Genomic DNA, 288,358 nt, shown 5'->3' with positions numbered 1-288,358 from the left:
CACCTCAGCCTCCCAAAGTTCTGGGATTACAGGCATGAGTCACCATGCCCAGCCCATTTGGCTGGCTACACTTTGCATTTAAATGTTTTTAAATGTAGACGCTACATTTAAAAACAAGTCTGTCTGATTCCAGAGCCCATAAATACACTGTTTGATGCAGAGAATGGAAAGCAAAAGATCAGCCATACAGAATCAGAAATGGAATCCGAGCATGCTAGTCCGACAACATTGACGCAGGCTCCAGACCAGAGACTTGTCTCAACTTGTTCGGTTGTCCTGTTGGCCAAGGGCTACTGCCCTGGGATCCAGAAGCTCATCGGAGAAAGCTCCCAAGAGCCCAAGTCTGCATTCTCCCCCTCCTTGGGTAACCTGCTCATGGTCACCCAGCCAGTTTAAATCCTAGTCCTCTGACCTTCCTGTTCAGGCATCCTACCTGTCCCCCCAGGGCCTGCTCAGCACAGGGTAAAATCAAGAACATGATGTGGCCACTGCTCATGTCAGATGAGGGCACAGCATATTCCCCTCTTGAGTTTTTGGCTTTTTTTAACACGGAGCTCAAAGCTTTAACTAAAAATATTTGATTATGAGGCCAGTTGTGGTAGCTCATGCCTGTAATCCCATCACTTCAGGAGACTGAGGCGGGTAGATACTTGAGATCAGGAGTTCAACATGGCCAACATGGTAAACCCTGTCTCTACTAACAAAACAAGAATTAGCTAGGTATGGTGTCACACACCTGCAATCCCAGCTATTTGGAAGGCCGAGGCAGGAGAATTGCTTAAACCTGGGGGGCAGAGGTTGCAGTGAGCCAAGGTCACACCACTGCATTCCAGCCTGCACAACAGAGCAAGACTCCATCTCAAAAAAAAAAAAAAAAAAAAAAATTATTATGTATGTGGAGGCACCCAGGCATAAAGGTAGGTCAGCAGGAAAGGTTTTGCCCCTCAAATTGGGGTGGCAGAGAGTTGGGGTACCTTGAATTCTATCACTTCTACCATGTTCAAGTTGCAGCACAGAGCATGGGGTCATGAACACTGTTTACAACCCATTTCCAATAAGCTCAGAGCCTGCTGAGAGTTACTAAGGTAATCAGCTAGATCCCCCATCACAGGGCCTGGCACACTGAGGGGTTCCTTCCTCCACTCCCCGAGGCTGGGGTTCAGGGAGCACATCCCAAGACATGGCCCTGTGTTGGTTTTGACTGGTCAGTACTGGTATGATGCTAGTATGTCAATCCTTTGGCATTCTCTGCCCCCCATTCGATAGGTCTGATCCATCCCAAGTTAGGATTCGGTCATTATTTCATTAGCACTCAGCAGGGGGCGCTGATGAAACAATTTAAACTAATGCAAAGTGTAGCCAGAAATGAAGGAGGAAAAGAAACTAAAAGTAGCAACTATGAAGTGAGTGATTCCTGTCTACAATCTGAATGGCAGGCAATGTTTCAAAGCAATTGGATGTCCCAGATATGTTTGATCTGCACAAAAACCTAGTGAGGAAGTTGCATTGTTAGCACTGTCCTTGTACAAATGAGGACAGAGAGAAAAGGAAAATGCTAACCCTGTTCCTGTCCCCTGGCCTGGTGAAAGCAGGGCACTGGGAAGGCACCAGGAAGGAAGCCAGGAGGCGGGAGTGTTACTGGTGGAGGGTGTCCAGGTTCTTGGCGTCTTGAACAAAGAATTAGACAAAACACACAAACAAAGCAAAAAAAATTAAGCAAGAAAAGCAGGGATTTATTGAAAAATAAAAGTACACCCCACAGGGTGGGAGCAGGCCCAGGCATAGGGCTCAAGAACCCCATTACAGAATTTTCAGGGGTTAAATGCCCTCTAGAGGTTTCCATTGCTAACTCGTGTACGCCCTGTGCAAATGGAGATGATATGCTCTGTCATAGCTGAAGCGTTTCATTTGATTCAGTTCTAGGAAGTCAGCGCGAATTGGCCTTAGGTCCCCTGCCTCCAGACCATATTCTCCTGCCTCATTTCCCCCCTGAGAGATGTGACCCCATAAATCTTTAGAGGCGGAGAAACAGATGGTCTTTCTTCTGTAACCACTTCTTGCTGGTTCCTATCTATTGAGGACCGTGGAACACTTGCCCTGCTCTGTTTAGTGGAGGCAGGTAGTTCTTTGATGACCGGGGCAGTCTCTTCACTTGGAACTGGCTGGAAACCACGTTGCATGACCATCTGAAGCTTGATGGTCTCTAAGTAAGAGGAAATGTATTTGGTTAAAAGGATTAATGGGAACTTCAGGGGGAAGATACCTATGCTGTCAGGAATGTGTGTTATAGAGATTTGCAGGAGAAAAACAAAACCTGGTCTGTGCTCTGTTCTAGGATCTATGCGTTTCCGTAAGGCCTTAGCAAAAACGACTCCATTTTGGTTTGGTTTGATCTGTTGGGGTCTAAAATGCATAAGCTCAGTCTAAAACAATGGCCTCCGATAATTTTGTTTAAAAAAATTACCCCTTTGTGGTCAGGTTCTCAGGGGAGTATGTGACCAAAACTTAGAGCCTTAGCACCACACTCAGTTACCATCATTTTGGGTTTCCTGTCTCAGCACGTCATTCACAGGTTACAGTGTCCTCATGGTTGCACATTTCTTTCAGCTCTTGTTATTTCAGTTGAAGAAAGACCATCTGACATTCTAGGGATGGCTACATGCAAACATTTAAAACATTTGAAAGAATACAGTGCACCAGGGAGATTATAATCATGACTATCAGGAGGATAATACCAAGAGTTTGGGGCATATTCCTTACCCAGGGTTCCCATAAACCAAACCTTCTGAAATTAAATAGATTAAAGAATGGGCTACATAAAGAATCTACTCACCGAACTAAGCAGTCTCTTCATTAATCTGCTACAACTGAATCTCTATAATACCTCGTATTTTTTCCATAGGCTGTGAGTGCCAATAGCTGCACAGATACTTCTCTGTTCAGCCAATTCTATCGTAACCTTCACAAGAGAATTTAAAGTTTGTTGTGTAACTGTAGACTTTACAGTAGAGTTTGCTGTAGAGCCTATCATGAGGGATACATTTCTCATCATTGCTTATTTTACTCCAAACCATGGAAAAAGGACCTAACTAATAATGCTCCTCTAGAAGAGGGAAGGTTTCCTGGCAATGTTCTCTTTAACCCCTAATGTGCATTAAGAGGAGTGAACCAATGTTCTCTTTCTGATTGATTTATGAGTACCATTAAAGTTTCTTGCCTACATTGGACTTCCATCTTTTATCTGTCAAAGTACAAGGTTATCTATGTATAAGACTGACTGCAGATTCCTTCACAAATAAACATATATCCCATAAGTGCACATAACAGACCCCTTTGCCACTTCTGCTGTTCATAGAGGCATAAGAAAAAATATTCAAAGTTAAGAGTCTCATGATAGCAGAGAAGTCTTGATTCATGATCTTGGGAAAAGCTGTTCACATCAAGGATGTCATCTTTTTCTGGGGAGAAATTTCCCTAGTTAGCTTTACCTTAAGGTTTCCAATGCATGTACAGTTCCAAGAGTGTGGAGGGAACATTCTCATTTGTGAGATTATAAACCCAAGATTTAAGATCCCAAAGTTTTGCTGTAGTGTGGATGGCAAGGACAGTCTTTCTCTGGTGTTCTCAGAAGATCCAAACCATAAAAAGCTTCCTTTACCTGGTGAAAATACACCATAGTGTAATCTACTTTTTTTTTTTTTTTTTTTTTTTGAGACGGAGTTTCGCTCTTGTTACCCAGGCTGGAGTGCAATGGCGCAATCTCAGCTTACCACAACCTCCGCCCCCTGGGTTCAGGCAATTCTCCTGCCTCAGCCTCCTGAGTAGCTGGGATTACAGGCATGCACCACCATGCCCAGCTAATTTTTTGTAATTTTTAGTAGAGACGGGGTTTCACCATGTTGACCAGGATGGTCTCGATCTGTTGACCTCGTGATCCACCCGCCTCGGCCTCCCAAAGTGCTGGGATTACAGGCTTGAGCCACCGCGCCCGGCCTATAATCTACTTTTATAACATCAGACCTCTTGCATGGGAAAACTTTTATACAACCAGAAAACATGTATTGAAAATAACAATTGAGGCCAGGTACAGTGGCTCATGCCTGTTATCCCTGCACTTTGGAAGGCTGAAGTGGGCTGATCACTTGAGACCAGGAGTTTCAGAGGAGCCTGGCCAACATGGTAAAACCCTGTCTCTACTAAAAATGCAAAAATTAGCTGGGTGGCACATGCCTGTAATCCCAGCTGCTTGGAGGCTGAGGCAGGAAAATCCCTTGATCCTGGGAGGCAGAGGTTGCAGTGAGCTGAGATCATGCTACTGCACTCCAGCTTGGGTGGCAGAGAGACTCTGTTTAAAAAAAAAAAAAGAAAGAAAGGAAAAAAGAAAAAGGAAAAAAAAAACCAATTGAATGCAATCCCCTTATAAAATGTTTAAATGACCCATGAGGTGACCTGAAGCTTTGATTGTTTTCCCAAGAATATGGGACCAAACATTGGTTATAAAGTATTTTAGCAATTTGTAGGTCACCATACCAATATATTCAATTTGGATCATTTTATCTTTTCCATGATGAGTTGTGAAATGCAGGACGTTTAATAATAAAAGCTTGAAGGACTCAGGAAGGACAAGGTGGTCATTCTGGTTCTCAATGAGTTCATGCTTAATTAACATTATTAGACTTATATCCTCTTGAATACCAGTTGTTTCTTCAAATTAGGTGAATAGCACCAGTAACTAATGGGTTATCATAGGTAATTTGACTTAGACCATGGAGTTCATTCAAATTGTATATATAAACAATTTCAGTATCAGCTGGTTTAACATGAAAATCTGACAAAATGTTTTCTTGGTATTTAATTAATTTTTTGTCCTACTTGGGTTAGTAGCTTTATACCAGGCAGTTTGGTTATTTCTGTGATTTACAATCAATTAACATAATAACTATAATTATGATTGATGGCATATACTCAGACATATTAGAATTTTAGAAATCCCATGTAATTTTGGAATATATATTAATATTTCAAGCACATAATTTTTTATAAGATTTATTTTTTATAAACCTTTCACAACTTGTTCAAACCTTTAGCTTTATCTTAACTCAAAACAATTCTTTAACACTTTAGGCAAAAAAAAAAAAATCCACATTCCCATGCCTTCTTATAATCTTTTACCAAAAACATATTTTACTCTTCTTACATACCTTGCACATAAAACAGTTTCTTCAGTAGTCTCAATTACATGTTACAACGTTAACTTTTAGCAACTTTTTACTTTTAGTAACAACTTTGGTAAGTTTAGAATTTTAATTATGTATAAGGTGTGGAGCCTATAAGACCCACACAGAAGTGCCAGTAAGGTCTGACTCTTTCCAGTGTCTAACTACATGTGTCCCAGGCCTTACCTAACTATGAAGCAGGCACGTTGTACAATTAAGAGTCATGATGGCATTTGATGAAGCGTTTAGGTGACTCAATCACCTTTAAATTGTACAACATTTCTTGCATTAATTCTTTCATAAATTCTTTCATGACATAGAGAGACCATGTATGACTTGCTTGGACTTCCTGACTTGTCCTAAACATCCCTCTTTTAAAGAACCAATTATTTTACTTTAGGACAAGAATTTACCATATAAGATCCTTTCATATATATAATATGAATATATAAAATTTCTTTATAACCTTCTTTGCATAGCTAGGGAGCATCACTAATTTCACACATCCCCAGGCCTTATCTAGAATCTAATGCTTCAAAATAAATTGAACAATCTTTAAAAGTCAGAGAAGCAGTTTATGACCTAAAGCAAACCTAATATCTGACCGGCATAATTTAAGCCAAATGTTTACATTTTTGAAGATATTTTTATTTTACCAATAATCTTTAAAACTGTCTTTGTTTCCCAAAGATTAATTAAGTCACATGAACTAAATAAAAGGTGTTGGATGGCTGGGCATGGAGGCTTACACCTGTAATCCCAGCATTTTGGGAAGCCAAGGAGGGTGGATCACCTGAGGTCATGACTTTGAGACCAGCTTGAACAATATGGTAAAACTCTGTCTCTACTCAAATTACCAAATTAGCCAGGCATTGTGGCTCACACTTGTAGCCCTAGCTACTCAAGAGGCTGAGACAGGAAAGTCACTTGAATCCAGGAGGTGGAGGTTACAGTGAGCCAACATCGTGCCACTGCACTCCAGCCTGGGTGACAGAGTGAGACTCCATCTCAAAAAACATAAAAATTAAAAGGCATTACACATTTTACTTTTCTGACAAAATATTTAAACTCTTATCATTAAACTAATAATTAAAGCTCTTTTATATTATACACAAAACACATATAAATACACAGACAGACAGAAGATAAAGGACTCATTCCCAGGAATTGAACCCTAAACCCAGTCCACCATTGTGAAAAGAGAAAGCATGGCCATGTGGTTACAAGGTCAACTTCTCAAGGACATGACTGATCAGTTTGCTGGGACGCCTTGAATAGTGAGCCTATGGCATCCTAGGCACACATTTTATCCTAAGGTACCCCTCTTTATAACAGAACAATATGGAAAGACACATAAAACACACCACATTCACTATAGCTTAAGACCAGCCTCACAATTCTTTTTGTATAATCAAAACTTTACAGAGGAGATAAACGGTAACTTTTACCATTCATTTAACCAGTTTGCACAGAGAGAGACTGAGAGGCCAGAGTCTGACTGGTAAGAAATTCTTACCCTTTTTCCTGCATGTCAGACTTCTGAGTTCTTTCTCCCTGAGCAGCCTTAGGGGTCCTGCTTAACTGTATGCAAACAAACACAAAGCTGTGAATTAAGAATATTCACAAATAGGTAACAAATTTTGGAATAAATAGGCAGAGAGAAAAATATGACTCAAATTCTATTTATGAAAGTATACTCAACACACTTAACATATTGGGAAGCCTAACTCTAAAAAGTTAGTTTAAGGTTAAAAATCTGGTGTGTTCCATTAATTCCTGCAAGCTCAACAAAGGTAGCTTAGGAATTTCAGATAAATGGAACAAATGATGACTTGCTAGAAACACAGAGGAAACAAAATATCCACAAAATCAAATAAAAGCCTTCCATTAGAAACTAAATAAATCATGGTTTTATATATATGCATACACAAGCAAAGCCCAAAGGAGAATAAACAACAAACAAAGGAAAATTAGAAGCAAAAACAAATTAGCAGGAAACCAACCCTGAGTTTTTCCTATTCAATCTGCCCTGGAGGCTACAGTGTTATCCAGGGCCCCCCAAAACCGAAAAAAGAATATTTTATTCCTGATACACAGTTCAGTATCCTTAACTTCACCAATATCATCATACATCTTGTGCAATCAAGAAATTCACTTTAGGCACATGACCACTCCAGTACCAGCAGTATCCATGCAAAACAGTAAACATAGTGTGAAGCAATGCAAGCATGTATGTGAAATTTGGCTCCACACTAAATCCAGCTTCATGCTTAACTATATTTAAAAAAAGAATTGCCAAACTGCCAATGCATTTCTTTAAAATATTTATTTTAATCAAGACTAAGAGCTTTATGAAAATGTTAATTAGCCAAATGTCTTCAATTCTCTATCAGATTTTAAAGAATATTTTATTATCTAAACATATCCACATCTTTCTTCCTTACTTACTAGTTCTTTACTACATTGTTTCATAAATAACCTTTTCAAATCTGTAATTTGAATCAACATTTAGATAACTTCTGAATTACACAAAATTAATCTTTTTCTCACTAATAGCATTATCCTTCTGACACACATTGTATACAGAATTATGTGTTAACTAGAATTCTTATCCTTAGTAACCTAAAACTTTCGTGAAACTGGCCCTTAGCCAGTTGAGTAGGAGAAGGGGAAAATTTTGCATAAGAAAAGAAGGTTTAAGTCACCTGAAATTCATGTGAGTTCGCCCTGAGCTGCACCACATGTAGGAAGCTTGCAGCTGCCTCTGTGTTTAGGTGCTGCTCACCAAGGGTCCTGAATTGGAAAGGAAAGGAAAAAGAGAGAGAGAGAGAGAGAGAGAGAGAGAGAGAGAGAGAGAGAGAGAGAGAAAGAGAGAGAGAGAGAATCCCCTGTACAGAGCAGAAAGGAAAGGAGAAAGGAGAAAAACAAATCCCAAACTTTGGGCTTACCTCCTGGCTGGTTCACTAAAATATGTTACCAGTTGAAGGTGTCCAGGCTCTTGACGTTTTGAACAAAGAATTGGACAAAACACACAAACAAAGCAAGGAAAGAATGAAGCATCAAAAGCAGAGATTTATTAAAAATGAAAGTACACTCTACAGGGTGGGCGCAGGCAAACACAGGGCTCAAGAGCCTCGTTACAGAATATTCTGGGGTTTAAATACCCTTTAGAGGTTTCCATTGGTTAATTATTGTATGCCCTGTGTAAATGGAGAGGATGTTTCCTGTCCTAGATGAAGTGTTTCCATTTGATTTAGTTCTAGGAAGTCAGCATGAATCAGCCTTAGGTTCCCTGCCTCCAGACCCTATTCTCCTGCCTCAGAAGCACAGAGGAGCATCAGGGACCCAAAATACCCCTGTGGATGCCCCCATACTGGCCCTTAGTAACCAAAGAAATACACATTTAAATACTAAGGATTTTGTTTTGTTTGATATGTAGGAGGTGGTCCTAGCTTGGAGAAGAACAGGCTGTTTCATACCCAGCTTGAAACACAGCATTGGCACAAACCTTGCTGAAGAGCAATTTGGCAATCTGTTCCCTATGCCCTAAAAATTGCCTCAGCAATTCCACTTCTGTAATACTTTCCTTAGGAAACAATCATGGATATGTAAAAGATTGGCAAGAATGTGGAGAAAGTGGATCACTTGTGCATAGCTGGTGGGAGTGCAAAGGGCCCAGCCATTCTGGAAAACAGTCTGATAATTCGTATAAACAATACACTCATCATACAACCTGGCAGACGCACTCTTAGGCATTCATCCCAGAGAGATGAAGACATATTCACACAAAACCTGGACACAAACCTTCATGACAGTCTTCTGTAATGGTCAAAAAGTGGAAACAACTCTGATGCTCTCCAACAGGTGAAAGGTATACAAACCATGGTATATCCATACCATAAAATCCTGCATAGCAATATAAAGGAACACTCTACTGACACTTGAAAAGGCTTCAAAGAAATTATGAAATGTATCCAATCCCAAAATGTTACACACCATATGACTCTAAGAATATATATTATATATGAACATTAATATTATATAATATCATATATTAATGTTATATAGTTATAAATAGTATGTAATATTATTAATAATCAATATAGTAATATTGAAATAATATTCTTGGAATCATATAGCATGTTACAAAGAATTGTATATAGTCAAAGAAATATATACTTTTGTGTATTTTTTACATAATAGCATAATTGAAGAAATACACTATACGATCCTTACCCACTATAAGAATGGTATGTAACATTATGATCATACAAACATATAATTTCAAGAATATATAATATTCTTTAATTTTTTTTTTGCTTCAGGGTCTTGCTCTGTCACTCAGACTGGAGTATAGTGGCGCTATCTCCACTCACTGCAGCCTCCGCCCCTCTTCCCATATCTGCTGATAATGACTAGTCCCGCCTGGACACTCCTTTCAGGAGAAGGAGGTGGGAGGGAGACATAGGAGACATCTCAGTGCCAAGCCTCCCAACACGCACACACACAGAGGAGCTTGCATGCACTCATTCTCACACCTCACTGCCCAAGAATGACTTCCAGGCCTCCCAAAGCCCTCAGATCCCACCAGGAATTTCAGCTCTGCTCTTGTAGCCCTAAGGGATATGAGTCAGTGGGAGGAGCTGAGGAAAACAAAGAGAGGAAGGAAGGAGGCAGTTCTGGGTCTCCCACAGGAGTTCTGAGGTGACTTTGTGTGAGTCACTTCTCCTCTTGGAACCTCAGCTTCCTCATTTGCAGTCAGGGTGTGGGTCCCTACCCTAAACCACAGGGAGGCCACCGTGAGGATCCAGTAAGATTGGGAATAGAAAAGAGCTTAGAAAAATCAGGAACCTGGGTCAGAGAGCAGAGGGTGGTACAAGGGCTATTGCTATATAAAGTGATCTGAGATCTTCCTTCCTTCCCTTCTCATTCATTCATTCATTCATTCATGCCTCCTGTCTTGGCCAAGCCCTAAACCAGGCACTAGAGATGGAGAGATGAGTCAGCCAGGGTAGTACCCTCAGGAGTATCTGTGGTGGTAGTGGTGTGGGGTGGGGAGGAGAGAAATGGAATCAACTCAGTCTTCAGGACATAAGGAAGGCTTTATGGAGAAAGTGACATGGGGCTGGGATTTGAAGAAGGAATAAGTGTTTGCCCTGATGGACAAGATGGGGAAGGGCATAGCAGACTTACAAAGCAAAGGCATAGATACGAAAAAGCACCTCCCCCTCACAGTGCATGACAGATTCCAGGAAGAGCTTTCTAAAGATCCGTGCAAAGATGGAGAAGGACTTCTAGGAAAGGAAGGGCATGTGAAGGAGCTAGCTTTGTTTGGAATGCTCTGGGGATTCAGCATTACATGGAGAACGGAGAGGCTGGAATACAAGGCCTTTTGGGTTTTCTTAGGCCCAAGCTCTGTATTAACCCTGATTAGAAAGAAAACAAGGCTGCTATGCCTCTGCACCCAAGAGATAATGCCACATCTCAGAACTAAAGAAAAATCTTGAGCTGGGTATAGCAGCTCACACCTGTAATCCCTACACTTTGGGAAGTTGCAGTGGGAGGATTGCTTTAGCCCAGGAGTTTGAGACTAGCCTGGGCAACATAGGGAGACTCTGTCTCTACCAAAAAGAAAAAAAAAATTAGCCAGGTGTGATGGCACATGCCTGTAGTGCCAGCTACTCAGGAGGCTAAGGTGGGAGGATTGCTTGAGCCTGGGAGGTTGATGCTGCAGTGAACCATGATGGCACCACTGCACTGCCGCCTGGGTGACAGAGCGAGGCCCTGTCTCAAAAAAAATAAAAGAAAAAATCTTGAGCCTTGGTCACACTATTACCAGACTCACAAGTAAGGTTTGCATGCTCTGGCAGGCAACCTCAAACACACACAGCCTTCCCTGCCAGGGGCCTGCGGGCTTTCATAGTCCCATAATTAAGTCTTAGTATCCCATTCTGAGTTTCGCCAGGGAGAGCCTGGGCTCCAGGCCTTTAGCCTGAGTAAAAACCTGCTAAGGCATGTGTGGGCTGGGTGTGAGCCGTATGGAAAGGCTAAGATGAAATGGCCAGTGCCTGCACTCCCAGCAGCAGAGGCAGCCCAGCCAGCATCCTGACCTCTGAGGACTCCCAACTAGTACTCAGTGATACAGAGGTTTTTTTGCTCTCCTTCTGATGCCTACTAATCAATTTCTTCCCAACCCTCCTGAGATCTGCCACCTGAAAACACAGGTCCAGTGATCCCCATTAAGCACTATTTTCCTCCCCTGTCAAGACTGGGAGCTTTTGGCTTCCTTTTCTTCCCTCAAGGATAGTAGCTGAGTAAACTGAATATTATCCTGGTTCAAGCTGACTCAGAATGGAGAGGGAGAGGAATTTGGAGGGTGATCACTAGGAGGCCAGGCCTTTGTGATGGTCCAGAGACAGTGGCTGAGGTCTGAGCTGGGCCGAGGATTGGGAAAGGAAGAGACCACAAGACTCTGTGACTGATTGGATGTGGAAGTGAGAGATAGGGAGGGATGCAGACCAAAAGTAAAATTCTAAGCCTCCCAACTGACTGAATGGACCCCCATCTTGGCCAGGGGGACCCTCCAAAAGCCTGAAAAACTAGTTCAGGTCATGACAGGAAGAGGGAAGTCCAACATATCTCCTTATAACCACACCCTTTGGAATTTAGGCACAGCTGACCAATGTCAGTATTAAAACAGAGATCATAAGACTGACAAAACAGACTATTTGTAGCAATGAGATACCAAATTCCAACTTAGCTCTGGTATAGCATCACATGACAGCAGGCTCTGACGGAAATCTAAGTATTTTAGCCCAAAATATATTTCTTTGACATATCCTGAAATGACCCTGCAAAACTGGTCTTTGCGGGGGAGATGTGCATTCTGTGGAGAATCTCCTTCCCTTACTTAGGTCTTCTCCAGGGAGTCTAACACCTTTTAAGATTCCATAAGAGGCCGGGTGCGGTGGCTCACGCCTGTAATCCCAGCACTTTGGGAGGCTGAGGTAGGTAAATCACGAGGTCAAGAGACCGAGACCATCCTGGTCAACATGGTGAAACCCTGTCTCTACTAGAAATACAAAAAAAATTAGCTGGGCATGATGGCACGTGCCTGTAATCCCAGCTACTCAGGAGGCTGAGGCAGGAGAATTGCCTGAACCCAGGAGGTGGAGGTTGCAGTGAGCCGAGATCGCGCCATTGCACTCCAGCCTGGGTAACAAGAGCGAAACTCTGTCTCAAAAAAAAAAAAAAAAAATTCCATAAGAGACATTTATCATCTACAGCTACTTAGAGGCTTCATCTATGTAACAAGAACATAGCAAGAACCTTGGCTTCCAGTCCCCCTTATCTCAATGAGAGCCTCTCTTTCTGCTGACTTCAATTCTTTAGGAAAAGCTCAACTCTCAACCAGTTGCCAATCAGGAAATCTTTAAATCCACCTATGACTTATAAGCTCCCCCGGCTCAGAAATGCCCCACCTTTCCGGGCCAAATCAATGTATACCTTACAAGTGTTGATTTATGTCTTTGTAACTTCTGTCTCCCTAAAATGTGTAATATAAAACCAAGCTGTAACCTATCTGCCTTGGGCATGTGTTCTCAGGACTTCCCGAGGCTGTGTCGTGGGTCGTGGTCCTTAACCTTGGCAAAATAAACCTCCGAGTTGATTGAAATGTGTCTCAGATATGTTTTGGTTCACAGGGTCAGGGTGGACTCCAGAATTCCGGCTTGGCTGGCATGTAGGTGGTAGAAACACAGAAGAAAAAAGTCAGAGAAGAGGGATATAAAATAAGTCAGGAAATATGCAGGAAATGACCATCATCTCTTTTAAAAATTCACCTTTTGCATAGTAAAAAAGAAAAAATAAATTATAAATAATTTAGTGTCAATAGAAGGCTGGGTGCGCTGGCTCACGCCTTTAATCCCAGCACTTCGAGATGGCACAGTGGGCCGATTACTTGAGGCCAGGAGCTTAAGACCAGCCTGGCCAATATGGTGAAACCCTATCTCTACTAAAAATACAAAAATAGCCAACCACAGTGGCTCACGCCTGTAATCCCAGCACTTTGGGAGACCAAGGCAGATGGATCACCTTAGGTCAGGAGTTCGAGACCAGCCTGACCAATATGGAAAAACCTCGTCTCTACTAAAAATACAAAATTAGTCGGGCACGGTGGCACATACATGTAATCCCAGCTACTCGGGAGGCTGAGACAGACGAATTGCTTGAACCCAGAAGGTGGAGGTTGCAGTGAGCCGAGATCATGCCACTTTACCTCAGCCTGGGTGACAGAGCAAGATCTTGTCTCAAAAAAAAAAAACAGAGTCAATAGAGAGGTAAGTTAGGGATACTGTTACATCCATACTAGGCAACACTATGAAATATACCTATATTTGTAAAGATACATGTTTATGTCTATATATGAATTTTAAAAAACTGGAACTAAAAGGCCAAAATGTTAAAAGGAATCATTGGTGAGTTTTACTATGTTCTTTATATATTTTCCTCATTCTTTTCTAAGGAGTAACAACAAATGTTACTTATCTATATCCTCTGTGAGTAAGAAGATGTGGAGTCTGAGCTGACAGTCCTTGGGTCAATGACAAAGCTTCTGAAGGTCCTCCTGCCCCTGGTGTGTGTCCCCATCCTATATGTGCTGTCCTGTCAGGAAGCAGCCCCTTGACCCCAAGCAGCAGCTGAGCATCCCTGTCTGCAGATTCTGAGAGGCACAATCCTGCCTGATTCTTGGGTTTTGGTCCAGACAGGTCAGGGGCAGTGAAAGATTGCATCAGGACCTGTGGCCTAGGATGGCCCAGGAAGCTCACTGCTGTATTTGTAAAGATAGGTGTCTATGTCTATATATGAATTTTTAAAAATGCAAATAATAAAGACTAAAATGTTAAAAAGAATCACCGGCAATTTTTACTATTTTCTTTGTGTACTGTCCTCGTGTTTTCTAAGGAGTAACAGCAATCATTACTTATCTATGTCCTCTGCGAGGAACAAGAGGGATTCTTCAATGGGATTTAATGGGCTCATGTGAGCCTTCCAAGAACTGGATGTACAAAACATAAATTACCATGTTTTGTACCTCACTGGGTACAGTGAGGACAACCTGCCAAGGCCAAAAGTCTGGAAGAGGAAAAGGCAAAAGCAAAGGTGATGTTGAGCTGGCCCAGGAGCACATGGTAGATGTTCAGTAAAAACATATCAGATGACTGAGTTAACTAATGACTGAGTTAACTAATTATTAACTAATAAAGTTGATTTTTTCTAAGATCAACTTAGATCTTTTGAAAATATTGGGAATTATTTTTTCAAACAGTGAGTGAATTAAATAGAATTTAAGGAAATTAAATTCAACATCAAATGCCAATCATGGACTATCCGTAGCTCCAGATCAGCTCAGATACTAGTAAGATACAGTGATAAGAGACAGCATTGCCCCTTCAAGGTCCAGCCAAATTCTCTCTGCCCCCATGGCAGGGTCCAGTCTATGGTGGCAGCTTGGTTACATTTCATTAAAGTGAAGAGAAGGGGATAGAACCATTAAAGTGAAGAGAAGGGCCCTCGCTCACTGTATCTTGTCACTCCCATGAGCTCATGCTCACATTTCTCTACAGAAGTTCTGTACACATGGAGCATCCTCGGACTCTACTGAAACTGGCAAAAAGCCCCAGACCTCTTCCCAGTGAAAGTGTTGTTAATGTGCTCTAATTCCAGAATGACAGCCCATTGGTATTTTTTTTTCCTTCTTTACTGAAAACCTATTAATGTAGGAGCATTGGGGTACTTCAAAGTCAGTGATGACCTTGACAGCTTCTCCAGCTGTTCTGCCTGGGGAACTCTTGGGCATTCAGTGGGATTTAATGGGCTTGTGTGAGCCTTCCAAGAAACTCCATGCTAGACCAACTCCCATTTAATCACTCTGACATCTCCTGAGCAGATGCCATTGCTATTTTCTGTCACTTACCCATCATCCTGCCTTGCTCTGGCCCAGTCGCTGTGGTTTCTGCTCCCCAGCATTGGCAGAGGTCTAAGAATCCAACCCTGAGTCATGGATTCACGAAGGTCAGAGCCAGAAGGGTCTTGTGAGAGCAGTGGGTCCAATCCTCTCATGTGCAAATTCATTTCATTTCCTTTCCTCCATCATTACTGAGCTGCTTCTCCATGCCAGACTCTGTGCCAAACTGTGGGGACACAGATGGCACCCCACATTCTCCCCAACAGCCCTTGAAGAATTTGCTCACAGTTGAGGCATAGAGACAGAGTGAAACTTAACTAAATGCACTCGGTAGGGCAAGGCTTCTGTGGAGGGCTGCAGAAAGTCCAGGAGCAGGTAGCATGGAATGGAGGAGGAAATGGCCAATTCGACCTGGCGAGGTGGAAGAAGGCATCATAGAGAAATGAACACTTCCAGCAAACACAGAGTGACCTAACGGTGAGGAGTTTGGGCTCTGGAGTCAGACTGGCTGGGTCTGAATTCACCCCTAACTGGCTGTGAGACCTGGTTGAGATCTCCATCCTCTCTCAGCTCAGCCTTCTCATCTGTAAAATTCACAGACACCTGTGAGCAGGACTGTCATATGCAGTCTGTGGCATGGGGCTCCTTCTCAGGAGGTGCCCTTCACCACCGAGAGTTTCTCATGGCAATTCTTCAGTGGACAAAAGTGAAGTACTTGTTTTCTCAAATGTCAGGACAGTGTGCGTCCACTGAAGTGTCTTGAAGAAGCATGCCTTTTCCTAATTCACACGGAGGCATTAAGTGGGCTACACGTGGCCCAGTACCCATGTTTCTTTACCTCTTTCTCCTTTCAAACGTGAAACTTCTTCCAGCAGTCAGGGGTCAGAGGAGTTCGATCTTCTTGATTCTCCTGCATGGTCCCCCTGGAAGCACTCCCTGCTGTCCGGGGCTGCTGTCTGCTGGCTCTAGCTCTCTCCTAGGGACCTGGACTGTGGGACCTTCTCCACGGAAGCCCTAGAGGAGGCAGACGGGAGCAGGGGTCCTTTCCGTCACTGCTCTGTCCCTTTGGTTTCCTCTGAGATGACACAGCCAACTGGCACGGCTGAACCTTTCTTCACAGGGTATTGGGACCATCGTAAGAGGAGCTACAATGTCCAAGAGGAATATGAAAGCTCATACTCTCCTGACACTTCCCAGGTACAGAAGGGACCTTTCACAGGGGGACCAGTCCCCTCAGGGCGTGCCCCAGTTTCCACCCTCCCTTCCTCAGCCTGAGAGTCACAGCTCTCTTCCTCCAAGAGAGGGCCTCCTTTTCTCAAGCCTCTCCGCTGGCCTCCACTCCAGTCCCACTGAAAACTAGTTCCTCCACAGGGTGGGGGTCTCCCTCCCTGGACCCATTCCCCAGCACATTCCTCCCAGCAACCCGCTGATCTTCAGCAGGGCGCTTATCAGGGCTGTCACACGGTGTCTCAAGTCTATTTGGGCTGTGTGAGGTGTGGGGTGTTTGTACGTGGATGGTGTGGCATGGTATGTGTTTGTGGTTTGTGAAATGTGTGTGTGTGTATGCTGTGGTGTGGGAGGGCTGTGAGGTATGGTCATGTGTATGGTGTGGTGTGGTGTTGGGGGTTGTGGTCCTGTGTATAGTGTGGTGTGTGTGTTTGGAATTTGTGTGAGGGATGTGGTTATGTGTATGGTGCGGTGTGTGAGTGTGGTGTGGTGTGTGTGAGGGATGTGGTTATGTGTACGGTGTGGTGTGTGAGTGTGGTGTGGTGTGTGTGAGGGATGTGGTTATGTGTACGGTGCGGTGTGTGAGTGTGGTGTGGTGTGTGTGAGGGATGTGGTTATGTGTACGGTGTGGTGTGTGAGTGTGGTGTGGTGTGTGTGAGGGATGTGGTTATGTGTATGGTGTGGTGTGTGAGTGTGGTGGTGTAAGTGTGAGTGTGGTCATGTATTGTGTGGTGTGTGTGTAATGTAGTATATATGTGTGTAGTGTGGGGTGTGTTGTGAGTGTGTAAGTGTGATAGGTGCATATGTGTGTGACTGTGTTGTATGTGTACATGGTATGTGTGTGTGTGTTGTGAGGGCAGTCAGCAGCTAGGGAGAAGGAAGGTCTGTTTTTCACACTACAGATCAAAATGATAAAAGTGCTTATCTCTAGGTGGTGGAGTTATAGCTGTTTTTTGACCTTACCTATTTTTTTCTACTAGGAACATATATGACTTATTCAATACATCCAAAAAGGAATTCACTATATTCCACTGTCCATCTTGAGTCTCTCAGTCCCATCAAATCTTGTGAACACCCTGTATCCTAGCGTAAAATGTGGGAGAGGGCGCACGGGCAGCTTCCAAAATGGAGCTGTTTGGAGGCATGATGTAAAGACACCAGCCTCACCCTGCTCTGGCCTCCAGGGCTTGCCCGGATGGCCTCGTAGGGCCTTGGCAGGGTCCTGAGCATCTGATTCACAGGGCTCCAGGCAGCTTTGGAGCTGGATCCTGGCCAGGGTGGGGAAACAGGTGGAGGGCCCAGCTCTGGAGAGAGGCCTAGTGAGAGCCAGGGTGGCACCAGAGAAGTCCTCACTCCTGCCAGAGAGCTGCCACAGCTCCTCACCTCCATGACATGTCCTCCTTGCGGTGTTTCTTGAATTGGGATGTATCTGGTAATGGACAGTTACTGAGGTAAGGTTTCTTGTTGTTCCAAAAGCCTCTTGTTAAATCTACAAGTTATACACAGAATGGAGCACAGCGACTGGCCCGTAACATTTGTCGCTAATAAATATTTGTTAATGAATAAATACAATATGAAAATGAAAAACAGAGTATCTGCCTTTCTGTAAGAACAATGTGCCTCCCACCTCATCCCTGAGTAAGTGCTGCATCTCCTTTGGGCCGGTTGACACCCAGGGACTCCTTGGGAACCAAAAGAAGCGCAAAGCTAATAAGGAGCCCTGGGGACCTTGTAGAGATACTGTGGCCTGTGAGCCCTGTCTCAGGGGCCAGGCATTCTCCCTCATTTCTTTATACACCAGCCCTCCCCAGCCATTTCCCCAGAAGCATGAGCAAGTTTCTGGCACAGTTGATGCTCAGAGCTGGGTTCTTGTCATGCCCTTCTCCTCCCATCTATGGCATATGGAGATTCCTTCCCAGAGCAAGACCTTCCCTTCAGGGAACACCTGTACTCACAGCAGGTGAGGGATAAAAGTGAGTAGCTAAGGTGCAGCCAGATGTTAATGTAAAGCACCAGCCATCTCCTGCCCTTTATCAGAGGGCAAAGGAAGGGCAATAATTAAAGAAATATTAGATTGAAACCTTACAAGTGTAAAAAGAAATTCAGTCTATGTTAAATGTATTTTATTTTTTTGCAGACAGAGTCTCACAATGTTGCTGAGGCTGGTCTCCAACTCCTGGGCTCAAGCAATCCTCCCGCCTTGGCCTCTGAAAGTGCTGGGATTACAGGTGTGAGCCATCGCACCCAGCTGACAATTCATTCTAGATGTTGAGTATTCTCTAGAAGAAAATTAACCATTTTGAATGATTGTTCTTCTGCATCAGAAGCAAATAACTGAGTATCAAAGTGGCAATGAGCTCAGTGGTCTCCAAGGGGTTCTCTTGGTGGACTGGGCCCCTCTACCCCCATGCTCTAGCTGCTGTTATCCCCTCACTACCACTTCCATCAGGTACAGGTGGACAGGAGAGACAGGAAGGAGATAAGACCTCACTTGACTGCTGCAGGCATAACTTGGTACTGGGGCCCTTTTCAATATTGCTATGTGGTTATTGGCATTCATCTTGCGTGAAGGTGCCTGGGCCCCTACAGCCCTTCCCTGTCACTGGAGATCTCCCACCTACAATCCTTTGACTTGGCTTTGGCTTCTCTGGCTGGGTGCTCTGCCTCTTCCCTCAGCCTGGCTCTCATCTGTCCCTTCTAAGTGGTCATCTTTCCTTCTAGGAGTCCTCTTGAACTGTGTTGTGACCGTTTTAATTTTGCTTCTTGCCGTGAGGACCCGTCTGGGCCATGGAAATCCCCAGGCATCCTTGCCCAGCCAGACTATAGGCCATTCCCAAAGTACCCCGTCTGTGACCAGTCCCTATACCTGCTAAATGTCAAGGCACACAGGCTACATTCTCTGGATGGCTCACTGGGAACCCCCTTCAGTTGGCCTAAGTGCAAAAGAAGCTTCCCTTCTCCCCTCCTCCGGTGGGGGTCAGGACAAGGCACAGGCAAGCAGAGCAATGAACAATACTGTCCACTCTTCAATGAAAGCCTCACCACTCCCTTCTTAATCCACTAAATTCTCAGCCTTCTTTTTTTTGGAGACCAAGTCTACTCTATCACCCAGGCTGGGATGCAGTGGTGCCACCTTGGCTCACTGCAACCTCCGCCTCCCAGGCTCAAGTGATTCTTGTGCCTCAGCCTCCAGAGTAGCTGGGATTACAGACATGCGCCACCACACCCAGCTAATTTTTGTATTTTTAGTAGAGGGAGGGTTTCACCATGTTGGCCAGGCTGGTCTCGAACTCCTGACCTCAGGTGATCCGCCCCCCCTACTCAGCCTCTTAAAGTGCTGGGATTACAGCCCAGTGCAAATTCTCAGCCTTCTCGCTTCCTGTGGAGGTTGTCTTGCTTTTGGTCTCTGCTGCCAATGTGGACACTCTGAGCCAAACAGGAAATTGTCTCAGCCCTCAACTCCCCCTTAGATTCACATGGAGTCAGTCTGATGTGGATTCAGACCCTGGTTCTTTGCTTAACAAGTCTCATGACCTTCGGCAAGCTGCTGAACTTCTCTTGGGCACAGATTTCTCACCTGCAAGTTGGGTTTTAAAACCCCATTTCACAGAGTCTGGAAGAAGTTTGGAGGGAGAATATTGCCGAGCGTTTGGCACGGTGCCTGGCTTATATAAATGTTCACCAAATGGGAATCATTACTCTTATGGTCCTGCTGAGATGTGGGCTTGCTGCTCTTGGCCAGGGAGACAGGTTTTCAAGGACTGTTCTGCAGTCGGATAACCTCATCCTTTATGCTAGGAGTTGGTAGTTTGGCTCCCTGAGGTGTGGTGGAGAAAGACCACAGGTGTTATCTTCATACAGAGCCAGGTTCCCATTCTGCCCTGCTGCTTCTCTCTGAGCTCCGAATTCCTCCCCTGAAAACAGAGGATAATATCATACTGCCTCAGAAATAAGCCCTCCTTGGCCACACCTGGCTGTTGTGAAACAGAAATTAGGGGACATATGGCATATGTCTGGCACAAGGCTTGCAGCCTGGGGCCCCTCAGTAGTTGCAAATCCCTTCCCCTTGTCCCACGAGAGGGACTGCTGCGAATGGCATCTGCCTTCTGCATGTCTTAATCCCCAAAACTGTTGTGACGGTTGAAGGAACAAGTGTGCAGATATGTGCGCTGTAGAGGGCGAGGAGCTGTGAAGGGCAAGTGGGCTCTGATCACTGGCAGGGAACAAGAAGAGGCCAGAAGTTCTGTGAAAACTTCCTGAAGAAGCAGCCCATCCCCAGGGAAGGTTCCTAAGCCTAATCTCCCAAAATGTGTGCTTCTTTTGTGGGAATAGCTCCCACCCAATAGCTAAAGAGAGCCATGGTGTCCATATTTTATGAAAGTCATGCTGGTTCACATGCAATGGTTTCCAGCAAGTTAATGTTTTGAAGCAATCAGAAGCAAACTTTCTCTTAATGAAAGAGGAATTATGAAGGCCTTATAAAAAACTGAAAATCAGAATACAAAAAGGAGAAAAAAAAAAAAACCCAAAACACTGAAAATCCTGCAGAAGCACCTTTCACTGGTAGCTGATTTGGTGTCTTTAAGAACCCAGTATCAGCTGGGCCCAGTGGCTAATGCCTGTAATCCAAGCACTTTCAGAGGCCGAGGCAGGACAACTGCTTTAGCCCAGGAGTTTGTGACCAGCCTGGGCAACATAGTGAGACCCTGTCCCTACAAAAAAGTCTTTTTAATTAAAAAAAAAAGAACCTACTACCCTTTCCACTATGTTAGGCTCTTTGGGGAAGTGAGGAGTGCAGATGAAGAAGCTGTGAAGAGACTTCCTCTTGTATTTAAAAAAAAAGTTTAGTTTTTGAAGAAATCTAAACCTTAGATCATATTTTTCACCTTGATGGATCCAATTTCCACTACAAACGTATGCCATAAAGGCCCTACATCTGGGAGAAAATATGAAAGCCAAAGGTTTAAAGCTGCCAGGATGAAGTGACTATGATGCTGGGTACAAATGCTGGTGATTTCACCTGTGGCTGTTTTGCCAAGATTGGTCCTGTTTTTGTTAGAGCTGTGCTTACAAAGACCATAGGCCTTAAATGATCTGCTCCAAACTTTGTTGTTGTTGTTAAGCCCTGTAATTTTTACATCACAGTATTTTGCAAAAGGATTTTGTTTTGCTTTGTTTTATATTCAGGATGACATATATGGCGTCAAGACAAAAATGCATCCATCAGGATTCCCTGGACAAATCTGAATTTCCCAAATTTCTAAGATGCAAGACTAATGTACTTTGGGATTAGTTCATTTCTCCTCAACCACAAGTTTTCCACTGAAAGCCATGTTACCAGGAGAAGAAAAAACTCTTTACATTAAAAAAATGAAATTCAGATGTCCCCTCCTCCAGAAAGTGCTCCCTGCAGGTTTCCACCAGACTGGTTTAGAGGATCCTTCAGCTTTCTGCATTTATGTCTGTCTTGAACTCTGGATTCAAGCAACCTCCCACCTACACTCCCAAAGTGCTGGGATGACAGGCCTGAGCCACCCCACCCACCCATATGTTGAATCTCTACCGCCCAAGGTAATACCATTAGAAGGTGGGGACTTTGTGAGGTGATCAGGCCATGAGAGTGGAGCCCCTCTATGAATGCGGATTAGTGCTCTTATGAAAGGGACGCCAGAGAGCTTTCTTGCCCTCTTCCCTCTGTGAGGATACAAGGAGGAGAAGGCAGTTTGTAATCTGGAATAAGGCTCTGACCAGAATGTGACCATGCTAGCAGCCTGATCTTGGCCTTCCAGCCTCAAAATAGTGAGAAATAAATTTCTACGGCTCATAAACCACTAGTCTATAGTACTTAAAAAAAAATAGCAGCCAGAACTAAACCAAGGGCCTTGGAATACATTTCACCATTTGTTCAACAAACATATTTGTCTTAAGGTCCTTCTGACGCACTGGCTCCCCTTGGCAGGGCAAAGATGAAAGACAAAGCTGTCCTCTGGAGGGAGGGAGGGAGGAAGGGAAGGAGGGAGGGAGGGAGGGAGGGAGGGAGGGAGGGAGGGAGGGAGGGAGGGAGGGAGGGAGGGAAGGGAAGGGAAGGAAGGAAATCAAGCAATGAGAGAGACATTGCCGACCTGGATCTAGAGGTTTACAAGTTGATTTCTTTTTTTTGAGAGAAGGAAAGAAAAAAAATAAATAAGGAGAGGACGAAAGAGGAAGAGAAAGAGGGAGAGTAAACGGAAATATTGCTTTATTCTGAAAAAAATTAGGTATTAATAATAGCCATCAATGTTTCATTTAAACTTATGGGTAGGTGTGATGTGGTATTGACAAGAATGTATATTTTGTGTATTTGAAGTGGAGAGCTCTATAAATATTTATTAAGTTTACTTGTTCCGGATCTGAGTTCGCATCCTTGATATGCTTATTAATTTTCTGTCTCATTGAGTCTAAGCCTCTATGTATCTGGGTGTTAGGATCATTAGCTCTTGTTGTTGCATTGATCCTTTTACCACTATATCTTTGTTGCTTTAAAATCTATTTTATCCTATATTGCTCTTCATTTGGTTGGTATATCTTTCTCCATCCCTTTGTTTTGAGTCTTTGTGTATCCTTGCATGTGAAACAGGTCTGGATGTAACATACCGTTGGGTTTTGGCTGTGTCTTTTGATTGGGGGATTTAGTCGATTTAAATTTAGGGTTACTGCCATTTGATGTTGACTGGCTGTTTTATCCATTCGTTGGTGTAAATTCTTCTTTATGTCGGTGCTCTTTACTTTTTGGTGTATTTTTAGAAAGGCTAATACTGGTTGTTTCTTTCTGTGTGTAATGCTTCTTTCAGAAGCTCTTGTAAAGCAGGCCTGGTGGTAATAAAATCTCTGAGTTCTTGCATGTTCATAAAAGATTTTATTTTTCCTTCAGTTGTGAAGCTTAGTTTGGCTGGATATGAAATTCTGGGCTGAAGTTTCTGCTCTTTGAGGATGTTGAATATTGGCCCCCACTCTCCTCTGGCTTGTAGAGTTTCTGATGAGAGATCTGCTGTAAGTCTGATAAGCTTGCCTTTGTGGGTAACCTGACCTTTCTCTCTGGCTGCCCTTAGTATTTTCTCCTTCATTTTAACCCTGGTGAATCTAACAATTATGTGCCTTGGGGTTGCTCTTCTTGAGGAATATCTTTGTGGTGTTCTCTGTATTACCTGGGATTGAATGTTGACCTGCTTTGCTAGTTTAGGAAAATTTTCCTGAATAATATCCTGAAGGGTATTTTCCAGCTTGGATTCATTCTCTCCGTCTCATTCAGGTACACCTATCAAACGTAAATTTGGTCTTTTCACATAGTCCCACATTTCTTGGAGACTTTGCTCATTCCTTTTTATCCTTTTTTCTCTAATCTTTTCTTCACATTTTATTTCATTAAGTTGGACTTTGACCTCTGATATCCCTTCTTCTGCTTGAACAATTCAAGTGTTTAAACCTGTGCATACTTCTCGGAGTTTCTGTATTGTATTCTTCAGTTCCATTAATTCACTCATACTCCTCTCTAAGTTGTCTATTCTCAATAGGATTTCCTCAAACCTTTTTTCAAAGTTCCTAGTTTCTTTACGTTGGGCTACAACATGTTCTTTTAACTCACCGAAGTTTGTTATTATCCATTCCTTGAAGAGTGATTCTGTCATCGGGATGCGCTCATTCTCCATCAAGCCTTGTTCCATTGTTGATGTGGAACTGTGATCATCTTTAGAGGGAGAGGCTTTCTGACTTTGAGTATTCTCAGCTTTTTTACGCTGGTTTCTTCCCGTCATTGTAAATTTATCCTCCTGTCGTCTTTGAATTTACCAACTTTCAGATTAGGTCTCTTGAGTGGGCGTCCAGGTTGTTAGTTCCCACGGCCAGAGCAGCGGTGTTATAACTGATGGTGCTTTTCTGCCCAGGATTCTCCTGTCGGGCTTCCTTCTTGTGTCCGTAGTAGGCAACTCTGCCTTCCTGGGGCTCCAAACCTCGGTCAGAAGGGGAACCGGTCCCGTTTACTCTGCGCCGAGTGCTGCCGCGCCGAGGTGCCGTCACAGCCGCTGCGCTGGGCTCTGGTGTCGTGCTGGGGCCCTTGTGGGTCCTCCGAACCTGTTTACTCTGCTCCAAGAGCTGCCCCGCTGAGGTGCCGGCAGAACCGCTGCACCAGCCACGAGAGTCGCGCTGGCCACCCGTGTGTTTCCTCCACTGCGGGATCTTCTGCTCTGTGAGTGACCAGAATTTGTCTGAAAGTGTGGTGTCCTCTAGTTCTCTGTGCCTTCCCTGAGAGCTGCAATCCCAGGATGTTAGCAATTGGCCATCTTGGATCGTTCTCCTAATTTAATTTTTTTAAATTTATTTTAAGACAGGGTCTTCCTTTGTTGCCCAGGCTGGAGTGCAGTGGCACAATCGTGGCTCACTGAAGCCTTGACCTCCTGGGCTTAAGTGATCCTCCTACCTCAGCTTCCCCAATAGCTGGGGCCACAGGTGAGTGCCACCACACCTGGCTGATCTTTTAACTTTATGTAGAGATGGTAAAGATAAACAACTAAATAAGATGATTTCAGTTTATTATAAGTTCTAGGAGAAATACAAGCTAGAAATACTCTGGTGTGATTGAGGGGTCTGTGAAAGTTAAGGTAGTCAGAAATGGCCTCTATGAGGATGTGAAATTTAAGCAGAGATGAAAAGGTTGAGAAGGACCTTGCCATGCAATGATATAGGAAAAGTGCTTCCTACACTTCAGGAACAGCAGATGCCAAAGACCCTGAGGCAGGAACAAGCTTGACTATTTGAGGGACAGAAAGGAGGCCAGTGTGGCTGGCATAGATTAAAGACATGAAAAGTGGCAGTAAACGTGGCAGATAAAAGGGAAGTGGGATCACAGGGGGGCATGGCATGGAATTTAGAAAGCAAGGAAGAGTCACTGATGGGATGGAAGCAGGCAGGCGATGTCTACATATGCAGTGAAAGAGTGAAAGTGAGAAAGACCTGGATGGTCCACGGAGACTCCTGGTATAGGAGGCAAAACGCTATCTTTGGAGGGTTCCCATAATTAGTATGACCTTGGACTAATCACTTTACCCTCCAGAGACTGTAGCTTTAAGATTAAATGAGATAATGCATGCCAAGCTGCTGGCATAGTATCCAGACCTAATCCTTAGGCAGCAAATGTTACTTCCTTTCTCTCTTCTCCCCACTGGCCTGTGAGCTTGCCAGGCACAGAATTTTGTTAATGGTGCCTGAATCTGCCCACACCCTCAGCACCAGGCACAGAGCCCAGTGAACAAACAACAAACATGTGCAGAGTCTTGAGGCTGCTTTTGCAATATTTCACATATCTGTCCCTTCAGTTTCATTCTTTCTGCCAGAAATGTCCCCCAGAGTATCATCTCTTATGGAAGTTATGCCAATGACCACCTACTGGTGGTTCCCTTCAGGGAAGGGCTTGTCCCCCTTCAGCTATACTGAGCGTAGTGTGAAATCTGTCTTTGTCTTGCTCAGAAGCCTTTGTGACCCCTACACCCACCTCTATTCACCACTGCTCTTTAGGCTGGTGTTTGAGGCTCACTACAGTCCACCCCCGGCTGTCCTTGCTATTCCGCTCTCTCTGCCCCCTGTAACCCTCTGCCCCACACCACCCACAAGCCACAGTTCTTTAGGCTTTGACATCATTGTGCCTCTGCTCACAATGTTCCCCTGCCCGGAGCAGCCTCTTGTGAGCATCATACACTCCGTATTCCAAGGTCCTTCCTACATCTAAGTTTTCACAACACTTCGCAGTCCTGTTTCCTGCACACTTGCTGCTGTGAACCTTGTGTTTACCTGTGTGCATGACCGAGTGGGCACTCCATAAACACAATCACAAATGCATGTCCTCACTGTATGGGCATGTCTCTTCTATCTGTGCAGAGGAGGAGAATGCCTGTCCCCATCGTACGGAGGGACGTGTCTCCTCCATCTCGGAACCTCTCATCTCGCTCATGTTTTCTTGAACATAGCAGGAATATAATACATATTTGAGAGACACATCAGTCACCTTGTCTTGTCTGTTCTAATTTGTAAAGGCATCTTGCATGAGTCTCCTGTTCCCCTTAAGCCAGGCCACATTAGCTTTCACTTGGACTGTGGCAATACCCTCTTAACAGCCTCCCCTCTTTCCATCTAAGCCCCACACAGATGACCAGAATGATTTTTCAAAAATGAAAATCCGATCATGTCTTTCTTCTGCTGACAACCTGTCACGCGTTACCCATTGCCACAAGGAAAAGCCTCAGCTGCCTCCCTCTACACCCTGATCTTTTGCTTCCCTCTTCACCATCTCCCCTGAGACAGCTCCTTGGATTCCTCCTGAGCTACCTATAATGCCACAGTAGCCCTACAGTGTTTCAGACTCCTGGTATAGGAGGCAAAATGCCATCTTTGGAGGGTTCTCATAATTAGTATGACCTTGGACTAATCACTTTACCCTCCAGAGACTGTAGCTTTAAGATTAAATGAGATAATGCATGCCAAGCTGCTGTCTAGGAACCTCTCTGTCCTAGACCTCTCTGTCTAGGAACCTACTGCCCCCTCTTCTTCAAATGACACCCCCACTTCCACTCCCTGTCCACATCATCTGACAAACAGCTGTCCATGCCTCCCAACCTGGTTCTGATGAAAACTTGCTTTGTGAAGGAGATGGCTGACTGCAGGAAGTGCAACCCGTGGTAACCATACCTTCACCCGACAAAGGTTATTGGGCATTCTCTATGTTCCAGACACTCCCTCTAGGCAGTGCTTGAATGGTCAGGTTGCTATGATTGCAGCCATCACCCCATATGGACACGAACAGGTTCAAACCTACCTCATTTCCTAGCCTGGGAGCCCTGAGGTCAGGGGCTACCCTGACTGTCATCACTGAGTCCTCACACAGAGAACCATAAATGAACCACATTGTATGCAGGGGAGAGGGAGGGAAGAGATCAAGTGGGAACCAGAGCAGGACAGCTGCCAAGGTCCCACCCCAGGCTGACAGGGTGTCTCACGTCTTATTTTAGAGCCCAGGATCCTACTGATCAATAGCAAAAAGATACTTCAGCTTCTGCTGTTCTGAGGCTCCAGTGCCCTGGCTTCCATTGAGTGGTTCTCAGTGGCAAAGTCCTCGGGAAAATCTGTACAACCCCCAAATTGTTAGATCAATGAACAGGTTACACAGGCTGCTGGCAGCCCAGCACAGGGCAAAATGCATCTTTGTTATCATCCGGGTAGGAAGATGTAAGTTCTGGCCTTGGCTTCAAATGTGCAAATTCAATATGTCTGTTCTTCCCTTTAAAAAAGCTTTGCCGATGGCTCCTTTGTGCTTGGCACTGGGGACAAAGGGATAAACTAGACCAGATTCCTGCCCTGGAGAAGCGCCCTGTCTGGGGAAGCAGGCCAGTGTGTTCAAAGACACTGCCCTGAATGAGTAAGTCACGGCATGGCTAAGTCCCAAAGAGCGAGTCTCCAAGTTTACTTTTGTTTTTAAAGCTATTTAAAAGACGTAAATGGAGATTTTCATCAGATGGGATGGCTTTAACAGCTTTAACAGCTTTTTAAGATTTCTAGCTGCCTTTAGTTGACTGGCCTTTACCTTATCTCCAGAATAGTATTTTGAGGAACGCTCACTGGGCTCAGACCGTGCTTGGTTCCAAGCTGCTGCAACTGGAGAGATCTGGAGTAGACCGAAGGGACCCCCTGCGAGGAGCAGGGAGTCAGTACCAGCAGACACTGGCCCCATCCAGGGAGAGAGGGAGGCTGGAGGCCCAAGAGGACACATAGTCGTCAAAAGGGAGAAGACCGAGGGACAGAGACAGAGGAGAATTTGCTGGGGAGGGGCAGAGAACAGGAAAGCCTTAGGGACAGAAGGGGAAATGCAGGGGCCAGAAAAGAATATATCCAGAAGAATTCTTTATATTCCAGAATGTATTTTTCTAATGTAAATATATTCTTGAAGAATATATTGTTATTCCTGAACAAGAATTTATCAGTGATGTTTCCTTTTCCTAAATATATTCATGAAAAACGTGTTCATAAATATATTCTGGAATGCTCATATTTTACTAACTTCATTCTTCTCATGTCTCTTGGTCTTGTCTTCTTTTGCCCCTCTCTCTTTCCTCCCTGCTGCTCACTCTCCCCTCTCCCACTCTCAGCCTCTGCTTCTCTTTGACCCTCAGTCTCCTACTCGTTTTGCAGTCAGGCAGTGGCTGGGAATGGAGCGTCCTAAAGACTTCCTCATTTGCATTTCTCCTGCCTGCACTAAGACTCTAGTAGCCAGGGTTTCTCAAGCTTCTTCCTCTAGTTCTGTGTTCCTTCCTTCCCCTTGGTGTCTCCAGCATGCCGGCCCCGGGCTCTAAAGGTGTGTATTCTAAGAACATATTGCCTTTGTTGACTTAGCCTTATAGAGTGTCATTCCACAGGCCCTCCCAGATCAAAAGGCAGTGAAGATAGACTCTACTGCTCAAAGGAGGAGGATGAGTGTCACCCTGGGACTGGCATAGGCTGGTGCAGCCATCTTTGGAAAATGCCATCTTCCTCAAGTGAGTCTTTAAAACCAGCTACCTGTTGTTTGCTGAATATAAATCTAAGATAAAATAATACAAAAAAGGTGAAAGTAAGAGTAAAGAGAGAGTTATACCTGGCAAATATCAAACAAAAGAATGCTGGTGTAATAATTATTTTAGTGTTACACAAAAGAGGTTTTAAGGGTAGAGCATTACCAGAATTAAAGAGGGTCCCTAGGTATGATTATATGTTCAAATCGACAGAAGGATAAAACACTTCTGAATCAATACACATCCAATAGCATGAGTATATACTCACATATATACATATATATGACAGAATGCACACAGTTACAGACCTGATTGGTGCTTGCTTACCCATTCTTCATTCTTTCCTTTCTTTGTGTGTTTGTCCAGTTCTTCATTCAAAACACCAAGAACCTGGACATGCTACACCGGCAACACATACACACATACTAAGGTCAATAGCTACAATTTCTGTCTCCGAGTATGCAAGCATTACTTTGAACTTCATACACTTGGTTTTTGGGTCATTACTTGCAAATCAACGGGTTCTGTTTTAGCCACAAAATCGAGTTTCAGCAGGGCTATGCTCTGGAGAGGAAAATGTGGGTCTGTGTTATTGTAGATACACCTATTAACTAGCCATGGGTTATTTGAAAATTCTTGGCCACGTTTGGCCCAAACTTTGCTGCCTGTTTTGCAATGTCTAGTTTGGCCTGGTTCTGCCATTCACTTCAATTCATAAGCTTCATATAATAATATTCAGCACCCCCTTGGTTTCCAACACACTCAGGTTACTCATAATGGTCCCAACCTGTGTTTTGTGTCACCTGTTAGTGTGCATACCCAAAACATCGAAGTCCATTGGAACAAACTGTAAAGCAAAGTGCAAGATCATGAGAGGAGTGCGTCTTTATATGATGGATTCATGCATAGCCAAATTTATGAGGCAGAATCAACTCATAAATAATGCCTTCAATTCCCTTTTGCTGTATGTATCAGAACTATTTCCTTTTAACTAGTATCATGTTTTGATACTAGTTAAAAGGAAACTAGTTAAAACATAGTTTTGATACTATGTTTTATTACAAATATCCAGAGACAAGTTTTTCAGTTGAGTGCATTGGAAGGACAAATTGTTCAATTGGTCCAATTTTCTTATCTATAAAATGAGGATAGTGATATTTATCTTGCTAAGAGACTGGGAAAATTAAATAAAATAATGCATATAAAATGCTTACTTATCAGGTGTGGTAGCTCACACCTGTAATCCCAGCACTTGGGGAGGCCTGGGAAGGCAGATTGCGTGAGCCTATGAGTTTGAGACCAGTCTGGGCAACATAGCAAAACTCCCTCTCTACAAACAATACAAAAATTAGCCAGGTGTGGTGGTGTGTGCCTGTAGTCCCTACTTGAGAGGCTAGGAGCCTAGGAAAGGGAGGTTGCAGTGAGCAAACGTCGTGCCATTGCACTGCAGCCTGAGCAACAAGAGTGAAACTCCATCTCAATATATATATGCTTACTCAAATGCCTGGCTAGCAGGTGCAGTGGTACACACCTGTACCCCAAGTCAACTTAGGGCTGAGGAGAGAGGATTGCTTGAGCCCAGGAGTTCAGGTTTTGTCCTGGCAATGTAGAGAGAATCTGTCTCTAAAAAAAAGAAAAATAAAAATTTTAAATGCCTGGCTGGAATTAAACAGGCACTTCATAAATAACAGTAGCATTAGTGGTGGTGGTGGTAGTAGCAGTAGTAAATGGTCAATTTGCATTGAATTTTTGCTGTGTTCCAAGACATTGCCCTAAGTGCTTTAAACTCATTGTCTCATTTACTTCTAATAGCACCATTATGAGATTGAGGTAAGTATTAGCTTAGTTTTCAGGTGAGGAAGCCAAGGCATATACAGTGTAAGAAAATAATTCAAAGTCACAGAAATAATAAGAGGCATGTCTGGCTTCAGATCTGAGATCTGTCAGGTGTTCGAATTTGATCCCATGGGCAATGGAGAATCACCAAATATTGATTGATTGATTGCTTTACCTGTCTGACATCAAAGTCTGTCTACCCTATCACTAGTAATTGTTCTTTTAAGTGAATGATGCCACTCTACCTCATTCACATATGCAGCAACAAGGCCTGAGAGGTGGGCAGGAACTGGGTCACAAAGAGCCTTACCTGTCATGTAAGGGAGTTTGGACTTTATCCTACTCTTTTTTGTATTTTTTGTAGAGAGGTAGTGGAAGGAGAATGGATTTTGAATTACATAGATGGCTCACTGTGTTAGGCATTAGGGACACACTGAGAGCCCAGACACTCTCCTTGCCCTGAGGCTGCCTGGAGTCTGCCTCAGTTTCTTAAGATGTGAGTTCTGTCTCACAATGACCCAAGCTTGCAAATCCAGGCCCCCAGAGATTCTGATTTGTTTGTTTGTTTGTTTGTTTTTTTGAGAAAGAGTTTTCATTTTTGTTGACCAGGCTGGAGTACAATGGTGCAATCTTGGCTCACTGCAACCTTCAATTCCTGGGTTCAAGCAATTCTCCTGCCTCAGCCTCCCAGGTAGCTGGGATTACAGGCATGCACCACCATACCCAGCTAATTTTTTGTTTTTAATTGAGACAGGTTTTCACCATGTTGGTCAGGCTGGTCTTGAACTCCTGACCTCAAGTGATCCACCTGCCTTGGCCTTCCGAAATGCTGGGATTATAGGCATAAGCCACCGTACTTGGCCAAGATTCTGATTCTTTAGGTCTCAGCTGGAACACAACAAGCAGCAATTGTGATACTCTCTTAAGTTTGAGAGCCGCAGATCTTGCTGGTGGGGAAGACAAGCAGACAGATGATTACAATGCAGAGTGATGTGACAATCAGGAGGAGTCTGGAGAAAGTCTGGTTTGAGCTGGGACTTGAAAGGTTAAAAAACAGCCAAAGTGGCAGAAAGGGAAGAGGAGATTCAAGCTGAAGGGAAAATGTTCACAAAAGTCCAGGAGTGAGAGAAGGGGCTCTTTTAGGGAACAGAAAGTATTTTAGGAATGCAACAAGGCTTGAGAGGTGGGCAGGAACTAGGTCATGAAGAGCCTTGCTGGTCATATCAGGGAGTCTGGACTTTATCCCACAGGTTGTGGAAAATCACTGAAAGTTATTTTGTTGTTTGGAGGAGGACATTGATAGAGCCCTCTGGCAGCCACAGTGTGAAGAATAAATAGTTATGGGGTTGAAGGAGGGCAAGACTTTCTTCAGGGCTATCAGAGGCAATCACAACTTGGACAGAGACAATCGTAGTGGGGGAGAGAGGAAAATGGACAGATAGCAGAATCCGCAGGGTCTGATCACTGGATAAGGCTGCATGGAGATAGAGACGTGTCGCTTCTTTCTTTTTCTTCTCTTTCTTCCTTTTTCTTTTCTTTTTTGTTTTTTGAGACAGGGTCTCGCTCTGTTGCCCACAGCTCACTGCAGCCTCAACCTCCTGGGCTCAAATGATTCTCCCACCTCAGCCTCCTGAGTAGCTGGGACTACAGGTGCACACCACCACACCTGGCTAATGTTTTTAATTTTTAGTAGAGATGGGAGGTTCACAATATTGCCCAGGCTGGCCTCGAATTCCTGGGCTAAGAGATCCACTCTCCTCAGACTACCAGAGTGCTGGGGTTACAGGAATGTGCAACTGCACCCAGCCAAGGCGCATTCTTTAACAACTGGGTCAATGGTTGTGAATTTCACTATTGTAAAACAAGCAAAACAAGCAAGCAAACAAAAAACAGTGGAAGAGAAGCCAGTGTGGAGGAAAAATGGGATAACTTTAGAACATAGCAAATCTGAAATCCTTATGAAATATCTGACAGGGCACGGTGGCTCACACCTGAATCCTAGCACTTGGGGAGGCCGAGGTGGGTGGATCACCTGAGGTCAGGAATTCAAGACCAGCCTGGCCAACATGATGAAACCCCATCTCTTGTCCAGGCCTGGTGGCTCACACCTGTAATTCCAGCATTTGAGAAGGCTGAGGCGGGTGGGTCACCTGAGGTCAGGAGTTCGTGACCAGTCTGGCCAACATGGTGAAACCCCATGTCTACTAAAAATACAAAAAATTAGCTGGGCGTGGTGACAGGCACCTGTAATCCCAGCTAATTGGGAGTCTGAGGTAGGAGAATTGCTTGAACCTGGGAGGTGGTGGTTGCAGTGAGCCGAGATTGCACCATTGCACTCCAGCCTGGGTGACAGAGCAAGACTGTCAATAAAGGAAAGGGAAAGAAAGAAAGAAAGAGAGAGAGAGAGAGAGAGAGAGAGAGAGAGAGAGAGAGAGAGAGAGAGAGAGAGAGAGAAAGGAGGGAGGGAAGGAAGGAAGGAAGGAAGGAAGGAAGGAAGGAAGGAAGGAAGGAAGGAAGGAAGGAAGGAAGAAAACCCCATCTCTAGAAAAATTAGCAGGGCATGATGGCAGATACTACTTGTAATCCCAGCTACTCAGGAGGCTGAGGCAGGAGAATTGTTTGAACTCGGAGGTAGAGGTTGCAGTGAAATGAGCTCGCACCATTGCACGCCAGCCTGGGCAACGGAGTGAAACTCCATCTCAAAAAAAAAAAGAAAAAGAAAAAGAAGTGTCCAAGGAGAGCTGTCCAGTAGATAGTTGGAAATGCTGGTCTATGGGAGATCCTGTCAGTTGCTTGCTGAATATACTGTCCCCCTACATTTTTCCTAACAGAAGCCAATTTTGTTAGACAGTGTTGTGCCCAGCTGAAACATCCACTCGCCTAGACTCTCTTGCCAGTCTTCCCAGACTATCTATGGTTGGTCATGAGACCCCTGTTCTGACCAAAGAGCTGTAAGTGAATAGTAATAGGTGTAGGTTCTGAAGAGGCTGCTTCCTTCCTTCCTTCCTTCCTTCCTTCCTTCCTTCCTTCCTTCCTTCCTTCCTTCCTTCCTTCCTTCCTTTTTCTTCTCTCTCTCTCTTTCTTCCTTCAGAGATGAGACAGGGTCTCACTGTGTTACCCAGGCTGGTCTTGAACTCCTGGGCTCGAGTGATCCTCCCACTTCAGTGTCCCAAAGTACTGGGATTACAAGTGTGAGCCACTGTGCCTGGCCTGGCTATTGTTTTCTTGATCCTGGCTGGCATTTGCTTTTTACCCTTGCCCTTCTTCCTTTGTCCTGCCTAAACAGAGTTGAGTTTCTCAGACAAGAAGCAGCCATCTTGTGACCAAGAGGATGAAGACCATGCCCTAAGTGGAGCAGAGCAGAGAGGAGGACTCTGGCACTGTGGGGCTGTTGCAGGGCCCTGGGCTGTCTACTGCCTGAGAAAAGTAAACCCTTCTTTGGTTAAGGCACAGGAACTGGTTTTCTGTCACCTGCAGCAAAACATGATTCTGATTGATTGAAGAGCCGAAGCTGTGGAGACTTATCTGGGTTAGAGATAGAGATCTGGGTCAGCCTCCAGATGGTAAGAGTGCTAGGGTAGATACAAGAAAGTCAGGCACCACGTATGTCAGATAGAAATTACGAGTTAAAGAAAAGAGAGGGCTTGGCTTACAGGCAATGTTGAAAGGAAGGAACTCCTGTTCACAAGGCCAGTGTCCTTAGGGTACTTTTTTCATTGTTGATGTTTCCATAACCTTACTCGAAACAAGATAATCAAATCAGAGCTATTCAGTTACTACTCCTCTTTGTGAAATTTATTTTGTAAAAACTTTCTAGGTGGAAAAAGGCTGTTGACTTTGCTGGTTTGTGTGGTGACTTACCTCCCAGGGTGTGGCTCGGGTATTTTGGGCTCAGGAGCTGACTTGGCAAACCTCAGCTCTTTTCCACCAAGCAAGGAGCCCTGAAGTTCTCTCTGGGAAAGCTAGTGCACGGACTGTCCAGGACCTATGTTGCAGTTAAATCTGACTGTTCTATCCTTTGCCAGGATTATTTGCCACAGCCTTCTAACTGATTCTCCTGATCTTGCCCTTCCTCTTTACCCTGCCCTACTATAAAAAAATCCCCAAATCCAAATTTACTTCCTCTAACACATGGATTTAAACATGTTATTCCCTTTCCTGAACACTAAGATAAACCCCAAATGTGTTATCACAGCACATTGAGCCCCAGCCTTTCCATCTTCAGTCACTGATATTTGTCCTCACTCCTCCCTCATCTCTGTGCACAACTCAGCCACTCTGAATGTCTCATTCTGCCTGTTTTTCTCTTGCCCTTTCAAGCCCTTGCAGTCTGTTTCTTGCCCAGAAATGCTTTCTCTACCTTCTGCTCTGACCAACCACCCGAACAACCTACCATAGCCAGATTAATTTTCTGGTTTGCCCAGCAGTTAGGAATGGCTGGAAACCTACTTCTTCCTTGTCCTTCAACCCTTGCACACAGCCTCTCTCCAAACCCTGTTGATTCTACCCTCTAAACATCTGTGAATTTGTCCTTTCCTCTCCATCATAATCGCTACTTGCCCTATCACTGCAATAGTCTGTTCTGCAGACCCCATGTCTTTAGTCTTTCCCAATTCAATCTATCCTCCCCTCGGCATATGTAATCCACGTCAAGCTCTTGCTTAAAACCCTGTAGGCCCTTGATAGCATTGTCCCTGCAGACCTCTTAAGCCTCATTGCCTACACTTTAGAAGCAAACTGAAACCAAACACAGTGCTGGCTTCTAAAGAGACTTCCAGTTTTCTCTGTCCAGCATAGCCCCTTCTTCCAAGTTTGCACAGCCAGCGTGGCACAGCAAATAAGAACATGGCCTTGACACCAGACTACCTGGGTTCCAGCCTAGGCTCAGCTGCTTATGATCTGGCTGCTGTTGGGTGAAATATCTAACCTTACTTTGTCAGTTTCATCTTCTGTAAATAACAGCTAAAACTAGTTCTTAATTCACAGGATTGCTAGAAAGACTTTAAAAGGTAATCCTAGGATGGGCATAGTGGCTCATGCCTGTAATCCTAGCACTTTGGCAGGCCAAGGTGGGTAGATCATCTGAAGTCAGGAGTTCCAGACCAGCCTGGCCAACATGGTGAAACACTGTCTCTATTAAAAATACAAAAAATTAGCTGGGCATGGTGGCGCGTGCCTGTAATCCCAGCTACTCAGGAGGCTGAGGCAGGAGAATTGCCTGAACCCAGGAGGCGGAGGTTGCAGTGAGCCGAGATCGCACCATTGCACTCCAGTCTGGGTAACAAGAGCGAAACTCTGTCTCAAAAATACATAAAATAAAAACTTAGCTGAGCATGGTAATGCATGCCTATAATTCCAGTTACTTGGGAGGCTGAGGCAGAAGAATCACTTGAATCTGAGAGGCAGAGATTGCAGTGAACCAAGATTGCACCATTACACTCCAGCCTGGGCAACAGGGCAAGACTCTTTCTCAAAAACACCCCATTTTGACCTTTGAGATTTGTCTGTTTTTCTTCTTCTATTGCCTAGAAGAGTGCCTGACACACAGCTGGGGTTCCTTAAATATTTATTAGAAAGTGAATTTACTTAGTTGTTTTGTGTGTGTTTTGTCATATTTCATTTATTACCAGAACTGGGAGCTATGCTATTTTGCTCTGTATTCCCAACACTAAATCTTGCTTGATAGTAGATGTTCAATTCATTTTGCAGAATCCCATGGAAAGTTTTGAAAGATGTAATGTAACTAGAATACTCCAATCAGGAGTAAATGAAAGAGAACATGGGGCACTGGCAGGAGACATGGCAGCAGGTGGCCTGCGGCCAAGGTACAGAAGAGGGCTGCAAGGGGAAATCCTGGGAGATGAGGGGCCCAGGAAGTCTAGCTCTCTCAACGAGCTTGAAACTGACTTTTGTTCTCTACAATCCAAGTTTCTTCTGAGTTTAGAAAATAAGTCTTATGAGAGAATCAGGCCTTATGAAAAAATCAGGCTCTAGCACTAACACTGCCTGGAGAGTGTGGCTTGGGGTCCAGCTGGGGTCTAATGCCTTCCTGGGCCATCAGGATGGCATCAGAGTAGAGTCTCAACGTCTGGAATTGGGAGTGATGATTGGTCTAATAATGTTTCTAGAAGCATAAGCATCAGCAGTTTCATAAAACATGTATTTTTCAATGCTTATCACACATTTTAAGTAAAAACAGTAAGCTCCAAAATGATTTGTATTTTATAACTATTTTAATAAAACATGTATATGTATGAAAAATATCTGGCTAGTTATACATCAAAATATTATCAGTGTTTACTAAGTGATGAAATTCCAGGTGATTCTTGATTCCTTTTTCTTTCTCTCTTTCTTTTTTTTTTTTTTTTATAAGAGACAGAATCTTCACAGCAGATCTCTCAGCAGAAACCCTACAAGCCAGAAGAGAGTGGGGGCCAATATTCAACATCCTTAAAGAAAAGAACTTTCAACCCAGAATCTCATATCCAGCCAAACTGAGCTTCATAACTTAAGGAAAAATAAAATCATTTGCATACAAGCAAGTACTCAGAGATTTTGTCACCACTAGACCTGCTTTACAAGAGCTCCTGAAAGAGGCACTATACATAGAAAGGAACACCCAGTACCCGCCATTCTAAAAACATACCATATGCTAAAGAGCATCAACAAAAAGAAGAATCTGCATCAACTAACGGACAAAACAGCCAGCTAGCATCAAAACGGCAGTATCAAATTCACACATAACAATACTAACCCTAAATGTAAATGGGATAAATGCAACAATCAAAAGACACAGACTGGCAAATTGGATAAAAAGCCAAAACCCATTGGTGTGCTGTATCCAGGAAACCCATCTCACATGCAAGGATACGCAAAGGCTCAAAATAAAGGGATGGAGGAAGATTTACCAAGCAAATGGAGAGGAAAAAAAAAACAGGAGTTGCAATTCTTGTCTCTGATAAAATAGACTTTAATGCAACAAAGATCAAAAAAGACAAAGAAGGACATTACATAATGGCAAAAGGATTGATACAACAAGAAGAGCTAACGATCCTAAATATATATGGACCCAATACAGGAGCACCCAGATATATAAGGCAAGTTCTTAACGACTTACAAGGAGACTTAGACTCCCACACAATAATAGTGGGAGACTTTAACACTCCACTGTCAATATTAGACAGATCAACCAGACAGAAAATTAACAAGGATATCCAGCGCTTGAACTCAGACCTGGAACAAGCAAACCTGATAGACATTTACAGAACTCTCCACCCCAAAACCACAGAATATACATTCTTCTCAGTACCACATCACACCTACTCTAAAATTGACCACATAATTGGAAGTAAATCACTCCTCAGCAAATACAAAACAACTGAAATCATAACAAACAGTCTCTGAGACCATAGTGCAATCAAGTTAGAACTGAGAATTCAGAAACTAAACCAGAACTGCACAGCGTCATGGAAACTGAACAACTGACTCTTGAATGTTGACTGGATAAACAATGAAATGAAGGCAGAAATAAAGAAGTTTTTCGAAACCAAGGAGAATGAAGACACAACATGCTAGAATATCTGGGACACATTTAAAGCAGTCTTTAGAGGACAAATATATAGCAATAAGTGCCCATATGAGAAGAGTGGAGAGATCCAAAATTGACACCCTATCGTCAAAATTAAAAGAGCTAGAGGAGCAAGATAAAAAAAAAACTCAAAACCTAGCAGAAGACAAGAAATAATTAAGATCAGAGCAGAACTGAAGGAGATAGAGACACGAAAACCCCTTCAAAAAATCAATAAATCCAAGAGCTGGTTTTTTGAAAAGATCAACAAAATAGACAGACCACTAGCCAGACTGGTAAAAAGAAAAGAGAGAACAACCAAATAGATGCAATAAAAAACGATAAAGCGGAAATTACCACAGATTCCACAGAAATTCAAACCATCATCAGAGAATACTACAAACAACTCTATGCACATAAACTAGTAAACCTAGAAGAAATGGATAAATTCCTGGACACCTGTCTCCTCCCAAGTCTAAACCAGGAGAAAGCCGAAACTAAGAACAGACCAATAACAAGGTCTGAAGTCAAGGCAGCAATTAAGAGCATACCACACAAAAAAAGCTCAAGTCCAGATGGGTTCACAGCCGAATTCTACCAGACACACAAAGAGGAGCTGGTACCATTCCTTCTGAAACTATTCCAAATAATCCAAAAAGAGGGAATCCTTTCCAAATCATTTTATGAGACCAACATCATCCTGATACCAAAACCCGGCAGAGACTCAACAAGAAAAGAAAACTTCAGGCCAATATCCATGATGAACATAGATGCAAAAATCTTCAATAAAATACTGGCAAACCTACTGCAACAGCACATCAAAAAACTTATCCATCATGATCAAGTAGGATTCATCCTGGGGATTCAAGGCTGGTTCAACATATGCAAGTCTATAAACTTAATTCACCACATAAACGGAACCAAAAACAAAAACCACATGATTATCTCAATTGATGCAGAGAAGGCATTTGACAAAATTCAACAGCCTTTTATGCTAAAAACCCTCAATAAACTCGGTATCGATGGAACGTATCTCAAAGTAATAAAAGCTATTTATGACAAACCAACAGCCAATATCATACTGAATGAACAAAAACTGGAAGCATTCCCTTTGAAATCTGGCACTAGACAAGGATGCCCTCTCTCACCACTCCTATTCAATATAGTACTGGAAGTTCTAGCCAGAGCAATCAGGCAAGAAAAAGAAATAAAGGGTATTCAAATAGGAAAGGAGGAAGCCAAATTGTCTCTATTTGCAGATGACATGATAGTATATCTAGAAAACCCCATCGTCTCAGCCTAAAAACTCCTTAAACTGATAAGCAACTTCAGCAAAGTCTCGGGATATAAAATCAATGTGCAAAAATCACAAGCCTTCCTCTACACCAATAACAGACTTAAAGAGAGCCAAATCAAGAATGAACTGCCATTCACAATTGCTACAAAAAGAATAAAATACCTTGGAATACAACTTACAAAGAATGTAAGGGACCTCGTCAAGGAAAACTACAAACCACTGCTCAACAAAATAAGAGAGGACACAAACAGATAAAAAAACATTCCATGTTCATGGTTAAGAAGAACCCCTGTGTTTTCAATATCGTGAAAATGGCTATACTGCCCAAAGTAATTTACAGAATCAACGCTATCCCCATCAAGCTACCATTGACTTTCTTCACAGAACTGGAAAAATCCACCATGAACTTCATATGGAACCAAAAGAGAGCCCGTATAGCTAAGTCAATTCTAAGCAAAAAGAACACAGCAGGAGGCATCACACTACTGGACTTCAAACTATACTACAAGGCTACAGTAATCAAAACATCATGGTACTGGTACCAAAACAGAGATATAGACCAATGGAACAGAACAGAGGCATTGGAGGCAGCACAACATATCTACAACCATACAATCTTTGACAAACCTGACAAAAAGAAGCAATGGGGAAAGGATTCCCTGTTTAATAAATGGTGTTGAAAAAAACTTGCTAGCCATGTGCAGAAAGCAGAAAGTGGACCCCTTCCTGACACCTTACACTAAAATTAACTCCAGATGGATTAAAGACTTAAACATAAGACCTGGCACCATAAAAACCCTAGAAGAAAATCTAGGCAAAACCATTCAGGACATAGGAGTAGGCAAGGACTTCATGACCAAAACACCAAAAGCATTGGCAACAAAAGCCAAAATAGACAAATGGGACCTAATCAAACTCCACAGCTTCTGCACATCAAAAAAAACAGTCACTAGAGTGAATCGGCAGCCAACAGAATGGGAAAAAATGTTTGCAGTTTACCCATCTGACAAAGGGCTGATATCCAGAATGTACAAAGAACTCAAACAGATTTACAGGAAAAAAACAAACAAGCCCATGGGCAAAGGATATGAACAGACACTTTACAAAAGAAGACATACATGAGGCCAACAAACATATGAAAAAATGCTCATCATCACTGGTCATTAGAGAGATGCAAATCAAAACCACACTGAGATACCATTTCATGCCAGTTAGAATGGCGATCATTAAAAAATCTGGAGACAACAGATGCTGGAGAGGATGTGGAGAAATAGGAACACTTTTACACTGTTGGTGGGAGTGTAAATTAGTTCAACCATTGTGGAAGACAGTGTGGCGATTCCTCAAGGCCTTAGAAATAGAAATTCCATTTGACCCAGCAATCCCATTACTGAGTATATATCCAAAGGACTATAAATCGTTCTACTATAAGGACACATGCACACGAATGTTCATTGCAGCACTGTTTACAATAGCAAAGACCTGGAACCAACCCAAATGCCCATGGATGATAGACTGGACTGGGAAAATGTGGCACATATACACCATGGAATACTATGCAGTAATAAAAAATGGTGAGTTCGTGTCCTTGTAAGGACATGGATGAAACTGGAGAACATCATTCTCAGCAAACTGACACAAGAACAGAAAATGAAATACCACATATTCTCACTCATAGGCGGGTGAGGAAAAATGAGAACACATGGACACAGGGAAGGGAGTACTACACACTGGGTTCTTTTGGGGGGAATGGGGAGGAACAGCGTGGGGGGGAGCTGGGGAGGGATAGCATGGGGAGAAATGCCAAATGTGGGTGAGGGGCAGGAAGGCAGCAAAACACACTGCCATGTGTGTACCTATGCAACTATTTTGCACCTTTTGCACATATATCCCAAAACCTAAAATGCAATAAAAAAGAAAGAAAAAAAAAAAAGAGACAGAATCTTGCTCTTGCTCTGTTGCCCAGGCTTGAGTGCAGTGGTATGATCATGGCTCATTGCAGCCTTGAACTCCCAGTCTCCAGACGTCCTCCCACCTCAGTTTCTCAAGTAGCTAGAACTGTAGGCCTGTGCCACCACACCTGACTAGTTTTTAATTGTTTTGTAGAGGCAGGGTTTCACTGTGTTGCACAGGCTGATTCTGTACTCCTGTCCTCAAGCAATTGTCCCACCTTGGCTTCCCAAAGCACAGAGATTACAGGCATCAGCCACTGTGTCTCAGGTGATTCTTTATATATTTTTTTCATTGTGGATTAGATTTTTTTGTATAACTGTATTTTTTAGTGTGAAATATACTTTAATTGTGAAAATATAAATTGGTACAACCTTTGGCATTGTCTACTTTGAAAATTTGAAATGTGCAAACTTTCATTCATAGGTAATATGCTTGTACGTGTGTCAGAAGGTATGTAAAAATAAATGTCAGGATAGCAGTGGTTATAATAGCAAAAGTGAAAAACAGCTTCATATTCATCTTAGGAGAATTGATAAATACATTGTGGTATTGTCATACAAAAGAAGGCTATACAAGAGTAAAATTCGACCAGGCATGGTGGTTCACACCTGTAATCCCAACACTCTGAAGGGCAAGGTTTATTTGAGGCAAGATGTTTGAGATAACCCTGGGCAACATAGCCAGACCCTGTCTCTACAAAAAATAAAAATAAATAAATAAAAACTACAGAGGCATGTTGGTGCGCCTGTAATCCTAGCTACTCAGGAGACTGAGGCAAGAGAATCCCTTGAGCCCAGGAATTCAAGGTAACAGTGAGCTATGATGTGCCACTGCATTCTAGCCTGGAGACAGAGGGGGACCCCGTCTCTAAAAAGATAAAAACAAGAGTAAAAATAAATAAACAAAAACCTTATGCAACAACATAGATGAATCTGAAAAGTATAGTATTTTGATGAAAAAAAGAGCAAGTCTCCAAATAATACATTTTATGCAAGTCTACTTATATTAAGCTCAAAAACAGGCAAAACATATGTCCAGGGATGCATTCATAGGATCAATCTATACAGAAAAGTAAAGGAATGATAAAAACAAAATTCAGGAGGATGGTTGTTTATGGAGAGAGGAAAGTGATGAGACTGAAGAAGGATACACAGGGGTTCAAGGAACTGGCTAAGGTCCCATCTCTTAAACTGGGTGGTGGCTATGTCAACATTCATTTCATTATTTTTCCAAATACTTTACATAAGTTATATATATTATTTTAGTGTATTATATGTTTCATAATAAAATTATTTTTTCTCATCTGTATTTTTAAAATTTTCCATAAGGAACATGCATTACTAGTTATATTGAACAGAGAAAGTAAATAATAAATGTAATAACATTTTTAAAAATTGTATTCTCTTGTGCCTTTTCTCATCCTTGCCTTTCTATAGCACTCATTCACTGTGTATTTATTGATGATGTAATCTGTAGCAAGCTATGTGCTAGGCATACAGGGGTGACATATGATTTCTATCATAATGGTACTTATCCTCATGAGTGCTCTCTATATCCCTGTAAAATCCTCTGAGTAGGCTTCATGATCAATATTTCACAAATCCATTAGCAATTTTTCTTAAAGTAGCTATTAAGCACCTGTGCTCTAATGCCAGCCTGCTAGATTCAAATCCTTGCTGTGCTATGAACTAGTTATCTATATTCGGGCAAGTAACTTAACCTGTTCGTACTTTAATATCCCTAACTGTGAAACGAGAAAAGGAACAGTATCTACCTCATAGGATTGCTGTGAGATTTAGCTGAATATATATACATAAAACATGGTATAGCCCACGGTAGATGTTCAAAAAACATTAATGTTATATTGTCCTATAAATATCTCCTGAGTGCCAATCTTGTGTCAGGTCCAGATGAAAATACAGAGATAGAGTGGGAGAGGGTCTGGAAGACCAACTCCTAAACCAACTATTGCCAAAAGTGAAAGAGTTATGGCAGAGAGAAACCAAGGGTCTGCAGGAGAACAGAGGAGGCTCATCAACCCTGTCTGGGGTTCAGGGGAGCCTTCCCAGAAAAGCTAGGGTTCTGTCTCCAGGTTGAGGTCTGTTGTCTTTGGATGACTCTCCATGTCTCCCACAGAGAGGTGGCTAGGTAGTGTTGAGGGGCTGCCATGAATGCACGGAGCTGTAAGAGGGCCCAAGAGGTAATTTGTAGATCGTAAGATCATTTACTCTGTGGTGAGCCTACATATTGCAGTTGTGAAATGTTACAACATATCTCCTATGGAAAAATTAATTATAGCTTGGATTTCTTTTGTCATATTGAAAACTGGTAAAGAGAATTTTCAGTAAGAATCTGGTTGAAAGCTTTCAAACTTTGGGTTGTTAGTTGAAAATAAATATTGGCATTGGAAATAACCTAAATACTCAGTAGTAAGGGAATAGTAATATATCACAATTAAGTAAATTGTGGTTTATGTATAAAATTGGATATGATGTAACTTTTTTTTTTTTTTTTTTGAGAAACAAAGTCTCACTCTGTTCCCCATGCTGGAGTGCAGCGATACACAATAGCTGGCCGTAACTTCAAACTCCTGAGCTCAAGCACCCTCTCATCTCAGCCTTCTGAGTAGCTGGGACTACAGGCACACCAATGCACCCGGCTAATTTTTAAAATTTTGTGTAGAGACATATTCTGACTATGTTGCCCAGGCTGGTATTGAACTCCTGAGCTCAAGAGATCCTCCCAGTTTGGCCTCTCAAAGTGCTGGGATTAGAGGCATGATCCATTGCACCCTCCCTGATGTAACTATTAAAGTGATATTTATGAGTATTTTTTTTATATTTAAATCATCTTTATTTACAAAATAATATCCTGAGAACTGTAATTCCATTACGCTTCAATTTGAGCAAAAATATAATCGCTTAAGTAACAGCTGTTACTTAAACTGAAAATGAGATCAGTCAAAATTACTTTTGAAGAGAGCAGCAAAAATATTGTCAGGTTTCTTGCTGTGGTTCTGGATGTTCAGCAGCAGGCTTGTTTTAAGGCAGAATTAACCCTTCTACCTTCAGAATATGGGGGTCAGGAAAAAAATCCAGGTCTTGGGGGAAGGTAAGTAGGAAAAACCCCTCGGTGGATAGACATTTCTCATTGCAAATGGAGCATGTAGTGGATCAGGGAAATCCCTTGGTGGAAAGTAATCTCGAGAAGCTCCAAACATGGTTCCTGGAGGAGGTGGGGGGAAAAGGAGGTCCTCTTCTCATGAATGGGCCCCTTGTATCCACTGGAAACAATGGACCTCTGATTGGAGAGAGGTGGAGGAACAAAGCCAGGGCCAGTTGCTTCATTTTCAGCAGGGAAAAATGCATCAGGCACATTTAAATTACCAAGATCATCTTTGGTATCATTTCTACTGGATTCCACTTCTGAAGTCATTGATCTGCCCATTTTATCCAAAGAAGGCATATTAAAACTTTTGAGTTCTGCTGGTTCAGACAGTCTACAAGAATTAGAATAATGCCTTTGTGGAGGAAGAGTTGAATCAGGATATGAATGCCCTGGTGAAGAAAACATCATCCTATCATCCTGTTTCTATGGAGGTCACAGGAACACAGTGTCAGAAGGAGCCCTGTGAGGATCGGTTAACATAGCACAGCTTGATTCTCCTCTTTCATTGGTGATCTGATGGTCCAGAGGATTCCCTGGGCCTCTTGAGCCTTTTCCTCCTTCCCCAGGAAGCGAAGATGAGAGTCTGAGTGGACACTTGAACAAAGTTGGAGGAAAGAGAAAAGCCCTCATTTCAAATGAAGACCGACTCAATGGTGAGGGACCATGTGGGGAGTGCTCTCTGCCAAATGCAGTATTTGGAACATCAAGTGCATAAGGATCTTTTTCTAAAAGTTCAAATTTAAACTCTGTTTCAGTTAATTTTTGTCTGTTGTGAGCATTTTCTTTCCTTAAATCAATGAGGTTTCTTTCAGCAGTCCGAGCTGCCAACCAATTATGATGTGCTTTTTCTCATAGGAAATAATCTGCCCCGATAATAATAAATAGTTCTCTCCAATTCTTCTTTAAGATCTTTGGCTCACTTCCTATAAGTCTCCAGCTCTTCACTGGCATGGCTGATCTTTTCATCTACTTTAGAAAGTTTCTCTTCTTTCTCTAACCAGTACTTTTCCTCTACTATTAATTTCCTGTGGAGTTCCATTTCATTTTCTTGATATAATTCAGTTCATTACTTTAAGTTTCTGTTGAAGTTTCTGATTCTCATTTCAAAATGTGTGTTTTCTGACTGCAAAAATGCTTGTTCAGTCTGAAGATTTTTAATGTGCTCTGTAAGCTCTTCCTTTGTTTCATCAACTTCAGATAACTGAATATTAATTTGGTTTCTTTCCCCTTCTAAGGTTTTTAAAGAAGCATAATTTAACTCAACAGCATGAATGAGTTTCTTCAAAGCTCCTTTTGGAGTATTATCTAAGTAAGCACCATTTTCTGATTCACTGTCCACTTCTAATTCCAAGTTACCACCATCCATTACATCTTCTCCAAGCATAGCAGCCCAATCATTCAGAGTGTTGATGTGATTTCCATTATCATTTAGAACTTGTTCTGTATGTACTTTGGAGTCTTCAGATGCTATTTTCTGTTTATTGAGTTCACTCGTTCTTTCCATGCTTTAGCTTCTTGCAAAAGCTGTTTCTGGTTCTCCTGAAGTTGAGAATTTTCATTCAAAGCATCTTTTATTGCTTTCTTCAGTCATTCTTCATTCATTTGAAATATCTTGAAGACCATTTTGGCTTCAGTTACTTGTGATTTGAGGGATTTTGACTCATCTGCTAGAGACTGTATCCTTTTTGAAGGTTGTGGTGAGCCGAGATCACAGCACTGTACTCCAACCTGGACAAACAGAGTGAAACTCCATCTCAAAATAAAATAAAAAAGTTTTAAGATATAATTTACACACCATACATATTATCCATTTAAAGTATACACTTCAGTGGGTTATTTTTTTTGCATGTTCACAGAGTTGTGTAACTATCACCACAATCTAACTTTAGAACAATTTCATCATCCTCAGAAGTTACCCTATTCCCATTAACAGCCACCTCCCATTCCTGCTCCCTTTCTCAGACTTACTCAATCACTGATTTACTTTGTATCTTTTTAGATTTCCCTATTCTGGATGTTCCATATATTATAAATGGAATCACAGCATGAGGTCCTTGGTGTCTGGCTTCTTTGATATGGCATAAAATTTTCAAGGTTCATCCATGTTGTAGCAAGTACCAGTATTTCATTTCATTTCTTTTTATTGCAGAATAATATTTCATTGAATGGGTATATCACACATATCTATCCATGAGTTGATGGACATTTGATGTGTTTCCACTTTTTGGCTATTGTGAGTAATGCTGCTATGATTATTTTTGTACAAGTTTTTGGTGGACATATGTTTTTAATTCTCTTGGTATATACCTAGGGGTAAAACTGCTTAGGTCATATGATAACTGCATTTAACATTCTGAGGAACAGAAAACGTTCTCAAAGCTGCTGCACCATTTTACATACCAGCAAGTTTTGAGGGTTCCACCTTCTCCACATGCTTGGCAACATTTGTTGTTATTTACCTGCTTGATTGTGGGTAACCCCGCATATAGGCACTGAGGAAAGAGACCTAAGCAGAACCCTGGCACAGTTAGGGCTTGAAGAATATCTCAGTTTATAGTGTTACTACCCAACTATTTCCTTTTATATAATCCTTTATATAATCATATATTAGTTTATAGAATTAGGGCTTGAAGAATCCCTTTATATAATCATATAATGGTTCATATGATGAGTACCTAAAGAATATTTCCCTACACACATATAATTGTATCTTAGTTCATAATTGGAGAATGCCTAGAGTGGACACGATACAGAGCGTGAATTAAGGAATAAGCAGCTTATAATCGGAGGAATGCCTAGAGCAGACACAGTGCAGAGCATGATTCAAGGGAAAAACAGTTATGCCAGGACAAGAATCCATGGCCCAGGTGGCAGCGTTCAGTATCGTAAAGATATCCACTGTATGGCAGGCTTGGGGCAAGAGCCACTCTTCCTGATAAAGGAGTCGTAGGACCTTGCTCCTGTTCTTGTGGAAGGCTGCCCTCAGACCAGCAATCCACCTTGGTGACTGTGAACTTTATCAGCTCTTGTTACTGTGCTGCTCAGAAAGGATTCCCCTATAGAACTCATTGGAAGCTGCCAGCAGGTGGCATAGACCTTGACAGCTCTGTCACTACTGTGTGACTTAAAGCATCCTCCTATAAATCTTCTTAGAAGTAGTTTGCCCATAGATAGAAGTATTGCACACTGCATCCTCTTCACTGTGCACAGCCCACCTTCAAGCCTCGGTGACCTAATGGGAGTGGACCACTTACTGCACACGGCCCTTGCCTTGATGGGAACGGGCCCCTTGCTGTGCACTGTCCACCTCCTAGCCTAGGTGACCTAATGGGGGTGGACTCCTTGTTTTATTTCTCACGACCCTATCACTATCCTTAAAGATGATTTCACTCACTGCCCTGCCCCCTAATCTATACACAATAAATACTCACACTTCCAGACATTCGGAGCCTTGCCTGACTCCACTCATAGGTGGCGTGGCCCCCCGAGCCCAGTTGTATTTTCCTTGTACTTTTGTATCCTGTCTCTTTATTTCTCGGATCCTGCACCTCAGCACAGTGTAAGGCACGTCCCACGACCCTGTGGACCTTCAGCCCTACACTTGATTATAGTCATCCTAGTGTGTGTGAAGTGGCATCTCACTGTGGTTTTCACTTTCATTTTTCTAATGGCTAAGATGTTGAATGTCTTTCCATGTTTTTGTTGATCATTTGTATATTTTCCTTGGAGAAATGTCTATTCAGATCCTTTGCTCACTCTTTAATAGGGTTTTAGGGAGTTATTTACCCTTTGATTATTGAGTTCAAGTTCTTTATGCAGTCTGGATACAAGTCTCATATAAGATATATGATTTGCAAATACTTTCTTTCATGCTGTGGGTTGTCTTTTCACTTTCTTAATGCTATCATTTGCAGCAAAGGAGGTTTTAATTTTGATGAAGTCAAACTTACCTATTTTTCCTTTTGTCACTTGTGTTTTTGGTGTTTTATTTAAGAAACCATTACCTACTCCAAGGTTACAAATATTTATTTTTATGTAAACTTCTAAGAATTTTATAGTTTCAGCGCTTACGTTTAAGTCTATGATTTACTTTGAGTTGAATTTTGGTTATTGTAACAGGAAGGGCTCTAATTTCATTCTTTTGCATGTGGATATCCAGTTGTCACAGCACCATTTGTTGAAAGACTATTTTTCCCCTATCGAATTGTCTTGGCATCCTTGTTAAAAATCAATTGACCATAAATGTAAGGGTTTATCGCTGGACTCTCAATTCTGTTCCTTTGATCTACATGTCTATCTTCACACCAGTAACTTCATTACTATAGTTTTGCCTTAAGTGTTGAAATTGGGAAGTGTAAGTCCTCCAGCTTTGTTCTTCTTTTTTAGTTTTGACTAGTCTGGGTCCCTCACATTTCCAAGCATGGCTTTTATCCTCAAGGGGAAATTTTTTTTAGAAAAAAAGAAAAAGGAACTGCAGGAATTGTGAAATTCATTTTGTGTTTTCTGAGTGATACTTCTGCAATGCACCTTTTCTCTTGGATGGGGGACTTTCTCTCTTTTAAGTTCAGTCCCAGTTATGGTAGATTTCCATTTTCACTATTGATGAACACTGTGTAGAGTACTGACTCGGCCAAAGCCTCATCCTGCCTTGAGTCAGTTGGCTGGGTCAAAGGTTATTTTCACATAGGAGGTTTCACAACTCCCTAATTTTTTATGTACTGCCAGCTAAGAATTATCATATTCTATTGTTTTGGCTTCTGTACTGTTTTGATTGTACACCTCATTGGCAAATCACTTTTGAGTATGAGTTTTTGAATATTCATTTTGAGTATACAAATATATAAATATTTCATTTATAAATTATAGATGCCCATGATTATTATATAAACACATAAACAAAACAGAAGTTTTAGAAGATGAGGTAAAATGACTAGAAATAGATGGTTCCCCACCTCTCAATGGCTTTTATCTTGCTGGAGACGGCCCTCCTGGATCTTTCCTGTTTATCTCTGTGTGGTCCTAGCACCCAGCCAGCCAAACGGGACCTGGTATAGAGATACAGCAGAAGCTCAATGATGTTCGAAAGAAAAATTTCAGGCCAGGAAGGGTGTACCTCAGGCTTGTAATCCCAGCACTTTGGGAGGCCAAGGCAGGCGGTCACTTGAGCTCAGGAGTTTGAAACCAGTCTGGCCAACATGGTGAAATCTTGTCTCTGGTAAAAATACAAAAAGTAGCCAGGTGTGGTGGCAGGCTCCTGTAATCCCAGCTACTGGGGATGAGAGGTTGCTGAGGCATGATTCCTAGGAGGCAGAGGTTGCACGGATCCAATATGGCGCCACTGCACTCCAGCCTGGGTGACAGATCAAGACTCTGTCTCAAAAAAAAAAAAAAAAAAAAAAAAAATCAGCTAGCTTACTATTTTTATTAAAATATACTGCTTCCATCCCTAAGTTTTGCACATAGCAGGTAAAGGTTCTGCATCTATTGCCTGCCAATTGGCTAGGGTTATTTTGTAGAAAGGATATGGATCGCTTCATCGCTTCATCCTTGTCTTCTGTTTTACCTTTGACTTGCACCACATCTGACTTATTTAGAAAATAGCAGTTTTATCATCCTTAATTTATACTCTTCATTTCATACCGTGTGGTCAGGCAGAGTCCTGATACTAAGACCACAAAGAATGGAAAGCAAAGTCTTTGATCAGAATGTAGCACAGCAGGAGTGAACAAAAGGCAAGGAAGCTCTAGGGTGTGAACAGCTGGGAAGGCTTCAGGGAACTGCATTTTAAAAGAAGAGTGGGCAGTTAGCCAAATGGAGAGGAGAGTTAGGCTGTCCCAGTTGAACGGTGGGAGCAAAGACAGGCGAGCCAGCACATTCTAGGAGAGGGGTAAATTTGAGTTTGGTGTAGCTGAACACAAGGGGCAATGGTGGTTGCATCTGTTTTAGGAAGAGTTCTCTGGCAGACCCGTGGAGTATTAGACTTTTTTTTTTCTTTTTTCTTTTTTTTGTTTGAGACGGAGTCTCGTTCTGTAGCCCAGGCTGAAGTGCAATGGTGCAATCTCGGCTCACTGCAACCCCTGCCTCCCGGGTTCTAGCGATTCTCCTGCCTCAGTCTTCTGAGTAGCTGGGATTACAGGTACGTCCCACCACACCCGGCTAATTTTTTGGTATTTTTAGTAGGGACAGGGTTTCACCGTGTTAGCCAGATGGTCTCGATCTTTTGACCTTGTGATCTGCCCGCCTAGGCCTCCCCAAGAGTATCAGACTTTTTATTTATTATTTATTTAGAGACAGGGTCTCGCTCTGTACCCTCAGGCTGGAGTGGCACATTCGCAGCTCACTGCATGCAATCTCCACCTACATGGCTCAAGTGGTCCTCCCACCTCAGCCTCTCAAGTAGCTGGGGCCACAGGTCCAAGCCACTGCTCCCGGCTAAGTTTTGTATTTTTTGTAGACACGGGGTTCGCCGTCTAAGATACTGGCAGACCTGGGCAGGGAGTATTAAACTTTTGAAGCTGGGAGTAGAGATAGGCTGTTGGTTGCCTGGAAAGCAGTGCACAATTACAGACAGAATGTGGAAACCTCTGAGCATGGAGGCCCAAACGAAGCCGGAAAACGGCTTTAGTGCTCTAGCTAGCAGCGTTCTTTTTTTAGGATCTCAGAACCTACTTTTTTTTTTTCCTTTCTGTCCTGGGTTGTTTACCCTTTCCCTTTGTCCCCAAGAGACACACCTTTATCAGAAAATTACGGTTTATTTCCTGAGCATCGCGGGGATTGGTTGGGGGTATTCTGTTTTGGGGTTCCATTGAGGCCTGTGGCTGAAGGGAAGACATAGAGACGCTGCGCTGCACAGGTTTAATCCAGCAAGGGCTTGATCGAAGGCTTCATTCCACCCCCGCCCCAATTAAACCACACACACAGAATTAGAGGTTCTGACACACCCTGACAGAATAGCCTCTGGGGTGCCAGGAACCCCCCACCAACTGCCACCGGCGTGTCTACGCGGGCCAGGAAACCCAGGTCCCCGGCTCCTTCCTGGATTACGCCCCTGCCCCGCCCAAGGGTGAAGGGGGGCGGGGCCAGCCGGCGCCCTCCGGGTGGGCCTTGCGCCAAGTCAGGTCCTGCGGGGCCGGGCCTCACGGCCCCGCGGCGCCGGTGGGTGGGGCCTCCCTCAAGGCAGTGTCAGTAACGGCGTCAAGCCCCGCCCCTCGGAGAGGCTGGGCGGGTCGGGAACGAGCGCGCGGGCTGTGCCGGAGCCGGCCTGGTCGCCAGCCTAGCCCCGCGCAGTGAGCGGAGCGCCTGGGCGGCGGCGGCGGCGCGATGGCTCCTGCCGCGGACCGGGAGGGCTACTGGGGCCCCACGACCTCCACGCTGGACTGGTGTGAGGAGAACTACTCTGTGACCTGGTACATCGCCGAGTTCTGTGAGTGTGGCCTGAGGCGGGGAGCGGGGGCGAGAGGGCACCGGACTAAGGAGACGCCATGTGAAGAAGGCAAAGGGCTAACCTGGCCGCGAGGGGAGGTGCCAGGCCTGGCCCCGGAGCTGGAGTGTGGCGCCCAGGGCCAGCGAGAGGCTGAGGGAAGCGGGCCGGATGTCCAGTGGGTCGAGGGAGGAATGCCGGGGTCTGGGCGGGCGGAAGGGGGCCTGAGGATTAGCGGGGCGGAAGAGCAGTGGGAAGTGGCGAGCCCCTGCTGGACCTAAGGGGGAAAGCCGAAGGAGCAGGGTTGGGAATGGGAATTCCTGTCCTAGGGCGGAGTGGGGCCAGGCTGGCAGAGTGGAGGACCCTGCCCCTTGGAATGAGGGCCCAGGACACCTGCTCTGCTGTTGCCACCACCACCTTAGCCAGGAGGGGACCGTTCCTATCTTCGCTTTTTCCCCAATCCGTGAGCATTCTACCGTGTTTCCCTTCCCTTTTCTGTTCTTATTAGACCTCCTCGCTAACCTCCAGGGAACAGTTTTACCAATCTGAGATCTGAACCACCCCACCCCTACCTCCCAGGATGTCTTCAAGTGCCAGAGGTCATCTGCTCTCTGAGTATGATTATTCAACTGTCATCTTGCACCAGTAGTCGAAGGCATCTTGCACCTAGTCTGTATCTTCTGCTCCTGCCAGGCTCCTGAGAGCAAAAGGGACCAAGTCCCTGCCCTACTCTGTCTATCCGACTGTCTAGGAGTCAGGGGTCATTTAAGGACACTGCTTCCACTGACTGGACCTTCTGAGGATTTAAGAATTCTTCTCTAGCTGCTGCTCTGTCAGGCACTGCTGGCCAGGTTGGGCTTATTCTGTGTGTGTGTGTGTGTGTGTGTGTGTGTGTGTGTGTGTGTGTGTGTGTTTCCTAGATGATTTTTCCTGCCAGGCTAGGAGAAATCCGCCACTTCTTTTTCTATCGTTTAATCAGGTTTTGAGAGCACATTATCTGATCCTTCTTTTACATACCTGCTTCTGGCAAAGTGCAGAGACTATCCTTTGGCTAAGGATCACCGCCTTCTTTTAGTTGGCTCTACTTCTCAGGACATGAAGTGAAACTCTTATTACCTAACCTTCTCATTGTTGAGTTCTGCTCCCAGGCATCTGTGCATGGCTTTGTAGGAAAGAGGCAAACATATCATGACAAGTGGTCCTACTTTATTCTGTTCTGGTAATTGGCTAAGTTTCCGGAAAAAAAAAGAGAAAAAACACTTTTTGCAGTTTTCAGGACTTTTTAGTACTATTCTCTTATGACCATGATTTAGGCTGAGACTCACTTTTCTTGAACTATTAGTTTACATGAATAATTTTTACATAATAATAGAGAAATATGGGCAAAGGGATCCTTTGTAATGCAGTTACTTGGAAGTCCACATGTTGGCAAATGAAACACTTTACCAGTTTGTTGTTAGATCACTTTGGCAAGTCCATGCCTGGTCTGGAAGACCATGACCATGCGGGAAGAGATGAAAACCGTACATTCTGAGTTGGAAATGTGGAACATGGAAAAGAGAAACTCAAGAGTCTTCAAATATTGGATGGGCTATCATATAGAACAGCTAATTTTTTTTTTTATTAGAATCTGGAATTAGGGCCTATGGGCAGAAACTGTAACAGGGAAAATTTTGCTTCAATGTAAGGAAAAACCTTCTAACCAATGATATAGGAAAGATTGACTTAGGGGACAGAGGGCTTTCTGTCACTGAAAGTGTTAAATTAGACATTGTTCAACGAACTCCTGAATATTTTCAGAGGAAAAAAATTAGCAGAGAAAAGGGGCTGGCCTTAGTTGGTCTTTAGATCCTTTGCAGCTTTATGGGTCTACCTAGATAATAATAACTCAGTTGACAACCAAGGTTTTGGATTCAAATCAAAAGAAAAAACTGGGCTGGGCATTGTGGCCCATGCTTGTAATTCCAGTACTTTGAGAGGTCAAGGCAGGAAGATCTCTTGAGGCCAGGAGTTCGAGTTTAGCCTGAGCAACATAGTGAGACCTTGTCTCCATAAAATGTAAAAAATTAGCTGGGCATAGTGGTTTGTGCCTGTAGTACCATCTACTCAGGAGACTGAGGTGGGAAGATCACTTGAGCCCATGAGTTCAAGGTTGCAGTGAGCTATAATTGTGCCATTGCACTCCAGCCTGGGCAAGAGTTAGACCCTGTTTCTACAAAAAAAATTAAAAATGCAAAGAGAGAAAACTGGCAGTTAAGTCATGTGGACTATGAGAGAGCAAGATACTGTGTTCTGGCAGATAGCTCTGAGAAATGGGAAATGACATTTGTTCTCAGTGTGCTCAGAAGAGGAAACTGCGCAGACTGCAGGGAGGGTTTTGACATAGGAATCAGAGGGGTTGTAAGAAGAGGATGAGTAAATGTTGGCAGGCCTTTGCACATGTACCTTGGGAGAAAATCGTCTGGAGGAAGTTGAGGTCAAGTCATCTTACCATAGCAAGTCATGAGTATCTATAATAGTATATCTTGGACTAAGAGAATTTGTTCTTTGAAAGATATGCTTATTAATAATAATATGTTTAAAATGTGTTTAAAGCAAATGCAATTTTAGCATCATGATAGCATTTACATTAACGATAGTATTGATGGTAATATTAAGTGGAATAATGGCAATAATAGCTATTATCTAAGTGGTCACTATGCACTGCACTTTGCTAAGCACTTCATATATCTTATCTCTTTTGATCTTTATAGTAATTCCAAAAAGAAGGTATTATTATGCCCATTTCAAGGATAAGGAAATTGAAGCTCTAGGAAATACTTTACCTAAGATTAGAGTAAGTGATGTAGAGATAGTATTCACATTGAGGTCTGACTCTAAAGCTGCTATCCATGTTACCTCTCCATCATTACTTTTATCACACATTCATTGTTTTTCTCTTATATTCAAGAAAGGAAGACAGATATGAAATACTATGGTATCACAGAGGACAAACTGAACAACTATTCAGTTTACTCAACTATCTTTCAGCATTTGAATATATGTATTTTAGGGAATAAGGAAGAGTTTAGAGAATTGCATATTCAGATATGGCAGTGGTTCTCAGTCACTTTCAGCACCTGGAAACTGTCTTCCTGCATCAGCCAAGATTAGTTTAAGTTCCTTTTGTTTGAGCATATTGTAAGGACCAGGGGAAAAGGTATCTCACTGTGAAATAATAAGCCCTTTGACATGCCAGAAGTTAAAGGTACAGACAGTCCTTGCTTTGCATTGTAGCATGGGACCATACAAATGACTATTTAAGTTAAAACCAGGTAACGCTATGTTAAAACTCAATGGGAAAAAGTTATGATTGTTCTGTGACCTTTAAACTTTTTGTCAAACATTGTAAACTCTCTCACTGTTGGTTATGAATATATAGGGAAATGAAAAAGTAAGCATATTTATTCAGTATACTTTAAAACATTAAAAACATTGAGAAATAAACGTTTTTCTTTATAAAAATCACTTATCAGGAGTAATTTAAACAGTGCTTGCTTTTCATCACGTAACTATAATATGGAATGAGTATTTTTTATTGTTTCTTCTTCTTATTTATCAGGCAGAGTATCGTTCTGCTGACCGGGCTGGAATGCAGTGGTGTGATCTCAGCTCACTGTAACCTCTGCCTCCTGGGTTCAAGCAGTTCTCCTGCCTCAGCATCCCAAGTAGCTGGGATTAATAGGGACATGCGACCATGACTGGCTAATTTTTGTATTTTTAGTAGCGATAGCGTTTCATCATGTTGGCCAGGCTGGTCTCAAACTCCTGACTTCAAGTGATCCACCTGCCTTGGCCTCCCAAAGTGCTGGGATTACAGGTGTGAACCACCATGCCCAGTCATCTTTTATCTTTTAAATTAAAACATTTTTAAAAACTTGTTTTTTTGGTTTTGTTTTTAGCAAGCTACCTCTGCACTAATGAGGGCCAATAGTTTTCTGGGGTTTTTTTTTTTGAGACAGGGTCTCCCTCTGTTGCTTCAGCTGGAGTACAGTGGCACAATCACAGCTCACTGCAGCTCGACCTCCCAGCTCAAGTGATCCTGTCACCTCAGCACCCCATAGCTGGGACTACAGGTGTGTGTCACCATGCCCAGCTAATTTTTTTTTTATTTTTAGTAGAGATGGGGTTTTGCCATTTTGTCCAGGCTGGTCTTGAACTTCTGAGCTCAAGCACTCCTCCCACCTTGGCCTCTCAAAGTGTTGGGATTACAGGCATAAGCCACCATGCCCAGCCAGGATGAGTACTATCTTTTCTAATCTGTACCACCTTCCAGAATTTATCCTTTGTGCTTTTAATATTGTGAAATCTCTCTAAGAGTTCCTTTAATGCAACGTTTTTTTTGTTAGCATTATTTCTCTTGGGACATCTTTATCTTTTTCACCACGACTACTTTATTCATTTGTATTTATAAGTTTGACTTTGCTGAGTTTCTCAGGCTGCATGTTTTTGTTTGTTTGTTTGTTTGTTTTGAGATGGAGTCTCATTCTGTCACCCAGGCTGGAGTGCAGTGGTGCAATCTTGGCTCACTGTAACCTCCACCTCCTGCGTTTAGGCGATTCTTGTGCCTCAGCCACCCAAGTGGCTGGGAGTGTGCCACTACACCCAGCTAATTTTTGTATTTTTAATAGAGATGAGGTTTCACCATGTTGGTCAGGCTAGTCTCGAATGCCTGATCTCAAGTGATTCACCTGCCTCAGCCTCCCAAAGTGCTGGGATTACAGACATGAGCCACCTTGCCCAGCATTTTTTTTTTTTTTTTTTTTGAGATGAAGTCTCACTCTGGCCCAGACTGGAGTGCAGTGGTGCAATCTTGACTCACTGCAATCTCCACCTTTCAGGCTCAAGTGATCCTCCCACCTCAGCCTTCCAAGAAACTGGGATTACAGGCACACACCACCATGCCTGGCTAATTTTTGTATTTTTTTGGTAGAGAGGGGTTTCACCATGTTGGCCAGTATGGTCTCAAACTCCTGGCCTCAAGTGATCTGCCCACTTTGACCTCCTAAGGTGCTGGAATTACAGGTGTGAGCCACTGCACCCAGCCCCTCAGACTACATATTTAGAGTCTCTTGAATGGCAGTAGCGTCAGCATTCCTATGGTCAGCTATTTCTTCTATAGCTCTGTTTACATTTGACTGAAATTTTACTTCCAACATTATATATTTTTGTTTCTCTGCTAACCTTTAATCATTCTTGGCCAATTGCCTCTTTCTGTTACTCATTTTTGTAACATCGCATATAAGTTTATCACCAGGAGACAAGGAGGCAACTCAACTACATACTCTTTGCTTTCTGTGCATGAACTGAGTAACAGGTTTGACGTTCATTGTGACTGATCACCAACAGACATGGAAAGAAGTGACTTGGTTGGTCACTGATTGTGATATACTTCTGTTATTTGTATAGTGATTTGTGGACTTAAGAGGTAGCAGTGAAGTTTGTATTATATTCAACATGTTCAGCTACTCACACTTAGTATACAGTGGTGACTGAAATTTGAATTGTGTAATGGGTAATTGGTGTTATTTAACTAAACTATGATAACTGAAATTTGGGCATATTGGAAGCCTGCAAATTGAAGACTGCTTGTATATTTCTAATCCTCAGAACATTCCTATCAAGGAATGTTAGGTGTTGCTACCCCATTGTAAAGAGGAGGGTGCTGAATCTTGGAGAAGTTAAGTAAGCAGTTCAGCATCATACAGCTATTAAGTAGCAGAAACGGTATTCAGATTTAGGTCTCGTAACCCTTTCTACCAAGACATACTATCTATAGGAAGTGGAGTTTCAGATGCTGTTGATTTAATGGAAGAAATATTACCCAAAGGGAAATGGAGGGGAATTCTAAGTTTTACTCATAGCTTTATGATGTGAGCCATCATGCCCTGGCCAAATTTTCTTCATTCATTCTTCTGACAGTGTAAATTTGGATTACTTCTACCTCTTGGCTATTGTGAACAATGCTGCTGTGAACATGGCTGTTCAGAAAAGAATTGCCCAGTTAAAAATTATTCAGAATTTTTTATTTATTCAGCAGATATTTACTAGTGCCTATTATGTCACCGACTAAGACTATAAAACTTTATTTGAAGACAGCTTCTCTGTTCAAAGTAGCCGAGAGGCCAGATGTGGTGGCTCATGCCTGTAATCCCAGAACTTTGGGAGGCTGAAGCGGGCGGATCACTTGAAATCACAAGTTGGAGATCACCCTGGCCAACATGACGAAACATCATCTATACTAAAAATATAAAAATTCACCAAATGTGGTGGTGTGTGCCTGTAGCCCCAGCTACTTGGGAGGTTGAGGCAGGAGAATCACTTGAACCCAGGAGGCGGAGATTGCAGAGAGCTGACATTGTGGCACTGCACTCTAGCCTCGATGACAGAGCGAGATTCTGTCTTAAAAAAAAAAAAGCAGCTCAGAGGCCAGCAGGAGTATGAACAGACAAGTACAAACAGGCACATTCTTTCTTTCAGTTGAAATGCCTTCCTGAAAATGTATTTGATCAAAGAATGTCCAAGAATTGACACATTATGAGAAAGGTTTTATCAGAGAGCTTATAAATAAAAAAAATGAAGAAAGCTTAAAAATACCTGAAAATTCCCAATTATGATTTTTATAGGGCCTACCTGAGTCTAAGGAGGTAATCTAGTTGGTATGACTTTCATGGATGGGAAGAATGTCTGTTACGATCTTGTATGATCATCTTGACATATCCATTTGTCTATGAGAGAATGATTCAAGCCAGGTATTGTTCCTTCTCATAGGTTTGCTGCCCTTCTCCCCATGCTATTCATAGGAAGTGGGCAGAATGAAAGTAGAGCAATCCTGAGTCTTTATACTTTTACTATGGGATTCACTTAGATGAGGGAACGAGGTCTTTATTTCCTTGCTGCAGCAGCACAAGACAAAAGCTTTAATCAGCTGCCTCTGCCATACAGGTATATGATGAAAGGCATTTGACTGCTTGTAGCCCTTTGCTATCTTTTGTTTCTTTTCCTTTTCTCAGATTCCTTCCTACCATCCTCCCTGAAGAGCAACCTCAAGTTAGTGAGCACACATCAGGCTTCTTTTTTGGTCTTGGAACTCTGTGGCCTGGTAGAGGTGATATCCCTGTCACATTAAGAAAGATGCTCCTTTCTCTGAAGACTATTGACAGGCAAGCAGCATTGCCTCCAAATTATAACTCAAAAACATCGTAAGTCAACTGAAGAATGAAGGCCAAATGAAAGGACAAATTGAGTGTACAAAAGAGTTTAGGTTTAATATATCTGTGAGTGTGAGAGTGTGTGTATGTGTGTGTGTGTATGTGTGTGTGTATAGCCCATGATTCCTGGCTCATAATTCCCATATCCCTTTTTAGAGTAATTTATTATAATGTTGGGGCACTATAGGCCTCAAAGTAGGCCTCAGGAAACAGAATCTCTGTCTCTCTGATCTTCCCCTGCCCTTTCACCTGCCCAAAGCAGGACTCTAATCTGACTGTGGGTCACAAGACCCTCATTACAGAGAGAGTCCTGCCCCATGCCCTGGAGGAAACAATGCTGCACAGAGGAATCTGAACAGACAGGCTTTGCTGGATTTCTCCATTCTGTCTATTAACATTAGATTATACCCTTTTTGTCCAATCATATTTCAACATGGCTGTTTATACTTCAATCATGCCTATCCAATGAAGTCTGCATAAAAGATTCAAGAGGACAGGGTTTGGAGAGCTTCTGGATAGCTGAACATGTGAAGGCTGACAGAAAGGTGAACAAGAACTCATCCATATATTAGGAGGGTGCTGTATCCCAAATCCATAGGACAGAACCTCCCGTGCTCAGGACCCTTCCAAACCTGCTCCTGTGTATCTCTTCTTCTGCCTGTTTATTTGTAAACTTTAAAATACCCTTCATAATAAACTAATAAACGTGTTTCCCTGGTTTCTGTAAGCTACACTTGTCCCAGCCCCGGATTTGGGACAGGTGTCTGAAGGAAGGGGGCAGTTTTGGGGACTGATCCCTCAACCTGTAGGATCTGACACTATCTCCAGGTAGATAATGTTGGAATTGAATTGGAGGACACCCAGCTGGTGTCTGCTGCAGAACTGACTGCTGTAGAACTGATTGGGTTTCCCCACACACACTTGGTCACAAAAGTCTTCTGTGATAATTGTGTTGTGAGAACAGAGGAAAAACACAGTGTGAGTTCGTTTTTGCAGACAGTATCCAAGTCAGACTGCCAGTTAATTGTTTTAGGTGCTATGATATATGTATGGTACACTGGAATGCAAGGAAAGGGTACTTATTACAAACTTAAAACATAGATTCATAAAGCTTTTATAGAGTTAGTGCTGCAAGAGCTGCCATATCAGCTACTTATTCATTTTTAATTGCGGAAAAATACACATAACATAAAATGTATCATCTTAACCTTTTTAAATGTACATACACTTTGGTAGTAGTCAGTAGTGTTAAGTACATTCACACTGTTGTGCAATCCATTTCCAGAACTCTTCATCTTGCAAAACTGAAACTGTATCCATTAAACAATTCCCCATTCCCTCCTCCTCCTAGTCTGGTAGCCACCCTTCTACTTTCTGTCTCTCTATACATTTAACTACTCTAATTACCTCTTATAAGTAGAACCATATAGTACTTGTCTTTTTGCCAGTATTTTATTTCACTTAGCATAATGTCCTTAAGGTTCATCCAGTCGTAGCATGTATCAGAATTTCCTTTCTTTTTAAGGCTGTATAATATTTTATTGTATGTGTTTGCCACATTTTCTGTTTTTTGAGATAGGGTCTCATTGTCACTTAGTCTGGAGTGCAGTGGCACGATCATGGCTGATGGTAGCCTCAACCTCCTGGGCTCAAGTGGGCCTCCCACATCAGCCTTTCAAGGTGCTGGATTACAGGTGTGAGCCACCATACCCCTGCCTCATTTTTTTATTCATTCTTCTGTCAGTGTACACTTGGGTTGCTTATACCTCTTGGCTGTTGTGAATAATGCTGCTGTGAACATGGGTGTACAAATATCTCTTCAAGCCCCCAAAGGTGGGACTGCTGGACCATGTGGTAACAGAGTAGCTGTTTTAACCTTTTCATTATAAAGAAGGCTTTTAAATATTTTCTTTCATGAGTGCCATGAATTTGTTATCATTCTTACATAAATTACAATTTATTATTACTCCTACATAAATTATAATTGTTAATGTACTTTATCCCTGTTTTAATGAATCAAAGGCACATGTAACTCACCAAGACAATTTTAGATACAGTTACCATGCCGTAATTATTCATATGAGATACAGCCACTAATTACTTTAATGCAATGATATATAACAAAACAGTATAATATTTTCATTACAATCTTCTTTTGGAGAAATGTGATTTTTGAAACATTAAAAATAGCCAACAGAAATAATGATAGTTAACATTTATGGGGTTTAATGTACAAAGTTCTATGAGTGTATTATCTGATAAGAACTCTTGTTACAATCCTTACAACAACTCTTAAATTAGGTCCTGTAGTCCTATTTTAAAGACCTGGAAATTTAGGGCAGAGAGTCATCCCAGCTACTTGAAAGGCTGAGGCAGGAGTATCACTGGAACTTGGAAGGCAGAGGTTGCAGTGAGCCAAGATTGCGCCACTGTACTCCAGCCTGGGAAACAGAGCAAGACTCAGTCTAAAGTTTTCCACTTTGCAAGTGGCAAAGCGAAGATTTAAACTCATTCAATCTGACTTCCAGAGTGCATTCTCATTCTCTCTCTTCTTGTTTTACTTTTGCAGTTAGCTTTTTGAGGTATAATTTACTTAAAATAAAATGCATCTGCTTTAAGTATATAGTGTAAAGCAAAAAGTATCTGAGACAGGTTTCAGTCAACTTACAAGTTTATTTTCCAAGGTTAAGGATCATGACCTGTGACACAGCCTCAGGAAGTCTTTAGAACATGTGCCTAAGGTGGTTGGGTTAAACTTGGTTTTATGTTTTAGGGAATCATAAGATGTCAATCAGTACATGTAAGGTAAACATTGGTTCAGTTTAGAAAGGTGGGACAACTTGAAGTGGTGAGTAGGGGGCACAGCTTACAACAGGTCATTAGTGGATTTAAAGATTTTCTGATTGGCAGTTGGTTGAAAGAGTTAAGTTATTATTTAAAGCCCTGGAATCAATAGAAATCAGTATCTGGGTTAAGAGGGTTAAGAGAAGGGGTTGTAGAGACTAATGTTCTTATTATGTAGATGAAGTCTCATTGGAGGCTGCCCTTAGAGGCAATAGATGGCAAATGTTTTCCTTTTAAAAGATGCTAGACTGTCAGCTAATCTCTTCAGGATCAGAAAAAGACCTGGAAAGGGATGAGAATTCTCTGCAGAATGTAAATTTCCTCTACAAGAGTCAGCTTTGCAGGGCCATTTCAAATTATGTCAAAGAAATATATTTTGGGTAATGTACTTTGATTTCTTTCAGAGCCTCGCTGTTTATCATGTGATAGTATACTAGAGTCAGGTTGAAATTTGGTATGTTGTTGCTACAAAAAGTCTGTTCTGTCAGTCTTAGGATCTCTATTTTTTTAATGTTAATGCTGGCCAATTGTATGCCTGAATTCCAAACAGTATAATGAGGCATATCTGACCCCTCTCTTTACCACCCCACCCTATCCCCCTTCATTCCTCAACTTTACCCCCGAAACCCTGGTATGGGGTGAAAGTTTTTCTTTTTTCTTTTTCTTTTTGAGACTGAGTCTTGCTCTGTTGCCCAGGCTGGAATGCAGTGGCACAATCTCAGCTCACTGCAACCTCTGCCTCCTGGGTTTAAGTGATTCTTCTGCCTAGGTAGGATTACAGGCACCTTTTGCCTAGCTCATTTTTGTATATTTAGTAGAGACAGTGTTTCGCCATGTTGGCCAGGCTGGTCTCCAACTCCTGACCTTAGCTGATCTGCCTGCCTTGGCCTCCCAAAGTGCTGGAATTACAGGTGTAAGCCACCACACCCAGCCTTGAAGTAGCCATTTAATTCCAAAACGATGTACTTAACTACCATACTACCTTGCCTTCCTCCCTTACCACTTTTTTAGATGCCAGTGAGTCCACGGACCTTATGGTGGGAACTAGTGATCTAATGTTCTCATTTTACAAATAAGGAAAAAGACCTTAAGAAGTGATCTGCCTAAAATTACATTGAAAATTAGCAGTGAAGACTAGATCAGAATCCACATATAGTAGTTTCTCAGTCTGGGAACTGATGGAGCAGAGGAGGATGATGTCATTATTGTTGATGTCATATTGATAATGGGTTACCAGATCAAAGGACTTCCACCAAACAAAAAGTTTCTAATGAACTGTTTTATTATGGTGAAAATACCTAACATCTATGAAGTGTTTTATAACAATAGGCCTCAGACTTTAATATGTATGTGAATTACCTGGGAATCTTATAAAAAACATTCTGGTTTAATAGATCTGGAATGTGCCCTTAGAGCTTTCTCTCCCTCCCTCCCTCCCTCCCTTCCTTCCTTCTTCAGACAGGGTCTAACTCTGTTGCTCAGGCTGAAGTTCAGTGGCATGGGTATAGCTTACTGTAACCTCAAACTCCTGGGTTCAAGGGACCTCCTGCTCCTGCTTCAACCTCCCAAATAGCTAAGCACTACAGATGTATGCCACCATGCCTGGTGAATTTTTTATTTTATTTTTTGTAGAGATGCTGGGAATATCACTATGTTGTCCAGGCTGGTCTCGAATTCCTGGCCTCAAGCAAACCTCCCAAAGTGTTGGGATTATAGGCATAAGCCACCATGGCTGGCTGAGTTTGCATTTCTCAAAAGCTATCAGGTGATTCCAGTACTGCTGGTCTAGAGACTATACTAGAAGCAAGGCTTTAACATACTCAAAGCACTTTTATATCTTTTATGAGATGTAGGTGTTATCCCTGTTTTTATGTAAGGAAAGTAAGTTCAAAAGGATAAGCAGTTTGTTAAAGATCACAGAGCTGGGCCAGGCGCGGTGGCTCAAGCCTGTAATCCCAGCACTTTGGGAGGCCAAGGCGGGTGGATCACGAGGTCAAGAGATCGAGACCATCCTGGTCCACATGGTGAAACCCCGTCGCTACTAAAAATACAAAAATTAGCTGGGCATGGTGGCGCGTGCCTGTAATCCCAGATACTCGGGAGGCTGAGGCAGGAGAATTGCCTGAACCCAGGAGGCGGAGGTTGCGGTGAGCGAGATCGCGCCATTGTGCTCCAGCCTTGGTAACGAGAGAAACTGCATCTCAAAAAATAAAATAAAATAAAATAAAAATCACAGGGCTGGTACTGGAACCCGGGTTTCTAACTTTGCAAACCAAGTTAGGTGTTGGTTACCCTGCATGATAACAGTAGGCTGAAAACCTGTATGTGAAGGAAAGCTTGAAAAGGATCATTCTGGGTAATAAGCTAAATTGAACTTTTTTATTTCAGAAACAGTTTTCATCCCTATTTTTTCTTAGTGCCTTTCCCAAGCTTAAATGAAATCACCTTTAGACTGAAGTCTATAGTTAGCAGTTAGAACTTAGTACGTACTTGAAGGCTGAGTGCATTTGCAAGTCTAATCTTAGTATTTGCCTAGGTTTTCAAAGGTATTAACCAGGAAGAATTGTCATTTGGTGTCACATTTTGGAAGAAATGATTGATTTTTTTTTTTAAGTGAAACAGTAATTGGGGTGTGTGTGTGTGTGTGTGTGTGTGTGTGTGTGTGTGTGTGTCAATAAGAATGGTATGATTCCTCAAATAGTAATTTGGGAAACTTCACTGAGATAGAATACATAGTATAGTAAACATTTAAATGAAAGTCTTGTCTAGTGCATTCTTATTTCAGGTCAAAATCTTAAGTTGTTTTTTTCAGGTTTCAGAATCTTACCTTTGTTCCTTTGCCAGCCATTTCCAACAGTGGAAAAAAAAAACTCACCTGGAGAGTTTTAGGTAGTGCAGAACATTCGAAAGAAATAAAAGCATGAGGAAACATTTTAGGACCCAGCAAATGATAGATCCCAAAATGGACAGTAAAAGCATTTTATGGTAGCAGGAAAGTCCTAGATTATTTTACTTTGAGGAAAGTACATGTTATAATGGAATAGCTGCCCGTTGGACTTGGAGTCAGAATCAAGATTCCTATCTGGACTTCACTCCATTGAGCCTATGACTTAACCTTATCAAATGTCATTTTTCTCATTTTATAAAAACTAATAAAAAGAAAATTTATGAGATTTAAATGGTATAATCCATGTAAAAACACACCATGAAGTACCTGGCAGATATTAGGTGCTCAATAAAGATTAGTTGAATAGGAATCTAATCAAAATAAGTTTAAAAAAAAAATTAACCCATACTTTATTATAGTTGTGGCTTCCCTACCTGTAGTGATTAGTTTTATTTGTGAACTTGGCTAGGCTATAGTATACACTTATTTAGTCAAACACTTATCTTCGTGTTACTATGACAGTATTTAGTAAATATGGTTAATATCTATAATTAGTTGACTTTAGGTAGAGGAGATTACACTCGTAACATGAATGGCCTCCTCCAATCATTTAAAAGGCATTAAGCGCAAAAGCTAAGGTTTCCAGGAGAAGAAATTCTGCCTTAAGTTTGCAGCATCAATTTCTGCCTGAGTGTCCAGGGCATGGGTGATAGGGATGGGGCAGTGAAACCTTTATTTTGGGAGGTGTACTCGATTCCTTACTTTGGTGGACTTTCCATTTCTCCTTTTCTCCTACCCATTTTTCTTCCTTCTTTGATTTGTTTTTAAATTCAGGATTTTTAGATGTTTTCTGTGGGAGGTTCAATTGGATTATCTAATGTTACTTTTTACTGACTAAAGGATAAAGACCAAATTCTAACATGGCATGAAAAGCACTTCATTTTTTTTTTTTTTTTGAGACAGTCTCTCTCTGTTGCTAGGCTGGAGTGCAATGGCACAATTTCAGCTCACTGCAACCTCCATCTCCTGGCTTCAAGTGATTCTCGATTCCTCAGCCTCCCCAGTAGCTGGGATTATAGGCACACACCACCACTCCCAGCTAATTTTTGTAGTTTTAGTAGAAATGGGGTTTCACCATGTTGGCCAGGATGGTCTTGATCTCCTGACCTCATGATCCACCTGCCTTAGCCTTGCAAAGTGCTGGGATTACAGGCGTGAGCCACTGCACCTTGCCAACACTTCATTTTTATAAAATGAAATTTTTTATACATATAACAAAGTTGGAAGAATTCTTCAGTGAGTATCCATTTACCCACAACTTAGATTCTACCATTAACTTTTTATTATACTTGTTTTATCACATACCGATTCATTTTTCCATTCCTTTCTCCATCAGTTCATTTTATTTTTTGGTACATTTTGAAGTAAATTGCAGACATCTGTTTGCTTTCCTCTACATACTTCAGCCTTCATATCATTAAAGTTTAATTCCTTGTGTTTTTCTTTTGATGTAAAGTTTACATTCAATGTAATACACAAATCTTTTTTTTTTTTTTTTTTTTTTGAGATGGAGTTTTGCCAAGTCTGGAGTGCAGTGGTGCAGTCTTGGCTCACTGCAACCTTCCCATCCCAGGTTCAGACGATTCTCCTGCCTCTGCTTCCCCAGTAGCTGGGATTACTGGCATGCACCACCATGCCTGCCTAAATTTTGTATTATAAATAGAGATGGGGTTTCACCATGTTGGCCAGGCTGGTCTCGAACTCCTGACCTCAGGTGATCCACCCACGTCAGCCTCTCAAAGTGCTGGGATTACAGGTGTGAGCCACCACTCCTAGCCTGTAATACACAAATCTTAAATTATTTTTGCTGAATTTTGAGAAATGCATACACATATATAATAGCCTCTATCAAGATGTAGAACTTTACCATCAGCCAGGAAAGTTCTCTCATACCCCTTCCCTGTTAATCCCCACCTCCTTCTTCCCCGTTCTCTCCAGCACAACCACTGTTCTGATTTTTTTTTTCTGTACCATAGATTAGGTTTGCCTGTTTTAAAACTGCATACAATTGGACTAATCTAGTATTTACTATTTGGGAAGGCTTTTTTGTTCAGCATGCTTTTGAGATTCATCCATGTTGCTATGTGGTAGGATTCCACTGTATAAATATACCACAGTTTGTTAACTCATTTTCCTGCGGTAGACATGTGGCTGTTTTTAGGTGTGGGTAATTGTAAGTAAAGCTGTTATGAGATTCTTGGACAGATCTTTTTGTGGATATTTTCTTTTCTCATAGGTAAATGCCTAGGATTGGAATAATTGGGTCATAGAATATGTGTATGTTTAGTTTTATTAGATGCTGCCAGACCTTTTTCCAAAGTGGTTGTACACATCATTTCATACACAGAGCATTTGATCCACATCCTTGTCAACATTTAGTGTCAATCTTTCAACTTTTAGTCATTCTGGTGGATATGTAGTTTTATCTCATTGTGCTATCCAGTTTATTTTTAACTCTTCAGTCTTTCTTTCATTTCCTTGCCCTACTTACATTTCACTCTTGGCAAAACAAGCTATTTACATATACATTAATATCCCATGCACTTTTTATTGTTCATATTGTTCCCATAGAGGTAATGATAAATTTGTTTTAAAATTATGAAGTTTGTGATGGTTATTCAACAATAAATAACTGAAAACTGCATCTGAAGTTGAGTTTTGAGAACTTTTGATTTTCTATTGTGAAAACTCAGAGTATGTCATCTTATACCGTGCCTCTTATTCTTAGAAGATGAGCCTACAGAATAAAGGTTAGTGCTTTTATGAGCCCATCTGAAGATTTCAAAAAAAATTTCTAAGCATCATTTTATTTATACCTATAATGTACTCAAGACTCAAAAGAGTAATTTTAACCAGTGAAAGCAAGTAAGTACCTCAGTGTTGGAATAATTCAGTTATGAAGCTGGAAAAAAATCTTTGGCTCATCATAGGTATATTCTTGTTCTAATGTATGTTCTTTAACTTCTCAGAGCATGCTGCTTTTAACAGCAAGTAGAAAGACTGGCTAGAGTCAGCGAACAGCAGAACTCCAAAACTGTGCATGTTAAAATCTTGATGCTGCCATAAAAGCTGTGTTTTTATTATCTTTACTTACTTATTCATTTATACAAAAACATAAGGAGAGTTTCTAGCTAAGATACTTTTCCTGAAATGAAACATTGTAGTTTCTAAGCTATTTCACCTTCTGAGTAACAGTTTTTCCTTTTTCCCCCTTTCTTTTTTTAAGCAGATATGAGGACAGTCTGACTTTGTCTTCTGAAATCCCATTGATCACTAGAGTTGATTCAATTAATCTTGCCATTCAGATGGCTGTTTTGTGTTCATGAAGTCCAACCTAAAGGTTGGCAAATGAAGATAATTATGACCTTCATAAAGGAGGACACTCCTTTGGTTCACAGCAGTCATCATTAAAGAAACATTTAGCAGCCTCTGTGTTCTTCCCTGATCCCATCTTCTTCCTTTCCCTCTGGAGATAACCAGTATACTTAATTTAGTGTTGACAATTTCCTGGCTTTTACCTCTTTGCATTCCTAAAAATATACTGTTTAGGTTTACTTGTTTTATATTTTATATAAGTGAAATTGTACTATATGTAGATTCTTCTGCAACTTGCTTTTTTTTTTTGTAACACAACTTGTGCTTGTTAGTATAATTCATGTTCCTGAGAATTGACTGTGTTAACAGATATATAGTTCATTTATTTTTGCTGTTGTTTAGTATTCCACTGTAGGAATATATTTATCCATTCTTTAATCATTGGACATTTTGTTGTTCCCAGGTTTCTGCTGTTATAAATAAGGCTGCTGTGAACATTTCTGTGCATCTTTTGGTACACAGAAATGTAATGGTTTCTGTATACTTAGGAGTGTAATTATTATAATATAGGTCATGATCATATTCAACTTTAACTATTAGGTTGGTGCAAAAGTAATGTTGGTGTTTGTCATTGCTTTCAGTGACAAAAGCTTCAATTACTTTTGCAATGACCGAATAGAATTTCTCGAATTTTTTGGTCTCATGATCCCTTACACATTTAAAAATTATTGAGGACCGCAATAGCTGTGTGAGTTAAATCTATTTGATATTTACTGTATTAGAAGTTAAAGCTGAAAAAAATTAAATCTTTATTAATCCATTTAAGATTTGTGTGTGTGAGAAAGGATATTTATGCCCTGTTTTGTATCGGTAGTATGTTTCTTTAGATTACTGAGTAGTATCCCATTGTATGAATGTAATTGTTTGTCTGTTTTCCTATTGACAGATACCTGGACTGTTTCCAGTTTTTGGCTATTACTAATAAAGTTGAACACTCTTATACACGTCTTTTTGTGGATGTATATTTTCATTTTTCTTGAATAAATGCCTAGGATTGGAATTGCCAGGTTAGGGTTGGTTTATGTTTAGTTTTATAAGAGCCTGTAAGACTTATTTTCCACAGTGATGTATCATTTTTCCTTCTCATCATGAAAGTTTTCATCCACAACAATGCTTGGTGTTGTCATGCTTCTTAATTTTATCCATTCTGGGGTGTATATAGTAGTATCTGATTGCAATTTTAATTAGCATTTACCTGATGTCTAATGATGTTGAGCATATTTTCTTATGCTTATTGGTCATTTGTATATCTTCTTTTGTGAAGTATCTTCAAATCTTTTGCCCATTTAAAGAAACTGGATTGTCTTTTTATTATTGAGTAATAGGGGCTCCTTAGATATTCTGAATATAAGTCCATTTGCCAGATGGATGTTTTGTGACTATTTTCTCCTTGTCTATGGTTTGCCTACTTCATTTTTTTAAAGATGTTTTTTGATGAGAAGTTGTATATTTTGCTGAAGTCTAATTGATCAGTTTTTTTCTCTCATGGTTATTGCTTTTTTTTTTTTTTTGAGATGGAGTCTCACTCTGTTACCAGGTTGGAGTGCAGTGGCATGATCTTGGCTCACTGCAACCTCCACCTCCTGAGTTCAAGCAATTCCCCTGCCTCAGCCTCCCAAGTAGCTGGGACTACAGGCATGTGCCACCAAGCCTGCCTAATTTTTTGGATTTTTAGTAGAGGCAGAGTTTCACCATGTTGGCCAGGATGGTCTTGATCTCCTGACCTCATAATCCACCTGCCTCAGCCTGCCAAAGTGCTGGGATTACAGGTGTGAGCCTTCACGCCCCACCAGTTATTGCTTTTCATAGCTTGTCTACACCCATGTTTTCTTCTGGAAGCTTTATAGTTAATTGCTTTATATTCAGGTCTATATTCATCTCAAATTTATTATCGCATATGGTGTAAGGTAGGGAGGTAGGGATTGAAGTTCATTTTTTCCTCATAGGCATATCTAGTTACGTTAGCGTCATTTAATCATGTAATCTTCAAATAGAAGTTTCACTTCTGCCTTTCCAATCTTTATGCATTTTATTTCTTTTGCTTGCATTATTGCACTGGCTACGACCTCCAGGGTGATGTTGAGTAGGAATGATATCATGAGTGGACATTCTTGCCTTTTCTTGATCTAAAAAGCAAATAATTCAGTATTTCATTATTAGGTATAATATTAGCTATAGGTTGTTTTTTTTTTTGTAGATATCCTTTATTTGATTGAGGAAGTTGTTTACTTGCTGAGATTTACCATGAATAGGTGTTGGGTTTGTCAAATGTTATTCTGTATCGAAGTGATCATGTGATTTTATCCTTTGTTAATATAACTAATTAGTTGATTGATTTTTGAATGTTGGATTAACTTTGTTTTGCTGGCCCACTTGAACGTGATATGTTATCTTTTTTATGTATTGCTGGATTTGATTTGCTTATATTTTTTGGCAGGGTTTTTGCCAGGATTTTTTGCATCTTTGTTTATAAGAAATATTTTTCTGAAATTTGTTTTTTTGTTAGGTTTCTTACATCAAGTTTTAAAGTTGTTTTTCAAGAAAATTTGTTTATTTCCCCTAAATTATTGAATATATTAACATAAATTATTTCTAATATTTTCTAATTGCTTTTTGTCTGTAGAATCTGCGGTAACTCTGTTCTTTAATTCCTGAAAAAAGTAATTTGCATATTCTCTCTTGATAATTAATCCTAATGGTTTATTCGATTTTATTAGTTTATTTTAATATTATTATTTCTTTGAGACGGAGTTTTTGTTCTTGTTGCCCAGGCTGGAGTGCAATGCCACGATCTCAACTCACCATAGTCTCTGCCTCCCGGGTTCAAGCAATTCTCCTTCCTCGGCCTCCTGAGTAGCTGGGATTACAGGCATGTACCACCTTGCCCAGCTAATTTTGTATTTTTAGTAGCGACGGGGTTTCTCCATGTTGGTCAGGCTGGTCTCAAACTCCTGACCTCAGGTGATCCACCCACCTCGGCCTCCCAAACTGCTGGGATTTCAAGCATGAGCCACTGTGCCCGGCCTATTCAATTTTATTAATTATGTCAGAAGAACAACTTTTGGCTTTCTTAATTTTCTCTACTTTATTCTTATTCTGTTCTTTATTTTTCCTTCTACTTACATTTAATGTATTCCTTTTTTAGTTTCATGAGATGGAAACTTTGAATGCTGATTTTATATCTTTCTTTGTTAATAGAAGCATTTAAAGTTGTAAATTTTCCTCTTGGCATACAAATGATCTTTCCTCTGTGCTCACAACTCAATCAACACAAAAGATTTCTGTGACCAGATGTGTGGGGATTTCTCCCCACCAACAGACAAGCAATCAGTTTTGCAGTGGACACTAGCTGGGTATCTTTCAATTCAATTCTGACACTATCTACTTCGTAGTATCAGATCCCACAGATTGAGAGCTTGGTCCCACAAGACTGCCCTCCACTTCCCATGCTAGTTGGAAGCCCCGCGTTGTTTTACCTGTGTTTCTGACTAACCTGCTATGAATTGGATCACATTCAGATTCTTCTTGGCCTCTCTGTGCAGCATTCTTTCCTCCAGGGTATGGGATGGGACCCCTTCTGAAATGGGGGTCTTGTGATCTGCAATTAGATACAGTAGGTCAGAGAATTTCTTTATGTCCATCTCTGAGACAGAAAGGTGAGGGATGATTAGAGTATATTTTTTAGTTTCTATGGCCTGCCATGGGGAGAAATAACAAGGGCTGTGGGAATTATAAGCCAGGAACTGTGGATGAAAACATATATATATATATATATGTTATGTATGTATACTATCATAGCACTCCCTAAGCCTATTGTGCTGGTATTAAGTGGGGCCTTTGAGACATAATTAGTTCATAATTGTTACGACTAGGATCAGTGCCCTTATAAGAAGATGCCAAGGCTGATATGGTGGCTCACACCTGTAATATCAGCACTTTGGGAGGCTGAGGTAGATGGATTGTTTGAGCCCGGGAGTGTGAGACCAGCCTGGGCAACATAGTGAAACTCATCTCTACAAAAATAAAAGAAATTAGCCCCACATGGTGGCACACATCTGTAGTCCCAGCTACTTGGGAGGCTGAGGTGGGAGGATTGCTTGAACCTGAGAGGTGCACTCAGCCGTGAACTATGATTGCACCATTGCACTCTAACCTGGGTGACAGAGTAAGGCAATGTCTTAAAAAAAAAAAAAAAGTAGAGTTCCTGAGCAGATAACAATTTAAATGTTATTAACAGGGCCACAAATTATCAGGTTTATCTTTGCTTTATATGGTTTGGTTTGGGTCTATCATTTTATTATTGTTATTATACTAGCTTTTTTTTTTTGTTCTTCTTCTCCTGCATTTTAACAATTATTTGAATATTATTTTAGAATTAAAATATTTTACTGTTGCCTTTTTAGCCATTCTTCTTTGCATTATTTATTTAGTGGTTACTCTAGGAGTTACAGTTTATGTCTTTGACTTTTCACATCCCACTTCATGGACCACTTCATGAAAAGTGTGGAAGCTTGCAGAGTAAGGCAACTATATAGGATCATGTCCAACCTACCTAGTTCTTTATGCTATAGTTGTTATATGTATTATATCTATATGTTATAAACCTCCAAATATTGGCATACTAAAAGTAAATAAGTTATAAATAAGTTAAAAGAAAAAGGAAACATTGTCTTTTGTAGCTTACCATTTCCGATGCTCTTCACCCTTGTCTGAGGATCTGCATTTCCCTCTGGTATCATTTTTCTTCAGCAAGTGAGCTTCTTGTATCTATACATTTCTGTACTTCATTACATTTTGAAAAACTTTGATCATTATGTATCAAATTTTTTTCTGCTTCATTCTCTCCTTTCTATCCTTTAGCTCCAATTACAGATACGTTGCATAGTTTACAGGTTCATTAGGATCTGATTAGGATTATTTTGTAAAAAAAAAAAAAAAAAAAGTTTTAAAAAAGTCTTAAAAACCTTTTAAAAAAGAGAAATCTCTCTGTGCATGTACATATTGGATAGTTTTGATTGATCTATCTTTATGTTCACTTTTTTCTCTGTCATCTCTTTTGTCTGTTAGGCTCATCTGGTGAATAATTTATTTCAGATATTACATTTTCAGTTGTAGAGTGTCCACTTAGTTCTTCTTTAATATTTCTATCTTTCTCCAGAGATTTCCTATCTTTTTTTATTACTGTTAGCATGTTTTATCTTAATTCCTTCAGGATAGTTATAACAGTTTCTTTAACATCCTTGTCTGCTTTCTCTAACATCTAGATGATCTTGGGATCACTCTCAATTAATATTCTTTTCTCTTTAGAATAAGAACCATTTTCCTGGTTCTTCATGTGTTAGATAATTTTAGACTTTATTCTGGATATAAAGAATGTTAAATTGTGGAGATTCTGATATGTTTGTTTCTAATGAGTGTTGTTTCTGTTGTTTTAACTGGCATTTAGTTGTGTTTACTGACTTTACTTGAACAGTACACTCTTGTTTCTTGTTTCTTGGCCAGCATCTCATTTGTCTTTAGCTGAACTTCTTTCAATCTGTTATATGCACATGTGGTTCATGGTTTAATCAGAGACATGGGCAGTGAGAATTTAGGGATCCCTTCTTTGCTTTCCCTTTCAAGATTCCTCAGTTCTCTTTAATGCCTTATATATATTTTTTTCTGTCTTCAGTGTTCTGGTTCTGGTTCCCCAGACCAGTAAGCCTGTGTTGTTACTTTTCCCTGTTTCTTATGTACTGTGTCAGCTGCACTTATCCCAAGGCTAAAAGATGTGAAAATGGGAATTCACTTTGTGCATCTCCCCTTCTTGAAATGTGTACTCTGCATTAGGATTCGTCTGCTTCTTACTCTCCCATGCTTCCAGATAATCTCTTTTTGTATTATCCTAGATTTTCCCTTATCTTTCTGAGGGGGAATTAGATAGTAGGGCCTTATTCTATCATTGCTGGAAGCAGAAGTATATATGGACCTTTTTGCTGTGTTTAATTTCTCTGCCCGTTATGTCCATGTTTTCTTGGACATACTTGTAATAGCTGATCTCAAATCTGTCAGTTTCAGCACTGTCATTTTGGTGTTGCTTCTTTTGAATGATTTTATTGTTTTTTTTTTAGATGGAGTCTTGCTTGGTTGCCCAGGATGGAGTGCAGTGGCATGACCTCAGTTCATTGCAACCTTCACCCTCTGGGTTCAAGTAATTCTCCTGCCTCACTCAGCCTCCCTAATAGCTGAGATTACAGGCTTGCACTACCACGCTTGGCTAATTTTCGTATTTCTAGTAGACACGGGTTTTGCCATGTTGGCCAGGCTGGTCTCAAGTTCCTGACCTTGGCCTCCCAAAGTGTTAGGATTACAGGCATAAGCCACCATGCCCAGCTGATTTTCTTGCTTTTTAACTTGTTTAGCAGTTTCTGTTTGTATGTCAGACATGGTAATATGATGTTGAGTGAATAGATTTTGTTGTCTTCTCTTAAAGTCTGTTGGACTTTGTTCTAGCCAGCAGTTAGATTCTGATCAGCTGATACCTTTCAAGGTTTGTTTTAAAGCATATTTTGGGAGTGGTTCTAGAGTTGTTGTCCATATTCTTTTGCTAGTTTTGCTTCATTATCAAAGGGTTCTGGGATCTCTACTGGATCAAAGTGTTCAGCATGATCACTGTTCTCTCTAGTCACAATGTGAAGGTCTCAAATCCTGTATGCTATGGTAGTTGTTCAGTTTGCAGCTCTACGGTAGTTATTTCTTCCCCTAGCAGTTCTTTTGTCAGCCTAAGAGACTCTGAGCATGTGCAGTTTATTATTTGGTGGTAGACTGGAAGATTCCTTGCAAATTTTGGGAGCTCTTTCTCTGCAAGACTGCTGTGCTATGCTTGGATTTTATTCCTTGCACTGAAGTGTGGAAATACTTCCTCCAGAAAGTTGAGTTCACCTCATTTATTTCCCTTTTCTCAGGGGTCACATTGGTATGCTACCTAGTCGTTCAATGCCTGAAAATAATTTTTTCATAGAATTTATCCTCTTTTATACTTGTTAATAGTGAAGGAAAATCCAGTCTTAGTCACTCTATTATGGAGAGTGGTAAAAGTCCCCCAAATCATTGTAGTGTTCTTATGTTCATTAGTTTTAATATCTACTGGATTAAGCCCATTGTGATACTAAACTCTTGTGTAACTGTACTGATTTGGGCAGGGGGAGCATGTGAAGTTTGCTTCATCTATTAAATGTTAAGATATGTGTATTAAAATCTTCTATCATATTAGTGGATTTGTTTATTTTCTTCATTATTCTGGTAATTCTGCTTTTAAGTATTTGGAGGCTATGTAATTTGGTGCAAATATGTTTAGGATTATGGTGTCTTCCTGGTGAATTGGATTCTTATTTTTCTTTTTTTTTTTTCCACTTTTAAAAAACTTTTATTTTAGGTTCAGGGGTACATGTGAGGGTTTGTTATATAGGTAAATGTGTCACGGGGGTTTATCATACAGATTATTTCATCACCTAGGTATTAAGCCCAGTACCCAATAGTTATCTTTTCTGCTCCTCTCCTTCCTCCCACCCTCCACTCTCAAGTAGACTCCAGTGTCTCTTGTTCCCTTCTTTGTTTGAATAATGCTTTTCAATAATAATGGTTGATAAGTTGAAACATGAATTATGAAAATAATTATCTATTTTAACAACATTATATTTAATGTAATGAAGCAGTGCATATGTACATTGAAAATATTTTCTCCCATTACATAGGTTGTCTTTTTACTCTTCTGATTGTTTTCTTTTTTTTTTTTTTTTAATTTTTTATTGGATTATAGGTTTTGGGATACATGAGCAGAGCGTGCAAGACAGTTGCGTAGGTACACACATGGCAGTGTGCTTTGCTTTTCTTCTCCCCTTCACCCACATTTGGCATTTCTCCCCAGGCTATCCCTCCCCACCTCCCCCTCCCACTGGCCCTCCCCTTTTCCCCCCAATAGACCCCAGTGTTTAGTACTTCCCTTTCTGTGTCCATGTGTTCTCATTTTTCATCACCCGCCTATGAGTGAGAATATGCGGTGTTTCATTTTCTGTTCTTGTGTCAGTTTGCTGAGGATGATGTTCTCCAGATTCATCAATGTCCCTACAAACGACACAAACTCATCATTTCTGATTGCTGCATAATACTCCATGGTGTATATGTGCCACATTTTTCCAATCCAGTCTATTATCAATGGGCATTTGGGTTGATTCCAGGTCTTTGCTATTGTAAACAGTGCTGCAATGAACATTCGTGTACATGTGTCCTTATAGTAGAACGATTTATAGTCTTTTGGATATATACCCAGTAATGGGATTGCTGGGTCAAATGGAATTTCTATTTCTAAGGCCTTGAGGAATCGCCACACTGTCTTCCACAATGGTTGAACTAATTTACACTCCCACCAACAGTGTAAAAGTGTTCCTTTTTCTCCACATCCTCTCTAGCATCTGTTGTCTCCAGATTTTTTAATGATCGCCATTCTAACTGGCGTGAGATGGTACCTCAATGTGGTTTTGATTTGCATCTCTCTGATGACCAGTGATGATGAGCATTTTTTCATATGATTGTTGGCCTCATATATATCTTCTTTCGTAAAGTATCTGTTCATATCCTTTGCCCACTTTTGAATGGGCTTGTTTGTTTTTTTCCTGTAAATCTGCTTGAGTTCTTTGTAAATTCTGGATATCAGCCCTTTGTCAGATGGGTAGACTGCGAAAATTTTTTCCCATTCTGTTGGTTGCCGATCCACTCTAGTGACTGTTTCTTTTGCCGTGCAGAAGCTGCGGAGTTTCATTAGGTCCCATTTGTCTATTTTGGCTTTTGTTGCCAATGCTTTTGGTGTTTTGTTCATGAAGTCCTTGCCTACTCCTATGTCCTGGATAGTTTTGCCTAGATTTCCTTCTAGGGTTTTTATGGTGCCAGGTCTTATGTTTAAGTCTTTAATCCATCTGGAGTTAATTTTAGTGTAAGGTGTCAGGAAGGGGTCCAGTTTCTGCTTTCTGCACATGGCTAGCCAGTTTTCCCAACACCATTTGTTAAACATGGAATCCTTGCCCCATTGGTTGTTTTTGTCAGGTTTATCAAAGATTGTATAGTTGTATGTATGTTGTGTTGCCTCCGGTGCCTCTGTTTTGTTCCATTGGTCTATATCTCTGTTTTGGTACCAGTACCATGCTGTTTTGATTACTGTAGCCTTGTAGTATAGTTTGAAATCCGGTAGTGTGATGCCCCCCGCTGTGTTCTTTTTGCTTAGAATTGACTTGGCTATGCGGGCTCTCTTTTGGTTCCATATGAAGTTCATGGTGGTTTTTTCCAGTTCTGTGAAGAAAGTCAATGGTAGCTTGATGGGGATAGCGTTGATTCTGTAAATTACTTTGGGCAGTATAGCCATTTTCACGATATTAATTCTTCCTAACCTTGAACATGGAATGTTTCTCCATCTGTTTGTGTCCTCTCTGATTTCGTTGAGCAGTGGTTTGTAGTTCTCCTTGAAGAGGTCTCTTACGTTCCTTGTGAGTTGTATTCCAAGGTATTTTATTTTTTTTGTAGCAATTGCGAATGGCAGTTCGCTCTTGATTTGGCTTTCTTTAAGTCTGTTATTGGTGTAGACGAATGCTTGTGATTTTTGCACATTGATTTTATATCCTGAGACTTTGCTGAAGTTGCTTATCAGTTTCAGGAGTTTTTGGGCTGAGGCAATGGGGTCTTCTAGGTATACTATCATGTCGTCTGCAAATAGAGACAATTTGGCTTCCACCTTTCCTATTTGAATACCCTTTATTTCTTTTTCTTGCCTGATTGCTCTGGCTGGAACTTCCAGTATTATATTGAATAGGAGTGGTGAGAGAGGGCATCCTTGTCTAGTGCCAGATTTTAAAGGGAATGGTTCCAGTTTTTGCCCATTCAGTATGATATTGGCTGTTGGTTTGTCATAAATAGCTTTTATTACTTTGAGATACGTTCCATCGATACCGAGTTTATTGAGGGTTTTTAGCATAAAGGGCTGTTGAATTTTGTCAAATGCCTTCTCTGCGTCAATTGAGATAATCATGTGGTTTTTGTTTTTGGTTCTGTTTATGTGGTGAATTACGTTGATAGACTTGCGTATGTTGAACCAGCCTTGCATCCCTGGGATGAATCCTACTTTATCATGATGAATAAGTTTTTTGATTTGCTGTTGCAATCGGCTTGCCAATATTTTATTGAATATTTTTTCATCTATGTTCATCATGGATATTGGCCTGAAGTTCTCTTTTCTCGTTGGGTCTCTGCCGGGTCTTGGTATCAGGATGATGTTGGTCTCATAAAATGATTTGGGAAGGATTCCCTCTTTTTGGATTGTTTGAAATAGTTTTAGAAGGAATGGTACCAACTCCTCCTTGTGTGTCTGGTAGAATTCGGCTGTGAACCTGTCTGGACCTGGGCTTTTTTTGTGTGGTAGGCTCTTAATTGCTGCCTCAACTTCAGACCTTGTTATTGGTCTATTCATAGTTTCAGCTTCCTCCTGGTTTAGGCTTGGGAGGACACAGGAGTCCAGGAATTTATCCATTTCTTCCAGGTTTACTAGTTTATGCGCATAGAGTTGTTTGTAATATTCTCTGATGATGGTTTGAATTTCTGTGGAATCTGTGGTGATTTCCCCTTTATCATTTTTTATTGCATCTATTTGGTTGTTCTCTCTTTTCTTTTTAATCAATCTTGCTAGTGGTCTGTCTCTTTTGTTGATCTTTTCAAAAAACCAGCTCTTGGATTTATTGATTTTTTTGAAGGGTTTTTCGTGTCTCAATCTCCTTCAGCTCAGCTCTGATCTTAGTTATTTCTTGTCTTCTGCTGGGTTTTGAGTTTTTTTGATCTTGCTCCTCTAGCTCTTTCAATTTTGACGATAGGGTGTTAATTTTGGATCTCTCCATTCTCCTCATATGGGCACTTATTGCTATGTACTTTCCTCTAGAGACTGCTTTAAATGTGTCCCAGAGGTTCTGGCACGTTGTGTCTTCGTTCTCATTGGTTTTGAAGAACTTCTTTATTTCTGCCTTCATTTCGTTGTTTACCCAGTCAACATTCAAGAGCCAGTTGTTCAGTTTCCATGAAGCTGTGCGGTTCTGGGTGGGTTTCTGAATTCTGAGTTCTAACTTGATTGCACTATGGTCTGAGAGGCTGTTTGTTATGATTTCAGTTGTTTTGCATTTGTTGAGCAGTGCTTTACTTCCAATTATGTGGTCAGTTTTAGAGTAGGTGTGATGTGGTGCTGAGAAGAATGTGTATTCTGTGGATTTGGGGTGGAGAGTTCTGTAAATGTCTATCAGGTTTGCTTGCTCCAGGTCTGAGTTCAAGCCCTGGATATCCTTGTTGATTTTCTGTCTGGTTGATCTGTCTAGTATTGTCAGTGGAGTGTTAAAGTCTCCCACTATTATTGTGTGGGAGTCTAAGTCCTTTTGTAAGTCATTAAGAACTTGCCTTATGTATCTGGGTGCTCCTGCATTTGGTCCATATATGTTTAGGATCGTTAGCTCTTCTTGTTGTATTGATCCTTTTACCGTTATGTAATGGCCTTCTTTGTCTCTTTTGATCTTTGTTGCTTTAAAGTCTATTTTATCAGAGATGAGAATTGCAACTCCTGCTTTTTTTTGCTTTCCATTAGCTTGGTAAATCTTCCTCCATCCCTTTATTTTGAGCCTTTGTGTATCCTTGCATGTGAGATGGGTTTCCTGGATACAGCACACTGATGGGTTTTGGATTTTTATCCAATTTGCCAGTCTGTGTCTTTTGATTGGTGCATTTAGTCCATTTACATTTAGGGTTAATATTGTTATGTGTGAATTTGATACTGCCATTTTGATGCTAAGTGGCTGCTTTGCCTGTTAGTTGTTGTAGATTCTTCATTATGTTGAAGCTCTTTAGCATTCAGTGTGATTTTGGAATGGCTGGTACTGGTTGATCCTTTCTATGTGTAGTGCCTCTTTTAGGAGCTCTTGTAAAGCAGGCCTGGTGGTGACAAAATCTCTGAGTACTTGCTTGTTCGCAAAGGATTTTATTTTTCCTTCACTTCTGAAGCTCAGTTTGGCTGGATATGAAATTCTGGGTTGAAAGTTCTTTTCTTTAAGGATGTTGAATATTGGCCCCCACTCTCTTCTGGCTTGTAGTGTTTCTGCCGAGAGATCTGCTGTGAGTCTGATGGGCTTCCCTTTGTGGGTGACCTGACCTTTCTCTCTGACTGCCCTGACTCTCCTTTATTTCAACCCTGTTGAATCTGACGATTATGTGCCTTGGGGTTGCTCTTCTTGTGGAATATCTTTGTGGTGTTCTCTGTATTTCCTGCAATTGAGTGTTGGCCTGTCTTGCTAGGTGGGGGAAATTTTCCTGGATGATGTCCTGAAGAGTATTTTCCAGCTTGGATTCATTCTCTTCGTCCCCTTCTGGTACACCTATGAAACGTAGGTTAGGTCTTTTCACATAGTCCCACATTTCTTGGAGACTTTGTTCATTCCTTTTTGCGCTTTTTTCTCTGATCTTGGTTTCTCGTTTTATTTCATTGAGTTGGTCTTTGACTTCAGATATTCTTTCTTCTGCTTGGTCAATTCGGCTATTGAAACTTGTGTTTGCTTTGCGAAGTTCTCGTATTGTGTTTTTCAGCTCCTTTAATCCATTCATATTCCTCTCTAAGTTATCCATTCTTGTTATCATTTCCTCGAATCTTTTTTCAAATCTTTTTTCAAGGTTCTTAGTTTCTTTGCATTGATTTAATACATGATCTTTTAGCTCACAAAAGTTTCTCATTATCCATCTTCTGAAGTCTAATTCCGTCATTTCGTCACAGTCATTCTCCGTCCAGCTTTGTTCCCTTGCTGGTGAGGAGTTTTGGTCCTTTCTAGGAGGTGAGGTGTTCTGGTTTCGGGTGTTTTCCTCCTTTTTGCGCTGGTTTCTTCCCATCTTTGTGGATGTGTCCGCTGGTCGTCTGCGTAGTTGCTGACTTTTCGATTGGGTCTCTGAGTGGACACCCAGAGTGTTGATGATGAAGTATTTCTTTTGCTTGGTTTTCCTTCTACCAGTCTAGCCCCTTCGCTGTACGACTGCTGAGGTCCGCTCCAGACCCTGCTTGTCTGGGGTGCACCTCTAGCATCTGTGGCACAGCGTGGGATGCTACCAGTTTCTTTTTCTGCTATCTTTGTCCCAGGATGATGCCTGCCTAATGTCAGTCTTTTGGATATAGAGGGGTCAGGGAGCTGCTTGAGGAGACAGTTTGTACTTTATAGGGGCTTAATTGCTGAGCTGTGCACTCTGTTGTTCATTCAGGGCTGTTAGGCTGCTATGTTTGATTCTGCTGCAACAGAGCTCATTAAAAAACCCTTTTTTTTTTCTCAAATGCTCTGTGTTGAGGGGTTTGGGCTTTATTTTTGGATGTCCGATGAGGCATCCTGCCCAGCTAGAAGGCAGACTAGCCACTGTTTGGCTGCCGAGGCTCCGCCCTGCTGTTGTGTGATTCACCCTGTTCCTGCAGGCTCTGCTGTGGTCTCCGCCACACCCTGCGGTGGAGTCTCTTCGTTGTAGCGTGTTGCCTCAGCAACGGCAGGCTGCGTCAGCAGTGGGCGTGTATCTCAGTAGGGTCGGGTTGCCTCGGCAATGGCTGGCTGCGTCAGCAGTGGGCATGTATCTCAGTTGGGGCAGGTTGCCTCGGCCACGGCTGGCTGCATCAGCTGTGGGCGTGTATCTCAGTTGGGGCGGGTTGCCTCGGTAGTGGTGGACGCCCCTCCCCCACAGAGCGTCTCGGACCGTCTGCTCAGGATAGTTTGAAATCGCGGTTTTGTTCGTCCCACTGGGTATCCCGAACAATCTGTTCCTGCAATCCCCTGGGCTGGCCTACTGTCCAAGTCTCGTTCAGTCTCAAGTCCAGCCCTCTCAAGTCTCAGGTTGCCGGTTCAACAGGGCACCCGGACAAGCGCGCCCTGTGGGGATTGCTGGGTAGGGCCGGCTGCCGCCGCGCCGGCTGCCGGCTTCGCCAGGCAGACCTACTGCCTGGCGTCCCGTGTCTTTTTTATACTTGGGAGTTTCCCCGTTCTGTGGGCAACAAAGATCAGTCTGGAAATGCAGCTCTGACTCACCGTTTGCGGATTCAACGCGAGCTCCGATCCTGGGTTGTTCTCACAGTGCCATCTTAAGTCTCTTATTTTTCTTTTTTAATTTTTTTTGAGACAGGTCTCACTCTGTCCTCCAGGCTGAAGGGCAATGGCACAATCACCATTTACTGTAGCCTTGACTTCCTGGGCTCAGCTGATGCTCCCACCTCAGCCTCTGTGGTAGCTGGGACTATAGGCAGGTGCCACCATGCCCAGCTATTTTTTTTTTATTTTTAGTAAAGATGGGGTTTTGCCATATTACCTAGGCTGTTTCAAACTCCTGAGCTCAAGCAATCAATCCACCTGTCTTGGTCTCCCAAAGTGCTAGGATTAAAGGCATGAACCACCAAGCCCCGTCCGATCTTTCTTTATCTAATGCTTTTTGTTTTAAAGTTCTTTTGGTTTGAAGTAGTTTTATATTGTCTTTTTTTTTCTTTACTTACAACCTTTCTGTATTCTCATATGTTACTTAAAATGCTAATGAACAGAAAATATCTACTTTTTAATTTATCCTCTATCTTTAGAACTTAACATAGTAGCTGTTACTTATTAAGCAAAGTTTTATGAATGATTTAATTATTAAAACATACTGAGGAATGGTGAGTAAACCCAGTGTATGTTAGGGAACTGGAAGAAGACCAAAGTGATACATTTAACAGATATTTGTTGAGCATGTACTATATGCTAGGGCACTTATTTTAAGGGTACCTGGGATTTGTTTTAATCAGGTATGATTAGACACAGAGACACAGAAATGATTGCCATGAAGAAAGACTTTTTTTTAAAAATTTTACTTTAAATTCTGGGATACATGTGTAGAACATGCAGGTTTGTTACATAGGTATGCATGTGTCATGGCAGTTTGCTGCACCTATCAACCTGTCATCTAGGTTTTTTTTTTTTTGAGACGGAGTTTTGCTCTTGTTACCCAGGCTGGAGTGCAATGGCGCGATCTCGGCTCACCGCAACCTCCGCCTCCTGGGTTCAGGCAATTCTCCTGCCTCAGCCTCCTGAGTAGCTGGGATTACAGGCACGCGCCACCATGCCCAGCTAATTTTTTTGTATTTTGAGTAGGGACGGGGTTTCACCATGTTGACCAGGATGGTCTCGATCTTTTGACTTCGTGATCCACCTACCTCGGCCTCCCAAAGTGCTGGGATTACAGGCGTGAGCCACCGCGCCCAGCCTGTCATCTAGGTTTTAAGCCCCACATGCATTAAGTATCTGTTCTAATGCTCTCCTTCCCCTTGCCCGGGAAGAATTTTTTATACTTAGTTTCCTAGAAACAGGAGGCATAACACACCATGTAGGGCCACTTGGGAAAGCACCAGCATCATTCAGAGGGCAGAGGAAGAGGGGGGAAACGTGAGCATACAGCTTTATTATGGTTTCTGCAGGAAGGAACAGGCAAGACATTATACATAGGCTTAGACTTGGCTAGTTCTGAGTAATTTCGGTGGGCACTGGGACACAGGGGCTGCCACTAGTTGTATGGTACCTGGGCCTTGGGTGATTTGTGTAGGGTAATAGTGGCCTAGAGTGTAAGAATCTGATAAATGAGGTAGTTGGTACTGGGCTCTGGATTGTTTGGTTTGCATATGGAAGGTGTACTCCTTTGCTATCTGGCTAGCTCTGGGAGGAGCGGTTCTACCAGGATAAGGAAGACCCCAGATGCCAAAGCATGAAATACAGAAACCAGGAAATCTGGTTATAGCAGTGTTCTAGGTACTTGTTGATAATGGCAGTGAGGAAAGCAGATAAGAAAGCTGTGTGGTGAGCATGCATTCTAACAAGAAAAGATGACAAGCAAGTATATAAGTGTATATATTTGTTTCTAATTGTGATAAATGCTATAAATAAAACTAGGTAATATGATAGAGAATGGCTAGAGGACTTCTTTAGGTAGGGTAGTTAAGGAAGATTCTCTGAGTTGGTAGAAGAATAAGCCCTGAAGAATGAGATGGCACATGTGGTAATCTGGGGTAATGAAGTTCCAGGCAGTACTGCAAATGGCCTTGTGGCTGGAATGGACTTGGTTTGGTCTAGGAACACTGAGAAGATTAGTGTTTTGGGAATGATGGGCAAGAAGGAGAGTAATTAGAAGAGATAGGCAGGGGTTGATTGTGTTAGCCTTGTAGACCATGGTGAAGAGATTGGCTTTTATTTTATTTGCAGTTGAAAGCCTTTGGAAGGTTGTCAGTCAGGGAAGTAAACTTTATACACTCAGTTCAGAACAAGTCAAGTGCAAATACCAGTGACAGTATAACATTTGGGAGATACATTAGCATGGTACAATTGTATGATTAAAAAGGAAGATGTTACTAAATTGGAAATGTTTTCATGAAACAAAAGGCTGCAAGAAAGATTTTGATCATAGTGGGAGACTAGGATTGATGAAGAATGAGAATGGAATTTCAAAGAAGAGAAATCATACAAAGCAGGCCTAGGTACTCAAGGTACCATGGGGGTTTTGTTGTTACTGTTTTGAGATGGGGTCTGACTCTGTGGCCCAGGCTGGAGTGCAGTGGTGCCATCTCTACTCACTGCAACCTCTGCCTCCCCGGTTCAAGTGATCCTTGTGCCTCAGCCTCCCAAGTAGCTGGGATTACAGGCATGCACCACACCTGGCTAATTTTTGCATTTTTTGTAGAGATGAGGTTTTGCCATGTCCAGGCTGGTTTTGAACTCTTGAACTCAAGCAATCCTCCCATCTTGGCCTCCAAAAGTGCTGGGATTACAGGTATGAGCCATACCACCATGGGTTTTTGAGTATAAGAACTTACTGTTGAGAAAAATATATACTGTTTAAGAATGGCCAAAATAAGTGATAAGAGAAAATAGATACAGAATAGCCATAAATCCAGCCTGGGCAACATGGTCAAAACCTGTCTCTACAAAAAAGTATAAAAATTAGCTGGGCACATGCCTGTACTCCTAGCTACTGAGGTTGGAGGGCCATATGGGAGATTGAGGCTGCAGGGCCACATGGGAGATTGAGGCTGCAGTGAGCCATGATCACATCACTGTATTACAGTGTGGGTAACAGAGCAAGGCCCTCTCTCAAAATGTCTATATATATATATCAGATAAGGCTTTTTGTCTTTAACTTTCTAGAAAATATTTTCAATCAGAGACTGGAAGACTAAAGATAGATTGGTTTTAAGAGGGGTAAAGGTTATAAAAGTTGGTGAGTGAGAAAGCAAAGGAAAACTCAAAGAAGACTACCTGAAGTAAATTTATATTCCTTGCATTAGATAGATCAAGAGAATGATCTTCATAAAGAAAATCATAATTGGTAGCTAGCATTTTCTAAAGTATATAGTTTAAAAAATATATATATATCTAAAACATTAAGAAAAGACATTGTTATAAAATAAAATAATAGATAAAAATGAGGAAATTAATACAAATCGATTTTGTATTTCAAACCTTACTTTAAAAGTGCTACCATTCAGAAGTATATATGTGAGTTTTTGTGATGCCCACATATGTGCATAAATTACATAAAACTTCTACATGTCGGAGGGATCCAAGATAGCCAATTAGGAGCAGCTCAGGATTGCAGCTCCCAGCAAAAGCGCAGAGGGTGAGTGGATGCCGCATTTCCAGATGGATTTTTATGCCCACAGACCAGGAGATTCCCAGGTGGAGGAGCCCCACAGGTCGCCAGCTGTCGGGGTCCGGCACGTCTGCTAAGGGGCTACCGACCTGCGGGAGTCCCCGAGACCACCAATGTAGATATCTCATTCAACCTGAGGGAGAGAGCGTGCAGAAGTGAAAGAATATAGGAAAGTGGAGTCTGGAGGTCTACTTGCAGTCAAGCAGCAACTTTATTTCTGTGGGTGACAGCTTTTATACCTTTTTTCTTGTTACATTTACTTTAGCTCAGCATTTACTTTATCTCAGCAGAAAAAGGGGGCAAACAGAAAAGGGAACAGAAATCACGTAAAAATAGTTATCAGGGGCCTGTGATAACAGCTCACAAAGCAGTTTTAAGAGGGCTTGTGATAATAGCTTACAAAGCAGTTTCAAGGGGGCTTGTGATAATAGCTTACAAAGCAGTTTAAGAGTTAATATATGTTTTTCAAAGATACACAGTGCAAACAAACAATGGTTCCTTTAAGGTGGCTTGTTAATTATGCTTTCCATAAGGAGGTAGAGCAAAGGCTCAGCTCCTGAGAAAATATGGGCAGGGGTCTTTTGCCCCTCTCAGGCCTCTCAATTGCAGCAAGCCTATTGCTTACACAGAGACTAAAGGGGATATGAAGCAGTCAGCACAATGTCCTCATAAACCACAGGCCCTTACTCTGCATCCTGTTTTTTGCCTCAGTAGCTTAGCCATTCTCCCCTCAACTCGACAGCCCTTGAGAGCGGGGAGAGAGAGCAGATAGGTCTAGCAGCCAAGATGGGTCGAGTCATGCTACTGTCTCAAGCCCTTGGCATGAATGCTGCCATCCAGTGTGGCTGTTTCAGCCAGTGTGGCTGCTTTGGCCGGCACCCTGGTGCAGCAGTTCTTCGTACAAAATACACAGGTCTGGGCAAGTGGAGCTCCTGCCAGACAGAGTCACCCATTCAACTGATTAAAAAGGGGACTGAAACAGGGAGCCAGGCCAGGAGATTCCTGGGCAAAAAAGCACCATGAATTTCAGCATGGCTGTTTCAGCTGGCACAGTGGGTCACCACACAGGAAATCACACAGATCCCAGTGCCCTTTCAACAGGTGACTGGAACACCTGGGAGACAGAGTTGACTGTTCAACAACAATGACAATAAAAAAGGGCTCTGAGGCAGGGAGCCAGGTGATCAGGCTCGGCTGGTTCCACCCCCACAAAAACACAGCAATCGGAAACACTCTGGATTGAGAGTTTCACAGCAAGCACTGCTGAACCCGGAACGGTCCAGCTCTGTGGGGGAGGGGCGTACACCATTGATGAGGCTGTCCACCATTTTGGAGGTAGTTTGCTATTGCTGAGGTAGCCTGCCATTATAGAGAGAGTCTGCCATTAGAGAGGTGGGCTGCCATTGCTGAGGCAGTTCTAACTACGCCTGTATAAACAGGACTGCAGGGAAGTTCACACAGCAGCTGCGCGGAGCCCACAGCAGCTCAGCAAAGCCTCTGCAGGCAGACAGTGACTAGGCTGCCTCCTTGCTGGGCAGGGCAGCCTTGGAAAAAGGCAGCAGCACAATAGAAACTCATAAATAAAGCCCTAACTCCCAGGGACAGAGCACCTGGGGGGAAAAAAAGGGGGGTGGTTTATGAGTGCTGCTGCAGCAGACTTAAACGTACCTGCCCAGTAGCTATGAATGAACAATGGAGCTCACAGCTCAGCACTTGAGCTCCTGTAAAGGACAGATTGTCTCCTCAAGCAGCTCCCTGACCACTGTATATCCAGTCACCTCAGAAAGGAGAGCTCAGACTGACATCTGGTGGGTATCCTTCTGGGACAGAGACAGCAGTAAAAGAAACTAGCAGCAACCCTTACTGTTCTGCAGCTGCTGCAGGTGATCCCCAGGCAAGCAGAGCTTGGAGTGGACCTCAGCAGTCCTACAGCAGAGGGGCCACATTGTTAGAAGGAAAACTAAGAAACAGAAAGAAATAACTTCATCATCAACAAACTGGACGTCCACTCAGAGACCCAATCTGAAAGTCAACAATTACAAAGATGCCAGGTGGATAAATCCACAACAATGGGAAGAAACCAGCACAAAAAGGATGAAAAGACCCGAAACTGGAATGCCTCTCCTCCTACAAGGGACCACAACTCACCAGCAAGGGAACAAGGCTGGATGGAGAAAGAGTGTCATGAATTGACAGAATCAGGCTTCAGAAGGTGGGTAATTAGAAACGTCTGTGAGCTAAAAGAACATGTTCCACCTCAATGAAAAGAAACTAAGAACCTTGAAAAAAGATTTGATGAAATGCTAATGAGAATAAACAATTTAGAGAGGAATATAAGTGAATTGATGCAGCTGAAAAACACAACATGAGAACTTCGCAAAGCACACACAAGTTTCAGTAGTTGAACTGATCAAGCCGAAGAAAGGATATCAGAGGTCAAAGATCAACTCAATGAAATAAAATGAGAAGCCAAGATTAGAGAAAAAAGGGTAAAAAGGAATGAATAGAGTCTCCAAGAAATATGGGACTATGTGAAAAGACCTAATCTACATTTGATAGGCATATCTGAATGTGATGGAGAGAATGAATCCAAGCCAGAAGATACTCTTCAGGATATTATCCAGGAAAACTTCCCCAACCTAGCAAGGCAGGCCAATATTCAAGTCCAGAAAGTGCAGAGAACACCACAAAGATATTCTCTAAGAAGAGCAACCTCAAGACACATAATCGTCAGATTCACCAGGGCTGAAAAGAAGGAGAAATGCTAAGGGCAGCCAGAGAGAAAGGTCGGGCTACCCACAAAGGGAAGCCCATTAGACTCACAGCAGATCTCTCGGCAGAAACCCTACAAGCCAGAAGAGAGTGGGGGCCAATATTCAACATCCTCAAAGAAAAGAACTTTCAACCCAGAATTACATATTTAGCCAAACGCAGCTTCATAAGTGAAGGAAAAATAAAATCTTTTGCGAACAAGCAAGTACTCAGAGATTTCATCACCACCAGGCCTGCTTTACAAGAGCTCCTGAAAGAGGCACTACACATAGAAAGGAACAACCAGTACCAGCCACTCCAAAAACATACCAGATGGTAAAAAGCATCAACACAACGAAGAAACTGTATCAACTAACGGGCAAAACAGCCAGCTAGCATCAAAATGGCAGTATCAATTTCACACATAACAATATTAACCCTAAATGTAAATGGACTAAATGCCCCAATCAAAAGACACAGACTGGCCTATTGGATAAAAAGCCAAAATCCATCTGTGTGCTGTATCCAGGAAACCCATCTCACATGCAGGGATAAACAAAGGCTCAAAATAAAGGGATGGAGGAAGATTTATCAAGCAAATGGAGAGAAAAAAAAGCAGGAGGTGCAGTTCTTGTCTCTGATAAAATAGACTTTAAACCAACAAAGATCAAAAGAGACAAAGAAGGACATTACATAATAGGAAAAGGATCAATGCAGCAAGAAGAGCTAACGATCCTAAATATATATGGACCCAATACAGGAGCACCCAGATACATAAGACAAGTTCTTAATGACTTAAAAAGAGACTTAGACTCCCATACAATAATAGTGGGAGACTTTAACACCCCATTGTCAGTATTAGACAGATCAACGAGACAGAAAATTATCCAGGTCGTGAACTCGGACCTGGACCAAGCAAACCGAATAGACATTTACAGAACTCTCCATCCCAAATCCACAGAATATACATTCTTCTCAGCAGCACATCACACCTACTCTAAAACTGACCACATAATTGGAAGTAAATCACTCCTCAGCAAATGCAAAAGAACAAATCATAACAGTCTCTCAGACCACATACAATCAAATTAGACTGCAGAATTCAGAGACTAACTCAGAACTGCAGAGCTTCATGGAAACTGAACAACTGGCTCTTGAATGTAGACTGAATAAACAATGAAATGAAGGCAGAAATAAAGATGTTCTTCAAAACCTGTGAGAACGGAGACACAACATACCAGAATCTCTGGGACACATGTAAAGCAGTCTCTAGGGGAAAATATATAGCAATAAATGCCTACATGAGAAGCAAGGAGAGATCTAACTTCGACACCCTATCATCAAAATTGAAAGAGCTAGAGGAGCAAGATCACAAAACTCAAAACCTAGCAGAAGACAAGAAATAACTAAGATCAGAGTAGAACTGAAGGAGATATAGACACAAAAACACTTCAAAAAATTAATAAATCCAGGAGCTGGTTTTTCGAAAAGATCAACAAAATAGACCACTAGCCAGATTAATAAAAAAGAAAGAGAGAATAATCAAATAGACGCAATAAAAAATGATAAAGGGGATATCACCACAGGTTTCACAGAAATACAAACCATCATTGGAGATTATTACAAACAATGCTATGCACATAAACTAGTAAACCTGGAAGAAATGGATAAATTCCTGGACACTTGCATCCTCCAGGAAGAAGTTGAAATCCTGAATAGACCAATAACAAGGTCTGAAGTTGAGGCAGCAGTTAAGACCCTACCACCCAAAAAAAACCCCAGGTCCAGATGGGTTCACAGTGGAATTCTACTGGACATACAGAGAGGAGCTGGTACCATTCCTTCCAAAACTATTCCAAACAATCCAAAAAGAGGAAATCCTTCCCAAATCATTTTATGAGACCAACATCATCCTGAAACTAAAACCTGGCCGAGACTCAGAGAGAAAAGAAAACTTCAGGCCAATATCCATGATGAACATAGATGCAAAAATCTTCAGTAAAATACTGGCAAACCCATATCAACAGCACATCAAAAACTTTATCCACCATGATCAAGTAGGCTTCTACTGGGGATGCAAGGCTGGGTCAACATACTCAAGTCTATAAACATAATTCACCACATAAACAGAACCAAAGACAAAAACCACATGATTATTTCAATTGATGCAGAGAATGCCTTTGATAAAATTCAACAGCCCTTTATCCTAAAAACCCTCAATAAACTAGCTATTGACGAAATGTATCTCAAAATAGTAAAAGCTATTTATGACAAACCAACAGCCAATATCATACTGAATGGGCAAATACTGGAAACATTCCATTTGCAATCTGGCACTAGACAAGGATACCCTCTCTCATCACTCCTATTCAATATAGTATTGGAAGTTCTAGGCAGAGCAGTCAAGCGAGAAAAAGAAATAAAGGATATTCAAATAGGAAATAAGGAAGTCAAATTGTCTCTATTTGCAGATGACATGATTGTATATCTAGAAGAACCCATCATCTCAGCCCAGAATCTCCTGAAACTGATAAGCAACTTCAGCAAAGTCTCCAGATACAAAATCAATGTGCAAAAATCACAAGCATTCCTATACACCAATAACAGACTAAAGAGAGCCAGATCAAGAATGAACTGCCATTCACAATTGCTACAAAGAGAATAAAATACCTAGGAATACAACTAACAAGGAACATAAAGGACCTCTTCAAGGAGAACTACAAACCACTGCTCAACAAAATAAGAGAGGATACAAACAGATGGAGAAACATTCCATGTTCATGGTTAGGAAGAATCAATATCGTGAAAATGGCCATACTGCTGAAAGTAATTTACAGATTCAGCGCTATCCCCATCAAGCTACCAATGACCTTTACAGAACTGGAAAAACCACCTTTAACTTCATATAGAACCAAAAGAGAGCCTGCGTAGCCAAGTCATTTCTAAGCAAAAAGAACAAAGCTGGAGACGTTACACTGCCAGACTTCAAACTATACTACAAGGCTACAGTAATCAAAACAGCATGGTACTGGTACCAAAACAGAGATATAGACCAATGGAACAGAACAGAGGCCTTGGAGGCAACACAACACATCTACAGCCATCCAATCTTTGACAAACCTGACAAAAAGAAGCAATGGGGAAAGGAGTTTCTGTTTAATAAATGGTGTTGGGAAAACTGGCTAGCCATGTGCAGAAAGCAGAAACTGGACCCCTTCCTGACACCTTACATTAAAATTAACTCCAGATGGATTAAAGATTTAAACATAAGACCTAACATCATAAAAACCCTAGAAGAAAATCTAGGTAAAACCATTCAGGACATAGGTGTAGGCAAGGACTTCATGAACAAAACACCAAAAGCATTGTCAATAAAAGCCAAGATAAACAAATGGGACCTAATCAAACTCCACAGCTTCTGCATGGGAAAGAAATACTCATTAGAGTAAATTGGCAACCAACAGAATGGAAAAAATTTTTGCAGTGTACCCATCTGACAAAGGGCTGATATCCAGAATTTACAAAGAACTCAAACAGGTTTACAAGAAAAAAAGAAACAAGCCCATTCAAAAGTGGGCAAAGGATATGTACAGACACTTTACAAAAGAAGACATACATGAGGCCAACAAACATATGAAAAAGTGCTCATCATCACTGGTCATTAGAGAAATGCAAATCAAAACTACACTGAGATACCATCTCATGCCAGTTAGAATGGCGATCATTAAAAAATCTGGAGACAACAGATGCTGGAGAGAATGTGGAGAAATAGGAACACTTTTACACTGTTGGTGGGAGTGTCTATTAGTTCAACCATTGTGGAAGACAGTGTGGTGATTCCTCAAGGACCAAGACGTAGAAATCTTATTGGACCCAGCAATCCCATTACGGGGTATATATCCAAAGGATTATACATTGTTCTACTATAAGGACACATGCACATGAGTGTTCATTGCAGCACAGTTTACAATAGCAAAGACCTGGAACCAACCCAAATGCCCATCGATGATAGACTGGACAGGGAAAATGTGGCATATATACACCATGGAATATTATGCAGCCATCAAAAATGATGAGTTCGTGTCCTTTGTAGGGACATGGACAAACCTGGAAACCATCATTCTCAGCAAACTGACACAAGAACAGTAAATCAAATTCCACATGTTCTCACTCATAGGTGGATGTTGCACAATGAGAACACATGGACACAGAGAGGGGAGCATCACCCAGTGGGCTCTGTTGGGGGGAAATAGGGGAGGGACAGCATGGAGTGGGGAGTTGGGGAGAGGGAGCATGGGGAGAAATGCCAGGTATAGGTGATGGGGAGGAAGGCAGCAAATCACACTGCCAGGTGTGTACCTATGCAACAATCTTGCATGTTCTTCACATGTACCCCAAAAACCTAAAATACAATTTTAAAAAAAGGATAATAGAAAGGATATTTGTGGTGATGATATTGTTCTGTATCTTGTCAATATCCTGGTCTGCCATCATACTGTAGTTTTTCAGGATGATGCTGTTGGTTGAAATGAGTAAAGGGTACACTGGATTGCTCTGTATTGTTTCTTACAATTGCATGTGCATCAACAGTGATCTCAAAATTAAAAGTTGAACTTAAAAAAAAAAAACTTCTACATGTCTAGATATTACCATAACTAATTGAAGCTGTTTTGGAGTCTGTGGATGTTAATTACTATAGGTAACTGTCTTTCTTTCTTTTTTGGAGATAGAGCCTCACTCTGTTGTCCAGGCTAGAGTGCAATTGCATGATCACACCCCATTGCAGCCTCAACCTCCCAGACTGAAGCCATCTTCCTGTCTGGGCCTCCAAGTAGCAGGTACTATAGGTGTATGCAACCACACCTAGCTAATTTTTATATTTTTTTGTAGAGATGGGCTTTTGCCATGTTGCCCAGGCTGGTCTTGGCAGCTTCTGGGCTGAAGTGATCCACCCACCTCAGCCTCTCAAAGTGCTAGGATTATAGCCTGCCTTGCTTATTATTGCCCTCTGTTAGGAAAGCCTTTTTAGGTTATATATATGGTAACCATGCTATATAGCTATCTTCTTAAATTGCTCTATCAGCTGTGAAACTGGTACAAAGCTGTTGTGTATAATCAATCAATAAATAATTTGCTTAAGATACTAGACAAAACATGACATTAATTTAAAAAATGATCTGAAATTTAAGCTATATATTGAATGTATTCCTTAAAATCTATTCTGTTTCTTTTGCCTGGCATATTTTTTTCCCCAGTCTTTTACTTTCAGTAATTATATTCCCATATATATTTATATATGAGAATACACATATTTAGTCTCACAGTTTCTATGCATTAAAAGTCTGGATTCAGTTTAGCTGAGTCCTTTGTTTATGAACTCACAGGGCTGCAATTAATGTGTTAGCTGGGGCTATGGTCTCATCTGAAGCTTAACTATGGAGAAATCCGTTAGCAGAATTCAGTTTCCTGTTGTTATAGGACTGAGATGCTTCAGTTTCTTGTTGGCTTTTGGATGGAAACTACTGGAGGCTGCCCTTCACATGTGGGACTACCAAAATAGGCAGACCACAACATCTAGCTTGCTTCTTCAAAGCTAGAAAGGGAATAAGAGACTTCAGCAAGATGAATGCTACAATCTTAGGTAAATGTCATTACATACACATAATCATGTATCTCTTGTTACCTTGCCTTATTTTCTTGGTTAGCAGCAAGTCACAGCTTCTGCTTATTCACAAGAGGAGGGAGTTACACAAGGCTATGGATACCAGGGGATGAGGATCTGAGGATAAGGTATGTGAAACACAGATTTATGTGAAACACAGATTTCTAAATCTGTGTTTCACATACCTTATTTTTATATTTCCAAGTGAAGCAATTATTATTTTCATTTTATTTTTTACCCTGTAATCAGGTCAATAAAGACCAGTGGTCTTCTTGTTGCTTTGTGCTGGTGGGTGTTTACTTTTCGATTTTATTTAGCTACTAAGTAGCCCCACGAGCCTCTCAGCTCTATAAAGTTGAGCTCAGATCCATTTCCTATCCTTGTGTGGTCCAATGCCTCATCTCTGATTCCTGTGTGAGCATTGAAACCCAACCTTCTGTGGTACTGAGACAGGTACTCACTGCCTTATCTCTTACCCTATGTAGGGCAGTTATAACTGAGTTATTACCATATTAGTTTTCAATTGCCTCTTGTTTGTTTTCCCCCTTCTAAGAAGTACTTTTAGTTTTTTTGGAGCCCAGCTGTACATTTAAAAATATTTGTTAAATTTTTATAGTTCATCTATTTGTAATGAGAGATTTTTTGGGTTTTCTGTCACATTGCTTAATAGCTATTTCTTTGTATTCTTTTAGCCAAGGGTTTATTTCAATACTGGAAATACTAAATACTATATACACATATGTATACTTACAAATATATAAGTGCATCAGATAATCAGTATTAGCATACTTGGAAATACAGAGTTGAGAGGTATAGCATATGAAGACTTTCACAATCTGCCCCTTGATTCTCTCTTGAATGGCCTTTCTAGACACTTGTACTTTTGTATGATACTGCTTTTGTGTTCCTGAACACAGAATGCAGCTCACAGTTTCATGTATTTGCATACATTATTGTCTTTGTCTGGAATGTTCTGCTTTATGCCTCCCATTTCTCTTTACTTAGTTAACTCAGCCTATTTCTTTTTTCTTCTAAATTTACTTTTTCATGTAAGTTATTTTGTTTTTCATTTTTAGGGGTATTATTCCTTTTTTCAAATCTGCCTGGCCATTTTTGTAATTTTTTTCTTCCTTGGTTATTTTTTCTTGCTATCTTTTATTTTCTTAAACATTTTGAAAACACTTATAATATTTCATATTCAATAATTTTAGTATATTTCATTTTTGTTTGTCTAATTCTGTCGCTTATTGTTTTGCTGATTCTTGTTTATGGCTGCATGTTTCCTCATGTTTTCTTGTGATTTTTTTACCATGAATTCATTGTTTTGGAGATTTGAGAAATCTTTGAGAACATCTTGGATTGTAAAGTCTATGAGGGGAGGGGCCCTGTGGTTTTGTTCATTCCTGTATCCCAAGGCTTATTACATGAGACTGTAGTACATGAGACTAGTACATGAGACTCTCAATAAATATTTATTGGATGAATAAATTATGAGCCCATATTTTACAGACAGTACTATAATTACTTATATATGTGTTTATTTTCTCTACTATATTGATAATACTTCAAGTTAAAGAACTTTTTGTCTTTAATGCTATATCCCCAGCATTTAGCATAGTGTCTAATATAGATTAAGTTCACAGTAAATATTTGTTGAATGAATGAAGAATTGCTTGGCATATTCTGCCCAACAAAATCTACAGAATAAATAAGACTTATTTTGCCTGTTTGTCACTGTAAAGTAATTTTAACAAAATGGAGGATACTAGAAAAATGATGAATCAGCTCACATAACTAGTGCTCATATTGATCATGACTGATTAAAGTAGAACCATTTCCAGACTGAACTCCAAAATCAGAACTTTAAGTCGAATGTCACTGAAAGCTAATCACATTTACTATTCTGGTACTTACAGATTTCAAGGCATAGTGACTATACAAAATGTTCAGCCAGTAAATATGTACTAAACATCTACTATATGCATGTTAGTTTGCAATGTTATGTGATATATTTTTTTCCCAGTACATTATATGCTAGCTAAAGTGTAAACTTAAAAATGTTAAAAGGTAAATAGAACACAAGATAAATGATTTATTATAGTAATCACTGAGTGTGGTGGCTCACTCCTGTAATTCTAGCTCTTTGAGAGGCCGAGGTAGGCAGATCACCTGAGGTCAGGAGTTGAAAACCACCCTGGCCAACATGGCAAAACCCTGTCTCTACAAAAAAATACAAAAATTAGCCAGGTATAGTGGTGCACACCTGTAGTTTCAGCTATTTGGGAAGCTGAGGCACAAGAATCACTTGAACCCAGGAGCCAGAGGTCGAAGTGAGCCAAGATTGTGCCACTGCACTCAGGCCTGGGTGATAGAGAGACTGTCTAAAAAAAAATTCATTACAGTAATAAAACAATTGTCTTAAAACAGTATCATTTCTTTTTTTTTTTTTTGAGACGTAGTTTCGCTCTTGTTACCCAGGCTGGAGTGCAATGGCGCGATCTCGGCTCACCACAACCTCCGCCTCCTGGGTTCAGGCAATTCTCCTGCCTCAGCCTCCCAAGTAGGTGGGATTACAGGCATGTGCCACCATGCCCAGCTAATTTTTTGTATTTTTAGTAGAGACGGGGTATCACCATGTTGACCAGGATGGTCTCGATATCTCGACCTCATGATCCACCCACCTCGGCCTCCCAAAGTGCTGGGATTACAGGCTTGAGCCACCGTGCCTGGCCAACAGTATCATTTCTTTAACCTTATAGAATACAATTGAATAAATTTTATAGAGGCTCCAATTAATCCAGTATTGTGATATTATATATACATATATATGTTTTCATCCATGGTTCCTGGTTTATAATTTTCATAATTCTTGTTATAGTCTTTTGTTATAATTATAATGTTGGGACACTGTAGGCCTCAGAGGCAGGCCTCAGGAAACAGAATCTCTCTCTGATCTTCTGTTGTCCTCCTTTCATCTGACCAAGGCAGGACTCTAATCTGATGGAGAGTCATCTGGCTATTTATTTGAATACTTTAAAATATCCTTTGTAATAAACTGATGAATACAAATAAGCGTTTTCCTGAGTTATGTGAGCCATTATAGTAAACTTATTGAACCCAAATAGGGGAGTGTAGGAACCCCAACTTGAAGCCAGTTGGTCAGTCTGGAGGTCTAGACTTATGACTGGTGAGAAGAGGAGGTTGTCTTATGGGACCGAGCCCTCAACCTGTGGTTTCTGAGGCTATCTCCAAGTAGATAGCTTCAGAATTGAATTGAATTGGAGAACACCTAATTGATTTCTGCTGTAGAATTGATTGCTTGCTTGGTTTTTGGGAGAAACCCACACATATTTGATCACAGGATCTTCTATGCTAATGATTGTTGTGGAGTGATTAAAATAGGAAAAGCACATTAAATGTTGTTTTGTTCACACTCACAAGTTATAGTTGCGAGAATTATATAGTTGGATTGCCTCTTAACAATTACTAGTATAGACCAACACTCATGATTTCTTCTGTTTTCTTTCTTTTCTTTTGCTTTTTCACCATGAAGATTGTATTTCTTTTATTTTCTTTTTCGTCCTTTGCTTTTTCAGTGTGAAGAACACAGCCTCCTGTTAAAGGGACATAACATAAGATTGAATCCAGATATTCCCATTTAGGATCTATTTTACACTGGAAAAATTTCTTAATCTTGTAGAAATATAAACTCAATAAATCTTGGTTCCCTTCTGTTTTATTCTGTCTTTTATTACCTACCTTGTGTTTTTTTCCCCCCACTTTCATTCTCTTTATTTAAAAAAAATAAAAACCAGGTTTTAAAATAATAAATTCAGTATTTAGATTGAAGCTTAATAGGAAAGACCATGGAAATATTTCAGTTATATGTGTGTGTGGGTTTAACAACACTGCTATTTTAGTTGGATCACAGAGAAACCTCTGTTTGCTGCTGTGGCACACTTGTCTTGGCTGACTGAACCTATTTTCTCTGGTTTTCTTTAAAGCAGTTTTTTTCAGACCTTTAAAAGCTGACACTCGGGCAGTTAGTACCCTGGAAAATAATATCTTGTTCCAGTAGAACTTGGCCCAAAGGATTCTGGTAGAACTAGCACAATTCATTTGAGAGAGTTGGGAATTTAAAAAATATTTTAAACTTGTGTTTTCTAGCCTTTAAATTTTGTCTTACTGGTGAGGAACCTGATTTAAATTAAACACGGTTTAATAAGTTAAATAATTCAGAAAGTCTTAGAGCAGTTTATCAAGAGAAAGAAAGGAATAAAAAGCATCCAAATTGAAAAAGAACAACTGAAATTGTCCCTGTTTGTGGTTGACATGACCTTTATATAGAAAAACCTAAAGACTCTACCAAAAGCCTCTTAGAACTGAGGAAGTCCAATTGTCCCTGTTTGTGGGTGATATCACCTTTATATAGAAAAACCTAAAGACTCTACCAAAAGCTTGTTTGAACTGATTAATAAATTCAGTAAAGTTGCAGGATATAAAATTAATATACAAAAATTAGTAGCATTTCTATACACAGTGAACTAGCTTGAAAAGAAATCAAGAAGGCAATCTTGTTTAAAATAGCTACAAAAAAATTACATAGGAATGAATTTAACTAAGGAGGTTAAAAAACCTCTATGAAGAAAACTACAGAACACTGATGAAAGAAATTGATGAGGATACAAACAAATGGAAAGACACCCCATGCTCATGAATTGGAAGAATTAACATTGCTAAAATGATAGTACTAGCTGGGCATGGTGACATGTGCCTGTAGTCCCAACTACTTAGAAGGCTGAGGCAGGAGGATTACTTGAGCCCAGGAGGGGCTCTGTACTCTGTATATGCCACTGTACTCCAGCTTGGGTGACCAAGCAAGACCCCATCTCTAAAAAAATAAGTAAGTAAAAGAAAATAGTTTATAATCAATATCCTTATATTTGAATCCTGACTTTGCCATTTATAAGCTGTGCGATCTTGTATATATTTATACAAATTACTTAGTTTTGATTTTCACCTTCCTTAGCTGTCAAATTGGATTGAAAATACCTCATAGGGTGGATGCAGTAGCTCGTGCCTGTAATTCCAGCTACCAGGAAGGATGAGACAAAGGAACGCTTGAGCCCAGAAATTTGAGACCAGCCTTGGCAAGATAGCGAGACCCTGTCTCAAAAAAGAGAGAGAGAAAATACTTTATAAATTTGTTTGAGTATCAAAGTAGACAACATAATGATTTCATACACTCGAAAACACCATATAAGTTTTAGTTAATGGCTTTCTTACGAATGTATAACATCAGATAAAATAATTAAATTCAAACTACCTTTTTTTTTAATCCATGAACTGAAAAGTTATTGATTTTTCTGCTTTAAAATATCTGATATTTTAAAACTGAGCTTTACCTAACACAGTGCCTAAGCCCCACCAGAGGAGCTCATTCATTTGTGGAGTGAAGGAATGAATATGTTCAACCTCTTGGCACCGGCATTATATTTTACTATTAAAAACTAAATTACCAGCCAGGCATGGTGGCTCATGCCTGTAATTCCAGCACTTTGGGAGGATGAGGTTGGAGGATCACTTGAGCCCAAGAGTTTAAGACCAGCCTAGGTAACATAGGGAGACTATCTCTACAAAAACTAAAAAATTAGCTGGGTGTGGTGGTGCACTCCTTTAGTCCCAGTTACATGGGAGGCTGAGGTAAGAGGATTACTTGAGCCCAGAAGATCAAGATTGTAGTGATCCGTGGTCATGCCACTGCACTCAAGCCTTGGAGGCAGAGCGAGACCCTGTCTCAAAAACAAACAAATGCAAAACTAAGTTACCTCTTTAATAATTAGATAAATGCAGATACCATTGTGTCAGTAAGCCTCATTGGGATTGAGAGATGTTACCTTAAACTTTCAAATTTACCATAGAGATATCATAGACATGTAATTGTCATGGATGTTGGAGGCCACATAGTATAATTAATACTCTTAGATTTAGGTTTGAATCTATTTCTGCCCCTTACTGGTTGAGCAACAGTTGGTAAGTCATTTAGTCTTTTGAGCCTCAGTTTCTCTAGCAAATGGTGAGACTACTCCCTTATTGCATTACTTTGGGAATTAAATGTTAATGGATGTACTTATAAACCATAAAGTGGCACAAAATATAGAAGTTTTAATTTTATTAAGGTTGACAATACGAGCTAGGCCATATGACTGATTTTTTACATTTGTGAACGTGTATAGAAAATATCACAAAGATTTCAGAAGTTTGGATATTTGAAAGAACTGAAAGTCTCCTTAGAGAATATTTACCTTTTATTTAAAGGCAAAGGAAACAGTATAGCAAAAGAAGGAAAAGGACAGGCAAGCATTAAGGGTGTGGAAGATAATGAAGGAGCAAATGCTCTTAGGATCTTAATCTGCACTGAGGCCTGCTTCATCTCTGGATTGAATCACCAAGATCTGTCTGATAAATCTTGCCTTCAGGATAGCTCAAGGCAGAAATTCCCAATGAGATATTTTATGTTGCTCTGCTCATGGAGTGTTTTTTTTCCCCCTCGTACTTTTAATACTTTATTATTATATTTTTAAATGTATTTGGAATATAGCCTATAATGTGGAGAAAAGATTCAACTTAATTGTTTTTAAGATGATTTTTATCCAGTTGCCTCAGTATCATTAACTGAATACTTCCTCTCTACTTTCAATGATTTGAAATGTCAACATTTTTATATACTAAAGCCCATATGTATTTGGACAGATATCTGGACTTTCTAGCCTGTTTTATTGATCTCTCTCTTATATGGCAATATCATATTATTTTAATAATTTTTTGTAATTTCATATTTGCCTCAATTATGAAGTTACATTTTCTACATTCCCCTTGTACCCAGGTTCTCTATGTCACTAGTAGGAAACACTGCACAACATTTAAAGGACTTCGTATTTTTGTTTAGGAACAGGAATAGAAGAAAATAATTTTTTTAAATTGCATTATAGGTTTTGGGGTACATGTGCAGAACATGCAAGATAGTTGCATAGGTACACACATGGCAGTGTGATTTGCTGTCATCCTCCCCTTCACCCACATCTGGCATTTCTCCCCATGCTATTCCTCCCCAGCTTCCCCCCTCTGCTGTCCCTCCCCTATTCCCCACAATAGACCCGAGTGTGTAGTGCTCCCCTCCCTGTGTCCATGTGTTCTCTTTGTTCATCACCCGCCTATGAGTGAGAATATGCAGTATTTCATTTTCTGTTCTTGTGTCAGTTTGCTGAGAATGATGTCCTCTAGATTCATCCATGTCCCTACAAAGGACACGAACTCATCGTTCTTGATTGCTGCATGATATTCCATGGTGTATATGTGCCACATTTTCCCAATCCAGTCTATCATCCATGGGCATTTGGGTTGGTTCCAGGTCTTTGCTATTGTAAACAGTGCTGCAATGAACATTCGTGTGCATGTGTCCTTATAGTAGAACGATTTATAGTCCTTTGGATATATACCCAGTAATGGGATTGCTGGGTCAAATGGAATTTCTATTTCTATTCCTCTAAGGAGGAATCGCCACACTGTCTTCCACAATGGTTGAACTAATTTACACTCCCACCAACAGTGTAATAGTTCCTATTTCTCCACATCCTCTCCAGCATCTGTTGTCTCCAGATTTTTTAATGATTGCCATTCTAACTGGCGTGAGATGGTATCTCAATGTAGTTTCGATTTACATTTCTCTGATGACCCGTGATGATGAGCATTTTTTCATGTTTGTTGGCCTCATGTATGTCTTCTTTTGTAAAGTGTCTGTTCATATCCTTTGCCCATTTTGGAATGGGCTTGTTTGTTTTGTTCTTGTAAATCTGTTTGAGTTCTTCGTAAATTCAGGATATCAGCCCTTTGTCAGATGGGTAAACGGCAAACATTTTTTCCATTCTGTTGGTTGCCTATTCACTCTAGTGACTGTTTCTTTTGCTGTGCAGAAGCTGTGGAGTTTGATTAGGTCCCATTTGTCTATTTTGGCTTTTGTTGCCAATGCTTTTGTTGTTTTGGTCATGAAGTCCTGGCCTACTCCTGTGTCCTGAATGGTTTTGCCTAGATTTTCTTCTAGGGTTTTTATGGTGCCAGGTCTTATGTTTAAGTCTTTAATCCATCTGGAGTTAATTTTAGTGTAAGGTGTCAGGAAGGGGTCCAGTTTCTGCTTTCTGCACATGGCTAGCAAGTTTTTCCAACATCATTTATTAAACAGGGAATCCTTTCCCCATTGCTTCTTTTTGTCAGGTTTGTCAAAGATTGGATGGCTGTAGATGTGTTGTGTTGCCTCCAAGGCCTCTGTTCTGTTCTATTGGTCTATATCTCTGTTTTGGTACCAGTACCATGCTGTTTTGATTACTGTAGACTTGTAGTATAGTTTGAAGTCCGGTAGTGTGATGCCTCCTGCTGTGTTCTTTTTGGTTAGAATTGACTTGGCTATGTGGGCTCTCTTTTGGTTCCATATGAAGTTCAAGGTGGTTTTTTCCAGTTCTGTGAAGAAAGTCAATGGTAGCTTGATGGGGATAGCGTGTAGTCTGTAAATTACTTTGGGCAGTATGGCCATTTCCATGATATTGATTCTTCTTAACCATGAACATGGAATGTTTTTTTATCTGTTTGTATCCTCTCTTATTTTGTTGAGCAGTGGTTTGTAGTTTTCCTTGAAGAGGTCCCTTACGTTCCTTGTGAGTTGTATTTCTAGGTATTTTATTCTCTTGGTAGCAATTGTGAATGGCAGTTCGTTCTTGATCTGGCTGTCTTTAAGTCTGTTATTGGTCTTCGACATCTGATATCCTTTCTTCTGCTTGATCCATTTTGCTATTTAAACTTGTGCATATTTCACTAAGTTCTCGTGTTGTATTTTTCAACTCTGTTAGTTCATTTATATTCCTCTCTATATTGTCTATTCTTTTCAGCATCTCGTCAAACATTTTTTCAAAGTTCTTAGTTTCTTTACATTGGGTTAGAGCAGTTCTTTTAATTCCCAGAAGTTTCTTATCATCCACCTTCTGATGCCTACTTTAGATAATGGAGCACAGTCCTTTTCCATCAGGGCTTGTTCCGTTGCTGATGAGGAACTGCAATCCCCTGTAGAGGGAGAGGGGTTTTGATTTTGGGTATGCTCGGCCTTCTTAGGCTGGTGTTTTCCCTTTATTATAAATTTATCCATCTGTCATCTTTACAATTACCGCCTTTCTAATTAGGTTTCTGAGTTGACATCCAATTTATTGATTCCCAGTGCTAGGATTCAAGCAACCCACTGCGCTGGCCAAAATAGCAGCGATAAGACTGATGGTGCTCTTCTGCCTGGGAATCTCTGGTCTGGCTTCCTTCTTGAGTCTGCAACAAGTGGCTCTGCCTTCCTGGAGCTCCAAACACCGGTCAGTAAGGGAACCAGTCCCGTTTACTCTGCATGAAGAGCTGCCACGCCAAGGTGCTGGCAAAACCGCTGTGCTGGCCACAAGAGTTGCGCAGGCGACCCGTGGGGCTCCTCTACTAGAAATCTCCTGGTCTGTGAGCGACGAAAATTCATCTGAAAGTGTGGTGTCCTCTCGTTCTCTGAGCTTTCACTGGGAGCTACAATCCTAAGCTGTTAGTGATCAGCCATCTTGGATCTCTCTCCCAGAAGACCAACTTAATGAAATAAAACGACAAGACAAGAATAGAGAAAGAAGGATGAAAAGGAATGAGCAAAGTCTCCAAGAAATATGGGACTATGTGAAAAGACCCAATCTACGTTTGATTGGTGTACCTGAATGTGATGGAGAGAATGAATCCAAGCTGGAAAATACTTTTCAGGGTATTATCCAGGAAAATTTTCCCAATCAAGCAAAGCAGGACACTATTCAACCCCAGGTAATACAGAGAACACCACAAAGATATTCCTCAAGAAGAGCAACTCCAAGGCACATAATCGTTAGATTCACCAGGATCAAAAGGAAGGAGAAAATACTAAGGGCAGCCAGAGAGAAAGGCCAGGTTACCCATAAAGGGAAGCCTATTAGACTTACAGCAGATCTCTCAGCGGAAACCCTACAAGCCAGAAGAGAGTGGGGGCCAATATTCGACATACTTAAAGAACAGAACTTTCAGCCTAGAATCTCATATCCTGCCAAATTAAGCTTCACAATTGAAGGAAAAATAAAATCTTTTATGAACAAGCAGGTACTCAGAGATTTTATTACCACCAGGCCTGCTTTACAAGAACTTCTGAAGGAAGCATTATATATAGAAAGGAACAACCAGTATGAGCCTCTCTAAAAATATACCAAAAAGTAAAGAGCATCAACATAAAGAAAAATTTACATCAACAAATGGATAAAATAGCCAGTTAACATCAAATGGCAGTAACCCTAAATTTAAATAGACTAAATCCCCCAATCAAAAGATACAGCCAAAACCTAACGGTATATCCAAAGATACACAAAGACTCAAAACAAAGGGTTGGAGAAAAATTTACCAACCAAATGGAGAGAAAAAATAAATAAATAAGCAAAAAGCAGGAGTTGCAATTCTCACATTTGATAAAATAGATTTCAAAGCAACAAAGATACAGTGGTAAAAGGATCAATGCAACAATAAGAGATCTTAATACCCAGATACATAAGACCCATAACGAGATTTAGACTCAACGAGACAGAAAACTGTTAAGGATATCCAGGACTTCAACTCAGATCCGTAACAAGTAAACTCAATAAATATTTATAGAGTTCTCCATTTTAAATACACAAAATATTGATTGGCCATTATTAATACCAATTTTTAGAATGAAGCAATATTCCTGTTCTTTCTTCCTCTTTTTCTTCCTCTTTCTCCCTCTCCTTCTCTCCTTTTTTTACTTTTCAACATCCTAGTTCCTCACCTCTACTCAATACATTCCTCTGAACACCTGATTCCTTGTGATTCTCCCGTGCCACTGAAACCTCCCCCCCCAAAAAAAAGTCTGTTATTGGTGTATAGGAATGCTTGTGATTTTTGCATATTGATTTTATATCCTGAGACTTTGCTGAAGTTGCTTATCAGTTTCAGGAGTTTTTGGGCTGAGATGATGGAGTCTTCTAGATATACAATCATGTCGTCTGCAAATAGAGACAATTTGGCTTCCTCCTTTCCTATTTGAATACCCTTTATTTCTTTTTCTTGCCTGATTGCTCTGGCTAGAACTTCCAGTACTACTATATTGAATAGGAGTGGTGAGAGAGGGCATCCTTGTCTAGTGCCAGATTTCAAAGGGAATGCTTCCAGTTTTTGCCCATTCAGTATGATATTGGCTGTTGGTTTGTTGTAAATAGCTTTTATTATTTTGAGATACATTTCGTCAATACCGAGTTTATTGAGGGTTTTTAGCATAAAAGGCTGTTGGATTTTGTCAAATGCCTTCTCTGTGTCAATTGAGATAATCATGTGGTTTTTGATTTTGGTTCTGTTTATGTGGTGAATTACGTTGATAGACTTGCATATGTTGAACCAGCCTTGCATCCCCGGGATGAATCCTACTTGATCATGGTGGATAAGCTTTTTGATGCGCTGTTGCAATCGGTTTGCCATTATTTTATTGAAGATTTTTGTGTCTATGTTCATCATGGATATTGGCCTGAAGTGTTCTTTTGTTGTTGAGTCTCTGCTGGGTTTTGGTATCAGGATGATGTTGGTCTCATAAAATGATTTGGGAAGGATTCCCTCTTTTTGGATTATTTGGAGTAGTTTCAGAAGGAATGGTAACAGTTCCTCTTTGTGTGTCCGATAGAATTCGTCTGTGAACTTATCTGGACCTGGGCTTTTCTTGTATGGTGGGCTCTTAATTGCTGCCTCACCTTCAGACCTTGTTATTGGTCTATTCATAGTTTCAGCTTCCTCCTGGTTTAGGCTTGGGAGGACACAGGTGTCCAGAAATTTATCCATTTCTTCTAGGTTTACTAGTTTATGTGCATAGAGTTGTTTGTAATATTCTCTGACAATGGTTTGAATTTCTGTGGAATCTGTGGTGATTTCCCCTTTTTTGTTTTTTATTGCATCTATTTGGTTATTCTCTCTTTTTTTTTTTTATCAATCTGGCTAGTGGTCTGTCTATTTTGCTGATCTTTTCAAAAAACCAGCTCTTGGATTTATTGATATTTTGAAGGGTTTTTCATGTCTCTATCTCCTTCAGTTCTGCTCTGATCTTAGTTATTTCTTGTCTTCTGCTAGGTTTTGAGTTTTTTTGATCTTGCTCCTCAAGGTCTTTCAATTTTGATGTTAGGGTGTCAATTTTGGATCTCTCCACTCTTCTCATGTGGGCACATATTGCTATATATTTTCCTCTAGAGACTGCTATAAATGTGTCCCAGAGATTCTGGTATGTTGTGTCTTTGTTCTCATTGGTTTAGAAAAACTTCTTTATTTCTGCCTTCATTTCATTGTTTATCCAGCCAACATTCAAGAGCCAGTTGTTCAGTTTCCATGAAGCCGTGCGGCTCTGAGCTAGTTTTTGAATTCTGAATTCTAACTTGATTGCACTATGGTCTGAGAGACTGTTTGTTATGATTTCAGTTGTTTTGCATTTGCTGAGGAGTGATTTACTTCCAATTATGTGGTCAGTTTTAGAGTAGGTGTGATGTGCTGCTCAGAAGAATGTATATTCTGTGGATTTGGGGTGGAGAGTTCTGTAAATGTTTATCAGGTTTGCTTGTTCCAGGTCTGAGTTCAAGTCCTGGATATCCTTGTTAATGATCTGTCTAATATTGACAGTGGAGTGTTAAAGTCTTTCACTATTATTGTGTGGGAGTCTAAGTCTCTTTGTAAGTCATTAAGAACTTGCCTTATATATCTGGGTGCTCCTGTATTGGGTCCATATATATTTAGGATCGTTAGCTCTTCTTGTTGTATTGATCCTTTTACCATTATGTAATATCCTTCTTTGTCTTTTTTGATCTTTGTTGCGTTAAAGTCTATTTTATCAGAGATGAGAATTGCAACTCTTGCTTTTTTTTTCTCTCCATTTGCTCGATAAATCTTCCTCCATCCCTTTATTTTGAGCCTTTGCGTATCCTTGCATGTGAGATGGGTTTCTTGGATACAGCACACCAATGGGTTTTAGCTTTTTATCCAATTTGCCAGTCTGTGTCTTTTGATTGGTGCGTTTAGCCCATTTACATTTAGGGTTAATATTGTTATGTGTGAATTTGATACTGCCATTTTGATGCTAGCTGACTGTTTTGCCCATTAGTTGATGCAGATTCTTCATTTTGTTGATGCTCTTTAGCATTTGGTATGTTTTCAGAATGGCTGGTACTGGTTGTTTCTTTCTATGTGTACTGCCTTTTTCAGGAGCTCTTGTAAAACAGGCCTGGTGGTGACAAAATCTCCGCGTAATTGCTTGTTCGCAAAGGATTTTATTTTTCCTTAAGTTATGAAGCTCAGTTTGGCTGGATATGAGATTCTGGGTTGAAAGTTCTTTTCTTTAAGGATGTTGAATATTGGCCCCCACTCTCTTCTGGCTTGTAGGGTTTCTGCTAAGAGATCTGCTGTGAGTCTGATGGGCTTCCCTTTGTGGGTAGCCCAAGCTTTCTCTCTGGCTGCCCTTAGCATTTTCTCCTTCATTTCAACCCCGGTGAATCTGACGATTATGTGTCTCGGGGTTGCTCTTCTTGTGGAATATCTTTGTGGTGTTCTCTGTATTTCCTGGACTTGAATATTGGCCTGCCTTGCTAGGTTGAGGAAATTTTCCTGGATTATATCCTGAAGAGTATTTTCCAGCTTGGATTCATTCTCTTCATCATATTCAGGTACACCTATCAAACGTAGATTAGGTCTCTTCACATAGTCCCACATTTCTTGGAGCCTTTGTTCATTCTTTTTTGCGCTTTTTTTCTCTAATCTTGGCTTCTCATTTTATTTCATTGAGTTGATCTTCAACTTCTGATATCCTTTCTTCTGCTTGGTCAATTTGGCTGTTGAAACTTGTGTGTGCTTTGCGAAGTTCTCGTGTTGTGTTTTTCAGCTCCTTTAATTCACTCATATTTCTCTCTAAATTGTCCATTCTTGTCATCATTTCCTCAAATATTTTTTCAAGGTTCTTAGTTTCTTTGCATTGAGTTACAACATGTTCTTTTAGCTCACAGAAGTTTCTCATTACCCACCTTCTGAAGTCTGATTCTGTCCTTTCATCACACTCATTCTCCATCCAGCTCTGTTCCCTTGCTGGTGAGGGGTTGTGGTCCCTTGTATGAGGCGAGGTGTTCTGGTTTCGGGTGTTTTTCTTTTTTTTTTGCGCTGGTTTCTTTCCCTCTTTGTGGTTTTATCCACCTGTCATCTGAGTAGTTGCTGATTTTCCAATTGCATCTCTGAATGGACGTCCTGATTGTTGATGATGAAGTATTTCTATTTCTTAATTTTTCTTCTAAGAGTCTCGCCCCTGTGCTGTAGGACTCCTGAGGTCCACTGCAGGCCCTGCTTGCCTAGGGTACCCCTGTAGCAGCTGTGGAACCGTGAGGGTTGCTACCAGTTTCTTCTTCCACTATTTTTGTCCCTGAATGATGCCTGCCAAATATCAGTCTGATCAGTCCTTTGTGAGGTGACTCTTTGGATATAAGGGGGTCAGGGAGCTGCTTGAGGAGACTGTCTGTACTTTATACTTGAGGAGACAGTCTGTACTTTATAGGAGCTCAGGTGCTGAGCTGTGAGCTCCGTTGTTCATTCAGGGCTGCTAGGCAGGTACGTTTAAGTCTGCTGCAGCAGAACTCATAAAGCCCCTTTTTTCCCTCAGGTGCTCTGTCCCAGGGAGTTAGGGCTTTATTTATGAGTATCCGTTGCACTGTCCTGCTCAGCAAGGAGGCAGTCTAATCACTGCCTGCCTGTAGTGGCTATGCTGAGCTGCTGTGGGCTCCGCCCTGTTGCCGTGGGCTCCGCCCTGCTGCCGTGGGCTCTGCCCTGCTTTTGTGGGCTCTCTACGTGTAATTCCCTGTAGTCTTGTTTATATGGGTGTGGTTAGAGCTGCTGTGGTTATGGTGGCCCGGCTCTATAGTGGCGGATTCTCTCTGTCATGGTGGGTTGCCTCGGCAACAGCAGGCTGTGTCAGCAATGGCAGAGTACCTCCATAGGGGTCGAGTGCCTCGGTAGTGGCGGACGCTCCTCCCCCTTTGAGTTGTACCATCCTGGGTTCAGCTGTGCTTGCCATGAAACTCTCAACCCTGAGCCTTTCCAATTGCTGTTTTGTTTGTTTTTGTGGGGGTAGGACCCGCTGAGCCTAATCACATGGCTCCCTGCCTCAGAGCCCTTTTTTTCTTTTAAGTTGAATGGTTGACTCTCTCCCAGGTGTTCCAGTTGCCTGCTGAAAGGGCACTGGGATCTGTGTGATTTCTCGTGCAGTGACACACTGCGCTGGCTGGAACAACGTTGCTGCCCGGGAATCTCCTGGCCTGGCTTTCTGTTTAAGTTCCGTTTAATCAGATGAATGTGCTAATCTGCCTTCCGAAATCTCCTATTGCCGGTTTAACAGGGCAACCAAACCAGTGTATTTTGTATGGAGTGCTGCTGTGCTGTGGCCCCGGCCCAAATAGCTGCATCGGCCCAAACAGCCGCGCTGGCGGCCCGTGGGGCTCCTTCACCTGGGAATCTCCTGGTCTGTGGGCAATAAAGATCTGTCTAGAAATGCGGCATCCACTCACCATCTCCGCTTTCACTGGGAGCTGCAATCCTGAGTTGGTCCTACAGCGCCATCTTCTGCGCCAGAAAAATTTTTTTAATGTATTCTCTAGTACCAGGAAGAGAAAAAGTAGAGAGAGATATATAATAGGGCTGTTGAAGGAAGTATTTAGCCTATAATCAGGACACTCTGATTTGAGTCTGCTTCTGATGTTTACTGTGTACATGTAGATAAGTCAGTTGACCTTTAAGCTTTTCTGTTTCCCTTATTTGTAAAATGAGGAAAATTGATGAGGTCACTGCTTCTTAAATTTTTCCACTGAAGCCCCCTTAGGGGCAGAAAAAAGAAAACACATAACTGTGTGTGAAGATGAAACTGGTGTGTGAAGATGAAACTGCAAGCAGCCTGCCATAAGTAAAAAATATTTTTTTAATATCCATGAAAGATTTTTTTGTACATTGTTTATTATAGCATTGGCTGACAGTAAAAATTGGAACTAAGCTAAATGTTACTTAATAGACAATTGTGTACATAAAATATGATGTGGCCTTAGAATACTATGTCACCAACAAAAGGATTGAAATTTTATGTATTGAAAACATAATTCAGGGCTCTAGCTCCATTTCTGTTAGTACCCCTGTTCTTTCCTTGTTTATTTCCAGTTTGTCATCTTGCTGGGCAACCATAATCACCAGATAAGACCTGGGAAAACTCTGGCGTTATGCAATAAAAAGGTTCTCATATATGGAACCATTTTGGAACACCTAAATTTAAACTAATTTTTAATAATTGCCCCTTTAACGTTTTGCTTTTTAGAATAGGAAAACTTCTTTGCTGTTTGTATATGAAAGGGATTCTGAAAAAGGATTTTTCAACTGTTCAAATTTTTGAAACATGTTTACACCGGTACTATTGATTGGATCCTTACTGTGGTACAAAAGCCCATGCTTCTAGAATTGCATCAGGAGCTTTCATGAAGTTTTATTCTTCATTTTTGCCCTCCTGTGCCATAGTTAAGGGGCATAAAAAAAACTAGCAGGGTGGGGTTGGTTTCTCATGCCTGTAATCCCAGCACTTTGGGAGGGATCACTTAAGCTCAGGAGTTGGAGACCAACCTGGGCAACGTGGTGAAAACCTGTTAAAAAAAGACCTTAAAAAAAAAGACTAGTGGAATCCCCCCTCCAAGCTTTCTCACTAATGCTCCATTAAGTAGAAATCTTTGAAACAGAACTATGTTATGCAACTTTGCTAAAGAAGACCCCTCTACGCGCTTAAATTCTTCCAATGCTGGCAGCCTCTGAATAGATTGGCTTGATCCTGTGATAGACTTTGAGATGTATGTTAGACTAGTGCTGTGCCTTCTTTTTCTCACACTTCTTGCTTTCAGGACCACCTTGTGCTCTTAAAATTATTGAGAACCCCGAAGAGCTTTATATGTGGATTTCATCTTTTGAAGTCAGCTGGATTTTCATATATGCTTTTGTGTTTAATCTGTTATAATCTATTGTTTTGGTTGAAGTGTATAAAGAAAATTAGGCTTTACACAGTTATATGTAGGTATTGAAGGGAGGAGTTTTTTTTTTGTTTTTGTTTTGTTGGTTTTTTTTATCTTCTTATTTTTCATTCCCAGGAAGTCATTCTTGAGCATGTTTGTTTATTTTTGAGACAGAGCCTTGCTCTGTCACCCAGGCTGGAGTGCAGTGGTACAATCTTGGCTCACTGCAACCTCTACCCTCCTGGGCTCAAGTGATTCTCATGACTCAGCCACCCAAGTAGCTGGGATTACAGGTGTATGCCACTACACCTGACTAATTTTTGTATTTTTGTAGAGATGAGGTTTTGCCATGTTGGCTAGGCTGGTCTCAAACTCCTGGCCTCAAGTGATCTGCCCACTTCAGCCTCCCAAAGTGCTGGGATTACAGGCATAAGCCACCATGCCTGACCAGGGAGGCTTAAATTAAATTAAATTTAATAGCCTTTCTAGATAATTGTGGATGTTCTTTGTTATTACGTATACCAAAACTTGACGAGTCATAGTGTTAAGGTTAATTGGAATGTGGAATCTGAGATCATATCATTAAATTTTTCTTGCCATCATACATTAAGATCCATTGGCCTTTCTTGCACCTTGAGTGGACTTTTACCCATGTATCATTTTATAGCACTGTGCATAGATCATTTGGAAAAGACTGGTTTGCTGTTGATGCAGATCTTCCAGATGTTGAGATATTTATGTAATATTTTTAAAAAATCACACATTATTATCATCTCTAACATCATCAGATATCTTTAAGGATTGGGAAGCTGTCAAGCTCACTGTGGTAGACGCAAGTTTTCCACAATTTTTACTTTTGCTCAAATTTTATTGCTGGCAAAAAAAAAAAAAAAGTTGGTTGTTTTTCTTGAAGGGACAAGGCTCAGTTTGCTTATTTCTAGGAAAATATCTTCCCAATACCCAGAAATGAATAATCATATTTACTTGTCAGTTTGTTTTTTAGGTAAAAATGGGGTTCATTTTCATGAAGCAGCTAAGTTGAGCTCACATCTCAAAACAGACATACACGTGCTATTCCTTGAGACAACGTTATACTTGGTATATAGTAGAAGTTCTTTAATGATAGAGCGTATTAAAAAGTTGTGCAATCAAGGGTTGAGATATAATATAATTAATAATTTTTACTGCTTCATCAGACACTGTTAATTGAAGCTGGCTTTTTTTTTTAAACTATGAATGTATGGTGGTGGAGAAGAATGCAATAATTATAGTACAGATTGGTTGCTACTGCCCTAATTTGTGCAAAAGTGTACCCACCATTGCTTTTGTGTCATTAGTGTAAATGTCAATACAGTGTATAAGTTAAGTAACTCTCAGTATCATGAAATAGTTTTGACCTCAAAGGCTCTAAAAAGTGTATACCAACCACAGTTTAAGAACTATTGCTTTAACCCACTAAAAAAGATTTGTCTACCCAAACATAGTATTTACATTTCACTTTTTGTAGTCTGCTACTTTATAGAGGAAGGTTTTGTTTGTTTTTCGAGACAGGGTCTTGCTATGTTGCCCAGGCTGGATTCAAACTCCGGGATTCAAGTGACCCTCCCACTTCAGCCTTCTAAATAGCTGGGAGTACAGGTGCATGCTGCCATGCCCAACTTATAGAAGAGTTTTAATAGAGTATATTTTAGCAGTAAGTAAGAAGATATAATTAGTTTCTTATTTCAGATAATAGGCCCTACTTACGCACAGACTTGTTCAAAATCCTCATTGGTGATCTTCCTACCACCAGAGGAAGTTTTATACATATTTTTTCTTCTATTTAAAAGCTTTTTCAACAACTAGATCTGACGAAATGCCTTATAACCCTGGCATCAGGAAAGACTTTAAATTCTGAGAACCCATGCCAAGATTTCAAGAAGAAAACACTTTGTTAATTAAAGAATACACAGATTTCTAGGGAAAACGAGTTCCTTTTGTGCCCTTTTTGCTAATTTTAAAAACAACAACAGTAATATAATAGCCCATATGTATTGGTAATTTGTATATGACAACCACCATGCTAAGCACCTTAGTATAATGAAAAATCTGCTTGGAGAATATTTATGATGAACGCCCCGCATATTTAAAGTTATTTCTTCCTGTCTTCTATGGAAAGAAAGCAGATAACCTTCTTAATACTTCTGACATTTAATAGTTTTTCAGCAACATAATGTCTGTGATCTCCCTAACAAATGAAGAGCAAATGATAAACAGAAAGGATAAAAAGACAATTAACTTTAAGATAGCCTGATAGTCTGGACATGATAGCAAGATAATCATTATATTGCATACTTTTGGTTGTCTTCTGTGTGACCCATTTGGAATATCAGTTGGAAACATATTCTTTCATCATAGAAATCTTAGTCAAATATATGCCTTTTGTCTCTTCCATTTTTTTGTATCTCACAGCCATCTTAATTCAAGTCCCCACTGTGATTTATATGGACTATTGCAGTACTATCCTATTTTGTCCTCTTGTATCCTCTTGCTATCATGTCCAGACTATCAGGCTATCTTAAAGTTAATTGTCTTTTTATCCTTCCTGTTTATCATTTGCTCTTCATTTGTTAGGGAGATCACAGACATGTTATCCATGTTTATCTTCTGGTTTATCTAAGTAGCTTTATCCCTTGACATACCTTTCCCCTGGACATGTTACTTCTCAAGATTCCCTAGGCACACCATTTTGTTTCCTGTTTTTGCACATATATGGTTGACCCTTGAATAACATAGGGATTGGGGTGCAGAGCCCAATTCCTGACCCCAGTCAAAACTTTTTGTACAATTTTGACTCTCCAAATGTTTAATTACTAATAGCTTACTGTTGATTGGAAGCTTTATGATAGCATAAAATGTTGACCATTAACACATATTTTGTGCATGAATTATATACTGTATTCTTCTTACAATAAAGTAAGTGAAAGAAAATAAAATTAAGAAAATCAGGGCCAGGGGCAGTAGCTGATGTCTGTAATCCCAGTGTTTTTGAAAGTCATGGTGGGAAGATTGCCTGCGGCCAAGAGTTCAAGACCAGCCTGGGCAACACAGCAAAATTCTGCCTCTAAGAAAATCATAAGGAAGGGAAAATATATTTACTATTCACTAAGTAGAAGTAGATTGTCATAAAGGTCTTCATCCTCATCATTTCACATTGAGTAAGTTGAGGAAGAGGAGGGGCTGGTCCTGTCTCAGGAGTGGCAGAAGTAGAAGAGGTGGAGAAGGTGGAACGGGAGGTAGCAGAGGCAGGCACAGTTGGTGTGACTTTATGGAGACACATGTAATTTCTGTCTGACTTTTTTGCTTTTTCATTTCTCTAAAAATATTTCTATATTATAACAGTATTTTCCCACTATTTGCTTTAGTTTCAGTGCTAGTATCATGTAAGAGACTATATCGTAAGAGGAGTCAAAGCAGTCTTGAATAATCGAACCCTTTGGGCTGGGTTGGGGAGCTCACATCCCTAATCCCAGCACTTTGGGAAGGTGAAGTGGAAGGATTGCTTGAGGCCAGGAGTTTGAGACCAGCCTGGGCAACATAGTAAGACTCTGTCTCAATTTAACAAAATACTAAATAAAATAATAGAAACCCTTCTGCCAGACTGCCTAATGTCAGTTTGCTTTTAGGCACTGCATCTTCTACATCTTCTTCCCCATTCTGGCATTGGTTCAGAAGCACTCATTCCATCAAGCCATCTTCTGCTAATTCCTGTGATGTAGTATCTGTTAGCTATTTAATTTCTCCAAGAACTGTATCTTGAAACCCTTCACCCTCTACCTTTTTTTTTTTTGTGCCATATCCACAATGTTTCGTGATTTCCTTGACTGACCCTGTTGTAAATCCTGTGAAGTCATGTGTACAACATCTGGACACAGTTTTCTCCAGCAGCAATCTATTGTTTTGGGGCTTGATGGTATTCATGACTTTTTTCTATAATGATGGCATCTTCTATAGTAGTAATCTTCTAGACTTTCATGATCTCCCTATGGGCCTCTCTTTCAATAGTGTTGACAATCCTTTCCATAGAGTACTATGTTTACCTGAGCCTTAATGGTCCTAATGACCCCCTGATTTAGAGATATTGCATTTGAGGGTGTAGATCACTTTGATACTTTCTTCTTACAATAAAGTTGAACTTAGGAGGTTCTCGGTGACCAGAGGCATTGAATTCATGGGGTTCTCAGTGGCCAGAAGCATTGTCTGACATTAAAAAAAAACTTTAAAAGGCAGTTTCTTCTTACTGGCAAGATACTTCTGACTTCAGGGATAAAGCATCATTGGAACCAATCTGAAAAAGGGTTCTTGTTTTCCAAGACTTCTTGTTGTATAACCAGAGACTGGCAGCTGGTTTTTGTCTTTTCCCTTCAAGACTCAGAGGTTAGCCGCTTTATAGATAACGGCAGTCCTGATCATAAATCCAACTGCATTTGCACAAAGTAGTAGAGTTAACCTATCCCTTCCTGCCTTAAATCCTGGTGCTTTCTTCTATTTCTTACTAATAAATGTCTCTTGTGGCATTTTTTTCCCCCCAGAATAGGGTACTTTTGTTTGCATTAAGAACCCGTTCAAGCAGATATTCTTTCTCCTTCATTTTCTTAATGGCATCTGTGAACTTGTCTTCTGCCTTTTAGTCTACAGAAGCTGCTCCTCCTGCCATCTTGACATTTTTTAAAAAGCCAAACCCCTTTCTAAAATTATCAAACCATCCTGTACTGGCATTAAATCTCCAGCTTTAGAGCTTTCACTTTCCTTTTGCTTTTAAGTTATCATATAATGACTTTGCTTTTTCTCAAATCATATGAGAGTCTATAGATAGGCCTTTCCTATAGCAATCTTGAACCCACATAAAAAAGCTGCATTTCAATAGGAGATAAAAATATATTTCACAAAAAGTACACAGTTTTTGCTGCTGCTGGCATAGCTGCAGTGATTTGCCTTCACAAATTCCCTTTTCATTTTTTTTACAATGGTCCTTTCACTGGATTCATTTATCTTGAATGGTTGGCAACCATAGCTGCAGACCTCAAAGTACAGTACATACGAAGTAATTAAACTTGTTCTAGTAATGTAATGACTTTTCTTTGCTTCTTGGGAGCACTTCTAGCACCACTAGTGGCCCTTCACCTAGGTCCCATGGCGTTGTCAAGGTTTACAATATTGCGCTAAGCATGATAAAAATACATGAGAATCATAAGAGATCACTTTTTACTGCTATTTGCAATTTACTAGCTAGATAAACTGCTCTAGCATCATTTACTGTTTTAAGTAGATGCTCTTAAGACTCAAGTTCACCATAGTAGTAACAGGAGGTGGCTCTGAAATTATTACAGTAGTTGCAGTATGAACTAGGTTAATCTTATATGATTTAATTCTACATCTTTATGTTTGTTTCTATTTCTCTTGACTGATTAGTGCTGTGTACCATTAAGTGTATGTGTAAGTTTTGGTGAATTTTAACTTTTTATAATAGATTTTTGTATATGTTAGTAAATGGTAAAATAGACTAATATTTACATATGTTTATGCATACATGACATACCTTTTTCTTATTTTTTTATATTTCCAAGCTATATAGTTTGTCCCCAAGTTTTTTTTCAAATTGTCACAAATCTCCAAAAAGCTTTCCAATATATTTGTTGAAAAAAAATCCACGTAGAAGTAGACCTGTGCAGTTCAAACTATGTTATTCAAAAGTCAATTATATATGTTATCTCTGCCCTGAATACTCTTCTCCTATGCATCCTTTAAAGCACATTTACATATTATCGCTTCAGTGAAATTTTCATCAACTATACCAAGCCAAAGAAGCAAAAAAGGAAATGAAACACCTTTTGCCCAGCATTCCATTTTACAGTGAAATTGCCTTCAACCAAATAAATGGAAACTGCACACCCTCTGCCCCAACACACACACACACACACACACACACACACACACACCCCACAAACAAACAAAAAAACCTTTTTTGACCAAGAGGATCCCAAAGAAACCTGAAAACTGGTCCAGGCCCTGACAGGAAAAGAGAGGTCCAACATGTCTGCTTATAACCCCTTTTAGAGTTTAGGAACAGCTGACCAGTGTCAACATTAAAATAGAGATCATAAAACACTGAAAACCAGGTTCTTTTTGCAATAAGATACGCAGCTCCTACCTGATTCTCTTAGAGCATCACATGGTAGATAGCAGGCCTTGAAGGAAATAAAAGTATTTTACCCCAAGAGAATATTTCTTTGACATATTTTTAAATGGCCCTGCAAAGCCATCTCTTATGGGGAAACTTTGTATATAGAGAATCTTCTTCCCTTTCGAGGTCTTTTCCTGATCCAGGAGAGTCTGACATCTTTTAAGTTCTGTTAGGAGACATTTACCATCTATTACTCTCTCTGAAGTCTCTAACCTTAGAGACTTTATCTATATAATAAAAACATAACAAGAACTTTGGCTTCCAATTCCCCTAATTTTTTATTTTTTTGAGATGAGGTCTCACTCTATTACCCAGGCTGGAGTGCAGTGGTGCAATCTTGGCTTACTGCAACCTCTACCTCCTGGGTTCAAGTGATTCTTATTGCCTCAGCCTCTCAAGTAGCTAGGATTAGAGGCCTGCACCACCACACTACACGATAAATTTCGTATTTTTACTAGATATGGGGTTTCATTGTGTTGGCCAGGCTGGTTTCTAACTCCTGACCTCAAGAGATCCCCACCTGCGATCCTGCCTCAGCCCACAAAGTGTTGGAATTGCAGGCATAAGCCACCGCACCCTGCCCAATTCCCCTTATCTTAACTGAAGCATTTCTTTCTGCCTACTGCAACTCTTTAGGAAAATCTCAACTCTTTCAACCAATTGTCAATCAGGAAATCTTTAAATCCACCTATGACCTGTAAGCTTTCCCTGCCATTCCCACCTTAATGGGTCGAACCAGTATATACCTTACATGTATCAATTTATGTCTTTGACTGTAACTTCTATCTCCCTAAATTGTATAAAGCCAAGCTGTAACCCAGCCAACTTGGACACATATTCTCAGGACCTCCTGAAGCTGTGTCATGGGCCATGGTCACCCATATTTGGGTCAGAATAAACCTCTTCAAATATTAAAATAAAAATATAAAATAAAATGAAATGGGTAAAATTGGGACCCAGATGGAGATGAGGCACAATTAAACTGCATGGGCAGGTGACCTAGACTCCATGGTACCACCTCCTACTGTTTCACTACCTCTCTCAACCCATATCTGTGGCCTCATGGAAAAGTTCTTATTAGCCAGTTAATTATTTGCTATATGTCCTCTCTCTAAGTGTGTGTGTGTGTGTGTGTGTGTGTGTGTGTGTGTGTGTGTTTTATTTATTTATTTTTGAGGCTGTCTCCCTCTTTCACCCAGGCTGGAGTGCAGTGGCACAATCTCAGCTCACTGCAATGCACTCCACCTCCCGGGTTCAAAAGATTTTCCTACTTTACCCTCCCAAGTAGCTGGGATTGCTGGCACATGTCACCATGCCTGACTAATTTTTGTATTTTTAGTAGAGATGGGGTTTCACCATGTTGGCCAGGTGGTCTCTAATTCCTGACCTCAAGTGATCCACCCATTTCGGCCTCCCAAGGTCCTGGGATTACAACGTGAGTCATCGCACCTGGCTGTGTGTGTGTACTTTTTAGGGAAAATGTGATTGTGCATTATGAAATATTTTGTGGCCTGAATAAAATATGATTTAGAAGATAAAATTTTATTTTACATGAGCTTACCTTTAAATTAAAAAAAAATTGAATCTACATTTCTCTATTAAAAGTGAAACAATATCTATTGACTCCCCTCATGTAAAAAATATATTTAGCCTGTGTTGTTCTTTCACGTTTTTCTCACTTTACTTTTTATCATGACAAGTCAAGAGGGCCTGAAATATAGCATTGATAATGGGTTGAATGGGGTGAATTCTACTGCAGTGAGCATTTCCATCCAATGTCCTTAGATTGTCTGCTTTCTGTGATAGTTCAAGACCCCTTTCCATTTCTTGCTTTTTTTCTTTTCCTTTTCTGCCAACTAGGAAGACTGTTCTATATGCATATAAAGCATGAAACAAGATGTTTGTATAAATGTACATAGGAAGTATAGCCAAGGTTGTGCACTGCCCTATTGTTTAACAACAACATAGGAAACAATCTAGAATGTTTATTAGTATGGGAATGGATAAATAAAATGTGGCATATATTTCCTTGATAGCATACTATACAGAAATTAAAAGGAATTAAATATAAGATCTCTCAAGAATAATTTTATTGATAAAAGCTATTTGCAAAATGATATGTACAGTTATTTAGATCAAGAAAACAGCAGAACTATGTAGACATATATTTATGTAAAATCATTTAAAAATGAATTATAGTAATACACACCAAATTAACATTAACTGTTACCTCTGGAAATGCATGAAGGGGAATTGGCTGGACAGATGGTTGACTTTTGAAACTGCCGTTGCAAAGATTGTAAGTGAGATAAATCTAACGTGGCTGACTCCATCTTGCTTCTAGCTTCACAGACTGGCTGTCTTCACTCATTACTGGGTGTAGGTGAAGCTAACCATGGGAGGAATTTAGTTTATAGTTTTTAACTTTGAAGCAAAGATGATAATATTCCCTCCCTATAACTGATTCCCTGCTTGTTCAGGGCCTGAAACTGCCTTTGTAAGACTAATGAAAGGCTACAAGATTAGGATTATGGGAGGGGCCTGAATTCTGCTAAAGTGTAGATGTAGTTTCTATAATCCCTTACTGCTCAGGAGTCATGTGGCCAGAGGACACAGATTTGTGACTTCTCTGATTGCTCCCATGATTGGTATTTGAGATTTAGACTTTTGCATTCTGACACTCAGATTTATAACTCAACTGGTCCTATGGCCCCCTACCCAGAGACAGACTCAGCACAAGAGAATTGTTTTCCACATCCCTATGATTATATCTCCAGCCAGTCAGCAGCACCCATTCCCTAGTTCCCTGCCTGTCAAACTATTCTTGAAAATCCCTAACCTCCAAACCTTCAGAGAGACTGATTTGAGTAATAACTCTGTCTTCTGTGTGGCCAGCCTCAGGTCAGTTAAAATCTTTCTTTACTGCAGTGCCATGGTCTCAGTGAACTGGTTTCTCTGTGCAGTGGGCAAGAAGAACTCCTCAAGCAATTACACTTTGACCTTTTTTTTGGTATTATATTATTTTATTTTTATTTTAAATAGTGAGATGGGCTCTCACTATGTTGCTCAGGCTCATCTTGAACTGCTGAGCTCAAGTAATCCTCCCACCTTGGCCTCCCAAAGTGTTGGGATTATAGGCATGGGCCACCATGCCTGGACATGACTTTATCTGCAGTAGTTTTTTTGTCTTTATTAAAATAAAAGTTGATAGAGACATAACAAAATATAAACAATGATAAATTCTTAGGTGTGAGCCTGTTTGTTACATTAGTCTTTATTCTGAATTTTACAGTTTCTCAAATTAAAAACAAAAGGTCATGTTGTATAGCATCTGGTGCAAAATAGATATTTAATGAATTCAGTTCTCTCCCTTTTTTTTTTCACCTTTTTCTACAGGATTGGACATCAACTTCATTAGACAGCCAGTTTAATATCCCAATTATTTAAAGCTTCTCCTGTCACTTTAAAGTGAATCCATCCAATGAGGTACAAATTCAGGAAATAAGCATTCTTTATGATAGGGCCAGGAACTAGTTCTTATGGGTGTGATCAGTGGCCCCATAACAGCAGCTTTTGTACTGTCATCTGGTTATTGCTTTTGCACTTGAAAGTCTTCTGTAGATCTCACTAGACACTATTTAAAACAAATTTATTGTGAAACTTGTATTACTAAGCTGATTTGTTCTTAGTGGACATGCTGTTTGTATTTTTATCTCTATTTCTGTGGTTCTCTTTCATATTGTTTGCAATAAGGATGACTGTTAAACTCATGTGCACATTAAATAATATGTGTGTATGTGATTTTCTTGAGTGCTTTCATTGTTTTTACCTTGATTTTTGACTGTTCAGATTTACAAGATTATTTTTAAGTTGAATAAAATAAACCAATAAGTCTGGGCACGGTGGCTCACACCTGTAATTCCAGCACTTTGGGAGACCAGGGCAGGTGGATCACTTGAGGTAGGAGTTCGAGACCAGCCTGACCAACACAGCGAAATCTGGTCTCTACCAAAAAATACAGAAATTAGCCCAGCGTGCTGGTGTGTCCTTATAGTCCCAGTTACTTGAGAGACTGAGGCAGGAGAATCGCTTGAACCCAGGAGGGAGAGCTTGCAGTGAGCCAAGATCCCACCACTGCACTCCAGCCTGGGTGACACAGTGAGATCCTGTCTCAAAAAATAAACAAATAATAACCCAATAAGTTCCAGTTTTATAAAGCTATTGTTGCTTGTCATTATATATAAATTATAATTTTAACCAAATGCAGTGGCTTATGCCTGCAGTCCCAGCACTCTGGGAGGTCAAGGCAGGTAGATCACTTGAGGTCAAGAGTTAGAGATCAGCCTGGCAAACATGGTGAAGCCCTGTCTCTACTGGAAATACAAAAATTAACTGGGCATGTTGTTGCACGCCTGTCCCAGCTACTCAGGAGGCTGAGGCAGGAGAATCACTTGAACCTGGAAGGTGGAGGTTGCAGTGAGCCAAGATTGTGCCACTATACTCCAGCCTGGCAGTAGAGCATGACTCCATCTCAAAAAATAATAATATGATTGTATATTTAGAAAACCCCATCATCTCAGCCCCAAATCTCCTAAAGATAATAAGCAACTTCAGCAAAGTCTTAGGATACAAAATCATTGTGCAAAAATCACAAGCATTCCTATGCACCAATAATAGACAAACAGAGAACCAAATCATTAGTGAACTCCCATTCACAATTGCTACAAAGAGAATAAAATACCTCAGAATACAACTTACAAGTGATGTGAAGGACCTCTTTGAGGAGAACTATACACCACTGCTCAAGGAAATAAGAGAGGACACAAAAAAATGGAAAAACATTTTATGTTCATAGATAGGATGATTCAATATCTTGAAAATTGCTATACTGTCCAAAGTAATTTAGAGATTCAATGCTATTCCCATCAAGCTACCATTGACTTTCTTCACAGAATTAGGAAAAATGACTTTAAATTTCATATGAAACCAAGAAAGAGCCCGTATAGCCAAGAAAATCCTAAGCAAAAAGAACAAAGCTGGAGGCATCATGCTACCTGACTTGAAACTATGCTATAAGGCTACAGTAACCAAAACAGCATTGTACTGGTACCAAAACAGATATATAAACCAATGGAACAGAACAGAGGCCTCAGAAATAATACCACACATCTACAACCATCTGATCTTTAACAGACCTGACAAAAGCAAGCAACGGGGAAAGGATTCCCTATTTAATAAATGGTGTTGGGAAAACTGGCTAGCCATATGCGGAAAACTGAAACTAGACCCCTTCCTTACATTTTATACAAAAATTAACTCAAGATGGATTAAAGATTTAAACGTAAGACCTAAAACTCTAAAAACCTTAGAAGAAAACTTAGGCAGTGCCATTCAGTACATAGGCATGGGCAAAGATTTCACGTCGAAAACACCAAAAGCAATGGCAACAAAAGCCAAAATTGACAAATGGGATCTAATTAAACTAAAGAGCTTTTGCACAGCAAAAGAAACTATCATCAGAATGAACAGGCAACCTACAGAACATGAGACAATTTTGCAATCTATTCATCTGGCAAAAAGCTAATATCCAGAATCTACAAAGAACTTAAACAAATTTACAAAAGAAAAAAAAACCATCAAAAAGCGGGCAAAGGATATGAGCAGACACTTTTCAAAAGAAGACATTTATGTGGCCAAAAAACATGAAAAAAAAGCCCATCATCACTGGTCATTAGAGAAATGCAAATCAAAACCACAATGAGATACCATCTCATGACACTTAGAATGATGATAATTAAAAAGTCAAAAAACAACAGATGCTGGAAAGGATGTGGAGAAATAGGAATGCTTTTACACTGTCGGTGGAAGTGTAAATTAAATCAACCATTGTGGAAGAAAGTGTGGCAATTCCTCAAGGATCTAGAACTATACCATTTGACCCAGCAATCCCATTACTGGGTATACACCCAAAGGATTATAAATCATTCTTTAAAGACACATGCACACATATTTTCACTGTAGCACTATTCAAAATAGCAAAGACTTGGAACCAACTCAGATGCCCATCAATGATAGACTGGATAAAGAAAATGTGGCACATATACACTAAAGAATACTATACAGCCATAAAAAGGAATGACTTCATGTCCTTTGCTGGGACATGGATGAAGCTGGAAACCATCATTCTCTGCAAACTAACACAGGAGCAGAAAACCAAATACCACATGTTCTCACTCATAAGTGGAAGTTGAACAATGAGAACATATGGACATAGGGAGGGGAACATCACACATCAGGGCCTGTCAGGGAGTGGGGGTCAAGGAGAGGGATAGCATTAGGAGAAATACCTAATGTAGATGATGGGTTGAGGGGTGCAGCAAACCATCATGGCACATGTATAACTATGTAACAAACCTGCATGTTCTGCACATATATCCCAGAACTTAATATATAATAATAATAAATAAATGAATAATAATTGTCACAGATGGGTCTTTGAGAAACTGTTTATTAATACTTTTTTAAAAAAGACTACATATAATCCAATTAATCTATTATTTTTTCTAACATGGTTATAGACTGTATATTTTTCTAAAATATTTCACCCTATTAGAATAAAACTGTTTTGTCTCATTATAGAATAAACTCTTTAAAAGAGAACTAACATATATTCCTTTCTTACTCAATTCACTTTTGCAATATTTCATCATAATGGTAGGTATTATGCCTAATCTACAGAGGAGAAAATTAAGGCTCAAGGTGGTTAAATAAACTGAAAAACATTTCGCAAAATAAAATGTACCATTAATAAACAAAATAATAAACATATAAATAGTTCAGTAACCCAGAGAAATATAAATTAAAACAATAATAATATATAATTTTCCATCTTTTAAATAAGACATTGTATTGTTCAATGTTACTAAAGTTAATATGTGAACCAATCACATATAATACTGCTAATAGGATTATAATTGGTTCAACCATTCTGGAAAGTGGTTTGGTTTTACATGTAATGTACCCACAAATATAATGATTAAGTAAAGTGATTATTATATGGTAAAACATTATGCTGCCATCAAAATGAGATTTTCAAAGATTATTAAATTATATGGATGAATACTTATGTGATTATAGGAAAATCAGAAACAATGACCATTTTTTCTGATGAAAATTGTTTATAGTTATTAAGATTACTCTCTACAGTCTCTGCTACTGTTACCCTATTCAGACCCCAAGAGAGGGTTCTTGGATCTTGCACAAGAAATAATTCTGAGCAAGTCCATGTGAATTGAAAGCAAGTTGATTAAGAAAGTAAAGGAATAAAAGAATGGCTTCTCCATGGGCAGAGCAGCCCTGAGGACTGCTGGTTGGCTATTTTTATGGTTATTTATTAATTATTTGCCAAATAAAGAGTGAATTATTCATGAGTTTTCCAGGAAAGGGGCAGGCAATTCCTGGGACTGAGGGCTCCTCCCCTTTCTAGACTATATAGGGTAACTTCCAGATGTTGCCATGGCATTTGCAAACTGTCATGACACTGGTGATAGTGTCTTTTAGCATATGAATGCATTATAATTAGCATATGATTAGCAGTGCCAGGACCAGAGGTCACTTTTTTTTGCCATCTTGGTTTTGGTGGATTTTGGCTAGCTTCTTTATCAGCCAAAATCCAGTCCTGCTGACCTCTATCTGGTCCTGTGACTAATACCTAACCTCCTGAGAATTCAGCTCAGCAGGCTTCAGCCTCATTTTACCCAGCCACTATTCAAGATAGAGTTGCTCTGGTTCAAATGCCTCTGACACTACCATATGGTGTTTCATGTCTGGTACCGTCTGCCTCATCTGTCTTTTTCTTCTTACGCTATAGAACAGCTTTCTCTCATTCATTATATACTTAGCCTAAATATGGAAGCCTCAGCTTTAGCTTTACACTGCCTTCAGTACAAGTATCAAAAAAGTGTCATTTTTATTTGAGTCCTAATTCTAATTTTTTAGACAAAGAATCTGGGATTAGTGTGAGATTTGGCAAGCAGAGTGAGGGAATGGGGAAGGTCTTATAATTTGCTGCCTACCCAAATAGAGGCTAAGGAGAAAATTCTTAAAAGGAAGCTGGGCAGTTTCTCTAAGAAGAGATTCACTCTAAGAATTCATCCTGTGAACATAATAAAATATATGAACAAATAAATATTTTTAAGAATGTTGTAATGGTTGTATAATGTCTCCCCAAAGTTCATATCTATCAAGAACCTCAGAATGTGACCTTAATTGAAAATAAGGTCTTCACTGATATATTGATAATTAAGGATCTTGAGATTAAATCTACTGGAATTAGAGTATTTCTTAAGTTTAGTGATTAATATCCTTAGAAGAAAACACAGTGACATAGAAGACAGCAAGGTGAGGAATGCCAAAGATTGCTAGCAAGCACCTGAAGCTGAGAGAGAAGCATAGCATAATTTTTCCTTCAGGGGCTATAGAAGGAACTACCCCTGCTGACACATTGATTTCTAACTTTAGGCATCCTGAATAGTAAGAAAATGAATTTTTGTTTGTTTATTTGAGACAGTCTTGCTCTGTCACCCAGGCTGGAGTGCAGTGATGAGATCTCACCTTACTGTAACCTCCAACTCTCTGTTTCAAGTGATTCTCCTGCCTCAGCCTCCCGAGTAGCTGGGATTACAGGCACGCATCACCACACCCAGCTAATTTTTATATTTTTAGTATAGACAGGGATTCACCATGTTGGCCAGGGTGGTCTTGATATCTTGACCTCATGATCTGCCCGCCTCAGCCTCCCAAAGTGCTGGGATTACAGTCTTGAGCCACTGTGCCTGGCTAATGAATTGATTTTTTTAAGTCATCCATTTTGTGGTAATTTGTTATGGCAACCCTAGGAAATTAATACAGATGGTTTATAGTATTGTTTTTTTCTGGTGTGAAAACTTGAAAATAACATAATTATCTGCCAATAAGGGATTAAACAAATTATAACATATCCATACAATGTAATACTGTGTGTTCATTTTTAAGAAATGGTGATCTCTATTTATAGATTAAAGATGACAACGACATACTGTTTTCAAAAAGGTTACAGAACCAAGATCACTAATTTTTGGAAATCCTGAGTCTTGGTCTGAGTAACGTGGAGGCAGTGCAGTTGTCAGAAAAAAATATTTTTTTCCTCTTGTGTTTATATAATAAAGAGCTGTTTGAAAAACATTTTTTGCATGTATTTAGGCAATTGAGGAAATTTTTATGCCATCTTATGACAATAAATCCTAAAAATATTCTATTGTTAGCAGTGGAAGAGATCCAAGTTACTGGCAGTGAATCCATACGGTCCACAGCAACTTCAGTCCTTGCCTCCTCAGAAGACAGAATTCAACTGAGGGCCACAAAGCATAAAGGGACACAGGCAATTTTCAGAGCAGGAGTGGAAGTTTATTTAAAAGGTTGTAGAATAGGAAAGAAAGGAAAATTTGCTTGAAAGAGATGCAAGCAAATGCCTGAAGATTCAAGAGAAGAGAGGAAAAGAAGACAGATAGAAAAAAAAAGACCCTTTAACTTTGATCCGAGCACTTTTTGGTCTGACCTCTTTCCCGTGATTCTTCCCTTAGGGTGGGTTTTCTCATGTCCAGTGCTTTCCTTACCTTTTGGAATTGAGCACATGCAGTGTGTTCAGGGAGTTATACACATGCCCACCCGAGGCTTTCTTCACTTTTCTGGTGGAGTGTGCCCGCCCCCACAGAATCATACTTCACCTTATTTTTTTGGAGACAGAGTCTTACTCTGTCACCCAGGCTGGAGTGCAGTGGCGTAATCTTGGCTCACTGCAAACTCCGTCCCCAGGTTCAAGCAATTCTCCTGCCTCAGCCTCCTGAGTAGCTGGGATTACAGGTTCCTGCCACTGCGCCTGGCTAATTTTTGTATTTTTAGTAGAGATGGGGTTTCAACATCTTGGTCAGGCTGTTCTTGAACTCCTGACCTCTTGATCCACCTGCCTCGGCCTCCCAAAGTGTTGGGATTACAGGTGTGAGCCACTGCGCTCGGCCTACCATTTTTGTCTCTTAACAGATACCCAAGAAGTTGCTTCTCCCTGGGGTCTATATTCAATTAATATTTTGATGTTAACAGGTGTGGACCATCTGGAAATGGCCTCTCACTGGTGCACCCACTGCCTAGAGAGGCAATGCGGTAATTGCTGAACTATCATCTGACATTTGTAGTGGGTGCAGGGAGAGCCCTCTTCTACCTGACTCATGTCTAACTACCTGTAACAGTATTAGTCCATTTTCACACTTCTATAAATAAATACCTGAGACTGGGTAATTTATAAAGAAAAGAGGTTTAATTGACTCACAGTTTCCTGGGGTTCAGGAAACTTACAGTCATGGAAGAAGGCAAAGGGGAAGTAAACTTGGACCTTTACACATGGCAGCAGGAGAGAGAGTGTGTGCAAGTGCAGGAAAAACTACCATTTATAAAACCATCAAATCTTGTAAGAATTCACTCACTGTCACAAGAACAGCATGTGGGAAACTGCCCGCATAATCCAATCACCTCGCACCAGGTCCCTCAACGTCTGGGGATTACAATTCAAGGTGAGATTTGGGTGGGGACACAAAACTTAATTGTATCAAATATAAAAGGTATATTTTGTGAGATTTTAAGTAATCAATCATCTGTATTTTTAACAATTAAGGTTAAGTTAGTCTAAATTTAAAATGCATTTTTAAAGGGCTTATACATTCATGATTTTTGACTGATTCATTTCAATTCTAAGTAAATGAAGAGCAAATGAAAAATTATACTGAAGTTTGGGGTGAAGGATGAATCTGTTAAATTAATTTTGGGGAAAAGAATGACTTCATTACATTATAACGTAACCACATCTAAAATAATATCTATTAGATTTTCAATATCTGCACTCTTGAAAAATTGGTACTAGTTTAATTTGCATGAGGGCAGTCTGTCTGGTTTTCTTTTGTATTCCTTTATAGTGCCTTTTGTAGTAGATGATCAGTGAGTATTTGCTATTGAATGAATATAAGGCCACTGCCCTCAAGAAATATAACTGAGGAGATAAGTCAGAAGTATCAGTTGATCAGATTTAGTGAAGAGATCTTTCTATGCAAGGCAGTCTGTGCTAAATGCCAGGTGAGAGGTTAGAATGGTAAGTGCTGTAAGAAGAGTGGTCGTTTTCAGTAGGATGATTAGCAAAAATTCACCAAATGTAGGTAGGATTTGAGTTAGGCCCTGAAAGAAGTTTCAGTTAAAGTGGAGAAAAAGAAGGGATTATCTAAATAACCATTTTCAGATTATGTCATTTCAATAATGCCTCTTCATTCCTGAGCATAGTTTGGAAACTTTCCTTTTTGACCTTCAGATAAATAAAAAATGTTCATTTCACCAAATATTTCTCTAGGGATTGCAAGACCCGATTACTTCCCTTGTTCTTCTCTGGCTCATGTCTTCATCATGCTTATCTGTTTTAAATCTTTCTCACTATTGGTTGCTCATCTTTGATCCTTCTCCAAAGCAGCATTTTAGACTTATAAATGCCCTTGTATGGAGTCTTTTCCCTCTCCTGTAACCTCCATTTTGTTAGGCGAGAGTTTACTACTAAGCCGTAGCTGATATGGAGCTCCCAAGTTCTTCTTTTAGCTCTTTACCTCTGTGTACTTGGCCTTTTTTCCCAAACCTACAATGTACTTCCTCTTGAATTTAATATGAACATTTCCATTTTTACTAGGTCCTAATGATCAGCACAGGCTCTGCTCAGTGAATGTGGATTCCAGCAAACTGAAGACAAAAAGCCCAGACCTCTAGATGAAATGTTTCACCATACACTTACTTAGACTGGAGGTCTTCCAGAAGCCATCTGCACAATTTCCCCTTTGCCCAGGAAATATTTCTGGGTAATACTGGCGGTTTAAAAATATGTTTAGTAATAACATGCAATAAAGTGAACATATAATGTATATTTTTTAAAATAATGTGAAAAAACTGATTTTCCTAAATTAAATATTTTTGAAATTATTATATGTATTCCAAAGAAAATAGAATGACTTAGGCCAGCCACAATGGCTCATGCCTGTAATCCTGGCGCACTTCAGGGGGCCAAGTTTGGAGGCTCATTTGAGTTTAGGAGTTTGAGACCAGCCTGAGCAACATAATGATATCTCGTCCCTAAAAAAGAAAAAACAAACAAACAAAATATATATAATTGGCCAGGCCCAGTGTCTCATGCCTGTAATCTAAGCACTTTGGGAGGCCAAGGCAGGAGGATTGCTTGAGTCTAGTTTAAGACCAGCATGAGCAACATAATGAGACCTCGTCTCCACACACAAAAAACTTTTTTTAATTAGCCAGGAGTTGTGGCATGTGCCTGTAATCCCAACTACACAGGAGGCTGAGGTGGGAGGATCACTTGAGCCCAAGAGCCCAAGAGGCCCAAGAGCCATGATTTTGCCACTGAACTCACCCTGTGTGACAGAGCAAGACCCTGTCTCAAAAAGAAAAAAAAAAAAAATGACTCTTGTAGTAATAAAAATACTGCACTTCTGCATATCTGTTTTTATCTTTCAAGGCATAGCTTAAGTGTTATCTTCTTACTGAAGCCCATCTTGGATTCTCTCCCTCTCCCTAAGTGTGTTGGGTTTCTTTGTACTCTTTGTTCCTATCGCTCTCTTTTGCTAGTTGTTTACCTATCTGTCTTTTCCACTACATTTATATATAATATTTCAGGATAGGAACCAAGGTTATTCACTTGTTAATTTTTCTTCTAGCTCCCAGCTTAGCGCCTTGCCCATAGAAAATAATAAAATGTTTGTCAAATTGAATTACGTTTGTGTTTATCATTTTTTAAAGTAAGACATACTTGTATTGGTTTCCTGTTTTTTTTCCCTTCTGATATCTATCTTAATTTAAAGCAACTTGAAGGAGCCCCTTGTACTGTAATATATATTTATGATGGTTATTTTTTTTCTTTAAGCTTAGTGAGCACCAGAGTACCCTATAACTTTCTTTGTTACTGGCTTGGATTAGAAGGCAAACCTTCTCCCTTCTGGTAACTGTTCTTGAGCTGGTGCAAGTACCAAGACAATTCCCAGATTGAACCTTTTTTTAGGTTTTGGCGTACATGTGCAGAACATGCAAGATAGTTGCATAGGTACACACATGGCAGTGTGTTTTGCTACCTTCCTCCTTTGCTACCTGCGGATTCACTCTAGTGACTGTTTCTTTTGCCGTGCAGAAGCTGTGGAGTTTGATTAGGTCCCATTTGTCTATTTTGGCTTTTGTTGCCAATGTTTTTGGTGTTTTGCTCATGAAGTCCCTCCCCTTCATCCACATTTGGCATTTTGCCCCAGGCTATCCATCCCCAGCTCTCCACCCCGCTGTCCCTCCCCTGTTCCCCACAATAGACCCCAGTGTGTAGTACTCCCTTCCCTGTGTCCATGTGTTCTCATTTTTCCTCACCCGCCTATGAGTGAGAATATGCAGTATTTCATTTTCTGTTCTTGTGTCAGTTTGCTGAGAATGATGTCCTCCAGATTCATCCATGTCCCTACAAAGGACACGAACTCATCGTTTTTTATTGCTGCATAGTATTCCATGGTGTATATGTGCCACATTTTCCCAGTCCAGTCTATCATCCATGGGCATTTGGGTTGGTTCCAGGTCTTTGCTATTGTAAACAGTGCTGCAATGAACATTCGTGTGCATGTGTCCTTATAGTAGAACGATTTATAGTCCTTTGGATATATACCCAGTAATGGGATTGCTGGGTCAAATGGAATTTCTATTTCTAAGGCCTTGAGGAATCGCCACACTGTCTTCCACAATGGTTGAACTAATTTACACTCCCACCAACAGTGTAAAAGTGTTCCTATTTCTCCACATCCTCTCCAGCATCTGTTGTCTCCAGATTTTTTAATGATCGCTATTCTAACTGGCGTGAGATGGTATCTCAATGTGGTTTTGATTTGCATCTCTCTAATGACCAGTGATGATGAGCATTTTTTCATATGTTTGTTGGCCTCATGTATGCCTTCTTTTGTAAAGTGTCTGTTCATATCCTTTGCCCATTTTTGAATGGGCTTGTTTGTTTTTTTCCTGTAAATCTGTTTGAGTTCTTTGTAAATTCTGGATATCAGCCCTCTGTCAGATGGGTAAACTGCAAACATTTTTTCGCATTCTGTTGGTTGCGGATTCACTCTGGTGACTGTTTCTTTTGCCGTGCAGAAGCTGTGGAGTTTGATTAGGTCCCATTTGTCTATTTTGGCTTTTGTTGCCAATGTTTTTGGTGTTTTGCTCATGAAGGCCTTGCCTACTCCTATGTCCTGAATGGTTTTGCCTAGATTTTCTTCTAGGGTTTTTATGGTGCCAGGTCTTATGTTTAAGTCTTTAATCCATCTGGAGTTAATTTTAATGTAAGGTGTCAGGAAGGAGTCCAGTTTCTGCTTTCTGCACATGGCTAGCCAGTTTTCCCAACACCATTTATTAAACACGGAATCCTTTCCTCATTGCTTGTTTTTGTCAGGTTTATCAAAGATCGTATGGTTGTAGATATGTTGTGTTGCCTCTGAGACCTCTGTTCTGTTCCATTGGTCTATATCTCTGTTTTGGTACCAGTATCATGCTGTTTTGACTACTGTAGCCTTGCAGTATAGTTTGAAGTCCGGTAGTGTGATGCCTCCCGCTGTGTTCTTTTTGCTTAGAATTGACTTGGCTATGCAGGCTCTCTTTTGGTTCCATATGAAGTTCAAGGTGGTTTTTTTCCAGATTCAAGAGTACATATGCAGGTTTGTTATGTAGACATTAATTCTTAACACAGCAAGATTATGGAAGTTCCTATATAATAGTCTATGGATCTTTCTCGTATCAAATAATCTTTATATATGTTATTTGGTCATATTTATCATTTTAAATTATTTAAATAATTTAAATATAATTGTTTTTACCCATTTTTCAGGTTAAAAAACTAAGGCTTAAGCATAAATTAGTTGCCTAAGTTCACCTAGCTAGAAGGTGGTAGTAGATATGAACACATTGATGCCTACTTTAAATTGTGGAGATGAATTTAGATGATCTCCCTCTTCTTCCAGCTCTGAAGTCTCTCAAGCTCTGGGAACGTTTAGCATTATTTGAACATCTTCATAATCAGTAAAATATTTGGCAAAATGAACTTGCATTGGGGAAAGTGCTGGGTTGCTTTCAGGCTCAAATCCGTTACAGCCTTCTTCTAGCTCATTTGCTAACTGTGCAGGAGGGCTTTTTACAGTGGCAATGAAGCAATATAGATCACTTTTTCAGCTTTACTAGGTTTTAATGCCTTTTTTTTTTTCCAATCTTTAACTCTGGGTGATGGTTTTACAGTTGTAAATACAGCTGAGCTCTATATTGTCTATCTAGTCACCTCAGAGCTTTATATATTCAGACAAATGTTGGAAAACTATTTAGATTGTGGAGCACACTGGCTCCATCAACCGTCATCTGAGAAAACACCTTCCCACTGTATCTTCATACCCTTTTGCACATTGTGGTTTTCCCTAAACTTACTTTCTTATATTTTTGATTTTTGAGTTTTTTTTTCGATTGCCAAAAGATAAATTTACCTATTAAGAAATCATGAAATTACTGTAATGTTGTCAATCTTGTCTGTAATTTACATTTAAAGGAGAATCTGTTTGGGGATATAAAAATATCATAGTTTTCAAAAATCTAAATCTATATTGAAATAAGACTCTCTCTAGGAAAAAATTTAAAAAAATATTTTAGTACACTATTGTGTGGTGTGTGAATGTCTAGTTTTGATTTCCAGAATATAGTTTTTTTTTTGTTTTGCTTTGTTTTTTGAGACGGAATTTCGCTCTTGTTACCTAGGCTGGAGTGCAATGGCGTGATCTCGGCTCACCGCAACCTCCACCTCCTGGGTTCAGGCAATTCTCCTGCCTCAGCCTCCTGAGTAGCTGGGATTACAGGCACGTACCACCATGCCAGCTAATTTTTTGTATTTTTAATAGAGACGGGGTTTCACCATGTTGACCAGGATGGTCTTGATCTCTTGACCTCGTGATCCACCTGCCTTGACCTCCCAAAGTGCTGGGATTACAGGCTTCAGCCACCGCGCCCGGCCAGAATAGAAATGTTAACTGAATTTCTGGAACCAGTTAACTTAAAACCCAATTAAACTCTTAGTAGAAATAATTTTATTTTCTATTATTCATCTTTTTGAGTACTTCGATTTTCAATTATAAAGGCAATATAGCCACATTGTAGAAAATATGGAAGAAAAAAAGGGAGAAAATATCCATTATTTAACGAGCTTAAATGTTTATTCTTAATTTCTTGATTAGGGAACCCTCACCAATTATAGTTTTTCCAAGTCATGATTGATGAAAACATAGTTTAATAATTGTGCTAGTCATCAATTTATTACTTCTTAGCTCTGAGTTCACCATTCATTGCATGGTTGGTGAAAATGGACCTGAGCCTTTTGAGTATTTTCCTTTGACAGCTGGCTGGATGTTAGACTTTGTCAGTAGATGGCGCTAGAGAGACGTTGCGAGAGGAAGAGATTTTCCTTCCTGGTTTTGGTATACTGGCTTGGCAACTCTCTAGCGCCAGGTCTTGTGGTCCAAGTGGCTTAACAGTCTCTGGCTCCTACAATGCTGAGGCTTCCCCAGTGCCCAGCTCTTAAAGCTTGGTCATCTTCTGATATCAGGCTATTGCAGAACGTGACAGTCAGCAGCACCTAGTGGTCAGTAGCTTCTCCAGCCCACCCGCCTCCCCACTCTGTGTGATTAGCTTTAGCTGACACCCTGGAGGACAGATTTCCGATCAGTAGGTTTTCAGCAAGCTCTGCCAGTATAGCATCACAGCAACTTCTCTGCTATTCAGTGAACCATGGTCATGCCTTTTCCAACAAGGTCTGCATCTCAGCCTTGGGGAAACCTCTTTTTTTTTTTTGAGTTGGAGTTTCGCCCTTGTTACCCAGGCTGGAGTGCAATGGCGTGATCTCGGCTCACCGCAATCTCCGCCTCCTGGGTTCAGGCAATTCTCCTGCCTCAGCCTCCCGAGTAGCTAGGATAACAGGCACGCGCCACCATGCCCAGCTAATTTTTTGTATTTTTAGTAGAGACGGGGTTTCACCATGTTGACCGGGATGGTCTCGATCTCTCGACCTTGTGATCCACCCGTCTCGGCCTCCCAAAGTGCTGGGATTACAGGCTTGAGCCACCGCGCCCGGCCTGGGAAACCTCTTTTTTAATGTTCTATCTCAGCCTTAGGGGTAGTAGCTGCTCCTTACATCTGCTATTCCTTTATTCTCCTTACTCTTATAAGTTAATATAATAATTATCTATTCAAATTACTCTGGTTTATCTTTTCTGATTGAACTCTGACTTAACCCCCCCCCCTTTTTTTTTAAGACAGGGTCTTGCTCTGTCATACAGGCTGGAGTGCAGTGGTGTGATCATAACTCACTGCAGCCTCAAATCTCCCAAGCTCAAGTGATCCTCACTCCTCATCCTTCTGAGCAGCTGGGATCATGGGCAAGTGCCACTATGACTGGCTAATTTAAAAACTTTTTTTTGTAGCAACGGGTTCTCTTTGTGTTGCCCAGGCTGGTGTTGAACTCCTGGGCTCAAGCAATCCTCCCACCTTGGCTTTCCAAAGTGCTGGGATTATAGCCATTATCCACAATGCCTGGGCTGAAACCTTTTTTTTACCAAAAGTTTTAAGTCCATGATCATTTTACATGCATTAGTTTTGCTTAGTCAAATTAAATTAGCTAACATTTATAGCTATATGAGCTAAATTGCTTATTTACAAAACAATTACATATCTATTATTCTTTAAATCAGCTTTTAAAAAATAACCTTTTATTCTTTCTTCCTGACTTTATAGTCTTACTTGATTTATCATTTTTTTTGCCTTTGTAGTTAATCCTTTTCATGTCCTATTTAAAAAAATAATTGCCTCTCCAAGGTAATAAAGATATTCTCCCATATTTTCTTCTGAAAGTTTTATTGTTTTACCTTTTACATTTAGATCTATAGTACATCTAGAATTTATTTTTAATTAAAAATTTTTAATTGTTTATCAAATTGGGCAGCCCCTGAACCGGAATGGGTTCAGAGAAACTCCCATCTGGAATTTATTTTTGTGTAAGGAGTGTGAACCTGGGATCCAGATTAAGTTTTTTCCTATATAAATATGCAGTTGATCATCCAGTATCCTGTATTGAAAAGACCATCCTTTCCCTAATACACTGCAGGGTTATGTTTGTCATAAATCAGGTGACAGTGAATGTTAGTATGTTCCTATAATCTTACCTGTTCTATTTAACCTTGTTAATAGGCCTTGATAACTAGTAGTGAAAATACTCCAGGTTTGTTGTTACTCAAGATTGTCTTGGCTCTTTTTGACCTTTTGTATTTCATACAAAGTTTAGAATCAGCTTTTCAGTTTGTACCCAAACCATTTGGGAGTTTTATTAGTATTATGCCTTATACATCAGATTTATTCCTAGATATGTGATGTGTTTTAATGCTATTGTAAATTATATCTGTAACATCAAAGCTGCAATTATAGGTTCAACTTGTCAGTCTGACCCAGGAATCAAAAAATGTTACTAATAATATGTTTACTTAGCTTTATAGAGAGATACAGTGGGTATAGCATGTTCATTTGATCTGGAGGTCCAATTGCTACCCAGATATATAGCATGAAGTATAAAGAAAGAATTCTTCTAGGATCTAGGTGAAAAAAAGCAAGTCTAAAAGGGAAAAATTTAAACTGCTTCAAACTTCATAGTAACAGCCAGTCTGGAAGACAACAGCACAATACTTACAAACTTTTGAAGGAAAAGGGGATCACAATATTGTAATTTTTGTTTTTGTTTTGTTTTCTATTGTATTTTGTTTTGAGACAGGGTCTTGCTGTTGCCCAGGCTGGAGTGCAGTGGCACAATCACAGCTTACTGCAACCTGTATCTCCTGGGCTAAAGCAATCCTTTCACCTCAGCTGCTAAATTTTTTACATTTTTTAGAGACAAGGTCTCCCTATGTTGCCCAGGCTGGTCTCGAACTCCTGGGCTCAAGCAGTCCTCCCACCTCAGCCTCCCAAAGTGTTGGGATTACAGGCACAAGCCATTGTACCCAGGTAACGAAAACATTTTATAGCTGTCATTTTTTTAGTATAACGACAAAGGCAATATTCTCAAGAACTTGAAAACTCAGAGACCGGGTGTGGTGGCTCATGCCTGTAATCCCAACACTTGGAGAGGCTGGGGCAGATGGATCACCTGAGGTCAGGAGTTCGAGAGCAGCCTGGCCAATGTGGTGAAACCCCTTCTCTACTAAAGACACAAAAATTTGCCAGGTGTGGTGGCGTATGCTTATAATCCCAGCTACTCGGGAGGCTTAGGCAGGAGACTTGCATGAACCTGGGAGGCGGAGGTTACAATGAGCCAAGATCATGCTGTTGCAGTCCAGCCTGGGCAACAAGAGTGAAACTCCATCTCAAAAAAAAAAAAAAAAGGAAAAGAAAAGTCAGAGAATACAGTACCTATAAATCTTTGAAACAACCATGAAGATGGATGATGAAATATAAACAATTAAAACTTGATTAAAAAGAGAGATAAAATAGGAAAAGAAATGCCATGGGGAAGAGACTAGAGGTAGGTACTGTAGCTGTTAAAATACGGAACAGAGGCTAAAAACAAAGATGAAATATAGAATTACCATATGACCTAGGAATTTCACTCCTGGTTATATATACCCAAGAGAATTGAAAACATATGTCCATACAAAAACATGTATGTGAAATTTTAAAGCAGCATTATTTGTAATAACCAAAAAGTGGAAAAATCCAAACAACCAACTGACGAATATGTAAACAAAATGTGGTATATCCAGACAATGGACTATTAATAGGCAATAAAAAAGAATGTGTTCTAGATATATACTACATGGATGAACCCTGAAAACAGTATGCTAAATGAAGCTACACAGACAAAAAAGACTATATATTGTATACTTTCATTTGTATAAAATGTCCAGAATAGTCAAATCTCTAGAGAGAGAAAGTAGATTAGTTGTTGTCAGGGGCTATGGGAAGGCGGTGATAGAGAGTGACTGCTGATGGGTCTGGGGTTTCTTTTGGGGCTGATGAGAATTTTCTAAAATCAAATAGCAGTAATAAGTCTAAATATGTTAAAAAAAAAAAACCTGAATTGTTCATGTTAAAAGGGTGAATTTTCTGGTATTTTTTTAAAAAAGAAGAAAAAATAAGCATGGAAAATGTGGTTTGCAGAACAAAACATAGATCCTTGGGCCTTGCACAGTGACTCACACCTATAATTCCAGTGCTTGGGAGGCTCAGGCAAGAGGATCACTTGAGGCCAGGAATCTGAGATCAGCCTGGGCAACATGGGGAAACCCATTTCTGTAAAAATTAAAAAAAAAAAAATTTCTGCCTGTGGTGGTGCATATCTGTCATCCCAGCTTCTCCGGAGACTGAGGTGAGAGGATTGCTTGAGCCCAGGAGATTGAGGCTGCAGTGAGCCGTGATCGTGCCACTGTTCCCCAGCCTGGGCAAAAAAGCAAGACTCTGTCTCAAAACAAACAATCAAACAAGAAAGCAAAAAATGTATCTCTTTGATAACATGAAACATAAACTACTTGACAATGTGGAAATTACTAATAAAAATCAGTAAGTAAGGCAGAAGAGGTGGGAGAAAATTTAAGACTGAATTTCTTCATGTTTCACAGCAAGGAAGCATTTGCTACAAAAATTAAACATGTAAAAATCAGGACTGTAATCTTTTTAGTAGTTTTCATATTCAGTTTCTCTTTCTTTTGTTAAATTTAGGTATTTTTAATTCTTTCCTATAAAACTTTGTCTTTTCTTTCTTAATTCGTCCATCCATTCATCTCTTTCTGTACATGTTAAGCTTAGCAAACATTAATGATAACAATTTCTGGGCTTTGGAATATTTAATTATTTAACTCTTCTTATACTTTTTTTTGAATTGCTTAAATTTTTTTTAAATTTAAGGTCATTTATTTAAATTTAAGGTCAAGAGTGAGGTCATTCTAAAATAAATAGTCTGCCATTTACTATACCTATCATTAAATGTAAAAAGTAAGAAGCACATAATTTTTTGAGTAATACCAGAGGATAAAAGAGAAACTTCTACCTGAGAGGTGTAAGCAAGCATACATGCATGAGTATATATTATTTTTACCAGACTTTACTGAATACCTGCTGTGTCCTTAGTAATGTGCCAAATGATAGGATAAAAGGAAGAATAAGAAATGATTTCTCATAGTTATAGCTGATAGTCTAATAAAGCAGTTTACTTGTTTGTTTGTTTTTTGTTTTTTTGTTTTGAGACATGGTCTCGTTATGTTGCCAGTCTGGTTTTGAACTCTTGGAATCAAGAGATCCTCCTGCCTTGGCCTCCTAAAGTACTGCGGTTACAGGTGTGAGTCACTACATCCAGCCTTACATTTTTTGACAGCTTTAATTTTAGAATGTTTGCTCTATAATAAGTAGAAATCTGCTTCTTTACCTTCATTGATTTTAATTCCTATATTTTAGAATCATAACCAGCCTCATTAACCTTTAGCTTAAAAATCCTTCAGATATTTGAAGATAGCAGTCTTTCCATTCCTTATATGTTGTGTTTTATTTATTTAGTAAATTATGCCTTTATATTAGTCTCTACTCTGAATGCTTTAATGTTTGTTTTGTTTAGGTTGCCACAAATTAAAGGAGAAGCTGAATTAAAGAAGATAAAAGTAGGACGACCACTATCTAGCTCTTTCCATTTTTACCTCTAAGTACTACTTCGAGGTGTAGTATATTGAGCTTTTCCTACCAGAATAGCCTACTGTCATCTTTCTGTCTTTGGAACTTTCTCTCAGGGTTGTCCTTACTCTTTCTAACAATACTGTATTTGTGGTTTGCAATGGACATTTCAGCTAAATTTAATACTATCTGTATATTTGGGCATGCTTCCATTGCTTTATCTTAGTCATCAGTAAAGATTTTCATTACTTTGAATCTTAGGCAAAATATTCAACAACTCCTACAGGTTTACTTAAAGCTATTGATAACTGCTGTTTGGATATATAACTCTCAATCTGTCTGGCTCCCCACCTTACATTTTCATACTCCATTTGGGCAAATTACTTTATTCTTTGTACAGTTTGGAATTCATTTAATACATTCTGAGTAAAATACTCTGATATAATTTTTAAAACATTATTATTAATAAGCACCCTCTGTGTGAACAATGTGCTGGTACATCTAGTGAGAATAACATTGGTTGTAAGGACAGATAGACCTGTAATAAAATCTTGCCTCTACCTTTTGCTTATAGTGAGAACTTGGAATTGTATACTGTTACTGTTTATTTTTAATAGGGACAATAATACTTCACAAGATTGGTTGTGAGAAGCAAGTAAGATAGCACATGTAAAATATAAAGTTCAGTACCTGGTACTTACTAGCCTCAGCAGGTTTTTCTTTCTTTCTCTCCTTTCAGGGTCTAGCTCAAATCTTATTATATCTATGAAACTATTCTTAATGATCTTACTCCCTTTCCTAAATGGTTTCTGTATTAATTTTTATTTTATCAAAGCAATACATTAAAAAGTAGATAAAAATCTAGATAATGCTAAATAACTAACAAAACCAGAAGACAGTGCTCTTCCCCAACCCTTCTTTCCTTCCTGCTGTCCAATTCTAGTCCCCAGAAGCAAAATTAAAAACAAACCCAAAAAACCCAGCTTGATTGAGGTAATTGGTATACAAAACAGACTGTACCCTATTTAAAGTGTACACATTAAATTTTGACATTTGGTTTATACCTGTGAAACCATCACAAGCAAGATAGAATATGTCCTTCACCTCCAAGTTTTATTTTATTCCTTTGTGAGTCCTCCTTCTCCATTAAACTGTGCCACCATTTCTCCCCCAGCAACCGCCGATCTGCTTTCTGTCACTGTAGATTAGTTTGCATTTTCTAGCCTTTTATATGAACTGTTTTAGTCTTGGTCTGCTAATTCTAATATCTGCTCTGGGTTGATTTCAATTGATTATTTTCCTCATGGACCATGTTTCCTGCTTTTTTGTAAGCCTGGTAATCTTTGATTGGATACGAGGTAGTGTGCTTTGCTAGGTGCTGAATAATTTTTGTATTACTATAAATAGTCTTGAATTTTGTTCTGGAATTCATGAAGCTACTGGGAAACAGTTTGATCCTTTTGGATTTTGCTTTTGTGATTTGTTAGATACATCAAGAACAGGGTTCAGTCTAGTACTAGCTATTACCTATTACTGAGGCCAGGCCTTCTTGATTGCTTTATTCAATGTCCAGCAAGATACAAATTTTATTATTTCAGCTTGTGGGAATAGGCACTGTTTCTGGCTATGTGTGAGCACCTGGTACTGTTCCCTCTAATATTTTCACTATGGTTCTTTCCTGGCTTTAGGTAGTTTGCTCATATATATCTGTTGACCAGTCTTCTGCTGAATAGTTAGGGGGCCCTTTATAGATTTCCTGAGTGCTTTCTCTCTGAAGTTGTCTCTCATGTACTGTAGCCCATGAAATCTAGTCACCTTGGTCTTCCTGAACTCTCCACTTTGTTTCCTCATCAGGGAGCCTCATCAGGCTCCCCCTAGATACTCCATCCTTATGCTGCGGCTTGAGTACTCCAGGCTGTAAGTTAGGGGCAATCATAGGGGCCTCCATTTGTTTCTTGGTTTCTTGGGAATCGTTGCCTGATGTCTGTTGTCTTGAAAATAGTTGTTTCATATATTTTGTCTCCCCTCCCCTCCCCTTCCCACTTCGCCTCTCTTCTCCTGATTTCAGGTAAGAGGATAAATCTGGTTCTTGTTTCTTCATCTTGTGTGGAAACAGAAGTCTGACAATAACTATGTATGTATGTATGTATGTATAGAATTGAGTCTCACTATGTTGCTCAGGCTGCTCTAGAACTCCTGGGCTCAAGCAATCCTCCCACCTTAGCCTTCTGAAGTGCTAGGATTACAAGTGTGAACCATTGCCCCTGGGCAGCTGTTTATTTTTTTAATAATTTGGCTCCAGGTTTCTAAATAACTATATTATAGTGCTATTTCTGGATCTGTAAATTTAAGATATTGTCTGTTGTCTTCTAGTTATGGTGGTTTGGGATTTTGCTTTTCTATACCATCCCTGCTTTCTCCACTATATTTTCTCAATAAAGTCAGAGCATAGTTTTTTTTTATTAAATAAGTGGTTAGGCTGTAACATCAATAATATCAACATGGCTATATAAATAATGTGCGCTGCTAAGCCAAATAGTGTACTCTATGGTAATATAACTTTCTGTGTAGACTACTAAAAATACAAAAATTACCTGGGCATGATGCAGCACCTGTGTTCCCAGCTACTCAGGAGGCTGAGGCAGGAGAATCTCTTGAACCAAGAAGGCAGAGGTTGCAGTGAGCTGAGATCATGCCATTGCACTCCATCCTGGGCAACAGAGGGAGACTCTGTATTTAAAAAAAAATCACCAAAAATTTGTCCACAGAAAATACATGGGGCTAATATTAATATTCCTTATAGAAAAAGTAGCAAAGGGCATGAAATACATTTTATAAGAAAAATACAGATGGCCCTTAAGAACTTAAAATTATACCCATTCTCATTCATTGTAAAAGAAAGAACTATGCGTCCATGTTTTCTTTCACTACTTTTTGGGCCAATAGATGTGTTTATTTTTTGACTTGGCAATCTCATTTTTGTATATCTATTTTACAGATGTACCTGCACTTGTAAATATGTATGGCTCTTCATTGCAGTATTGCATGTGATAGTAAGAATGGGAAATAACCTGAATGTTTACAGTAACAGAGGACTGGTTGAATGAGCTATAGTACAGCTTTTCCAACACTTCTCTCAAATGCCCACTGGCATTTTTTTTTGTTTACAAATTTTTAAATTTATCAAATTGTCTGTCCTTTTCTTTTTTCTTCTTAGAAATTTCTTTCCTGCAGTTCTTGGTTCTTCTGCCGCAATTTGGACTGTGTGGTCTCTTGTCCTTTTGCAGTCTTGAGCCTTTTCTTTACCTCTCTCCTGTGTTTCAGCCCAGGTTTCTTAGCACTCGTGTCATCTTTTCTCATGGTTAATTTCCTTGTTTGAGGTCATTACATTCTACAGTTGATTCTAGAGAAAATATATATGTTGTAAGTATATTATTTTAATCATTGACTGTTTGAAAATGTGTTCCTTTAACTTCTCAGTTAATTGATTATTTGTCTTGATATTAGCGTCTCTGCTGAAAATCGTTCTTTTGAAATTTGGAAAATATTGTGCCACTTTATTCTAATCAGAATCAAATTTATAAACAAAAAAAATGCCATTTCTTTCTCCATTTTACCTACTTATATCTTCTATTGGGGTTTTTACTATTCATTTGCTATTCATGTTTGCACTTTGTTTTTGTGAAGACAGGAGCAAAGATCAAATAAAGATCCATTAATTAAGCCTCCTATGTTTTACTAGAAACAGAAACTAGAAATTAAAACATTACTAGAAAAATGAAATGTTAAAGATACATACAAAATGTAAACTGCAATTTGTTTCTTTTTTTATCCCAGTGACAAAATTAAGCCAATTATATATTCATTTTGTCATACTGCATGCATGGACCAGTTTCAGTGCATCGGTGTAGGCTGCCTTCCCCAACTCATTTTTTACTGTATCTCTGAGGTTCTTCCTGAGATCCTTTCCCTGCTTGTCATCAGAACTTAGAATTTCCTTTAGTGGGTTTGCTGGTGGAAAATTTTTAGTTTCATTTGTCCGAAAGTATCTTTATTTTGTTTGGATTATTGTAAGACATTTTTGGTGAGTACAGAATTTTTTTTTCAGCACCTTGAAAATATCTTCCCAATGTCTTTCTGAGAAGTTACTTGTTTAATTATTGTAAAAGGCTACATGCATGTATCTTTATTTATTAAGTGTTGTTAATTAACCTAAAATATCTTCTTGTGTTTTTCTCTTAAAGGGAATACAGTGAGTAACCTGATCATGATTATACCTCCAATGTTTGGTGCAATTCAGAGTGTTAGAGATGGTCTGGAAAAACGGTACATTGCTTCTTATTTAGCACTCACAGGTATGTATAACACTATATCTAAAGAAATGTACAGTATTCAAATGGTCCATTTTTCTCATTCATTTCTAAAAGCAGTTTTCAATTTTGTGGTATTACATAACTTGAATATATTCTGAAGCTTCTTAGTTAAAACTCCAAAAACCTTGCCAGTGAATTGAACTGCACTTTGAATAAAATATTTTAGAACTTTGGAAATATTTTAGGCATACAAAAAATAGAGATAATATAACATATACCCACATATCTTACTACCCAGCTTGTCAGATCCTAACAGTTTATAATATTTGTTTCAGATATTTTTATTTTTTAAGGTAATTACTAGAGGTAAACTTGAAACTCCTTTGTATTCCTGCCTGATTGTATCCCCCTCAGCCTCACAGTCCATCCCCTAAGAGCTAACCTCAATCCTAAATTTGATGCTTATCATTTTCTCACGTTTTCATGTTTATAGTATGTGTGTATATAGCCTTAAAAGTATACATAGTATAGTTTTGCATAGTTTTAAACCTTTTGGAAAGGATGCCATCTAACCTTTTGTGATTTATATGTGTTCTACTTGTCTGTGAGGTGGAGGATTGTGTCTTAATCATTTTTACATCCCCAATTGTCTGGCAGTTTAGTGGTCCTCAATAAGTACTAGATGGATGGGTAAATCAGCTATACCAGAGCCTAATGTAGTTAAATCACTTCTGCCTTTTGTCATGTTCTTTTATCATCATAATAAAGAAAGAATACCAAATAAAGTGGATTCTTTCTAGTAGTTTCTTTTTTTCCTTTTCTATTCTTTTTTTCTTTTTTGAGACAGAGTCTCACTCTGTCACCCAGGCTGGAGTGCAGTGGTACAGTCTCAGCTCACTGCAGCCTCAACCTCCCAGGCACAAGCAATCCTCCTACCTTCACCTCCCAAGTAGCCGGGACCACAGGCATATGCCACCATGCCTGGCTAATTTTTGTACTTTTTTGTAGAGACAGTATTTCGCCATGTTGCCCAGACTAATCTCAAATTTCTGAGATTAAACAATCCTCCTGCCCTATTTCTTTTTTATAACTCTCTAAAGGCCCTTTTTTTTTTCCTGTTAGTGAGTATTTCCACATTGACAGAAAGGACTTCTAATTATTCCAAAACTGTAAGCTATAGTGAATCATGTCAGATTCTATTTTAGATTATTTATTAGATATGAGAGACTTTAATTTCAGAATCTGTTACTCATATGCATTTTAAGAAAGTTACTTGATTTATCTTCAAAAGGAAGATAATCTAAGTCTACAAACTTATCCCTTTGCTTTTTTCTTGGGTGTTTTCATGATGTTTATAAAACATAAATCACAATCAGTAATGACAATAAGAATAAAAAGATTTAAGGTACTTCTAATTGCCGTAGCATAATGGCAGCCTCCTAAATTAGAGTTTGTCCACTTACTCTCTCACAAAACCATACATATTAATAAGGAAAACAAGTAGAACTACATACAACCCACACTTTCAGCCTTACTAGGAGAAAGAATATTATGAAATTCAATTTATTTTAAAATAAGAAATAAACACCAGATGACAACAGAACTGTTTTCAGTGATTCAGACTTGGAGATGTTTGAAAAACTATATGGAAAAGAGAAGAGAGAACTCAAGGGCCTAATTCTGACAAAAATAGCAATAGAAAGATAAAACTCCACAATAAAGGCAGAATCTAGGAAAGCCATCTAAGATCTGGTGGATCACAGTACTATCTAAAGGTAAAAGACCTGAAAGTCTGTCAGACCTAAGGTGGCAGTTTTAGAAAGGCATTACTTCTAGGAAAAAGATAAGTAGAAAAGGGGAGGTGCCTTTGGAGATATGTTAGTGAGAGGAAAGAAGAAAGTTTGGGAGAATTAAGATTCTATGGAAGCTATCTGGGAAAGAGGACCAAATAGGAACAGCTCTGGTCTGCAGCTCCCAGCAAGATTGACACAGAAGGTGGGTGATTCCTGCATTTCCAACTGAGGTACCCAGTTCAACTCATCGGGACCGGTTGGATAGTGGGTGTAGCCCATGGAGAGCGAGCCAAAACAGGATGGGGTGCTGTCTCACTCTAGAAGTGCAAGGGGTCAGGGGATTTCCCTTTCCTAGCCAAGGGAAGCTACAAGAGACTGTACCAGGAAAAATGGTGCATTCCGGTTCAGATACTCTGCATTACCCATGGTCTTCACAACCGGCATACCAGGAGATTCTCTCTCATGCCTGGCTTGGCAGGTCCCACCTGCACAGAGCCCAAGAAGCTAAAATCCACTGGCTTGAAATGATTGCTGCTAGCACAGCAGTCTGAGGTTGGCCTGGGATGTCAGCTTGGTGTGGGAAGGGGCATCCGCCATTGCGGAGGATTAAATAGGTGGTTTCACCCTCACAATGCAAACAAAGCCACCAGGAAATTTGAACTGGGTGGAGCCCACCACAGCTCCCTGGGACAGAGCACCTGAGGGAAGGGGTAGCTGTGGGTGCAGCTTCAGCAGACTTAAATGCCCCTGACTGACAGCTCTGAAGAGAGCAGCAGTTCTCCCAGCACAGTGTTCAAGCTCTGATAAGGGACAGACTGCCTCCTCAAGTGAGTCCCTGACCCTCATGTATCCGGACTGGTAGATACCTCCCAGTACAGGCCGACAGACACCTCATACAGGAGAGCTCTGGTTAGCATCTGGTGGGTGCCCCTCCGTGATGAACCTTCCAGAGGTAGGAACAGGCAGCAATCCTTGTTGTTCTACAGCCTCTGTTAGTGATATCCAGGCAAATTCTGCTGATGATATCCAGGCAAACAGATTCTGGAGTGGACGTCCAGCAGACTCCAGCAGACCTGCAGCAGAGGGGCCTGAATGTTAGAAGGAAAACTGACAAACAGAAAGGAATAGTATCAATATCACCAACATCAAAGACCAAAGGTAGAGAAATCCACAAGGATGAAGAGAAACTAGCACAAAAGGACTGAAAATTCCAAAAGCCAGAATACCTCTTCTCCTCCAAAGAATAACAACTCCTCACCAGCAAGAGAACAAAACTGACCAGAGAATGTGTTTGACAAATTGACAGAAGTAGGCATCAGAAGGTGGGTAATAACAAACTCCTCCAAGCTAAAGGAGCATGTTCTAACCCAATGCAAGGAAGCTAAGAACCTGGAAAAAATGTTAGACAAATTGCTAACTAGAATAACCTGCTTAGAGAAGAACATAAATGACCTGATGGAGCTGAAAAATACAGCACAAGAACTTCGTGAAGCATACACAAGTATCAATAGCCAAATCAATCAAGCAGAATAAAGGATATCAGAGATTGAAGATCAACTCAATGAAATCAAGTGAGAAGACAAGATTAGAGAAAAAAGAATGAAAAGAAATGAACAAAGCCTCCAAGAAACATGGGACTATGTGAAAAGGCCCTATCTATGTTTGATTGGTATACCAGAGAGTGATGGAGAAAATGGAACCAACTTGGAAAACACTCTTCAGAATATTATACGGGAGATCTTCCCCAACCTAGCAAGGCAGGCCAAAATTCAAATTCAGAAAATAAAGAGAACACCACAAAGATATTCCTCGAGAAGAGCAACCCCAAGACACATAATCGTCAGATTCACCAGTGTTGAAATGAAGGAAAAAATGTTAAGGACAGCCAGAAAGAAAGGTCAGGTTACTCACAAAGGGAAGCCTATCAGACTAACAGTGGCTCTCTCGGCAGAAACCCTACAAGCCAGAAGAGAGTGGGGTCCAATATTCAACATTTATAAAGAAAATAATTTTGAAGCCAGAATTTCATATCCAGCCAAACTAAGCTTCATAAGCAAAGGAGAAAAAAAATCCTTTACAGACAAGCAAATGCTGAGAGATTTTTGTCACCACTAGACCTGCCCTATAAGAGCTCCTGAAGGAAGCAGTAAAGACAGAAAGGAACAACTGGTACCATCCACTGCAAAAATATACAAAATTGTAAAGACCATTGACACTATGAAGAAACTGCATCAACTAATGGACAAAATAACCAGCTAGCATCATAATGACCGGATTAGATTCACACGTAACAATATTAACCTTAAATGTAAATGGGCTAAATGCCCCAATTAAAAGACCCAGACTGGCAAATTGGATAAAGAGTCAAGACTCATTGGTGTGTTGTGTTCAGGAGACTCATCTCACATGTAAAGACACACATAGGTTCAAAATAAAGGTTTGAAGGAAAACTTGCCAAGCAAATAATAATAATAATAAAATAAAAAATAAAAGCAAGGGTTGTAATCCTAGTCTCTGATAAAACAGGCTTTAAACCAACAAAGATCATAAGAGACAAAGAAGGGAATTACATAATGATAAAGGGATTAATGCAACAGGAGGAGCTAACTATTCTAAATACACACACACACACACACACACACACACACACACACATATATATATATCTCCCCAATACAGGAGCACTCAAATTCATAAAGCAAGTTCTTAAAGACCTACAAAGAGACTTAGACTCCCACACAATAATAGTGGGAGACCTAATACCCGAATGTCAATATTAGACAGATCAACAAGACAGAAAATTAACAAGGATATCCAGGACTTGAACTCAGCTCTGGACAAGCAGACCTAGCAGACATCTACAGAACTCTTCACACTGGATCAAGAATATACATTCTTCTCAGCACCACATTGCACTTATTCTAAAATTGACCACATAATTGGAAGTAAAACACTCCTCAGCAAATGCAAAAGAATGGAAATCATAATGAACAGTCTCTCAGACCACAGTGCAATCAAATTAGAACTCAGGATTAAGAAACTCACTCAAAACTGCACAACTACATGGAAACTGAACAATCTGCTCCCAAATGACTACTGGGTAAATAACAAAATGAAGGCAGAAATAAAGGTATTCTTTGAAACCAGTGAGAACAAAGATGCAACATATCAGAATCTCTGGGAATATTTAAAGCAGTGTGTAGAGGAAAATTTATAGCACTAAATACCCACAAGGGAAAGTGGGCAAAACTCTAAAATCAACACCCTAACATCACAATTAAAAGGCCTAGAGAAGCAAGAGCAAACAAATTCAAAAGCTAGCAGAAGACAAGAAATAACTAAGATCACAACCCTTCAAAAAAATTAATAAATCCAGGAGCTGTTTTTTTTAAAAGATCAACAAAATAGGTAGACTGCTAACCTGATTAATAAAGAAGAGAGAAGAATCAAATAGATGCAATAAAAAAATGATAAAGAAGATATCACCACAGATCCCACAGAAATACAAACTACCATCAGAAAATACTATAAACATCTTTATGCAAATAAATTAGAAAACCTAGAAGAAATGAATAAATTCCCGAACACACACACCCTCCCAAGACTAAACCAGGAAGAAGTCGAATACCTGAATAGACCAATCACAAGTTCTGAAATTGAGGCAGCAATTAATAGCCTACCAACCAAAAAAAGTCCAGGACCAAGTGGATTCACAGCTGAATTCTACCAGAGATACAAAGAGGATCTGGTACCATTCCTTTTAAAACCATTCCAAACAATAGAAAAAGAAGGACTCCTCCCTAACTCATTTTATGAGGACAGCATCATCCTGATACCAAAACCTGGCAGAAGACAGCAAAGAAAAAATTTCAGGCCAATATCCCTGAGGAACATCAATGTGAAAATCCTCAATAAAACACTGGCAAACTGAATCCAGCACTTCATCAGAAAGCTTATCCACCACAGTCAAGTCAGCTTTATTCCCGGGATGCAAGGCTGGTTCCACATATGCAAATCAATAAATGTAATCCATCACATAAACAGAAGCAATGACAAAAACCACTTGATTGTCTCAATAGATGCAGAAAAGGCCTTCGAAAGAATTCAACACCCCTTCATGCTAAAAACTCTCCATAAACTAGGTATTGATGGAATATATCTCAAAATAATAAGAACTATTTATGACAAACCCACAGCCAGTATCATACTGAATATAAAAACTGGAAGCATTCCCTTTGAAAACTGGCAAAAGACATGGATGCCCTCTCACCACTCCTATTCAACATAGTATTGGAAGTTCTGGCCACAGCAATCAGGCAACAGAAAGAAATAAAGGGTATTCAAATAGGAAAAGAGGAAGTGAAATTGTCTCTGTTTGCAGATGACATGATTGTTTATTTAGAAAACCCCATTGTCTCAGCCCCACATCTCCTTACACTGATAAGCAACTTCAGCAAAATCTCAGGATATAAAATCAATATGCAAAAATCACAAGCATTTCTATACATTAATAACAGAGAGCCAAATTATGAGTGAATTCCCATTCACAATTGCTACAAAGAGAATAAAATACATAGGAATACAATTTACAAGGGATATGAAGGACCTCTTTGAGGAGAACTACACACCACTGCTCAAGGAAATAAGAGAGGACACAAACAAATGGAAAAATAGTCCATGTTCATGGATACAAAGAATCAATATTGTGAAAATGGACATACTGTCCAAAGTAATTTATGGATTCAGTGCTCTCCCCATCAAACTGCCACTGACTTTCTTCACAGAATTGTAAAATATGACTTTAAATTTTATATGAAACCAAAAAGCCCACATAGCCAAGACAATCATAAGCAAAAAGAACAAAGCTGGAGACATCATGCTACCTGACTTCAAACTATACACAAGGCTACAGTAACGAAAACAACATGGTACTGGTACCAAAACAGAGATATAGACCAATGGAACAGAACAGAGGCCTCAGAAGTAACACCACACATCTACAACCATCTGACCTTTGACAAACATGACAAAAACAAGCAATGGGGAAAGGATTACCTATTTACTAAATGGTGTTGGGAAAACTGGCTAGCCATATGCAGAAAGCTGAAACAATTCTTTTCTTATACAAAAATTAACTCAAGATGGATTAAAGATTTAAGTGTAAGACCAAAACCATAAAAACTGTAGAAAAACCTAGGCAATACCATTCAGGACACAGGTATGGGCAAAGACTTGATGACTAAAACACCAAAAGCGATGGCAACAGAAGCCAAAATTGACAAGTGGGATCTAATTAAACTAAAGAGCTTCTGCACAACAAAAGAAACTGTCATCAGAGTGAACAGGCAACCTACAGAATAGAAGAAAAATTTTGCAATTTATCCATCTGACAAAGGGCTAGTATCCAGAATCTACAAGGAACTTAAATAAATTTACAGGAAAAAAAAAAAACACAACCCCATCAAAAAGTGGGTGAAGGATCTGAACAGACACTTTTTAAAAGAGGACATTTATGTGGCCAACACACATATGAAAAAATGCTCATCATCACTGGTTATTAGAGAAATGCAAATCAAAACTACAGTGAGATACCATTGCATGCCAGTTAGAATGGTGTTCATTAAAAAGTCAGGAAACAACAGATGCTGGAGAGGATGTGGAGAAATAAGAAAATTTTTACACTGTTGGTGGAAGCGTAAATTAATTCAACCATTGTGGAAGACAGTGTGATAATTCCTTAAGGATCTGGAATCAGAAATACCATTTGACCCAGCAATCCCATTACTGAGTATATATCCAAAGGATTATAAATCACTGTTATAAAAACACATGCACATGTATGTTTACTGCAGCACTGTTCACAATAGCAAAGACTTGGAACCAATCCAAATGCCCATCAATGATAGAATGGATAGAGAAAATGTGGTGCATATACACCATGGAATACTATGCAGCTATAAAAAAGGATAAGTTCATGTCCTTTGTAGGGACATGGATGAAGCTGGAAACCATCATTCTCAGCAAACTAACACAAGGACAGAAAACCAAACACCACATGTTCTCACTCATAGGTAGGAGTTGAACAATGAGAACACATGGACACAAGGAGGAGAGCATCACACATTGGGGCCTGCATGGGGCGGGGGGTGCGGTGAAGGATAGCATTAGGATAAATACCTAATGTAGATGATGGGTTGATGGGTGCAGCAAACCACCATAGCACATGTATACCTGGATAACAAACCTGCATATTCTGCACATGTGCCCCAGAACCTAAACTATAACAAAAAAAAGACAGAAAGGCATTACTAGTGTCATGAAGAAATGCTTTTATCTCAACCCTGGTTTCAAAAACTTGTGTGAATACTTTTTACTTCGATAGTTGACTTCTGTGTAGAAAAGGAAAAAAAAATCCTACTGCAAACAAAGAATTAAAAAATACATCAACCTCTTCTCCCTTCATTGGTCCCTGAATATATACATATATTATTTCTTTTTTTTAATTTTTAATTTTTATTTTTATGTTTTTTATTGCATTTTAGGTTTTGGGGTACATGTGCAGAACATGCAACACAGTTGCATAGGTACACACTTGGCAGTGTGTTTTGCTGCCTTCCTCCCCTACACCCACACTTGGCATTTCTCCTCAGGCTATCTCTCCCCAGCTCCTGCCCCCCGCTGTCCCTCCCCTATTCCCCACAATAGACCCCAGTGTTTAGTACTCCCTTCCCTATGTCCATGTATTCTCATTTTTCATCACCCACCTATGGGTGAGAATATGTGGTATTTCATTTTCTGTTGTGTCAGTTTGCTGAGAATGATGTTCTCCAGATTCATCCATGTCCCTACAAAGGACAAGAACTCATCATTTTTGATTGCTGCATAATATTCCATGGTATATATGTGCCACATTTTCCCAGTCCAGTCTATCATCCATGGGCATTTGGGTTGGTTCCAGGTCTTTGCTATTGTAAACAGTGCTGCAATGAACATTCATTTGCATGTGTCCTTACAGTAGAACGATTTATAGTCCTTTGGATATATACCCAGTAATGGGATTGCTGGGTCAAATGGAATTTCTATTTCTAAGGCCTTGAGGAATCACCACACTGTCTTCCACAATGGTTGAACTAATTGACACTCCCACCAATAGTGTAAAAGTGTTCCTATTTCTCCACATCCTCTCCAGCATCTGTTGTCTCCAGAATTTTTAATGATCACCATTCTAACTGGCCTGAAATAGTATCTCAATGTGGTTTTGATTTGCATCTCTCTAACGACCAGTGATCTTGAGCATTTTTTCATATGTTTGTTGGCCTCATGTATGTCTTCTTTTGTAAAGTGTCTGTTTTTTGTTTTTTTTGTTTTTTTTTTTGTAAATCTGTTTGAGTTCTTTGTAAATTCTGGATGTCAGCCCTTTGTCAGATGGGTAAACTGCAAACATTTTTTCCATTCTATTGGTTGCCGATTCACTCTAGTGACTGTTTCATTTACTGTGCAGAAGCTGTGGAGTTGGATTAGGTCCCATTTGTCTATTTTGGTTTTTGTTGCCAATGCTTTTGGTGTTTTGGTCATGAAGTCTTTGCCTACTCCTATGTCCTGAATGGTTTTGCCTAGATTTTCTTCTAGGGTTTTTATGGTTCCAGGTCTTATGTTTAAGTCTTTAATCCATCTGGAGTTAATTTTAGTGTAAGATGTCAGGAAGGAGTCCAGTTTCTGCTTTCTGCACATGGCTAGCCAGTTTTCCCAACACCATTTATTAAACAGGGAATCCTTTCCCCATTGCTTGTTTTTGTCAGGTTTATCAAAGATTGTATGGTTGTAGATATGTTGTGTTGCCTCCGATGCCTCTGTTTTGTTCCATTGGTCTATATCTCTGTTTTGGTACCAGTACCATGCTGTTTTGATTAGTGTAGCCTTGTAGTATAGTTTGAAATCCGGTAGTGTGATGCCCCCCGCTGTGTTCTTTTTGCTTAGAATTGACTTAGCTATGCGGGCTCTCTTTTGGTTCCATATGAAGTTCAAGGTGGTTTTTTCCTGTTCTGTAAAGAAAGTTAATGGTAGCTTAATGGGGATAGCATTGATTCTGTAAATTACTTTGGGCAGTATAGGCATTTTCACGATACTAATTCTTCCTAACCATGAACATGGAATGTTTCTCCATCTGTTTGTGTCCTCTCTGATTTCGTTGAGCAGTGGTTTATAGTTTTCCTTGAAGAAGTCCCTTACGTTCCTTGTGAGTTGTATTCCTAGGTATTTTCTTCTTTTTGTAGCAATTGTGAATGGTAGTTCGTTCTTGATTTTGCTCTCTTTAAGTCTGTTATTGGTGTATAGGAATGCTTGTGATTTTTACACATTGATTTTATATCCTGAGATTTTGCTGAAGTTGCTTATCAGTGTCAGGAGTTTTCGGGCTGAGGCGATGGGGTCTTTTAGGTATACTATCATATCGTCTGCAAATAGAGACAATTTGGCTTCCACCTTTTCTATTTGAATACCCTTTATTTCTTTTTCTTGCCTGATTGCTCTGGCTAGAACTTCCAGTACTATATTGAATAGGAGTGGTGAAAGAGGGCATCCTTGTCTAGTGCCGGATTTCAAAGGGAATGCTTCCAGTTTTTGCCCATTCAGTATGATATTGGCTGTTGGTTTGTCATAAATAGCTTTTATTACTTTGAGATACGTTCCATCGATACCGAGTTTATTGAGGGTTTTTAGCATAAAGGGCTGTTAAATTTTGTTGAATGTCTTCTCTGTGTCAATTGAGATAATCATGTGGTTTTGTTTTTGGTTCTGTTTATGTGGTGAATTACGTTTATAGACTTGCATATGTTGAACCAGCCTTGCATCCCCGGGATGAATCCTACTTGATCATGATGGATAAGTTTTTTGATGCGCTGTTGCAATTGGCTTGCTAGTATTTTATTGAAGATTTTTGCATCTATGTTCATCATGGATATTGGCCTGAAGTTTTCTTTTCTTGTTGAGTCTCTGCCAGGTTTTGGTATCAGGATGATGTTGGTCTCATAAAATGATTTGGGAAGGAGTCCCTCTTTTTGGATTATTTGGAATAGTTTCAGAAGGAATGGTACCAGCTCCTCTTTGTGTGTCTGGTAGAATTCGGCTGTGAACCCATCTAGACCTGGGCTCTTTTTGTGTGGTAGGCTCTTAATTGCTGCCTCGACTTCAGACCTTGTTATTGGTCTATTCATAGTTTCAGCTTCCTCCTGGTTTAGGCTTGGGAGGACACAGGTGTCCAGGAATTTATCCATTTCTTCCAGGTTTATTAGCTTATGTGCATAGAGTTGTTTGTAATATTCTCCAATGATGGTTTGAATTTCTGTGGAATCTGTGATTTCCCCTCTATTGTTTTTTATTGCATCTATTTGGTTATTCTCTCTTTTCTTTTTTATCAATCTGGCTAGTGGTGTGTCTATTTTGTTGATCTTTTCAAAAAACCAGCTCTTGGATTTATTGATTTTTTGAAGGGGTTTTCGTGTCTCTATCTCCTTCAGTTCTGCTCTGATCTTAGTTATTTCTTGTCTTCTGCTAGGTTTTGAGTTTTTTTGATCTTGCTTTTCTAGCTCTTTCAATTTTGACGATAGGGTGTCAATTTTGGATCTCTCCACTCTTCCATGTGGGCACTTATTGCTATATATTTTCCTCTAGAGACTGGTATAAATGTGTCCCTGAGATTCTGGCATGTTGTGTCTTCATTCTCATTGGTTTCAAAGAACTTCTTTATTTCTGCCTTCATTTCATTGTTTATCCAGTCAACATTCAAGAGCCAGTTGTTCAGTTTCCATGAAGCTGTGCAGTTCTGGTTTAGTTTCTGAATTCTGAGTTCTAACTTGATTGCACTATGGTCTGAGGGACTGTTTGTTATGATTTCAGTTGTTTTGCATTTGCTGAGGAGTGATTTACTTCCAATTATTGGTCAATTTTAGAGTAGGTGTGATGTGGTGCTGAGAAGAATGTATATTCTGTGGATTTGGGGTGGAGAGTTCTGTAAATGTTTATCAGGTTTGCTTGTTCCAGGTCTGAGTTCAAGCCCTGGATATCCTTGTTAATTTTCTGTCTGGTTGATCTGTCTAATATTGACAGTGGAGTGTTAAAGTCTTTCACTATTATTGTGTGGGAGTCTAAGTCTCTTTGTAAGTCATTAAGAACTTGTCTTATGTATCTAGGTGCTCCTGTATTGGGTCCATATATATTTAGGATCGTTAGCTCTTCTTGTTGTATCGATCCTTTTACCATTATGTAATGACCTTCTTTGTCTCTTTTGATCTTTGTTTCTTGAATGTCTATTTTATTAGAGATGAGAATTGCAACTCTTGCTTTTTTTTTGCTCTACGTTTGCTTGGTAAATCTTCCTTTATCCCTTTATTTTGAGACTTTGTGTATCCTTGCATGTGAGATGGGTTTCCTGGATGCAACACACCAATGGGCTTTGGGTTTTTATCCAATTTTCCAGTCTGTGTCTTTTGATTGGTGCATTTAGCCCATTTACATTTAGGGTTAATATTGTTATGTGTGAATTTGATACTGCCATTTTGATGCTAGCTGGCTGTTTTGCCCATTAGTTCATGTAGATTCTTCATTTTGTTGATGCTCTTTAGAATTTAGTGTGTTTTTGGAATGGCTGGTACTGGTTGTTCCTTTCTATGTATAGTGCCTCTGTCAGGAGCTCTTGTAAAGCACGCCTGGTGATGACAAAATCTCTGAGTACTTGCTTGTTCGCAAAGGATTTTAATTTTCCTTCACTCAGGAAGCTTAGTTTGGCTGGATATGAAATTCTGGGTTGAAAGTTCTTTTCTTTAAGGATGTTGAATATTGGCCCCCACTCTCTGCTGGCTTGTAGAGTTTCTGCTGAGAGATCTGCTATGAGTCTGATGGGCTTCCCTTTGTGGGTGACCCGACCTTTCTCTCTGGCTGCCCTTAGTATTTTCTCCTTCATTTCAACCCTGGTGAATCTGACGATTATGTGCCTTAGGGTTGCTCTTCTTGCGGAATATCTTTGTGGTGTTCTCTGTATTTCCTGGATTTGAGTGTTGGCCTGCCTTGCTAGGTTGGGGAAATTTTCCTGGATAATATCCTGAAAAGTATTTTCCAGCTTGGATTCGTTCTCTTTGTCACATTCTGGTACACCTATCAAACGTAGGTTAGGTCTCTTCACATAGTCCCACATTTCTTGGAGACTTTGTTCATTCCTTTTTGTGTTTTTTTCTCTTATCTTGGTTTCTCATTTTATTTTATTGAGTTGATCTTCGACTTCTGATATTCTTTCTTCTGCTTGGTCAATTCCGCTGTTGAAACTTGTGCATGCTTCGTGAAGTACTCATGTTGTTTTTTCAGCTCCTTCAATTGATTCATATTCCTCTCTAAGTTATCCATTCTTGTTATCATTTCCTCGAATCTTTTTAAAATTTTTTTTCAAGGTTCTTAGTTTCTTTGCATTAATTTAAAACATGTTCTTTTAGCTCACAGAAGTTTCTCATTACCCACCTTCTGAAGTCTAATTCCATAATTTCATCACAATCATTCTCCATCCAACTTTGTTTCCTTGCTGGTGAGGAGTTTTGGTCCTTTGTAGGAGGCGAGGTATTCTGGTTTCGGGTGTTTTCCTTCTTTTTGTGCTGGTTTCTTTCCATCTTTGTGGATTTATCCACCTGTAGTCTGAGTAGTTGCTGACTTTTCAATTGGGTCTCTGAGTGAATGCCCAGATTGTTGATGATGAAGTATTTCTGTTACTTGGTTTTTCTTCTACCAGTCTAGCCCTTCTGCTGTACAACTGCCGAGGTTCACTCCAGGCCCTGCTTGTCTGGGGTACACCTCTAGCAGCTGCGGAACAGTGAGGGATGCTACTTGTTTCTTATTCTGCTATCTTTGTCCCAGAATGATGCCCGCCAAATGTTCAGTCTGACCAGTCCTTTTTGTGGTGACTCTTTGGATATACAGGGGTAAGGGAGCTGTTTGAGGAGACAGTCTGTACTTTATAGGAGCTCAAGTGCTGAGTTGTGAGCTCCGTTGTTCATTCAGGGCTGTTAGGCTGCTACGTTTAAGTCTGCTGCAGCAGAACTCATAAAACCCCTTTTTTTCCTCAGATGCTCTGTCTCGGGGAGTGGGGGCTTTTTTTATGAGTGTGCATTGCCCTGTCCTGCCCAGCTAGGAGCCATATTTTATATATATATATGAAACTTTACTATTCTGACTGAAGTGGACCGTCTTGAATTAGGAATCTTATAAGGCACTTAAAATTATTACGCTCTCTATAAAATAGACCCCAAAAAATGCAGCCTATTTACATACAAAATTAGTATAAAATGAAAACAGGAAATGAGAAGCAAATCCATTTGGCTGATAGAATTTCTTTCCGACAACAAACCATGAAACAGAAGGAAGATGTAATACAACACTTCTAACTGAATTAAATAGCTTCGAGCAGTGAAATGAATCAAACATTTAAAAACTAATAACAGAAATAGCTCCATTCTTCTCCTCAAAAAAAGAAGAAACAAAATTAGAATTTATCGAACCTAGGAAAGAAATTAAGACTAAATTACAGCGTGCTTGAGGGAGAGTAGAGTCTACTAAATATTTAATAAGGGCTGTTGTAGGAAGGCAGAGACACAAGCAAGAGAATTAAAAGCAGAAAAAGAAATAAAAAGGATCAGAGAGAAAATGATTGAAATGGAGGTCAGGCAAAAAAGATCTAACATGCATATAATTTGAGTCCCAAGGTGAAGTAGGGGGAAAGAGTGGAACAAAATTATATTTAAAAGCATAATTCAAGACAACTTTCTGGAAATGAAAAAAGACCTTCATATGTATATTATCCAATATATGTATATTGTATGTATATTTACCAGGTCCAATTTTGCCTGGTAAACTGACTTAGAAAGATCAATTTTGAGACATGGCCTAGTAAAACTATTGGATTATAAAAATGAAAATATTCTCAAAGCTCTTGGAAATAAGACTTGATTACTTACAAGGGACGAAAAATTAGATTGGCATCAGACCTTATCAGCAGTATACAAAGAAAATACCAGTGGAGCAGCATTTTCTAAAAAATGAAGAGGAAGTATAAGCCAGGGATTTTATATTCCAACTAGGTTGTTCTCTAGGTACCTAGCTGTAGAAAAACAGTTTTAAACCTACAAATACTCATTGAATACTGTACACATGACTGCTTCCTGATGAATTCACTGTTGCTGCAGTGTTCTGTTTAGTAGCTACTAGTCACATGTTGCAATTTAAATTAATTCCAGTTAAATAAAATGTAAAATTCAGCTCCTTTGTCACACTAGCCACATTTCAAGTGCTCAATACCCACATGTGGCTTGTGACTGCTGTATTGGGTAGTGCAAATATAGAACATCTTCATTACTGCAGAAATATCTACCAGCCACACTGTACTAGGAGATAATGTCCATCCAGTCAAGAGAAGTCTAGGAAAATGTTGGCAAAATGTCTGATGGTGAACATTTACTATATTTAACTATAGATCTAAAACTAAAACAGAAATGGGTTAAGGGCTAAAGAATAGTGTATGTGAACTATATGTTCTGATAAAATAGGAAGAATACAATCTTTAAAATGAAAGAAGGAGAGAGAAAAAGGGCAAAGTAGAATAAATTCATTGGTTACTATGCAGGTAATAAGTGGGGCACTTTAGAATATGATTTAAAAGTAATAAACCAGATAGTAAAAGCTTAAGTAAGGAAAAAAAAGGAGGGAGCCTAAGAGTACTGAAAAAGCCTTACTATAAAAAGTAATTCCCAAAATGACTACAAAACACCCTGTATTGGTTTGTTTTCATGCTGCTGATAAAGACATACCCAAGACTGGGAAAAAAAGAGGTTTATTAGACTTACAGTTCCACATGGCTGGGGAGGCCTCACAATGATGGCAGAAAGCAAGGAGGAGCGAGTGACTTTTTACATTGATGGCAGCAGGTAAAGAGAGAGCTTGTGCAGGGAACCTCCCATTTTCTAAAACCATCAGATCTTGTGAGACTTATTCACTATCATGAGAACAGCATTGGAAAGACCCCCATAATTCAGTCACCTCCCACTGGGTTCCTCCCATTAATACGGGAATTGTGGGAGTTACAATTCAAGATGAGATTTTGGTGGGGACACAGCCAAACTATATCACACCCCTTTTCTACATATGAAAAGAATTTGTTTTAAAGATTGAAAAGGGGCAGGGGGCGGTGGCTCATGCCTGTAATCCCTGGGAGGCCAAAGCAGGTGGATTGCATGAGCCCAGGCATTTGAGACCAGCCTGGGCATCATAATGAGACCCTGTCTCTTAAAAAAAAAAAAAAAGTGGAAAGAAAATAAAGAAAAAAGAAAAAAAGTGAATGGACTACAAACATGCACCACCACACCTGGCTAATTTTTGTTTTGCGTGTGTATGTGTGTGTGTGTGTGTGTGTGTGTTTTTTTTTTTTTTTTTTGTAGAGATAGGGTTTCACCACATTGCCCAGGCTGGTGTGGAACTCCTGGGCTCAAGCCATCGCCCATTGTTGACCTCAAGTAGTCTGCCCATATTGGCCTCTCAAAATGCTAAGATTACAGGCCTGAACCATGGCATTAGAAAAGCAAATAAAATGAAAAACTTCTTTTTTTTTTTTGAGAAAGGGTCTTGCTCTCTCACCTAGGCTGGAATGCAATGGTGCTATCACGGCTTACTGCAGTCTCAAACTCCCAGGCTGAAGCAATCCTCCCACCTCAGCCTCTGAAATAGCTGGAACTACAGGTGCATACCACCACACCCTGCTTATTTATTATTATTTATTTATACAAGCAGGGTCTCCCTATGTTGCCTGGGCTGGTCTTGAATTCCTGGCTTGCTTATATATGTATGTATGTATTTATGTATTTATTTATAGTAACGGGGTATCCCTGTATTGCTCAGGCTGGTCTTGAATTCCTGGCCTCAAGCAATCTTCATGCTTCAGCCTCCTAATGTGTTAAGATTACAGGCATAAGCCAGTGTGTCTGACTTTGAAAAACTATATTGATATTGTTAGGAGCTGGGATTCTCACTGTGGAAGAAGGGAGATACCAATTTGGATGAGTGAAGGCAAGGAAAAACCCTGTGGTATTGTATTGGACTTAGAGGTAGCAGCATGATTTTTTTTTTTTTTTAAGTGATTCAAAGGTTGTCTGAAAGGGCCTGGGAGCAAAGACTCCTTCGTAGCAATGAACATACCTATTAATAGTGCTAGGCTTTGGTTTTTAAGTCTTTCCACACCGAAAGGAACCAAAATTTACTGGAGAAGTGGCCAATTTCTGGGCTAAGGCAGGGAATGTACAAGATGAGCCTGGAACATCTTATCAGAAAGTAAGAAAGTGCTTTAAAAAAAAAAAAGAATAGATTTTAACATGTGATATAAAAAAATATTCCGTGAGTTCCTAAGATTCTAAAAAAGCAAAGAAATGGAGAAGAGAAAGCTTAAAAAAAAAACAGTAGAATGCCAACTAATAAATGTAAAGAGAATGATAAAATAACTGATTCAGGCAAGAGTTATCAGTGAATGTAAAACTATTAGGTCAGAGTGTTTGGTCAACAAGAGAATTAAAGTTTCACAGTATCTCCTCACAGATTACTCATTATTTACAATGGGAAGAATGTTAACAGTGGGGAAATCTGGCAGATACCATCTTGTTTTCAAGTAATCAAAGTTCACAGCATTAATAATGGTACATCTGGCCTGGGCAACACAGAGAGACCTTGTCTCTGCAAAATAAAAATCTTTAATTTAGACAGGCATGGTGGTGCATGCCTGTAGTCTCAACTACTCAGAAGGCTGAGGCAGGAGGATTCCTTGAGCCAAGGAGGTAAAGTAAAGGCTGCAGTGAGCCAGGATTGTGCCACTGCACTCCAGCCTGGGTGACAGAGTGAGATGCTATCTCTAAAAAAAAAACAACAAAAAACAAACATAAAGGTACAACCTGACAGCAGGTTCTTCCTTGTGTGATATACTGAAAAGGAAACATAATTATACAGTATTATTGCCAAAAGTGCTGAATGAAATTAAGAGAAATAACCAGAAAAAAGCAAATTGAGGAGCATTTTATGAAACAACTGTCCTATGTGCTTCTAAAATATTAGTGTCCTAAAAAACAAATAATTCATCTTGAACTGTGCCAGATTAAAAGAGACATGACAGCTAAATGCAATATGTAATCACAGATTAGATTCTGGGTTGTTGCATGAGGGGAAGAAGCTCTAAAGGACAGTATAGCATGAATCAGTGAAAGTTGAATAAAGACTTTATAATAGATAATAATACTACATTAATGATAAATTTCCTGAATTTGATTATTATACTATGATTATATAAGAGAATGTTTATGCTTAGGAGATACATGCTGAAGTATTTAGGGTTAAAGGGTCGTGCTCTATACAACTTACTTTCAAACAGTTCAGCAACATAACAATGTGTTTATTGCTTTATTTTATATACTTAAAAAAATTTTTATATAGAGATGGGGTCTCACTGTGTTGGCCTAGGTTGGTCTCGAAATCCTGGCCTCAAGCAACCCTCCCACCTCAGCCTTTCAAAGTGCTAGGATTACAGGCATTAGCCACTGTGCCCGGCCAACTTTTTAAATATATTGAGACATAAAGATAATATGGCAAAATGTTAATGATGAGTAAATCTAATTTAAGGGTATATGGGAGTTCATTGTAATATTTTTGTAACTTTTTTAAAAAATGGAAATGGGTTAAAATATTTTTTAAATAAAATGTTTAATTATTTCAAAAGATTTACTGAGTGTTTAAAAAGATTTATTGATATACTATCATCAACTATAAGTATATATAGACAATAGTATATGTAATCTATAGCATACCAAGCAACTTAACAATAAATAAGAGGATTGAAATAAGTAAAGCTAGGAACCAAAGTGGGTAGCGATTACAGGAGTATTTATCTGTCTTCTTATCCACCAACTCTGGTGGTAAATCACTTTTTCCTCTGTGCTACTTCTATACCTTATTCTTACTTTTTGGATTGCACTTTTATCACTGTATGTGGTACTATCATAATCTGTTTTTAAGTGTCTGTCCCTTCTATAAAATGAAGCTTCCTAAAAGTAGGGTTGAATTTTATTCTTCTGGATTTTCTGCATCCAGCAAGACCTGGTACAAACTAAATACATGGGAATGTTCAACAGATAAGTGAATGAAAAAAATTAATACAGACACACAGAAAGAAGTTATAAATACACACACACACACACACACACACACACACACACAGAAAGGAGGGAAGAGAAGGGGAGAAGAGAGAAACACAACTTTGCCTGGAAACAAAAATTTTATTTCAAATCAAGGATATTTGCTGAATACCATAACAAGATTTTCAGTATTTTTATTTTTTGACAAAAACCCATAACAACTACTTAACTATGCACTTAGTTGTTGGTGTTGATAGAGATTTTATAGAAAGAAGTGGGAATTTTCACTCTGTGGGGAAGTGTTTCAGGAAGAGACAATAATTTATGAGGTTTCTGGTTTAGAGCCTAGATCCACTAAGAATTTAGTCATTTTAAAATTTATTTTAAAAATATTTACTATCTATTGTGTTCTAGTTATAATTCTCAAAACCAAATTTCATTGGAGCTTATAGTCTAGCAATGGAGACAGAAATTAATTAGATAATTTTAATTTTTTATTTTATATTTATTTTTTTTTTGAGACAGAGTCTTGCAGTATAATTTGAAGTCAGGCAATATGATGCTTCTAACCTTGTTCTTTTCACTTGAGGTAATATGATGCCTCAGCCTTGTTGTTTTCACTTTTACTTAGGATTGCTTTGGCTATTCTGGCTCTTTCTTGGTTTCATATGAACCTTAGCATAGTTTTTTTCTAATTTTATGAAAAATGACGTGGATAGTTTGATAGGGATTTCCCTGAACCTGTAGATTGATTTGGGCAGTATGGTCATTTTAATGATAGTAATTCTTCTAATCCATGAACATGGGATGTTTTTCCATTGGCAAACATGGGATGAATGAAACCGTGTCCTCTACAGTTTCTTTCATCAGTGTTTTGTAATTTTCCTTGTAGAGATCTTTTTTCTCCTTGGTAAATATATTTCTAGGTATTTTATTATCATTATCATTATTATTATTTAACTACTGTAAATGGGATTGCCTTCTTGATTTGGCCCTCCAATAGATCATTGTTGGTTTATAGAAATAGTATTGATTTATATATATTGATTTTTGTATCCTGAAACTTTACTGAATTCATTGATCAAGTCTAAGAGGTTTTTTTTTTTTTGGTGGAGTCTTTTGGATTTTCTAGATATAAGATGATATAGTCAGTAAACAGGGCTAATTTGACTTCTTCTTTTCCAATTTGGATGTGTTTTATTTTTTTTATCTTGCCTAATTGCTCTGGCTAGAACTTCCATACTATGTTGAATATGAGTGGTGAAAGTGGGCATCCATGTCTTGTTCCAGTTCTTAGAGAGAATGCTTTCAACTTTTCCCCATTAAGTATGATGTTAGCTATGGATTTGTTGTATATGGCCTTTATTATGTTGATCTATGTTCCTTCTGTGCCTTGTTGAGACTTTTGTTATGAAATGATGGTGAGTTTTAATAAATACTTTTCTTGCATCGATTGAGGTGATCATATGGTTTTTGTTCTTCATTCTTTTTATGTGATGATTTGCATTTATTGATTTGCATATGTCGATTTTTATATTTGCATATGTTTAACTATCCTTGCCTCCCTGGGATAAGTGCCACTTGATCATAGTGTATTATGTTTTTGATGTGCTGTTGGATTTGATTTGCCAGTATTTTGTTGAGGTTTTTTGTTTGTATGTTCATCAGATATATTATTGGTCTGTAGTTTTCTTTTTTGTTTTTGTGTCTTTGTCTGGTTTTGGTATCAGAGTGATTCTTGCTTCATAGAATTAGGAAGAACTCCCTCCTTCTTAATTTTATGGGATAGTTTCAGGAAGATTGGTATTAGTTCTTTGTATGCTTGGTAGAACTCGGCTGTGAATCCATCTAGTCCTGGACTTTGTTTTGTTGGGAGTTTTTTTTTTTTTTAAATCACTGATTTAATCTCAGTAGTCATTATTGATCTATTCAGGAGTTTCATTTCTTCCTGGTTCAGTTTGGGGAGGTTGTATGTTTCCCAGAATTTATCTGTTTTTTCTAGGTAGAGTAATTGTTTCTGATGATCTTTTGTATTTTCACGGTATCAGTTGCGATGTCTCCCTTTTCATTTCTGATTGTTTTTATTTGGATCTTCTCACTTCTTGGTTAGTCTAGCTAGTGGTTTATCAATTTTATCTTTTCAAAGAGCCAACTTTTCATTTTGTTGATTCTTTGCTTTTTTTGTTTCTTTGTTTCATTTATTTGTGCTCTTATCTTTGTTATTTCTTTTCTTATGCTAACTTTGGGCTTGGTTTGTTCTTGTTTTTCTAATTCCTTAAGTTGTGACATGAGTTGTTAATTTATGATCTTTCTACTTGTTTAATGTACACATTTAATGCTATCAACTTCCCTCTTAGCACTGCTTTTGCTGTATACCACCTGTTTGGATATGTTGTTTCCATTTTCATTTATTTCAAAAGATTTAGAAATTTCTGTCTTCTTTCATTGGCCTAGTGATCATTCAGAAGCATGTTGTTTAATTTCTGTGTATTTGTATAGTTTCCAAAGTTCCTCTTGGTTCTGATTTCTAGCTTTATTCCACTGTGATCTGAGAAGATACTTAATATGAGTGATTTTTAAAAAAAAATTTAAGACTTATTTTGTGGTCCTAACATGATATATCTTATGGAGTGTTCCATGTGCTGATCAAAATAATATAATTCTTTAGTTGTTGGGTAGAATGTTATGTAAATATCTGTTAAGTCCATTTGGTTCATCTTCTGTAACTCTCCCATATGTACCCCACAGTTTATATCAAACTACTTGCTGTTTTCAGTACCATATGTATTTTCATATCTCTGCCTTTAAACTTCTTTGTCTGGTGAACTCTGCATAGCTATCACTTAGGACTCTGCTTCCTCTAGAAAGCTTCCTTTTAAACCTTCCTCAGATGACTTTTCTGCTCTCGCACAGAATACAATGCATATTTTTATTACAGCATTTAGGGCACCATATTGTAATTATCTGTGTACTTCCTAACTTTCTCCTAATATACCTTAGAAGTCATGAGGGAAAATGGTAGAATATGAGGTTGGAGAGATTTGGGCCAGAACCAGATCATACAGGGCCTTATCATAGGCCAGAGTAGAGTCTAAAGTTTATTCTAAGAACAATGGAAAGCCAATAGAGGGTTTTAAACAGGAGAGTGACATGATCATATATATAAATATATATGTATATCTCTATCTATATCTAAGCATAGATATAGATTTGAGACAGGATCTCACTCTGTTACCCAGGCTGGAGTGCAGTGGCACAATCATGGCTCACTGCAGCTTCAATCTCCTAGGTTCAAGTGATCCTGCCACCTCAGCCTCCCTTATAGCTGGAACCATAGGTGTGCACCACCATACATACCACGCTAATTTTTTGTAGAGACATTGTGTCACTATGTTGTCCAAGCTGGGCTGGTCTCAAACTCCTGGGCTCAAGCAACTCTCCTGTTTTGGCCTCCCAAAGTCCTAGGATTACAGGCATGAGCCACCGTGCTGGGCCCAGAATTTACAAAGGAAGAAAATAGTTCCAAAGCTGATTTGGAGATTTTCTCTTCATAGCCTTGTTATAACCACAGAAAGTATGTTGTATTGAGAGAAAGATAATATAGACTATCTTTTGTGTTTTCCTGAACTTCCTAGGATCTAAAATTATTGCCCTCATTTTTCTTCCCATCTAATGAAACTATGTTTGATTCTAAATATGTGCTTTGTATTTATACTTCTGCTTTTTGAATTATTTTATTTGGTTTCTCTAATTTTGTCTTGATTCGCATTCTTACCATGAAATGATTCTCTCCTAAGTTTTGGATCAGCCCTGACTTTTTAAAATTTATATACTAAAATAAGAGGTTCTAAAGTACCTGTATCTTATCAAAAACAATTTTATGTACAGGCTTACATTACAACTTATTTTTTTCTTTTGAGAGAAAAAAAGAAACAAAGAGAGAAAGAAAAAAAATAAAAAAAAGAATGAAAGAGAGGAAGAAAGAGGAAGAGGGAGAGAGAATGGGAGTGTTGCTTTATTGCCCAGGCTAGAATGCAGTCTAAAAATGGGTATCGAAAACCTCTTTTATGCCAATAATTATGCTTAACAATGGAGACAGGAAGGAATAAGGGAGGAAAATGACAAACAAGCAGCCAACCAATATTTCATTTAAACCTGTGAAATGCTATGCAATTACTGAGGAGTGATTTACTTCCAATTATGTAGTCACTCTTAGAGTAGGTGTGATGTGCTACTGATAAGAATGTATGTTTTGTGTATTTGGCGTGGAAAGTTCTATAAATGTTTATTAAGTTTACTTGTTCTGGGTCTGAGTTCAAGTCCTGGATATCCTTGTTAATTTTCTGTCTCATTGATCTGTCTAATATTGACAATGTGATGTTAAAGTCTCCCACTATTATTGTGTGGGAGTCTAAGTCTCTTTATAAGTCATTAAGAACTTGTCTTATGTATCTGGGTGCTCCTGTATTGGGTGTGTATATTTAGGATTGTTAGCTCTTCTTGTTGCATTGATCCTTTTACAATTATGTAATGGCCTTCTTTTCCTCTTTTTATCTTTGTTGCTTTAAAGTCTATGTTATCAGAATCGAGAATTGCAACTCCTGCTTTTTATTTATTTATTTTTGCTCTCTATTTGGTTGGTAAATCTTCCTCCATCTCTTTGTTTTGAGTCTTTGTATATCCTTGCATGTGAGATGGGTCTGGATGCAGCATACTGATGGGTTCTCGCTTTTTATTCAATTTGCCTGTCTGTGTCTTTTGATTGGGGGATTTAGTCCATTTAAATTTAGGATTAATAATAATATATGTGAGTTTAATACTGCCATTTGATGCTAGCTGGCTGTTTTGCCCATTAGTTGATGTAAATTTTCATTATGTTGATGCTCTTTACTTTTTGGTATATTTTTGGAAAGGCTGGTACTAGTTGTTGTTTTCTATGTGTAGTGCTTCTTTCAGAAGCTCTTATAAAGCAGGCCTGGTGGTGATAAGATCTCTAAGTACTTGCTTGTTCACAAAGATTTTATTTTTCCTTCGCTTGTGAAGCTTAGTTTGGCTGGAGATGAAATTCTGGGTTGAAAGTTCTTTTCTTTAAGGATGTTGAATATTGGCCCCCACTCTCTTCCGGCTTGTAGGGTTTCTGCTGAGAGATCTGCTGTGAGTCTGATAGGCTTCCCTTTGTGGGCAACCTGACCTTTCTCTCTGGCTGCCCTTAGCATTTTCTCCTTCATTTCAACCCTGGTGCATCTGATGATTATGTGCCTTGGGGTTGCTCTTCTTGAGGAATATCTTGTAGTGAGTGGTCTCTGTATTATCTGGAGTTGAATATTGTCCTGCCTTGCTAGGTTGGGAAAGTTTTCCTGAATATATCCTGAAGAGTATTTTCCAGCTTGGATTCATTCTCTTTGCCACATTCAGATACACCTATCAAATGTAGATTAGGTTTTTTCACATAGTCCCATATTTCTTGGAGACTTTCCTCATTCCTTTTTATCCTTTTTTTTCTATTCTTGTCTTCTTGTTTTATTTCATTGAGTTGGTCTTTGACTTCTGATATCCTTTCTTCTGCTTGATCAATTCGACTGTTAAAACTTGTGCATACTTCACGAAGTTCTTGTGTTGTGTTTTTCAGCTCCATTAATTCACTTATATTAATCTGTAAATTGTCTATTCTTGTTAGCATTTCATCAAACTTTTTTTCAATGTTCTCAGTTTCTTTGCATTGGGTTAGAACATGTTCTTTTAGCTCACAGAAGTTTCTTATTATCCACCTTCTGAAGTTTGATTCTGACAATTCATCACACTCATTCTCCATCAGGCCTTGTTCCCTTGCTGATGAGGAGCTACAATCCCCTGAAGGAGGAGAGGCATTCTGATTTTGGATGTTTCCAGCCTTTCTGTGCTGGTTTCTTCCCATCTTTGTGGATTTATCCACTTGTCGTTATCTTTGTAATTGCTGACTTTCAGATTGGGTCTCTGAGTGGACGTCCTGTTTGTTGGTGATGATGTTATTTCTGTTTCTATGTTTTCCTTCAGTGGACACCCCTCCCCCACAGAGCTGGACCTTCCCAGGTCCAGCTATGCTTGCTGTGAAACTCTCAACTGTCAGTGTTTCCAATTGTTTTTTTGTGGGGGTGGGACCAGCCGAGGCTGATCTCCTGGTTTCCCACCTCAGAGCCCCCTTTTTTCTTTTTCTAATTAATGGTCAATTCTCTCCCAGGTGCCCCAGTTGCCTGCCAAAAAGGCGCTGGGATCTATGTAATTTCCCAATGTGGCAACCGCGCTGGCTGAAACAGCAGCGCTGAGATTTGTGGCGGTTTACTGCCCGGGAATCTCCCGGTCTGGCTCCCGGCTTCAGTCTCCCTCCCAATCAGCTGAATGGGTGACTCTGCCTTCCCAAAGCTCCAAATGCCAACTAAAAGGGCACCCAGTCCCACATACTCCACACTGAGAACCACCATGCCAGGACGCCAGCAAAACAGCCACACTGGCCAAAGGAGTCACACTGGTGAGCCGTGGGGCTCCTCCACTGGGAATCTCCTGGTCTATAAGCAACAAAAATTTGTCTGGAAGTCTGGCGTCCACTCTCTCCCTGTGCCTTCACTGGGAGCTGCAACCCTGAGCTGCTGCTAGATGGCCATCTTGGATCTCTCCTCCACAACTTATTTTTTATCACAAGATTCATAAATGAAAGTCTTAACAGAAATAAATTATGCAGTGATTGCTAACTTTGGTGAGATATTTCTATTGCTCTTTTACTTTTGTGTCTTGTTGATTTTTTTTTTATTTGAGATAGAGTCTCGCTCTGTGGCCTAGGCTGGAGTGCAGTGGTGCAATCTTAGCTCACTGCAACCTCTGTCTCCTGGGTTCAAGTGATTCTCCTGCTCAGTCAGCCTCTCAAGTAGCTGGGACTACAGGCACATGCCACCAAGCCTGGCTAATTTTTGCATTTTTAGTAGAGACAGGGTTTCAACATATTGGCCAGGCTGGTCTCGATCTCCTGACTTTGTGCTGCCCGCCTCGGCCTCCCAAAGTGCTGGGATTACAGGTGTGAGCCACCTGGCCCGGCCATGTCTTCCTGATTTTTACAGCTAGACTTTTTTTTTTCTCTCCCCTCCCTGATTAAGCACATCATAGTATTCCCTGGAAGTGGGTATAATCAACATGATGAAACATTTAAAGAGGCTCACAATAGCAGTGTTGATCCTCTTGGATTTCTTTTCTTTCCAGTATTTTAATGTGTCTGGAAAGCATTTAAGTTCATCTTTGACTAGAGAGAAAGTGACCAAAATGCTTTCTGAATTCTCCCTTGATTTCTTGTTAAACGTGGAGATGTGGCTGAGTTTCCCCAATTTGGTTCACTTTAGAGAGCTAATTTCAGGTACCTTATTTGTCCCTTTTCCTTCTTTTCTCCTGCCCTATTTCTTATGAAATACTGGATTATCAAAGAGAAGGGGAAAAAAAATCAGCAAATACTTAATAAGTGTTCTCTATGTGCCTGGCACTGCACTAGTTTCTGGTGATAGTAAACTGTGGAGACCTAGACAATGTCTTTATGAACCTTAGAATCCAACAGTTATCTTTGACTTTTGATGGGCAACAGTCATTGACAACCCTTTAAAATACATATACCAGGAAACCCACTGAGTCAGAAGTTTCTTTACTGGCCTAGCATTTTAAAAGCTGTATGGGCAAAATAGTATGATCCAGGCCGGGTGCGGTGGCTCACACCTGTAATCCCAGCACTTTGGGAGGCTGAGGAGGGTGGATAATGAGGTGAAGAGATCGAGACCATCTTGGTCAACATGGTGAAACCCCGTCTCTACTAAAAATACAAAAAAAACTTAGCTGGGCACGGTGGCGCGTGCCTGTAATCCCAGCTACTCGGGAGGCTGAGGCAGGAGAATTGCCTGATCCCAGGAGGCGGAGGTTGCGGTGAGCCAAGATTGCGCCATTGCACTCCAGCCTGGGTAACAAGAGCGAAACTCCGTCTCAAAAAAAAAAAAAAAAAAAAAAAAATAGTATGATCCAAAAGCTGATAACTACTGGCCTTGTGAAACATTATTTCTTGGATGCTTTGTATGGTAACTGGAGAGGAAGCAGAGGAAGATTTGACTTAGGAGATGACACTTAAAATGGATCTGGGATACACACTGAAGTATTAAGGGGTAAAAGGACATGATGTACTCATAAATGGTTCAAAAAATATTACATGTAGATGAAAATTAGTCAGATGTTAAAAATTGGTGAATCTGAATTAATATGTAGAACATATACAAGAATTCACTACACTATTCTTTCAACATTTCTCTAAGTTTGAAATTACTTCAAAAGAAAAGAGTTGAACAAAGAGAAAACTGTAGAAGTTACATAAGATTTCTTATTTTTTCTTTCTCTTTTCTTTCTTTCTTTTTTTTTTTTTTGAGACAGAATCTCACTCTGTTGCCCAGACTGGAGTGCCGTGGGTGTAATCTCAACTCACTGAAACCCCTGCCTCCCAGGTTAAGCAATTTTCCTGCCTCAGCCTCCTGAGTAGCCATGATTACAGGCGCCTGTCACTACACCCAGCTAATTTTTGTATTTTTAGTAGAGACGAGGTTTCATCATGTTGGCCAGGCTGGTCTCAAACTCCTGACTTCAAGTGATACGACCGCCTCGGCCTCCCAAAGTGCTGGGATTACAGGCATGGGCCACTGTGCCCAGCCATAAAGTTGCATAAGATTTCAATAAGCAGAGATAGGCTGGGGACAGGTGGCATTGAACAATGGAAAGAATAAGTATTCCAGGCAGAAGTGACAGAGTGAGCACAAGATGAGCAAAGGCAAAGCAGACTAGAGTTAATGGTGTGAGATCAGAGACCAAAGGCAGTCAGCTGGGACTGAACTACAAGTTGCAGTGGAAGAAATCCGCGAAGCCCGATTATGAAGCTCCATGTATGCCTTGCAAGGAGTTTATTCATTATTTAAACTAGCAGTTACAAGTAGGATGCACACACTACAGGGAGAGAGAAAAATATGTTGGGATGCAGGAAGAAAATTCCTTAACTTCTCTTTGTGGTTGGCTGCGGTGACTTATGCCTGTAATCCCAGTACTTTGGGAGGCTGAGGCGGGTGGATCACCTGATGTCAGGAGTTTGAGACCGGCCTTGCCAACATGGCAAAACCCTGTCTCTACTAAAAATACAAAAATAAGCCAGGTATGATGGTGGGTGCTTGTAATCCCAACTACTCGGGAGCCTGAGGCAGGATTATTGCTTGAACCTGGGAGGCACAGGTTGCAGTGAGCCAAGATTGTTGCACCATTGCGCTTCAGCCTGGGCAACAGAGTGGGACTCTGTTTCAAAAAACAAAACAAGACAAAAAACTTCTATTTTTATATAGTTACTTCTTTACCTCTTTTTTTTTTTTTTCTGTGAGACACAGTTTTACTCTTGTTGCCCAGTCTGGAGTGCAATAGCACCATCTCGGCTCACTACACTCTCTGCTTCCTGGGTTCTAGTGATTCTCCTGCTTCAGCCTCCCAAGCAGCTGGACTGATAGGCATGTGCCACCACACTAAGCTAATTTTTGTATTTTTGGTAAAGAAGGAGTTTCGCCATGTTGGCCAGGTTGATCTGAAACTCCTAACCTCAGGTGATCCGCCCACCTCAGCCTCCCAAAGTGCTTGGATTACAGGCAAGAGCCACCATGCCAGGCCTTATTTACCTCATTTTAAAAAAATATATTTTATGTGTTTTAAAGTGTGGATAATATCTTAGCACCAGAATGTGTATACAGTTTATAAATAAATATACATACTGGGGTTCCTTTAAAATATTTTTGCTATCAAAATTGGAAAACTAGTCTTTAGACATTTTCCTGCCTTGTAACCAGAGTGGTATTTTTAAAACGCAAAACTGATTATATCAGTTCCTATGTGTATGTGTAGTTTTTTTTCTTCTTTTTTTGAGATGGAGTCTCACTCCATTGCCCAAGCTGGAATGCAGTGGTGCGATCCTGGCTCGTTGCAACCTCCGCTTCTCAGTTTCAAGTGATTCTCCTGCCTCAGCCTCCCTAGTAGCTGGGACTACAGGTGCCCACCAACCATGCCTAGCTAATTTTTTTGTATTTTTAGTAGAGACGGGGTTTCACCATGTTAGCAAGGATGTCTTGATTTCCTGACCTCGTGATCCGCCCACCTTGGCCTCCCAAAGTGCTGGGATTACAGGCATGAACCACCACACCCAGCATATATGTGTAGTTTTTTTTTTTTTTTTTTACCAACTGTTCTTTCTCCTCAGGATAAAGTCCAAATCTGAATCAGATTTTAATGTGGCTTTAAAAGTTCTTCTTAATCTAGTTTCTATACACCATGTATGCCAGCTTCATCATTGGATCCCTACATCAAGTTGTTCATGGTTTAAGCTAAGTTCTTTTAGTTCTTCAAATGCGCTGTTTTTATTCCAGATGACTCTTCTACATAGAACTATCCTCCCTTTTTTTTTTTTTTTTTTTTTTAAGATGGAGTCTTGCTCTGCTGCCCAGGCTGGAGTGCAGTGGTGCCATCTCGGCTCACTGCAACCCTCTTAAATTGCTTTAACCCAGCTTAAAGCAATTCTCCGGCCTCAGCCTCTGAGTAGCTAGGACTACAGGCATGCACTATAACACCTGGCTAATTTTTGGATTTTTGGTAGAGATGGGTATTCACTGTGTTGGCCAGGCTGGTTTCGAACTCCTGACCTCAGGTAATCCACCCACCTCTACCTCCCAAAGTGCTGGGATTACGGGTGTGAGCCACTGTGCCTGGCCTCATTAAAAAAAAAAAAACTATTTCATCTGGTTAATTTTAATTTATTATTCAGATTTTAGCTTAAGTGTTGCTTCCTCAGACAGCCCTCTTTTGATCTGTTGACTCCCTGGACAAGGTAATAACATTACTCTTTGCATAGATTCTCATAGCTCTATAACTTTCCTTTTTCGTGTTTTTTTTGTTGTTTTCTTTGGTTTTTTTTTTTTTTTTTGGTTTTTGGTTTTTTTGTTTTGACAAGATCTCACTCTGTCACCCAGGCTGGTGTGCAGTGGCACAGTCATGGCTCACTGCAGCCTCGACCTTCCAGGCTCAAGTGATTCTCCCACCTCAGCCTCCTAAGTAACTGTGACTACAGGACTATGCCACCATGCCCAGTTAACCTTCTGGTATGTTTTGTAGAGACAAAGTTTCTCCATGTTGCCCAGGCTGGTTTCGAACTCCTGAGCTCAAGGGATCTTCCCACCGTGGCCTCCTAAAGTCCTGGGATTACAGGTATGAACCACCATACCTGGCCGCTTTTTGCATTTTTATTGGTTTCAAGTTCTGGGACAGGAACCATGTTTCTCTTGTACACTCACTTATCCCAGTGGAAATGCTTGGAGCATTAAGTTCACAGTAGATATTTGTTAAAAACAAATGGGTCCTCATTAAGTAAATACGAATCCAAATGATAATGAAATACCATTTCAAATCCACTAGAATGGCTGTAATCTCAAAGATAGCCAGTGATAAATATTGGCAAGATATGGAGAAATTAGGGAATATAAGATGGTACCAATACTCTGAAGAACACTTCCTCAAAATACTAAACCATGTGACCCAGAAATTTCACTCTGAAGTATATATGAATGAATGAAATAAAAACATATGTCCACATAAAAACTTGAATATGAGTCTTCACAGCAGCACTATTCATAATAGCCAAAATGTAGAAACAAACTAAATGTCTTTTTTTTTTTTTCCTTTTTTGAGACAGAGTCTCGCTCTGTCGCCAGGCTGCAGTGCAGCAGCGTGATCTCAGCTCACTGCAACCTCTGCCTCCCAGGTTCAAGCAATTCTCCTGCCTCAGCCTCCTGAGTAGCTGGGACTACAGGTGTGCGCCACCATGCCCGGCTAATTTTTGTATTTTTAGCAGAGACGGGGGTTTCACCATGTTGGCCAGGATGGTCTTGATCTCTTGACCTCATGATCCACCCACCTTGGCCTCCCAAAGTGGTGGGATTACAGCCGTGAGGCACTATGCCCAGCTCTAAATGTCTTTCTTAGCTTGGGCTGCCATAACAAAATACCATAGACTAGGTGGCTTAAGCAACAGACATTTATTTCTCACAACTCTGGAGGCTGGGAAGTCCAAGAACAAGGTGGAATTTAATTTGTTTCCTGGTGGGGAACCAAAACCAAAAAACTTCTCCTTCCTGCCTTGCAGATGGTCACTTTCTTACTGTGTCTCACATGGCCTTCCCTCTGCTTGTGCTGTGGAAAGAGAAGCAAGCTTCAGTCTCTTCCTCTTGTAAGGGCACTAATCCCATCCTGGGGACCCCACCCCCACATGACCTCATCACCTCCAAAGGTCTCACCTCCAGATATCATCACATTAGGGGTAAGAGCTTCAACATACGAATTGGGGAGTTGGGGAGACCGGCATACAAACATTCAGTACATAGAAAGGTCTACCTGATGAATGGATAAATAAAATATGGTATGTTCATATAATGGAATATTATTATGCATCCATAAAAAGGATGAATCACTGATGCATGTTATGACATAAATGAACTTTGAAAATATGCTTAAGGGAAAGAAGCTAGACATAAGACTATATGATGTATGATGCCATGCATATGAAATGTCCCCAACAGGCAAATCTATAGAGACAAAGTAGATTAATGATTGCCCAGGACTGGAGGGGTTGAGAGAAAATGGAAAGTGAGTGCTACTGGGTATAGGCTTTCTTTTGGGGGCGAAGAAAACATTCTAAAATTGGGTTGAGGTGATGATGTCTGCACAACTCTGAATATACTGAAAACAGTTGAATTGTATACTTCAAATGAATTTTATGTGAATTATATCTCAGTAAACCTTATAAACTTTAGCAAAACTTGGTGATTTGCTTTAAAGGGGCAAAACATAAAATATTGCATTGAGAATGCTGTTCTTTACATGTTTTCGGACTCTAAATGTCTAGAAATGTCAGTTGTGGGAGAGTACTTTTTAAAAGAAAGGAAAATAACAAAGAAAAGGGAAGAGTAAACCTAGTAGCCACCAGAAAGATAATCCATTAGAATACTTTTTTATATGTTACCCATATTCTTGATAGGAAATAAATTGTAGAGATGTCTAAAAAGTCAGGCATTTAATGGTTCTGTGAGCGAAAGCAGGGAAAATAATCAGACTTTTAATGCTATATAATTTACCAGTAGCAAGAGAATATTTTGAAAAGATTTTGATGAAAACAGTCCTTGAATGAGGCCATTCTACCTTTCAAGATGAATAACCAACCCATTTCACTTTTTTTTACTTTAGAGTATGTTGTTACGGTGTGACTTTAAATAACTTAAACTTATTTTTTTCCTTTACATTGAATAATGAATCCACCTTTGTTCTTTCCAATGACTTTTTTTGGGAAAAAAGACACAAACCACCCCACTTCCTTATTTCTCTAATGAGATGAGTGCAATAACTATCTTATTTTTCTCTTCATTTTGAGTAGTAAAAATTATGTAATAACAATTTATATAGTGATTTTTTTAAAGGCAAGAATAACATATAGTTTGAAATTTTTTCTCAGGTGGCTTCATACAAATTATCTAATGATACCCCTACTTACCATGTTTGTTGGGCTAAATCCTATGTATCCTTAAGTTTAATCTGTACCATCATGCTTGCCTTCTTGGATTTCCTTCACAAGCTTTCCTCCTCTGGGCTTCCATGGTACTGAACATATATCTCCATGTACTGGCACTGTCTGTTTATCTGCCTGTCTCTTTTATTAGACTGTATGTTTCGTTAAGGCCAATGACTGGATCTTATCTTTGTACTTCAGCATCTATAATTGAATTTGGCAAACAGGATGTGCTCAGTAAATTCTGAACTAAACAGAATCAGGAAAAAAGCTTTATTAGATGTTATACGGAGTGATACTTCATCAGTTAAATTTTTTAAGCTGAAGCATAGAATTTTTTTTAAATTTGGGGTATTGAACATTTGATATATTGAAGCATAGAATTATTGAATACATATATACATGAAGTTTTGTTTTTAATTCTTATTGTTTTGTTTTTGAGACAGAGTTTCACTCTCTCACCCAGGCAGGAGTGCAGTGGCAGAATCTCAGCTCACTGCAACCTCCATCTCCCAGGTTCAAGTGATACTCTGACCTTAGCCTCCCGAGTATCTGGGACTACAGTTGTGCACCACCATGCTTGGCTAATTTTTGTATTTTTAGCAGAGATGTGGTTTCACCATGTTCACTAGGCTGATCTCAAACTCCTGACCTCAAGTGATCTGCGTGCCTCAGCCTCCAAAGTGCTGGGATTACAGGTGTGAGCCACTTCACATGGCCTGAAGTTTTATTTTTGTTAAAACATATCACTGTATATAATCTTTGACAATTATTTAACATAGGAAATGACCTTTGAATGAGAGACCCTAATTTTAGTTCTATTTACTCTTTTTTGCCTTAAAAACAAATATAAAGACCTAAAATGAAAATAGTTTATTTAAAATGGAGGCACTTGGGAAGAACTTAGGACATGAACACCACATCTTTTTATTTTTTTATTTATTGTTTTTTTTATGTATTAATAGAGATAAGGTCTCGCTGTGTTGCCTAGGCTGGTCACGAATTCCTGCATTCAAGCAATCCTTCAGCCTTAGCCTCCCAAAGTGCTGGATTACAGGCCTGAGCCTATGTGCCCTTAATCTTTTTAGATTTTTACTGTTTTTCCCAGTCTATAATAGATATCCAATCACACCTAATTCAACAATAATTTTTTTTTGAGACAGAGTTTTGCTCTTGTCATACAGACTGGAGTACAATGGTATAGTCTCAGCTCACTGCAACCTCCTTCTTCTGGGTTCAAATGATTCTCCTGCCTCAACCTCCTGAGTAGCTGGGATTACAAGGCACCTGCCACCATGCCTGGATAATTTTTGTATTTTTAGTAAAGACAGGGTTTCACAATGTTGGCCAGGCTGGTCTTGAACTCCTGATCTCAGGTGATCCACCTTAGCTTCCCAAAGTGCTGGGATTACAGGCATGAGCCACCACACCCAGCTAGCAAATCATTTTTATTGAGTCTGTTTTAAGCATTTTAAATAGTTCTTGGAGAAACAACTCTTTCTGCAGTCATAGTTCTGATAAGCAAATACATGGTATCAACAGGTTCAGGAACAAACTGACTGGCTCTTGGTAAGCATATACCTTAGCCATTTGGATCGGCAGTGCAAAGGAGTAGCTAACCAGCTATGAGCATTAAAATTTATCCTGAGAAGGTTGGGCATGGTGGCTCACACCTGTAATTCCAGTACTTCGGGAAGCCAAGGCAGGTGAATCACCTGAGTTCAGGCGTTCGAGACCAGCCTGACCAACATTGAGAAACCCTGTCTCTACTAAAAATACAAAGTTAGTCAGGCATGGTGGTACATGCCTGTAATCCCAGCTACTCAGGAGGCTGAGGCAGGAGAATCACTTGAACCCAGAAGGCAGAGGTTGTGGTGAGCTAAGATTGTGCCATTGTACTCCAGACTGGGCAACAAGAACTAACTCTGTATTAAAAAAAAAAAAAAAAAAAAAAAAAAAAAAAAAACCTTATTCTGAGCATCAGATAATATATTTTACAGAAATAATGGAATATTTTTAGTCTAGTAAGTCACTTAGTAGAGGGAATTTAAGAGAACTTATATTGTACTTCTTTGCTACACCAAAATTTCATCAATTATAGCAGTTACTCAGGAGTCAGCTATATCTTGCCACTAGACTTTATAACCTTCGTTATCCTTAACTCAGTGTTGTAATGTCTTATTATCTTCTCAAGTAGCTTTGGCCACCCACAAAGAATTCATGCTAATGGTTTTTTTATTTGTTTGTTTTAATTTCAGTGGTAGGAATGGGATCCTGGTGCTTCCACATGACTCTGAAATATGAAATGCAGGTTAGTAATGACAAAATTGACAAATACTTATTTCTCTTAATTCAGAGATAATTCAGATTTAAGAAAAGCACAAACTATGGCTAAAAGATGGGATTTATAATCTCTGGAGTTTTTTACTTCAAGTCTGAGGATCCATATTGACTAAGTGAAGTAAAGAAATAAACAGGTGAGTTCATAAAGAAAACAAGTAGAAATAGTATAGGGCTTTCTGACTGTGTCTGTGCAGGCATATACAACTGAGAGCAGCATTAGAGAGTAGAGTCATGTGGAGACATCTTAAACAGACATAATCAATTCACCAGAACAATATATTCTTATTGTGAGATACCTGCTTTCTTTCATGTCTCTATGGCATCCATTTGAATGGTCTGGGTCCCTGTAGGCAGCAAGACTTTAGAGCAAGCTTGTCGAACCTTCGGGCTGAATGTGACCCAGGATGGCTTTGAATGTGTCCCAATACAAAATTCGTAAACTTTCTTAAAATATTATGAGGGTTGTTATTTTTTAAGCTCATCAGCTATCGTTAGTGTTCATTTTGTGTGTGGCTCAGGGAAGCCAAAATATTGGACTCCCCTGCAGAGCTAGCCAAAGATTTTTAGTTTCCATCCTTATTCTATGGAGGGCATATATGTCAAGTCCTCAGTTTTTGATCTCTTGATTCCTCATTACTAATCCAGAGACTTCTAGAACAGTAATAGAAATAAAATATGAGCTACATTTGTAATTTAAATTTTTCTAGTAGCTACACTGAAAAAAGTACACAGAAATTGGTGAAATTAATTTAATAATATATTTTATTTAACCCAGTATATCTAAAATATTACTTCAGTATATATCATCAATATAAAAATTTATGAATAAAGTATTTCATATTTTTAAATCTAGTTATATTTTATACCTGCAATATATTTTAGTTCAATTAGGCTTATTTCAAGTGCTAAGTAGCCATGCTGGAGTGTAAAAACCTGCATGTGGCTTATAGATAGACACATGAGGTGGGACCATACATCCCAGAACACTGGCACTTGAGCCAGGCAAAGAGAGTGTCAACATAGGGGAATAGTAGTCCAGTGTAGGATGTCAGAGCCTAATTAGGAGTGAGGAGGGTACTTGCACATCAAGGTAGCCCAGGACAGTGTATTACAGATCAGGGTCAAAAAGGTATTCATGCAAAGGGGACAGCTCAATTAGGAATAAGGAGGGTGTCCCCATAAGTGGGGGAGGTCATTTGACATGCAGTTGGAATCTGAGTGGGACAGGGAGAATGCCACATAGTGAGGACAGCTTTGTGCCATGTTTTGGTACCTTGGGAAGGTGAGGGTGACTTCTTCATGGCAGAGTGGCCCAGTGCAGGATCTGAGAGCATAAGCAGAGTCAAGAGGCCATCTAAGTGGAAGTGCAGCAGCCCAGTACCAAGTGTTGGAGCCTGAATTGAGTGAGAAGGGCATTGCTTAGGAGAAGGAGAAGTAGCAATGGAATCCTTGTTACATACAGGGTAATTAATCAAATAAATAAATATATTAAGGAGAATGGGAGCCAGTTTTCTTACTGTTAGAGAACAGAGTCGCAAATATGGAAAAGATGAAAAGTAGAATAAACTCTGTGGCGACAAATTGAAATTCGACTTAACAGGGCAAACTCATATGTTCAATACATGCATATATAATAGTCATAAATATAGATGTGAAAATATATGTGATATGCCTATGTATATATTATATATATGTGTGTACATACTGAAATATTTTAATACACATGTATGTACATATATTCTTAAGCTCTGTCCATGAGAGGATCTGGGAACAGGGAACTCCAAAGCCAAAGAACACACCTAACATTCAGACCTTGTTTTCTAAAAATCATTCTCCTTTAAAAGAAACTAGGGCTGATTCCAAGGGCTGGGACAGAAAAAAGAGGACAATATCGGCCTAGGTCATCTTTTTATGACCGAAAAAAATGGAATGGCTCAAAAAATGATGGGAATATGTCAAAAGGACACTGAAGCAAACTTGAATGGGCTCCTGCTGGCCAAATCTGGGACAATTTGAGCATCAAAATAAATGGTAATGGGTTATAATAGTTATAATATAACCCAATGAGTAGTATGGGAAATCTGAATCCATACTAAGATAATAACTGATGTATTATTATCCATCAAGGTGGTTTTTAATAAATAAATAAATGATGTATAAATGAAATAATACATGAGTATGAATAAATGAATAAAGAAAAAGTTTGATGTTGAACAGTATATTTACATAGTTTCAAAGCACCTCTCCACAAAATACTTAAAAAGGGGAGAAAGAGTACCTTTACAGTGGTGAAGCCTGGTGGAAAACATCTTAAGCAAGCTAATCATCACTAATGGGACAAATCAAAATTATATGTGTTAATGGAAAAACCAAGCCCTGTCAAATATTTTTATTTTATTTTTTTTTTATTTTTTTTTGAGACGGAGTTTCGCTCTTGTCACTTAGGCTGGCATGCAGTGGTACGATCTCGGCTTACTGCAACCTTTGCCTCCTGGGTACACACTCAAGAAAAAGAAGTGCAAGTGTACTTGAGAGAATGTCATGCAGTGGGGTTTGGGGCTGCTACCTTTATGGGTTTCTCTAACCAAGGAATGGAATATTCATGGAAATTCCTGGAAAAACGTAGAGATTTATCAGAACTGTGGTGCCACCCATTTTTACATCAAATACAGGTGTTCCTGGAACTTGCATGGTGACACCAGTTTCTGCCAGTTTCTCTCCAGTGAAGAACCCCCAACTGGGTATCCTGAGGGTGCATGTGTCTCCCTTGAGGCTTCCTGAGGCAGGGGCATGGCACCTCCTCCATGTGCCAGGGGGTGAGGGGCTGAATAGGGTAGGGGGTTGGGGGGAATCCATGTCGTTGCTGCTCCTTGCTGCCATCCAGAGTCCTTTGCTAACTGCTGATCCCCTTCCCAAGATGGTGACGATCTGAGGGTCCGACACCTGTAGAGGTGTGTGTGGGACCCCCAAGTTTCCCTGCAGTGATGGTTCCTATCTCCATCTCTGGACTTCTGGGTTTACAGTGCATCCCAAATCTTTCTTTGTTGTGATAGTGACACCACGGGGCTCTCAGGATGATTTAGGCACTGTTCTTGGAGTCCTGTAAGTGAGGCCAGGCCCATGGAGCAGAGTACCTGCCCAGGTGACAACCATGAGTGGGGCCTCTCAAGCTGGAAAACTCAGGAAACCGATTCCTCTGAAATCAGCCCCTTGATTTCAGCCTGGTGAGACCCATTCTGGTCATATGACCTCCACAGTTGTCATCAGCTTGTGCCATTTTGAGTCACTGCATGACTTGTTACAGCGGCTGTGGGACACTAAGACACCCCCTGAGCCCCAAGTCTGTGGTGTCACTGCTTCATCCTGGCCCTGCTTCTGCTGGAACTGATGCAGCAGCCTGTTGAGTCTGACTGGATCCTTGGTGGCTGTTGGAACTTTTATCTGAGAAACCCAGGGATGCTCACTCTGTGGTGGTCATGATCTTGGTCCTCAAAGGGACAGACATGCCCATACCTCATACCTGTCCACACCCTCAGCTTCTCCATCCAGCTCCAGTGAAGCATGAGCGCCCAGCTCAGGGTCAGGTGCCAGTCTCTTCCTGCCCTTGGCAGGCCCCCAATACATGCCAAGTTCTACCACATGGGACACAGGCAAGCAGGGCCCTGCAGCCTGCCAGGCTTATAGCATGGATGTCCTGTCTTTTCACTTTCTTAGTAGTGTCTTTTGATGCAAAAAAATAGTTTTCATTTCTGCCGAAGTACATTTTATCTGGTTTTTTTCTTTGGTTGCTTATATTGTTGGTATCATAGCTAAAAAACTATTATCTATTCCAAGGTCATAAAGATTTATATCTGTGTTTTTGTCTAAGATTATAGCTCTTACATTTAGGTATTGGTCCATTTTGAGTTAATTATTTATGGTGGTGAGAGGGTAGGGGTCTAGCTTCATTCCGTAGCACTTGGATATCTAATTGTCCCAAAACCATTTGTTGAAAAGACTGTTCTTTCCTTATTGAGTTGTCTTAGCACTGCTACTGAAAATCAACTGATCATGAATGTGTGAGTTTGTCAGCTCTCAATTATATTCTATTGACTTATGTATCTATTCTTAAGCTATTACCACATAGCCTTGATTACTATAGGTTTGTAGTAAGTTTTGAAATTGGACAGTGTGAATATTCCAAGGTTGTTGTTCTTTATTGAGATTGTTTTAGCTACTCTGGATCCCTTGCATTTTCATATAAATTTTAGGATCAGCTTGTCAATTTCTACAAAAAGGTAGCTGGAACTTTGAAGGAATTGTGTTGAATCATCCATAGATCACTTTGGGGAGTATTGACATCTTAATATTATGTCTTCCAGTCCATGAATACAGGATGTCTTCTCATTGATTTAAGTATTTAATTTGTTAAGTAACGTTTTATAATTTTAGTGTGCAAGTCTTGACTTATTTTGTTAAATTTATTCATAAGAATAAATTTTATTCTTTTTGATGCTGTAGTCAAGGGAATTGTTTTCTTAATTTCATTTTCAGATTTCTCCTGTCTAATGTATAGAAATAGCAATGTTTTTTTGCATCTTGATCTTTTATTTTTTGTATTCAACCCTGCTGAACTTGCTTTTTGTTTTTAACCTCTAATAGGTTTGTGTGTCCATTCCTTAGGGTTTTCTGTGTAAAAGACCATACCATCTGCAAATAGAGATAGTTTGATGTTTTCCTTAATAATCGAACGGCTTTTATTTCTTTTTCTTGCCTGATTGCATTGGCTAGACCCTCCAGTAACTGTTGAACAGAATTGGAAAGAGCAGATACCCTTCTCTTGTTCTTTTAGGGGGAAAGCTTTTCAATTTTTCACCATTAATTATAAGATTGGTTGTGAATTATAAGATTTATTGTAGATGCTCTTGATTAGGTTGAAGAAGTTCCTTTACATTCCTAGTATTTGAGTATTTTAATTATTAAAAGGTGTTAGAATTTTCAAAAGTTTCTTTCTGCATCTCTTGAAATGATCATGTTTTCTTTCATTTATTCCATTAATATGGTTTATTGTGCTGATTGATTTGCATGTTGAACCAGCCTTGCATTTCTGAGATAAATCCCATTTGGTCAAGGCATATAATATAAGTGAATATCTCTGGTTGAAGGAAACATGCACTAAAGTACTTGAGATTAAAGGGACCACTTGTCAGCAACTTGCTCAAGTGGTTCGGGGGAAAAAGTTCTTTGTACTATACTTCAAATTTTTCTGTAAGTTGAAATTATTTCAATATTTTTAAAATAAAAAAGTATATATATTCTTTTACCCAGTACTTATACTCCTAAGACTGCATCCTAAGGAAGTAACAAGAGACAGGGAAAAGATGTTTTACAAAAGTATTTATCACAGTATTTCACATGATAAAGATTTTTAAAGTATCTAAATGTTTAGCAATTGGGAGATTATTAAATATACTATAATATATCTTTTAGTTGTAATATACTGTAGTCACTTCAAAATAGTATTTTGAGAAGGGAGCAAGATGGCCGTGTAGGAACAGCTCAGGATTGCAGCTCCCAGTGAAAGCGCAGAGGGTGAGTGGATGCCGCATTTCCAGACGGATCGTTATTGCACACAGACCAGGAGATTCCCAGGTAGAGCCCCATGGGTCGCCAGCGTGGCTGTTTTGGCCAGCGCAGCTGTTTTGCCGGCACCCTGGTGCAGCGGCTCTCCGTACAAAATACACTGGTCTGGTTGCCCTTTTAAGCTAGCAATTGAAGCTCTGGGAAGGCAGATTAGCCCATTCATATGATTAAACGGGACTGAAACAGGGAGCCAGGCCAGGAGATTCCTGGGCAAAAAAAGCACCATGAATCTCAGTGCCATTGTTTGAGCCTGCATAGTGGGTGGCTGCGTGGGAAATCACACAGATCCTGGTGCCCTTTCAGCAGGCGACTGGAACATTTGGGAGAGTTGTTTTTGTCAACTTAGAAAAAAAGGGGCTCTGAGGCAGGGAGCCAGGCGATCAGGCTCAGCGGGTCCCACCCCCACAAAAACAAACAAACAATAAAACAGCAATTGGAAACACTCGGGGTTGAGAGGTTCACAGCAAGCACAGCTGAACCCGGGATGGTCCAGCCTGGTGGGGGAGGGGCATCCACCATTACCGAGGCACTCCACCCCTATGGAGGTATTCCACCGTTGCTGAGGCAGCCTGCCATTGCTGAGGCAGCCTGCCATTGCTGAGGCAACCTGCCATAAGAGAGAGGGTCCGCCATTAAGGAGGTGGGCCACCACAGCTGAGGCAGTTCTAACCACACCCATATAAACAGGACTGCAGGGAAGTTCACATGGCAGCAGGGCAGAGTTCACAGCAGCTCAGCAAAGCCTCTGCAGGCAGTGACTAGGCTGCCTCCTTGCTGTGCAGGGCAGCCCTGAAAAAAAGAGGCAGCAGCACAAGGGAAACTCATAAATAAAGCCCTGGCTTCCCAGGACAGAGCACCTGGGAAAAAAAGGCGGGGGGGGGGTTGATGAGTTCTGCTGCAGCAGACTGAAACGTACCTGCCTAGCAGCTCTGAATGAACAACGGAGCTCACAGCTCAGATATTGAGCTGCTATAAAGGACAGACTGTATCCTCAAGCAGCTCCCTGACCCCCATATATCCAAAGAGTCACCTCACAAAGGACTGTTCAGACTGATATTTGACAGGCATCATTCAGGGACAAAGATAGCAGAAGAAGAAACTGGTAGCAACCCTTACTGTTCCACAGCTGCTGCAGGTGATCCCCAGGCAAGCAGGGCCTGGAGTAGACCTCAGCAGTCCTACAGCAGAGGGGCGAGACTGTTAGAAGGAAAACTAAGAAACAGAAATAACTTGATCATCAACAATTTGGACATCCACGCAGAGACCCAATCTGAAAATCAGCAACTACAAAGACAACAGGTGGATAAATCCATAAAGATGGGAAGAAACCAGCACAAAAAGGAGGAAAACATCTGAAACAAGAACACCTCTCCTCCTACAAGGGATCACAACTCCTCATCAGCAAGGGAACAAAGCTGGATGGAGAATAAGTGTGATGAAATGACAGAATCAGACTTCAAAAGGTGGGTAATGAGAAACTTCTGTGAGCTACAAGAACATGTTGTAACTCAATGCAAAGAAACTTAGAACCTTGAAAAAAGATTTGACAAAATAATAACAAGAATGGATAACCTAGAGAGGAATATGAGTGAATTGATGGAGCTGAAAAACACAACACAAGAACTTCTTAAAGCATGAACAAGTTTCAACAGCCAAATTGACCAAGCAGAAAAAAGGATATCAGAAGTCGAAGATCAACTCAATGAAATAAAACGAGAAACCAAGATTAGAGAAAAAAGCGCAAAAAGGAATGAACAAAGTTTCCAAAAAATATGGGACTATGTGAAATGACCTAATCTACGTTTGATAGGTGTCCCTGAATGTGATGAAGAGAATGAATCCAAGCTGGAAAACACTCTTCAGGATATTATCCAGGAAAACGTTCCCAACCTAGCAAGGCAGGCCAATATTCAAGTCCAGGAAATACAGAGAACACCACAAAGATATTCCTCAAGAAGAGCAACTCCAAGGCACATAATTGTCAGAATCACCGGGGTTGAAATGAAGGCGAAAATGCTAAGGGCAGCCAGAGAGAACGGTTGGGATACCCACAAAGGGAAGCCCATCATACTCACAGCAGATCTCTTGGCAAAAACCCTACAAGCCAGAAGAGAGTGGGGGCCAATATTCAACATCCTTAAAGAAAAGAACTTTCAACCCAGAATTACATATCCAGCCAAACTAAGCTTCATAAGAGAAAGAAAAATAAAATCCTTTGCGAACAAGCAAGTACTCAGAGATTTTGTCACCACCAGGCCTGCTTTACAAGAGCTCTGACAGAGGCACTACACATAGAAAGGAACAACCAGTACCAGCCATTCCAAAAACATACCAAATGCTAAACAGCATCAACAAAATGAAGAATCAGCAATAACTAAGGGCAAAACAGCCAGTTAGCATCAAAATGGCAGTATCAAATTCACACATAACAAAATTAACCCTAAATGTAAATGGGCTAAATGCACCAATCAAAAGACACTGACTGGCAAATTGGATAAAAAGCTAAAACCCATCAGTGTGCTGTATCCAGGAAACCCATCTCACGTGCAAGGATACGCAAAGGCTCAAAATAAAGGGATGGAGGAAGATTTACCAAGCAAATGGAGAGCAAAAAAAGCAGGAGTTGCAATTCTCATCTCTGATAAAATAGACATTAAAGAAACAAAGATCAAAAGAGACAAAGAAGGTCATTACATAATGGTAAAAGGATCAATACAACAAGAAGAGCTAACGATCCTAAATATATGTGGACCCAATACAGGAGCACCCAGATATATAAGGCAGGTTCTTAATGACTCACAAAGAGACTTAGACTCCCACATAATAATAGTGGGAGACTTTAACACTCCACTGTCAATATCAGAGAGATTAACCAGACAGAAAATTAACAAGGATATCCAGGACTTGAACTCAGACCTGGAACAAGAAAACCTGATAGGCATTTACAGAACTCTCCACCCCAAAACCACAGAATATACATTCTTCTTAGCACCACATCACACCTAGTCTAAAATTGACCACATAATTGGAAGTAAATCACTCCTCAGCAAATGCAAAACAACTGAAATCATAACGAACAGTCCCTCAGACCATAGTGCAATCAAGTTAGAACTCAGAATTCAGAAACTAACTCAGAACCGCACAGCTTCATGGAAACTGAACAAGTGGCTCTTGAAAGTTGATTGGATAAACAATGAAATGAAGGCAGAAATAAAGAAGTTCTTCAAAACAAACGAGAACAAAGACACAACATACCAGAATCTCTGGGACACATTTATAGCAGTCTCTAGAGGAAAATATATAGCAATATATGCCCACATGAGAAGAGTGGAGAGATCCAAAATTGACAACCTCTTGTCAAAATTGAAAGAGCTAGAGGAGCAAGATCAAAAAAACTCAAAACCTAGCAGAAGGCAAGAAATAACTAAGATCAGAGCAGAACTGAACGAGATAGAGACATTAAAAACCCCTTCAAAAAATCAATAAATCCAAGAGCTGGTTTTTTGAAAGATCAACAAAATAGACCACTAGCCAGACTGATAAAAAAGAAAAGAGAGAATAACCAAATAGATGCAATAAAAAATGATAAGGGGGAAATCACCACAGATTCCACAGAAATTTAAACTATCATCAGAGAATATTACAAACAACTCTATGCACATAAACTAGTAAACCTGGAAGAAATGGATAAATTCCTGGACACTTGTGTCCTCCCAAGCCTAAACCAGGAGGAAGCCATAACTAAGAACAGACCAATAACAAGGTCTGAAGTCGAGGCAGCAATTAAGAGCCTACCATACAAAAAAGCCCAGGTCCAGATGGGTTCCCAGCCAAATTCTACCAGACACACAAAGAGGAACTGTTACCATTCCTTCTGAAACTATTCCAAACAATCCAAAAAGAGGGACTCCTTCCCAAATCATTTTATGAGACCAACATCATCCTGATACCAAAACCTGGCAGAGACTCAACAAGAAAAGAAAACTTCAGGCCAATATCCATGATGAACATAGACACAAAAATCTTCAATAAAATAATGGCAAGCCTATTGCAACAGCACATCAAAAAGCTTATCCACCATGATCAAGTAGGATTCATCCCGGGGATGCAAGGCTGGTTCAACATACGCAAGTCTATAAACATAATTCACCACATAAACAGAACCAAAAACAAAAACTACATGATTATCTCAATTGACGCAGAGAAGGCCTTGACAAAATTCAACAGCCCTTTATGCTAAAAACCCTCAATAAACTCGGTATTGATGGAACGTATCTCAAAATAAAGCTATTTATGACAAACCAACAGCTAATATCATACTGAATGGGCAAAAATTGGAAGTGTTCCCTTTGAAACCTGGCACTAGAGAAGGATGCCCTCTCTCACCACTTCTATTCAATATAGTACTGGAAGTTCTAGCCAGAGCAATCAGGCAAGAAAAATAAATAAAGGGCATTCAAATAGGAAAGGAGGAAGCCAAACTGTCTCTATTTGCAGACGACATGATAGTATATCTAGAAGACCCCATCGTCTCAGCCCAAAAACTCCTGAAAGTGATAAGCAACTTCAGCAAAGTCTCAGGATGTAAAATCAATGTGCAAAAATCACAAGCATTCCTATACACCAATAACAGACTTAAAAACAGCCAGATCAAGAATGAACTGTCATTCACAATTGCTACCAAGAGAATAAAACACCTAGGAATACAACTCACAAGGAACGTAAGGGACCTCTTCAAGGAGAACTACAAACCACTGCTCAACAAAATAAGAGAGGACACAAACAGATGCAGAAACATTCCATGTTCATGGTTAGGAAGAATCAATATCATGGAAATGGCTATACTGCCCAAAGTAATTTACAGACTCAACGCTATCCCCATCAAGCTATCATTGCCTTTCTTCACAAAACTGGAAAAAAACCACCTTGAACTTTATATGGAACCAAAAGAGAGCCCGCAAAACCAAGTCAATGCCAAGCAAAAAGAACACAGCAGGAAGCATCACACTACCAGACTTCAAACTATACTACAAGGCTACAGCAATCAAAACAGCATGGTACTGGTACCAAAACAGAGATATAGACCAATGGAACAGAACAGAGGCCTCGGAGGCAACACAACCTATCTACAACCATACAATCTTTGATAAACCTGACAAAAACAAGCAATGGGGATAGGATCCCCTGTTTAATAAATGGTGTTGGGAAAACTGGCTAGCCATGTGCAGAAAGCAGAAATTGGATCCCTTCCTGATACCTTACACTAAAATTAACTCCAGATGGATTAACGACTTAAACATAAGACCTGGCACCATAAAAACCCTAGAGGAGTATCTAGGCAAAACCACTCAGGACATAGGAGTAGACAAGGACTTCATGACAAAAACACCAAAAACATTGGCATCAAAAGCCAAAATAGACAAATGGGACCTAATCAAACTCCACAGCTTCTGCATGGCAAAAGAAACAGTCACTAGAGTGAATCGGCAACCAACAGAATGGGAAAAAGTGTTTGCAGTTTACCCATCTGACAAAGGGCTGATATCCAGAATTTACAAAGAACTCAAACAGATTGACAGGAAAAAACAAGCCCATTTCAAAATGGGCAAAAGATATGAACAGACACTTTACAAAAGAAGACATACATGAGGCCAATAAACATATGAAAAAATGCTCATCATCACTGGTCATTAGAGAGATGCAAATCAAAATCTCATTGAGATACCATCTCACGCCAGTTAGAATGGCGATCATTAAAAAATCTGGAGACAACAGATGCTGGAGAGGATGTGGAGAAATAGGAACACTTTTACACTGTTGGTGGGAGTGTCAATTAGTTCAACCATTGTGGAAGACAGTGTGGCGATTCCTCAAGGCCTTAGAAATAGAAATTCCATTTGACCCAGCAATCCCATTACTGGGTATATATCCAAAGGACTACAAATCGTTCTACTATAAGGACACATGCACACGAATGTTCATTGCAGCACTGTTTACAATAGCAAAGACCTGGAACCAACCCAAATGCCCATCAATGATAGACTAGACTGGGAAAATGTGTCACATATCCACCATGGAATATTATGCAGCAATCAAAAATGATGAGTTCGTGTTTTTTGTAGGGACATGGATGAATATGGAGAACATCATTCTCAGCAAACTGACACAAGAACAGAAAATGAAATACCACATATTCTCACTCATAGGCGGGTGGTGAACAATGAGAACACATGGAGACAGGGAGGGGAGCACTATACACTGGGGTTTATTGGGGGAATAGGGGAGGGACAGAGTAGGGGGAGCTGGGGAGGGATAGCATTGGGCGAAATGCCAGATGTAGGTGAAGAGGAGGAAGACAGCAAATCACTGCCACAGGTGTACCTGTGCAACTGTCTTGCATGTTCTGCACATGTACCCCAAAACCTAAAATGCAATTTTAAAAAAAAGCAAAAATATATATATAAAAAATGACTAAAAATACAAAAGAATTAGTCAGGCATGGTTGTGCATGCCTGTAATCCCAGCTATTCTTGAGGCTATGGCAGGAGAATTGCTTGGACCGAGGAGGCAGAAGTTACAGTGAGCTGAGATTGCAACACTGCACTCCAGCCTAGGCAACAGAGCGAGACTGTGTCTCAAAAATATATATAAATAAATTAAAAATAAATAAATAAAATGGAAAACAAAAACAAAAAAAGGAGATCTGAAGTTAAGGCAGAAATTAGGAGTCTATCACACACAAAAAAAGCCCAGGTCCCGATGGGTTCACAGCGGAATTCTACCAGACATGCAAAAAGAAACTCTTACCATTCCTTCTGAAACTATTCCAAATAATCCAAAAAGAGGGAATCCTTTCCAAATCATTTTATGAGACCGACATCATCCTGATATCAAAACCCAGCAGAGACTCAACAAGAAAAGAAAACTTCAGGCCAATATCCATGATGAACATAGATGCAAAAATCTTCAATAAAATACTGGCAAGCTGATTGCAACAGCACATCAAAAAGCTTATTCACCATGATCAAGTAGGATTCATCCCGGGGATGCAAGGTTGGTTCAATATACGCAAGTCTATAAATGTAACACATAAACAGAACCAAAGAGAAAAACCACATGATTTTCTCAATTGATGCGGAGAAGGCCTTTGACAAAATTCCACAGCCCTTTATGCTAAAAGCCGTCAATAAACTTGGTATTGACAGAACGTATCTCAAAATATTAAAAGCTCTTTATGACAAACCAACAGACAATATCATACTGAATGGGCAAAAACTGGAAGCATTCCCTTTGAAATCTGACACTAGACAAGGATGCCCTCTCTCACGTCTCCTATTCAATACAGTACTGGAAGTTCTAGCTAGAGCAATCAGGCAAGAAAAAGAAATAAAGTATATTTAAATAGGAATGGAGAAAGCCAAATTGTCTCTATTTGCAGATGACATGATAGTATATCTAGAAGACCCCATTGTCTCAGCCGAAAATCTCCTGAAAGTGATAAGCAACTTCAGCGAAGTCTCAGGATACAAAATCAGTGTGCGAAAATCACAAGCATTCCTGTACACCAATAACAGACTTAAAGAGAGTCAAATCAAGAACGAACTGCCATTCACAATTGCTACAAAGAAGATAAAATACGTGGGAATACAAATAACAAGGAATGTAAAGGACCTCTTTAAGGAAATCTACAAACCACTGCTCAATGAAATAAGAAAGGACAGAAATAGATGAAGAAACATTCCATGTTCATGGTTAGGAAGAATCAATATCATGAAAATGGCCATAGTGCCCAAAGTAATTTACAGATTTAACACCATTCCCATCAAGCTACCAATGACCTTCTTCACAGAACTGGAAAAAAGCACCTTAGACTTCATATGAAACCAAAAGAGAGCCTGCATAGCCAAGTCAATTCTAAGCAAAAATAACACAGCGGGAAGCATCACACTACCAGACTTCAAACTATACTACAAGGCTACAGTAATCAAAACAGCATGGTACTGGTATCAAAACAGAGATGCAGACCAATGGAACAGAACAGAGGCCTCGGAGGCAACACAGCATATCTACAACCATACGATCTTTGATCAACCTGACAAAAACAAGCAATGGGGAAAGGATTCCCTGTTTAATAAATTGTGTTGGGAAAACTGGCTAGCTATGAGCAGAAAGCAGAAACTGGATCCCTTCCTGACACCTTACACTAAAATTAACTCCTGATGGATTAAAGATTTAAACATAAGACCTAATAGCATAAAAACTCTAGAAGAAAATCTAGGCAAAACCATTCAGGACATAGAAGTAGGCAAGGACTTCATGACCAAAACACCAACAGCATTGGCAACAAAAGCCAAAATAGACAAATGGGACCTAATCAAACTCCACAGCTTCTGCACGGCAAAAGAAACAGTCATTAGAGTGAATCGGCAACGAACAGAGGGAACAAATTTTTGCAATTTACCCATCTGACAAAGGGCTGATATCCAGAATTTACAAAGAACTAAAACAGATTTACAAGAAAAAAACAAGCCCATTCCAAAATGGGCAAAAGATATGAACGGACACTTTACAAAAGAAGATATACATGAAGCCAACAAACATATGAAAAAATGCTCATCATCACTGGTCCTTAGAGAAATGCAAAAATCAAAACTACATTGAGATACCATCTCATGCCAATTAGAATGGCGATCATCAAAAAATCTGGAGACAACAGATGCTGCAGAGAATGTGGAGAACTAGGAACACTTATACACTGTTGGTGGGAGTGTAAATTAGTTCAAACATCATGGAAGACTGTGGTGATTCTTCAAGGATCTAGAAATAGAAATTCCATTTGACCCAGCAATCCCATTACTGGGTATATATCCAAAGGACTATAAATCGTTCTACTGTAAGGACACATGCATATGAATGTTCATTGCAGCATTGTTTACAACAGCAAAGACCTGAAACCAAGCCAAATGCCCATCGATGATAGACTGGACTGGGAAAATGTGGCACATACACACGATGGAATATTATGCAGCAATCAAAAACGATGAGTTCGTATCCTTTGTGGGGACATCGATGAACCTGGAGAACATCATTCTCAGCAAACTGACACAAGAATAGAAAATATGGAGAGAGATCCAAGATGGCTGATCACTAACAGCTTAGGATTGTAGCTCCCAGTGAAAGCTCAGAGAACGAGAGGACGCCATACTTTCAGACAAATTTTCGTCGCTCACGGACCAACAGATTTCTAGTGGAGGAGCCCCACAGGTCACCAGTGCGACTCCTGTGGCCGGCGCAGCGGTTTTGCCGGCGCCTTGGCGTGGCAGCTCTTCATGCAGAGTAAACAGGACTGGTTCCCTTACCGACCGGTGTTTGGAGCTCTGGGAAAGCAGAGCCGCTTGTTGCAGATTCAAGAAGGAAGCCAGACCAGAGATTCCTGGGCAGAAGAGCACCATGAGTCTTATTGCTGCTATTTTTGCTGGTGCAGTGGGTTGCTTGAATCCTAGCACTGGGAATCAATAAATTGGACGTCGACTCAGAAACCTAATTAGAAAGGTGGTAATTGTAAAGATGACAGATGGATAAATTAATAATAAAGGAAAAAAACCAGCCTAAGACGGCCGAGCATACCCAAAGTCAGAACCCCTCTCCCTCTACAGGGGATTGCAGTTCCTCATCAGCAACGGAACAAGCCCTGATGGAAAAGGACTATGTTCCATTATCTGAAGTAGGCTTCAGAAGGTGGATGATAAGAAACTTCTGGGAATTAAAATAACTTGTTCTAACCCAATGTAAAGAAACTAAGAACTTTGAAAAAAGGTTTGACGAAATGCTGAAAAGAACAGACAATACAGAGAGGAATATAAATGAACTAACGGAGTTGAAAAATACAACATGAGAACTTAGTGAAATATGCACAAGTTTAAATAGCAAAATGGATCAAGCAGAAGAAAGGATATCAGAGGTCGAAGACCAACTTAATGAAACAAAACGACAAGACAAGAATAGAGAAAAAAGGATGAAAAGGAATGAGCAAAGTCTCCAAGAAATATGGGACTATGTGAAAAGACCCAATCTACGTTTGATTGGTGTACCTGAATGTGATGGAGAGAACCAAGCTGGAAAATACTTTTCAGGGTATTATCCAGGAAAATTTTCCCAATCTAGCAAAGCAGGACACTATTCAACCCCAGGTAGTACAGAGAACACCACAAAGATATTCCTCAAGAAGAGCAACCCCAAGGCACGTGATCGTTAGATTCACCAGGATTGAAACGAAGGAGAAAATACTAAGGGCAGCCAGAGAGAAAGGCCAGGTTACCCATAAGGGGAAGCCTATTAGACTTACAGCAGATCTCTCAGCAGAAACCCTACAAGCCAGAAGAGAGTGAGGGCCAATATTCAACATACTTAAAGAACAGAACTTTCAGCCTAGAATCTCATATCCTGCCAAACTAAGCTTTACAATTGAAGGAAAAATAAAATCTTTTATGAACAAGCAAGTACTCAGTGATTTTATTACCACCAGGCCTGCTTTACAAGAACTTCTGAAGGAAGCATTATACATAGAAAGGAACAACCAGTATTAGCCTTTCTAAAAATATACCAAAAAGTAAAGAGCATCAACATAAAGAAGAATTTACATCAATGAATGGATAAAATAGCCAGTTAACATCAAATGGCAGTAACCCTAAATTTAAATCGACTAAACCCCCCAATCAAAAGATACAGCCAAAACCTAACAGTATATCCAAAGATACACAAAGACTCAAAACAAAGGGTTGGAGAAAAATTTACCAACCAAATGGAGAGCAAAAATAAATAAATAAACAAAAAGCAGGAGTTGCAATTCTCACATTTGATAAAATAGATTTCAAAGCAACAAAGATACAGTGGTAAAAGGATCAATGCAACAATAAGAGATATTAATACCCAGATACATAAGACCCATAACGAGATTTAGACTCAACGAGACAGAAAACTGGTAAGGATATCCAGGACTTCAACTCAGATCCGGAACAAGTAAACTCAATAAATATTTATAGAGTTCTCCATTTTAAATACACAAAATATTGATCGGCCATTATTAATACCCATTTTTAGAATGAAGCAATATTCCTGTTCTTTCTCCCTCTTTTTCTTCCTCTTTCTTCCTCTCCTTCTCTCCTTTTTTTACTTTTCAACATCCTAGTTCCTCACCTCTACTCAATACATTCCTCTGAACAGCTGATTCCTTGTGATTCTCCCATCCCACTGAAACCTCCAATCCATTAAAAAATAAAAAATAAATTTAAAAAAAGCTTAATAAAAAAAAGAATGGAAAATGAAATATTGCATGTTCTCACTCATAGGTGAGTGTTGAACAATGAGAACACATGCACAGGGATTAGAGTACTACACACATTAGTCGGCTGCGGGGAATAGGGGAGGGACAGTGGGGGTTGGGGAGTTGGGGAGAAATAGCATGGGGAGAAATGCCAGATATAGGTGAAGGGGAGGAAGGTAGGAAATCACACTCTTACGTGTGTACCTATGTAACTATCTTGCATGTTCTTCACATGTACCTCAAAACAAAATGCAATAAAAAAATTTAAAAAAATATTTTGAAGATTGCTGGCATAGAAAAATGTTATGACATAAAAGTATTATGTAATATGATCCCAATTTTATAAACAATAGAAAAACTACTGAAAGGAAGTACATTTTGCCTCACACCTTCCCTTCCTGTCTTGCAGGGTTTGAAGCCTATGGCCCAACATTATAACATCTCCCACCCACACAAATATTTTAAAGCCCTTCCCCTTATTTTCTCAGAAATTTCATTCCAGATGAAACTCAATTATCTGCCTGTCTTGTGCCAGAACTGGCTAATATTACTCATAGCAACGAATATCTGAAATATTCACTCAATGCTACAAGATAATGTTATTACATTTCCCTAACAATTTCATTTTCCATTAAAAGAACAGTTTAGAATCATAGAATTTTAATAGTAGAAAGATTTTTGAAATTTATTTTAATCCACAGATTTTATAAATGGAAAAACAGGCATAGAGAGTGGAAGTGACTTGACTAGAAGTTACATAGAAAGTTAGGGACAGGATTAGGATCTGAATTTTTTGATATCATATTTAGTATTCTTTTGTTTCCTTCACTCATCTTAGGGCTTTGTTTTGCATTGATGGTGTTAGGAATTTAAAAGGTTTATGTTTTTGGTAGACCTCCCTGGATTTCCTTTTAGTTTATTTAACTAATTCTTTTTTGCTTTCACTAACTGATATCTATGGTTGCTGGTAATCCTGGAGAAGGTGAAATTAAAACAATTCTTAATTTTTTCTCTTGGTGTTTTTCTACTTTTTCTAAACATATAATATATTTTATATTAGAAAAAATAATGCTAGTGAAAGAAGAATGTATTCATCTATTATTCATAAGTAAAAATACTTTTTTGTCCTAGAAAATAAAACCAAAGACAAATGTTTGTTCACCTGTAACTTTGTTTATAATATGAAACACAAACAGCTTAAATGTTAGGTAGTAATATCAGCTAATTTGGACTTTATAATATAAATGATATATATACATATAATATAAATAATAAATGTTTTAGTTATAAATACTACCTTTGTTTCTCCTTTATTCCTTGTTCCAGTGAATGGAATCACCTTACACTCAAAGCCCAAAAACCTGGGACTCATCTTTAATTTTTCCTGCTTTCTCACCTCTGCAACACTAAAACCTTTTTATTCAACTTTCATAATACTCTTGAATCCATCAATCTCTACCTGTCTCCATTGTCACTACCTTAATCCATCATCTCCACCACTGTCTCTAACTCAAATTCCTGTAACTTTTTTCTAATTGGTGTCCCTGCCTCCTGCATCCATTTGTCACACTGGAGCAGAACTACTTTTCCAACAAACAAAATTAATTATTTTCATTCTTTGAGCAATGTTGCTAGATCTTATACATGTGTTATGGATGAGCTGTGTAAAAGTTGTTTAAAACACAGTTCCCACTCTTCAGATAGCTTGTTACTTTTGAAACCACTTTAATATTTCCCATAGTTCCAGCTCATAAATTTGAACCACAACCTTTGTGATCTGTAACTGCCAACCTCTCCAGAGTCATCTTCAGACCCATACCTTATTTTCCCCTGAACTCTGCTCCTTTACGAGTCATAATTTTGTTGGTTATGCTTTTAAAATAAGACTTTCATATTTGGGCTGGGCATGGTTGCTCACACCTTTAATCCCAGCATTTTGGGGAGGCCAAGGCAAGAGGATCATCTGAGCCCAGGAATTTGGGACCAGTCTAGTCAACATGGTGAAACCCTTTCTATATAATTTAAAAAATAAAAAATTAAAAAAGACCTTCATATTCATACTCAGATTTGAAAGTCTCTCCTCTTTAAACATACATTCAGTTCAATTTTGTCCCTTTAAACAAATAAACAGGCAGCCAACATCTAGAATCAAGACCTTTCTTCTGAGCTACAGATTTGTACTTCTAGTTGCCTGATTGACATTTCCACTTGGCTATATCACACGTCCCTCAGACTCAAAATGTTGAAAATTGTATTTTTTTTTTTTTTTTTTTTCAGACAGGGTCTCACCCAGGCTGGAGTGCAGTTGCCCGATCTCAACTCACTACAACCTCTTCTCCCCCGGGTTCAAGCAGTTCTCCTGCCTCAGCCTCCCGAGTAGCTGGGATTACAGGCACCTGCCATTGTGCCTGGCTAATTTTTGTATTTTTAGTAGAGACGGGGTTTCACCATGTTTTCCAGACTGGTCTTGAACTCCTGACTTCATGATCCACCCACCTGGACCTCCCAAAGTGTTGGGATTCGAGGTGTGAGACACCGTGCCCGGCCAGTGTTTTTGTAATCTCTGTAAACTGTGTTGCCATCCACTGAACTGTTCAGGCAAAAAACCTGGAGCCATCCTTTACAATTGCTTCTCCCTCACCTCTATATTAAATTGATCACAGGTACCAGACAACTAGAGATAGTGCCTATACTCTAGGGCCTGCTGAAATTATTCAAACTAGCCAATCCTAAACCTCTTTACCCTGCTTTGCCTTGCCTTTCCCATGGAAAGCATAATAAAGGCTCTTACCCACACTTTTCCCTTGTTGCTTCTGCCTCCTGACCTCAGTCCTTCCCTGTGTGACGATGTGTGACATGGCAAGGTTTACGCCCTCATCTTGGGAAGTGTGAATAACAAACTATCTTTTCAGTGGCAATTGTCTCTTCATCTATTGGCCACAGCGTACCTGAATAATAATAAAACCTACATTTTAAAACATACCATGACCAAGTTTAAACCTTTTCAATGGCTTACCATTGCTTTTCAGATGAAATTAGGAATTCCTTTCAATCTAAAATATTTTGCCTGATCTGTTTGCTCCTTATCTCTTCATCCTCATTTTATATCTCTTCTCTCCCTCACTAAATAAGTTTCAACATTGTTGGGCTTTTAGTTCTTCACTTTTTTTTTCTTACCACAGGACCTTTGCATGTGCTGTTTCCTCTACTTCAGCTTCTCCTCTTCCCTCAGTCTTGCTTTATCTTAATCACTTCTGCACATTTTTCAGGTTTCGTTTTATGTGTCACTTCTTCAGTGAAGGTTTCCATAATTCCCTAAGTTAGGACGCCTATTTTGTGATTGTGGTATTCTGTGCTTATCCTTTATAGCACTTATAATTATAAGTAAATATTTATTTGTGCAATTAACTACTTAATGTCTCTCTGTACTGCAAGATTATAAAGCAACATGAGGCTAAGGACCATTCTGTCTTCAGAACAGCATAATGCCAGACACCTAGTAAGTGCTTAATAAATATTTGCTCAATCTCTGAATAAAAGAATAACAACTGTTTCAGCTACCTTTCATGGGTTGTTTAGATAAGCCTATGAGATAATACAGAGAAAGTAGATCTTTTAATATCCTACCGTCTAAATATATAAATAGAAAGTCTGCAAAAACCGGTCCTTTAGTTACCTCAGTAAATTATAGAAATGTCAAATGGCTATAGTAATATTCTACTAACACATGAAAACTGAAAAATAAGGAAGACAAAAGACTAACATTCTGCATATCATAAAATTTGTGGTAGATTTAGCTACAGTATACCATGATTCTCTGCCAGCTGTTTTGAATGTTTAAAAGTGATTCAAGGGAAAGGTTTTGGAGGCAACATAATATAGGGGTATGCTCTGGAGTCTGCTGAAACTCTGGCTCTGCTACTAATTACCTCTGTGATCTTGGACAAGTTACTGGAACTATATCAACTTCAGTGTTCTCATCTTGAAATGGAGATAATAATAGCACTTACCTTAGAACTGTAAAAATTAAATAAGATAATGACTAAAAACAGTTAACTTTAAAACCTTGTATAAATGCTGTTATTTTCATTATTCTAATAATTTACCAGAATACATCATTCACTCTACATAAGCTCCCTTCCTACTTCCTAGAATGTCTTTCTCCACTACCCCATTTCATTTCATTCCTGCCATCACTTCTCTGGCTTCTGTGTGCCCCTTTTGTTGGAATCTTTACTCTATATTCAATCGTGCTTTCATTCCGTAACCTCTAATTAGAATGTGAACTCCTTGAGGGCAGTGACTGTGTCTTATAATTGTATCCTCAGCTCTTAACACACTACATGGCACGTAGTGGATGTTCTATTAAAGAATTAATTAAATGTGTATCCAGTGATAAATAGACTCTGTAAGATTGGTATCTACGATACCTAGCTTAGTGTCTAGCTTGCAGTTTAACGTATAAGGACTGTAATTATTATTACTATTATTATCATTGCCAGTAATAATAAACGTTATTTTTAAGAGGCATACTTTACTTGGATTGATAGATACAATTATTTTCCTGGTCATTAATATCTCTTTTTATGTATGTTAGTGGACACTTTATCCATTTAACGTGATATAAGAAGGATGGAGTTGCAAAAGAATACTGATAGGACCTACAGACCTGTAGATGATGGACATTATTTTTTTCTGGAGGTGCAGTATCATAGTTTATCATACCAGATGATACAAGCAGCACTATCTGCCCTTCAGGACTAGTGAGTCAGGCACCCTGCTTAGGTTAGGGCACTCGGATGATAACCTTATTTGTTCAAAAACAGTAAGCTACATATATTCAGAGTAAATTTGATGATAAATATGTAAAAATAATTAGTAAAAGAAATAAAATAAGAGCTGAAACCTTTTTTTTTTTTGCTGCGACAGGGTCTTGCTCTGTTGCCCAGGCTGGAGTGCAGTGATGCAATAACAGCTCACTGCAGCCTCAGCCACTCAGGCTCAAGCGATCCTTTCACCTCAGCCTCCCAAGTAGCTGGGACTACAGGCACATGCCACCATGCCCTGCTGATTTTTTTTTTTTAAAGTTTTTGTAGAGACAGAATATCACTGTGTTAATCAAACTCCTAAGTTCATGTGATCCTCCAACCTTGGCCTCCCAGAGTGCTGGGATTACAGGTGTGAGCCTCTGTGTCTGGCATAAGGGCTGAAAATCTTCATCATTTTGATATTTTATTTTGATTTGCATAATGATTGCTACTCCATGATATTCAATCCTGTTATCTATCTTTGTTTCTTATAGCTGTTGGATGAACTCCCAATGATATACAGCTGTTGCATATTTGTGTACTGCATGTAAGTAGTTTTAAAGTTTCATTGTTTGATATATTTTTAAATTTATATTCACCTCATAGTAGATTAATATAACTAACAGATTTCTATTACTAGGAGATTGTAATAATGTAGAAGATTATATCTTTTATGATATCAATGTAGAGTATAATTTCTGGGAAGTTACAATAATGTTATTAACTTTTGTGATCTCAAAACCCTGTAGCCAATTTAGATAGAATCTAAATAACTTAAATTGTGTAATTTGCCTTTCCCAAGTGAATAATGTGTACAAATTTAAAGATTTTTCATATTGTGCCATAAAAGTTTTCAGATAAAATTTCTGTATTCTACAATATAGTTTAACAAGAAGCTTACCAGAAAAGTGAGGTACACTTCTAGTTGTATAGTGATTGTGTCAACTTAATCTCCTTTTTGTTTGAAATTGTCTTTTACATAGATACTTGTTTTCTTATTCCAAGGTAGACTAAATGCTACTTGAGAATATACTTGATTGCTTATTTACAAATATGAAAACAGTTTACAGACCATTCCCAATCCAAAGTTTTCTTACTGTATTAATTCTTACTTTATTATCAAGTTAATTTGCATTTCCTGAATGTCAGGAAAAATAAATGAATCTTGAAAGATAAAAATGATTATGATGGTAACATTAATAAATCCTAATATTTATCTACTTTGTACTGTGCTAGGCAGTGTACAATGCCATCTCTAATTCTCAACAATTATGCAAGATAAATGGATACTGTCCCTATTTTATAGACAAGGGAGTAAAGCAAAGAGAGATGTAGTAACTTGTCTATGGACAATAACAGAGCTTGATTTAAAAGCATACTGGCCAGGCCATTGTCCAGGTAAACAGTCTCTAAGGAACACTAAAATATCCCTGGAAATATATCATGATGGAGAAAATTACAGTGATCACAACTCCTCTCAAGGAGAGGTTGGAAGAACACTTTGAATAGGCTGCCTGGGTATGTGGTAGAAGTACAGAAGTGGGACCCTTCCTGTAGTGCATGATCAAATAATGTGCCTTTCAAGGAGGGAAAGTGAGGTTAGCTATAGGCCTTCTATTTGAGTAATTTAGGGTATGCAGGTTTGGGCTCTAGCTAAGTCACTTTAGAGGAAAGCCTCCTTCACCCGTCACCCTGCAGCATAAGCCTTCTCTAAATGTTGGACAAGAATATGTGTTTGCTGCCATGTGTGTACCTACGCAACTGTCTTGCATGCTCTGCTCATGTACCCCAAAACCTATAATCCAATAAAAAATTAAAAAAAAAAAATAAATAAAAATAAAACACATTTATAACAAATTTAAAAAAAAAAGAATATGTGTTTGGAGCGGCAACAAATTGCTAGCTTATTTAGGGACCTGCATACCTGAGTCAGGCCCTAGTAACAAGGCTTTTGATGGTAGCAGCAGCCAAGCTGGAGCAACTACTGCAAAGATGCCAGCTGTAGCAGGGGAGGCAGAGCTGGCAGGGTCCAGGAACAGGTGAGAACTCCATCCACTACTGAGTTGGTGGGGCAGGAGTCCCACACTCCCAGGCATAGCTACAGCTACCCAGCCACAGTTCTGCACCTGAGCATCCTTGCACTCTTGGAGGTCCAGTAAGCCCCTTACCCTTGCAGGCTTGAATGTACCTGCACCCACTGCTTGGCCTCTTTCCACTCCCAGCACCCACTCCAGGGCACAGCAAAGCTGTGACTGAGCCCAGGTGCTGTAGCAACCTGGCCAGGTGTGCATGTGCTTGGGGTGGTGCTGACATGCCAGCCCCCTGCAACCTCAGCCCCCTCTGGACTTTGGGCACTGACTAGTATGAGAGGGAGGCTGAGGGGGTACTGAGGGAAGCTCGGCATGGGCCTGCAGGCACTTCTCAGCAAGAATAGCCTGGGCACCATGGGCCATATGTTGACAGCAGCAGGAGGCAGATAGGTTCCTGGGCAGAAAGGGGCAGTTCCCTGGTGAAGCCCCACCTTCATGAAGCCTGAGACCCAGGCTGTCAGTTCTGGGTGGAGTCAGTGGCCCAGAGTGAGAATTTATGGTGCTTTTTCCAAACCCTGCCATGGCCACCCTGCCATGGATCAATCAGCACTCACTTCCTCCCTTTTAAGCCCATAAAAACCCCAGACTCAGGCAGACTCACAAAGATGACCAGAGACCTCAAATAGGAGCTACACACTCTGGGTCTCCTCTCCACTGAGAGCTCAACATTTGTTGGGATGACCTGCCTGCAGATAGGAGCTATCTACTTCAGGTCTCCCAAGAGCTCTTCTGTCACTCCATAAAGCTCCTCTCTGACTGTTCACCCTCTAGTTGTCTCCATACCTCATTCTTCCTGGACACAGGACAAGAACTTAGGACATGCCGAATAGGTGGGCTGAAAGAGCTGTAACACAACAGGGCTGAAACATACCCCTCTCCCCTTCTTGCCACATTGCAGGTGACAAGAAGGAGAGAAGAGCTGTGGCCCTTCAGGGAGCCCAGATGTAGGGGCTCCACAAGACAGGGCTGTGACACCCTTTTTGGGGCTCTTTGGTTTCTGGCATCTCCAGGTTTTCAGGTGCCACCACATTCCCCTTGTCCAGATGTGGGTGCCCACAGTGGAAGATGCTTATGGTGTATCTGATTAAACCACAGGGTTGCATGGAACCAGTGCCTATGCTGGCTTCTGGAACTACCCACCCTGCTGCAACAGCCCGTGTGCCTGGCTGGGCATGGTGGCCAGACCCCAAGCTTGCTCATTCATGCACTCCTGACCGCTCCACACCTGGCTTTCCCTTGGTATGCATGGGATCCAGGCTGGTAGCAGGAACCAAATGCAGCCTGCCAGGTCAAGTGGGCGGAATGAACCCAGTGGGCTGGAACAAAACTCAGGCAAAAGTGCCATCACCCACAGAGGTTTCCAGCTAGAAAAGCAACACCCTAAGGATCTTGAGACACTTTTAAGTGGTGGAGCCACAATTTGAAGCAGTTCTTATCAGACTTGAACTTCATGATATCACTCACAAAGTTAATAGTACACACTAAAGTAATTGAAAGTTATTTATCTTTTATTTTTAGTGACCTATAACGACTATATCACTGTTGGTTCTTACCTTTACTAAGACTGATCTTTAGCCAGAAACAACAAAAGTAAGAATGCCCATCTAGCTGCTATGATTTATATGGTGTCAAGCCCTATTTCAAAGTTAGGTAAGAAGATGTAGAACAGCAGCCTGGCCAACATGGTGAAAACCCATGTCTACTAAAAATACAAAAAATTAATCAGGTGTGGTGATGTGTGCCTGTAGTCCCAGCTACTCAAGAAACTGAGGTGGGAGAATCCCTTGAACCCGGGGGTGGAGGCTACAGTGAGCTGAGATGGTACCACTACACTCCAGCCTGGGTGACAAAGTGAGACCCTGTCTCAAAAAAAAAAAAAAAAAAAAAAATGTAGAATGGGGATCAGCAAGCTTTTTCTGTAAAGTGCCAGGAGGTAAATATTTTAGGCTTTATGGGACAGGAGTCTCTGTTGCAACTCTTCAACTCTGCTGTTGTAGCTTGGAAGCTGCCATAGATAATATGTAAATAAATGAATGTCACTATGTTCCAGTAAAATGTTACTTAAAAAAACAGGTTTAGGCTGGCCACGGTGGCTCACGCCTGTAATCCCAGCACTTTGGGAAGCTGAGGCAGGTGGATCACCTGAGGTTGAGAGTTCTAGACCAGCCTGACCAACATGAAGAATCCCTGTCTCTAGTAAAAAATACAAAATTAGGTGGGCATGGTGTAATTCCAGCTACTCAGGAGGCTGAGACAGGAGAATTGCTTGAACCCAGGAGGCAGAGGTTGTGATGAACCAACATTGCACCACTGCACGCCAGCCTGGGCAACGAGCAAAACTCCATCTCAAAAAACAAAAAACAAAAATAAGCTGGGCATAGTGGCGCATGCCTATAATCCCAGCTACTAGGGAGGCTAAGGCAGGAGAATCACTTGATCCTGGGAGGGAGAGGTTGCAGTGAGCCAATGTTGCATCATTGTACTCCCACCTGGGCGAGAGTACAATCTCAAAAAAAAAAAAAAACAGGGCGGGAGGATCACTTTAGCCCCGGAGTGCAAGATAAGCCTGGGCAACATAGGGAGACCTCATCTCAACAAAAATGAAAAAATTAGCCAGGCATAATAGTGCATGCCTGTGGGTCCCAGCTACTTGGGAGACTGAGGTGGGAGAATCACTTGGGTCCAGGAGGCTGAGGCTGCCTGATTGTGCAATCATGCTCCCAGGATTGTGCTACTACACTTCAGCCTGGGCAACCAAGGGACACCCTGTCTCAAGAAAAACAACAAACAAAAACAAACTAACAAGAAACAGGCTCAGGCCAAGAGATTGGCTCTTGAGCCATAGTTGGTCACCTTGATCTAAAAAAATACTTTGAGGTAAACTCCTTTTGATAACTTTTTTTTTTTTTGAGATGGCGTCTCACTCTGCTACCCAAGCTGGAGTGCAGTGGCGTGATCTCAGCTCACTGCAACCTCCGCCTCCCAGGTTCAAGCGATTCTCCTGCCTCAGCCTCCCGAGTAGCTGGGATTACAAGTATGCTCCACCACACCCGGCTAATTTTTATATTTTTAGTAGAGACGGGGTTTCACCATGTTGGCCAGGATGGTATTGAACTGGCCTCAGGTGATCTGCCTGCCTCAGCCTCCCAAAGTGCTGGGATTACAGGCATGAACCACCATGCCTGGCAATAACATATTTTAAAAACTATTCTGATGTTTAGGTATCTTTAGGAGAAGATATTCTTGAGCTAGCAATTGTGACTATATTGAAAAGAATCAGATAACCATCATATAATGGATTCAAAGAACTCTTTAAGTATTCATGCTAGGAGCCAGGCGCAGTTGCCCACATCTGTAATACCAACACTTTGGAAGGCCAAGGCAGGAGGATTGCTTGAGCCCAGGAGTTCAAGACGAGCCTGGGCAATATAGTAAAACCCTGTCTCTAAAAAAAAAAAAAAAAATTAAAAATTAGCTTGCATGGTGGTGCACACCTATACAGGAGGCTAAGGTAGGAGGATTGCCTGAGCCCAGGAGGTCAAGGTTGCAATGAGCTGTGATTGTGCTGCCACTGCCCTCTAGCCTGGGGGATAGAGCAAAACCCTGTCTAAAAAAAGGGGGTTTTAGTGCTAGGGAACCGCAGATATTACTTAGAAGATAAGGATACTGATGCTACAGTTCAGTTTTCAGCTCTGATATTTATTAACTGAATGAGCTTAATTAAGTGAGTCACTTAATCTTTGTTCCTTCACTTGTAAAAGTGGAGGTTATAGTACTTATAAATTTCCCATGAAGATTAAAATAAATGATTTATTTGTTTATAAAACAAACTTACTGTATGTTATTCATGTATCATGCACTGTGATAGGCACTGGGATTGGGAAATTAAGTAAGAAGTAGTCCTTTTACCTCAAGAAATTTGTAGTTTAGTAAAGGAAACAGAAACAAGCAGTTTTCATGTGATATGACTAATACGACTCCTGAGACATACAAAGCTGAGTGGAGTAGAAAAGGATAGAGCTTGCCATTATATGAAAATGGAGCATGGTGTCCTGACTGTCATAGTGAATAAAACAGAAGTTTCATCATTGCTACCACCTCAGAGTATAAAAAGGAATATACAAAAAGAGCATGCAAAGTGTTTGTTTCTCAAACTATGTCTCTGGATTCTAATCTTTTCCAAGCAATCTTCTGCAGTATCTGTTTATGCTGATATTCCCCCATTCAGAAAGAACCTGCTATAGTACACTTTAAGTGACACTTAGAAGGAAATGAAAGGCTGAAATAATTTTTAATCCATTGTATTGACACATAGTTTACATGTAAGAAAATGCACCCAGTTTAAGTGTATGGTTTGATGAGTTTTGACAAATGTATGCTCCTGTATCCCCATTACCTTTATATCAAGAAAGAAAAACAGAACATTTCTGTCACTTTAGAACATTCTTTTCTGACCCATTACAGTTAATACTGACTCCTACCCTGAGCTCCAGGCCACCACCAATCTGCTTTCTATAATTATAGATTAGTTTGTCTGCTCTGGAATTTCATATAAAATAATTATACAGTATGTACACTTTTGTAACCAGGTTCTTTTATTCAGTATAATATTTTTTGAGGGCACTAATCTGCCAGTTACTTTTGATGAATATATTCATCTCTGTTGTTACATATATCATTAGTAGTATTCCATTATATGATTACACCGTTTACCAATATTGAACATTAAGGTTGTTGCCAGTCTGGGGCTACTATGAATAAAAGGACTATGTGTATCTGTTAACAAGTCTTTATATGGATGTATGTCTTCACTTCTCTTGGGTGAATACCTAGAAGTGGAATTTCTATGTTGTATGGTAAGTATATGTTTTGCTTTATAGGAAATTGCCAAACTGTTTTTCAATTTAGTTGTACCTTATTATGGTTCTACTGGCAATACATGAGAGTTTCATTTGCTCTATATCCTGGCCAAGACTTGGTATTATCAGTCTTTTCTATTTTAGTCATTATAGTGAGAATAATATACTATGTCTGTAGTGATTTAATTTGTATTTTCTTAGCGACTAATGATGATGTGCATCTTTTTATATGCTAATTGTCCATTTGTATGTATTAACAACTATCTGTTCAAACCTTTTCCCCATTTTTATTAACTAGCTTTTTCTCATATTGAATTGTAAAAATTCTTTATGTATTTTGGGTTCAAGTCCTGTCAGATGTTTGTATTTAAATGTTTTTCCAGTCTGTGACTTTTCATTTATTGTCTTTTGAAGAACAGAAGTTTACATTGTTATGAAATTCAAGTTATTTTTTAAATGTTTATGAATAGTGTTTTTGTGTGCTAAGAGATCTTTGCCTTCCCAGGATCAAAGATATTTTGTTTGTTTGTTTGTTTATTTTACATTTAGGTCCATGATCCATTTTGAGTTAATTTTGTCGAAGATCATGTTTTCCTTACTAGTATCTGGTTGTTCCAGAACCATCTTTCAAGAATATTATTCTTTCAGCATTAAATTATCTTGATACTTTTTTTCTGTTTTATTTTATTGGTCACTACATGTATCCTCATACTCTCTAGTTACTATAGGTTTATTGCAAATCTGGAAGTCAGTTAGAGTAAGTCCTCCAATTTTGTTCTTTTGCAATATAGATTTGGAAATTTTAGGTCCTTTGCATTTCCACATAAATTTTAGAGTCAGCTTGTCAATTTCCACAAAATAGCCTGTTGGAAGGTTGACTGTAATTTCATTGACTCTATAGACCAGTTTGAGGACAGTTAATATCGTAAAATACTAAGTCTTCCAAACCATGAATGTGGTATATTTCTCCGTTTATTTAGTTTTCTTTAATTTTTCTCAGTGATGTTTTGTAATTCAGTTAATAAATCTTTGTTAAATTTAACCCTATGTTTTTCATGCTTAGGATGCTATTTTCAATAGTATTGCTTTTTTTTTCCCTTTGACACGGGGTCTAGCTCTCACCCAGAGTAGAGTGCATTGGTACCATCTTGGCTCACTACAACCTCCTCATCCCAAGCTCAAGCTATCCTCCTACCTCAGCCTCCTAAATAGCTGGGACTACAGGTGCACTCCACGATGCCCAGCTAATTTCTGAACTTTTGTAGAAACAGGATTTTGCCATGTTGCCCAGGCTGGTCTCAAACTCCTGACCTCAAGCAATCTGCCCATCTCAGCCTCCCAAAGTGCTGGAATTACAGGCGTGAGCCACCACACTCTACCATACTATTGCTTTTTATTTATTTATTTTTATTTAATTTTTATTTATTTATTTATTTTTATAAAGTTTTTCAGCAAAAGAAACAAACAGAATAAAAAATAAAGACATGGATTTTTTTTTTGAAAGAAAGAAAAAAAGGAGTGAAGGAGAGGAAGAAAGAAGAAGAAAAAGAGGGAGAGAGAATGGGAATGTAGCTTTATTCTAAAAATGGGTATTAATAATGGCCAATCAATATTTTGTGTATTTAAGGTAGAGAATGTATATTTTCTGTATTTAAAGTGGAGAGCTCTATAAATATTTATTGAGTTTACTTGTTCCGTATCTGAGTTCAAGTCCTGGATATCCTTATTAATTTTCTGTCTCGTTGAGTCTAAATCTCTTTATGAGTCTTATGCATCTGGGTGTTAGGATCATTAGCTCTTATTGTTGCACTGATCCTTTTACCACTATATCTTTGTTACTTTGAAATCTATTTTATCAGATGCAAAAATTGCAACTCCTGCTTTTTATTTATTTATTTATTTTTGCTCTCCATTTGGTTGGTAAATCTTTCTCCATCCCTTTCAGTCTTTGTGTATCTTTGGATGTGAAATGGGTCTGGATGTAGCGTACCATTAGGTTTTGGCTGTATCTTTTGATTGGGGGATTTAGTCAACTTAAATTTAGGGTTACTGCCATTTGATGTTAACTGGCTATTTTATCGATTCGTTGAAGTAAATTCTTCTTTATGTTGATGCTCTTTACTTTTTGGTATATTTTTAGAAAGGCTAATACTGGCTTATTTTTTCTATGTATAATGCTTCTTTCAGAAGCTCTTGTAAAGCCAGCCTGGTGGTAATAAAATCTCTGAGTACTTGCTTGTTCATAAAAAATTTTATTATTCCTTCAATTGTGAAGCTTAGTTTGGCAGGATATGAAATTCTGGGCTGAAAATTCTGTTCTTTAAGGATGTTGAATATTGGCCCCCACTCTCTTCTGGCTTGTAGGGTTTCTGCTGAGAGATCTGCTGTAAGTCTAATAGGCTTCCCTTTGTGGGTAACCTGACCTTTCTCTCTGGCTGCCCTTAGTATTTTCTCCTTTGTTTCAACCCTGGTGAATCTAACGATTATGTGCCTTGGTGTTGCTCTTCTTGAGGAATATCTTTGTGGTGTTCTCTGTATTACCTGGGGCTGAATATTGTCCTGCTTTGCTAGATTCGGAAAGTTTTCCTGAATAATATCCTGAAGGGTATTTTCCAGCTTGGATTCATTCTCTTCGTCATATTCAGGTACACCTATCAAACGTAAATGAGGTCTTTTGACATAGTCTCATATTTCTTGGAGACTTTGCTAATTCCTTTTTATCCTTTTTTCTCTATTCTTATCTTCTTGTTTTATTTCATTAAGTAGATCTTCAACCTCTGATATCCTTTCTTCTGCTTGATCAATTCGGCTATTCAAACTCGTGCATAAAAGTTTTTTTGTGTGTTTTTCAGCTTCATTAGTTCATTCATATTCCTCTCTATATTGTTTATTCTTGTTAGCATTTCATCAAACCTTTTTTCAAAGTTCTTAAGTTTCTTTACATTGGGTTAGAACAAGTTCTTTTAGCTCCCAGAAGTTTCTTATCATTCACCTTCTGAAGTGTACTTCTGTTAATGGCACACAGTCCTTTTCCATCAGGGCTTGTTCCGTTGCTGATGAGGAACTGCAATCCCCTGTAGAGGGAGAGGGGTTCTGATTTTGGGTATGCTCAGCCTTTTTAGGCTGGTTTCTTCCCTTTGTTATAAATTTATCCATCTGTTGTCTTTACGATTACCGCCTTTCTAGTTGGGTTTCTGAGTGGACACGCAGTTTATTGATTCCCAGTGCTGGAATCTGAGCAACCCACTGTGCCAGCCAAAACAGCAGCGATAAGACTGATGGTGCTCTTCTGCCCAGGAATCTCCTCCTGTTTACTCTGCACAAAGAGCTGCTGCGCCGAGGTGCCAGGGAAACCGCTGCGCTGGCCACAAGAGTCGCACTGGCGACCCATGGAGCCCCTCCACTGGGAATCTTCTGGTCTGTGAGCAACGAAAATTTGTATGAAAGTGTGGCGTCCTCTCATTCTCTGCGCTTTCACTGGGAGCTACAATCCCGAGCTGTTAGCGATCAGCCATCTTGGATCTCATCTCCACCAGTATTGCTTTTTAAAAGGTTTATTTTCCAGTTATTTGTAGCCAGCATTTAGAAATGCAAGTGATTTTTGCATATTGACCTCTTATCCCATGATCTTGCCAATTTATTCATTTTTCTATTGGTTCCTTAGGATATTCTTTGAACATATCAAATATGCGAAGCCTTCTAATGATTTTTAAATTCGTCTTGCCTTCTGTGTGCTTATGCTTGTTCATTTGTGAAACATGTACTGGAAAACGTTCATTTTAGGCATGATCCTAGTCTCTGTGGATACAGAGTCAAGGAACTCATTGTCTGAGAAAGGGGACAGATAAGAAAGTGACTATATATAATGAAGTGAAATAACCATGGTAATAAATACAAGCTAGGCCTCCTAAAGACCTTTGGTTTCTTAACAGATAACTTGCTTAAGAATTTGGAATAATAGAGTTTAAAAGTAAAAACTAATATTTCACCTAATATTTTTATCATTGTCCAAGTCACAAAATTTAAAAGTAAAAGAGGTCTTAGAAAATGCCTGTTCTAACAACCTTTCCTTACAAATAAGAAAATAAGAGTTGGTCCAATTCCCACAGCCAATTAGTAAATTGAGAGAACACTCTTCCTGCCTATACCATGGTACTCAAACGTTGGATTGGATACTCACTGATGGCCAATTGTTTGTTCATATTGCCTTATTTACAAGATACCTCCTATGTATCAAGCGTTATCTTTGTGCTAGATATATGAAAAAAATAAGATTTATTCCTGCACACAAGGAATTCTCAGGCTAGTTGGGGAGACTGATAAGGAAAGAGACAATTACAATAGATTGGTATTTTCTACAGTAATGTTTCTTAGGAATCATTAGTTCCAATATATAGAAACTATTCAAGCTAGCTTGAATTAGGAGAGATTATTTATTTACTGTAAGGATATGAGGAAAGTATATGGAACCCAATAGCAGGAAGTATAGCCCCACCTTACTAGAACTGGAAGGGCAGGTTCTTCCCTCCTCTTTTTGCCATTCCTTCCTCTCCACATGGCTTCATGTCTTTGTATCTGCTGTATTTCTCTCTCCCTGCAAATACTTCTGCTTATTCATCTACTTGTTCATTCAATTTGGCTGTCTCCAATATCAGCCTCAGACCTTGAGTCCATATGACTTTGACTCTCTATAGTGTTGTTTTGTTTTGTTTTTTTTTGGAGACTGGGTCTTGGTCTGTCACCCAGGCAGGAGCCTCTATCTCCCAGGCTTAAACTCTCCTCCCACCTCAGCATCCCAAGTAGCTGGGATTGGAAGCATGCATCACCATGCCCACTAATTATTTTATTTTTTGTAGACACAGGGTCTCACTTTGTTGCCCAGGCTGGTCTCGAACTCTTGCGCTCAAGTGATCCTTCTGCATTGGCCTCCCAAAGTGCTAGGATTACAGGCATGGGCCACTCTGCCCAGCTGACTCTCTATACTGAATTGATTCAGTCTTAGCTCCCAAACTCCAGACTTCAGGTGAGAGCCTTTCATTGTCCCAGTTTAAGTCATGTGTCTACTCCTAGTCCTTCCAGCTTCTTAGAGGATAATGGGCAGTACAGGTTTTCTTAGAACCTGAGTGGAAAGAAAGAATATGAGTGGAAAGAAATGATTGATATCACTCAATCATCAAGAGATACAGGGAAGTGGTAAAGCAGCATTCTATTTATGTTCCTACTTATATATTCTTTAAAAAGTTTCTTTCTCTCTTTTTTTCAAGGTTTGAATGTTTCAAGATCAAGAACTCAGTAAACTACCATCTGCTTTTTACCTTAGTTCTATTCAGTTTAATAGTAACCACAGTAAGTCATATTTTGTTTCTAACAGATTAAGCATATAAGTTTGCCATTTATGGAGTTTGGCATATTTTACTTTCAGTATTTGCTTCATGATGTCAAACTGAAATCTTTCTATACAAAACTAGAATATTGCACTGACAAATATTGCTCCCTTGTACCCTGTTCAAATGTTATTTCTCACTGTAATTGAAATAACTTTTAAAATCTGTTTAGTTTTTAAAGAGAGAAAGCAAAAAAGCAAATATTTAGTAGCAATAGGGGAAAATTAACTTTTCTTATAGATGGACATATCTATTTGTTAAAAATGAGAGATTGGCTCAGCTCCATTGGTCCTAATGTGACTATTTTAATGATTAACTTTTCCCTAATAAGTTGAGACAGCTAGTCACTTCTGATTATACATTAATGCTTTTTTTCCTCAAGTAAATTGCATTTTATAATGTGAAAATATTTATTTCAACAAGCATATATTGAAAACCTACCATGTCAGGCTCTAGAAATACAGAGATGATTAAAAAGCAGTTGCTTATCTGTGAGGAGCTCATTCTATTAGAGCATTTAAGCATGTACACAAAAAAATCGCATCAAAAAATAATAATTACAATAATAGAGATAAAAACTACTCATACAATGATGAGATAAAGGTGGTTCAATCAGGCTGCCTGCATGTGTCAAGGAAAGCTTCCAAGAGGAGGCACTTGAACTAGAATTTAACTGATGATTAGGAGTTCATCAGGCCACTGGGCAAGAGTGTGGTGAAACATTTGTAGATAGCACTATTGTTTGTTCATAGGCAGAGAACTTTGGAACAACATAGTAAACTACCATTTTAATAACTTACTATATGCCAGATATTGTAACTACTTTACCTTTATTGTCTCATTCAATCATCACCACTGTTTGAATGGTGATGATTTAATATGGGCAAGATTTAATATGGCTGGAACATATGGTAATGGATGAGCAGTGAATGAGTCTATAGAATTAAACAAATATCAGATTGTAATACGCTTATATGCTTTGTTTAAGCAAATTTTTATCCTCGAAGTAGAGTGGAGCCGCCAGGCATGGTGGCTCCTTTCTGTAATCCCAGCACTTTGGGAGGTCTATATGGGAGGATTGCTTGAGCCCAGGAGTTCAAGACCAGCTGGGCAATATAGTGAGACCTTGTCTGTACAAAAATTTTTTTTTAAATTAACCAGATGTAGTGGCATGTACCTGTGTCCCAGCTACTCAGGAAGCTGAGGTGAGAGGATCACTTGAGCCCAGGAGGTCAAGGCTTCAGTGAGCCGTGATTGTGTCACTGCGCTCTGGCCTGGATGACAGAGTGAGATCCTGTCTCAAAACAAACAAACAAACAGACTAAAAGTACAACCTAATGAAATGCTTACATTTGAGGACTAGGTGGAAGAAATGGAGCTGGCAAAAGAGACTGAAAACAAGTAATCAGGTATGTAAGAAAGCTAGGAAAACCTGATGTCATGGAGTACAAAGATTTCTAGAAGTGAAAAATGGAAGAACAGTTGCCTCTGAAAGGATGAGTACAGTGAAGATTGAACGCTAATAAAGATTTTCAGTTAGAAGACCAGGTAACCTTAATGAGGATGCTGTCAGTAGTAAATTGATGGAGGCAGAAGCTAGATTTCAGTTATTTGAGATGTTGAATAGGAGGTTGAAAGGGCACATATACACTATTTACTTGTTTCCACATTTCTTTGCCTAAACTACTGTCTTAGTCCATTCTCATGCTGCTGTAAAGAAATATCCAAGGCCAGGCACAGTGGCTCATGCCTGTAATCCTAGCGCTTTGGGAGACTGAGGTGGGCGGATTGTGAGGTCAGGAGTTCAAGACCAGCCTGACCAACATGGTGAAACCCCGTCTCTACTAAAAAAAAAAAAAAAAAAAAAAAAAGTTAGCTGGGTGTGGTGGCACATGCCTGTAATCCCAGCTACTCAGAAGGCTGAGGCAGGAGAATTGCTTGAAACTGGGAGGCAGAGATTGCATTGAGCTGAGGTCACACCACTGCACTCCAGCCTGGGTAAAAGAAGGAGACTCCATCTCAAAAACAAAAAAAAAAAAAACAAAAACAAGACTGGGTAATTTATAAAGGAAGGAAGAAGGAAGTTTAATTGACTCAGTTCCGCATGGCTGGAGAGGCCTCACGAAACTTACAGTCATCGTGGAAGGTGAAGCAAACATGTCCTTCACATAGTGGAAGGAGAGAGAAGTGCAGAGTGAAGGGGGAAGAAGCTCCTTATAAAACCATCAGATCTCTTGAGAACTCACTCACTTTGATGAGAACAGCAGGGGGGACCACCCCCATGATACATTCACCTCCCAGAAAGCCCCTCACCCATCACGTGGGGATTACAATTCAGATTACAATTCAAGATGAGATTTTGGGTCAGCACACAGTCAAACCATATCAACTACATATTGGCTAATCATTAAAGAATTGTAGAATTTCAGACGTGAAATGAAATCTTGTTATGATATGAAAGAAGAGAATCAAGTCCAGAGATTGTCAGTGACTTGCCTGGCCAATCAAGTTTATATAGAGAATTGGTGGCAGAGACAGACTTTGAAATCAGATCTAAGTTTGGATCCAGCTTACTTAGAAACTTCGAGACCTTGCAAATTACTTAATCTCTCTCAGCCTTAGTTTCCTTCATCTGTTAAATGAAGAAAATAATAGTATATATTTTATGTTAGTTGTGAAAATTAATACCTAACACATACTAAGGACTCCATAATTGTTTGCCTTAAAAAAATGTCTTTAAGAGGCATGTCCTTTTGCATTTCTTTTATTGGTAACAATGGGAATCTGATAGCATTACCTATATGAATGGAAATTTTGAAATAAGAAATTTCAGAGATTAAAAGCATTCTCCCTTACTGGGTTTAGAGTTACAGATATATAATGTCTCATGCACATCATATTTTTAAAGCTCATCGTGCTTAAAGGAAATAATCTGGGTTTTTGTTTATTTTGTACTGATGGTAGAAACTTCCTCCAGAAGTAAGAAATTTTATAGCCAAATAATAAAATTACATAAAATTTTATGAAATTGCCACATTAAATGAGGATGTAGAAATATATTATAGACTTGTAGGGAGAGAAACAAACTATTAAATGCCACAAAGTTTATACATGAATAATGGTAGAAAGGAGGGTGAATGGCTTCTGCTGTATAGAGAAAGGATCAGAAAAGGCTTCAAGAAGGAAGTATAGTTTTAGTTGAATCCTAAAAGATGAGTAATGAGTAGAGGAGGATTTCTGAACAAAGTGGAGAGCAGTATGTTTAAAGATATGGAAGCATGAAGCGAGCCCATTTGAGGAAGCACAGTACTTTCTGGAGTCTTGGATGAGGAGGAGACAAGAAAATAGTAGTGAGACCAAACAGAAAGGCAGGAGTCATGGAAGGATTTGAATGTTAGGCTAAGAAAAGTAAACTTTGTCCTGCAAGTGATGAGAGTCATAGCAGGGTTATGAGTTGAATTTTGATTCCCCTGTACCATATCATTTAAAAATTGTGTCCCTGCAGGGCAATATATGCATGCTAAATCTTGAGTAGGCACTGAGCTTAATCATCCACATGACATTGGACCCTACAACTAGGGTCTGTGTAACTGTGAATACATGTAGAAAGGTTAGTTAGAGATTTCTGGAAGCATAAGAAAGCACAATAAATTGGTTTTAAATGTCTTTACTTACTGAGCACCTACTGTGTGCTAGACACTTTCAGGTATTTTAGCTTATCATTCCTCACCATTATTATTCTTCATTATCCAGATGAGAAAAAATGAACCTTTTAGTTAAATAACTTGCCCAAGGCCTGTAGCAAGTAAGTGGCAGAGTTTGAAATTTACTCCTATCTCTCAGTCCGGTGTTGTCTCTGTTGTAGAACAGATCTGCTATAGGGATTGTCAGCATAACCTCTTCACTCCTCATGAGTATCCCTGTATCCTTATCCATCCTTGATACTGATGCAGAGTCGGGAGTAGTCCACAACAGATCTAAAACACTCTACTGACCATAGCAGGGCTAGCACTAAGGTCTTGCTATAGATATTAGCCCCACTGTGGCATGCTACTTGATCTGATTGCTTTTACATGGCTGGATTCAAATCTAAGTAGGATGGGGGAAGCAGGAGAGGTTTGGGATTTACAGAGTAGTTGGAATAGGTTTCTCCCCCTTTATAATGTACTTCATTCACATGTGTTTTTTCTAATATTTTGCAGGTTTACCTTAAGGTAAAAGAGCCGATATTCCATCAGGTAATTTTTTGTAAATTATTACACATTAGATTGTTTAATAATACATGCCTGCTTTGTGATTTCCTTGTCTAAGAAATGATATGCAGATAAAATTTTTAAAAATGAAATGATAGATGTTCTAAGGAAGTTCAGTGTTTAAAAGAGAGGTTACAAAGTCAAATGCCTACAGGACCCAAGTGTAGGTAACGGGAATATACCTGGGATAGCCAATGCACAGGTCCAGCTGGCTGTTGGTATTCAGTAATGCGACAGATGCAACATTGCTATTATAAGCAGAAAGAACAGGAAGCATTATGCACATACACGCAAGCCTTTTTATGACATCTAGAAAAGACAGACTGAGAATTCCTTAAATATTTTCCCCCTAATATATTTTAACACATTTTTTGACATGGGAGGTTATTTACATTAAAAGAAGCAGACATAGGAAACTTTATTATAGGAAATAGTGATTTAAGTGCATGCCATTATGAAACCAGAGTGAAATAGACAGGTCTTTGAGTGCTGCCATGTGTCTGGTACTATGCTCATTACTACACAGACTTGTAATCTCACCAACAGTCCTATGAATTGGGAATTATTATATACATTTCAAGGAAAATGAACTCAGAAATATTAAGTAATTTTCCCTAGGGTGACAAAGTTATTAAGGGGCAGAGCCAGGATTATAACCTAAATTTGTCTGACTCCTTTTCACCATTCTTTTAACAAACTAGCAAACAAAAATGAATAAATAACCACACTATGCAGAATTGCCAGAGTTTTAAAGTATTTTGTGCTTATATAAACATTTACTAATGTTCTTATAACTTCTACAATTCAAGCTATACAATAATCATCTAACTGGAACCTGGCTATTGAAATGTATTCTATAATCACATGATTATGCCTTGCTTTTCTCCAGGTCAGCTGCAGGTAGATGAACTAATGTAAATGCTATAGAAAAGAAATGATCACGGCTGGGCACAGTGGCTCACACCTGTAATCCCAGCACTTTGGGAGGCCAAGGCGGGCAGATCACTTGAGGTCAGGAGACCAGCCTGGCCAACATAGTGAAACCTCGTCTTTACTAAAAATACAAAAATTAGCTGGGTGTGGTGGCATATGCCTGTAATCCCAGCTACTCGGGAGGCCGAGGCAGGAGAATCGCTTGAACCCAGGAGGTGGAGGTTGCAGTGAGCCGGGATTGCGCCACTGCACTCCAGCCTTGGCGACAGAATGAGACTCTGTCTCAAAGAAAGAAAAGAGAAGATATCACTTTCTTGTTTATTGTAACTTGAAATGATGCCATTATATAATTACTCTTTTATTTGGAAAGTTTTATTAACAGTATAAAAAACGAAGTTGGCCAGGCACAGTGGCTTATACCTATAATAGTGGTTTGGGAGGCTGAGGTGGGAAGAATGCTTAAAGCCAGGAGTTCAAGACTAATGAGGGCAACATAGCAAAAAAAAAAAAAAAGAAGAAGAAGAAGAAAGAAGAACAAGGAGGAGAAGGAGAAGAAAAAGAGAAGAAGGAGAAGGAGAAGGGAGAAGGGGAAGAGGAAGAGGAAGAAGAAGAAGAAGAAGAAGAAATTAATTGGGCATGGTGGAACATGTCTGTATTCCTAGCTATTCTGGAAGCTGAGGCAGGAGGATCCCTTGAGCCCAAGAGTTTGAAGCTGTAGTGAACTATGATCGTGTCACTGTACTCCAGCCCAGGCAATATAGTGAGACTCTATGTCTTAAAATAATGATAAATAATAATAAATCAAGTTAATTTGTATAAATACTTTTTATAAACTTCTTGTTTACCTTTACTAAGAAATATCATGACCACAAAAATATAAAATGTGGAAATTCTGGGTTAATTTTTATAAGTTTTATGACCATCTATTTTTCATTTTGTGTTTTAGAACTGTTTGACACTATGTAATAAAAAACAGCTCTTAATGTAACTACCCCTAGTGCAATATCCATGTGTTTTTCCAGTATTAAATGTTTTCTTCTCCATGTATAGCAGTAATATTTACTGATAAGAAGAGAAGCAGGATGAAAGCTAGGTCCACCCATGCCCACTGTGGCTTGTGTCCTAGCCGTAGAGATTAAAAATCAGGATAGAGAAATGAAGAAATAAGAGAATGCTAGGGTGAAGCAAATAAGTAACCTAAAGGTAAAAGACATTCATTCATTCAACAGATGTCTTCTGTCTACCTTCTCTGTACCAAAATCTGAGCTGGAATTTGGAGACAGAGAGGCAGCATAGCAAAGACTATAATCTACATACAGTCAAGCAGTCCCAGATTTAAAATCTAGTCTCCTCCACTTACTAGCCGTACACCCTAGACAAGTTAGTTAACCTCTTTGAGCTTTGGTTTCCTCCTTGTTCAACAATCTCCCCACCTTTTTTTTTTTAAATAGGGCCTTGCCCTGTCACTCAGGTAATGAATGCAGTGGCTCAATCACAGCTCACTACAGCCTTGACCCCTTGGCTCAAGCAGTCTTCCCACCTCAGCCTCCCAAGTAGCTGGGATTACAGGCACATACCACTACAACAGGTTCTTTTGCATCTTTTCTAGAGATGGGTTTTGCCATGTTGCCCAGCTGGTCTCAAACTCCTGAGCTCAAGCAATCTGCTTGCCTCAGCCTCTATATAAATGAAGCCCAGGTGGGATTACAGGTGTGAGCCACCATGTCCAGCCTAAACAAATCCTTTTTAAGTGCCTTCAATGTGCCAGGTGCTGTACTAGGCACAAGAGATACATACACCTGTGAATAAAATAATTATAAACCTGCCCTCAATGAACTTGCATCCTGTCTCTATAATAACCTCCTAAGTTTGAGGACTGAATAAAATAATGCATATAAAACCCTTGTCACATAATAAATACTCAATAAATGTTAACTAACACTAATATACATAGGCAAATAAGATATGGCCACTAATCTCAAGAAGATCATTGTCTAATCAATAATTGCAGTGTATAATTCTCGTGATAAATATGTAAAAGCAGTTTGCTCTGTCTGCTTAGATGACTCATAGACTTCAGGAGAGTCTTGAAGATGAACAAGATGTCACAGGTAGGGAAGTGGAGAAAGTCTATTCCATCCATAAAGAACCGTGTGTTAAGACAGCAGGTGCCAACCTTTTTAGCACCAGAGACCAGTTTCATGGAAGACAGTTCCTCCACGAACAGCCCAGGGATGATTTGAGGATGAAACTGTTCCACCTCATATCATCAGGCATTAGATTCTCATAAGAAGCACATAACCTAGATCCCCTGTATGTGCAGTTCACAATACGGTTTGTGCTCCTGCGAGAATCTAATGCCACTGCTGATTTAGTAAATAGGCAGAGCTCAGGCGATAATGCTCACTTGCCTGCAGCTCATCTCCTGCTGTGCAGCCCAGTTCCTAACAGGCTGCAGACCTGTACCAGTCTAGGGGTTGGGGACCCCTGTGTTAAGGTACAGAAGTATGAATTGGTAACTCTTGCACATGAAACAAGAGTACAAGTTCACCCAGGGATTTGTGGTAGCATGCTGAGATGTTTACAAAATCAGACTGCATCTGAACATGCCTGTTTTCCTAGAACATTTATTTTATTCAACTATATTGTAGGGATTAAACTTTTACTTCTTTTTTTTTTTTGAGACAGAGTCTCACTCTGTCACCCAGACTGGAGTGGAGTGGTGTGATCTTAGCTCACTGCAACCTCTGCCTCCCGGGTTCCAGTTATTCTTGTGCCTCAGCCTCCCAAGTAGCTGGGACTGCAGGCGTGTGCCATCACACCAAGTAATTTTTGTATTTTTAGTAGAGATAGGGTATCACTATGTTGGCCAGGCTGGTCTTGAACTCCTGACTTCAAGATCCACCCACCTCAGCCTCCCAAAGTGCTGGGATTACAGGAATGAGCCACCGCACCTTGCCTAATTTTTGTATTTTCAGTAGAGACAGGGTTTTGCCATGTTGGCCAGGTTGGTCTCAAACTTCTGACCTCAAGTGATCTGCCCGCTTTGACATCCCAAAGTGATGGGATTACAGGCATGTGCCATCGTGCCCAGCTGGGATTAAACTTTTTAAAGTTAAAACAAATATAAATGTGTTACGGAATTGACTACAATGACCACATGAATTTATAGGATGAAATAGGAAACGTCAAAGAAGTTTGTGTTTTCAGTGTCTCTCTCCCATCTTTGTCCATCAGGAATAAGTCATCCTTCCTTTGATATTAGGAGTACTTTTGTAGAAAAGTTTTAAAAGCACAGGTATACTATAAATATTTGGTATGGTGGGCCCTAGATATAGGAGATGGGTTTGGATTACTGGTGAGGGGTTAGGTCATGAGGAGCCCTTTATACTATGCTTAAAATTATAAGCAGTCAAGAGCCATTAAAGAGTTTTAAGCTGCAGTATGACCAAATCAGATTCTCATTTTAGAAAGATTCATGGAAAGGCTACCTAGGGGCTGGAGGAGGAAAGTAAAAGGCCAAGGAAAGGGACAAGTTTGATTTCTATTGCTGTAGTCCACTGAGCAAGGATTTTTAAAAACCAGTGCTATAGGATGATATGAAACAATACACTATAGATATAACAAGTAAATTCATATTATATAGTATGCATACGTGTTAGAAGGTGAAAACTGCTATAAAAAAGAAAAACCGAAAATCAACAAGGATATCCAGGGCTTGAACTCAGACCTGGAGCAAGCAAACCTGATAGACATTTACAGAACTCTCCACCCCAAATCCACAGAATATACATTCTTCTCAGCACCACATCACACCTACTCTAAAATTGACCACATAATTGGAAGTAAATCACTGCTCAGCAAATGCAAAACAACTGAAATCATAACAAACAGCCTCTCAGACCATAGTGCAATCAAGTTAGAACTCAGAATTCAGAAACCAACCCAGAACCGCACAGCTTCATGGAAACTGAACAACTGGCTCTTGAATGTTGACTGGATAAACAATGAAATGAAGGCAGAAATAAAGAAGTTCTTCGAAACCAATGAGAACGAAGACACAACATGCCAGAATTTCTGGGACACATTTAAAGCAGTCTCTAGAGGAAAGTATATAGCAATAAGTGCCCATATGTGAAGAATGGAGAGATCCAAAATTGACACCCTATCGTCAAAATTGAAAGACCTAGAGGAGCAAGATAAAAAAAACTCAAAACCCAGCAGAAGACAAGAAATAACTAACATCAGAGCTGAACTGAAGGAGACTGAGACACGAAAAACCCTCCAAAAAATCAATAAATCCAAGAGCTGGTTTTTTGAAAAGATCAACAAAATAGACAGACCACTAGCCAGATTGATTAAAAAGAAAAGAGAGAACAACCAAATAGATGCAATAAAAAATGATAAAGGGGAAATCACCACAGATTCCACAGAAATTCAAACCATCATCAGAGAATATTACAAACAACTCTATGCACATAAACTAGTAAACCTGGAAGAAATGGATAAATTCCTGGACTCCTGTGTCCTCCCAAGCCTAAACCAGGAGGAAGCTGAAACTATGAATAGACCAATAACAAGGGCAGAAGTCGAGGCAGCAATTAAGAGCCTACCACACAAAAAAAGCCCAGGTCCAGATGGATTCACAGCCGAATTCTACCAGACACACAAAGAGGAGCTGGTACCATTTCTTCTGAAACTATTCCAAATAATCCAAAAAGAAGGAATCCTTCCCAAATCATTCTATGAGACCAATATCATCCTGATACCAAAACCCGGCAGAGACCCAACAAGAAAAGAAAACCTCAGGCCAATATCCATGATGAACATAGATGCAAAAATCTTCAATAAAATATTGGCAAGCCGATTGCAACAGCAAATCAAAAAACCTATTCATCATGATCAAGTAGGATTCATCCTGGGGATGCAAGGCTGGTTCAACATATGCAAGTCTATCAACGTAATTCACCACATAAACAGAACCAAAAACAAAAACCACATGATTATCTCAATTGATGCAGAGAAGGCATTTGACAAAATTCAACAGCCCTTTATGCTAAAAACCCTCAATAAACTCGGTATCGATGGAACGTATCTCAAAGTAATAAAAGCTATTTATGACAAACCAACAGCCAATATCATACTTAATGGGCAAAAACTGGAAGCATTCCCTTTGAAATCCGGCACTAGACAAGGATGCCCCCTTTCACCACTCCTATTCAATATAGTACTGGAAGTTCTAGCCAGAGCAATCAGGCAAGAAAAAGAAATAAAGGCTATTCAAGTAGGAAAGGTGGAAGCCAAATTGTCTCTATTTGCAGACGACATGATAGTATACCTAGAAGACCCCATCACCTCAGCCCAAAAACTCCTGACACTGATAAGCAACTTCAGCAAAGTCTCAGGATATAAAATCAATGTGCAAAAATCACAAGCATTCCTATACCCCAATAACAGACTTAAAGAGAGCCATATCAAGAACGAACTGCCATTCACAATTGCTACAAAAAGAATAAAATACCTTGGAATACAACTCACAAGGAACGTAAGGGACCTCTTCAAGGAAAACTACAAACCACTGCTCAACGAAATCAGAGAGGACACAAACAGATGGAGAAACATTCCATGTTCAAGGTTAGGAAGAATTAATATCGTGAAAATGGCTATACTGCCCAAAGTAATTTACAGAATCAATGCTATACCCATCAAGCTACCATTGACTTTCTTCACAGAACTGGAAAAACCACCATGAACTTCATATGGAACCAAAAGAGAGCCCGCATAGCCAAGTCAATTCTAAGCAAAAAAAACACAGCGGGGGGCATCACACTACCGGATTTCAAACTATACTACAGGGCTACAGTAATCAAAACAGCATGGTACTGGTACCAAAACAGAGATATAGACCAATGGAACAGAACAGAGGCATCAGAGGCAACACAACTTAGCTACAACCATACAATCTTTGATAAACCCGACAAAAACAAGCAATGGGGAAAGGATTCCCTGTTCAACAAATGGTGCTGGGAAAACTGGCTAGCCATGTGCAGAAAGCAGAAACTGGACCCCTTCCTGACACCTTACACCAAAATTAACTCCAGATGGATTAAAGACTTAAACATAAGACCTGGCACCATAAAAACCCTAGAAGGAAATCTAGGCAAAACCATCCAGGACATAGGAGTAGGCAAGGACTTCATGAACAAAACACCAAAAGCATTGGCAACAAAAGCCAAAATAGACAAATGGGACCTGATGAAACTCCACAGCTTCTGCACAGCAAAAGAAACAGTCTCTAGTGTGAATCGGCAACTAACAGAATGGGAAAAAGTGTTTGCAGTTTACCCATCTGACAAAGGGCTGATATCCAGAATTTACAAAGAACTCAAACAGATTTACAGGAAAAAAACAAAACAAGCCCATTCAAAATTGGACAAAGGATATGAACAGACACTTTACGAAAGAAGACATATATGAGGCCAACAATCATATGAAAAAATGCTCATCGTCACTGGTCATCAGAGAGATGCAAATCAAAACCACATTGAGATACCATCTCACACCAGTTAGAATGGCGATCATTAAAAAATCTGGAGACAACAGATGCTGGAGAGGATGTGGAGAAAAAGGAACACTTTTACACTGTTGGTGGGAGTGTAAATTAGTTCAACCATTGTGGAAGACAGTGTGGCGATTCCTCAAGGCCTTAGAAATAGAAATTCCATTTGACCCAGCAATCCCATTACTGGGTATATATCCAAAGGACTATAAATCGTTCTACTATAAGGACACATGCACACGAATGTTCATTGCAGCACTGTTTACAATAGCAAAGACCTGGAATCAGCCCAAATGCCCATTGATGATAGACTGGATTGGGAAAATGTGGCACATATACACCATGGAATATTATGCAGCAATCAGAAATGATGAGTTCGTGTCGTTTGTAGGAGGGACATGGATGAATCTGGAGAACATCATTCCCAGCAAACTGACACAAGAACAGAAAATGAAGCACCGCATATTCTCACTCATAGGCGGGTGATGAAAAATGAGAACACATGGACACAGGGAGGGGAGTACTAAACACTGGGGTCTATTGGGGGGAAAAGGGGACGGCCAGTGGGAGGGGGCAGTGGGGAGGGATAGCCTGGGGAGAAATGCCAAATGTGGGTGAAGGGGAGAAAGCAAACAAAACACACTGCCATGTGTGTACCTATGCAACTGTATTGCATGCTCTGCACATGTACCCCAAAACCTAAAATGCAATAAAAAAAAAAAAAGAAAGAAAAACCATGTGAGGGTAGGTGGATATCCTTCCACTTGCCTCTCCCTCATTCTCCCTAGTCATACTGAGTCTTGCTTTATATTTCAAACACAACAAGCATGTTTCCACTTTAGGACTTTTGCATTCATACTGTTCCACTGCCTAGGATACTAGTGCCCAGCTATCTACATGATTTATATCCTCACTTCATTCACGTCTCTGCTTAAATGTTAACTTAGCAGAGAGGCCTTACCTAACAACTGTGTCTAAAATTACAGGCCATCTTTCTCTGTGTTGTTATCCTGATTTAACTTTTATTAGTTGCTTTAGCAGAGAAATCAGTAATAATATTTTTATAGTCTTTAGAGTTTGGAGACTGAAAAAACGATTAAATATAGAAAGATAAAATTTCACTATAAAAATATACATATTATTAGATGAAGATTATAAGGAGCAGAAAAGTATCTTTTATCATCTTTTTTATTGAAAAAAAAAAAGGAAACCTCTATATGTTGAGAAATCAAGTTTATATAGTTGAACATGCTTCCAGCCAAATAAATCAGTTTCTATATAGTCAGAAGGAGAGAATGAATACTGGGTAGACCACTAGCAGTGGGGAGCATCAAAAGGATGGGGTAGGGGTGCTCTGAAGTGAAGAAAGTTAGTTTGAGAAAGTCCCATGATATTGCCAAGGCATAGATTCTTTCCTAATCCATCATTTCATATGTTTAACAAACATATTTCCTGAGAAATTCCTTCCCATTGACTCCTATATGCTGACAGTTCTATTTCTTCAGCTCTGATTTTTCTTTTAAATTATAGACCTAGGTATCCAACTTCTGCTAGAGATCTCTACTTAGATATCTCACTGGCACATCAAACTCTGAACATATATGCAGAAGTGAACTCACCATTTTTCTCCCTTTCTTTTCATATATTCTCTAATTCAATAATTAATTTTGCCATGTACCTAACTGTCCATGCCATAAACTAGGCCATCATCCTTGTCTTTCCCCTCTTTCTCTTATTTGAATTAATGATTAGTCTGAACCCTAAATCTCTCTCTAATCTAGCCACTTCTCTGCATCTCCCCTGATATTACCCAAGTTCAGGTCCCCATCTCTCACTTAGATGACTGCAACACATTATCATTGGTTTATTTCCTGTCAGTCTCACCTCCCTCTCATTCTCCACTCAGCATGACAGGGACATCTTTCTAATACATGAGTCTGACCATGTTATCTATTGGTGAAACCTTCATTGGCTTTCCGTTCTTTTCTTTTCTTTTTTTTTTTTTCTTGTTGCCAAGGCTGGAGTGCAATGGCACAATCTCAGCTCACTGCAACCTCCACCTCTCAGGTTCAAGTGATTCTCCTGCCTCGCCCTCCCGAGTAGCTGGGATTACAGGTGCCCACCACCACACTCAGCTAATTTTTTGCATTTTTTAGTAAAGGTGGGGTTTCACTCTGTTGGCACCCCAGCTGGTCTCAAACTCCTGACCTCAGGTGATACACCTGCCTCAGCCTCCTAAAGTGTTGGGATTACAGGCATGAGCCACCGCACCCAGTCTTTTTTTTTTTTTTTTGAGACAGAGTCTTGCTCTGTCCCGCAGGCTGGAGCGTAGTGATGCAATCTTGGCTCATTGCCACCACACCTGACTCATTTTTGCATTTTAGTAGAGATGGGGTTTCACCATGTTGGCCAGGCTGTTCTCCAACTGGCCTCGGCCTCCCAAAGTGCTGGGATTACAGGTGTAAGCTACCACACCTGGCCTTCGTTACTTATATATAAAGTCCAGCTCCTTAACATGACTTGAAAGGCCAGATTTGACCTCTGGCCTCTGACTCCATTTTTCCTATTCTATATTCCAGCAATATACTATAAGGATCTTTTTTTTTCCTTCTTGTCTCTAGAATATAAGCTATGCCAACAACTCTCTTCCACTTTATTTTAAAGTAACTAACTGCTACATGAGCTTCAGGTATAAAATTTTAAATACCATATCCTCCAGAAAGACTTTCTAAACTGTGTAAGTCTGGATTAGGTGGCCTTTCTATGTGTTTACAAAGTACTCTGTACAGTTGCTGCCATAGAGTTATAATACTATAATTGTTTGGTTACTTATCTCTCTCCTTCCTAGATTGTAATTGCTGTGAGTATGGGGATTATGCCTTTCTTCTTCACCATTTTTAGCAGTATAGCTGTGTTTATGGATTTAAGCTGGCAATGAGACTCTAATAAGCTTTAATCTAATACTGTATTTCCTTAGTTTTATAGAAGGACATGGGATGAGAATTATAGCAGATGTAGTATCTTCATCTCATCAGAAGAGCCAGAGCTATTCATATACACAGCTTCTTTTGTACTCTCATCCACATAAGGTTGAGACCAGCCTGGGCAACACAGTGAGACCTGTCTATACTAAAAAGAAAAAAAATTAACCAGGATGTGGTTGCACACACCTGTAGTCCCAGCTACTTTGGAGGCTGAGGCAAGAGGATGGCTTGAGCCTGGGAGATCAAGGCTGCAGTGAGATATGATCATGCCACTGCACTCCAGCCTAGGCGACAAAAGACCCTGCCACAAAAAATATATATAAAATAAATTTTAATCAAAATTCTGTTATAACTCAAAAGCAAACAGTATTATTACTTAGGAATGCATATGTAGCTGACTACTTTAAGTTAGTAATTATATAAATAAAAGCAAAATGTTTATTATACAAATCAGAAGAGTGGTTTCCTCTGAGAAGGAAGGGAGAGGGTTGGACTGGGAAGACACATGCAGCACTTCTAGGGTGTTAACAAGGATTTATTTCTTGACCGGGATGGTGCTTTCTCAACTACTGGCTTTATATGTATTTGCTATAAATTTAATATATATCACATTTTCCCACTAGGTTCCATTTTCCAGGTACTAATATTCACCTAATGCTTAATACAGAAGAGAAGGAAGAGCCAATGCTAGGAAGATGTGGGAACATATAGAAAAAAGAACACAGGAAAATAGATTAACCTTGGTCAAGAAGTGGGCACCTCTTTTTTTCAGAGACTAGAGATGAGAAAGAATGCCAGGGGAGGATGCATATGAATGCAGAGTTAGACGAATTCAGGTTTATGCTATTGTAAAATACAATATTTGTGCTGAAAGCAAAGCTAAAGAGAAGTGGGGGGAGCTTGGGAATATGAAGCAAAATTACAGCATTTGTTCAGGTTTCAGCAGATATTTAAAATTTCATGGATCCATTCAAGTCCTAAAATTGATATAGGACTTCTGATATTGGTTATTTAATTGGTTATTTAATGAAATTAAGCAGGCTCTTTTCCTCAGAAGTTAGCATGACTTAGTGATTTAACACATTTTTAAAATTGTATTCTTTAAAATGTAATGAAGGATACATATTTAAATTTAATTGGAAAGGCTATTTTGGTAGGAAAAATAGACTTCCTTTGCCAAAGAATAACGAATGTACTAACAACATTTTCCTTTCCTATTTAGGTCATGTATGGAATGTTGGTCTTTACATTAGTACTTCGATCTATTTATATTGTTACATGGTAAGTAGTTTGGATCATCTGCACTATAATTGAAGTATATTCAGACTATACCAGTAAATCTATAGACTAAATTGAAATAACGCATAAAAGCTCACTTCAGTAGAGATGTTGGTAGAAAACTATAACCCAACATTTATTGTTATATTATAAGGAATACTGGGTCTTCAGACAAATTGTTAATGAGCATCATGTGAAAACTAGGGTTCCAAAATTAAAGACGTGGGAAAATTAAAGAAAGCTGTCTGTAATGGTCTCACTTTGAATATTTATAAAGTTCATTAGATATTGGAGACCTTAAAAATCCTACAGTTAAAAAAAAGTTGTTTTCGTCTTTCTTAAACCTGCTTGACTGGGGAATTCCTTTTACATAACACCTCTCCAGGAAGGCACTTAATTTTATAAAAAATTAGTATTTCATGAAAGATTATTTGGGAAATGGGCATAATCTTTAGGAGTTCATGAAAATTAAATAACATTCATTAGATTACCTTATATATGGTCTTGCCATACAATAGGTGTTCAATAAATAAGTAGTATGATTTGTGAGTTTGTTCTTTTTTTTTTAATTAAACTTTTAGCTTCTAGATAATTGTAGAAATGCATGCATTTGTTAAAAAAAAAAAAATAGATCCCATGTATCCTTTACCAACCTCCTCCATCTGTAACATCTTACACAACTATAGTACAATATCACAACCAGTACTTGATATTAATACAGTCAAGATACAAACATTTCCATCATCAGAAGGATGACTGTGTTGCCCTTTTATAACCACACCTATTTTCCTCCTGCCCCACCTCACTCTTCATTCCCTGTCCTTAACCCCTGGTGATCATTTAATCTGTTCTGTATTTCTGATTTTGTCATTTCAAGAATGTTATTCAAATGGAATCATATAATATATAACATTGAGATTGGCAATTTGAACTCAGCATAATTCTCTGGTGTAATCCAAGTTGTTGAATGTGTCAATAATTCAGTCCTTTCTATTGCTGAGTAGTATTCCATGGTATAGATGTACCACAGTTTAACCATTCATCTCTTGAGTAACATCTGGATTGTTTCCAGTTTTGGGCAATCCTGAATAAAGCTGCTATGAACAGTTGTAAGTACTGCAGGTTTTTATGTGAACACAAGTTTTCACTTCTCTGGAATAAATGCCCAGAATGAAATTGGTAGAATTTGTAGTAATTTATCTTTAGTTTTTCTCACAACTGCTGAATTGTTTTCCAGAGTAGCTCTACCATTTTTACATTCCTACTAGCAATATATGTGTGATCCACTTTCTCTGCATCCTCACCAGAATTCGATGGTGTCACTGTTTTTTATGTTATTCTGATAGTATGTACTAATAAAAAGTTTTTTAAAATTTGCATTTTCCTAATGGCTAATGATGTTGAACATACCTTCATGTGCTTATCTGCTATATACATATGTGTCCTCCCTGGTAAAAATTTTTGCTCATGTCTTTACCTGGTTTCTCCTTTTTTATAAGAGATAATAAGGATAGTTTCTATTGTTTTTACAGTTGAGTTGTGAGATTCTAATTCTTTATTTAATATGTGGTTTGTGAATATTTTCTCCAAATCTATAACTGTTCATCCTCTCTTTCAATGAGCAAGCCTTTTTAATTTCAATGAGGTCAAATTTATCAATTTTCCTTGTATGGATTGTGTTTTTGGTGTCAAGTCTAAGAACTCTATATCTTCCTATAGATCCCAAGGATTTATTCCTATGTTTTTTTCTAAAAGATTGTATAGTTTTGATTCTAAAAGATTGTATAGTTTTGATTTTACATTGAAGTCTGTGGTTTATTTTCGGTTTATTTTGTATAAGGTGTGAGGCATAGGGTTAGGTTCTATTTTTTACATGTGGATGTCCAACAGTTCTAAGACCTATTAGTTTAAAAGACTGTCCTTTCTCCATTGAATTGCTTTGCACTTTTGACAAAAATTATTTGGATATATTTGTGTGGGTCTGTTTTAGGGATCTCAGTTATGTTCCATTGATTGAGGTGTCTCCCCCTCCACCAATACCTCAAAGTCTTGATTACTGTGGCCGTAAAATAAGTCTTCAAATCATACAGACTGATTCCTCCAACTTCATTCTTCTTTTTCAAAATTGCTAGTTTTTCAGGTTCCTTTGCCTTTCCATATAAAGTTTAGAATAATATTGTCTAAATTTAAAATCTTGTTGAGATTTTAGGAATTATATTAAATATGCATATCGATTTGCAAAGAGGAGTTGACATCTTTACAATATTGAGTCTTCCAATCCATGAACACAGTATGTATCTTGATTTAGATCTTTAATTTGTAGTTTTTAATTTTTTTAAGCAATTGTGATATATTTTAAATTTTATTGTCTACATGTTCATTGCTATTATACAGATATACAATTGATTATCTTTTTGTTTTGTTTTGTTTTTGTTTTTGAGATGAAGTCTTGCTCTGTCACCCAGGCTGGAGTGCAGTGGTACAATCTCAGCTCACTGCAACCTCCACCTCCCGGGTTCAAGCAATTCTCCTGCCTCAGCCTCCCAAGTAGCTGGGACAACAGGCACCCACCACCATACTTGGCTAATTTTTGTATTTTTTAGTAGAGACAGGGTTTCCCCATGTTGGCCAGGCTGGTCCTGACCTGCTAACCTCAGATAATCCACCCACCTGGGCCTCCCAAGGTGCTAGGATTACAGGCATGAGCCACCATACCCCACCCTGACTATCTTTTATTCTGCCACCTTGTTGAAGTCAGTTCTAAGAGAGCTTTTTTGGTAGATTTTTTTTTCGGGGGGGGGGGGGTTCTTGTTTTTTTGAGACAGGGTCTCACTGTTGCCCTGGATAGAGTGCAGTGACATGATCTCAGCTCCCTGCAACCTCTGCCTCCAGGGTTCAAGTGATTCTCCTGCCTTAGCCTCCCAAGTAGCTGGCATTACAGGTGCCCACACCATGGCTGGTTAGTGTTTGTATTTTTAATAGAAATGGGGTTTCACCATGTTGGCCAGGATGGTCTTGAACTTCTGACCTCGTGATCTGCCCGCCTCAGTCTCCCAAAGTGCTGGGATTACAGGTGTGAGCCACTGTGCCCAGCCCTGTAGATTTGTTTTTAAGATTTGGTGCAAATAGAAATGGTTTATATCCTGCTTCCTGATATATGTACTTTTTAGTACCTTTTTGCCTTATTGCCCTGACTAGAACTTCCAAGACTATGTTGAATAAGAGTGGTGACAGCAGATCTTCTTGCCTTGGTCCCAATTTTAGGGGAAAAGCATTAAACCTTTCATCGTTAAGTTAAATGTTACCTGTATGTTTTTATAGATTTTTTTATTAGGTTGTAAAATTTGCCCTCTATACTAGTTTTATAGGGTTGCTATATATAATAAAATACCATTTGACTGGGTGGCTTAAACAGCAAACTTATTTTGTCACAGTTCTGAAGGCTAGAAGCCTGAGACCAGGGTTTCAGCCGGTTTGGTTTCTTCTGACACATTTCTTTTTAATGAAAAATCCTTTATCATTTGAATTGTTTTCCCCCATAGGTAAGACGTGTTTGTCTCTCCTTTGTCTTTAGTTTTTATAAGTTCAGCTATAGTTTGTCTCAATGTGAATTTCTTTGGGTTTAGCATGTTTGAGCAGGCTCATGCCTGTAATTCCAGACACTTGGGAGGTTGAGGTGGGAGGATTGCTTGAGGCCAGGAGTTTGAGACCAGCCTAGGCATCATAGAGATACCCCACCTCTAAAAACTAAAATAAAAATTACACAGGCATTGTGATACATACCTGTAGTCTCAGCTGCTTGGGAGATTGAGGCAGGATTGCTTGAGCACAGGAGTTTGAAGCTGCAGTGAGCTTGGATTGTGCCACTGTGCTCCAGCCTGGCTAACAGAGCAAGACCCTGTCTCTTGAGAAAAAAAAAAAAAACTTAAAAAATTATGTTTTGAGGTTTGATCAGCATCATGAATTTGTGTGTTTATTGCTTTTAGTTTGGGAATTATTGAGTTTTTTTGTTTTTGTTTTGTTTTTTCACAAATTTAGAAGCCTTTTTGCCATCATTTTATCAAATAATTTTCAGTCCTGCTCTCTTTCTCCTCCCCTCCTGGGGGACACTAATAACAAGACATTTAGACTTTTTATTGTAGTCCCACAGGTCCCTGAGCACCACCTCATTACTACCAGTTACTCTTCCTTGGCTTCTGTTGGCAAGCCAGTGGGAGAAGAGGCTCTTCATTAACTGCTGTGCTGAGATGGGAGCTCCCACTCCTTACTAGGCCACAGCTTTATCTGGGAGGGGAAAGATTACTTTATTATTTCTCACCATCTGGGGAGACTCCATCTTAAAAAAGAAAAAAAGAAAAAAAAAAATGGGGCTGGTCGGTAAGTTGGTGCCTTTGGTCCCAGCAGTGATGAGAGATTGAGAAAAGGAAATAATGACAGAGACACAAGAGTAGAAGTTACAGCATGGGTCCAGGGGACCAGTGCAAGCATGGGAACCTGTTGGTCGCGAGCTCTGGGCTCCAAACACTTTTATTGTGTGCATGATCTCATTGATCTTATGGGTGTGTAAGGGGGAGAGTGAAGGGGTAGGTAAGATGGCATGGTGGAGAGCACTTGAGATCCTTCTAAGACATGCTAAACTAGTGCTCTGAGTTTATCACCAATTGTTATCAGGGTGCAGCTGTATCAGAAGTATAGCGGATTAGGAGCCACCAGGTCTGACCATACCCAGTGCATCAAGTGGCTTTTATCTCCTGAGCATTGATGACATAGAGTAATTAAAATCACTCCATATTCTGAGAATCTATGCAGAGCCTAAAGTGTTTTATGATCTCTGCCCTGCAAGGCTTTTCTCTTCCTTGCCGGCTACCATCTGCAAAGACCCTCCCGGATCTTGTGAATAGAGGTCACCTCTCTTCTCAGAGATCTTTGCCTAAGCCCTCTTTACAAGGCCTTCATGCAGTCTCTATGTTGAAAGGCATTCATGGGACCAGAGCAGTATTCCCTGCTCTGCAACCACCCCAAGGGGTTCCCCGGTGTTACTGCGCTTTTGGGTAGTCTTTACCTTAGGCCTCCTGTTGCCACTTGATTTCTAATTAACTGCACCAATAATGCAGTTTCATTCAGTGTACTCTGAGCCAAGCAAGCTTATAATTATTTAGATCCAGTTAGCATAGGTCTCCCCCTGGCCATCTTGACCCACAAGGTGCCATGGATCACAACTGTAATCTCAGCACTTTGCTAGATGGGCAGATCACCTGAGGTCAGGAGTTTGAGACCAACCTGGCCAACATGATGAAACCCTTTCTCTACTAAAAATACAAAAATTAGCCTGGCATGATAGTGGCCACCTGTAATCCCAGCTACTTGGGAGGCTGAGGCAGGAGAATCACTTGAGCCCAGGAGGTGAAGGTTGCAGTGAGCTGAGATCACACCACTGCATTCCAGCCTGGGTGACAGAGTGAGACTCCGTCTCAAAAATAAATAAATAAATAAATAGTTGAAATAAAAAACTTAAGAAAGAATTAGGGAACTGGAAGATGACCTAAAGAAATAAGCCAGATAACATTACAGAGAAATAATATTTAATTGTGTTTCCAAAATGAGAGAATAGCAAAAATGGGGAAGAGGTATTTAAAGAGATAATTGAGAATTTTCTGTAACTGGCAAAGGACATGACTCCTCAGCTTCAAAAACAAGAAATTCCAAGCAGGACAGATAAATGGAAATCTTTGCCAGGTGTGGAAGATGTGATAGATTAGCATTGTTCCAACCTCCTTCTAGTATGCCTTCCAGTACTATAGATGCTAAAAGGTTAAAAGCTTTATTTCCCATATTTCCTTTGTAGGTAAGATTCCAAATAACACTCAGGTTCTGCCAATCACATGTATTGACATGAGGCTTGAATTCAGAACCAGTTAAGTGAGGGAAGAGAGGTGGTAGTGTGTAACACATCTATTTACTGGTGTGGATCTAGGGTGTGCATGACTGGTACAAAAGGTCTGATGGCAGCTTCCTGATCTGTGAATTATACTAAGGTAGTATGATGCTGGGTGCAGAAGTTGGTCCACAGGCCTCCCAGTTCTCTGGCTTCCTAATTGTGACAAAGAAAACAGTTCCTTTGGCAAGATATTTCTGTGTTAGTGTTCATCAGTCATTCCTGAAAAGCCTATATCTTGCTCATTCAGCATTTCTGTTCAAATTGAAAGCATTAAATTCTTTTCTGCTTACAATCTAGTTACTATTATCTACAATTGAATCTTCATTGATACCTGTAGAAAAAGCACACTGAAGTTGCTGAAATCCAAAGACAAAGATCTTAAAAGCATTCAGAGATTAAACACACACACGCACACATACACACACACATACACTACCAACAAAGCAATAACAGTTAATCTGCAGATTTGCCAACAGCAACCATGGAAGCCAAAACACATATGGACTGTTACCTTTAAAGTACTGAGAGAAATCAACCATCAGCTTAGAATTCTGTACCAGGTACATTTTAAGTACAAGGGTAAGGTGAAGACAATTTGAGAAAAACAAAAATGGAGTTTACTAATACACCTCACTAAAGGACTTTTTCAGATATATTCTTTAGGCAGAAGAGCTGAGATGCAAGAAAGAACAATAAAGGAGAAAAAAATGATAAACCAATGGTAATTAATATCTGAACAAAATATTGTGACTGCTTAAAATAATGTGTCATTTGTGAGAATAAAAATTTCATCGAACTAAAATAGTGGACAAAATAAAGTGTACAATAGAAGGGGATAATCAAAGTTACATAGTTTCTAAGGCAAGAAACTTGTTACTTGGGAAGAGAATATATACAATGATTACTTTTCATGTTTACATATGCATTTTTGGTAACCATTAAAAATGGTAATTGACTTTACAATATCTTTCAAAAACATGGAGTAAATAAAATTCTAAAAACTGAATCCAAAAGAAAGTTGGACTAGAACTTTTAATAACCCACAAAAAGTTAAGGCATCATTTAAAACAAATGCATTCACTACATTAGTAATAAGATTCAGTTTACCAGAAAGAAATGGCAATTCTAAACTTTTATGGAAAATTTTAAGCAAAAATTGACAGAATTTACAAAGATAAATAGATCATGCTCCATCATACCGAGATACTTTAACAGAGTAACTTAGACCAAAAAAATACAAATATTGATATAGATAAAATTTGAGTAACACAATAACAAAATGATCTCATACTCTTAATATTTAAAATATGTACAACTTTCTCAAGCATGCATAGAATAATTATTAATTCTACTCGATATTAGCTTTAGAGCAAGGCTCAACAAAATTTAAAGCAATAGTCCCCAACCATTTTGGCACCAGGGACCGGTTTCATTAAAGACCATTTTTCCATGGATTGGGGTGGGCAGGTGGTTTCGGGATGATTCAAGTGCATTACATTTATTGTGCACTTTATTTCTGTTATTATTACATCATAATATATAATGAAATAATTATACAACTCACCATAACATAGAATCAGTGGGAGTCCTAAGCTTATTTTCCTGCAACTAGACAGTCCTATCTGAGGGTGATGGGAGACAGTGACAGATCATCAAGTATTAGATTCTGATAAGGAGGGTACAACCTAGATCTCTTGCATGCACAGTTCACAATAAGGTTTGTGCTCCTATGAGAACCTAATGTCACCACTGATCTGACAGGAGGCAGAGCTCAGGCAGTAATGCTCATCGCCCACCATTCACCTTCTGTGCACCCTGGTTCCTAACAGGCCACAGACCAGTACTGGTCCATGGCCCTGGGGTTGGGGACCCCTGCTCTAAAGAATTGTTATCATTGGCAAGGCAAAGTGGCTCATGGCTGTAATCCCAGCACTTTGGGAGGCCGAGGTGGGTGGATCACTTGAGGTCTGGAGTTCACGATCAGCCTGGCCAACAGGGTGAAACCCTGTCTCTACTAAAAATACAAAAATTAGCTGGGCATGTTGGTGGGCGCCTGTAATCCCAGCTACTCTGGAGGCTGAGGCAGGAGAATTGCTTGAACCTGGGAGGTGGAAATTACGGTGAGCTGAGACTGCACCACTGCACTTCAACCTGGGTGACAGAGTGAGACATAGTCTAAAAAAAAAAGAACTGGCATCATGCACAGATGTCCTCTGACTACAGGGTAACTAGTTTAAACAAAACAGAATTAGTCAAAATGGCCTACATTTTTAGAAACCTAAAATCACATGTCTAAATAAATACTCATGAGTAAAAAAAGAAACCATAATGGAAATTTTAAAATACTTAGATTTATAGAATTTTCACTATGATTCCATTCTGAGTACAATATAGTTGAAGTGGTTCTTTGAGGGAAATTATAAATTTAATATAATATTACAATTATAATATAAACATATAATATAATTATATTATAATTAATAATATAAATTTAATAATATAACATCTAATATAATATTAGATGTTTATATTAGAAATAGGCTGAAAAATAATGAACTAAGTATTCAATTTCAGTAATTAGAAAACAGAGCTCACTTTGGCAGCACACATACTAAAACTGGAACAATACAGAGAAGATTAGCATCACCCCTTTTAAAAAATTTTTTCTAAGAATTAGAAAACAGATCCATAGAGTAAACCTCAAGAGAAATGAAGAATGGAAATAAAGGGCAGAAATTAATGCAAGATAAAGCAGAAATATACTACTAAAGATCACTTACTAATTTTGCTCACTTCTGAAACTCCACTAAAACTACAACAAAGGAATTTAATTAAAAGACATAAGCCCAAAAGGAGAAGACTCAATAACCTGGTAGAAGCTGGAACGTAGATGGACTACTGCTAACTGCCTTAACAGGCCCAAGAAAGCCAAATTCTGAGCCAGGAACCTTCAGTTTATATCACAGGATTTTCTCAAGTTTTAGGCATTAGCAGTAACGGGCACTGAGTAATTACAGAAGTCTGAAGGTTTATCTCCTGAAAAGGGTATTCAAAATCATATTTCTGCATTCTAGAAGTGAACTATTAGTAAAATTTTGCAAAGTAGAATTTACAATAACATTAAAATACATTAAATGTTTAAGGATTAAATTTAACAAAATATGTAAGATATACTGTGCCTATAAGTCAAAAATAGGATGGTGTTTTTCTGAACATTCAGATAATTTTTTAAATCTTAAAAATTAAAAATATGAGCCAAGTGTAGTAGCTCACACCTATAATTCCAGCACTTTGGGAGGCCAAGGTGGGAGGATCATTTAAGGCCATGAGTTTGACCCAGCAGGCAACATTGTGAGACCCTGTCTCTACCATAAATAGTAACAATTAGTTTGGCATGGTGGCACACTCTTGTAGTCCTAACTACTCAAGAGGTTGAGGCGAGAGGATTACTTGAGCCCTGGAGTTTGCGGTTACAGTGAGCTGTGATCACACTACTACACTCTAGCATGGGCAACAAAGCAAGACTTTCTAATTTTTTAAAAAATAAAAAATATTATAAAATTAAAAGCAGAATTGAAGTATTTAAAAGATACAGTTAAGTAAGTCACTCTCAGTATAGGGCAAAAAAAAAAGAGAAAGAAATGGAAAATATAATAGACTCAATAAGAGTATTACTGAATAGATAATGTTGAGCCAGTATAGAAGAACCAATGTAAAAGAGGAGACAGAGGCAGAGAATAGAGAAAATGGAAGGGAGAAATAATTCAAGAAAACATTCTATAATCGATGAGCATGCATTATTAGACTGAAAGAGTCCACTGGATATGCAGCACAATGAATGAAAATAGACTCATGCCAGTTTCAGAGTCCTAGAAAAAGGAAGGATTCCAGAAGTATGTAAGTTGAGAGGCAGGAATATATACAAAGGATCAGGAATCAGAATGGCTTTGGGCTTGCCAAAGCAACATTGGAACTAGGAGACCAGTGCCTTCAAATTTCTAAAGGAAAATTATTTCTAACCTAGAATTCTACAGGCAGCCAAACTATCAGTAAAATACAGAGAAAAATATTTTTTCATACATTCAAGATCTCAAAAAAAAAGAAAACCTTCATCCCATTAAATGTTGCTCAAGAACCTATTGAAACATGTGTTACACCAAAATGAGAGTACTTCAAAAAGGAGGAGTGCATGGGATACAAGACAGGAGATCCAATGAAAGAGAGAGGTGAAGGCAGTTCCTAAGGTGTAGGTGACAGAAAGGGATTTCTCAGATGATAGCTGTATGCTAGACAGGCAGCCAGTCTAGAACAAATCAGTGTGATAGAGAGAGATAGATACAGGGATACATATGTTGAATGCCTTCTGTATTCTACACTCTTATACCTGATACTATATGGGTAGTAAGTCCCCAGAATCTTATCCGTGCTTAGCCTTGCATGCACCATGTGCTGATGTTCTTGTTCTCTCCTTCGTGCCCTGCTACCTGGATAACCAAAGACATTCATTTCACCCCCACAGAAGAGTTTTGCTTTCAACTGCTCCCGAGAGCTGAAGATTGGCCATGGTAAGTAAGTTTAGAAGCAGAAAACAGATAGCACTCTACCCCAACTGGTCATATTCCTGTCATATTTTAGAACCTAGGCTACACTGCCAGAAGCCTTCACTGTGTTGAGGCTTATGTTTCTTGGGACTCATTCTTGTCTCCCCAAAATGGGGGCTATGATAAACCCTCGGAAAAGCTGAAGCCAGACTGTGACTTTTTTAAGCGCGTCTTCTCTTGAGAACTTTCATCAAACAGTGGTAATAATGCCTTTTCCATGCATTGCCAGGTTTGTGCTTTCCTGATCATTTTTAAACTAATCACCTCTTACGTTCACTTACATGCAAATACTTATAGTTAAGTTAGAAAATTTTGAAAAAATTTATTGTTGCCATTTACCATATTTTAAAAATAAAAGACAGAGGCAGACCAGTCTTTAGAAAATTAAAAAGAAAAATTACATGATACCAAGATTTAGACTAAAGCTTTCTGTAAAATTCAACAACTATTTATGTTATAAAACAAAACAAAACCCTTTACAAACTAGTAATAGAAGAGAATTTTCCTAACATAAATTCTATAGCATATAAAACACTAGTCATGACATAGTTTTTTTAATCCCTTTAAAAATCAAGAATAAAACTAGGATATATACTATAATTACTTCTATTACCTAACATTTTACTTGCAAATTACATGATCATGTAAAGAAAATATCACAAGACATGTACAAAAAAATGTTAGAAGCAATAAGTAAAATTAGCAGTTACATGATTCTAGTCAGTATTCAGAATCATGATTTCTGTGTTCTAGCAGTTAACTATTAGTAGAATTTTGTAAAGTACAATTTACAATAACATTAAAATACATTAAATGTTTAAGGATTAAATTTAACAAAGTATGTAAGATCTATACATTGAAAACTACAATTTTTTGTTGTTGTTGTTGAGAGAAATTGAAGAGCTAGGTAACAGATATACCACTTAATGGATTAGAAAATTCAATATTGTTAAGATGCCCATACTCCAAAACTGATTTGTAGGTTCTGCAGGCTTTTTGGTAAAAATGGAAAAACTGATTCTGATATTAACATGGAGATGCAAACGATTGCAAATAGCCAAAACAGTTTTTGAAAGTGAACAAAGTTGCATTACTTACAAGACTTGATTTATATGCTGCTACCAAGACAATGTTGCATTGGTGGTAGGAATGACAAATAGATCAATAGAACATCCAAAAATTGACCCACACACTTACACTGGCCTGATTTTCAATAAATATGTCAAGGTAATTCAGTGGAGAAAAGATAATCTTTTCAACAAATTGTGCTGGAATAAATGAATATTCTTAGGACCAAAAAAAAAAAAATGAACTTCAACCTCACACCAACATAAAAATTTAATAGAAGTGAATTCTGTTTCTAAATATAAATTATATCTCTAAATGTAAAAACTAAGTTATAAAACTTCTAAAAGAAAATATAGGACATATTTTTGGTTCGCCAAAGATTTATTAGTAAAAAGCACAAACTATAGACAAAAAATTGACAAATTGAACTTCATCAAAATTTCAAACTTTTGTTCTTCACAAGATAGTATTCAGAAAATGAAAGGTAAGCCAGAGACTTGGAGAAACTACTGGCAAAATATATATCCAACAGAGGATCTACATGTAAAATATAGAAAGAATTCTTATAACTGAATAATAAGAAGGCAGACAACAATGTATCAAAGAAGAGGTATGGATAGTAAATAACTACATGAAAAGATGCTCAGAAAAATTAGTCATTAGAGAAATGCAAATTAAAACCACAATGAATACCACTACACACCTACTAAAACAGCTAAAATGAAAAAGACTGACTTCAAACCAAGTGCTAATGAAGATGTGAAACATCTGGAACACTTATACATGCCTGGTGGGAATGTAAAATGGTGGTCACTTAGGAAAACAGTGTAGCAGTATCTTGAAAAATTAAATATCCACCTGCCATACAACCCAGCCATTCTTCTAGCTGTTTACCCAATAAAAATGAAAGCATATGTCTATACAAAGTGTGCTTTGTGAATGTTCATAGCTGCTTTATTTGTAATAGTCAAAGACTAGAAACCTGCATTTGGACAGAAATAAATTGTGCTGTGACCATACAATGGAGTACGTACTCAGCAATAAAAGGAAATGAAGTATTGATAACATAATAATATGAATGAATCTCAAAGAATTATGTCAAATGAAAGAAGCCATACAATCGGGGGCATATATGGTATGATTCCATTTATGTGGCATTCTAAAAAATACAAATTGAGGTTTTGGATGTGGTAGGTATCTTGATTGTGGTGGTAGTTTCCTGGGTATATACAGATGTACTGATCAGATAGACACTTTCAATATATGCACTTTTAATATACGTCAGTTATACCTCATTGAAGCTATAAAACATAGGTAAGCTGATACTATTTTCAGTATCTCATCAAGCTTTAATTTCATCAGTAAAGTTAAAAGAGTAATACCTACTTCACAGGGATTATTTGAACATTTTGTGTGTGCTGTGTGTGTACATACACACTCATCCACATAATACCTCCATATACTCTCTCCTTATTTTTCTTCAAAGCAATTATAACTAGTTATGTATTAATTGTTTACCTCCCCCAACTATACTATAAATTCTTTGAGAACAAAAACTTTACCTATTGACCTACCTTCCCAAATGCTTAGAACAATGCCTGGTACATAGTAAGCACTCCATATATATTATTAAGTGATTTATTGAATGAGAGTGAGAGTGTGTGTGTGTGTGTGTTACATTGGCTTACATGGAGCATATGACTCAATCTACATTAATTCTAATCCACTATCCCCCTGCCTATTCCATGAGACTGAAAAAGTAATCAGGTACTTTCAGATTACCTTCCCAATACATGTATTAAAGTGTTGGTGGCCTATTTCTCAGCTCCTTTTAATGGCTACATATAGTAGGCAAATTATCAGAAAATTTGATAGGTCTGCATTTATACTACAAACAAAAACTTTTCCTTCTCATGAAACTGATGTCTTCTAGCCAGACATGGTAGCACATGTCTATACTCCCAGCTGTTCAAGAGACTGAGATGGGAGGATCACTTGAGCACAGGAATTCAAGGCTAGAGTGTACTACGATCACACCTGTGAATAGCACTGCACTCCAGTCTAGGCAACATAGTGAGATCCCAGCCCTTATAAAAAAAAAAAACAAAGTGATGGCTTCAATTTCTGATTATGACGTGACTTGAGAAAGTTTTATTTTGCTTTTCTTTTTTCCCTCCACAGGGTTTATCCATGGCTTAGAGGACTGGGTTATACATCCTTGGGTATATTTTTATTGGGATTTTTGTTTTGGAATATAGATAACATATTTTGCGATTCACTGAGGTAAGATATATTTTCATTGCTTCAGAAATATTTTTGGAAGCATTTTATTAAGTAGAGAATTTTATAAACGTGTAGAAAGAGTAGTGCCCTGAAATGAATTTTTACTATTGCTGACATTTAAAAGATATGTACAGTAAAATGAAGTTAAATTATTGAAATACCTGTTTAAGTTACCTAAAATTTTGAATCTGAGGATATTTCATAACCTCAGTAGGGTTTGGGTTTTATGTGTGTGTGCATCATAGAACTATGTAGTTAGTCAAATGTTGACTATTCCTTTGAAACTTGTCTGATCTGCTTCATTGAATAAAGAAGACTGATTTGTAGTAAGCATATGAAATATATGTATGTAAATATATACTCTCATATGCTTAATAGTATTTTCTAAGAAAGCAGGTGTTCCTTTTACCATCTTGTCAGCAATCATATATTGATGGAAGTTTGAATCTTAGACTGAGGTCTCTGGATTCTAGTCTGTCATTAGGCACTGTCTTTCTGGCCCTCATTTTTCATGAAATGAGCATACTGAATAGGTTAAACTAGTGGATCATTCCAACTCTAAATCCTGTAAACTAACAATTTTGCATAAACAGAGGACAGAGGAATGTACTGAACAGTCCCACAGGAAGGCAATCAACAAAATTCAGACTGTAACAAATCTAAAGAATGAATGACCTGATCTCTTCAACAGATAAATTAGAGAGGTATGGCCAGGCATGGTGGCTCACGCCAGTAATCACAGCACTTTGGGAGGCCGAGGTGGATAGAAAACTTGAAGTCAGGATTTCAAGACCAGCCTGGCCAACATATGAAACTCTGTGTCTACTAAAAATTAGCTGAGCATAGTGGTGTGTTCCTGTAATCCCAGCTACTTGGGAGGCTGAGGCAGAAGAATTGTTTGAACTGGGGTGGTGGAGGTTGCAGTGAGCCAAGATCATGCTGCTGCACTCCAGCCTGGGTGACAGAGCAAGACTCCGTCTCAAAAAAAAAAAAAAGCAGAGGCAGGAAAGAAAAAAGAGGGAGGAGGAACATATAGATTAAGAAACTTAGATATATCAGCCAGATACAATGTGTTGGCCTTTTTTGGATTCTGATTCAAACAAACCAACTGTTTAAAACAAAGTATGAGAAATTTTGAACTTTGATCAGTAACTGAATATTTTTTATGTTATTAAGGGATTATTGTTTTTAGGTATGAAAATGTGATTATGTTTTAGGGAGGTTTTCATATTTCAGAAATACATACTAAAATAATTAGAAATAAAATGATATAGTATCTGGGATTTGCTTCAAAAAGATAGGAGAGAGAGAAGTGGATGAGGGTTCAGATGACACAGATTGACCATAAATTATCATTGTTGAATACTGTTCCTCAGAATGTAGTTTGGATAACAGTGTGGCAGACTACAGGAAACTTAAGGCAATTAAATAACTGCCGTATTTGAGAATGACATTTCAAACTGTTCTAAGACGATCATCATTAGTTACTAAATATGTTTAAAATTTAACATGGTGATTTTCTCCCCCTCTCTACACAGGGACTTTCGAAAGAAGGTACCACCTATCATAGGTATTACCACACAATTTCATGCATGGTGGCATATTTTAACTGGCCTTGGTTCCTATCTTCACATCCTTTTCAGGTAGGAAATAGAGACTTTTTTAGCCTAGTACTAGAGGTTTTTTTTCTTCACTCTTTAAATAGGATGCTGTAAATATTTTTTAAACACTAAAAATCACAAACATGAAAATTAAATAGTACACTCTTGAACAACCATTGGTCAAAGAAGAAATCAAAAGAAAATTAGAAAATACCTTGAGACATGTGAAAACAAAAATACAACATACCAAAACTTTTGGGATGCAGCAAAAGCAGTACTAAGAGAAGTTCATAGAAATTGATGCCACATTTAAAAGGAAGAGAGAGCTCAACAAGACTTTAAACCTCAAAGAACTAGGAGACTAAGAAGAACAAATTAAGCCCACAATGGGCAGAAGGAAAGAAATAACAGAGCAGAAATAAACAAAATAGAAAAATGTTTAAATATCTATGAAACTAAGAGTTGGGATATTGAAAGATCATCAGAATTGGCAAATCTTAACTAGACTAACAAAAAAAGAAAAATAAGTCTCAAATAAATAAAATTAGAAATAAAAGAAGAGACATTACCATGCTGCCACAGACATAAGAAGAATCACGCAATTATATGCCAACAAATTGGATGACTTAGAAGAAATGGACAATATCTTAGAAACCCACCAAGACTGAGTTGTGAAGAAAAAGAACAGATTCTAAATAGGTCAAAACATCCATAAAAAATTAAGCAAAACAAAACAAATGAAAAGACATCCTGCATTCATGGATTAAAAGACAGAGTTGTTAAAATGTTCCTTCTACCGAAAGCCATCTACAGATCCAATGCAGTCTCATTTAGAATTCCAAAGGCATTTTTTACAGAAATAGAAAAAACAATTCTAACATTCATATGGAATCACAAAAGACCACAGGTAGCCAAATCAATCTTGAAAAAAAAAAAAACATGAAACATCTCACTTCTTGATTTCAAAATAAACAAGCATGCATAACTTTTTTGCACATTTTAGGTATTGTGTTTTTTACAAGTTGAAAGTTTGTGGCAACCCTGCATCAAGCAAGTTTATGGGTGACATTTTTCCAACAGCATGTGCTTGCTTCATGTCTCTGTGTCTTGTTTTTATAATTCTGACAATATTATTATTATATCTCTTATGGTGGATCTGTGATCAGTGATCTCTTTTTTTCCCCCAAGACAGAGTCTCCCCCAAACTGGAGTGCAGTGGCATGATCACAGCTCACTGCAACCTCCACCTCCTGGGTTCAAGTGATTCTCCTGCCTTAGCCTCCCAAGTAGCTGGGATTACAGGCATGCACCACCACACCTGGCTAATTTTTGTGCTTTAAGTAGAGACGGGCTTTCACCGTATTGGCCAGGCTGGTCTCAAACTCCTAACCTCAGGTGATCCTCCCACCTCGGCCTCCCAAAGTGCTGGGATTACCATCCATTACCAGCCATCATTCCTGGTCTGTGATCAGTGATCTTTGCTGTTACTATTTTTATTGTTTTAGGGTACCACAAACCATACTCATATAAGACAGTGGACTTAGTAAATGTATGTTCTGACTGCTCCACCAGCTGGCCATTCCCCAATCTCTCTCCTTCTCCTCCATCCTCTCTATTCCCTAAGAGGAAACAAAACTGAAATTAGGCCAATTAATAACCCTACAATAGCCTCTAAGGGTTCGAGTAAAGAGAAGAGTGGCATATCTCTCACTTTAAATCAAAAGCTAGAAATGATTAAGCTTAGTGAGGAAGGTATGTTGAAAACTGAGATAGGGCAAAAGGTAGGCCTCTTGTGACAAACTGTAGGCCAAGTTGTGACGGCAAAGGAAACGTTCTTGAAAGAAATTAAAAGTGCTACTCCAGAGAACACACAAACGATAAAAAAGTGATATGGCCTTATTTCTAATATGTGGAAATTTCTAGTAGTCTGGATAAAAGATCAGACCAGCCACAACATTGCCTTAAGACAAAGCCTAATCCAGATCAAGGCCCCAACTCACTTCAATTCTTTGAAGGCTGAGAGAAGTGAGGAAGCTGCAGAAGAAAAGTCTGAAGCTAGCTGAGGTTGGTTCATGAGATTTAAGCAAAGAAGCCATCTCTATTACATAAAAGTGCGCAGTGAAGCTACAGCAAGTTATCCAGAAGATCTAGCTAAGATTATTCATGAAAGTGGTTACACTAAACCACAGTTTTAATGTAGATGAAACAGCCTTCCGTTGGAAGAAGACAGCATCTAGGATTTTCATAACTGGAAAGAGAAGTCAATCCTTGGCTTCAGAGCTTCAGAGCACAGTCTGTGGCTCTCTTGTTTGGAGCTAATGCAACTGATGACCTTAAGTTGAAGTGAGTGTTCATTTTCTATTTTGAAAATCCTATGGCCCTTAAGAATTATGCTAAAGTTATTCTACCTGTGCTCTATAAAATGGACAACAAAGTCTAGATCACAGTACTTCCATTTACAGCATGGTTTACTGAATATTTTGACCCCACTATTGAGACATACTGCTCAGAAAGAAAGATTTCCCTTCAAAATATTACCACTCATTGGGAATGCACCCGGTCACCCAAGAGCTCCAATGGAGATGTACAAGATTAATGTTGTTTTTCATGCCTGATGACACAACATCCATTCTTCAGCCCATAGATCACAGAGTAATTTTGACTTTTAAGTCTTATTATTTAAGAAATATATTTCAGCCAGGTGTGGTGGCTCACACCTAAAATCCCAGCACTTTGGGAGGCTGAGGCTGGTGGATGACGAGGTCAGGAGATCAAAGCCAACATGGTGAAACCTTGTCTTTACTAAAAATACAAAAATTAGCTGGGTGTGGTGGTACATGCCTATAATCCCAGCTACTTGGGAAGCTGAGGCAGGAGAATCGCTTGAACCCAGAAGGCAGAGATTGCCGTGAGCTGAAATTGTGCTACTGCACTCCAGCCTTGCAACAGAGCGAGACTCTGTCTCAAAAAAAAAGAAAAAAGAAATACATTGCATAAGTCCATAGCTGTCAGCGATGGTGATTCCCCTGATGGATCTGAGCAGTAAACCAAAAACCTTCTAGAAAGGATTTACCATTGTAGATGCTATTAAAAACATTCATGATTCGTGGGAGAGCAAGATACTGACATTAACAGGGGTTTGGAAGAGGTTGACTCCAACCCTCATGGATGGCTTTGAGGGCTTCAAGATTTAAGTGAAGGAAGTAACTATACATGTGGTAGAAATAGCAAAAGAACTAGGATTAGAAGTGGAACTTGAAGGTATGAATGAATTGCTACTATTTCATGATAGAACTTTAATGGATAAGGACTTGCTTCTTATGGATAAACAAAGTGGCTTTTTGAGATGGACTCTACTCCTATGAAGATACTGTGGATGTTGTTAAAATGACAACAAAGGATTTAAAATATTACATCAAATTAGTTATAAAGCAGTAGTGCAATTTAAGAGGACTGACAGGTGACCCCACTTTTGAAAGAAGTTCTGTGGGTAAAAGGCTATAAAACAGCACCACATGCTATAAGCATTATTTTGTGAAAGGAAGAGTCAATTGATACAGCCAACTTCATTGTTATATTATTTTAAGAAATTGGTACAGCCACTCCCACCTTCAGCAACCACCATCCTTACCAGTCAGTAGCTATCAACATCAAGGCAAGACCCTCTATCAGCAAAAAGATTCTAGCTAAAGGCTTAGATGACATTAGCATTTTTTGCACACTTAATAGCCTACAGTATACTGTAAACATAACTTTTCTAAGCACTGGGAAACCAAAGTACTTGTGTGACTCACTTTATGATGATATTCCTTATTTTATAATTTAGAGCCAAACCTGCAATATCTCCAAGGTATGCCTTTTATTACCAAGCTACAGTAATAAAAACACTGTGGTACTGGCATAAAGAAACACATACAGACAAATGAAACATAACAGAACCCAGAAATCCACATGTATATTCTCAACTGATCTTCTACACAGGTGCCAAGAATGTACAATGGGGAAATGACAGTCTTTTCAATAAATGGTATTGGGAAAACTAGATATCTATATACAAAAGAATGAAATTGGACTCTTACTTTACACTATATACAAAAATTAACTCAAAATGGATCAACAACTTAAATGTTAGACCTGAAACTGTAAAACTTCTAAAAGAAAACATAAGGGGAAATCTGCTTGACTTTGGTCCTGGTGATAACTTCTTGGATATGACACTACAAATACAGGAAACAAAAGCAAAAATAGACAAGAGGAACAAAAGAAATATCATCAGGAAAAGGCAACCTCTGGAATGTGAGAAGGTAATTGCAAAGCATATATTCTAATAAGGGGTTAATATCCAAAATATATAAGGAATTCCTATAACTTAAGAGCAAATAATAATAACCAATTAAAAACAGGCAAATGACTTAAATAGACATTTCTCGAAAGAAGATATAGAAATGGCCAACATCACTAATCATCAAGGAAATGCAAATTAAAACCACAATGAGATATCACTCATGATGGCTACTATGATAAAAATAAAAGATAACAAGTGTTGATAAGGATGTGGAGAAATTGGAACCCTTGTGCACTTTTGGTGGGAATGTAAAATGCTGCAGTCACTATGGAAAACAGTATGATGACTTCTCAAAAAATTAAAACTACAATATGATCCACCAATCCCACTTCTGGGTATATATCCAAAATAATTGAAATCAGGATCTCAAGGATATATCCACTTTCCTATGTTCCACTGCAGCACTATTCACAATAGCCAAGAGGTGGAAACAACTTACAAATCCCTTGACAGATGAATGGATAAAGAAAATGTGGGATAAACAGACAGTGAAATATTACTCAGCCTTAAAAACAAGGAAATCCTGATATCTGTAACAACATGGATGAACCCTTGAGGAGATTATACTTAGTGAAATTAGCCAGTCATGGAAGGACAAATACTGCATGAATCCACTTATCTGTGGACTCGAATACAGTCAGACTCACAGAAGTAGAGAGCAGAATGGTGGCTACCACAGGCTGGGAAGAGGGGGAAATTGTTGTTCAATTGTGCAAGTATAAAGTTTCAGTTATGCAAGATGATAAGTTTTAGAGATCTGCTTACTGCCTACAAGTAACAATATGGTATTGTGCACTTAAAAGATTTTAAGAGGGTAGATCTCACGTTAAGTGTTCTTACCACAAAAATAGAGGAAGCACGAGCAAACTTGGAGATGGTGGATATGCTTATTACCTTGATTGTGGTGATAGTTTCATGAGTGTATGCATATGTCCAAACTCATCAAATTGTATACATTAAATATGTGTCACTTTTTAATATATCAATTATGCCTCAATAAAGCTGTTTTTTAAAGAGTGTGAATTTGGAACTGAGATACAATAACTTAATAACTGGCACATCTGGTGCAACTAAGCAAGAAGAAAAGAGGAAAAAGTATAAATAACCAGTATCAGGGATATAAAAGGAAACTCCAAAGATGCTAAGATAAGAAAAATATGAGAAAAATGAGATACTTTGAACTTCATGTGATTGGTACTTCTGTTTATGTTTGAAAATCTCCATAATAAAAAGTTGGATTTTAAGCCTATAACCACATCTAGACTAGGCACCTTATATACATTACCTCTGTTAATCCTCATGAGGCCAGTGTTATTTTATGCTTAGGGAAAGACAAGCTCAGAGAAGTCACATACTTTGTACATGAGCTCATGGCCAATTAGTGTTATCGCCAGGATTTGAGCCCAGAGTTTTCTGTCTCTCCAAACCAATCTGGGAGACCTTAGAAATCATCTAACATAACTTCTTCATCTGATGGTAAAGAAAACTGGGGCCCAGAGACAAGTGACTTTCCCAGGTCACTAACCAGATAAAGTATAATATATTGGCAAAAGATTAGACAGAACTTCAATTCAAATGCTACTTCTATTATTTACTAGCTGTCATCCTTTGAATGAAATATTTCACCTTTCTGAGACCATTTCTCATATGCAAAATGAGAATAAGACCCATCTAGTTAGAGTAGTTTAGGAATGAAATTATGTAGAGCTATTGGTCCAGTGCCTCTCCCCATCTTATAAGTACTTCAAAAGTTGTGATTGATGGAGGTAGTAGCAAGGACTCAATCCATGGCTTCTCTGCCCTTGTTCAGGACTCTTCCTGAAGAGGAGGAGGAAGATGGCAACTATATTTTAGGGATTAACGTGAAAAACTGTTAAAGGAAGGTTGTATTTTGAAATAATAGATTATTATTACTAAAATAATATTTGATGCTCCTTTTTATAGTTGCTATTTAGAGTACAGTAAAGTGGCATTAGAGCCACACTAAATTGTACAAATTCATCTCTCATGCTCTTTCCCGTTTCCTTTCCCTTGTTTAAAATACAGGTTGAGTGTCTCTTATCTAAAATTCTTGGGACCAGATGTGTTTCAGGTTTGGGGGATTTTGTTTTTGTTTTTGAATATTTGCTATACATAATGAGATATCTTGGGTATGGAACCCAAATCTAATTATGACTTTCTTTTAGGTTTGATACTCACCATATGCATATAGCCTTAGCCTAATTTCATACAATATTTTAAAACAGTTTTGTACATGAAACAAAGTTAATGTACAGTGAAACATCAGAAAGCAAAGGTATTGCTATCTCAGCCACCCATGTGGACAATTTGTGGTTGTTTGGCATCACCACCATACCTGACTGAACTTATATGCTACTGATAAGCAATTATTTTCTTACACTTTTTTCTCACATAAGTACATAACAGTAAAAAATATGACAAACCATTTATACAGTGACAAAATAATGTGTTCAGGGTGACCAAGCAGCACAGCAGCATCACAAAACACCTCCATCAGCTGTCAGACAACAGCAGCAACCAACAAGGGCTGTAGGTTCAGTCTCCACCTACAGTGCTATGTTCTGAAACATCAGAAGCAGTTGAGGAGCTGAGAAGTAGCTCCTCTAGGGAAAATGAGGCATTCTGCTTGGTGACTCTTTAAAATGTTTCCTCCAGTCATCTGTCTCATTAAAAACAGTTTTGGGGCCAGGCACAGTGGCTCACGCCTGTAATCCCAGCACTTTGGGAGGCTGAGGCAGGTGGATCACGAGGTCAGGAGATCAAGACCATCCTGGCCAACATGGTGAAACCCCATCTCTAATAAAATACACAACATACACACAAAAAAATTTGCTGGACATGGTGGTGCGTGTCTGTAGTCCCAGCTACTCAGGAGGCTGAGGTAGGAGAATTGCTTGAACCCAGGAGGTGGGGGTTACAGTGAGCTGATATCATGCCACTGCACTCCAGCCTGGCAACAGTGAGATTCCTTCTCAGAAAAAAAAATACAAAAAATTATCCAGGCATGGTGGCAGGTGCCTGTAATCCCGCTACTCAGGAAGCTGAGGCACTTGATCCCAGAAGAGGGAGGTTGCAACAAGCTGAGATCGCACCACTGCACTCCAGCCTGGGCAACAGAGTGAGAATCTGTCTCAAAAAAAAAAAAAGAAAAGTAACAGTTTTTGTCCTAGCCATCTCTCATGGTTTGTATAAATGACACAATTTCTTATTCTGTTATGAATGCATACTGCTCTTGTCCTTCAATACGTATTTTGATTGCATATGAGGCCAGGTGTGGAATTTCCACTTCTAGCATCATGTCAGTATTCAAAAAGTTTCAGATTGGCCAATATGGTGAAACCCTGTCTCTACTAAAAATACAAAAATTAGCCGGGCGTGGCGGTGGGCACCTGTAGTCCCAGCAACTTGGGAGGCTGAGTCAGGAGAATCACTTGAACCTGGGAGGGAGAAGTTACAGTGAGCTGAGATCACACCACTGCACTCCAGCCTGAACAAGGCAAGACTCTGTCACACACAAAAAAAAAAGTTTCAGATTTTGGACTTCAGCTTTTCAGGTTAGGGATGCTTAACCTGTACTATAAAATTATGTTTTGCATATGTAATCCCAATGTATTTTACTATGCAGATACATGTAAATAGTATATAATAAAACAATTTTTCCTGTATGTTACGGACAGTTTAGTGAATTTTTCAGTAACAAATTCAACTATACTCTGCTGTGTGCACTGATTTTAGAATTTGATTTCATGTCCAGATGTGACTCACTTTAAAGGATACTCTGAAGGAAAGTTTCTCTTACCACTTTCTGTGATCTTCCTGGTTTCCTCATACCTGAATTTAATCCTTATGGAGCTGATGTACCCATTTCAGAATATTCTAAGAATACTATAATCCTTACTACCATGTATCTTTGAAGATGGAATATCTAATGGTGATATGAATCATACCAAGCATTAGTAGAATGTTTACTACTAAACTACACACATCTTGAGGTCCCAGTCTGTGAGTTAAGTATTTCTCTGTGTTCCATAGCATCTTGCAAAGAGTTTTGCAGAGTAGGTGCTCAAAAAAAACAGTTGCTGAACAAATGAGGCATATACTTATGTTGTTTTTTCTTTGTACATGCAGAAGCACTATGGTTAAGTTTTTCAGTAAGCCAGTTTGCATGAATTAAAAATGAGTCTGAAGAGCTTTCCCCCCTCCCACTTTTCTTTCAGTTTGTATACCAGAACACTTTACCTGAGATATAGGCCAAAAGTGAAGGTAAGTCCACTTCTTAGGTCCTGTGTTTGTGTGTTGGGGTTAGGGTACTGGGTACCTACCAGGATGGAGGTGGAAGAAGAAAGGGGAGTGCGGAGAGGTAGTGGAGCAAACACAGGCTTTGGAACCAAAGGCACTGAATCTTTCATTTACTATTGCATGTTCTTGGACAAATCTCTTCTCTTTAAGCCTTAGTTTCTTTGACAATAAAATTGAGTGCTAGTAACTACATTGAAGAGTGTTTTAAAGATCAGAAATAATGTATATGCCCAGCTTCATGCTTGACGAAGTCAAAGCATAATAAATTTAAAACTCAATAAAAAATACTCTCCGATATCTGGTACAAGTCTAGAAGGAATACCAGGACAATCACTAGCAAACCTACATATAGTCATAGCCCCATGGATTCTTTCTCATTCTTTTTCAGGGATAACATGGAACAATTTTATATTTTCTCATTCTGTCCTAATTTGTTCCCAAATAGTTTCTTTTTGGAATCTGGCCAGTGATCCTGTTTGAGCCTCTCAGGAAGCATTGATGAATCATTCCATCAAGAAAACAAAGAAACATCTACTACAGACCTGGCAGAATAAATAAGGAAATTCTTAAAGATCTACAAGTTCAAATATGTCACGACTATCACAGCAGAGGAGTGACTTTCTAACGCTGCCAGCCGCACAGAGAATGAGGAATGGAGCCTGCTGGGTGTTTAGTTCATGGCTTCATCTCATTTGTCACCCTCCCCCTTTCACCCTCCAGTTTATAAAGAAACCAGAGATGATGTGTGTGTGTACAACCTCAAATGCAGAAACAATTGGGCTTTTCTTAACAGGTTTAACAGTTTGTGATGGTTATAAGAAATTAACCTTTTTTTCTTTTTGCCCTTTCTCACATGCCAAGGGTTGCATGTGAATTACACCTTTCTTAATATATGATTAAATAATGCAAACAGTCAGCTAAGGGCCAATAAAACCCCATATCGAGCATATCCAGATGGTTAGCTGTGAGCCAGCACTCAGCTGTATCAGATTTGATTAATATTGTTGTATTAATCTCATGGATGTTTCTCAAAGGTTAAAGGAAAAAAAAGAGGAAGAAGAAAGAGCTAGCTGTGGGATTCTGTGTAGTTCTTCACTATCTGTTCTGGGGCTAGCTGGAGTGTCATAAGCAAGCTCAGACCTGCCCCTGGTTCAGTACTTAACCACATCTCAGAATTTATGGTGTCTGCCTATGGCCATGGACAACCAGAATGAGTGGGTCATCTTATACCTTTCTGAAGTTCCATGAGGACACGTATAGGCTCCAGCCAGCTCTGTTCCTCTGATCTTTGCAGATCTTTAAGTTGTCACCATTTTTATGACCAGACAAATATGACTGGTGGTCTAGACTGCCCATAGTTCATCCTCCTCACATAACTTATTTGAAGTTGTCAGGGACTGTCATTACTCTCTGACTTTTTAAATTATGCAGTATTGTCCAGTTCTCAGAGAGGTCATGGTTGTGCCCAGGGAAGTGCGTTGCATTAACTAAAGCTAAAATGATGAGGATCCTATTTACATAAAGCATATTAAAATGTATGCTTCTTAATTTTCTGAAGGAAATAGATATGTTTCTGTACAGAACCCACAAAAATTAGGGTGCTAAGAAATGACAGTAAAATCTCATCGTAAGGCAGCTAGTTCTAATTTGCATTTGAATGTATAACAAATTGCATCACTTTTCACAAACATAACACCTGCCTGGAGTAAAACTCTGATTTTAACCCTCTGCTCATGCGTCATCATATTTGTAGCTCTGCAGTATTTAGCATTTTTATGACTTTTTTTGCTTTTTGTAAATTATTGTAAAATCCAGATTGTTTTTACCACATGGTGACATGACTCAAGATTAAATCCTGAGCTACAGTTTCAAAAGAAAAATCATTTTTTCATATGTAAAGATTGTAAAACACTTTTGTCATTTTTTCCAGTAGTAAGTAGCCTTCATACAAATTTAAAACCAAAAACTATTCTGTTGTTTGTCTTCACCTACTAACCTCAGTTTTATTAACCAAGTATCCAAGGATGTCAAGGTGGCATCCTTCCCTTAGCATACTAACAAGCCAGTAGACTGATTCTTCCACCTACTTTTATGATCCTCCAGGAAGAAAAACGCTTTCTAAAACATTAAGAGAACTTTGGTTTTGCCTTAAGAGGGTATAAAACGAAACCATTCGAAGGTACAGCCCATAAGACTGTACTTGATTTTGCCCCAAGATTCTGACTTCTGGCTACATTTCACCTGCAGTTACCTGGGCTATCAGCCATGATACATTTTTTAATTCATTTGTTTTACATCATTATCTTTTTATACTTTTCAGTTAGATATTCTTCGGCATAAATAATATATATATACAGTGTAGGATAAAGGTATATCCTACATGGCAATGCTGTTAAACATGGTAAGACTGAGATTCTGCAGGATTAAAGTCAAATTAAGGGTACAGAGAACACACCTTGATACTGAGGCCATTTAGAGTAATTTGTTTAACAAGTGATTCATTCACCACCACCAGTGGCTACCTGTTCAATAAAATTGTCCAGCACCTCAGTGGAGAGTCATCTACACCCCAAGGTGACCTGTAAGACTGTGGCCAATTCTTTGAAAACCCTTGTTTCTGTTGGGAGAATGAAAAGCAGAAAGGGAAGCCAGGCTCATTAATGTTCCAAGTCAGCTGTGCCTCGTTTTAGCAACTAAGTAAAACACTCAAGACTTTGTATCTGTGCAGTATTTTATGGAAATCACTGGTGACCTGTAGGATACTGCTAAATTATCTTCATTTCAATGGCTTTATTTTTTCCTTCTTGGATTCTAGGTGGACATTACAGGGTTGGATTCCTCACTGTCCCCTCCTGCTGTTATTTGTTTTATTGGAAAACTTCATGTTAACTAGAGTGTACAAAAAAGTCTTCCTGCTGAGCCAATAATGATTTGTTTGCATATCACCTAATGTGAAAAGTGCTCATCTGTGAACCCTACAGTAAATTATATTTTAGAAAATACTTTGTGAGACTGGGCACGGTGGCTCACGCCTATAATCCCAGCACTGTGGGAGGCCGAGGTGGGTGGATCAGCCTGGCCAACATAGTGAAACTCCGTCTCTACTAAAAATACAAAAATTAGCTGGGCATAGTGATGCACGCCTGTGGTCCCAGCTACACAGGAGGCTGAAGCAGAAGAATTGCTTGAACCCAGGAGGCGGAGGTTGCAATGAGCTGAGATCGCACCACTGCACTCCAGTCTGGGTGACAGAGCGAGACTCCATCTCAAAAAAAAAAAAAGAAAGAAAAGAAAATACTTTATGAGGATGCAAAAGAAGCAATATGCTTGCACTTGAATATCCTTCTGCCTTTATTTTCACTCTGAAAACTGAAAGCAATTTGGCTTTTATTTCTGTTTTTTTAAGGAACAGCTAGGTGAAAGGAGGTTAAGCTGATTGGTCACTCTACCCTCCCCTTCCCCACTGTGGTGTTTTGTGAAACATCCCTACCACCCGAACTGATCTTTTTAATCCTTGTGATAGTAAATACATTTATAATTAACAGGAAAAACATTTTTTTAATAATCTGCAAATGAAAACCCTAATAGTAGTATTTGGTTTGACAGAAGTAAATCAAATATTATGCTTTAAACATAATGCAAAATTTCAGGACAGTTAATTTGGTCTTCCCTTACCCTCAGAGGGTTTTTCTTATAATAAGGAGAAGTGGTGTGGTTCAAAGAAAATTAAGAAACAAAAACTTCAAATACATAATGCATGAAAATCTTTAAATGCCTGCAAAAATAAAGTTCCATTATAATACTAGCCAATTCCAAATTAGCCAATGCCCTAAAAGTGTCTAACAATTTAAGGTTGTCTTATGAGTCCCATGAAAGCAGTTATTTCTGGTTAAATTTGAGTTTTCGCTACCAACTCCATATTTATGTGACAATAAATTGTTTTGGCCCTGTGATTTATGATGTGCTGCTGGATAAGCATTTACGTAAAACTGACATTTCAAAGAGAACCATTTCTAATTGGAATTGCCACCTGTGTGGCTGTTTGCAGATCCACCTCTGTCTTCCATTTTGCATCCTATCAGTGTTATAATTAGTTTGATCACTTTGTCTTGTTTTTTAGTGTCTGCAATTATAGCTTATTCACTATGTTTTAACTATTTAAAAATAATGATTAAAATTTGATTTAAAGTAGTTAAACCCCTTTATGGAAGGAGCTGCAAAATAGAAAAAAAAAAAAAAAAGGAATCATGTCATCTTGATCGAGCTGACTAGAAATTTTCTTTTTCTTTTTTTGAGATGGAATCTCATTCTGTCACCCAGGCTGAAGTGCAGTGGGACAATCTCAGCTCACTGCAACCTCCGCCTCCTGGATTCAAGTAATTCCTCTGCCTCAGCCTCCTGAGTAGCTGGGATTACAGGTGCACACCACCACGCCCAGCTAATTTTTTTGTACTTTTAGTAGAAACAGGGTTTCACCATGTTGGTCAGGCTGGTCTCTAACTCCTGACCTTGTGATTGCCCGCCCTGCTTCCCAAAGTGCTGGGATTACAGGTATGAGTCACCACGCCTGGCTTAGAAATTTTCAATACTGTCTTTTAACTGTTGCACTCCAGCTAGCCTGGGCAACAGAGTGAGACCCTGTCTCAGAATAAATAAGAATAAGGAAATACTTGTTAAAATATCTAACTATGTAATTGTTGAATGAGGAAGCCACCAGTGTTGTTGAGGTTCTTGGGAGCATTCCACTGGACTTCAGCATTTCTCCAAAATTACCAGCCCAATCAGCTTCATATACCCAGATATGGACACTTCTTCACTTGAAATTCGAACTGAAGATAAAACTCTAACTTTGGACAGTAAACCTTTGCCTTGGGTATGAAACCTTGACACTGTTAAAAGTGGAAAACTGTAAGAGACAACAAATTTCAACAAGGCACAGTCTTCTCTCTAATAGGCCAGCAGAGCAGCTAAGGAGAAGACAAATCACTTAAGAACTTAAGTCGTTTGTTAGCTACAGCATTTCTGCTCCTGTGATACACATTCAGCCATTTTGGAGGAAAGCTAGGCAGTACTGACTGCCTATTTTCATGTACTTTAAAGAGTATTATTTCTCAAGGTCTTCATTTTATCATTAAATTCAGCTAATTACTACCTGTTTTGAAAGGCAGCTAGTGTAGATTGGTCATAATATATATATTTTTTGAGACAGGGTTTCAGCATGTTGTTCAGGCTGATCTTGAACTCCTGACCTTACGATCCACCTGCCTCGGCCTCCCAAAGTGCTGGGATTATAGGCGTGAGCCACCACACCCGGCCACAATAATTTTTTAAAATAGAAAACCTTAAAATCCAAATCAATAAATTCAGTTACAGGCTGTAAAGTAACCTAAAATTCCCCCACTCTGTTTAGCTCAGCAGCTGCCAGTCAGTATAGCACCAGCCACAGTTCACTGTGCTCTGCATACAGTTCCTTTCCAGCCCTACAAGACCTGCTTCATTGCTTTAAAGAACATAGGGCTGATACTTGAACTGAATCTAGTCATTGGTAACTTAAATATTAACAAAATTGTCATAAGCTTCTGAAACTTCTGGCAATGCCATATCTGTAGATCATTACTTTTAAATGGAGTTTGCAGAATTAACTCTAAAATTGCAGCAACCATATTTATTAGAGAAATCTTTAAGCATATACATATGGTTCCCTATAAGTATTCATTCAGAGATCATCTGTAGCTAAAAGTAAATGATAAAAATGTGTCATAATATCACAAGGCTCTAGATCAGGGATTGGTAAACTAACCCATGGGCCAAATCCAGGCTGCAGTTAGATGATCTGCAAGCTAAGAATGGTTTTTATATTTTATTTTATTCTATTTTTTATTTTTATTTTTATTTTTTTTTTTCGAGACAGTGTCTCTGTTGCCCTGGCTGAAGTGCAGTGGCAGGATCTCACAACCTCCCCCTCCCAAGTTCAAGTGATTCTCCTGCCTCAGCCTCCCAAGTAGCTGGGACTACAAGCACATGCCACCATGCCAAGCTGGTCTTGAACTCCTGACAAGTGATCTGCCCACCTTGGCCTCCCAAAGTGCTGGGATTACAGGCATGAGCCAACATGCCCAGCCGGTTTTTACATTTTAAAAACATTTAAACAAAGAAAGAAGAATATGCAACAGAAACTCTATATTGCCTGCAAAGTCTAAAATGTTTACTCTCTGGCTTGGGAGTTTGCCTCCCCTGCTTTAGACTGTCAGCAAATGGCACAGTGGCACAGTACAGTGGTACTGCCCAACTGCACTTCTCTGCAAGGTGATTCTAGTGTGTATTTGTCAGAATGAAAATTTGTTATGTATATAAGACATCTCATGTTTTTGTTGAATGTAATCACATGATTTGTATTTAATATTTACTGAATTATTTTTTTCATATCAGTTTTTCTAGATTGGCAATAGCCTATTGCAAAGTGCCTAAACCTTTTAGAAAAATTACTATGAGCAAGGTCCATGATTTAGTTTTCAATATAAAGGGAATTTCATTCTATACTATAAAATCCAAAAATGCTAGTTGCCCTTCACTTTGGAGTTGACTTCCAGAAAGTTGAGATCTTTTGACCATTTTTTCTCATATCATATAAAATGTGCCACTTGGTAGTTGTCACACTGTGGTAGTCATGTATACTTTTTTTTTTAACTTTCTAAAAGGAAAAATGCAAAGTTCTTTCCACAGTCAGTCCAAGCTTCTTTTGGGTTTTTCTTTTTAGAGCTAAATTATTCATACCAATAAGTAAGGGAGTCTGTTCTGAGATACAGAGGCCATTATCTATTTTTTGCTTAATGTACTGATGGGGCATTGTTGTTTACCATCATGCATTTCCATGCTTTTATTTCTGAGTCGCTTATCAATGTGACCAACAGATAAACTGTTCAAGCTAATACAGCATTTCCTAACTTCATAGTTGTTGCAGATGTTAGTTCTAGTAGTGATTATTTAATAAACATATACATTGTACTGAATCTTATAAGCAACTAACATTTTCAGATAATCTCAGTCTGCTTATTCACTTTTTCCATTTGATTTGCCAATACCATAATCATTTTTCTAGAAAATAGTAGGATAATGTATTTTTTCCAGTCTGCTATAATGGAGACTATATTTCAGCATTCATTACCTCTCATAGGTGAAAATATTAAATGATATTGTTTTAAATAAGACTACTGGTAGTGTTTTATCCCTGATTTATATTTTTTAAATCCATGCATTTATATAAAGGCAGGGCTACCATGTGTTATTAGAGAGTTTATGTGGTAAAGCCATTCACGCTCCTTTTCAGTTATTCCCTCATAAAGCACAGCCCAAATGGCTTTGCAAACTCATGTCTGTGTTTTGCCAGGTAAAGGTTCCTGGCTCGCCTCTTGCCAGCATCTGTTGATACAGGCAAGGCTGCCCTACCCTGACACACAAAGGAGGGACTAGCTGAAGAATCAACCATATGGTCAACAGTAAGTAAAACCATCATTCCAGCCGGCTTGGCTAAGAAAGCTAATATTTGAAAAGCTGTAGTTTAAGGAACTAGATGAGTTATGGAAAATTCTAATTTGCTTACATCTTGTAGATGGTACTGTGGTTAAAGTTATAAACCACAGACATACGTGGCTTATGCAGGACCATTTTTTCTGTTCCTGATCTGTCCCTCTTCATTGTGTGAAGCTGGACGGTTCATGTGTTTACTTCACAGCTCTTAAAGTTGAAGATGTTGTATATTTAAAGATATAAATGTTTAGTTAAAAAAGTATTAGCTTTTACCCTTGTAACATACTTAGGCTTGGAGTAGAAAGGTACTGTAGTATGTGTTAGGAGTCTAATGGCAAAGAAGCCCCCAGATAATGACTGGATGTCATTTCCATGAAGAGGATTACTACTGGCCTATACTGCCAGCTTAAGCAAACTGGAAACAGATGTGTCCTCTGAGATGCAACCCTATCTTTAGCAGGCTGAGCGCAGACTAGATTTCAGCCCGATTCAACCTCCTTCCTCTCTCAACTGGGTGCCTTTGTGTACTTTCAGCTAGTCCCTCGTTTGTGTGTCAGGGTAGGGCAGCCTTGCCTGTATCAACGGATGCTGGCAAGAGGTGAACCAGGAACCTTTACCTGACAAAACACAGACATGAGTTTGCAAAGCCATGTGGGCTGTGCTTTATGAGGGAATAACTGAAAAGGAGTGTGAATGGCTTTATTTCATCCTGAACAGTACACGCCTGCCTAACACAGGCATCTGTTATTTGATTTAGCAAATTTTGTGGACTTAACTTTGGGCTTCTCTCTAACGTGGTCTGGGGTGGCCTTTTCAGCTCTTTTTTTCTTTCTTTTGCCCTGGACTGGAATGCAGTCTACCTCAAGTGGGTCTTCCTAGGTAAGAGAGAAAGCAAGACCTGTCTCACTTAATAGGGTGGTCTAGTCCCAAAATAAGGCTTGATTCTCAAAGGAAATGAGAAAAGACAAAGTGGGGGGGGGGATCCATTTATTGAGCCCTACTATGTGCCATCCATTCAACAAACTGGAATGTCTGTTTTAGGTGCTAGGAATACTGTGAAAAATAAGACAAATACCTGCCCTCGTGGCACTTAGTGTCTCATAAATAACTGTGCCAATTACATTTGGGATGAGTGTCATGAGGAAAGGTAAAGAGTGTTCTAGGAGGGAATGCAAGGGAGCTGGATTAGGGAAGACATCCGGGAAGATGAATATCTACACCAAGAACTGAAGGATGAGAGGTATTAGGGAAGGTGGGGGAAAGGCCGTTTATAGCAGAGGGAGCCAGAGGTGAGTTTTTGGAGAGATGGGTTGGAATGACATCACATAGGGTTTTGAAAGCCATCTTATGAATTTGAATTTGGTTGTCCTGGAGCATCATGCCTGTAATCCCAACATTTTGGGAGACCAAGGTGGGAGGATTGTTTGAGGCCAGGAGTTTGAGACCACTCTGGGCAACACAGCGAGACCCCATCTCTACAAAAAAAAGTTTTGGTAGCCAGATGTGGTGGTACTCACCTGTAGTTCCAGCTACTCAGGAGGGTGAGGTGGGAGGATCACTTGAACCCAGCAGTTCCAGGCTGCAGTGAGCTAAAATCAACTGCATTCCAGCCTGGACAACAGAGACATCATCTCTGAAAGAAAAAAAGTATTTGAATTTGGAAAGCTCTGGAAAAGATGGAGAATAGATTAAAGGGAGCCAATATGGCTGTAGGGATACCAGATAAAGGGAGAATGGGGGACAGTGGTAGTGGAGATAGTTTTCAGTCTGTGTGAGACCTAGCAGAGAGCTTCAGGATAACAAATGTGGATTTGTAGCTCAGCTGAGAGACCTGGGCTGAAGACGTAAATTTAAGAATCACAGACATGCATATTAATTGTAATGGGAGTGGTTGAGATCACAAAAGGAAACAGGGTCTCAGACTGAGTCCTAGAAACCAAACCATTTAAGGATTAGGTAGAGGAATTTTGAAAGACAAGGGTATCTCAAACCAAAGAGAATCACCAGTCACTTGGAAAAGAAGCCTGGGTGAGGGCCTGGGTTCTAGTTCCTCAAAGTCTGTGGGTGGGCTAGAGACACAGTGGCTGTTGGCAGAGATCGCTACATGGCCGAGGGGTAGAAGACAGTGACCCTGATACGACACTGCACTGAGACAGCAGGCTCCAAGCTGGAACCACTGGCATTAACCCTGACGGGGTACTTGCTGTTAGACAAGTTATCTCCTTTCAGGGTGTCTGACGACCTGGCTTAAGAGCCTGGTCCTTCACTGAAAAGCTGTTTGGTTGTGGCCAAGTCACAACTAAATTTTGGGTTCTACATCTATAAAATGTAGGATTGTCTTAGCAGTTAGCACCACGGTATAGTGTGAATCTAATCACAAGTTTCTAAACGGTGCCTCTCCTATAAGAGTGCCTGGCCTGGGCCTGCAGGGGTACCTCAAAACTGGACAAACGAAAGCAGTCAACCCCTCTTCCCTCTCTCACTGACCAGTGCAGCCTGGAACAAGGGACTGTCCAGCCTTCTCCCCTTCCTGGTCGTCAGGTGCCAGCCTGTGCCACAGAACCTGTTTATCTTGGAGGTGGAGACAGGTTTTCCTGCCTTATCCTGCCCCAGTTTTTCAGACTAGGGTTGGGCAGAACACACACTGGACTGAGACTTTTTCTGCTAGATTAAAACACCCACCCATCGTAAAGGGGAAGGAAAAAAAACCAAAGTGTGTTGATCTGTCTCTGAACAGTACACACCTTTCGGAAGCCACTTTTGGCATACACGTACACTACCTACATCTCACTAAGTTCCTCCCTGGTCATTCCAGAAATCTCCTGAGAGGTCAGGGCTATCTTAAAATCTGTTCATTTTATTCCAATAACCTTACCCCCATTTAACTTTCTCCCCACTTTAAGTCATTCCCAAATTTCCCAAAAGGTGTATCTGCCAAGGAGAAAAGATGAGTTTTTAGGGGGCTTGAAGAAAACAAGTTCACAAAATTCATTCAGTCAACCTGCTCTGCCAGGCCCTGGACTCTCATGAGCGGGGCATAGTCTGGGAGGAAAGTGGTCATGTCCTTCCCTGGGGCTGCTCTTTTGCCCTCATTTGTTCCTAGATTTCATTGGTTATCCTAATCAGCTCCTTTTAGTCCTTTACCTACCAGGAAGTTGCCCATGAGTCTTAGGGCTTTCCTCATCCTCTAGATATATCTCACCATCCCCACTGGAAACCTGCACTCAGTCCCTCTCCTTCTCTCTCTCTTCCTCCCACCCCTTTCCCCCTTCATTCTTCTTTCATCCAGCACCTCCCCCTGTAAATTAGTAAGAGGGATGAGGAGCCTGAGAGATGAACATTCTCACAGAATGTCCACTAAGTCACCAAGCTATGAAGATGCTGTTTGGAATGAAACTGTTCACATTTCTCTATCACTGTTAAGATAGCCATTGTCTCTAGCAGCCGACAGCTAAATGAACAGAGAAAATGAAGAGTTTCATTGGAAACAAGCGGAGCATTTGGCAGGACTGTAGTTGCGGCTGGGACACAACCCCGAAGTCTGTCTGCTGTGAGTGGCTGACTTTCCATATCACACAGCCTGGGGAGGTCTGGGTGGCACCTTGCTTACTGCCGTTCCATCACGCTGCTCTGCTGTCTGCTTACTGATTCTGTCAGTGCTGTCTTGGGGAGTCACCTGAAATTGCAGTGGCTGCAGACAACCTCTGAACCACTGGGCTCCCCTGCAGCCATCAGAAGGCAGGCTCTATGGCAAGGAAGCCAGGGTTCCCTTCCATCAGCCTCCCTTCCTGAAAGTATGAGGATCCTAAACAGTGGGCCATTGTTTGGGGGTAGTTGCCCCTTGAGCCAGGCATGCTGTCCCCGTGACCCAAGATCTCAGTAGTGGTCAGGACTGTATTGGCTATAAATGACGAAGTCCTGGTGTCCAGTCAGAGTGAGGCAGCCAGGACAATGCAGCTCTACTTCCATCTCACTACTGAGAGACATGGGTTACCAAGCTCTAGGAAAGCAGCATTCCCCCGAGTAACAGTCAGAAAGGGGTGATTCAACACCAGGCTCTGTGTCAGTGAGTGGAGACAGGGGAAAGTGATTTAACTGCCTGGCCCCAGCCCCTGGTGGGGTCACTTCACTGGAGTCCCATGGCACCTCCCAAGAGTCAGGGCTGCTGAGGCCAGCCTCCTGGTCCCCAACCCAACCCCTCAGATGTCGATTAGGACACCCTGGAAAGGGAAGCAGCTGCCTGTAGATCCAGTATACTGGAGGGCCCCCCAAATTTTTTCCAGTAACCATTTGTAAGGTCAAAACAACAGGGGGCGATTTAATACCAAGAGCTTTTTGGGCAAATGTTGAGAGTGAGATAGAGTGTGTGAGAGAGAGAGAGAGAAAGAGAGAGATGCTCCTATTTAGTTACCTAGAAATGCTAGCCATTCTAAAAATTTTACTTAAAAGGAGAAAAAAGGGACTGGTAATTTGTCAGTGGAGGACATCCCAGAGAGTGCCTCCTTCCTAGAGACACTAGGCCCCTTTCCTCCTTCCTCTTCTCAAATCTTATCAACTAGCTGAAAGTAACACTCACAGCTTCCGGTGGCCAAAAGCCTTAAAAACAACAAAAATCAAACAAGAGAGACTGGTGCTTTAGGCAGCTATAATGCCAAGAAAAGCAAAGGAACTATCTAGCTAGCTCTGTTGCCCAGGCTGGAATGCAGTGGTGCATTCCTCAATCTCCCAGGCTCAAGCAACCCTTCCACCTCAGCCTCTCAAACAGCTGGGACTACAGATGTGTACCACCACACCCCACTGATTTTTTTTTTGGTAGAGACAAAGTTTCACTATGTTGCCCAGGCTAGTCGCAAACTACTAGGCTCAAGCAATCACTTCCCACAGTGCTGGTATCACAGGTCTGAGCTACCATGTCCAGCCCGGAACTTTAAACTTTAGGTACTGAGCAAAGAGCAAGTCTAGGAAACACAATGCTAGCCTTAGATTACTTATTGATTTATGAACAAACTCCTAGATATAGAGGAAAATAAAAGGTATGTATAGATTATATATACATAAATGCATATAATTTATATATAAACTATGAAATAATGTATATAAATAAATTATATACACATTTTAATATATAATAAATAGGCTGGGTGTGGTGGTTCACACCTGTAATCCCAGCACTTTGGGAGGCTGAGGTGGGTGGATCACTGGAGGTCACAAATTTGAGACTGGCCTGGCCAACATGTTGAAACCCCATCTCTACTAAAAATTCAAAAAATTAGCCAGGCGTGGTGGCACATGCCTGTAATCCCAGCTACTTGTGAGTCTGAGGCAAAAGAATTGCTTGAACCCGGGAGGTGGAGGTTGCAGTGAGCTGAGATCGACCCACTGCACTCCAGCCTGGCAACAGAGGGAGACTCCATCTCAAATAAATAAAATACACACACACACACGGCAAATTGTGTATATGCTGTATTTTCCATCATTTGATTTAATTGGAAATTCAAAATTGTTAATTTATGTACTAAAGAATTTATATAACAAAAAGATTAAAAACAGCACTTACTGGTTTTTGTGCCTCTACAACATAGGTTCTAACTTAACATTTGCGAAAATGCACTAACTGTCAAAAATTCATGGACTTAATACTGGGGCTCAAATTATAATTATGCCTGGGGATCCCACTAATTTAAACATTCTGACCCTATAATCTTGAGAGGTTAACTACATATAAAAGTTTTTAAATGTGTATGACTCAATTTAAGTGTAGCCTTGCCAAATTTCTCATGGTCATATACCCACTGCTAGAAAATGTTTTCCATTGAACATAGATGGTTTGACAAAGTAAATAATAAATTAGACAGGGCATGGTGGCTCATGCCTGTAATCCCAGCACTTACAGAGACCAAGGCAGGAAGTTCACTTGAGCCCAGGAGTTCAAGACCGGCCTGGGCAAAAGCAAAACCCTGTCTCTACAAAAACTACAATTAACCAGGAGTGATGGTGTGTGTCTATAGTCCCAGCAACTCAAGAGGCTAAGGTGAGATGATCAACTGAGCCCAGGGGGTTGAGGCTGCAGGGAACCGGGACAGTGTCCCTGCACTCCAGCCTGGGAGACAGAGTAAGACCCTGTTTGAATATTAATAATAAAATAAAGTTAAAGTATCTGTCATTTGCAAATTGGCTTGATAAAATGGGACCCCCATGAGCCCCCATTTTATAGTTAATATGGCCCAATGTAAGTTAAAGCAGGCCCTTCAAGGATTAAAACTCATTATATAAAACCTTATTTTTAAAGAGTGATTATCCCCCCACTACTCTCCATTTAGCAGCCTAATTTTGCCTACGTTCAAATCTGGAAAAACATATATATTTTTATGTATATACATTTTAATATATAAAATGTATTGTATGTAAATTTAATATGTATTTTAAATATATAAATGTGTATACATGGTACCTGTGATGGATCACTACAACTCAACATTGTGGTCTCATCCATTAGGCCACCATACCTAGTATTAAAATTAAACTAATTTTATTCAATCAGCAACTAATAAATACTCTTATAGAGGTGTCTATTTCTACAGCCCTTCAGGCAGTTTGCCTCTGCCTCTGAAGGGACACGATGCACTTTTATAGGCTACTGTGAGGTCTGTCATCACACACTGTCTTTACAGACAAGATGCACCTTCTCCAAGAGCACAGGTACAACACTGCACTGAGAACATCCTCCTCCAAGGAGATTTCATTTGACTCACACTCACATTTGAGCTTAAAGAGGAAGCAGGCAGTCACTGGTAGCTAAGGAAGCCTGTAGCTGCCCTCCTCCTCTTCATCCTATCCCTAAGGAGGAGGGGTGATGTCAAGGATTGGTCAGATTCTGGTCAAGTGAACAAAGCCAGGGCCTGGGGTGGAACCTCAGTGTGTGAAATAAAGGGGCTGAAAGCTGGTCCCAGGCTGGGGATGGCTCCCTTCTACTTCTTCTCTCTCAGACACTGCAGGTAAGATGGGAGCCTGGGCTTATTCCTATCGGGAGGGAGGTGCATTTTTCCTTCTTCCCATTCCCCTCTCAACAGAGTCCCAAGAAAGAACAGGGGGAGGCCAAGGAGAAAGAAATGAGGACAAAACAGCCCCTACTACACAGGTCCAGTGCAGACCCCAGAGGTCAGGGCTTCATGCTGGGGCTTGGGGTCAAAGCCCTAACAGATAATAAAGGGTTTTTTGCTTGTGAAATCTGCTATACAAATATTCCTCCAAGAATACCCTGGGATAGTAGGGGCGGGTGGGTGTCCCTGGAATCTGTCTTCCAGCTATCCATCTCTCAGCCTCAAACCAGAGGAGGGAATGACCAAAGTAGTTTCTGGGAAAAGAAGGGGGAATTCCTGGAGGGGTGCAGTAGCTCACACCTGTAATCCCAGCACTTTGGGAAGCCATGGCGGGTGGATCACCTGAGGTCAGGAGTTGGAGACCAGCCTGGCCAACATGGTGAAACCCCCCGTCTCTACTAAAAATACAAAAAATAGCTGGGCGTGCCTCAGGAAGCTGAGGCAGGAGAATCACTGGAACCCGGGAGGCAGAGGTTGCAGTGAGCCAAGAAAAAGAAGAAGGGGGGGAATTCTAGGCAGAGTGAATAGCATTCCAAAGGCAAGCAATAAATGGATGTCTTAATATGTGTGGAGCAATAAACAGAGTGAGAAAGGCCTGCAGTTAGGGGATTACAGAGGAACTTTATACCATGCTGTGTGAGAAGTCTAGACTTCATCCATAAAAAGATGGTCTCCTGTGTTAGCCAACTGCTTGTGTTATTCTGGTGCTTGCTACACGCCAGGCATAGTTCTGAGTGCCTTACATGAATTAACTTATATCATTCTGGGACACTAAGATAAAGGACTTGCCCAAAGTCTACCAACAAGGAACCTGAGGTTCAAAGGGGTGGAATAAGTGACAGATCTGTTCTCTTTACCGAATTTGCTACTCGGCAGTCATGGCATCAGCAAAGAGACAGGTTCTGTTGACCCGGACTTACCGTGAGGTGACCTGGAGGAGGTGGTATCTGAGCTGAGTCATGAGAGACAAGGGGTCAGGGCCAGCAGAGGCTGGGAGAGTTTAAGGTGCCTGGGCTCCAGGATGCCTGAAGACTGCTTTGGGAAACAAGGGGATCCAGCAAAAAGAACCATAGAGAGAAATGCCCAATGCTTCACAGCAGGTCAAAGCCCCCAGGATGCACAGTGTGGCATCCAAGAACAGAGCTGAGCAAGCCAGCCCCGCCTTTGGATCAGCGCCTGGCCCCAACCTTTCACTTTACAGCAGAAGTTGGCTGTGATCCAGGATCTTCATTCAGTTTTATCAAAGTAAATGCAAATGTGTTTGAAAAAACAAGATTTATTGTTACATTAAGATTATTTTTGCTTCTAGAAATGATGGGAGGATGCTTTTTAATTTTTTTAAGTAGTATTTGTGTAGCACTTCAGCATAACCAGAATTCTTTCCTCATTTTATTGAAAAATGAGTGTTAACTTTCTCAGTTTTTCAAATGAGGACATTGACATCTAGGAGATTAACACAGGAAAGAAGCTGGGGCTCAAATTCAGTTATTCAGACTCCAAATTCTGTTTTCATTCTTTTTTTCTTTCATTCATTGAAAAAAAAAATACTGCATTCCCCAAATGTGCCAGGCACAGGACCATGCACTGAGTAGATAGCTGATGGTAAAATAGACAGAGCTTATCTCGCAGGCCCTCTTCTCACAGTGCTTCTAACACTGAGGCAGGAACATGTGAAGATACACTATATATTACTCTATGTCATATTTCTAATCAGCACTTGGTGATTACATTGACACTTTTGGAAGCTTCTCACACTTGCATTTGTACTTAGCTGCTCCCATTCTTTCACTGAATGCCTGCTTTGTGCCCATTCTTCGGTAGACACTGTATATGCACTGTAACACACAAGCAGCAGAGTTCAATCTGGTAACACCTATGTGCAAACTACCTGCAAGTATTTGTTGAGCACATACTTTTGGAAAAGCCATCTTTCAGCAAATATTTATTGGCACCTTGATAATCCTAACAGCTAATATTTACTGAATACTGTATGCCAAGGACCATAGTAAATTCTTTACACACATTATCATTTGGTCTTCACAGTAAGCCTTCAGAGGCAGGTATTTGAGAGCTTAAGTCAACATGCTCAAATTCATGACACTAGAGAGCAGTGGCAGTGGAATTTAAATCCAGGCATCCAGCATTTCCTACGACTCTGCTGTCCTAACCTCCCACCCTATGCAGGGCACTGGGAATACAACAGTGAACAACATTGGTGCAATCTCTGCCCTTAAAATGTTTACAGCCTAGGAGGGAAGATAACCTTTAAACAGTCATATGCTGGAATGTCTAACAGGGTACCTGGTCTTCTTTGAGCTTCATTCAAACTTCCCCAAGAATATGCCTTGTCAAGTGGATGCAGAGACTGAGTCTTTATGCAAGGAGAGGAGGGAGGGAGAAGTCAGTCCAGCAGGGGGAGAGCACAAAGAAAAGCTCCGAGGTAGGAAGAGGTCTGGCAGCCTGAGGCTGTGACTGGGCTGAGAGCAAGGCCAGGTGGATCACAGGGAAGCTAAGGAAAAGAGCATGAGGAGTGGCAAATAAATCTGCGTAATTCCAAGGTTCCTCTGGCTGCAGGAGGGGAGAGGTTAGCCGAGAGCAAGACAGCGTGTGGAGACGCCACGCAGGACACTACTTCATGTGAGGCAGGGATGTTAGTTTGGATCAGCCTATTGATAGAGGGAATGGTAGCATGTAGTTGATAAAAAAAAATGTAGAAGAGAATCGACGGGGCTTGTGTGGGGAAATGAGGGAAAGGAGGAAGTCAAGGAAGATTTTTGGCTTGAACAACCCAGTGGATGGCAGCACTCAGGACAGCTCTGGGGAGGAAGATGAGAGTTCAAGTTGCATCCAGGGTAGCTGTGGACAGCCATGGAGCTGATAAGTCAGGGGGCTGCTTGGTCATGTGGCTCTAGAGCTCCAAGGTCCTAACAGTGAAGGAGATCATCTTGGACAAAGGTGAAATGAGTGTCTAAGACAGAGCCCTAGAGGCCTTCCACTATGAAAGGTTATTAGAGAGGTCAGGTGCAGTGGCTCACACCTGTAATCCTAGCATTTTGGGAAGTCCGGGCGGGAGGATCACTTGAGCCAAGCATTTGCGAGCAGTCTGGACAACATGGCAAGACTCTGTCTCTACAAAAAATAGAAAAAATCATCCACACATTGTGGCACACACCTGTGGTCCCAGCTATTCAGGAGGCTGAGGTGGGAGGATCACCTGAGCCTGGTAAGTGCAGGCTACAGTGAGCCATGATCACACCACTGCATTTCAGCCTGGATGACAGAGTGAGACTCTGTCTCAAAAAAAAAAAAGAGAGAGAGAAGAAGAAGGTCATTAGAGAGGGGGGATTGAGCAAAGGGAACTGAGAAACATAGTGAAAGAGAAAGGAGGAAAGGCAGGAGAGTGTGGAGTCTGTTTCAAGGAGGGAGTGGGAGCAGGGCACAATGGTTCATGCCTGTAATCTCAGCACTTTGGGGGCTGAGGTGGAAGGATCACTTGAACCCAGGAGTTCAAGACCAGACTGGGCAACATAGTGGGACCCTGTCTTTACCCCCCAAATTTTTTTTAATTAGCCAGGTGTGGTGGCACACTCCTGTAGAGCACCTCAGCTACTCCAAAAGCTGAAGTGGAAGGACTGCTTTAGCCTAGGTGTTCAAGGCTACAGTGAGTCATGATGGCACCACTGCACTCCAGCCTGGGTGACACAGTAAGGCCCTGTCTCAAATAAATAAATAAAAAAGCAATGGTCTGAGATTGTAGAACCTTATGTGCTGAATTTTTAGCAGGGCACAGTTAAATACAGAAAAGGTTGTTCTGACCTGGGATTCGTCCCTGGGGGTTTTCATGAAGGCCATGCCTGAGGTGCACCTGGACAGGCGACCTGCAGGAGAGGGGCTGAGGGTGAATGTTCGGGAACAGCAAATATATCAGCAGGTAGACTCAGGAGGCAGAGCTAGAGGATTCCATGGAGGTCACATCACCCATGAGGTCCTATCACCCATGTAACTTAGTCACTGGCCACTTCATGCTCATTTCATGGTCACAACTCTGCAGTAGTAATTCATAACTCTTTGTCACAGATAACAACACTCAGACCCAGACATGGGAATTGACTGTTCAGACAGTGCAGATGGAAGCGGGGAAGGCAGAATTCAACTCTGGGTCTCAGGCCAGTGCTATTACCTCATGCTTCCTCGATTCGGGTGGCAAGAAGAGATTAGTGAGGATGCAGGCTAGGCAGAGGTAGAGAGGAGGGAATAAGTGAGAGGGATGTAAGATGCGGACAGCAGGTAGCAGCTGAGAAGGACAAGGAAGAAGTTTGGGACTTCTGGCTGCAGTAGTCAGGTGAACGGATGTGCGAACAGCAGGGTATGGGTTCAGGGGAAGATGGAGACTCAAACGATGAGTCCGACGAGTGGCCTACTGACAAGTAGTGGGGCGGAGTTGTCAGGAGGCAAAGAGAGACACAGATCTGAAGTTCAGAGGAACGGTCCAGCCTGTGGGAGGCCAGAGAGAGTCAGTGTAATCTTGGATTTTGGTTCCTTTTTACCACTTAACAGCAAAGTTAAGAAGGTTCTGGGAGAGAGGTGACGGGTTATGGGTGGCATCCCGCCAGTGTCAAAGACGACTTCCGGCTCACCTCTGACTCAGTTTCCCCCACAGATGACTTTTCTCTGCCGCAGGTCCCTGAATCTCAAGACTCTGGCCTGCCTCCTGGTGGGCGTGAGTTTCTTGGCACTGCAGCAGTGGTTCCTCCAGGTCCCGAGGTCCCCGCAAGAGGAGAGGTCCCCGCAGGAGGAGACGCCAGAGGGCCCCACCGACGCTCCCGCAGCTGCCGCTCTGCCCTCGGTGCTCGTCCCCGGGCCCCAGTGCATGGCCAACGCCTCAGCCAACGCCACAGCCGACTTCGAGCAGCTGCCCGCGCGCATCCAGGACTTCCTGCGGTACCGCCACTGCCGCCACTTCCCGCTGCTCTGGGACGCCCGGGCCAAGTGCGCAGGCAGCCGCGGCGTCTTCTTGCTTCTGGCCGTGAAGTCGGCGCCTGCGCACTACGAGCGGCGCGAGCTCATCCGGCGCACGTGGGGTCAGGAGCGCAGCTACGAGGGGCTGCAGGTGCGCCGCCTCTTCTTGCTGGGCACCCCGGGACCCGAGGACGAGGCGCCCGCCGAGCGGCTGGCGGCGCTGGTGGCGCTGGAGGCGCGCGAGCACGGCGACGTGCTGCAGTGGGCCTTTGCCGACACCTTCCTCAACCTCACGCTCAAGCACGTGCACCTGCTGGACTGGCTGGCGGCGCGCTGCCCGCACGCGCGCTTCCTGCTCAGCGGCGACGACGACGTGTTCGTGCACACCGCCAACGTGCTCCGGTTCCTGCGGGCGCAGCCGCCCGGCCGCCATCTGTTCTCAGGCCAGCTAATGCAGGGCTCCGTGCCCATCCGCGACAGCTGGAGCAAGTACTTCGTGCCCCCGCAGCTCTTCCCCGGGTCCGTCTACCCGGTGTACTGCAGTGGCGGCGGCTTCCTCCTGTCCAGCGCCACGGCCCGGGCCCTGCGCTCGGCCGCCCGCCAAACCCCGCTCTTCCCCATCGACGATGCCTACATGGGCATGTGTCTGGAGCGGGCCGGCCTGGAGCCCAGCGGCCACGAGGGCATCCGGCCCTTCGGCGTGCAGCTGCCTGGCGCGCGGCAGCCTTCCTTTGACCCCTGCATGTACCGCCAGCTACTGCTGGTGCACCGCTTCGCACCCTACGAGATGCTGCTCATGTGGAAGGCGCTGCACAGCCCAACGCTCAGCTGTGACCGGGAACACCGGGTCTCCTGAAGCCAGGTGGGTGGCCTAAGCCCCAGGCCTCCACCCGTGACGGTGTCCATGCTGAGAAGGCAGCTTTCCCACCCCAGGTACCTTCCGTCCTGCCCAGCTCTGTGCACCTGAAACCCAGCTGCACACTGAAATCAGCAAGGTGTGAGGGATGTGAGAAATAACTGCATCCTGCCTGCATGTCCTGAAGTTTCGATTGGATTGGTCTGGGGTGACCCAAGACGTGTTAAGTATTTTTTAAGTTCCTCCAGTGATTCGAATGTGCAGTTAGACCTGAGAACCACTGGGCTAGAATGTCTGTCTGTTCATCCTCGAAAACCCAGCTCCACCACCCCCTCCTCAAGCCTTCCCGGACACCTGGCTCCCATACTCGGGTCTTTGTGGGCAGTGGAGCAAGGGATACCTGGGAGCGTGGGAGCAAGGATCAGTGTGCCCTGCCATGTGCCTACAAATGTGAGTTGCCATTTCCACCATTTCCTCTACAAGTGAGTGGAGCTGGAGCTGGGCTGACAGTCTCAGGTGGATCCCACTTCCCTCTCCCCCCAGAAGTCAGTCACATGTAGCTGAGTTGCTTGTGGCAGCCTTCCTCTCACAGCTGTCCCAGTAGCCCATGAGGTAGAAATCAAGTGGAAAACAGAGGCCTGGTCAGACAGTGACTAATCCAGGGCCATGTCATTCTCAGCACCCCATTTTGATCCCCTCCGCACTTACCCCGACCAAAGTTAATGGCCTGGTTGGGTCCTCCCCACCAATGCTCACCCCCACAGGTCAGAGACAGGCTCCTTGCTGGGGTCTGGGCCTCAGGGTCAGTGGGCCTTGGACAACCCAACAGGGAGTTCTGGGGAGTTCAAAGTGGAGAAAAGCTGATGGGAACATGGAGGCCAGCGTTGGGGAGGCTGTGGAGGCAGGTGTGTAGGATTGTGTTTGGGAGGTGGGAGATCTGAAATGGAGGTGGATAGTGGTTAAGAGAATGTGCAGGGCTTCCTGGGAACTTGGTGACTGGGGATCTGAGAACCAGGCTGTGGTCCTGACCTGAAGCAGTTACAGCTGCCAGTCATCTTGGCAATATAGAAAATCAAGGAAACAGCCTACGGGCAGGCAGAAGTGTGTGTCAGCAAGGTCCCAACTATATAAGATGGACGCAGGGACTTGCCTTCAGAGAGGAAAGAACCTGGGCAGAAAGTCAGAAGACTGGCCAAAGGACCTTCCTTGCCTTCAGGACAAAGGCCAGACTCCTGAGTCCTGCATTTCCGGTTCAACGGGCTGCTGCTCACTGCTCCCTCCCTCCCAGCCCCCCACTGTCGGCCTCCAGCCAGTGGGCAATGCCCATGCTTTGTTCTACTGCCTCTGCATTTTGCACAAGCTCTGACTGGGTTACTGAAATGTCCTCTAACCACCACCATCCTGCATATCTCTTGCACCAGTTAGGATGCCTGTGGGGGAGGCTGCCAGCTGCCCACCTGAGTCAGCTGCCCCCTTCCTCCCAGGCACTCACCTAGACTACATTTCCCAGCACCCCATCCCCTGCAGTTAGATGTGGCCCTGTGACTAGGCCCTCATGGATGGACCAAGTGGATGAGGATCGTTGCTGCACCTGGGCTTGCCTATGCTCTTACTGCTTCCCCTTTGCTGGAACATGGACGGACCTGAGACTCAGCTCTGACTTTGCAAGTGAGGACAACGCTCCAGGCCCAAGCCAAAATTTCTCAACTATTGACATTTGGGGCAGGACAGTTCTTTGTTGTAGGGGCAAGTCCTATTCATTGTAGAACATTCAGCAGCATTCCTGTCCTCCACTCACTAGATACTAGTATCACAGCCCAAGTGCTTACACCCAAAGTATCTCCAGACGTTGCAAAATGTACCTGGTGGGCAAATTCACCCTAGCAGAAAACAACTGGCCTAGAGGAAGGCAGAGAAACAAGAGAATTCCTGAGTTCCTATATGGAGCAGAGGTGCCCAGGGACTGACCTGGCATACTCGGCTCAGACTACTGAGGAAGACAAACTTCTATGCTTTTTAAAAAATTATAGATAGAACAATATGGACAAAAACTTTTATGGTTTTGAGCCTCTGGAGTTTGTCGACTCTGTTACAGCAGCCTTACCCTGCTAATATTTTAGTCTATTCAGGCTGCTGTAACAAAAATACCATAAACTGGGTGTCAGGACATCTTGAAAGTTCAGGAGGCTGGGAAATCTAAGGTCAGTGTCCCAGCAGATTTGGTGTCTGGTGAGGGCCCATTACTCACTGCCTTCTTGCTGTGTCTCTGCATGGTGGGAGGGGCATGCAAGCTCCCACGGCCTCTTTTATGGGGCCCAGATCCCATTGGTGAGTGTTCTGCCATCATCACCTCATCACCTTCAGGGCTAGGATTTCAACATAAAAATTTGAGGGAAACAGACATTCCAACCGTAGCACTTAAGTCATCTGCTGTGTCCCCTGTGATCCGTTGTTTCTCACCAAATAGACTGGCTGCTCCCAGAGGGAAAGGCCATGTCTTATTTACATCAGGGCTGGCACAGATTTACACAGAGAGAACCAGTGGCAAGTCCCATCACTCCCACTCTGGGAACTCTCACCTCTCTGAGCCTCTCTTTCTGATATGATTTGGCTTTGTGTCCCCACCCAAATCTGATCTTGAATTGTAATTCCCACATGTCAGGGGATTGGACAGGCAGGAGGTGTTTGGACAATGGGGGTGGTCTTCCCCATGTTCTTGTCTTGATAGTGTGTTCTCACGAGAGGTGATGGTTTTTTTTGTTTTTTTCTTTTTTTTTTTGAGACAGTTTCACTCTTGTTACCCAGGCTGGAGTGCAATGGCGCCATCTCGGCTCACTGCAACTTCTGCCTCTTGGGTTCAAGCAATTCTCCTATCTCAGCCTCCCGAATAGCTGGGACTACAGGCACATACCACCACACCTGGCTAATTTTTGTATTTTTAGTAGAGATGGGGTTTTCACCTTGTTGACCAGGATGGTCTGGATTTCTTGACCTCATGATCCACTGGCCTCGGCCTCCCAAAGTGCTGGGATTATAGGTGTGAGCCACCACACCCGGCTGAGGTGATGGTTTTAAAGTGCGGCACTTCCTTGTTTTCGCTCACACTCCCTCCTGCTGCCTTGTGAAGAAGCTGTCTGTTTTCCCTTTGCTTTCCGCCATGATTGTAAGTTTCCTGAGGCCTCCTAGCCATGCTTCCTGTTAAGCCTGCAGAACTGAGTCAATTAAACCTCTTCCCTTTATAATTACCCAGTCTCAGATAGCATCCTTTATAGCAGTGTGAAAATGAACTAATACACTTTCCACAGTAATGTTCCGTGCCAGGGCCATGTAAATCCTCTGTAAGCCACATAGGAGGGCACTGTCATTCTGCTGGCTTACTGGCAGCTCTGAGAGGTCAAAGGAAGCAGGAGGAGGTGGCAATTCCAGTTGACCTTTCTGCAGCCCTTGCCATGGGTCTCCAGTAGCCACAGCCTCTTGTCCCTTGCTGGTCTTTTTTCTGAGCAGGCCATAACAAGTATTTCTAAATGATTTCGGGGTGAGTGGATGAATGGATGCATGCCACCTGTCCCAGTGGTATGGACTGCATCTCTTCGGACAGCAGTCCCCAACCTTTTTGGCACCAAGGACTCATTTTGTGGAAGACAGTATTTCCACAGACCAATGTGGGGGATGGTTTTGGCAAGATTCAAGTGCATTACATTTATCGTGCACTTTCTTCCTGTTATTATTACATTGTAATATGTGATGAAATAATTATACAACTCACCATAATGTAGAATCAGCGGGAGCCCTGAGCTTGTTTTCCTGCAACTACACAGTCCCATCAGGGGTGATGGGAGACAGTGATAGATTATCAGGCAGTAGATTCTCAGTAGGAGCATGCAACCTTCCACTTCTAAGGACCCTGTAGCTACATTGGGCCTACCTAGATAACCTGGGATTCTCTTCCTATCTTAAAGTCTGCTGATGAGCAGCCTTCATTCTGCCTCAACCTTACTTTCCTTTGCCATGTAACATGGTGACATGCAACATGTAACATTCTCATGTAACATGTAGCAGGCACAGGTTCCAGGTATTTAGGGTATGGACAGCTTTTTGGGGGGCCGTTATTATTCACCACAGTGCCCAGTAAATATTTATTGTGGAATAAATCAACAGTAATGAATGCACAAAAATAAATCAGTGAACAAGAGTGCTTCTTCCACACAGACCTCCTAGATGCAAACTCTCATTCTGGACTACTGAGTGTCGTTGATTCTGAATTCCCGCCCCTAGCCGCCATTTGTCAAGTGCTTACAAGATACAGGAAAACAGGAATGATGAGGCCAGAATGTAGACGGGTCCTCTGGAAGGTCCAAATTGTGCTTTGACACAAAATCACACAAAAGGTGCTTTTATAGCCTCCTGCCATTTCCCTGACAGACAAGCAGATTATCCCCATTCTATTCCTAGAAACGAAGATTCAGGACCTTGCTGGCTCCAAGGCTTGGGAAGCCGATGTTACGGGTGGGCTGAGTGACTCTGGGTCCTGGCCACCCGGTCTCTGAAGGTTGCACTCGCGTCCAGGCCCAGGGAAGTCTGCAGTACCCGCGCAGCCCCGGCAGTATCGGGCGCCAAGTGGCTCATCGCTCACCAAAGCCCTGGCCGGGTGCTCCCCGCCCCGCTATCCGGCTCATGCGGCCTGTGGCCGCCAGGGGGCGCACCCCGCCCCTCGGATCCCGCACACACCCGGACTCCACAGAGCAGCCCCGGAGCGCGGGCCTTCAACGGCCCTAGTGAGGCCAGCATGACTTTGACACTCAAAGAGCTCAAACCCCCAAGGATTCCAGGAGCAGGGAAGATGATGCGCCTATCTCAGGAACCTAGATGAAAGCAAAAATCTTACGCAAAATGCTAGCACACAAAATGCGGTGACAGGTAAAAAGAATATCAGGACGGAGACGAGTTTATCCCAGAAATTCCAGAGGGGCTTAGCATTAGAAAAACAGCCAGACTACGTAAATAAGACAGGATGATCGATCAGTCAATGCGGTGCATTGCATCAAGAGAAATATGAGCACTTCAGAGGCATGGGAAAGACGTTTATTAAAATTCAACATCCATTAGTGATTTTAAAGAAAATCTTACTAGTAAGAGGTGAAAGCATTTGACAGCATTTCACTTAAGGTTAGGAGCAAGATGAGATGTGCCATCTTCACTACTTCTGTTCGGAATTGTCCAGGCCTGGAAAGCACACAAAGACAAGAACAGATACAGAAATATAATAACTGGAAACAGAGAAAGAAATTTTTCAAAATCTCAGAAGTTTAGAACCCTATCAGATCCAACTGTCCTTTCTGTAACAAATTAATGCCACTCTCCCATCCTGAAATGAAATAGTTAGATAATATAACACCTCCACACACATATTTTCAAAAAACCAATACAGTGCTTTAATTGTAATATGAGGTAAATAAAAGAAAAATACCTTAAAATGTTCATATTGATTATGTAAATTCTTAGGTCTAACAACAAAAAATTAAACTCCCCTGCAAATTTCCAAATCTCCCCCTAGGGGGCAGTACACCTCTTCAAGAACTATTATTCTGCATGGAAAAGCCCTCGATAACCACAGACACGCACAAACCCTCCAGATAATACAGATTAATAAGAAAAAGTAGCAACTACTCTAGATAAAAAAATCAATATAAAAAAAATCTAGGCTGAGGCAGGTGGATTGCTTGACAGCATTTCACTTAAGGTTAGGAGCAAGATGAGATGTACCCATCTTCACTACTGGGATCGCTTGAGCCCAGGAGTTTGCAACCAGCCCAGGCAACATGGTGAAACCCCAGCCCTTCAACGAATACAAAAATTAGCTGGGCATGGTGGTGGCATTTGTAATCTCAGCTACTCGGAAGGCAGAGGTGGGAGGATCCTTTGGGTCCGAGAGGTCGAGGCTGCAGTGAGTCCTGATAGTGCCACTGCACTCCAGTCTGAGTGACAACCTGTCTCAAAAATATGAAACAAAACAAAACAAAATCTGTTTAATTCCTGGATAGTAGCAACGAGCAGTCAGGAAAAGTCAGTCTTTTTATTTTTATTTTTTATTTTTTTGAGACGGAGTTTCGCTCTTGTTACCCAGGCTGGAGTGCAATGGCGCGATCTCGGCTCACCGCAACCTCCGCCTCCTGGGTTCAGGCAATTCTCCTGCCTCAGCCTCCTGAGTAGCTGGGATTACAGGCACGCGCCACCATGCCCAGATGATTTTTTGTATTTTTAGTAGAGACGGGGTTTCACCATGTTGACCAGGATGGTCTCGATCTCTTGACCTCATGATCCACCCGCCTCGGCCTCCCAAAGTAAAGTCATTTTTTTTAAAGTGTCAACTAAATCTAAAACAAGCTATGCAAGAAAACAATTAAAAATTATGTTTTAAAATTATGTTTAAAACATAATTTTGTTTATAATTATGTTTAAAAATTATGTTTTTAAAAATTCTGTTTTTAATTGTTTTCTTGCATAGCTTGTTTTAGATTTAGTTGACACTTAAAAAAAAATGGCTTTACTTTGGGAGGCCGAGGCGGGTGGATCATGAGGTCAAGAGATCGAGACCATCCTGGTCAACATGGTGAAACCCCGTCTCTACTAAAAATACAAAAAATCATCTGGGCATGGTGGCGCGTGCCTGTAATCCCAGCTACTCAGGAGGCTGAGGCAGGAGAATTGCCTGAACCCAGGAGGCGGAGGTTGCGGTGAGCCGGGATCGCGCCATTGCACTTCAGCCTGGGTAACAAGAGCGAAACTCCGTCTCAAAAAAAAAAAAATTATGTTAAGATATATGTATCTTATGTTTCTTACATGTATATATCTTATGTATCTTTATGTCTTCTAGATATGAGGTATCTTATCTATAAGATATAGAGCTATATAAGATTTATATATAACTTTATTAGCAATTTATTAATCTTTTTATTAATCTATATATTTCTGAGACAGTCTCACTCTTGTCACCCAGGCTGGAGTGCAGTGGCATGATCTCAGCTCAGTGCAACCTCCACCTTCCGGGTTCAAGCTATTCTCATGCCTCAGCCTCCCAAGTAGCTGGGATTACAGGTATCCACCACAATGCCCAGCTAATTTTTGTATTTTTAGTAAAGACAGGGTTTTACCATATTGGCCAGGCTGGTCTCAAACTCTTTACCTCAGGTGATTCGCCTGCCTTGTCCTCCCAAAGTGCTGGGATTATAGGCATGAGCCACTGTGCCCAGCCTATATTTTACATATCTTAACATAATATGTATCTTATATGTTAGTATACATATATCTTAACATAATTTTAATATATATTAAATATATATTAAAATTATGATATTATATATACATAAATATGTGTGTATGTATATATATATATGTATATATATATATATGTATGTATATATATATTTGGAGACAAGGTCTCACTCTGTCTCCCAGGCTGGAGTGCAGTGGTGCGATAGATCACAACTCACTCATCACTAATGGCTCACTAACCCTGTATTGCTCAGGTTGGGCTTGAACTCCCGGGCTCAAGCGATCCTCCCACCTCAGCCTCCCAATGTCCTGGGATGACAGGCATGAGCCACTGCGTCTGGCTTTATTAAGATGCTTTTTAAAATACACAAAGTAATGCTCAGAGACATCATGTTTTAAAGTACCTCTAAGCCTCTGATTTCCTTGTGTCCTCACCGAAACCAGAAAACTTAATTATCATCCCAACTTGAAAGATGTGGACACTGTGCCCAGGTAGAGAAGAGACCCTGGACATCAAGGACTGAGGGCCTTGGCCTCCTGCCTGCCGTTCCTGGGCCCTAACCACCACCCCAGCCACCTTGCTTTGGGCCCACTACTCCCAGAGTCCACAGGCTAGCACTGTACAAAGCCAGAGGCCGGGTCTCCAAGCTTCAAAGAAAGGAGGCAGACAGCAATCTGGCTGTCTAGTCACCAGGGCACCTGGGAGTGTTCTATCTCCCACAATATCCCCGAGTCCACATTTCAATTAAAACTTACTGAAAATAGAAAACACACCAGGGAGGAAAAAATAAACCAGCCATAGCATTGTTCACGCTTTCAGTGGGAGGAAAGCATCCTGGCCCCCACCATCTCAGCTGCACGAGGAGCTGGGCAGGGTGGAGGGCAGAGCTCAAAGGCAAGGCCCCGTCTAGGTTCCCCCACCCCAATGCCACACCTACTCCCTCCCCCAAATCCTGAAGAAAGAGCAATAATGCCAGACGTGTTGGCTCACACCTGTAATCCCAGCACTTTGGGAGGCTGAGATGGACGGATCACGAGGTCAGGAGTTCGAGACCAGCCTGACCAACATGGTGAAACCCCACCTCTACTAAAAGTATAAAATTTAGTTGGACATGGTGGTGCACATCTGTAATCCCAGCTACTTGGGAGGCTGAGGCAGGAGAATTGCTTGAACCCAGGAGGCAAAGAATGCAGTGAGCCAACATCATGCCATTGCACTCCAGCCTGGGCAACAAGAACAAAACTGTGTCTCAAAAAAGAAAAAGAAAATATGATTACGGAGAGACAGGAAGTCCAAACCTGAATGGTTTTGAGAAATGCCCTCCCTGCCCGACTCCCTTGCATGGGAAAGAGGGTCCTGAGAGAAGTGGTGCCAGCCTAGCACCACGCAGCGGGTCTGCGGCAGAAGAGGAAGCCCAGGTGTGATCCTTGCTCAGAATCCAGCCCTGGAGAGGGCAGTCTGTGAGGGGTTTGAATGTCGGCCCCTGGGCCCCTGTGTTCAGTCGGCCAGGGCTACAGCCACCTGCCAGAGGAAGACATGGAGGACGGCCAGGGCCTGTAACTGCAAGCCCAGACCACAGGCCCCCAGTCTTGAACAGTAGTTTTCAAACCATGAACTGAGACCCATGTATGGGTCCTGAAATCAATTCAGAGTCTGAAACTCACATATAAAAAATTTAAAAAGAGTAAAATAGAAATATCAAGTGAATTACAGAGAGTAAAGATATCTTGATATAAAATATTATTCTTATTGTGGTTATAGTTTAAAAACAACAACAAATGTTTTGGCTGGGCACGGTGGCTCAGGCCTGTAATCCCAGCACTTTGGGAGGCCAAGGCAGGAGGATCACCTGAGATTGGGAATTCAAGACCAGCCTGACCAACATGGTGAAACCCCATCTCTTCTACAAATTAAAAAAAAAATTAGCCAGGCATGGTGGTGTGCATCTGTAATCCCAGCTACTTAGGAGACTGAGGCAGGAGAATCACTTGAACCCAGAAGGCAGAGGTTGCAGTGAGCCAAGATTATGCCACTGCACTCCAGCCTGGATGACAGAGCAAGACTCCACCTCAAAAACAGTAAAAAAAGAAAGAAAGAAAGAAAGAGGAAGAAAAGAAAAGAAAGGAAAAAATGTTTTTCCTTATAACAACAAAATTGCCAGATTCAAGGTCAATAAACAACCAACAGCATTTCTTTATACCAGTCATAATCAACTAGAAAATGTCATTAAAATATATATACCATTCATGATGTCTGGAACTTACTTTCCCATGGTTCAGAAAAAAAGAAGGAATGTTTGTGAATGAGGGAGGGGCATAAAGCAAATATAGCAAAACATTAGCAATTTATGAGTCCAAGTGAAGGGCATAAGAATGGTCATCGTTCTAGCCTTTCAACTTTTCTATAGGTTAATTTTTTTTTTTTTGAGGCAGAGTCTCACTCTGTCACCCAGGCAGGAGTGCAGTGGTGCAATCAGGGCTCATTGCAACCTCGACCTCCCAGGCTCAAGAAGATCCTCCTACCTCAGCCTCCTGAATAGCTGGAACTACAGGTATGCACCACCAAGCCCAGATAACTTTTTTAATTTTTAATTTTTTGTAGAGATGGAGTCTCCCTATGTTGCCAGGGCTGGTCTCGACCTCCTGTGCTGAAGCCATCTCCTGCTTCTACATTCCAAAGTGCTGGGATTACAGGCCTGAACCACCGTGCCCAGCCTAGACTGACATTGTAAAGAATGAATTAAAAATTGGGAGAAAATCCCAACCACAATAACAACAAAAACTAGAAAGCATCCAGGAATTAAGTGACTGTATAAGCCCTCCATGGGCAAAAAAAATGAATAAACTCTAATAAAGGACATAGACAATGCTCTGAATAAAATAGACAAAAAGGAGCACCTCTAAAACAGCCTCTAAAAATCCTGTCCTTTGTAACAGCATGGGTGAACCTGGGGAGCACTGTGTTAAGTGAAATAAAGCAGACACAAAAAGACAAACACTGCATAACCTCACTTATGTGTGAAATTTAATAGAGTAAAACTCCCAGAAGCAGAAAGTATAACGTTGGTTGCCAGGAGCTGGCAGAGAGGACAGATAGGGGCAGTGATGGTCCAAAAACACAAAATTTCAGGTAAACAGAAGGAATAAGCTCAAGAGATTTATTGTGCACAGCTAATAACAATGTACTGTGTACTTGAAAATTGTTAAGAAGGTAGACTTTAAATGTTCTCACTATAAAAGAAATTCTGTAAAGTGACAATGTTAATTAGCTTGGCCTGGCATGGTGGCTCACACCTGTAATCCCAACACTTTGGGAGGTAGATCACCTAAGGTATGACCAACATGGTGAAAACTCATCTTTACTAAAAATACAAAAATTAGTCAGGTGTGATGGTGTGTGCCTGTAGTCCTAGCTACTTGGGAGGCTGAGGCAGGAGAATTACTTGGACCACCAGGAGGCAGAGGTTGCCACAAGCCAAGATAGAACCACTGCACTCCAGCCTGGGTGACAGAGCAAGACTCACTCTCAAAAAAAAAAAAAGTTAATTAGCTCAAGTAAGCCATTCCACAATGTACACATATTTCAAAATGTCATGTTATACTTGATAAATATGTACAATTTTATTTGTTACTTTAAATCCATAAATAGAAATGTAAAAATAAACTATGCAATATTATATAGATATCCATTCTTCCCAAATTCATCTTGAAATTCAAAGCAACTATAATAAAAAATCCATTTGGATTTTTTTTAGGATGTTAATAAACTTACTCTAAAATGTAAATAAACAGCAAAATTACTCTAAAAATATAAGAGCTAAATTTGCCTTACTAGATATCACAAATATCACCAAAAAGCTGTGGTAATACAAAAAGCCTGGTACAAATAAAAGAGCAGTCCAGTGAACACAGGCGTGAACTCAGAGGTAGATGTTGCCTCTGTGGGAACAGAGCATGTAGGGAGACAACATCTCTGGAGTAGATGCTGTGAGGAAAACTGGCTCACTCAATGGAAAATATAAAACTGGATTCTTGCCTAATTCTGCATTCAAGAATCAATGCTAGCTGAGTTACAGACCTAAATTGGCATATGAAACCCTAAAGATGATGAAGGAAACTATCAGATACTATCTTGGGGCCTAGGTATGTGTAGAAAGTTAAAAGTTCCTCTTCAAAGTTTCCCTTCTTGTTAAAGAATAATTTTTTAAAATGTTAGAAATAATAGTTTCTTGTAAAGACTAACTTTCTTTAAAGCCTTGTTGCTTTTTCTAGTAACTCTTTGTTAAGCCCTATCCTATGTAGCTGTTAGATATAAGGGAATAAGTGCATTCTACGTCCTTATACTTTAACCAAGATATTTATGCTGGACATGGTCACAGGCATGCCCCAGATTTCAGCCTATGCCCCTTCCTTATTTGGGAATGTTATTACTTTTCTAAGTCCTTTTACAAGCAACTTTCTCTTTTCCTTTGTTCTACATTGCCTTTACCTATTTAGAAAAGTTTTAAGTTGTTAGCCAGTCAGATTTAGTTTAGATTGTGAGGTCTGGTTCTACCAACAGAGATCAGACACAGCAGTAAGAATCCAATGCATAATGAATAAATATGCTTGCCTTTCCTTTGTACTCTTGTGGCAAAATGGTTAATGAGCAGTACCCTTTCTGCAGAAAGTAAAATTGCCTTGCTGAGAAAATTTTTTGTCTGAATGCTAATTTTTCCTTGCAGTACCTAGGAACAAGCCTTCTGTTTCTAACAGTGTGGGAAAGGACTTTTCAAACAAAATTTCAAAGCCATAAACCATATCATTTGTTTGTTTTTGAGATGGTCTTGCTCTGTCACCCAGGCTGAAGTGCAGTGGCATGATCACAGCTTACCGTAGCCTCCAAGCCTCACCCTCTCAAGCAGCTGGGGCTCCAGGTATGTACCACCAAGCCTGGCTATTTTTGGATTTTTAGCAGAGATGAGGTTTTACCATGTTGCCCAGGCTGGTCTTGAACTCCTGGGCTCAAGTGATCCTCCCACTCAACTTCCCAAAGTACTGGGATTACAGGCTTGCACCATCACTCTTGGCCTCAAGTTTGAATGTGAATATATCAAGATTAAAGATTTCTGTTCAATGACAAACAAGGACAAAGACAATAGAGGCTAACAGTGGGAGAGACACATACACTGTCTAAACTCTACAAGGCATCAATAACCATGATAAACAAACCAAAACCCCAACAGGAGTGTGGGCAAAGGAAGCCAACATCACACTATATTCACACTATATTTACAAAAGAGGAAATGCCCCACTTTCACAGCAGATAAGAAGATCCTCAAAATTGTGAATGACCAGAATAAATGACAAACAAAACAATGAGATATCTGCACTTACAAATGAGCAAAAATTAGAAAGATCTAAAAATGCCAAGCATTGGCAAGGATGTGTAGATATGGGTCAGTGAGGAATGGGGAACAGGGCAGGGGTGGTGTTCTGAATAATATCCTGCCTTTGCTGTCAAATTAGGTGGCCCGTGTGTCTCATGCCATTCAACAGCAGGACTCTGAGGTAGGTGTTCCAAGGAGAGCTCATAAGCTGCATGTGGGAGGATGTTCATTGCACAGTGATTCCAGGTGGCAGGGAGCTAGCAGCCACCTGGATGTCCACCCCGCAAGGAGCAGCCAGTAAGTTGTGGGGGAGACGCCACGGCAAAAGTACTGCACCATCATTAGAGCCAACAGTACATTATGCATAGCAGCATAATGTAGGGATTTTAAAAGGAGGGATTTTAAGAACAGTGCTCAGTGCAAAAGTAAGAAACAGAAGGAGATAAAAGTATATTTATGTAAATAAAGAAGACACATTAGCCAAGCACACGTGCAAAAAAGATGCACATTAAATCCCTTAGATTGGTTGGCTCTGGCAGGAGTGGAATGGGAATGGGGATAGAGGGAATAAAGCGATTAAACCAAAGCAGGACTTAGCAACAACCATATGTGATGTTGATGTTATGCCAAGGACCAAGGAGTGGGCACATCAGCCTCTGCACCTGGCACCAAATCAGCCTGGGAAGCCCTATGTGGAGAAGGCCAGCAGGAGACTTTCTCTAAGCCCAGACCAGACTGGGAAGCTGGGAGAGGAGAGGGAGCGGGGACATGTTCAAAGGCTCCCAAAAGAGAGTGTATGGAGAAGGAAGAGAAAGACAGGCTCCTCAAGAAATGCTGAGCAAACAGGACCCAGGAAGCAAAGGCACTGGGAGGCCCTAGCTGACCAGCCCACTGCAGACCCACAGAGCTCCACCCAGAGCTGAAACACCCAAGGGCACTTGGGGCACCTCACCACAACACCTTGGCAATCACATTCCCGAGTAAGGCACAGAAGCCCATTATCCAGGTCTCTCTGTCAGAGGCAGTGGAACCAGAGTGACTCCATCTTGAACAGGGGCTGGGTAAAATGAGGCTGAGACCTGCTGAGCTGCATCCCGAGGAACTTAGGCATTCTCAGTAACAAGATGACATAGGAGATCAGGTGGGCAATAAAGAGAATATACCAAGACAGTTGTAGGTAAAGAAAGGCATATTTATTAAAGAAAGTAGGAAAATACATTGCAAGAAAGCAATGGGCAGGTTGGCAAGAGGGGAGCGGACTGCAAGGAGACAAAGGCTTGCTGAGTATTTTATAGGATGATGCTTGTGTTGTGTGCTGGAGAGGGCTTTGTGCAGTACTGATAATGCCAAGGTTGCAGTGAGATAACTTGCATTTTCTATCAGGCTCTGGTGATAGCTGGGCACAGGAACATTGTGAGTTATTTGCAAAGGAGGGCTATGTGTCCTGGACCATGAAGAAACGCAGACTTACAGCTTATCTCCTTTCTCCTTTTGCTTTTCCTGGGTCCCTCCAGCCTGACTCCCCCTCCCTAATTAGAACTCCACAGTCAGTGCAAGATACAGGTCTTAAAGACCTCTCTCATAAAACAGGATGCGGTAAAGAAGCTAGCCAAAACCTGCAAAAACCAAGATGGCAACAAAAAGGCCCTGTGGTCACCCTCACTGCTCATTATACACTAATTATAAACATTAGCAGCCCCATGACAGTTTACAGATGCCATGCAACATCAGGAAGTTACTCTGTATGGTCTGAAAGAAAGAGGAGCCCTTTGCTCTGAGAA

The 288,358-nt window shown here is 40.0% G+C and overlaps 2 protein-coding genes and 2 pseudogenes across 6 annotated transcripts; 3 read left to right on the top strand and 1 right to left on the bottom strand.

The window, feature by feature from the left end:
• Nucleotides 1–44,516: 44,516 nt before the first annotated feature.
• Nucleotides 44,517–46,524, bottom strand: LOC108593918 (melanoma inhibitory activity protein 2 pseudogene; annotated as a pseudogene).
• A 5,525-nt stretch (nt 46,525–52,049) lies between these two features.
• Nucleotides 52,050–257,045, top strand: ACER3 (alkaline ceramidase 3). Of its 5 annotated transcripts, none has more exons than XR_013523230.1 (14): nt 52,050–52,223; nt 144,216–144,326; nt 175,487–175,660; nt 179,161–179,213; nt 201,493–201,545; nt 213,212–213,293; nt 217,534–217,569; nt 220,580–220,628; nt 229,283–229,341; nt 239,796–239,841; nt 243,127–243,228; nt 244,767–244,871; nt 253,413–253,458; nt 253,940–257,045. XR_013523230.1 is itself a non-coding variant. In XM_017977773.4 (12 exons), the coding sequence occupies exons 1-12, from the start codon at nt 52,121–52,123 to the stop codon at nt 253,991–253,993; spliced, it is 978 nt and encodes a 325-aa protein (XP_017833262.1). In that variant the 5' UTR covers nt 52,050–52,120; the 3' UTR covers nt 253,994–257,045. The 5 variants fall into 5 exon arrangements, 3 of the variants coding, with proteins under 3 accessions (XP_017833262.1, XP_002754847.1, XP_078196284.1); XR_013523229.1 differs by having other exon boundaries at nt 239,775–239,841; XM_017977773.4 differs by lacking the exons at nt 220,580–220,628; nt 239,796–239,841.
• Nucleotides 237,864–237,964, top strand: LOC118145960 (U6 spliceosomal RNA; annotated as a pseudogene).
• Nucleotides 257,046–269,390: 12,345 nt separating the features above from the next.
• On the top strand, nt 269,391–274,060 carry B3GNT6 (UDP-GlcNAc:betaGal beta-1,3-N-acetylglucosaminyltransferase 6). The gene has a single exon (XM_078340157.1). The coding sequence runs from the start codon at nt 272,716–272,718 to the stop codon at nt 273,934–273,936; it is 1,221 nt and encodes a 406-aa protein (XP_078196283.1). The 5' UTR covers nt 269,391–272,715; the 3' UTR covers nt 273,937–274,060.
• Nucleotides 274,061–288,358: the final 14,298 nt, after the last annotated feature.

Source organism: Callithrix jacchus, chromosome 10 (assembly GCF_049354715.1).
Source record: "Callithrix jacchus isolate 240 chromosome 10, calJac240_pri, whole genome shotgun sequence".
Classification (NCBI taxonomy): domain Eukaryota; kingdom Metazoa; phylum Chordata; class Mammalia; order Primates; family Cebidae; genus Callithrix; species Callithrix jacchus.
The sequence above is the reverse complement of the archived record's forward strand: the minus strand, read 5'-3'. Positions and strand labels throughout refer to the sequence as shown.

Bases quoted from the DNA above. Each gene is read 5' to 3' on its own strand.
- ACER3 (XM_017977773.4), top strand. From the start codon at position 52,121: ATGGCTCCTGCCGCGGACCGGGAGGGCTACTGGGGCCCCACGACCTCC. The intron at 179,214-201,492 runs GTTAGTAATGAC...TGTTTCTTATAG, and splicing joins CTCTGAAATATGAAATGCAG to CTGTTGGATGAACTCCCAAT. The intron at 244,872-253,412 runs GTAGGAAATAGA...CTTTTCTTTCAG, and splicing joins TATCTTCACATCCTTTTCAG to TTTGTATACCAGAACACTTT.
- B3GNT6 (XM_078340157.1), top strand. From the start codon at position 272,716: ATGGGTGGCATCCCGCCAGTGTCAAAGACGACTTCCGGCTCACCTCTG.